At 42.8% G+C, this 288,358-nt stretch overlaps 4 protein-coding genes, 2 non-coding genes and 1 pseudogene across 9 annotated transcripts in view; 5 read left to right on the top strand and 2 right to left on the bottom strand.

The window, feature by feature from the left end:
* Positions 1-15,074: 15,074 nt before the first annotated feature.
* PIK3C2A (phosphatidylinositol-4-phosphate 3-kinase catalytic subunit type 2 alpha) lies at positions 15,075-131,387 on the top strand. Of its 2 annotated transcripts, XM_025355879.1 has the most exons (33): positions 15,075-15,219; positions 52,453-53,582; positions 67,362-67,471; positions 72,346-72,503; positions 74,518-74,638; positions 75,622-75,733; positions 77,331-77,410; positions 77,542-77,605; positions 83,908-84,051; positions 85,409-85,457; positions 85,546-85,756; positions 88,168-88,290; positions 90,419-90,586; positions 97,091-97,202; positions 97,573-97,718; positions 100,072-100,260; positions 101,038-101,131; positions 101,612-101,706; positions 102,356-102,536; positions 105,587-105,691; positions 107,416-107,508; positions 109,532-109,661; positions 114,831-114,967; positions 117,608-117,777; positions 118,702-118,858; positions 120,193-120,302; positions 122,910-123,117; positions 126,196-126,320; positions 128,320-128,437; positions 128,528-128,600; positions 128,941-129,050; positions 129,138-129,263; positions 129,792-131,387. In XM_025355879.1, the coding sequence occupies exons 2-33, from the start codon at positions 52,518-52,520 to the stop codon at positions 129,972-129,974; spliced, it is 5,067 nt and encodes a 1,688-aa protein (XP_025211664.1). In that variant the 5' UTR covers positions 15,075-15,219; positions 52,453-52,517; the 3' UTR covers positions 129,975-131,387. The 2 variants fall into 2 exon arrangements, with proteins under 2 accessions (XP_025211664.1, XP_025211665.1); XM_025355880.1 differs by lacking the exon at positions 52,453-53,582 and having other exon boundaries at positions 15,085-15,219; positions 67,368-67,471; positions 129,792-130,386.
* LOC112606003 lies at positions 28,594-29,351 on the bottom strand (annotated as a pseudogene).
* On the bottom strand, positions 38,272-38,716 carry LOC112606004 (40S ribosomal protein S26-like). The gene has a single exon (XM_025355884.1). It carries the CDS (start codon positions 38,696-38,698, stop codon positions 38,351-38,353), a length of 348 nt encoding a protein of 115 aa, XP_025211669.1. The 5' UTR covers positions 38,699-38,716; the 3' UTR covers positions 38,272-38,350.
* On the top strand, positions 104,292-104,403 carry LOC112607424. Its single transcript, XR_003115778.1, has one exon. It is a non-coding gene; the product is annotated as a U6 spliceosomal RNA (small nuclear RNA).
* An 8,205-nt stretch (positions 131,388-139,592) lies between the features above and the next one.
* On the top strand, positions 139,593-142,851 carry RPS13 (ribosomal protein S13). 2 transcript variants are annotated; one of them, XM_025355882.1, is made up of 6 exons: positions 139,593-139,739; positions 139,880-139,928; positions 140,111-140,189; positions 141,725-141,894; positions 142,167-142,233; positions 142,774-142,851. In XM_025355882.1, exons 1-6 carry the CDS (start codon positions 139,717-139,719, stop codon positions 142,830-142,832), a joined length of 447 nt encoding a protein of 148 aa, XP_025211667.1. In that variant the 5' UTR covers positions 139,593-139,716; the 3' UTR covers positions 142,833-142,851. The 2 variants fall into 2 exon arrangements, with proteins under 2 accessions (XP_025211667.1, XP_025211666.1); XM_025355881.1 differs by having other exon boundaries at positions 139,649-139,739; positions 142,133-142,233.
* Positions 142,494-142,584, top strand: LOC112607547. The gene has a single exon (XR_003115867.1). It is a non-coding gene; the product is annotated as a small nucleolar RNA SNORD14 (small nucleolar RNA).
* Positions 142,852-188,014: 45,163 nt separating the features above from the next.
* PLEKHA7 (pleckstrin homology domain containing A7) overlaps positions 188,015-288,358 on the top strand; it is a 233,189-nt gene continuing 132,845 nt past the window's right edge. For both annotated transcript variants that reach the window (XM_025356218.1, XM_025356219.1), the window contains exons 1-3: positions 188,015-188,109; positions 188,229-188,305; positions 188,384-188,441. In XM_025356218.1, the coding sequence (XP_025212003.1) occupies positions 188,024-188,109; positions 188,229-188,305; positions 188,384-188,441 (221 nt within the window). In that variant the 5' untranslated portion in view covers positions 188,015-188,023. The remainder of the gene's footprint in view (positions 188,110-188,228; positions 188,306-188,383; positions 188,442-288,358) is intronic.

The following is a 288,358-nucleotide window of genomic DNA, read 5'->3' on the forward strand; positions in this document are numbered from 1 at the left end:
GATCTAGACTCACTTAAACACATGGACAAGTGATGTCTCAGGCCCCAAAGTTCTTCCACACAAATGTAGTAGAGGTCATTCTAGCTCCCAGAAGTCAAGAGAATATCTTAATAAATTAGTTAAGAAATTTACTTACCAGACAAGGGCATTATTTGTATGCTATTTAAGTTTTCTGACAACAAATCAAAATATTGGAGAAAAGTTACCAAAAACAATATTTGAATGAAAAAAGAGTTGTTCTCAAGTCACGCTTTCTGACAATAATTATGCAGAAAGACTGGATGGTAATAATACCATATCTACAACATAAAAATAAAGGACTTTTCCTTCTTAACAAAAGACCATGAACTAAGCTCATCTAAAAGTTGTTTCAGTTTGTTAAGGAGCACCTTTTGAAAAAAAAAAAGGAAGTTCTCTCCTTGAACCAATAAAGTTATCTGATCTGCTGGCATGACAAAGACTGGCTAGCTGGTTACCAAACCATTTTTTTCCCCTGTGGGACCAGAGTTCAGCTACATTTCCCAGCTTCCCTTTTAGTTAGTCATGGGCAAGTAGTTCTGACCAGTGGAATTTGATGCATTTAACCTTCAAATGAAGGTACAAGAAACCTCAGAGTGATCCTGATATACTGACGAGAGCAGACTTTCATCATTCTGAGTTTCTCAACACCCAACCTTATATTGGGCTTATGTGGAGACAAATACTCTCCTATTGTGTTAAGTCATTGAGGTTTCAAAGTTTATTTTTACAGCAGCTAGCATATAGTCAATATAGCATTTAACTAATAGTCAAGAATTATACTTCTAGGACAGGCGCAGTGGCTCACGCCTGTAATCCCAGTACTTTGGGAGGCCGAGGTGGGCGGATCACTTGACGTCAGGAGTTTGAGACCAGCCTGACCAACATGGCAAAACCTTATCTCTACTAAAAAATACAAAAATTGGCCGGGTGTGCTGGTGGGCACCTGTAATCTCAGCTACTGGGGAGGCTGAGGCAGGGAGAATTGCTTGAACCCGGGAGGCGGAGGTTGCAGTGAATTGAGATTGTGCCACTGTACTCCAGCCTAGGTGACAGAGTAAGACTCTGTCTCAAACAAACAAACAAAAGAATATACTTCTTACATTTCAACTGTTCTGTACAAAAAAAAGTCTTTTAAAAAAGAAAAAAAGAATATACTTCTACTCTATCTTAGAGTAAGTCTTTTTTTCCCCCCCTGGCTGCTGGGTGACATGCAGGCCCAAATAAGTGTAATTTTTTTTTTTGTTTTTGAGACGGAGTCTCGCTCTGTCGCCCAGGCTGGAGTGCAGTGACCGGATCTCAGCTCACTGCAAGCTCCGCCTCTCGGGTTTACGCGATTCTCCTGCCTCAGCCTCCCGAGTAGCTGGGACTACAGGCGCCCGCCACCTCACCCAGCTAGTTTTTTGTATTTTTTTTAGTAGAGATGGGGTTTCATCGTGTTAGCCAGGATGGTCTCGATCTCCTGACCTCGTGATCCGCCCGTCTCGGCCTCCCAAAGTGCTGGGATTACAGGCTTGAGCCACCGCGCCCGGCCAAGTGTAATTTTTTATAAGAATTTACCTCTACCTCTCTGCACTTCAGTTTTCTTGCTTGTAAAATGAAGACATTAACAGCACTTACTTCACAAGTTTGCTCTAACAATTAAATATGTTAATGCATGTAAAGTACTATACTTCTAACAGTGCCTGACAAATAGTAAACATTTCATTCATGTTAACTATCATTGTTATTATTACAAATCTTCCTAGTGGTATTAAGATGTAGCTTCCATGTAAGAATATCCCAAATTTTTTCTAACTCATTCAGACTGCAATTACAAATGATGTCACATTTATGTTTCTGTCTGCATAGTGCTGATCCATGCCTCCATCACTGTAGAGATTCAGTACATTTCTCAGCACCCTGGGTTGTCTCATACATGCTCCGAAATTGTTTTTCCTCTCTGACCTCCATATTGTTGTCAGCCCACCATGTTTGAAGCTCCTGGGGCAGAACTGGGGGCAGAATGAGGAGAGCTTGCTACCATGAGTATGCTGATCCTGCCCAGAGATCCTGCCTCTCATTTGTCCCCAAGCTGCAGACACTCAGAATGCCAAAATAGACTTCTATCCACTTGTAATTGTTTTTTTTTCCCTAAATTTGCTTTAACTTTGGAATTTTGTGTAATAATTTACTTCATTTGGGGAAACATTAGAAACACATCTAAAAGATTACCTCAGATATCACAGAAACAAATTTTACTTATTTTTTCATTGTCCTTTTTAGTTTTTTGAGACAGAATTTCTTTCTTGTTGCCCAGGCTGGAGTGCAGTGGCGCGATCTCAGCTCACTGCAACCTCTGCTTTCTTTTTGGGCTATCACACTGCATTCTCCTGCCTCAGCCTCCCAAGTAGCTGGGATTACAGGCATGTGCCACCACGCCCAGCTAATTTTGTATTTTTAGTGGAGGCGAGGTTTTACCATGTTAGTCGGGCTGGTTTCAAACTCCTGACCTCAGGTGATCCACCTGCCTTGGCCTCCCAAAGTGCTGGGATTACAGGCGTGAGCCACCGCGCCTAGTCACTTATTGTCCTTTATCAATCATCAGGCTTATCGGAAGGGGAGACCAGTTCACACCACTGAATCCCTCTTCCCAGTAATTCCTGGTCAATTACCTGGGTCTACTTCTTGTCCATATACTGGGTCACTACCGTATACCTAGAAACTGCTCCCAGGCTTGGTGGCAGGGATTAATAACCTGGGGGTATATAGATCTGTCTCACCCAAAACTCCCTTCCCCAAATAAATCAATGGAGGGAATTCAAGAGGCCTATGAACTTGAATGGGAAGGAAAAAATATCATGTCTTCATCTTCACTAACCTCAAATAGAAACTTAGCAATTCCTTCCCTTACTAATGTAGGCCACAAGTCATAGCAGTACTAGCTATATCTGTAACTTTGTCACTAACAGATATCCCAGATATTTCTTTTCTTTTTCTTTTTTTTAAATGGAGTCTCGTTCTGTGGCCCAGGCTGGAGTGCAGTGGTATGATCTCAGTTCACTGCAACCTCCCCGTTCTGGGTTCAAGCAATTCTCCTGCTTCAGCCTCCCAAGTAGCTGGGCTTACAGGCATGCACCACCACACCTGGCTAATTTTTTATATTTTTGGTAGAGATGGGGTTTCACCATGTTGGCCAGGCTGGTCTCGAACTCCTGACCTCAGGTGATATGCCTGTCTCGGCCTCCCGAAGTGCTGGGATTACAGGCGTGAGCTACCGTGCCTGACCACATCCCAGATATTTCTATGTCATATTATTGCAGTTAAAAATATCTTGAAATATCATTTGTGTTCATATTGCTATGAAATTATGGTAGTCATTAGACTGCCATTAGATCTTTTTATTTTATCAACAAAAAAGCGTGTATATTTTATCCCATATGCTGATTTAATATTTTGAGAACTGTATTTCACTATAATAGGTTTCCAATTCTATTTTAGCTTTGTATGTAAAAACATTTTTCTGAGTAGGGGGTCTATAGACTCCCTGACTGCCAAAAGGGTCCATGGCATAAAAAAGGAAAACCTCTGGGATTTGGACTTGATTGGATTTGACACTTACCTCTACAACCCCATGTATTTTTCCTTATTTACTCTCCTCTGTAGTCCCAAAGGACAAACATTCAGACGCACTGACATGCATTCCCCAAGGCAGCATGGTAAGATGATTAAAAGCTCAGACACTGGAGTCAGCCTGCCCTACTCTACCACTCATTAATCATGTGACCCAGGCAAGTTACTTAACCTCTCTGTGCCTCATCTTTTAAGTGTGAATTATAATTGTCCCTCATAAGGTTGTTCTGAAGGTTAAATGAGTTAATCTATTAAATGTTGGTTGGGTACAGTGGCTCATGTCTATAATCCCAGCACTTTGGGAGGCTGAGGTGGGCGGATCACTTGAGTCCAGGAGTTCAGGACCAGCCTGGGCAACGTGGCAAAACTCTGTCTCTACAAAAATATACAAAAATTAGCTGGGTGTGGTGGTGTGCACCTGTAGTCACAGATATTTGGGAGGCTGAGGTGGGAGGATTACTTGAGCCTGGGGAGGTCAAGGCTGCAGCAAGCTATGATCATGCCACTGCACTTTAGCCTGGGGAACAGACTGAGACCTTGTCTGAAAATAAAATAAAATAAAATAAAATAAAATAAAATAAAATAAAATAAATATCTAGCACNAAATAAAATAAAATAAAATAAAATAAAATAAAATAAAATAAAATAAATATCTAGCACAGAGCAAGCTCTCAGCAAATGTTAGCTGCTCTTCCAAGTACCTATCACCTGTTTCTTTATGACATTTCTGGGGAGGGGAAGAGGAGAGGAGAGAAAAGAGTAGGTTGGCTATTCCTCTTGTGAATCACAGCCTACACATCATACTTTTATGGTGCACAAAATAGACATCCTTTTTAAAAGCACACCAAAGAAACAGTTGATAGTTCTTTGAAATTTTTCTAACTTAAATTTAGGTTTTATATAGTAACTTACAACTGAATTTTAAAAAATGATTCAGTGCAATACAAATGCTCCTCACCACTGGCTTACAAAGCAGGGCTTCCACTGAAATATTAGTCTTTCATAATTCATGCTCAGGCCAGATGCAGTGGCTCATGTCTCTAATGCCAACACTTTGGGAGGCCAAGTGGGGAGGATTGCTTGAGCCCACAGGTTCGAGACCAGCCTGGGCAATATGGTTAGACCCTGTCTCTAAAAAAATTATGTTAATTAGTCCAGTGTGGTGGAGAGCACCCATAGTCCCAGCTACTCAAGAGGCTGAGATGGGAGGATTGCTTGAGTCCAGGAAGTTGAGGCTGCAGTGAGATGTGATCATAGCACTGCACTCCAGCCTAGGTGACAGACTGAGATCCTGTCTCAAAAAAAAAAAAAAATCATGTGAATTTCTATACAAGAGGTGAGTCTTGGCTATGTTGTGAAGGGGAAAAGGTATTAAATACAAACAGAAGTAATTTCATTCAGTCACTTAACAATTATTAGGTTCTCTGAGCCAAGCACTGCTCTAGATGCAAAGGAATTAATGGTGAACAAGACAAAGTCCCTGCTGTCATTAAGCTTACATTCTAGTGTGGGAAAACAAACAGCTAAAATAAATAAGAAAAGTATCAGGAGGTAGTCAGTGCTTCACAGAGCATTAAAATAAAGTCTTGCTATATATATAGGGACTAGATGAGTGTTTTAGACTGGGTGGTCAGAGAAGTTCTCAGGAGGTAACATTTAACCAGAGATATGAAGGCCAAAAAGGAGCCAGTCACACTCAAAGGGACAGCATTTCAGGCAAGGGAATAGCTAGTGCAAAGTCATTAGAGCAGGAGTGAGCTTGCATATTCTTGGCTGTTTAGGAATAGAAAGAAGGCTGCTGTTGCTGGAACACAGTGGTCAAGGGGCAGAGCGATACAGGAGAGGTAAACTGGATCTGGTCTGCAAGGCTTTGGAAGCAAAGGGAAGGTTTATTCTAGGTGCAATGGAAAGCTACTAGAGAATTCAACCAGTTGGTGAGGTGATCTGATTTACCTTTTATTATCTTTATTTTGTAAGAGACATGGTTTCCCTTTGTTGCTCAGGCTGGAGTGCAGTGGTCCAATCATAGCTCACTGCAGCCTCAAACTCATGAGTGCAAGGAATCCTCCTTCCTCACCTTTCTGTGTAGCTGGGAGTACATCACCATGCCCAGCTATTTAAAAAAATTTTTAGAGATGAGAATCACTATGTTGCCCAGGCTAGTCTCAAACTCCTGGGCTCAGGCAATCGTCCCACCTCAACCTTCTTAGCAGCTGTGATTTACAGGTGATTTATCATTTCATTTTATTTATAGACAGGGTCTCACTCTTGTCACCCAGGCTGGAGTGCAGTGGTGCGATCATAGCTCACTGCAGGTTCGAACTCCTGGGCTCAAGTGATCCTTCTGCCTCACCCTTCTGAGTAGCTGGGACTACAGGCATGCACCACCACACCCAGATAATTATTTTATTTTTTGTAGAGATGGGGTCTTGTTATGTTGCCGCGGCTGGTCTCAAACCCCTGGCCTCAAGTGATCATCCTGCCTCTACCTCCCCAAGTGTTAGAGTTGCAGGCATGAGCCACCCACCCAGTGATTTACCATTTCAAATCACGCCAAGAATTGCATGGAGTACAAACTTAAGGGGTTAAGACTGCATGTAGCAAGACCAGTTAGATGGTGGCTTAGACTAGGATTACAGCAGTAACATGGCAAGAAGGGTCAGGTTTGGCTTTAGGAGGTATTTTGGAGATAGAGCCAGTAGGAACTATTAACTGGGATATGGGAGAATAAGAGGAATCAAGGATGACTCCTGACCCTCTGGCCTATGTAACTGGGCTGATGGTGCCAATTATTTAGGTGGGTAAATCTTGGGGGCAATGAGGGGATGCGGAAGTAGGGAACAGATACAGGGTGATAAATTGAGAATTCTCAATTTGTGCTCATTTTAATTTTGAGTTGCTTATCAAACATCCAAATGAGGTAGACAGTTACACAAATCTAGAGTTCAGAGGACGGGTCACGGGCTGGAGATAAAAATTTCAGAATGATTGACTTAGGAATGGTACTTAAAACCATGGATCTTGGTGAACTCACCTCACCTAGTTGAACCATAAAATCAAAGAACTAAAAAAAAAAAAAAAAAAAAAAAAGAGGTCAGGCACGGGGGCTCATGCCTGTAATCCTAGCACTTTGGGGGGCCAAGGTGGGTGGATCACCTTTGGTCAGGAGTTCAAAACCAGCCTGGCCAACATGGTGAAACCCTGTCTCTACTAAAAATACAAAAATTAGCCAGGTGTAGTGGCACACGCCTATAATCCCAGCTGCTCGGGAGGCTGAGGAAGGAGAATCGCTTGAACCCAAGAGGTGGAGGTTGCGGTGAGCCGAGATCAGGCCACTGCACTCCAGCCTGCGCGATGGGAGTGAGACTCCATCTCAAAAAAAAAAAAAAAAAAAAAAAAAAATGCTGAAGATGAAGTATTAGAGCTCTCCTACCTTTGGAAGTCTGATAGAAGGGAAGGAGCTGATAAGAGACTAAGAGGTAAGCAGGGAGGTAGAAGGAAAACTAGGGGGATCTGGTGTCATAAAAGCCTGGAGAACAAAGTGCTTCCAGGAAGGAATGGTCACTACAGTCAAACACTGCTGAGTGGTCTGGAAAGATGGGGACAGAGACTTGACCGGACTTGGGCAAGATGTGGGTCACTAGTGACTTGATAAGAGACATTTCAGTATACAGAGGATATAAAATCACAATAGAGTAAGAAAGTAGGGTCAGCAAGTACAGGTAGTTCTTCTGAGTTTCATTATAATAGGAAGCAGGGAAGAAGGCAGAAGCTGGAGAAGGTGTAAGGTTAAGGGAGAGAGGGAAGTTATGTGTGTAAGTGTTAAAGGGGGAGAGACCGGGTTGGGGGGCTTCAAGAAGAGAAAACATAGACATCAACTTTATTTTATTTTTTTAAAAGATTTATTTTAAGTGATATTTTCACTGTGTACAGAATTTCAAGGTTGGCATTTGTTTTCTTTTAGTACACTTGATCCTTGAACAGTGAGGACATTAGGAGAACTGACCCCTACACAATTGAAAATCTGTGTGTACCTTTTGGCTCCCTTAAATTTTTTTTCTTTTTTTTTTTTTTTTGAGACAGAGTCTCGCTCTGTTACCCAGGCTATAGTGCAATGGTGTGATCTCAGCTCACTGCAATCTCTGTCTCCCAGGTTTAAGCAATTCTCCTGCCTCAGCCTCCCGAGTAGCTGGGACTACAGGTGCGCACCCCCATAACCAGCTAATTTTTGTATTGTTAGTAGAGAGGGGGTTTCACCATGTTGGTCAGGCTGGTCTCGAACTCCTGACCTTGTGATCTGCCTGCCTCGGCCTCCCAAAGTGCTGTGATTACAGGTGTGAGCTACCGCACTCAGCCAACATCAACTTTAAAAACATAGACATAAACTTTAGTTTTATGCAGACTAAATATACTACATACCAAAATTACCAAGCTCTCTTATGCTTCTTTTTTTATTTTACTTTAAGTTCTGGGATACATGTGCAGAATGTGCAGGTTTGTTACATAGGTATACACTTGCCATGATGGTTTGCTGCACCTACTTCTTTTTTAATTTGAAAGTAATACATGCCCATGGTAACAAAGTCAACCTGTACAACAGGAGTATATAGTAAAAAGGCTCCCTCCTATTGCTGACCTTCAGGCTCCCAGTTCCTCTTTATATACGTAGCCACTATTGCCAGTTTCTTGTGTATCTTTCCAGAGATATCCTATGCTATTACAACACATTCCATTTTTTTAACATAAATACTGGCATGCCATAGATTACTTGGCAACTTGCCTTTTTCCCTTAATAAAATATATTGGAGATTATTCCATATTGGAAAATTTTCTTATTGGTACCTCTTTTTAACAGCTGCATAGTATTCCATTTTATGATATACCATAACCTATTTACCCATTCCCTATTGATGGGCATTTAGTTGTTTCACTCTTTTCCTATCACATGAGTTTTATGGTGTGGGGACAAGAGTGACTGTATTTTAGATGCTAATCTGCCATGTGACTCCTGACTAACCCCCAATCCAGGAATACCTACCTCCAAGATGTCTAGTTGATTTATTACTCTTTATGTAGAAACACCTATTCACTGTAAGTTTTGTCTTTCCTTCAAAACCACCCCGATGTCATTGCATAAATCACAAGCTATGAGATCCATAACCATCTACACATTTCTCCCAGAGCATGTATGATTCAAAATATAAGCCCTGGATTAGGGAGTTTGTGGTGTGAAGATCTACCTGTCTTGTGGCCACCAAAGACCATACTTTTGTCCGTAAGCTCCCTAATAAAACACTCTATACCGACAAACCAGATTTGTCTCCCTTATTCTTTGGTTTCTTGGTTCCTTTTGTGTCTGCGGGTTGCTTTGCATATATAGCCCTTTCATGGAACATATGGATGGAATTGTGTACCCTCCCCCCAAACTCATATGATTAATTTCTAACCCTTAATATCTCAGAATGCGATCTCATTTAGACGCAGGGTCTTTACAAAGTAATTAAGATAAAATGACATCATTAGTGGGGGCCCTAATCCAATATGACTAGTCTCCTTAAAGAAGCAGAGATTTGGATAGAGACATTTAAGGAGGGAAGATGATATGAAGACAGGAGACAATGACCATCTACATGTCAAGGAGAGAGACCTGGAACAAATTATTTCCCTGGCAACCCTCAGAAGTTGGGTCCTCTGAAAGAAGCAATCTTAGGTCAGGTGCAGTGGCTCACACCGGTAATCCCAGCACTTTGGGAGGCCAAGGTGGGTGGATCATCTAAGGTCAGGAATTTGAGACCAGCCTGGCCAACATATTTAGACCCCATCTCTACTAAAAATATAAATATTAGCTGGGCGTGGTGGCGCGCATATAGTCCCAGCTACTTGGGAGGCTGAGGTAGGAGAATTGCTTGAACCCAGGAGACAGAAGTTCGTGCCACTGCACTCCAGCCTGGGTGGCACAGTGAGACTGACTCAAAAACAAAAAAAGAAGGAACCAATCCTGGTGGCATTTTGATCTGAGACTTCTAGCCTCCAGCATTTTGAGACAATAAATTTGTTGTTTAAGCCACCCAGTTTGTGGTCCTTTGTTATGATAGCCCTACCAAACTAATATGAAGATGGTGCTCTAATGAATATATTCATATGTATGTATTTTTCACAAAGATGCAGGTATATTGGTAGAATTCAAAGAAGTAAATGTATCACCTTTCAACCTATGATACTTTACCTCCTCTTCAAATTTCCTCAACTAAATCAATTATATTCCCCAAGCCCCTCTCACCTAGTCATAGAATGGCCAACAGCAGACCCTGAACACATTAACTTCTTCCATGCCTCTGTATCTTTGCACACATCCTTTGCTTTTCCTGGAAAGCCCTTTCTCCTGAAATGCTCCTGAAAAACTTGAATACAACTACTCATGTACTGCCTCTTCTGTGGAACCTACTGTGGTAGGCAGCCACTAAAATGAACTCCAATGATCCCCACCTCCTGCTATTCACACCTTTTTGTATTCGTCACCTTTGTGTATTTCCCTTTTCTTGAACGTGGACTGAATTTATTGACTCACTTCTAATAAACAGAGTATGGCAGAAGTGTAAGACCATTTCTGAGATTAGGTTACAAAAAGACTGTGACTTCTTTCCATGGGTGCTCTCTCTCATATACTCTTGGTTCTCTTGCTCTCTTTCTTGGTCACTTACATTGGGGAATGTCAGTTCCCATGTTGAGAGGAAGCCCTGGGGAGAGGACTGCCTATGTCGGGAGAGATCAAGGCCTTCTAACAACCACATGAGTGAACTTGGAAGTGGATCTCCCCCCATCCAAGCTCTTAGATGGGATTGGCAGCTGACAGCTTGACTGCAATCTCGTGGGAAATCTTAAATCAGAAACACCCACCTATGCCATGCCAACATGCCTGTCCCACAGAAACTGTGATCTAGTAAATGTTTATTACTTTAAGCTGCTAAATGTTGGGGTAATTTGATATGCAGCAATAGATAATGAATACATTTTCCATCTTCCCTCTTTTCTTTTCTCCAACCTTTCAGAGTTATTTGGGCTTGCCTCTAGTAGTGCTCATAGCACAATATACTATTTTTCCTTCTAAGTTGTTCTCCCCTACTGGACTGTCTCCAAGGCCAGGAACCCTAGCTCAGTCAGCTTCACATTTATGTGTCTTTTTTTTTTTTTTTTTAGATGGAGTTTCGCTCTTTTTGCCTAGGCTGGAGTGCAATGGCACGACCTTGGCTCACTGCAACTTCCACCTCCTGGGTTCAAGTGATTTTCCTGCCTCGGCCTCCTGAGTTGCTGGGATTACAGGCATGCACCACCGCACCTGGCTAATTTTGTATTTTTAGTAGAAATGGGGTTTTGCCATGTTGGCCAGGCTGGTCTTGAACTCCTGACCTCAGGTGATCCACCCACCTCAGCCTCCCAAAGTGTTGGGATTACAGGCGTGAGCCACACATTTATTGTGACTTATCCAAGGTTCAAGCCACTGTCATCACTTCCCTACACAGATGCAATAAACTCCAGACTGGGCTACCCAAATCCCCTAGACCCTTCTAATCCTTTCTCCTCCTAGCTCTATGAAATCTTTCAAAAATGCAACTCTGATCACTTGAAGGCTTAAAATCTTTCTCTTCATTCTCAAGATAAAGACCTAAATTCTTAATATAGCCTCCCAGGCCTGGCATTATCGTCCTGTCTCACTATAGTGCCTAAAATGCTTCTGGCCAGGCACAGTGGCTCACACCTATACTCCTAGCACTTTGGGAGGCTAAGTGGGAAGATTACTTGAGGCCAGGAGTTTGGGACTAGCCCAGGCTACATAGTGACATGCCGTGTCTAAAAAAAATATTTTTTTTAATAGATACTTCCTTCTTCTCAGTATAACAACAACACTAGCCTCTCAGTTCCTCAGCTGAGCCATGCTCCTTTCTCAGTGTCTTTGCACACACTGTCCCCTCTGCCTGGTATGCTTTCACCCATCCTCAATTTCTACTTATCCTTTAGATCTCAGCTCAATGTCACTTTGTCAAGGAAGGCCTTCTTGTCTTCTATTCTAAATCAAAGAACACTGTAGTTTTCCTTCACACTGCTTATCATAATCGGGATTAAATAATTGGGCACAGTGGATCATGCCTGTAATCCCAGCACTTTGGGAAGTTGAGATGGGAGCATCGCTTGAGGCCAAGAGTTCCAGGCCAGCCTGGTCAATATGGTGATCTGTCTCTACTAAAAGTGCAAAAAATTAGCCAGATGTGGTGGTGTGCACCTGTAATCCCAGCTACTCTGGAGGTTTGAACCCAGGAGATGGAGGTTGTAGTGAGCACAGATGGCGCCACTGCACTGTAGCCTAGGCAACAGAGTGAGACTCTGTCTCAAAAAACAAAAATATATAAATAAATAGTTTGGTATAGTACCCAGCAGAGTCCTTCTACTCAGATGGGGATACGACATTGAGAAAGGGAAAAAAAAAAACCTAACTATTATACTTATTAACAGCATTTTGTAGATGTTAAAATCTCCTTGGCCCGCTGGGGGAACTGTGAGGTTAAAAGAGCATGGGTTGTGCAGCCAGACCCGTTTTGGATCCCAGCTCTACTCTTTAGTAGCTGTCTGACATTGGGCAAGTTACTCTCCTCTCTGTTCCTCAAATTTCTCAGCTATAAAATTAGGATATAATAATTATATCTTTTAGGAAGGTGGTTGGAGGAAGTCAATGAGACTCATAAAGTCAATGAGACTCATAAAACATGAAGAACAGGGCTTGGCCTTAGCAAATGCTAATCATTGTACGCCACTATATTTCATCTGTGGTTAAAAAAAAAAAGATTGCCCATTTCTCATGTGGTGCTGGAAGAGGCTGGGGAATATTTGTGGTACTGGGAAGTTGTCTGTGGGAAGTTAGGATTGAAACACTTAAAAATGTAAGGCCTCTGCCTGTAATCCCAGCACTTTGGGAGGCCAAGGCGGGCAGATCATCTGAGGTTGGGAGTTCGAGACCAGCCTGACCAACATGGAGAAACTCTGTCTCTACTAAAAATACAAAAATTAGCTGGGTGTGGTGGCACATGCCTGTAATCCCAGCTACTCAGGAGGCTGAGGCAGAAGAATCGCTTGAATCAGGGAGGCGGAGGTTGTGGTGAGCCGAGAGCACACCACTGCGTTCCGCCCTGGGCAACAAGTGTGAGACTCCACCTCAAAAAAAAGAAAAAAAAAAAAGTGAAGGCAGTGGAAGAAAGGAAACAGGAGAAATGGTTGCCACGTATGTTCTAGTTGGTTCCAAATGACAGCAGCACCAGTTTGTACTGTCTCCCAGAAGTCTGTGTTCCTACTGTTTACATATGCATCTTCACAAGCCATTGCTGACAGATGAGATATGCTGAGAGAGGGTTACCTGTTCTGGTTCTTGACACCTGGCAACTTGAGAAAGCTAATTTTTTTGGAATCTGGAAAACCATCAAACTCCTTTTCTTTCTCTTCACCTTATTGGGAACCTTTTGGTTGATGAGAGGCTACCATGGATCAGCCATTCAAAAGCTATAATAATGAAGTGGGAACTGCAACAAGGAAGTGACTCAAGAACCAGGGCCCTCTGCTGCTGGGACTCAGGGGAAATACTTTTCATTAAAAAAAAAAAAAAAAAAAATTAGAAAAAAAAAATCCAGTCTGTCTGGCTGGATCAAAAAAAAGAAAGGAGGAAACAGAAAGAAAGAGAAAGGGAGAGAAAGGGAGAGAGGAAGAAAGAGAAAGAGAGAAAGAAAGAAAGAAAGAAAGAAAGAAAGAAAGAGAAAGAAAGAAAGAAAGAAAGAAAGAAAGAAAGAAAGAAAGAAAGAAAGAAAGAAAGAGAGAGAAAGAAAGAAAGAAAGACAAATAGTTACCCTTCCCTGAAGACTCAGTGTTCTCTCAAGGCCTCTTCCTTCTTTCCTGAAGGCACACTCAGTTCTGGAGCAGAAGCTAGGAAGCTACCCTGAGATAAATCACTTTCCCCACCCTTTTTAATCTTGTGAAAGAGTTGCTGCCAATTTTAGAATTCCTCCTGTGATCAGAAGATAAAGCAGAACAATGCTGCGGAACTAAGTTGATTTCTAAGGGACATTCTTCTAGAACGTGTAGCCTGCCTGGAAGTGTGTGTGCATGGAGGAGGGGCGGGTTTGGGGGGAAAGAAAGGAGTAAGAAGTGGGGGTGCACAAGAGCCGGTAGCTACAGCCATAAGAAATAATCACACATTTGCTTCTAGAATTCCCCATAGAATAGAAACTCCATCCAATTTTCCCATCCCTGGGGAGGTGTAGGCATGTTTATTACAGCGCTGTGAGGGATTCATCCACTCCACACTCCCCATTGCCCTAGCCCCCTTTCTCCGACCCCCGTCCCAGCCAAATCAGACCATTTTTTCTTTCCCGTTATTTGCTGAAGGTTCAACTTCTCTTAGAGCCTTCTAATTATGCGTATATACATATAGGCTGATAATTTTTAGTTTAGGCTGAGAAATGCAGGCTAAATCAGTCTGCTACATTAGATAGTGAACGTCTGGATGATGTGGACCCCCTTCTCCTATTGCTTAAAGGACAATCTGTTGTAAAACGCTATGGAATCTTTCCTCTCCGCTTAACATCTTTGTGCCCCAGAAGCACCATCTGTAAATGGGGATAATTTTCCTATCTCTTCCCATGGTTACGTAATTTTTAAATCTCACACATGAGGACCAAACGACAAGCATAATCTCATTAAATTCTCAATAAGAAGGTATTATTATGGAGATTGCATGTGAAAATACTTTGTAATGTAGAAAGAGTCGTCTGGCTGTGAGTTATTATCATGGGGATATCTTCCTTACCTGGCTGTTGTGAGGATGAAACGAGACGCCGACCTGAAAGCGTTTTACGTGCTATCAAGCATTTTACAGAAACCACGTGATAGGCTACTAATTACCCACCGTACACCACCTGACCCACCGTGAGGCCTCGGTAAATGCTGGTTGGAGTGGAGGAGTTTAAGTCTCGCCTGTTTCTTTCAGTCTTCCAATCACAAAGTAATCTCGGCGCCGCCGGGGGCCAAGACACAAATCTGGGAACCTCAGCCTAGACGGAGGAGGGTGCGGAGTCCCGGGAGAGGGGGTAGGAACAATAGGGTACTTCAGTGCCCGGGCCCGGTTTGCGGGGCTTCGGACGCAGGGCCCGAGGAGCGGCCAGCTGGGGTGTCCTGGGAGCTCCCCTCCCCAGGTCTGGGGTGTGCACGGAGAGGGTCCGGAGCCTGCTCAGCATTCCCCGGGAGGGATCCGGACCCTGGTCCCCTGGGCTCGTGCTCCCCAGCGCCCCAGCTCCCTTGCTCACGCTACACGGGCAGCGACAAAGCCCCGCCCGCCCGCTCAGGTAGGCCGTCCGCGCCAGCCAATTCACAACAAGCCCGGGCGGGGAAGGCGGTGCTTCCCTGGTCGGAAGTGACGTGCTGGCTTGGCTGGCTGTGGAGTCGGCCGAAGCTTTCGGCGGCGGCTGAGCCAGCTGAAGGGAAAAATGGCTCGGACTGTGGCGGCTTCGGCGGCTCAGGTTGTAGTACAGGCGGAGGCTCAGGCAGCTTGAGGTGAGGAGCGGTCGGTGCGGCTGGGGACGATATTCGGGATCCTGCTCTGCGAGGGTGGAGAGGGGCCCCGGGGTTCCCGGGCTGGAAGGGTCTCTTGTCGCGGCCCCCAGTGCCTTGGGTGCCCGCGTCTGACCCTCCATCCCGTGCTCTTGGCGCTGCCCAGCCCGACTCCCCTCCCTCCGGGCCTTACTTCCCCGCAGGCCGTCGGCAAGTGCTGCGCTGGAGGTGCTAGGAGCCCGCGTCCCCACCAGGCCCCTCTTGTCGGGAGCAGAGGTGCGCCTGGGAGTTAGTTTTGTCCCACAGAAGGAGGGCAGGCCCCCTGGCCCGCCGGCCCCCCTCCCCCGCCTTGTCCCGCGGGACCGGGCTGGAGCCGCAGTGGCCGGTCCTATTCTCTTGGCGGATTGTTCTGGCGAGTGTGTGTGTTGCACTTCTCAGTGACGGCCCCTTCTTTCACCTCCTGTCCCATCTCTGGCTCTGGGGACCAAGGATACTTTTTCTTCTCCCCGGGCCCCCCACTCCCACCGCGTTGCCTGTAGCTGCGAATCCACTTGCTTTGGGAAGACTTTTCTTTCAGTGTGTATTTAGCGCATCATCCTTCTGAGAGAGGGGTCAGATTAAAAAATACTAACTTAACCCTTCCTGAGGGACGGAGGAATAATAAATAATTGAAAAAAAAAGGCACATACTTATTTTCCTCACTGAATTTTTGCCTTTAAAAACGAGATTCTCTAGCTGTGGAATTATTTTGCGGGGGGCGGGGAGGAGGGATTGAGGAGGGAAATGAGGAAGGAGAAACTAAGGAAAAAAGTCTGGAGATGAACGTGGAAGAGAGAGCCTGTTGTGGTTCTTTTCCTATACTGGCCTGATATAAATTGAGGTTATAATTATATTCTTATTTTGAACAGTGGGGGTTTGAATTAAGTGAAACGAAGGAGGCCTTCCTCTTTGAACAAGATTAGTTATTAAAGAAATGTCCTGAAATCTTTCCTAGTGGGTTTCAGGCAGAAAAGCTCTATTGGGAAAATTTTTAAATATATTGTAGCATCAAAGGCCACAGCATAGAAGAGATGCAAGAAGAAAGCTGTTTGCAGGGGAATGGTGAAGACATAGTAGAAAGGGGGAAGGCTGCACAGAAGTCCAGGAACTAATTCCAGGAGAGACTTTGTACCTTTGCCTCCTTGGCTTATGGTTCAGGTCTCCACAAGAGACTCCTTTAGCAGCTCTGCCATAGTTGGGGTTGGTGCTCTTTTTTTTTTTTTTTTTAATTTACATGGGGTCTCACTGTGTTAGCCAGGCTGGTCTACCATGCCCAGCAGAATGGTGCTTTTTTTTTTTTTTTTTAATTTGATCTAACCCTATCTGGACAGGATGGTGCTCTTATTCACAGTAGCAAATTAGACGAAAGGACCCTAGTTGAGGTATACAAATTTTATATTTATTTTTATGCAAGATATTTATTTAATATCAAGACAGTGGATACATACTGAAAAACAATGTAACTGAATGAAAATAGAGAAATTTTATTTGTTAACTGAAATTTAGTTCAAAAGTGATTTTACGTAGGTACAAAGCACATGTGGAGTTTCTTCCATAAATTCCATACATTTTGGCTAAATTAATATATTCTAAAGCAGGTTTTTTCTTACCAAAGTCTGTTGGTATTTGTGTTTTATATGCATGTTTCCTGCAGTTTTCTTTACAAATGACATGTTTTAATGTTTTCATCCACAGATTTTACAATTTTTTCTGTTTTGGTTTGTTTTGTTTTTTGAGACGGAGTCTTGCTCTGTTGCCTAGGCTGGAGTGCAGTGGCACCATCTCAGCTCACTGCAACCTCCACCTACAGGGTTCAAGCGATTCTCCTGCCTCAGCCTCCTGAGTAGCTCGAATTACAGGCACGCACCACCAAACATGGCTTATTTTTGTGTTTTTTCAATAGAGACTGGTTTTCACTATGTTGACCAGGCTGGTCCTGAACTCCTGACCTCAAGTGATCTGCTCATCTTGGCCTCCCAAAGTGCGGGGATTAAAGACTTGAGCCAGTGCGCCTGGCAGTTTTATCTGTTTTTTTTTTTTTTTTTTGAGACAGAGTGGGATCTCAGCTCACTGCAAGCTCCGCCTCCCGGGTTCCCGCCATTCTCCTGCCTCAGCCTCCCGAGTAGCTGGGACTACAGGCGCCCGCCACCTCGCCCGGCTAGTTTTTTGTATTTTTTAGTAGAGACGGGGTTTCACCATGTTAGCCAGGATGGTCTCGATCTCCTGACCTCGTGATCTGCCCGTCTCGGCCGCCCAAAGTGCTGGGATTACAGGCTTGAGCCACCGTGCCCGGCCTTATCTGTTTTATAGAATACAAAAGTTGGCATGTTTGCATGGAGGAATTTTAGAAACTAACTTTTTGTAACGAGTAGCTGTATACTAAGTTTGTTTCTTCTGCAATTAATAGTTCTAAAATTTTCAATTAATTGAAGATTGTTTGCATTAATTCCCATGTCCAGGACTCTTTCTTTAATCTACCACACAGTTTTGCATTTAGGTAAGCACATTCAATAAGTGAACTTATACCTAAAGAGAGTGTTGAATTTCCTAGGAACTCAAGAGTTCTTATAGAGCATCAGAGCAGCAGTAGTGCAAAGCATTTTTTGTAACTTGTCTTTCTTTGGTAACGTAAGTTATTCCTTTTCCTTTTTTTTTTTTTTGAGACAGAGTCTCGCTCTGTTGACCAGGCTGGAGTGCAGTGGTGCGATCTCAGCTCACTGCAACCTCCACCTGCCGGGTTCAAGCAACTCTCCTGCCTCAGCCTCCCGAGTAGCTGGGACTACAGGCATGTGCCACTACGCCCAGCTAATTTTTGTGTTTTTGGTAGAGACAGGATTTCACCATGTTGGTTGGCCAGGATGGTCTTGATCTCTTGACCTCGTGATCTCCCCGCCTCGGCCTCCCAAAGTGCTGGGATTACAGGTGTGAGCCACCACGCCCGGCCCTTTTTTCTTTTTTGAGACAGCCTCACTCCATCACCCAGGCTGGAGTGCAGTGGCATGATCTCAGCTCACTGAAACTTCTGCCTTCTGGGTTCAAGCAGTCCTCCTGCCTCAGACTCCCAAGTAGCTGGGATTACAGGTGCACACCACCATGCCCAACTAAGTTTTGTATTTTGGTAGAGGCGGAGTTTCACCATGTTGGCCAAGCTAGTCTCGAACTCCTGACCTCAAGTGATCCACCCCCCTTGCCCTCCCAAAGTGCTAGGATTACAGGTGTGAGCCACTGCACCTGGCCTATGCATTGTATTAATTTTGCATATTCCAAAAATAATTTAAGACAGGCAAGTAATAAAGGTGAATGCTTTTGGGTGGTGCATCACATTGTAGGTGATTTCATTTTAGTAGTTGTACCTGCGTAGGGCTAAAAAATAACCCTCTGAAAGCTCTGAGAGTGCTGGAGGGCCTGAAGGAGTGCCTGGCACTTCAAAGGTTCCCAGGGATAAGAAAAATGAGACAGTGCTTGATCTCAAGAAGTCCTCATCCATTTGGAAGACAAACATACATTTTATAACAGTATAATTATAAGGGCAGGCTAAATAGGATATGGTCACCTGGGCTAGGATATGGAAAAGGAATGAGTGGGTTTGAGGAGGAAGAGGATGCTCAAGTTGAGTCTTAAATGATTAATTCCTTCTATTCATAAGGGCAGGATGGATAAAAGTGATCAGGTTCTAGGCCCTGCTCTGCTTCTATCAAGCAGTGAGATATTGAGCAAACTGCTTAATACTTCTGGTATCCATTTTCCTTATTCAGGATTCGACTACATATATAAAGCTGTACATTAGAAATATGTGAGCCAAAAATGGGAGTCACATAGGTAGGAGATTTTACATTATTTTTTTCTCCTAAATCTTTTAAATTTGGTGTATGTTTCATACTTGGTACATCTCAATTTGGAACAGCCACATTTCAGGCATTTAATAGCTCCATGTAACTAGTAACTACCATATTGGACAGTATAGATCTAGAGGTTGGGTGCGTTAGTGCATGCCCATAGTCCAGTGCTTTGGAGGATCGAGGCAGGAGGAGGATCGAGGCAGGAGGATCTCTTTTTTTTTTTTTTTTTTTTTTCCTTTGAGACGGAGTCTTGCCGTGTCGCCAAGGCTGGAGTGCAGTGGCATGATCTTGGCTCACTGCAAGCTCTGCCTCCCGGGTTCACGCCGTTCTCCTGCCTCAGCCTCTGGAGTAGCTGGGATTACAGGCGCCCGCCATCACACCCAGCTAATTTTTTGTATTTTTTTTTTAGTAGAGATGGGGTTTCACCATGTTAGCCAGGATGGTCTCTATCTCCTGACCTCATGATCTGCCTGCCTCAGCGTCCCAAAGTGCTGGAATTACAGGCGTGAGCCACCACACCCGGCCAGCAGAAGGATCTGTTGAGCCTAGGAGTTTGAGACTGCAGTGAGCTATGATCACCACTGCACTCCAGCCTGGGTGACTGAGTGAGACACTGTCTCAAACAACAACAACAACAAAAAAGATCTAGAGGCTATTCTGTCTTGGTTCCCTGCTTGAAAAAGGAAAAGGAACTCCAATGAGAAAATTATCACTGGTAATTTATAATTTGTAATCATTTTGATGGTACTTGTATATGATGTTCTTTTGATGAGAATTATGGTCATACTTGCAAGTATTGCTGTAAGTATCTTTCAGGTTGTTCATAGGATTATGGTTGGGAGGAGAAGAAATGTCTTTGTTTTCTCTGCCTCTGTAGTGGAGTCATATTTTTGTTATCTTTATTTTGTTCATTTATGTATACTTTGTATCTTTTTTTTTCCTGCAGTATGTTCTTTCTTTCTTTCCTTCTTCTTTTTTTTTTTTAAATAGAGATGTCTCACTATGTTGACTAGGCTGGTCTTGAACTCCTGGCCTCAAGGGATCCTCCCATCTTGGCCTCCCAAAGTGCTGGGATTACAGGCATGAGCCACTGCACTCGGCCTGCAGTTTGTTTTTCTTAGGTGATGGATTTAAAACACAATGAGAGAGTGCATATGGACATTTTAGAAAGTTAAAAGGAGATTTATACAATTTTAAACTACTTGGATTTCTTAAAATTTTAAACTGAGCTGTTTGGGTACAAAAACAAATGGGATTTATAAATCCTCTTTTAATAGATTTGAAGGCAGTTATTGTTGGCTTAGCAGCAAGTATTTATCTTTTAACCTTGAGACTGCATTAAGATAGTGTATAATTAACATGCTTACTGTTAAACATAAGGCTTTCTGTTAGTATTACAGTATAACAGTTACATTATTTGTATGACTGATGTGCAATGTTGGTTCACTTAATTTGCTGTGCATTGAGTTTGTTTAAAAAACACTAGTGGCTAATTTTAGACAAGATAACTATGACTGACAATACTGCATCTTTACACTTGTATTGACTGATGGTTATAGCTTAGCTAACACTGTTTTCCCTCCAAGACCTTATTACCTGTGAAGTAAATACAGCAAGTATTCTCATTTTGCTGAGGCCCAAAGATGTTGTGACTTACTTAACATAATAAATTAGAAGCATTGCTTGAATTCAGGTCTTACAATGCTAGGCCCAGTGTTCTGGGTTTTTTTTTTTTTTTTTTTGGAGGCAGGGTCTCTCTGTGTGGCTCAGGCTGGAGTGCAGTGGTTCCATCTCAGCTCACTGCGACCTCTGCCTCCCACACTCAGGTGATCCTCCCACCTTAGCCTTCCAAGTAGCTGGGACTACAAGCACGTGCTACCATGCCTGGCTAATTTTTGTGTTTTTTGTAGAGAAGCGGGTTTGCCACATTGTCCAGGCTGGTCTTGAACCCCTGGGCCCACCTTGGCCTCCTAAAGTGCTGAGATTACAGGCATAAGCCACCACGTCCAGCCCAGTATTCTTTTCTTTTCTTTTCTTTTCTTTTCTTTTTTTTTTTGGAGATGAAGTCTTATGCTTGTCGCCCAGGCTGGAGAACAATGGTGCAATCTCAGCTCACTGCAACCTCCACCTCCTGGGTTCAAGCGATTCTCTTGCCTCAGCCTCCTGAGTAGCTGGGATTACAGGTGCATGCCACCATGCTCGGATAATAGTTTTTGTATTTTTAGTAGAGATGGGGTTTCACCATGTTGGCCAGGCTGGTCTCGAACACCTGACTTCAGGCGATCTGCCTCCCAAAATGCTGGGATTACAGGTGTGGGCCACCGCCCCTGGCCCCAGTATTCTTTTCATTGCATCTCTTCATATGGCATATGAGTGTTTAGATACACAGTACAAACCAGATTTTTGCAGTGTGTAATAAAGAAATGGTTACTTCCTGGCTTTAGGAAGTTTATATACCAACTAGGAGAGACCAACTAACTACAATCCATGTAGCAAAAAGTACTTCAGTTATTTGAAAAAAAATTGTTACAGGAAAGAAAAGATGTAAGGGATAATATAGTCAAATGGAAAATAGATAGGAGTTAATTAGACAAGATTTTTGAGTAAAGAGTTTAGATTATAAATCATCACTATAGGAAGAAGATGATGAGGTGTTAACGATAGTGTTATTTCAATGCACAGAGAACAAGGGAAAACGTAGCTAAGGGAACATAAAATGTATGTTTAGGAAAGAGTTTTTTTTTTTGTTTTTTTTTTTTGAGATGGAGTCTCCTTCTGTCGCCAGGCTGGAGTGCAGTGGTGCGATCTCGGCTCACTGCAACCTCTGTCTCCCGGGCTCAAGCGATTCTCCTGCCTCAGCCTCCCGAGTAGCTGGGATTACAGGCACACATCACCATGCCCAGCTAATTTTTGTATTTTTAGTAGAGATGGGGTTTCACCATGTTGGCCAGGATGGTCTCGATCTCTTGACCTCATGATACGCCTGCCTTGGCCTCCTGAAGTGCTGGGATTACAGGCATGAGCCACTGCGCCTGGCCTAGGGAAGGGTTTTCAAGGCTTATTTTTTATTTTTATTTTTTAGGTGGAATATTGCTCTGTAACCCAGGCTGGAGTGCAGTGGCACGATCTCAGCTCACTGCAACCTCTGCCTCGCAGGTTCAAGCGATTTTCCTATCTCAGCTTCCTGAGTAGCTGGGATTACAGGCATCTGCCACCACATGTGGCTAATTTTTGTGTTTTCAGTAGAGACGGAATTTCACCATGTTGGCCAGGCTGGTCTTGAACTCCTGACCTGAAGTGATCCGCCCACATCTACCTCCCAAAGTGCTGGTATTACAGACATGAGCCACTGTGCCTGGCTTGAATAGCCTAGTTTCATCTGACTAGATCTCATAATGACATTCATCAGGCTAGAATTCTTTTTTTTTTTTTTTTTTGAGACGGAGTCTCGCTCTGTCGCCCAGGCTGTAGTGCAGTGGCCGGATCTCAGCTCACTGCAAGCTCCGCCTCCCAGGTTTACGGCATTCTCCTGCCTCAGCCTCCTGAGTAGCTGGGACTACAGGCGCCCGCCACCTCGCCCGGCTAGTTTTTTTGTATTTTTTTAGTAGAGATGGGGTTTCACCGTGTTAGCCAGGATGGTCTCGATCTCCTGACCTCGTGATCCGCCCGTCTCAGCCTCCCAAAGTGCTGGGATTACAGGCTTGAGCCACCGCGCCCGGCCATCATCAGGCTAGAATTCTGTGCATAGTGAAATATATGACATGATACTACAATTGTTAAGGATTCTTTTTGAAGAGTCATACTTATTAAGGTATAATTTACATATAGTAAAATTCATCTGTTTTAGGTGTAACGTTCTGTATAGTTCTGCTAAAACAGATGAATTACAAAAAACAGTGACAGTTGTGTAACTGCCACCACCACGATTAAGATACAAGACATAGAATATTTCCATCACTCCAAAAATTTCCATAATTATGCCCTTTTGAAGTAAATCCCTTCTGCCCACCCCTCACTCCTTGGCAAGAACTCTTTTGTTTTTTATCCCTGTAGTTTTGCCTTTCCCAAAATGCCATATAAATTGGCATCACACAGTGTATATAGCCTTTTGAGTCTGGCCTCTTTCACTTAGCATAACACTTTTGAGATTCAAGAAGAAGTCTCTTTTTTATTAATAAACTATTTTTTAGAAAGTTTATGGAAAAATCGTGAAAGAAAATTTGTAACTATAGTACAGAGAAATCCCTTAAACCCTGCACCTAGTTTCCCCTATTTTTAAATTTAAACTACTAATTTTTGCTAATTGTCAAACCTGCAAGGTTCTAGAATTACAGTTTGTTGAAAATGGGAAACAATGTGAAGATTTTGATGAAGACGATGACTTTCTAATTTTTTTGTTTGTTTGTTTTTGAGATGCAGTCTTGCTCTGTCGCCCAGGCTAGAGTGCAGTGGTGCGATCTTAGCTCACTGCAGCTTCCTCCTCCTGGGTTCATGCGATTCTTTTGCCTCATCCTCCCAAGTAGCTGGGATTACAGGCACGTGCCACCATGCTCAGCTAATTTTTGTATTTTTGTATTTTTTGTATTTTTCACCATTCCAAACAGAAACTCTGTAGCTGTTAAGCAGGTACTATTCATTCTCTTCTCGACCCAGTCCCTGGTAACCACTAATCTACTTTTTTTTTTTGAGATGGAGGCTGGAATGTAGTGGCGCAATCTCAGCTCACTGCAACCTCTGACTTCCGGGTTCAAGCAATTCTGCCTCAGCCACCCTAGTAGCTGGGACTACAGGCATGTGCCACCACGCTCAGCTAATTTTTGTATTTTTAGTAGAGACAGGGTTTCACCATGTTGGCCATGATGGTCTCAATCCACCCGCCTTGGCCTCCCAAAGTGTTGGGATTACAGGCGTGAGCCCCTGTGCCCAGCCTCTATTTTTTGTCTCTGTGAATTTACCTTTTCTAGATCTTTCGTTTAAGTGGAATCGTGTAATATTTAGCCTTTTGTGTCTGACTTATTTCACTTAGCGTAATGTTTTCAAGGTTCATACATGTTGTAGAATGTATCATTTTTATGACTGAATCATATTTAACGTACCACATTTTGTATATTCATTCATTGATGGATACTGCATTGTTTTCACCTTTTGGCTATTATAAACAATGCTGCTATGAGTATTAGTGTACTCCTATTTTCAGTTCTTTTGGGTATATATCTAGGAGTGGAATTGCTGGGTTGTTGTAATTCCATATTTAATTTTTTGAAGAAACACTAAAATGTCTTCCAAAGTGGCTGTACCATTTTACATTCCTCTAGCAGCAAAGTATCAGGGTTCCATTTTTTCTACATCCTTGCCACCACTTGTTGTTTTCCTTTTTTTTTCTTTTTCCAGTTACAGCCATTCTAGTAGGTTGACTAGTGATATTGAGTATCTTTTCATATGCTTATTGATAATAAGTTGGCTTTTTTTTTTTCTTTTTGAGACGGTGTCTCACTCTGTTGCCCAGGCTGGAGTGCAGTGGTGTGATCTCGGCTCACTGCAACTTCTGCCTCCCAGGTTTAAATGATTCTCCTGTCTCATCCTCCCAAGTAGTTGGCATTACAGGCACCTGCCAGCATGCCTGACTAATTTTTGTATTTTCGGTAGAGAGAGTGTTTCACCACGTTGACCAGGCTGGTCTCGAACTGCTGACCTCAAGTGATCCACCCACCTTGGCCTCCCAAAGTGCTGGGATTACAGGCCTAAGCCACAGCGCCCGGCCTAAGGTTGCTTTTTTTTTTTTTTTTTTTTTTTAAATGAGGTCTTGCTGTGTTGTCCAGGCTGGGGCACAATGGCTATTCACAGAGACAGTCGTAATGCAGTACAGCCTTGACCTGATAGGCTCAAAGGATCCTTCTGCTTCAGCCTCCAGAGTAGGTGGGAGAACAGGTGCATGCCACCATGCAAAGTTAATGGTAGCAACATATTGATGCTTGTTTCAACAATGGTCAGGGCAGGGTGATGTTAACATTTTTTAAAAGGAAAAAGAATTGGATGGCAACGTGTATTTTAAAATCCCTATTATATGCTAAGCATTTTATTATATAATTTTATTTAACTCTGAAAATACTCTATTATCTGTGTTTTACAGATGAGAAAATTAAAGACAAAGGGAGATCAAGTAACTTGCTTTAAAAATCACAGAGTTGACCAGGCAATGTGGCTCATGCCTGTAATCCCAGCACTTTGGGAGGCCGAGGTGGGTGGATCACCTGAGGTCAGGAGTTCGAGACCAGCCTGGCCAACATGGTGAAACCCTGTCTCTGCTAAAAATACAAAAATCAGCTGGGTGTGGTGCTGGGCACCTGTAATCCTGGCTACTTGGGAGGCTGAGGCAGGAGAATCAGCTTGAAGCTGGGAGGTGGAGGTTGCAGTGAGCGACAGAGCAAGACTCCATCTCAAAAAAAAAAAATCACAGTTTGTAAGAGGGAAGTCTGATATTTACTTGCTGCTACATGGTTCTTTCTCCTCTCCGCTACCACTATTATATAAAACTAAGAATTTAATCTACATGTTGATGTCATGTGAAAGTAAGACTTTTTTAGTCATAGAAATTGATGGAGTTTGGGGGAAGATTCCAGAAGTATTCATGTCAGTTTTTCGTTATTTATTATTTACTATTGAGGGTTTCTCAGTTGCAACTCAGTTTTATCTTCTTTCTACCTTAAGCCATGTTAAATGCAGGTATATACCATAACATTTAACACAGAAGCTTTACTGTTATCTGTCATGTTGGAATTGGGGTGATGTCAAAGTTTATTTAATGATTCATGTCAAATGAATGAACAATGAAGTAGATCAAAGTTCAGTAATTATCTCCACAAATCAGTACTACTGTTGGGATTCTGAGTTAGATTGAAAACTTCTTGGTGAGCAAAATGTCTTTCAACAGGAATCTCTTGCTGTGACTATATCCCATTTCCTTGTCCCCCTCCCACATACATACAGTGATACACATATGCAGACATAGAAAATTGGCCTTGTTGGATTCCCTGGTTGTGAATCACTTATGTGTAGGAGGTTGCTCCTAAAGACTGAAGATGGGATAATGACTACTAGTGGATATTAAGCTACAGTGCAACCACTGCCTTTTGTCAAAATAGAATTAAGCCCTCTATTAATGTGCTTGTAGTACTTGTGCAGTGGATAATCGTTTTAATAGAGTAATATGGAGGCTAAAGAATGGAGTGGGGGCCAGGTGCAGTGGCTCATGCATGTAGTCCCAGCACTTTGGGAAGCTGAGGTGGGTGGATCTCTTGCGCCCAGAAGTTCAAGACCAGTGTGGGCAACATGGTGAAACCCCATCTTTATGAAAAATACAAAAATTAGCCAGACATGGTGGCATGCACCTATAGTCCCAGCTACTTGGGAGACTGAAGTGGGAGGATTGCTTGAGCTGGAAGGTGGAGGTTGCAGTGAGCTGAGATCATGCTACTGCACTCCAGCCTGGGCAACAGAGCAAGACCTTGTCTCAAAAGAAGAAGAAGAAGAAGAATGGAGTAGGAGGCCGGTTAGGCTCACCTATCGTTTTTTTTTTTTTTTTTTTTTTTTTTTTTTTGAGATAGAGTCTAGCTCTGTCGCCCAGGCTGGAGTGCAGTGGCGTGATCTTGGCTCACTGCAGCCTCTGCCTCCTGAGTTCAAGCTATTCTCCTGCCTTAGCCTCCTGAGTAGCTGGGATTATAGGCGAGCACCACCATGCCTGGATAATTTTTTATTTTTAGTAGAGACGGAGTTTCACCATGTTGATCAGGCTGGTCTCGAACTCCTGACATTGTGATCCTCCCACCTCAGCCTCCCAAAGTACTGGGATTATAGGCGTGAGGCCCCGCACCTGGCCAGGCTCACTTATTTTTAAACGTGTGACGAAGCTTGGGAAGACTCTCCACTTTTCTCATGTCTCACTCTTTTTTATGTCCAGGTTGTGGCTCCAATTTTTTTTTTCCCTGACTACCCTATTAAAAATAGTATCCTCTCCGGGCGTGGTGGCTCACACCTGTAATCCCAGCACTTTGGGAGGCCGAGGCAGGTGGATCACGAGGTCAGGAGATCGAGACCATCCTGGCTAACATGGCGAACCCCCATCTCTACTAAAAATACAAAAAAATTAGCCGGGCATGATGGCGGGCGCCTGTAGTCCCAGCTATTTGGGAGGCTGAGGCAGGAGAATGGCGTGAACCCGGGAGGCAGAGCTTGCAGTGAGCCGAGATCGAGCCGCTGCACTCCAGCCTGGGCGACAGAGCAAGACTCCATCTCAAAAAAAAAAAAAATAGTGTCCTCCCCAACTAAATGATTCTCTCTCACATTACTGTTTTTTTCTCCTATGTCATTTACTGTCTATATGTATCATTTTGTTTGCTTGTTTGAATCAAATCACTTCTTAACATTTCCATTGCTGTTATCCTAGTCCACGTCATTATTCTAGACTTTTTCAGCTACCTGTTAATTGCTCTCCCAGTTTCCATTTTTGTTTCTTATGCCTATTTTCCACAGAACAACAGGGATCTTGAGCAATGTAAATAAATCAGATCGCATGACTGTGTCTGCCTAAAATTCACCCAGGGATTCCTATTATACCTAAAATTCAGTATAGCATCCCCCTTCTTGGGGGTATATTAAATTTAATAATTAAAAAAGTTTTTATTGATAGATGGAGATTTTAAGATTTTTTTGGAGAGAGTTCTGATTTTTGATAGTTGAGCTTAGTGATTTAACTTGTTTCTGATTTTTTTTTCTTTCTTTTCTTAATCCCCAATGTGATAGTATGTTTTTTTTATTATTATATATTTTTTTCTTTCGAGACGGAATCTCGCTCTGTTGCCCAGGCTGGAGTGCAGTGGCGCTATCTCGGCTCACTGCAAGCTCTGCCTCCCTGGTTCACGCCATTCTCCTGCCTCAGCCTCCTGAGTAACTGGGACTATAGGCACCTGCCACCTCGCCCGGCTAATTTTGTATTTTTAGAAGAGGTGGAGTTTCACCATGTTGGTGAGGCTGGTCTTGAACTCCTGACCTCAGGTGATCCACCTGCCTCGGCCTCTCAAAGTGCTGGGATTACAGGCGTGAGCCATTGCACCAGGCTAGAATGAATCTTATCATCCAATGTCTAACAACTTTATATACTTGAGAAATTGAAACTCAGAGAGGTGAAGTGCTTTATTCAAGTTGAAATAGCTAATTAATAATAATAGGGTTGGGGCAGAAACTCAGTTTTTCTTTTCTTCTAATTCAAAGTCCTCATTTGTTAGTTTGTGATGCCTATATTTAGTGATTTTTTTTTCTTCTTTTTCTTAAGCTGTGGCTCCCGAAGCATCTAGAACCGGAAGCTATATTCAGCAATTTTTAAGTTGAATTTCTGTTAATACTTTTTACAAATAGCACAGGAGGTGAGGACCCCAGCCCCATGCAGATGGCAGCCCGGGCAGGTTGCACCAGTCCTTCTGTCCTCATGTTGGCAGACAGATACCTACTCTGAAGCCTTTGTAGGGGCCTGAGCACCTTTGTGAACCTGAGCCGGAACTGAAGCTGGAGTTGATCCTGGGCCTTGGTTTGATCCTTGGCCTTGGCCTTTGGCCAGCACAGCCCGAACCTCTTGGCAATGTGGGCACAAGCACGCTTCCTAGGCTTGGGGTGGGCAATGTAGGCAAGTCGTTGGAGCTTGCTGCTGACACCCTTTGGGATCTTGGGCTTAACCTCCTTTACGAGGGCCTTCATAGCCTCAGCACGTGGACTGATGGCCTTGGCATTGTCGGCCTGGATCTTCTTTAGGCCCTTCTTGTTGTGCTTCTTGGCAAAGCACATGTTCCTCAGGAACTTGGGGTCCACCCCCTTAAGAGATTCATATCTTTGTGATCGGGGTTTCTTTTCTAAGACAGAGTCTCACTCTGTTGCCAGACTGGAGTACAGTGGTGTGATCTCAGCTCACTGCAACCTCTGCCTCCTGGATTCAAGCAATTCTTCTGCTGCAGCCTCCTGAGTAGCTGGGACTACAGATGCACGCTACCATGCCAGCTAATTTTTGTATTTTTAGTAGAGATGGGGTTTCACCACGTTGGCCATGCTGGTCTCGTTCTCTTGACCTCATGATCCACCCGCCTCAGCCTCCCAAAGTGCTGGGATTACGGGCGTAAGCCACCACGCCTGGCTTGATTGTGGTTTCTTAATACCATTTCTGTGCCATTTGCGGGAATGGTTGTATGTGGTGTGGTTCTTGGACTTGGCCATGTCTGCACCTTAAGCCGTGGCTCCTGAAGCACCTAGAACTGGAAGCTATGTTCAGCAATTTTTAAGTTGAATTTCTGTTAATACTTTTTCAAATATAAAACTTAGTGGGATAACAAAGCTGATTTCTAAGGAAATATTCTTCAGGGAATTTCAGTTTCTAACTACAGCGTAAAAATCTCTTATTTCAGGATTAGTTTTTATTGGAAGAATGTCTTAGTTTGTTTTCTGCTGCTGTAACAGAATACCACAGATCGATACTTTATAAAGAAAATACATTTATTTGGCTTACAGTTCTGGAAGCTGGGAAGTCCGAGGGCATGGTAGTACCAACATCTGCTTGGCATCTGGTGAGGACATTCTTGCTGTGTCATAACATAGTGCAGGTGAGCATATATGATAGAGAGGAAATCTGACTGAACTCATCTTTAGTCAGGTACCCATTCCTATAGTTATGGCATTAATCCCACAATTATGACATTGTGTGAGTGCACTCCCACAATCATGGTCATGAGGACTATTCCCTCCTGGCCTAAACATCTCTTAAAGGTCCCACCTCTTAATATTATGACAATGGCAATTAAATTTCAACATGAGTTTTGGAGGGGACATTAAAACCATAGTTGTTTTCATAGTTACCACATAATAATTGGCTGAATGTTTAAAGTCAAATAATGTATTTGCTATAAAAGGTTGACTAGTGATGAGGTTTCAATAACAGTTGTTTTGTGGCCAGGCATGGTTGCTCACGTCTGTAATCCCAGCACTCTGGGAGGCTGAGGCAGGCCGATCACTTGAGATCAGGAGTTTGAGACTATCCTGGCGAACATAGTGAAACCCCATCCCTACCAAAAATAAAACATTTAGCTGGTTGTGGTAGCACACACCTGTAATCCCAGCTACTCAGGAAGCTAAGGCATGAGAATCACTTGAACCTGGGAGACGGAGGTTGTAGTGAGCTGAGATCGCACCACTGCACTCCAGCCTGGGTGACAGAGCAAGATTGTCTCAAAAATACAAAACAAAACAGTTCTTTTGTGGGGATTATTTGTAGTTGTTGGACCAGAAGCAATTATTTTTTTATACATTAAAAGAGTTATATAAAATATGAAATGGAGATGTACAGTATAGTAACGTAGCTTATTCAACTTGTTAAATTAAGTCTCCTGTTCTGATTTAGATTGACCCACAATGTTGAATTTAGCTTGGAGATTATAACTTTACTATATCAGCAATATTCCCCAAAGAGCAGGAGTGCCATCTTTAAACATATGGTTAAACAAGTAATAGGAGGATCCATACATTTCTATTACACCTGAATTATTAATTAATTAATTTATTTATTAAAACAGGGGTCTCACTCTGTTACCCTGGCTGGAGTGCAGTGGTGCGAACTCCGCTCACTGCAACCTCTGCTTCCTAGGCTGAAGCTTTCCTCCCACCTCATCCTCCTGACTAGCTGGGACTACAATCATGCACCACCACGCTGGCTAATTTTTCTATTCTTTTTTTTTTTTTTTTGGTAGAAGCAGGGTTACCTTATGTTGCCTAGGCTACTCTCAAACTCCTGGACTAAAGCAATCTGCCCGCCTTGACGTCCCAAAGTGTTCAGAGTACAGGCATGAGCCACCACGCTTGGCCAAGCCTGAACTTTTAGCTAGCTTTCATCATTGAATGAACCTAAAACTTTTATGAAGATCCTCTCCGAGTTAGCTAAACTCTAAAGTTTGAGGACACAGTCTTCCAGAAGACCACTTTCATTTCTGACACCAACTGCAAGTCTTTGGGAGCTGGGGAGGTTCCCAAAGTTTTGATAACTTGCTAAAAAGATGCTAGGAGAACTCACTGCTAAGAGCTATTATGTTCATGGTTACAGTTTATTTCAGGGAAAGGATACAGATTAAAATCAAGGCACGGAGCCCATAGAACCAAGTTCAAGAGGGTTTCTTTTTTTTTTTTTTTTGAGACGGAGTCTCGCTGTGTCACCCGGGCTGGAGTGCAGTGGCGCGATCTTGGCTCACTGCAAGCTCCGCCTCCCGGGTTTACGCCATTCTCCTGCCTCAGCCTCCGAGTAGCTGGGACTACAGGCGCCCGCCACCGCGCCCGGCTAGTTTTTTGTATTTTTTTTTAGTAGAGACGGGGTTTCACGGTGTTAGCCAGGATGGTCTCGATCTCCTGACCTTGTGATCCACCCGCCTCGGCCTCCCAAAGTGCTGGGATTACAGGCTTGAGCCACTGCGCCCGGTCAAGAGGGTTTCAAATGTTGGAGCATCTGGTGTTTGCTCCCCATTAAGTCAGGAGGTGTTACTCTCAGTATCAGTATGTGACAGTATGCGTGGACTATTGCCATCCGGGGAAGCTCACTTGTGCCTCAGTGTCCAGATTTTCAAATTAGGACTTCATTAAATAGGTATATTTGATTGATGGGTTGCCCACATAGTTGAACTCAGTCTCCAGGTTGGATTCAGACTGATACTGGGTGACCCAAAGTCCCATCCTAAATCACATGGTTGGCCTTTCTGGTTGGCCAACCCTGCCCAGAAAGACACCTCTATTTAGTATGACATAGATTACCTCTCAGGAGCAGAGGGCACCTGTCTTTGGGCAAGGCTAAATTCTTTAATAGGTAGGATGTAAAATTAAAACTTACCTCCATGGTTTCTTTAGGAACAGACTCTGTAGATAATAAATGGATTTGATCCTAACTCCATGTATTAATAAGAACCGACATAATTTCTTTCAAGTAGTCACTTAAACTACATTATAACCTCATTAGGTGAATCCTCTACTATATTTTTATCCTGCTTGGGCTTCACTGAACTTCTTGGTTTTGTTTGGTTGATGTCTTTCTTCACTTATGGAGAGTTCTGGCCATTTCCTTTTAAAATATTTATTCTATTTCATTCTCTCTCCTCTCCTTCTTGGACTCCAATTACACATTATATTAGACCATTTGAAATTGTCCCACAGAACTTAGACATGCTGTTGTATCCCCTTCCCCTCTTTTTCTCTGTTTCAGTTTGGATATTTTCTGTTGATCTGTCCTCAGGTTTGTCAATCCTTCTGCTAAGTCCATCTAATTAATTATTGATTTCAAATATATTTTTCCTTTCCAGTATTTCTTCTCTATAGTTCCTATTACTCTGCTGAAATGTCTCATCACTTCATACATATTGTCTGTCTTTTCTACTAGATCATTTAATATTTTTATCATAATTTTTTTTTTTTGAGACAGAGTCTCGCTCTGTCACCCAGGCTGGATGGAGTGCAGTGGCGCGATCTCAGCTCACTGCAACCTCTGCCTCCTGGGTTCAAGTGATTCTACTGCCTCAGCCTCCTGAGTAGCTGGGATTACAGGTGCGCACTACCACGCCTGGCTAATTTTTGTATGGTGTTTCACCATGTTGGCCAGATTGGTCTCAAACTCCTTACCTGAGATGATCCACTTGCCTTGGCCTCCCAAAGTTCTGGGATTACAGGTGTGAGCCACCGCACCCAATCTATCATAATTATTTTAAAGTTACTATTTTTTTTTTGAGATGGAGTCTCGTTCTGTTGCCCGAGCTGGAGGGAAGTGGCATGATCTTGGGTCACCGCAACCTCTGCCTCCCAGGTTCAAGCGATTCTCCTGCCTCAGCCTCCTGAGTAGCTGGGATTACAGGCACGCGTCACTATGCCCAGCTAATTTTTGTATTTTTAGTAGAGACGGGGTTTCACCATGTTGGCCAGGCTGATCTTGAACCCCTGACCTCAAACCATCCACCTGCCTTGGCCTCCCAAAGTGCTGGATTACAGGCATGAGCCACCGCGCCTATCCTAAAGTTACTATTTAATAATAATTCCAACATTTGGAGCATCTTTGAGTTTGCTTATTTTGACTATTTCCTTTACTTTTATTTACCATTGGTCACATTTTCTTGCTTCTTTGTATATCGCATAATCTTTTATTTTATACCAGACAACTTCTGTTGTTGTTTTTTTTTTGTTTTTTTTTTGTTTTTTTTTTTTTTCTGAGACACAACCTCACTCTGTGACCCAGGCTGGAGTGCAGTGACTCAATTTTGGCTCACTTTTTAGTTTTTCATACTTCTCCAAAACTGTCTTCTTTTAAAATCACTAATATTAGGGAGGGGAAATATGACTGCTAATGAGTGCAGGGTTTCTTTATGGGGTGATGAAAAGTATTCTGAAACTTAGTAGTAGGTGATGGTCACATACCTCTCAATATACTAAAAATACACTAAAAACAACTGAATATACTAAAAACAACCACAATCTCTGCCTCCCAAGTTCAAGCAATTCTCCAGCCTCAGTCTCCTGAGTTTCTGGGAGTACAGGCCTGTGCTACCACGCCCGGATAATTTTTCTATTTTTGTATTTTTAGTACAGATGGGGTTTCACCATCTTGGCCATGCTGGTCTTGAACTCCTGACCTCAGGTAATCCACCTACCTAGGCCTCCCATAGTGCTAGGATTACAGGTGTGAGCCGCCGTACCTGGCCTGTATACCAGACAACTTCTATAAAACAAAGGAGAACCTGAAGTCTACTTATTTTTTACTTAATATTTACCTCCAAAATGCCATTTATTCTGTCTGGCCACTAAATTAAGTCTAATTTATAAGATGAGTAAGATGAGTCTGTGCTTTGTTGCAGCTGTAGTTTGATTCAGTTTACCACTGGGTCTAAATACTTTGGGGCAGAATTATGACTTTCTCCTCAGCAGGATTTGGGATCTAAGCACTGATATGATTTCAGAGATCTGTTTTGCCAGCTGAGCTGCCAGCTTTTTAGGTCACTGGGAGGTTCTCTTTGTTCTTTGATTGTGCCTCTTGCCTTTTTGTGTCTCAGGAGATCTCTGCCTTGCTGCTCTTACCCTTGCCTCAGGAGGGCAGCTGTTTTACATTGTGTGAAGGCTTGGAATGCCTTGGAGGGCTTTTTCTCAGTTCTTGCCTCCACAGCCTTTGGTAGCCGAAAGCTTAGATTACCTCAGATGGATTTCTGTCTGCTCACTTGCCAGCCTCCTTTGGAAGATGACTGCCTTGTACTTCAGGGAGGCCTATATACTTCAAATGGGATCTCTTTCAGTTCTTCTGACCTGTCTTCAGCTTTCAATGTACTACCTGTGTATTTAGTGAAGATCTGTAGGAGAGTTGGTAGATGGGTTCCGTGTCTGGGGCTCCTTGTAATTCTTATTCCAGCACATTAGACTACTCAGCTTTACCTCCACCATGCCTTGGAATTTTAATCTGTCATGCTAGCCTACATTTGGCATTAAAAATTTCTTAAAAGTCTGGTTTGTTTCTTCTTATCCCTGTCTATAGTACATTTTCTCCTGCTGCTGCTGCACCAGGGAAGAGAGTAGTATTGGGCCTCTCTCTCCTATTAAAGGGCAATCACTTTCTGAAATTTAATTCATTAGGTGTTTGTGTGTTCTCTGTTCTGTGACATTTCTTTTTCTTTTTTTTTTTGAGACAGGATCTCACTCTGTCGCCCAGGCTGGAGTGTAGTGGTGCATGATCTTGGCTCACTGCAATCTCCGCCTCCTGGGCTCAAGTGATTCTCCTGCCTCAGACTCCTGAGTAGCTGAGATTATAGGCATGCACCACCACGCTCGGCTAATTTTTGTATTTTTAGTAGAGATGGGGTTTCACCATGTTGGCCAGGCTGGTCTCGAACTTCTGATCTCAAGTGATCCATCCACCTTGGCCTCCCAAAGTGCTGGGATTACAGGCGTGAGCCACCATGCCCGGCCCAAAAATCCCTGTATTTATCATCTTTATTTTGAGGTAGTAAAACATGCAAATGATGAAAAATTTAAAACTACTGAAATTTAGCAAAAAGTAAATCTGCTTCCTACCATTGGCTCCCAGCTGTCCCTCATTTTTAGTTATTGACTTAGTAGTTTCTTACTTTTATCACCGTAGTCCCCTAAGGCGTCTCTTCCTTTCCAAGTAAAACCTTTCTATCTGTGTTTCTGATAGTATCCTATTCAACTATATCCAGTTTGTGAGCGAGTATGCATCTTCTGTCTCTGTGCGTCTCAGTCTTTTTCCCTGAATCCTTCCCTTCAGTCTGTGGCCTTCCCCATTTTAAACAGCCATTCTGATACCACCTCCTCCTATCTACCTCTCTCTCCTAGTTCCCTCTGAAAGAATAATATACTCTTGTTACTTATAATTCCTTACTTTTAGTTTTTCATACTTCTCCAAAACTATCTTCTTTTAAAATCACTAATATTAGGGGAAATGTGAAACCCTGCCAATTAGAAACTCTGCTAATGGGTGCAGAGTTTCTTTATGGGGTGATGAATGTATTCTGAAACCTAGTGGTAGTGATGATAACACACCTCTGAATATACTAAAAACAACTGAATAGTATACTTTAAAAGTGTAAATTTTATGTTAAGAGTTATATCTCAATAAAGCTATTATTGTAAACATCACTGAGTTCTTAGACCTAGTGTTTTTTTCCAGTCCTTATCCTATGTCATCTTTCTGTAGTTTCTGACAATATTAACCATTTCCTCCTTAGGATACTCTGTTCCTTGTATTTATTTGATACCGGTCTTCATTTGCTAATGGCGCTCATGATTTTTTTCTTGTTTCTTTTTTATCTTCACTCTACACATTCTCCCAGGGCAATCTTCAACTACTTCCATGACTTCAGGTCTTCAGCTGTACACATAGATAACGCCTAAAGATTTATCTCTAGCCAAATTGCTCTGTTGAGCCCAAAGCCAGTATTTCTTTTTTCTTTTTCTTTTTCTTTTTTTTTTTTTTGAGACAGGATCTGCTCTATCACCCATGCTGGAGTGCAGTAGCACTAGGGAGCCTTGATCTGGCTCAAGCAATCTTCCCACCTCAGCCTCCTGAGTAGCTGGAACTACAGGCCCGCACCACCACACCCAGCTAATTTTTGTATTTTTTATAGAGATGGGGTTTCAGTATGTTGTCCAGGCTGATCTTGAACTCCTGGGCTTCAACTCCTGACCACTCGCCTTGGCCTCCCAAAGTGTTGGGATTATAGGCGTCAGCCACCGTGCCCGGCCAAGGCCGGTGTTTCTATCTCCAAGCAGACATGAACTGTATTTCTCACAAGTACTTCAAAATAGGAATGTGTTTTGGTCTGACTAAAAAGGGCCTTGTGGCTCTGAAGAACAATTCTGAGATATACATATGGATTTTCTTCTCTTAGAGGAAGACATTGATGGCATATTATTTGGCACATTTAAGATGGCTTCTAAATACTTTAAAAATGAATGCAACAAGAGTGGGTTAAAAATCTATTGTATCTCTTTATTGTATCTCTTAGGTTAAAATACTCATTTTGAATGTGATATTTTTGTTCCATATTAGATTTAATTTCACCTATTTGTTTAACAAATACTTGAATGAAAGCTTTGTTATTCCAGGACTAGAGTGCTGGGACTATAGCAGTAAACCAGACAAATAAATCCCAGCTTCATGAAATTTATAGCCTAGAGGGGGAAATGCAGACAATAAACAAAATAAATAAGTAAATATATAGTATACTAGATGGTAGTAAATGCTGAGGAGAAAATTAAGGTAAGGTGATAGGCAGTGGAGTTGGAGAAAATTGTAGTTTTAACTCGGTTATCAGGGAGGACTTTACACAAGTGTCACCTTCTCAGTGAAGACTTGAAGAAAGCAAGGGATTAAGCCATTCAGCGATTCAGGGGAAGAACAGCCTAGTCAGAGGTAACAGAAGAGCAAAGGCCGTGAGTTGGGAGCATAAGGTGTTTGAGGAACAAGGGGGCCAGTGTGACGGAAGCAGTGCAGAGTTACAGGAGAGAGATAATGAGAGGCCAAATATTAGTGTGCCTGGTGGGCCATTGTAAAGATTGTACCTTTTCTCTGAATGGGTTAGGAGCTGTTGAAAATTCTGTGCAGAGGAGTGACAGGTTCTAGGTTTTTCAAGATCACTCCAGCTACTGTGTTGAGGATAGTCTGAAGGTGAGGAATGGAGGGGTTATAAATATAGCAGGGAAACAGTTTGGGGAAGGCTATTTCAATAATCCAGGAAAGAACAAGAGGTGATGATTAATTGGTCTAGGATGATATTGAGAACATAATGAAGGAATGTTTACGTTCAGAAATATTTTGAAGATAGAGCCTGTAAGTTTCTGTTAAGTATCTGATATAGTGACCACTAAACATTGTTGCCTTCCTGATAAGCTATAATTGAATTAGAATTTTCTAATATAATAGAAATAAGCAAATTTACTAGATATGCATAAAATGATGAAAGTGTATAATCGTTTCTCTCACTGATTGTAATATCTTATTACAGTAAGATATTATCTTACTACAGTAGTTTTCCCACCTTATCTTTGGTAGGATATGTTCCAAGATCACCAGTGGATGCCTAAAACTTCGGATAGTACCAAACCCTATATATACAGTCATATGTTGCTTAACGACAAGGATATGTTCTAAGAAATGCATCAGTAGGCAATTTTGTCATTGTGTGAATATCATAGCAAGTACTTAAACAAATCTTGATGGTGTAATCTATACACCTAGGGTATGTAGTATATAGCCTTTTGCTCTTAGGCTACAAACCTTATGGCATATTGCTGTATGTATATTAAATGCTGTACATACTATAGCATGTTACTAAATACTGTAGGCAGTTGTAACAATTGGTAAGTATTTGCATATCTAAACATAGAAAAGGCACAGTAAAAATATGGTATAAAATATTTTAAAATGCACCTGTGTAGGGCACTTAACTATGAGTGAAGCTTGCAGGACTGACAGTTGCTCTGGGTGAGTCAATGAGTGAATAGTGAGTGAATGCAAAGGCCTAGGACATTATACTACTGTAGATTTTATAAACACTGTACATATACTATCCTATATTTGCAAAAATATATTTTTCTTTTTAATTAAAAAAAAATCTTTTTTTTTTTTTAAGTACAATTTCCATTTTATTTTTCTCCAGAGAATAGTCTGTCTCAGTCTTTAAGGACTCAGCTCCTTACATGGGCTTTGGTGGGGGACGTGGGGCAGCACCCGCAGGTCTAAATCGGGGAGGGGGTGTTCGGTCCTTGCGGGCTTCACGAGATTGATTCCTGACTACTTTGCTGTGAATTGCACAACTCACACAGTAATGCAGCTTCACATACAGCTTGGGAAGCACATAGGCATCAAAGACGCTCGCTTCAGAAATGTCCCTGACCGCTGCGGCCTCCACTATGTTTCGAATGACGAATTTCTTAATGGCCTTGTCCTTGGGCACGCATCGGGCACAGTTAGTGCAGCGAATAGGCTGCACATGGCCGCGGCCCTTTTTGGCACGACCGTTGTTCCTTCTTTTCTTTGTCATTTTGGACGTATGGACCGAAGAGAGAAAAAAATCTTTTTTAGACAGTCTCACTCTGTTGACCAGGCTAGTGCAATGGTGTGATCACAGCCTGGAATTATTGCAGCCTGGAATTCCTAGGCTCAAATGATCCTCCTACCTCAGCCTCCTGAGTAGCTAGGAATGTAGGTGTGTGCTACCACACTCGGCTAATTATTTTTAAAACTTTTTGTAGTTGAGGAAGGTGTTCTTGCTACATTGCCCAGGCTGGTCTCAAACTCCTGGGCTTTAAGGATCCTCTCCTCTTGGCCACCCAAACTGCTGGGATTATAAGCATGAACCACCATCCCCAGCTGTTTTTCTTTCTTTAGTAATAAATTAACCTTAGCTTACTGTAACCTTTTTACTTTATACACTTTTTATTTTTATTTTTTTAACTTTTGACCCTTTTGTAATATAAGAACATAGTACAGCTATACAAAAATACTTTATATCCTTATTCTACAAGTGGCTATTTTCTATTTTTTAAATTTTTAATTATTTTTTACTTTGTAAACTTTTTTGTTAAAAACTAAGACACAAACACACGTGGTAGCCTAGGCCTACACAAGGTCAGGATAATCAATGTAGCTGTTTTCCATCTCTACATCTTGTTTCACTGGAAGTCCTCAGGGGCAGTAACATGCACGGAGCTGTCATCTCCTAGGATAACAATGCCATCTTCTGAAATACCTCCAAAAGGACCTACTTGAGGCTGTTTTACAGTTAACTTTTTTTTCTCTTTTTTTTTTTAAGTAGAAGGAGTGTACTATAAAGTAACAATGAAAAATATAGGAAACATTACTAGGAGTTTTTCATCTCTGTTATAACATTATAATCTTTTTTTTTTTTTTAGAGACAGGATCTTACTCTGTGCTCAGGCAAGAGGTACAGTGGCATGATCATAACTCACTGTAACTTCAAACTCCTGGTTTCAAGTGAGTCTCCTACTTCAGCCTCCCAAAGAGCTGAAATTGAGTGGCTAGAACTGCAGGCATGTGCCACCATGCCTGGCTAATTTTTTTTTTCTTTTTAGGAGGATTCTCACTATGTTACTCAGGCTGGTCTCAAACTCCTGGGTTTAAGTATTCCCTATCCTCGACCTTCCAAAGGGAGGGTGCTGAGACTATAGGTGTGAGCCACCACACCTGGCCCATTATAATCCTGAGGGCCCACTGTCATATATATGGTCTGCTGTTGACTGGAGTGTCATGTGGTACATGACTATACTGTTTTTTCCTGTATGTACATACTTACGATAAAGTGGGGTTTTTTTTGTTTTTTTGAGACAGAGTCTCTTTCTGTTGCCCAGGCTGGAGTGCAGTGGCATGATCACTGCAACCTCTGTCTCCCAGGTTCAAGGGATTCTCCTGCCTCAGCCTCCCAAGAAGCTGGGATCACAGACGTGTGCCACCACACCACGCCTAACTCATTTTTGTATTTTTAGTAGAGACGGGGTTTCACCATGTTGGCCAGGCTGGTCTCGAACTGCTGACCTCAGGTGATCCACCCACCTTGGCCTCCCAAAGTTCTGGGATTACAGGTGTGAGCCACCGTGCCTGACCAATAAAGTTTAATTTAAGTTAGGCACAGTAAGAGAATAACCATAAGTAATAATAGAATAATTGTAACAGTATACTTTCATAAAAGTTATTTAAGACTTATTAATTGTTGATATCTGGAATTTTCTATTTAATATTTTTGGACCACTTTTGACTGTGGGTGACTGAAACCTTGGAAAGGGAAACTATGGATAAGGGGGAACTTCTGCATTCATTTTTTAATGTTTTACTTGTGTTTTAAAATACATTGAGGCCAAGCTTGGTGACTCATGTCTGTAATCCCAGCACTTTGGGAGGCCAAGGCAGGAGGATTGCTTGAACTTAGGAGTTTGAGACCAGCCTAGGCAACATGCGTGGGAAAACCTCATCTCTACAAAAATTACAAAACTTAGCTGGGCATAGTGGTGCATGCCTGTAGTTCCAGCTACTCTGGAGACTGAGGTGGGAGGATTACCTGAGCCTGGGAGGTCGAGGCTGCAGTGAACTGTGATCATGCCACTTCACTTTAGCCTGGTGACAGAGTGAGAACCTGTCTCAAAAATAATAAATAAATAAAAATGCGCTGAATGTTTTACATAAATTGATCATGTTATGTGCAGTGCTCATTAATTCACAGATGATGAACATTTGAGAAACTCTATTTTATAAAGTTTGTTATAGTCTTATCCTTTCCCCATATCTCTTAATGAGTAAGGGCAGTCTTCTTAATTTAGCCTCTAGATTGGCAGATCAAAGGGAGACAGTATAGCTTTTATTTGTATTTTTTAATGTTATCACTAAAAAAATAAACTTTCCAAGTTGAACTTTTTTTTTTTTTTTCTTTGAGGCAGGGTCTTGTTCTGTCATCCAGGCTGAAGTACAGTGAATGATCTTGACTCTCTGCAGCCTCACCTTTCTGGGCTCGAGTGATCCTCCTACCTCTCAGCCTCCAGAGTAGCTGGGACTACAGGCGTGCACCACTATGCCCAGCTAATTTTAAAATTTTTTGTAGAGATGGGGTTTTGCCATGTTGCCCAGGCTGGTCTCAAACTCCTGGGCTCCTCTTGTCTCAGCCTCCCAATGTGTTTTGTGAGTCACTGCACCCAGCCAAGAGTAGATTATTCTTTATGGTTAAGTAATGCACAGAAAAGTGCATAAATCATATATGATTACTTAACAAATAATTATAAACACTTGTGTAACCAGTCACTAGGTTAGGAAGCAGAATATTGCTAGTACCCGAAGTCCCCACTATATTTTTTTCTGATTATAACTTTCTCTATCAGTAACTACTATTCTAACTTTTTTTTTTTTTGAGACAGTTTCACTCTTATTGCCCAGCCTGGAGTACAATGGCATGGTCTTGGCTAACTGCAACCTCTATTTCCCAGGTTAAAGCGATTCTCCTTCTCAGCCTCCCGAGTAGCCGGGATTACAAGCATCCGCCACCACACCTGGCTAGTTTTTTGTATTTTTAGTAGAGATGGGGTTTCTCCATGTTGGTCAGGCTGGTCTCGAACTCCTGACCTCAGGTGATCCGCCTGCCTTGGCCTCCCAAGGTGCTGGGATACAGGCGTGTACCACCACCTGTGATAATCATTTCCTTCACAGTTTTGCCATAATGTAAGCATTCTTAAATAAAATAGTTTTTCATGTTTTTGAACTTTGTATGAATCAAATCGTGTGTGTGTGTGTGTGTGTGTGTGTATATAAATATACCAAATGCTGGGATTACAGGTGTGAGCCACCGCACCTAGCCTTTTTTTTTTTCTAGTAGTTGTTTTTAATGTATTAGAAAGATTAGCTCTTTGTGATATGAATAGCAAAAATTTTTTCTTGGTTTATTGCTTTTCATTGACATTTTTATGGTTCTGTTGTTTTTATGTATTTATTTCTGACAGAGAGTCTGGCTATGTGGCCCAGGGTGGAATACAGTGTCACGATCATAGCTCACTGCAGCCTTGACCCCCTGGGCTCAAGCAGTCTTCCCATCTCAGCCTCCAGAGTAACATGTGCCACCACGCCCTGCTGATTTATATATATATATTTTTTTTTCCATAGAGATATGGATTCACCATGTTGCCCAGGCTTGGTTCAGTTATTTTTATTTTTGGTTTTCATTGCCTATAGCAGTGCCTGATGCATAGTATACACCCAATAAATATTTACTGAGGAAATGAATACATTCACTGGTGCTTTTTTGCCAAACAAAAGTTATTTTAAAAGATGTTTGTGTGCTTGAATCTTTTCACATGTGGCTTCTAGATTTTGAGTCATATTAGGAGGCCTTTATGCTGAGGTTACAACGGAATTCTATGTTGTCTTTTGTTTTCACGATTCAATTTCTTTACACTTATTTAGAGCCAGGACAGTGGCTCACACTGTAATCCCAGTGATTTGAGAGGCTGAGGTGAGAAGATCACTTAGGACTAGGAGTTCGAGATCAGCCTGGGCAATATAGCCAGACCCTGTCTCTATAAAAAATGAAAACATTAGCCGGGCCTGGTTATACTGGTAATCTCAGCTGCTCGGGAGGCTGAGGCAGGAGGATCCCTTGAACCTCTAGGAGTTTGAGATTACAGTGAGTTATGATGATGTCACTGCCCTCCAGGATCAGTGATAGAGTGAGACCTTGTCTCTATTTTTAAACATTTAATCTTTTTGTAACTTATCCTTGGTGGTTGATTGTGAACACGTTTCTCTCTAAATTGTTAACAGTTTTCTAAATCTTAGAATATTAAGGTAATTAGGAAGTATATACTTTAAAAATTAAAAAATTATAAAGGATAAGACCTCATTTAAAGGCTATAGGTTGGCCAGGTACAATGGTGTACACCAGTAATCCCAGCACTTTGGGAGGCCTAGGTGAGAGGATTGCTTTGAGCCAGGAGTTTGAGACCAGCCTGGACAACATGGTGAGACCCTGTCTCTACAAAAAATTTAAAAAGTAGTTGGATGTAGTGGTACATGCCTGTAGTCCCAGCTACTCGAGAGGTTAAGGCAAAAGGATTGCTTGAGCCCAGGAGTTCTAGGTTACAGTGAGCTATGATCGAGCCGCTGCCCTTCAGCCTGTGCAACAGAGCTAGACTCTGTCTTCAAAATAAATAAATAGGCCAGGTGCAGTGGCTCACACCTGTAATCCCAACATTTTGGGAGGCTGAGACAGGCGGATCACCTGAGGTCAGGAGTTTGAGACCAGCCTGACCAACATGGTGAAACCCCATCTCTACTAAAAATACAAAAATCAACCAGGTGTGATGGCTAGTGCCTATAATCCCAGCTACTCTGGAGGCTGGGAAGCAGAGGTTGCAGTGAACTGAGATTGTGCCACCGCACTCCAGCCTGGGGAACAGAACAAGACTCTGTCTCAAAAAAAAAAGTAAATAATAAATAAATAAATAAATAAAGACAGTAAGTTATCTGTGGGACTTAAAAAAATAAAAAGAAAATTTTGTTCTCCCCCAGAATAACAGGAATTTGAGATATTTTTTTGGCATGTGGAAAGAGATGACTGTTGAGAAGATACATTTTTCCTTACCACCCAGAAAGCAAACATACTTGTTCACCATGTTTTTTTGTTCCTGTTTCTCTCTTCATAAACTGTAACCTTGCACTGTTCACTAGATACCTTTGGCTGCTGAGCACTTGAAATGTAACTAGTCCAAATTGAGATGTGCTAATGCATAATATACACCAGATTTCAAGGATTCGTGTTTTTTAAAACCATGAAATATTTCATTCATATTTTATATTACCTGTTAAAATGACAATATTTTTCATATATTAGATTAAATATCTTTTTTTTCAAATTAATGTAGCTGTAGAAACTTTTATATGTGGCATTCATTTTTTTCTTTTCTTTTTTTTTTTTTTTTTTTGAGATGGAGTCTCACTCTGTTGCCCAGGCTGGAGTGCAGTGGCGTGATCTTGACTCACTGCAACATGCACCTCCAGGGTTCAAGCAGTTCTCCTGCCTCAGCCTTGGGAGTAGCTGGGATTACAGACACCCACCACGATGCCTAGCTAATTTTTGTATTTTCAGTAGAGACAAGGTTTCACCATATTGGCCATACTGGTCTCAAACTCCTGTCCTCAGGTGATCCATCTGCCTTGGCCTCCCAAAGTGCTGGGAATACAGGCATGAGCCATCGCTCTCGGCCTCTTTCTGTTTCTTTTGGACAGTGTTACTCTAACCTAATCACATCGAATACCTGGACATTCTTTTATTTTTGTCTTTGTGACAAATTTTTATAGTTCCTAACACCAGAATACTTGCTTTCTTTCATCAGATGACGTTTTTTCCTTCCATGAATCAGTAGAGTTAGGAGAATATTATCTTGTCATGTACTGGAGTTTTTCCTTTTAACAGAAATGGAACAACTTTTACTTTTAGTTTTCTATTACCATCTCCCTCCTAGTTTTTAAGATAATCTGCTCCCCCACCCCACCTGTTTATTCTAAACTCAACCATGTTATTTTTTAGTAAAGTTTGAATTATTAATAAATGAGTCATTTTAGCCTTTTTTTTCCTATTTCAGAATTTGAGCTTCTCTTTGATAAAAGGAATGGTGTCTTATGTTCTCTAGTCATTGATGCATTCATTCAACTGCATTAGAAGTTTGAGAGTAGACGATGAAAAAAAGTTCCTGCCCTCAGTGAAATTACAAATTTGCTAGTCATCTGGTGATGATAAATTAACTGATAAATTGGTACATGTTATTTTTATTTTTATTTTTATTTTTGAGACAGAGTCTTGCTCTGTCACCTAGGCTGGAGTGCAGTGGCGCAATCTTGGCTCACTGCAAGCTCCACCTCCCGGGTTCACGCCATCCTCCTGCCTCAGCTTCCCAAGTAGCTGGGACTACAGGTGCCCCGCCACCACGCCTGGCTAATTGTTTGTATTTTTAATAGAGATGGGGTTTCACCATGTTAGCCAGGATGGTCTCGATCTCCTGACCTTGTGATCCACCAGTCTCGGCCTCCCAAAGTGCTGGGATTACAGGCGTGAGCCACCACGCCCGGCTGGTACGTGTTATAACTAAATAACAGTATTAATTACCTCATGATATAATTAAAAGAAACAAATTTATTAAAATAACGCTATGATTGAAGATGAAAGTTGATATTTATAGTGGATAGATTATAGTAATTTAGACACTCAGATAACTTTAAAGTACATTGTGGAGAATTAGTTCTGCCTGAATTTGAGTCCTGATTTCATCACTTGCTAGCTGCTGTGAGACTGAGCAGATTACATAACTTGTATGCTTAAATTTCTTCATTTGTATACTAAGGATACTAATAGCTACTTTATAAAATTCGTGAGGATTAAATTAGTTAATGCATTGCTTAAAGCAGTGTTTGGCATATAGTGTCTATATATCTCTCTGCATAGATAGAGATATGCAGATATTTGCTACAGTTTTATCAAATACTTTCCATGGTTACTGCAGTCGTAATTATTTTATTTTGGTTTGGTTTTTGTTTTATTTTTTAGAGACAGAGTCTCATTCTGTCCCCCGGACTGGAGTGCAGTGACACAATCATAGCTCACTGTAACCTTGAACACCTGGGCTCAAGTGTTCCTCCCACCTCAGTCTCCTGACTAGCTGAGACTACAGGCATATTCCAACACATCCAAATAACTTTTATTTGTAGAGATAGGGGTCTTGCTATGTTGCCCAGGCTGGTCTCGAACTCTTGACCTTAAGTGATGCTCCTGCTTTGGCCTGTCAAAGCCTCAAAGTGCTGGGATCATAGGCCTGAGCTGCCATACTCAGCCCATAATCTTTTTTTTTTTTTTTTTTAAATTTTTGAAATTTATCTATTTATTTATTTGTAGAGAGGGGTCTGACTATGTTGCCCAGGCTGGTCTGGTACCCATGGGCTCAAGCAATCCTCCTACCTCAGCCTCCCAAAGTTTAAGAGTCACCTCGCCCAGCCCATGATTTTATTTTTAATGGTGGTATAATATTCAGTTCTGGCTGGGCTTGGTGGCTCACGCCTGTAATCTCAGCACTTTGGGAGGCTGAGGCAGGTGAATCACCTGAGGTCAGGGGTTTGAGACTAGCCTGGCCAACACGGTGAAATCCCATCTCTACTAAAAAAAAAAATATATATATATATATATATATATAAAAATTAGCTGGCATGGTGGTGGGCACCTGTAATCCTAGCTACTCAGGAGGCTGAGGCAGGAGAATCCTTTGAATCTGGGAGGTGGAAGTTGCAGTGAACCGAGATCGTGCCACCACACTCCAGCCTGGGCGACAGAGCAAGACTCTGTCTCAAAAAAAAAAAAAATTCAGTTCCATGGAAGTACCATAATTTATTTTACTTTAAGCTTTATATTCATTTGGGAGGACAAATATCTGTATTGTTCAACTCAAATAATTCTTTTTTAGTTTTCTTAGTTGTCTTGAAATTTTAAGATCAGGAAAACATTTAGATGGGTAGCAGCACCGACTTGCTTTTTTCTGTTTTCTGGGGTTTAAATTTAAATTGTAAATGACTGTCTAACACAGAAGAAGCCAAGAACTTTTAAATTAATTCTTCTGTTTTGGGATATGCAAATGGTGTCCAAACGTTTAACTCAATAGTTTAATTACCCACTTTTGAAGAATTTTAAAGTAGCTACAGCCTTGTGATCTTCACTGGGTTACTTTATGTTGAGAAAATTTTGGCAGATGATTTGCAGGCCTCATTCAAATACTAGTTATATTGTCTTTCTCAGCTTGAATTAAGGGGACATTAGCATTGAAGTTTTCATTTTGAATTAGGATGTAGGAAATTATTTCCTGCTAAATGTTTGTCATCAAATGAAGTTTTATTTTAAAAAATTAATGGAGCATGTCAATGCAGCAGCCCCAGAAAAATAGCTGAAGCACAGGGTTACTTTTGGACAAACTGTTAAGTTCTTTTATTGCCATTTTAGTATACATGCATGATAACCTCTTGGAAAACTAAAATATGGTAACTTAGCTGGTAGCATTCAGCTCACTTTTACTACTTAGAGTTGAATTTACTTTAGCATGTACTACTTTGGTTGTTGGTACTAGAAACAGGGCAAGCAAATAAATTGGTGATGTGAGAAAAACCCATACTCAATATTAAAATATATTTCAAATGATTAATTTTATACTTTTATCAGTAAATGAGAGTTAACATTCATTTGAAATACTTAGAACAAGTGTATTCTCCAGTGAATAAACTATTGTAAACTAATTTTAAAAAATCTAGATCCTTCTTTCAGAATAATGCTGCATTGTTCATTACCAAATGTGGCAACAAGGAGACTACTTAAATAACAAATTGACATTATGCTTGTGGAAGATGAATTATATCTAAGTAGCCTTTCTCTTTGTAAAATGCTATTGTGTTATTTTGTTTTGTTTTGTTGTATTGTGTTTTTTGAGACAGAGTTTCGCTCTTGTTGCCCAGGCTGGAGTGCAATGGTGACCTTGGCTCACTGCCACCTCTGCCTCCCGGATTCAAGGGTTCTTCTGCCTCAGCCTCCTGAGTTGCTGGCATTACAGGTGCATGCCACCACACCCAGCTAAATTCTGTATTTTTAGTAGAGACGGGGTTTCACCATGTTGGCCAGGCTGGTCTTGAACTCCTGACATCAGGTGATCCACCTGCCTTGGCCTCCCAAAGTGCTGGGATTACAGGCGTGAGCCACTGTGCGTGGCGTGGCTGCTATTTTGTTTTAATACATCTGATTTTATGAAAAATAGGCAGTATACTTTGGTGTTCCACGATAGGTGATTACACTTGTTTTATTTTTCCTACCATATATCCATCCTCTTGTGCCACTGGAAATGCCTTCTTTAAGACTGTCCAATAGCCCTCATTCCCTCTTGTTAAAACACATGTTCAGCCAGGTGAGGTTGCTCACGCCTGTAATCCCAGCACTTTGGGAGGCTGAGGCAGGCAGATCACTTGTGGTCAGAAGTTCAAGACCAGCCTGGCCAACATGGCAAAATGCTATTAGTCTCCACTAAACTTTTTAGTCTCTACTAATAATACAAAAATTAGCCAGGTGTGGTGGCAGGCGCCTGTAATCTCAGCTACTCGGGAGGCTGAGGCAGGAGAATTGCTTGAACCCAGGAGGCAGAGGTTGCAGTGAGCCGAGACTGTGCCACTGCACTCCAGTCTGAGCAACAGAATGAGACTCTGTCTAAACAAACAAACAAACAAACCCCACATGTTCAGTAAATTAAGTTTTCATTCATTAAGCAAGGTACTTTTAAATGTTATGGGGAACTCCAAAAATAAACAAGTAGGCCTTTGCACTTAAGCTTATTTTAGTCTGTTGGGTGTAGACACATAGGTTCACAGATTCTGTGTTCATCAGGACATTTTTTGTTATGGCAGAAGCTTATTTTAAACTGGCTTAAGCAAAAAAGGAGACTTACTGGCTTACATAAATGAAAGGCTGGCTTTGGGCTTGGTTGGATCCAGATGCTTAATGTAATATTAGCCAGAATCTGTCTTTCTTCGTTTTATCTTAGCTCTGCTTTCCTCTGGATTGGATTCATTCTTAGGCAGTATCTCCTCAAGTGGCGACAAAGACGGCCACACCAGGGCCAGGCTTACATCTGAGTTTAGTAAGCTCAAAGAAGAGCTTTCTTTCCAAATAGTTTCAGCAGAAGTCCAGGAGTTAACTCTGATGGGCCAGATTTGAATCTTCTGGAGTGGATGGGGGTGGGGGACAAGGGCAGAGATGGCCAGTTCTATTTTAACTATGTGGGATAAAGGGAGATCAGTCTCCAAAATGGAAGCTGTAGGTTCAACAACGAGAAGCAAAGATGTTGATAGGCAAAAACAGCAAAAGGTCTACAGAAGTGAAAAAGAGAAAGCTGTGATAAAAATGTTTTGGTTAATCTAAAAAGATGAATTCTGATAAGAGCTGCTTAGGGAAAGCTAAAGAGAGGAGACAGTGTTTGAATTGGGCCCTGAAGTACAAGTAGAGTTTTTCCAAGGCAGGATGTGTAAAGAAAAGATTTTCTAGGTCACTCATTGGAGAAGTATGGCATTGAAAAAAGAATATTAAAATGGAAGCTTCTGGAATCTAAAGGGGAATGTTAAGATTTCCCCCCCACTTCAATATGGAGAAGACTTAAGCATTTTTGTGGCACAGGATCCTAAGCAAGTAAATAAGTTAACAATGCAAAGGAGGTAATCATTGATGAAGAAGTGGAGGGGAATTCAGTGGTGTTAAGGATACATATGGAGGAGGTCTCCTTAGAAAGGAAAAGAAAACCATTTGTTCCCTGAGGATAAGTTGAGGAAGGTGGTGGTGGAAGTTAAAACAGAAGTTTGTTGCTAAATAGTAAAGTGGCTTGCACTTTGTTTTCTAAAAGTAATAAGAAAAAGTTTATCAGTTATCTATTGCTATATAGCAGATCATTCCAAAATGATTCTGTAGGTTATCAATTTGACTTTAGCTCAGCTTGGTGGTTTCTTCTGCTGGTCTCACCTTTGGTCACTCATGGAATTGTGGTCATCTGGAGCGTGGATGGATGGTCTAAGATCCATGTTTGGTCTAAGATCACATGTTTGGTGGTTTGTGCTGGCTGTTAGCTGGCCCCTGTCATCCACAGTGAGCATTCACATAGCAGTGGCTGCATTTCAAGAGACAAAGAACTGAAGTAGTAAAGCCTTTTAGGACCTCGATTTGGAACTCCTATTCCCACAGTGTCACTTCCATTTCATTGGTAAAAGCCAAGTCACAAGGCCTGCTCAGCTCAAGAGAGTAAAGAAATAGAGTCCTCCTCTTTATGGGAGGAGCAACAAAATCATGGGAGTATGTGTTGAAATGGGAGGAATTTGTGCTCCTCTTGTTCCCTACTACCTAGCCTTTTATTTTGAAAATTTTCAGTCTTGGCAACCAAGTTAAAAGAATTTCAAAGTGAACACTCATATTTGTATCACCTAGATTCTACTATAAACATTTTTCTTTTTTTTTGAGACAGAGTCTCGCTCTGTCACCCAGACTGGAGTGCAGTGGCGCGATCTCTGCTCTCTTCAAGCTTCGCCCCCCCGGGTTCACACCAACCTGTCTAATCACATATTTATCCATCTATTCTGCTGTCCATTAATTCATCTTTTAAAAACATGCATTTCAAAGTAAATTGTAAGAGCGAGGCACAGTGGATCATGCCTGTAATCCCAGCTGAGGCAGGAGGCTCGCTTGAGGCCAGGAGTTCAAGACCAGCCTGGGTAACATAGTGAGACACACCCCCCCATCTCTAAACGTCAAGAACAACAAATTGTAGACATTAGTACTTTCCTCTAAGTACTTTGTGCATATTTAACAAGAGTTCAATATTTACAGCATTTTCTTTTGATACAAAGTTTACATACAGTAAAGTGTGCATATTTTAAATATACATTGTGCCCATGCTTTGTAGTCTACCACAGAAGGGAAAATAATTGTATGAAGGATTGCAAAATAATACCCCCCAAGAACATTCCAAGAACATTCTTTGAATTCCTCTTTCTTCATGACCTCCTCACTAATTTTTTTTTTTTTGTGTAGTATTACCTCAACACTTCGATTTTTGTTTGTATTATATTAGAGTTTATTTTGTTTTTTTCTACTTCCTTGCATCACGCATATATTGAGCATATATGGTAGACAAGCACTGTGTTTGCTAGAAAGAAAGACCATAGAATGTAAACAGGAGCTCTCTTGCTTTCTAGGTATTTAAACTAGATGTATCACAAACCAGATTAGATTAATAATATGTACCATTTATTTAATGCTTATGCCCAAAGCCAATGATAAGCACTTTTATGTGTATTATTTCATTTAGTTTGTATCCTAATTTAGATTGATACTTTTTTATTTAAAAAATTAGGAAAGTAAGACATACAGAAAAGTTTTCATTTGCCCAAGGTTGTATACCTTCTTTTTATTTTTTTTGAGACGGAGTCTCGCTCTGTTGCCCAGGCTGGAATGCAGTGGCGGGATCTCAGCTCACTGCAAGCTCTGCCTCCCAGGTTCATGCCATTCTCCTGCCTCAGCCTCCTGAGTAGCTGGGACTATAGGCGCCTGCCACCACGCCCAGCTAATTTTTTGTATTTTTAGTAGAGACGGGGTTTCACTGTGTTAGCCAGGGTGGTCTCGATCGGCTGACCTCGTGATCCGCCCACCTTGGCCTCCCAAAATGCTGGGATTACAGATGTGAGCCACTGCGCCTGGCCGGTCACCTTCTTAAACTAAGGTGATGTGACTCCAGAATCCATATTTAACCCTTTTATCATATTGTTTAGAAGGAGGAAATGTGCTCTGTGTTACAGAGTAGCTAAGCAACCTTTCAGTTGGTCATACTGCTTCACAGGGTAATCTTGGTCTGAATTAAGTGTTTGTCTTAAATAGAGGAGTATAAATTTTTGTAAGCTAATCTATGACAAAGTAATCTTCTTTTCATGAATAAAAATATTTAAGGATTTTGAAAAGGAGAAATTTTGGTATTATAACTATTGATTTAACTGCAGATAATCAGAATAGAAATGTAATTAAAACTATATGACCAATTCAGCTGTAATTTAATCTTTGAGTGAAATATTACCTCAGAACTTCTAATAAGCCTTAACACTTTTGTCTTATTATTCAAATCCATGTTACATTATACATTTTTAATATTTCTGGAAGATTATTAAACCTTAATCAGTTTTGCACATAGTATTTTGATAAAATAATAGTTTCCTATTTTATTAGCTAGGTATTGGATGTTTTTATTGCTAATTGGCTTTTGAGCAATTTAACAAATAGCAAAAGATAAAAAACCATTTTGACTTGCTATTTCTGCATATCGGTAAACCCTGTCTGAACTTTTGAAAATATGTGACTAGCTCTTAAGTCATTTCATGCTAAGAATTCTGCCAGAAGTACCACTGGTTAATGGCAGCCATTGTGACTGCTAAAATGAAAGTTAATTTACTGTGCCAGCTTTCCAGTTGGGTCAGGAAATGGGGTTAAAGTAATGTGTATCTGAACATCTTCTGTAACCCAACAGTGTATAAGGTGTTAAGTGTTCCTTCACCCAGATTTCATCCAACTGTTTTTGTTTATTTTATAGTGTATTTTTCTAAGTGGCTTTAAGTCCTATATCATATGGGGTAGGTTGCAAACAAAATATATTTATGTTTAGAAATCTAATTGAGTGTTATGTTTATTTTTATGTATAGCTCTTGCTATTTTGGAAGCTACAAGAAAAAAATAGAGGAAGGAAGGTTTGATCTTTTTGGTGGACATGGCTCAGATATCCAGCAACAGCGGATTTAAAGAATGTCCATCTTCACATCCGGAACCAACAAGAGCAAAAGATGTGGACAAAGAAGAAGCATTACAGATGGAAGCAGAAGCTTTAGCAAAACTGCAAAAGGATAGGCAAGTGACTGACAATCAGAGAGGCTTTGAGTTGTCAAGCAGCACCAGAAAAAAAGCACAGGTTTATAATAAACAGGATTATGATCTCATGGTGTTTCCCGAATCAGATTCCCAAAAAAGAGCATTAGATATTGATGTAGAAAAGCTCACCCAAGCTGAACTTGAGAAACTATTGCTGGATGACAGTTTTGAGACTAGAAAAACACCTGTATTACCAGCTACTCCTGTTCTGAGCCCTTCCTTTTCAGCACAGCTCTATTTTAGACCTACCATTCAGAGAGGACAGTGGCCACCTGGATTATCTGGGCCTTCCACTTATACTTTACCTTCTATTTATCCTTCTACTTACAGTAAACAGGCTGCATTCCAAAATGGCTTCAATCCAAGAATGCCCACTTTTCCATCTACAGAACCTATATATTTAAGTCTTCCGGGACAATCTCCATATTTCTCATATCCTTTGACACCTGCCACACCCTTTCATCCACAAGGAAGCTTACCTATCTATCGTCCAGTAGTCAGTCCTGACATGGCAAAACTATTTGACAAAATAGCTAGTACATCAGAATTTTTAAAAAATGGGAAAGCAAGGACTGATTTGGAGATAACAGATTCAAAAGTCAGCAGTCTACAGGTATCTCCAAAGTCTGAGGATATCAGTAAATTTGACTGGTTAGATTTGGATCCTCTAAGTAAGCCTAAGGTGGATAACGTGGAGGTATTAGACCATGAAGAAGAGAAAAATGTTTCAAGTTTGCTAGCAAAGGATCCTTGGGATGCTGTTCTTCTTGAAGAGAGATTGCCAGCAAATTGTCATCTTGAAAGAAAGGTGAATGGAAAATCCCTTTCTGTGGCAACTGTAACAAGAAGCCAGTCTTTAAATATTCGAACAACTCAGCTTGCAAAAGCCCAGGGCCATATATTTCAGGTATAGTCTTTTCTTACTAACTTTTGAAATTTAGTATAACAGAGTTCATATTTGTGTACGTAATTTGTTAAGAAAAAAAAATTTTTCATTTTGAATTTTTTCTTTGCTCTCAAGTGTGCTTTGATTGTGTGGCAAAGGATTAAATGTGATTAGGCCAATTGAAAAATTGCTTGCTATTAATATTTTTCCAGGATTGTAAATAAAAAGCCTCTAATGAAGGATCTGGCTGTCACTGAGAGGCATTTAAGATATTTTAAATTTGTCTGACCATGTCTCCTCATTACATATGATCCCTTCTTTCTCTTCCTTATTCCTTTTATTTTTTTAACGCAGATAAGGAATTTTTATTTTTAGTCCCATTATGGAAATTCTCATGCATTTTGTTTTGTTGTTTTTAACCATGAATCAATGAATGAAAAAATAACCCCAGAGAGAGAAGAGCAACTTAAAGGACTCTCTCTTTAAACACTTTTGTCGATAAAAGTGAAGAATGAAATATTACCATTGCGGATTTGTGTTTTGCTCTTCTATCTGTGTAACCTGGGAATGTTTAAGCCTCATTCTCACTTTAGTGTGAATTATATCATTCAGCTAATTAGATCAGCACCTGTCTACTATTTTGTCATTGGGAGTTAACTAGCATTTAGATGGGGAAGGAGGGATGGATTTTGCATGATTTGGATCGGTTTATGCTGAATTGTTGACTTTATTTATTATTATTTTGAGACCGAGTTTTGCTTTTGTTGCCCAGTCTGGAGTGCAGTGGTGCAATCTGGCTCACTGCAACCTCCACCTCCCAGGTTCAAGCGATACTCCTGCCTCAGCTTCCTAAGTAGCTGGGATTACAGCATGTGTCTACACCGGCTGATTTTGTATTTTTAGTAGAGACAGAGTTTCTCCATGTTGATCAGGCTGGTCTCGAACTCCTGACCTTAGGTGATCAGCCCACCTCGGCCTCCCAATGTGCTGGGATTATAGGCGTGAACCACCACGCCTGGCCGAATTGTTGACTTTAAACAAAACCATTTGGATGTCTGGAAAGAAGAGAAATAGGTGTTAAGAAGGTTTAGACAGCATGATGACTCACGCTTGTAATCCCAGCACTTTGGAAGACTAAGGTGGGAGGATCACTTGAGCCCAGGACTTTGAGACCAGCCTGGGCAACATAATGAGAACCTGTCTCTACCACAATTATAAAAAAAGATTAGCCGGGCATGATGGCATACTCCTGTGGTCCCAGCTACTTGGGAGGCTGAGGTAGGAGGATCGTGTGAGACCACGAGGTTGAGGCTGCTGTGAGCCATGATTGCACCACTGTACTCGAGCCTGGGCGACAGAGCAAGACCCTATCTCAAAAAATAGGGGTGGTGGGGGGAAGGCACTGGTCCCCCTGATCTTCCCATCCTGCAGGGTCCAGGTCACTGCTGGATTCATATTCGGATCAATTTCTAACAGGCAGATGACTTCCTAGCTGTGGGTCTCTATTTTATAGGTTTCTCATGAGAGAAACGAATTCTGTGTTTAGTGCCTGGAATCAGGATTTGAGATGTAGTCTGGATTTAAGATGTCAACTGTTTAGAGTTGTTTGGGAAGGGCAACTCCCTTGAACCTGGAGAAAGACATTGGGGCTCTGAAAAGTTAGTCTTGCTATCAAAGGAAAGGAAGCCCCTTGTCTTGTAGGGAGCTGAGCTTAGGCTCAACCCTTGCACTGGTAGAAGGCAGAGCCCCACAATGAATGCATTGTAGCTACGATAGATTGTCTTGAAGTTAACACAGATGTTTATAAATTACCTTATATCTTAAATTCTGAACTTCCCATTGTTGAAAAGTCATTTACCTACTGAGAGAAATAGATTGTCCCAGCTGAGCTGATATTACCATTCCAGATGCATTGTAGTCATCATCTTAAGCAAGTTGAGGTTTCTGGGTAGGTGGGTTATTTACTGTCCACAGCTCCAAGACTGGGATTCGGAAAGCAAGAACTTACATGATTTTTATCTATGTTGTACGTATTCAAACTGAACTCTTTATTATTATTTTTTACCAATATGTTGCCAAAGCCAAAGGACTCTTCTACATTTTTTTTTAATCACTGAGACAGAAAGCTCACAAGAATCCTGTGAGGCCAGAGTATGACCCATCCCTATTTTACAGTTGAGGAAATTGAGATGTAAATAAGTTAAAAGGAATTATTGTTAATATTTTGGTGTAATAATGATATTGCAATTAATTAAATGAATCATATTTAGAGATATATACTGTAGAATTTAAAATGTAATAAAATCAAGTGAGGTGTTGGGGTTTAGAGGGCTTATAGATGAAACAAGATTGGCTATATGTTGATAATTGCTGAAGCCAATGATGGATACCTAGGTGTCTATTATTCTACTTTGTGTATATTTGAAAATTTCCATGATAAAAAGTTGGACTGACATTCAAACCCATCTGACTCTAAAAACCCTCCCCAGCCTTTTTTTTTTTTTTACTTTTTTGAGACAGAGTTTCTCCTTGTTGCCCAGGCTGGAGTGCAATGGCGTGATCTCAGCTCACTGCAACCTCCGCCACTGGGTTCAAGTGATACTCCTGCCTCAGCCTCCCAAGTAGCTGGGATTATAGGCATGCACCACCACGACCGGCTAATTTTTTATTTTTAGTAGAGATGGGGTTTCTCCATGCTGGTCAGACTGGTCTCAAACTCCTGACCTCAGGTGATCTGTCTGCCTCAGCCTTCCAACGTGCTGGGGTTATAGTCATGAGCCACTGCGCCCGGCCAGCCCTCCCGTTTTCAAACTCCGGTGATACAACATGCTATTTTGGAAGGAGTAAGTTCCCTGTCATAGGAGATATTCAAATATGGTTCAAATGGCTTCCCAAATTTAGTTATATGTCACCGTATCCTACAGAGTTTAGGCCTACTCAGTCCTGATTTGGAGGAAGGGGTGCCAAAGACAGTATGAAATTTCAGGGGGAAGATAACCAGTTTTTGCAAAACTTTCCCTAAGTGATTCTAATGCAGCAAATGTGTTACTCCCTTGGACCTGCATTTGGGACCTCTTGACTAGATGACTTTAAAGTTTCTTCATACTTTAGGAGCCTACAAGGTTGGGAAAATGACAAGACAAATAGCAAAGTGTAAAAATAGAGTACCCTGGGAACAGTTTCTTTTCAGCTCAAAACCCAAAGCATAGGTTGCTAATGCTTTCATTGCAAAACTCAACTTCCTGCCCCTGCTTGACCTTTTTAGTTTAGATTGGTCACTTCTAGTTCAACACATGTGTTCTCCACCCTTTCCTTTGGTGGGACAGGGGTGTGACACCCACGTAAGTCTCCCTACATTTATTTTTTCCTATGTATTAAAATATTTGTCACAGTGCCATCTTGATATTTTCCTTATTTGGGGTGCTTTCAGAAAGTATCTTGGAGGAATAATGATGGGTAGTTTCCTAAAGATAGGAAGAAGTTTGCCCAGCAAGATCTGGGTAATCAGGTCACATGGTTGTTACAGAGAGCTGCTTGTTGCTCAAATTCTAGGAATTAACTAGGCTGCCAGCCAGGATTAGTTTTAGCAGAAACACATTCCTAGATCTTAGTTAAAAAGTATAGGGGAAGGATTAAAGTAGTAAGCAAATGAATTATGAGAGATATGAGCCAGAAACTGGGTAAGCAATAATATGACTTGATCAGGGGATCAATCAGAGATTGGAGCTAGATTACTACAGTGTAACATGTCAACAGCTTTACTGATAGCGTGCTATCAGAACTGACGTGGCTTAGGGTACTTGCCAGTCTTAGGGGAGTCTAATTGCAGCATGGCTGAGGAAGTGTTCATCATCCCATTATACTCTAATTAAACCCCATCTAATAATTTTGTTTGAGTATATCCTAAGAGGGGCCACCAGTAAGGAAACTGAAGTGTGTCTTTTTTTTTTTTTTTTTTTAAGACAGGGTCTCACACTGTTTCACCCAGGGTGGAATGCAGCAGTGTGATCACGGCTCACTGTAACCTATACCTCCCAGGCTCAAGTGATTCCTCTAATGCAGCCTCCTGAGTAGCTGGGACTACAGGTACATGCCACCACACCCAGCTAATTTTTTTAGTTTTTGTGAAGGTGAGGTCTCCCTATGGTGTAAGCCATTGTGCCCAGCCTAGAGTATGTCTTGAAAAGAGAAGACTACAGTTTTCAGGATCTAGAACTTATGCCATTTAAGGAACTGTTGGAGGTATTTTGTCTGAAGAAGAGAGTATTAATTGGAGTTAAATCACTGAATCTGAGTTTCTTTATCTATGAAATAAAGTTGGCTAGACTAGATCCCTTTCAGAAATAATAGTTGAAATTTGGGAAGTTGCTATGTGGAAGAGGAAGTGGACTTTTTTTTTTTTTTTAAGGTTTTGTATTTTGGACATACATTTTCAAACCAATTCAGAAAGTAGAATACCTGAAAGTCATGGTGCTCTTATAAAACAGGATGAAATATTGATATACTAATTTTTTCAGTATGTTAAATATATTAAGTATACTACTTTGTGTTACACTAGATGACAATCTGTGCTAGATTTTAATAGAAACAACTGGTAGAAGGGTAGGTGTGGTGGCTCATGTCTGTAAACCCAGTGCTTTGGGAGGCCAGGTGGGAGGATTGCTTGAGGCCAAGAATTTGAGACCAACTTGAGGAATGTAGGGAGACCCGTGTCTATGGGAAAAAAAAAAAAATAGCTGTGTGTGGTGACGCACGCTGGGACTATAGCTGTTCTGTAGTCCCAGCTACTCAAGAAGCTGCGGTAGGAGGAGCTCAAGCCCAGGAGTTTGAGGCAGCAGTGAGCTATGATAATAAAGCCCTTGTACTCAGCCAAGGCTATAGAATGAGACCCTGTCTCTAAAAAACAAAGAGAAATAACTGGTAGTAAGGGCTGAAAGTTAAAATACATTACATAGAAAAACTTAAAATTAAACAAGTCCTATTTATTTGTTTGTTTTGTTTGTTTGTTTGAAACAGGATCTCGCTCTGTCACTCAGGCTCTGGAGTGCAGTGCCACTATCTCGGCGCACTGCAACCTCCACCTCCCAGGTTCAAGTGATTCTCCTGGCTCAGCTTCCCAAGTAACTGGGACTACAGGTGCATGCCACCACGCCCGGCTAATTTTTGCATTTTTAGTAGAGTTGGGGGGGGTCACACAATGTTGACTAGGCTGGTCTCGAACTCCTGACCTCAAGCGATCCACCCACCTCAGTCCCCCAAAGTGCTGGGATTATAGGCGTGGGCCACCGTGCCTGGCCAAACAAGTCCTATTTGTTTATATATTTTTTTCTGTGAATTGAGAATTCAGTTTAGTAGCTTAATTTTAAAATCCATTGTCCTAAAAAGTAGAAGAAGAACCAATGGGGAAGACAGGTTTCATGGTTAAATATCTACAAAGGAACTTAGAAAGAGACATTTGATGATGGTTGCTCTCAGGTTGTGTTAAGAGAAAAACTTTAGACATATTTAACATAGTTTAATTCAGCAAAGAAGAGGTCACAATCGGGCAGCCCCTGAACTAGAATGGGTTCAAGGAGACTCCAGTGCAGCCATGTGGTGGAAGATTTATGGTCAGAAAAGGAAAGTGATATACAGAAAATGGAAATGAGGTACAGAAACAGCTGAATTGGTTATGGCCTGACGTTTGCCTTATTTGAATATGTTTTGAACCGTTGGCCACCCTTGATTGGCTGAAACTTGGTGATTGGCACAAGAGTAGGTTACAGTTTGTTTACATGTCCAGCTAGGTTACAGTTCACTATGCATGGAGAAATTGTTAGGCTGAAATTAAAATGTGTTAGGAGGCAGGTTTAGGCTAAATTTAACAGTTGTAAACACAATTATTTGATGACTTAGAGGCTTGGCATGCACCTGTTATAAATGCTACAGATAGGATTTTTTTTTTTTTAAAGACGGAGTCTCGCTCTGTCACCCAGGCTGGAGTGCAGTGACGCAATCTTGGCTCAGTGCAACCTCCACGTCTCGGGTTCAAGCAGTTCTCCTCTCTCAACCTCCCTGCCAAGTAGCTGGGATTACAGGTGCCTGCCACCACGCCCGGCAAATTTTTGTATTAAAGGGGTTTCACGTTTATGGTCAGGCTGGTCTTGAACTTGTGACCTCAGGTGATCCACCCACCTCAGCCTCCCAAAGTGCTGGGATGACAGGTGTGAACCACTGCACCCGGCCCAGAATGGATTTTTGTATAAAAAAGTTCTAAGCCTTCTTGTTAGTGCTAAGATTTCATTTTGTTTGTGTACAGGAAGATAAAGTTTGGTTTGATGTAGACCAAAATAGGGAGATAAACTGAACACTGGTAATAGGCTGACTTTGGAAATCCATGGCACAATTCATTGACATGGAGCTTTTAATTTTTCACACACCATTCATCTCTACAAACTTTTTCCTCATATTTTTTATTGGAAAATAATTTGCAATGCCTATTCTTTATAATTATTTCACATGCTTAAGTGTTCATTTCCTGTAAGAATTTTATGCTTTGTAGTGAAAACTCAACACAGAGGGTATTTTTCTTCTCACTCAGCAAGTTACTTCCTGTTTCCATCTAGTGTCCTTTGTTTTATTAATAATACTCTAAATACTTTAGTTCCAATTTTTTTGTGACCAAAACCAGTAAAAGACATAATACTTAAAACTGTGTCTTCTGGCAATTTAAGTTTAAATCAGGCTTTTAGTTAATAGCTATGAATTTAAATACCTTGAGCAGATTTCAAAGAATTTTAGTAATGGATCGAATTATTTTCATAGAATTGGCTTTGCAAAGTTCTGTGGTTGTAAACTCTTTCTAAAAGTTAATTGTATTAACATTATAAACATTTCCCCGTTGGCAAAGCATCTATGATTAATTTTAAAGAAGAGGGAAGGTTAAACGACATGTGATTTTCTTGCTCTGGCTGAGTGTATTTGAACAATACAGATAAGTTTCTTTGGGGGGAGAAAAAGTCCAAATAAGGATGTAACCAACTTTCTTCTGAAAAGTAACATGTATTTAATGTTTAAAGTGTATTTATTGAAAACTTGGTGGTGTATTCCATATAATTTCTGGGTAATAATGACATGAACCTTGAACTTGTATAGGTATAAATCTTCCCCATATTCTTGTAACTACTTTACAGAGTATTTATTGATAAATTTTTGTGAATTGTTTTAAACCTCCACCACTTTCCTTAAACCTCCAGACTTACTCTGCCAATTCTCTACCTTTTTTTTCTTTTAAATCGAGGTCAAGGCCATCCATGTGTGAACTGCTCACTTCACATTTCTCTCATCTTTTTGGTTTGAAAAGAAGAGATGTTCCTTCCCTTTGCCAAAACTTAACTCTTTTTCTTGTTCCTGTTTGTTCCTATCTTCCCCAAAGTTATTACTGTTTGTTTGGTTTTTTTTGTTGTTTTGTTTTATTAAGGCAGAGTCTTGCTCTGTCATCCAGGCTAGAGTGCAGTGACACAACCTGGTCTCACTGCAACCTCTGTCTCCTGGGCTCAAGCCATCCTCCTGCCTCAGCCTCCTGAGTAGCTGGGACTACAGGGGCATGCCATCCTACCTAGCTAAGTTTTGTATATTGTGTAGAGATGGGTTTCACTATGTTGCCTAGGCTGGTTTCCATCTCCTGGACTAGAGCTATCCACCTGCCTCCCAAAGTGCTAGGATTACAGATAGGAGCTACCACACCTGTCCTTAAAGTAATTACTCTTTAAAAAGGAATTTGTACTCACTGCCTTTCCAGTCTCTTGCTCTCCTCCTCTTATTCTCATTATGTTATAGAATTGCCAATCCCTTGACCATATTCACCATTTAGCCCTTTTGCTTATTTAAAAAAAATTTACTACATCCTTTTCTTGAAACTTCTGTTGCCCTGGGTAAATCTACTTCCTATTTTTCTTCCTGTGATTTTTTTTTTTTTTTTTTTTGAGACGGAGTCTCACTCTGTCGCCCAGGCTGGAGTGCAGTGGCCGGATCTCAGCTCACTGCAAGCTCCGCCTCCCGGGTTCCCGCCATTCTCCTGCCTCAGCCTCCCGAGTAGCTGGGACTACAGGCGCCCGCCACCTCGCCCGGCTAGTTTTTTGTATTTTTTTAGTAGAGACGGGGTTTCACCATGTTAGCCAGGATGGTCTCGATCTCCTGACCTCGTGATCCGCCCGTCTCGGCCTCCCAAAGTGCTGGGATTACAGGCTTGAGCCACTGCGCCCGGCCCTTCCTGTGATTTTTGACTCCTTTTTCTTTGTCTAGCCTTTAAACATAGGCATTCCTCCAAAGGTTTTGTTCTTGGTTGTCTTTAATAATGCTTTACTTGTTTTCCCTTGGTCAGTGCTTTATTCTTGAGGCTCCAATGTACTTAGATTGAAAGCTACTGATCTAGACCCTTATAGTAATGTGACTCCTTGGCTGTCTATGATGGAGATGCTGTGATGGTTAATTTTATGTTTCAGCTTGACTAGGCCGTGGGGGGTGTCCAGATATCTGATCAGACATTATTCTGGGTATGTCTGTGAGTGTGTTTTTGGGTCAGATTAATGTTTGAATTGGTCAGCTGGATAAAGCAAATTCCCTGCTTAATGTGAGTGAGCCTCATCCGATTAGTTGAAGAATGACCCTCCCAAAAGTAAAGGGGAAACTCCTCCTGCCTGACTGCCTTCAAGCTGGAACATCGATTTTTTTCCTGCCTTTGGACTAAAATGGAAGCATTGGCCCTTCCTGGGTTTTGCAACTACACCATTGCTCTCCTTTGTCTCCAGCTTGCCAACTGCAGATCTGGAGACTTGTCAGCTCATAATTGCATAAGCCTTTCCATATATATGAAAATAAAGAGATGTCCCAGTTCTGTGCCTCACAGATACGGGCCCTTATGTCTCCCTTAGCTTCCCAGAGAGACTGTTTCCTCTTAATGGAGCTTGACCCAAAGACTGCTGACTGAGAATTTGCTCTCTCAGTGATCCTGATGGATGCTGACAGCAGTTAACAGAGAGAGAGAGACAGAGTTCCCTGTAAAAAATTACAGAAATTGGATGATCCCTAAATCTTTGTCTCTAGCTCTGGAATAGAATATTTCTGGAGTAGAACATTTCTAGACGATGACCTATCATCTATATGGGTTTTCTAACACAACATATTTGCTAGAGAACTTTGTATCTTCCCGTGCAAACTTCTTTCTTTGTTCCACGTATTGGCTAATGCATTGGCGGTGTTTTCTTATTGATTATCATATATCTCTTTCATTTGTTAAAAAGTGTGTATGGTTATGCAATGTGAGGACTGCACACATTAATCATTTGTAGACTTCACCATTAAAGAACTTGAGCTAGAAAGGGGAGACAAGATGTGAATGTGTGTAAATGCAGTACAAAATAGAAAGTCTTGAGTGCCACAGAAGAAAAGTCTGTGCAAGATCAATGGAGAAAAGAGATGATTTGATGCTTTGGTTTGTTTGTGTGGAGTTTGGAGGTGGGGTGGGAGTATGGGTTAAGGGAATATGTGTAAAATATATGTATTTTTTATTCCAGAGAGAGCAGAGGGAAAAATCCAAAACTGTTAATGTTAATGTTTGAGGTGAAATATTGGCAGCCTAGCTATTTTTTACCCTTTACAGACAAAACATTTGAGTTAACTTTCCGGATTCTATTATTACCTTGATATATGACTAGATAATTATTATATTTAGTTTTTGTTAATTCAAACTCATAACTTGAATAAAAGGAAGGACCTAATTCATGAGAGACACAGCAAAAAATACAACAATTATTATTTTTTTAAAATCTTAAAATGCCACCTAAGGAGATTCAGAATCTGTTTTTAAAATAAGTAAAACATGAAGAACAGTTCTTCAGGGAAAGATGATTCTTAGGTGCAGCAAAGCTTTAGGTTTTCCCAGCACTGCTCCCACAAAGGTCACAATGTTGTTTTTCACATTGTGTTTCTAGGGATTTTTAAGGATATTCTTTTGAGAGACAGATTAGCATGGTGATTAAGCATGTGACATTGAAGCCAGACTGCCTGGGTTGAAATTCACACTCTGCCTGTATTATCTGTATGACCTTGTGAGTTAATTAACTTATCTGTGCCTCATTTTTTTCATAAAATGGGAGTAATAATAGTTCCCACCTAATAGAGCTTTTTTTGATAAATAAGTTTATAAATGAATGAGTGCTCCTAGATATATTTATATTATATATACTAAGTATATATTATATATACATACGTATTTTATATATATATATTGTGTGTGTGTGTGTGTGTGTATTTTTTTTTTTTTTTTGAGATGGAGTCTCGGTTTTGTTGCCCAGGCTGGAGTGCAATGGCGCGATCTCAGCTCACCGTAACCTCCGCCTCCTGGGTTCAAGCGATTCTCCTGCCTCTGCCTCCCAAGTAGCTGGGATTACAGGCATGTGCCACCAGGCCTGGCTTATTTTGCATTTTTAGTAGAGACAGGCTTTCTCCATGTGCGTCAGGCTGGTCTGGAACTCCTAACCTCAGGTGATCTGTCCGCCTCAGCCTCCCAAAATTCTGGGCTTACAGGCATGAGCCACCGCTCCTGGCCCAAATGTATATATTTAAAAATATAAATTAAATATTTAAAAATATATATTTTTTAATTTTTTAGTTTTAGATTTTTTTGTTTGTTTGGTATGTGTGAACCATTGTGCCCATGGAGACAGGGTCTCATTCTGCCACCCAGGCTGGAGTACAGAATGCAGTCATGGCTTACTGCAGCCTCAAACTCCAGGATTCAAATGATTTTCCCACTTCAGCCTCCCTAGTAGCTGGGACTAAAGGCACATGCCACCACACTCAGCTATTTTTTGAAGAAACTTTTATAGAGACAGGGTCTCACTATGATGCCCAGGCTGGTCAAGGACCTGTGCTCAAGTGATCCTCCTGCCTTGGCTTCCCAAAGTGCTGGGATTATAGGTGTGAACCATTGTGCCCAGCCTAGAAAAGGCTGATTTTATAGAATCAAATACTAATGAAAATGACTGCTACTCTTTTCGGAAGGTTATTGAAGGAACTACATATTGTCTTATATTTTTAAATGTTTTATGATTTCTATGATAGATTCATTGGTTATATGTAAGTGAATTTTAACTTGTTTTGGGGGGAGCAAAAGTTCACATTGAACTAATGACTGAATGCTTCTAAACTGGATACAAAAATACAAAATTCAACAAAATGCTATTTGTGTTCTCAAGGAGCTTTCACATTAGGACAAATATAAAACAGGATTTAATAATACGATGTTTGGTTCAGACTAAGTACTTAGAAGTATGGGGGGAAGAATTCCTTCATACTGAGTAATCATGAAGGGCATTGCTGATGAAGTTGCATTCAGTTGGACCTTTAAAAATTAATAGATTTTTGACGAATGTGGTGAAGGAAGTTTAAGAGGAAGGTGAAGGGAAAGGTCCAGAGGCAAGATAGCTTGATTTGTGTTTTATAGGAACAGGATATGATTCAAGCTAACTGGAACATAGAAATCTTTAGGGAAGTTCTGGGAAATAAGATTGGATTAGATTGTGGCAGATTTGGAGTGTGAAACCAGAGGATTTGCTAGGAAATATCAAATCCCATTCTTTAGAGTAATATAGTCTCTCGTAGTGGTTGCTTCTGTAATACAAACTGATTGATGTGTGATAGGTAGCTATGAGACTGATGTCAGTATAATGGGGAAATAGCATTAGTTCAGACGTAATCTTTCCCAGCATATTAACTTTTTGAAATAATCAGAAACTTCTCACAACCTAAGAGAAAGCTTTAGCACTATGAAGATATAAGGAAAACACTGAGAATTCTGCAGAAGTGTCCTCTTATTAGTGAAAATGAGTGGCTTCAGGAACAGTTTCACATTCCACAGTATTAATCTGTCAGGTGTAACAATGTTTGCAGACCAAGAAGCTGCAAAAACATTTCTCTTTGAATTTTTTTTTTGAGACAGAGAGTCTCACTTTGTCACCCAGGCTGGAGTGCAGTGGTGCGATCTCGGCTCACTGCAACCTCTGCCTCCCAGGTTCAATCAGTTCTCCCGCTTCAGCCTCCTGAGTAGTTTGAATTACAAGTGCCTGCCACCACGCCTGGCTAATTTTTGTATTTTTAGTAGAGACAAGGTTTCACCATGTTGGCCAGGCTGGTCTTGAACTCCTGACCTCAGGTGATCCACCTGCCTCGGCCTCCCACAGTGGTACTGTGCTTTTAACTTCATTGCAATTATTGTTGACTAGAAGCATATGTCCTGAAGAATTCATATCTCAAATGAGGAAACAAGAGCCCCAGAGTTTTAGGCTTCAAAGGATGTAATGCTAGATGCAAATGGGAGCAGACATTTAACTGTGCAATTATTTTTATAAGAACCTGTTATTGTTTGAGTTAGGGCTTTGATTACAGAGTTATGTTGATATAAAAAAATTATTTTTATTTTTAGAGAGATGGAGTTTCACTGTATTGCTTGCACTGGCTTCAAACTTCTGGATGCAACTGACCCTCTTAATTTAGCCTCCTGGGTACCTGGGACTACAAGTGTGCAATACCACACCTGGCTACATTGATATTCAGTAGTCCACCTTAACTCTCTTTTCCCCAGGAGACTTGTTACTTTTTAGTTGTGCTTTTGTAGAACTCGAAGTATTTATTTTTTTCTCCAAGTGTGTATATCACATTCTAGCAGAAAGGGCTCTGACATGTTTTAAAGGAAGGAAACTCATAAAGGAATTGTTGACCTAAATTTTCAGTTTAATTTTCTCACACAGAATCATCTTGTGTGCTGAGGCAGGCAGATTGCTTGCTTGAGCCCAGGAGATTGAGATCATCCTGGGCAACATGGTAAAACCCCGACTCTACAAAAAATACAAAAATTAGCCAGGTGGGGTGGCCTATACCTGTAGTCCCAGCTATTTGGGAGGCTGAGGTGGATCACATGACCTCAGGAGGTCAAAGCTGCAGTGAGCCATTGTTGAGCAACTGCACTGTAGCCTAGGCGACAGAATGAGTCCTTGTCTCAAAAAAAAAAAAGAATAATCTTTTTGTGTGCCATAGTCACTGAAAAGTGTTATAGCTCTTGAAATGTATGCACTTTGTTCTCACTGAATTTTGAATTGAGAATGTTCCAATTCTAATTTTAAAGAGAATTTATATTTGAAATTTGCCCCAAATCAAGTGTTTTTATGTAGTGTCAAAACACTCTCAATGGACTCTGCTGTTGGGCTATGCTTGGGTGGTGAATTGATCTCCCTGAAAGCTGTAAACAGTTTTTGACCAGACGTAAACTTAACTTTTGAGGGATTGTGAGGATGTTTGTATACATTTATTAACCTAGAAAATGCCCATTCTCTTACATAAAAAACCATCTTCTTTCTTGGAATTTGGGGCCTAGTTGAATATACAGAATTTCTGACTGATTAGAAGAGTCGTAAATGGGCTTGATCTCTTCATTTTCTTAAAACAGAGAGTCCTTTAATTTCATTTAGTTGTAAAATTTCTAAAGTGTCTATTTTAGGAATATTTGGAATGGAAAGGTCTTTGTCTTTCCATTCTTACTCTAGTACATCCTGTTTCTACTACTGATCAAGTAAAACCAATGAACTAAAATCAGGCTTAGTTGACATTACTTTTACAAAGATAGAAATATATAATTTAAAAATTTGTTATTGATATGATTTACTTCCATAGCTTTGTACATATTTTCATAAAAATGTGTTTGTGCTGTGCTGCTATGTAGCATTTTGTGGATCTTCCACTGTTAAGATAAAAACACTCTTTTAGTTACAGAAAGACCCAAATGGGACCAGTAATTTGCCAACTGGAAGTTCTCTTCTTCAAGAAGTTGAAGTACAGAATGAGGAGATGGCAGCTTTTTGTCGATCCATTACAAAGTAAGGAATTTTTCTTTATAAATGTTCGTTTGAAAAATTGACTTGAAAACCAGTTTAGTGCTAATAATGATAAAATTTTAAAAATTTTAATTATTTTCTTCTTGTGGCTAAAATTTCAAGTCAGAGTTAATTGGCACGTTACCACAAACTACAGTTGAACTTATGTCTTCACCTGTTAGATTTCTTAATATTTGGAAGAAAAAGTTGAGGTCAGACAGTAGACTTCTGATACTATAATAACCAGTAAAAAATATGACTTACCTGTAAATTTCAGTACACTTAAAAAATACCTACTTTTGTCTTAGACTTAATTTTGCTGTAAACTTTCTAGCATTCAAAATACTGTCTTACACATTGAAGAGATGATATTATAACAGGCAAGTTTAGAAGAGCAAATATATTTCTGAAGTTTAGAGAAACACATTTATAGAATGTTCTCTCAATCTTAAATGTGTCTAATATTCATTATAGGTGAGGAAACTGAGACTCAGAGAAGTAACCTAACAAAGTTTACTTGGCTAGTCAGTAATATCAATAATAGAACCAAGTCTCTTTTGCTTCTGGTTAAGCATGTTTTCTTCCCATTATATCACTATATTAGTCATGACTTCTGTTACAAGTGCTAAAACCCATCTTGAACTTAAAAAGGGTCATGTTCACAACCCAAATAGCAGATAGAGGAAGGATGGGGCAGAGTTCATTAACAGCAAGATTCAGGAATTCATTACTATAAATCATCCCTCCTTCCTTCGATTCACCTTGTCCACTCCCTTTCCTTTCCTTCTCCTTCCTCACTTTTCTTCCTCTGCCTTTCCTCCATGCAATTGAATGGTCTCAGTAGCAGAGAAGAAAAAGGAGTCCCCTTAGCGCTAGCCAGATAGGAAAATCCCACAGGAGGGAAGAGTGGAACAACAATCCTTGTGGCCAAGAGGATGAGAGATCTGTTATCTAAAAAAGGGAAGTAGATCACCACTGAGAGATTTTTTTCTGAATCCAGCATTGTCTTCAGTGTGGTCTGCTTTAAGCATAGCAGGATTTGGGGTTCCCAGAACATTTTTGAATATGTACATTATTTTAATGTTAAAGAACTTAATATTTAATGAGATTTTCTGGACGATTGGTGATATTTTATTAAAACTCTGTCTTCCTTTATGTTACCTTTTAACCAGCATTTCTTTTCTTCAGAATACCTTAGGAAAAAAAATATTATCCGTAGAGTCACTTTTTCTTGGCAAAGGTTACTCTCCCCAAACAGGCCTTGTATTTTTCTGTTAGGCCATGTTAAGTAACTACTACATTTAAACTTTGTAAGTTGAGAAGTTAGGTAGCTGAGACCTACCTTTTGTCTCCCATTTGAATCATAGAGCTATTTATACAAACTCTGCCACTAATTGAAAATGATTGTTTTTGTTTACACACACACACACACACACACACACACACACACACACATTTATGTGGTACAAAACTGCAAATGGACTAAAGAGAGAATGAGTTCTTTTTGTAATTTTATTTTCATTAGTAGACTATGATTGTAACAAATATTAGAGCAGTAAAAAGTACTGGTGTTTTTGAAGCCATGTTCTAGGAACTTCTCTTGTTCCCCTGTGGTGACCATGGAGATTGAGGTGAGGAGATGTACTATGAAATTAGTGGCTCTATTTTTTCCCGTATGCTCATTTTGCAGCGGATTTTTAAAACAAATTTTAGGCTTTTAATTAGAGAGCCAGTTCTTTGCTTTTTGAGATCTCCAAAAATTATTCGTTTAAATTCAGCTGTGAAATTAGTGTCAGGCTGTCAGAATGATATTTGTTTATAGTTAAGATAAAATACAAAACAGACTTGGAATTTATTAGCAGTTCTAGGTATTGGTTCTTGTTGTTGTTTCTCATCTGTGAAATTAAAGAGTTGGACTAGTGATTTCAAAGATCTCTTTCAGTTTAAGGTTCTGTAATACATTGATTCAGGACTACTTTATTATTGAGTTTTTGTCTTATTTCTTTATTTTTTTCGTTTTACACCTATCGTAATTGACAAAGCTTGCTATATCTACTAGTTACAGGTGCTGAAAATGTTTTTTTTTTTTTTTTTTTGAGACGGAGTTTTCACTCTTGTTGCCCAGGGTGGAGTGCAGTGGTGCGATCTCGGTTCACTGCCTCCTGGGTTCAAGCTATTCTCCTGCCTCAGCCTCCTGAGTAGCTAGGACTATAGGCATGTGTCACCATGCTCAGCTAATTTTTTTGTATTTTTAATAGAGACAAGATTTTACCATGTTGGCCAGGCTGGTCTTGAACTCCTGACCTCAGGTGATCTGCCCACCTCGGCCTCTCAAAGTGCTGGCATTACAGGCATGAGCTACCGCACCCGGTCAAGAAAGTTCTAATAGTGTTAAATACCAGTAGAAGTTAGTCCCACTTTATTTGTGGTCCTTTAGGATAAGATGAGAAACCACACTCTAAACCTGTCTTTCTGAATAGCTTTATGGTCATATAATATTAATATATATACTATTTATATCCTATACTAGTATCTTGACCCCAAAAACTTGCTATGTGTTTTCAAGGACTTCAACTCTGCATTTGGTTAATTTTATTCTAAGTAGTGCTGATATACTTTCCTATAGAATAATGTTAATTCATTTGAAATCTTTCAAAACCCTCATTTTTATCTCTTCTCCTCTTTATATTCTGATTTTGTATGATTTGGTTATCTGTGCAGAATTTTAGTCTGATTGAGCACACAAAAGTAGAAAAATAAACCATAAAGGATTTTTGTTTCTGCATAGAGATACTGAATTTCCTAAACTGTAGATCTACACTAAACAGACAAAGCCTTTTATTTGGGTGATAGGGGAGTAGAAATTTTAGAAAAAATAAAAATTAGAGTTAAATACTCTTTATAGGTAGTTACTTAAGAACATCAAACTGTGATGTGTGGCTTAGAGTATCCATAAAAATACCTTATCTGGTCTATATTTAAAGTGAATAATTTACTCAGACAGCAGTTATTCATTTAGTAGTTTAATTTGATTTTGTATGTTTAAATGTTTAAACATTTAGTTACAAAAAAACCCACAAAAAAAACCTCAATTGTAAGGAATCTTACATCTTACGTGTTTTGTGGTTTTTGGCAATTTTTATAAAGCAAACAAACCATGGATTAGAAGAAATCAATTTTACAGAAAAAGGAAATCAGTGTATTTTCTGGATCTGGTATCTTCCACGGTACCAAGTAAATACAAAAAGGACCCATTATAAAAACATTTCTTAAATTGTGATAAAATATGTGTAACAAAATTTACCATTTTAACTGGTTTTAAGTATACATTTCAGTGACATAGTTACATTCACATTGTTGTGTAAAAGAAAGGACTTATTTTAAGAAAGGGAAATGCAGGTTTCCTCCTCTCAAACAAAGCTAAGTTTTATCACTGGAATTTTTGTCTAATAAATTCTTTTCTTAGCTATCAAAAATTTCTGCTTTTACTTTTGTCATCCTTAACGGTTTCTGAAAATTGAAAGCTTGCTTAGATGTAGAAAAAATTCTCTAACATTTCATACATTAATTTCTTGATTTGATGTGAGCATCTGTCTTAGTGTTTGTATTACTATAAAGAAATACTTGAGACTGAGTAATTTATAAAGAAAGGGTGTATTATATTTTTAATATTGGATCCTTTGTGTTGCTTAAGAGTTCAGTGCAAAAACCAGATTTATTCCTTCACTAACTCATTTATTTGACAAGAAGGTTAAAGCACTTACCATGTACTAGGCACTGTTCTAAATGCTTTATAAACTAAATTCACGTAATTCTCACAACAACCCTATCAGGTAAGTAGTAGTATTACCCCCAGTTTATAGAAGAAAAAACCGAAGCAACAAGGAGATTTAATAACTTGCATAAGTTCACACAGCTAATAAGTAGTATAATCAGGATTCAATATAAGGTAATTTGGCTCTAGAGGATATGCACTAATGCTTACATGTGCTACTTCTCCAGAACCTTTTTCTGTCAACTCAAGCTGTTTTATTCTACTTCCGTGACCTGATTATTTTAATCTCTACAGAAGCAAGTATATAATACTTCTAGCATTCATTCCATTCATAACCCTATGAAAAGCAGGTAGGAGGACTGGTCCCTGTCTTCTAACCTCTAGAAAAAAATCAGTTTAAAAGAGCTCACAAGTGTAAAGAAGTTATCAAATCTGTCTTTGTCTTATGATAACAGCAGTGCTGGCTGGAGACGAGCCATACACCACATTCATATATTTAATTTTAAACTGTGTTGCTCCTATGAATACCTTCACAGGCAGTTCTTTCGATTCCCTAAGTTTTAGAAATCACTTTGAGGGAAGAAAGGCCTTGGAGCACTGTAAAAAACCATTGTCTGTATTTTGTTCGTTATCTAGCAGCCAAAAACAACGTTTGTAGGAAAAAGGTCCTTAGAAGAAAAAAAATTTTCAAGACAACAAACATTTTATCCTCATGGCCATCACAGTTTTAGGACTACATTGCCTATAGAATCATTTAACAGGTACCATTTTGTGTACTTGTACTGTGTGGCAAAAGATTTTTAAGCAGAGGACCTCATTTAAAATGCCATTTATCCAAGCATGTGCTTGAGTAGTGTTGATAATGTTACCAAAGCTATCCTGGCAGTAGGTCGTCTCTTCCTTTTCCTTGGGTTTCTTTTATTTAAAAGGAAAATGCTGGTATTTGGAGTTTCAACAGGAGTTCATTCATTGCAGTTTCATGAGCTGCTTGAGTTGGACAATGACACAGAACTGAGTGGCTATAAACATGTAAAACCTTGTTCAGAGCCCTCAGATGAAGTTTTTTTAAAAAAGAATTTAATTTCTTCTTTCTTGTGAACAGATTGAAGACCAAATTTCCTTATACCAATCACCGCACAAACCCAGGCTATTTGTTAAGTCCAGTCACAGCACAAAGAAACATATGCGGAGAAAATGCTAGTGTGAAGGTCTCCATTGAAATTGAAGGATTTCAGCTACCAGTTACTTTTACATGCGATGGTAGGTTTATGGTTCCTCAAGCCTCTTGTTTTGTTCTGTAAGGGGGAAATGTTTAAAATATCAATATTGGCCGGGCGCGGTGGCTCAAGCCTGTAATCCCAGCACTTTGGGAGGCCGAGACGGGCGGATCACGAGGTCAGGAGATCGAGACCATCCTGGCTAACACGGTGGAACCCCTTCTCTACTAAAAACTACAAAAAACTAGCCGGGCGAGGTGGCGGGCGCCTGTAGTCCCAGCTACTCGGGAGGCTGAGGCAGGAGAATGGCTTGAACCCGGGAGGCGGAGCTTGCGGTGAGCTGAGATCTGGCCACTGCACTCCAGCCTGGGCGACAGAGGAGACTCCATCTCAAAAAAATAAATAAATAAATAAAATATCAATATTATCATTCTTTTAATAAACCAATTTTGTTATCATGTGTCTTTTTGTCATTCATACGGATACTTTTCTGGTTAGAACTAGTGGGGAATCAGGTTACCTTTATAAATAGATAATTATCTGAAAAGTGCTGAGTAACTTTTTGTTAATCAGTGGCTCTTGGCCAAGGCCCAAAAGCATTGGATAGAAAAGCTAATTATAATCTAATTCTTTATTTTTATCCTTCATTTTATGACAGGAAGCATGCTTGCTTATAAAGAGCTGTCAGTGAAATTGAAATTCCAGATATCTTGCTAAGTTCTTCTATGGAGAAGATAATTCTCTTTTATTTTAATCCTTTCTTCCAAACTTGGTATGGGTGTCCTCTCTAGAGATGTCTGTAGGAATTTTTTTCTTATAGTTTTACAAACTAATTTTATTTCCTTGCAGAGTTTATTGCATTTCATAATATATATTATCTTAACAGGATTCCAACCAAGGAATGAGATCCTTTATTTCTACAGTACTTTGGCCTAAGAATTATGCAATTTTTATTCTTTAATGGTTATGACTAGGAATGTGTCTAATATTCAGATACATTCTTTCTAGCTTTGTACTTCTGAAGGCCCTTTGAAAAAATATAAATCTGAAACCGAAAACCATCAGCTACTGTAACAATTATTCTTTTAGTTGTTAAAGGAAAAGTTTTGTGGTTTTTGTTGTTGTTGTTGTTGTTTTTTGAGAGAGAGTCTCACTCTTCCACCCAGGCTAGAGTGCAGTGGCATGATCTTGGCTCACTGCAGTGAGGGTGAGAGTTAGACCCCATCTCAAAAGTATAACCTGCCTGCTGTATTTTTATTTTTCGTTGGAAAATATACCAGGCAAATGTCAAACATTTAAAATGGTGAATCATTTTCTTGTAATTCATTTTAAATCATTGTTTGCTAGATACTGCTAAATATCGTCTGTGGGGGATTGGTTCCAGGACCCCCTTCAGATACCAAAATCCTAGGATGCTCAAATCCCTGATATGACATAGTATTATCGTATAACTGATACACATCCTTCTGTATACCTTATTTATTTTTGGTTTAATTTTTAAATTTTTAACTTGCATGGGTACATAGTAGGTATATATATATTTATGGGGTACATATGATCTTTCTTTAAAGCATCAAAGGGAAGGGGTAAAATGATGTTTTGATACAGGCATACAATGTGTAATACTACCGTATACTTTAAATCACCTCTAGATTAGTTATATTACCTAATGCAATGTAAATGCTATGTAAATATTTGCTATACTGTATTGTATATGAATAATGACAAGGAAAAAGTGTGTACATATTCGGTACAGATGCAGTTTTTTTCTTTTCAAATATTTTTGTTCCATGATTGGTGAATCCACAGATGCAGAACCAACATATATAGAAGGTCAACTGTGTTAAGTTAAATAAAACATGTTATTAAAATTAGTTTCACCTCTTTCGATTTACTTGTTTCAGTGTGGCAACTAGAAAATTTGAAATTACATGTGTGGTCTACATTTGTGGACTGCATTATATTTCTATTGTATACTGCTGTCTTAAATTATAAGTAATACAGTCTTGAGTAAGTATGAATGAGCAAAGTGCAAATGATGACTAACTCTTTTACAGTGAGTTCTACTGTAGAAATCATTATAATGCAAGCCCTTTGCTGGGTACATGATGACTTGAATCAAGTAGATGTTGGCAGCTATGTTCTGAAAGTTTGCGGTCAAGAGGAAGTGCTGCAGAAGTAAGTTTATTTAACTACTGAGCAACATCTTTGACAATTTCATTTTTAATGGTTTAATCTAGAAAAATTTCAAGTTGAATTTATAATGCAGAAATACGTTGGGTCCTATTGAATTGATTTATCGAATTAGTGAACTTTTATTCAAATATATGATGTCTAAGATGTCATGTCTAAGACAGTGGTGGGGGTTCAGAGATAAGTGAGACATTGTATTCCCTTAAGGAGCTTGTAGTCTTTACAGGAAGAATTTCAGGCAGCTGGTTAATAAGTGATATAATGGGTCTTTCTTACTGTAAAGAGTCGATAGTCACATCATTATAGACTCTATTTTCCTTTTGTAACATGCACTGTTACTTTATGCACAGTAGTCAGCTGTGATTTCCTTTTAGTTGCCTGAAATAATCGTTATATGAATCTTTTTCTTACCCAGGTATTTATTATATCTTTTTTTGAGACAGAGTTTCACTCTTGTTGCCCAGGCTGGAGTGCAATGGCACGATCTCAGCTCACCGCAACCTCCACCTCCCGGGTTCAAGCGATTCTCCTGCCTCAGCCTCCCAAGTAGCTGGGATTACAGGCATGTGCCACCATGCCCAGCTAATTTTGTGTTTTTACAAAATACAGCCCTTTGGTCAGGCTGGTCTTGAACTCTCGACCTCAGGTGATCCACCTGCCTTGGCCTCCTAAAGTGCTGGGATTATAGGTGTGAGCCACCATGCCCAGCCTTGTAATTTATTATATCTAGCATTTAGTCTTTTCTTATTTCCTTCTTCATCTTTGTCTTCCTCTTCTTTTTTTTTTACATTGACTCTTCTCCTACAGAATAATTTCTCTGTTTAAATGCTCAGATTTGATTTAAAAACTGTCTCTGTGTTTTACCATTCTCTTCAATTTCTGATGCAGGTGCAATTTAAATTTTACCCTCACCTTTATAATTTCTAATTTGAATAGAATAATAGTGAATAATTAATATATCTTAACAGTAATCATTGCCTTGGAAGCCATGAGCATATTCAAAACTGTCGAAAATGGGACACAGAAATTAGACTACAACTCTTGACCTTCAGTGCAATGTGTCAAAATCTGGCCCGAACAGTAAGTGTGTACCTTATAACTGAATTTCATTTATTTGAATCTGAATAATTCTGCTAATTTGCCAATTTTCAACTTGTACATTTTATATGATTTCATAGTTGGAATGGGGTGATGAACTCATCCTCAACAGTAATCTTCTTAGCAAATGAGGGAGGATCTTCAATCATGGAGGTTTAGGTAACATAGTCCTTAGAGGTAGAGGCATATTTGAAAATCAAAGTGGAGAAATTAAACATTTGGTTGGTAATAGCTTTATACATGAGTGAAAACATCAGGGTGAGTCAGGGAAAAATGAGGAAGAAGGAAAAATTTTGAATACTAAATATTGGTTGGGGATGAAAAGAAAATCCACATTGACCTTTGTACCAAACTGAGAAAAATAAATTATTCATCACAAAGTGAAAACTAATTCCCTGTTTTAAAAGTTCACTACTTCAGTAGGTGGATGTTCTTTTAAAAAAAAAAAAAACAAAAACAACTTTCAATGCTTTCTTTTGAGGTTAAAGCAAAATAGAATGCAGGAAATGTAACCATTTTGTTTTACTGCATGAACCTTTGGTGAACTTATGATTGAAATTTTAATCTCTAAAGAGAGTTATTCTTCATTTGGTAGAATTTTGGATGGAAAAATATCAGTGATGTCTGTTTTCTTTTTTTCTTGGTTTTCTTGAGTTTTGCTTTTATGTTGGGGTAGAATTCATTTCAATTGGGTAAAGACTTTCATAAAATTTGGTACATTTTGGCAGTCATTGGTAACTTTTCTTTTCAGTTTCTTAAGGAATGATGTCCTTTTTTTTTTTTTTTTTCTTTTGGAGACAGAGTTTCCCTCTGTCATCCAGGCTGGAGTGCAATGGCGTGATCTCAGCTCATTGCACTTCTGCCACCCATGCTCAAGCAATTCTCATGCCTCAGCCTCTGGAATAGCTGGAACTGTGGGCATGCACCAACCCACCCAGCAAATTTTTTTTTTTTTGTATTTTTAGTAGAGACAGGGTTTTGGTGTGTTGGCCAGGCTGGTCTCAAACTCCTGGCCGCAAATGATTCGCCTACCTCAGCCTCCCAAAGTGCTGGGATTACAGGCATGAGCCACCGTGCCCTGCCAGGAATGATGTTCTTGACTACATTTGCATAATGTAGACCTAGGGTAGAAGAGACGAGTACCTTGTTCATGACGGGGAGTGGGAGGAAAATTGATTATCATTAGAAAAAATAATGCAGAAATTTAAATGACCTCTTCCCCATCTGTTTTCTACCCCATATTCATTTGGCTATCAGCCATCTTTAAAGTATTTTTAGCTCTCTATTCACTATATATACAACAGAAATAGTTTTTGTTCCAAAAGCTATTTATATATCTGAAAGTAGACTTGAAAGCGTTTATGTTTTCCATTTAACAAACAAGTTTTTTTTCAGGATGTTGACTCACTTTTTTTCTGAGTCAGTTATAAATAATATTTAATTCTGATAGAATTTTATTTTCAGTTCTCGGAAAAACACTTTGGTTTCAAGATTTTATCATACACTTAACTATATTTAATTTGACAATAGAAAGACCAAAGAGTGGATTTGATTTTTTTGTGTAAATGTGTTTGTTTAGGCAGAAGATGATGAAACACCCGTGGATTTAAACAAACACCTGTGTCAAATAGAAAAACCTTACAAAGAAGCCATGACAAGGTATATAATCTAAAGCATTAATTGCAGGTTTTCAGACTTTGTTTTTGGATGCAAATACACTTATTTTGGTAATTAAAACAATCATTTTGTGTGTAGCATCCTTCAGCCACAATAACTGCTGTTTCTTTCAGACACCCGGTTGAAGAACTCTTAGATTCTTATCACAACCAAGTAGAAGTGGCTCTTCAAATTGAAGTAAGTCTTAATTCACATTTTGGCATAATGACTTAAAGATTCTTGATTCTTCTTTCTCTTAAATGGTAGCGTTGGCATTAGAGTAAATATTTTAGGACTTTAAAGACTATATTCTTTTTAATTTATAAAGAAAATAGGTTTAATTGACTTACAGTTCAGCATGACTGGGGAGGCCTCAGGAAACTTAAATCATGGAAGAAGGCACCTCTTCACAGGGCAGCGAGAAAGAATGAGTGTCGAGCGAACGGGGTCCATTATAAAACCATCAGACCTCATGAAAACTCACTATCATGAGAACAGCATGGGGGAAACCACTCCCATGATTCAGTTATCTCCACCTGGTCCCGCCCTTGACACGTGGAGATTATTACATTTCAAGGTGAGATTTTGGGGGGACATAGAGCCAAACCACATCATTGTGCCCCTGGCCCCTCCCAAATGTCATGTCCTCACATTTCAAAACACAATCATGCCCTTCCAATAGTCTCCCAAGGTCTTAAGTCTTTCCAGCATTAACCCAAAAGTTTAAGTCCAAAGTCTCATCTGAGACAAGGCAAATCCCTTCCACCTACGAGACTGTAAAACCAAAAGCAAGTTAGTTACTTCCTGGATACAATGAAGGTACAGGCGTGGGGTAGAGACAGCCGTTCCAAATGGGAGAGATTTTCCAAAACAAAGGGGCTAGAGGTCCCATGCAAGTCCAAAATCTAATAGGGCAGTCGTTAAAGCTTAAAGACTTTCTTTTTTTTTTTTTTTTTTTTTTTTTTTTTTGAGACTGAGTCTCCATGTGTTGCTCAGGCTGGAGTGCAGTGGGGCAATCTTGGCTCTCTGCAACCTCTGCCTCCTGGGTTAAAGTGATTCTCCTGCCTCAGCCTCCTGAGTAGCTGGGATTGGAGGCATGCATCACCATGCCTGGCTAATTTTTATGTTTTTAGTAGTGATGGGGTTTCACCATGTTGGCCAGGCTGGTCTCAAACTCCTGACCTCAAGTGATCCTCCCACCTCAGCCATCTAAAGTGCTGAGGTTACAGGCGTGAGCCACCGTGCCCAGCCAAGACTATATTCTTGACATTGATGTTTCATGTCTTGTTTTCGGACCTAAGTTACGTCAAAAGTTTTCAGTAATGCTTAAATTAACATGTTTATTCTCACTTCAGCTCTATTGCTAAGAAGAACCTTCAGTTCAACTCTAAAAGCATTTATTGGATGCTTACTATATGCTGAATGCTAGAGTTTTGAAAATGAATGACCTAGTCCCCACCTATCAGGAACTTAAAAACTAGTGGTGAGGGATTTAAACAAAACTTCAATATAGTGTAGTAAAATGTATTATAGAGGTATGCCTTGGAGTTAAGGAGATTAAGGAAGGGCACCTTACCTAAATTGAGGGTTCAAGGAAGGCCTCTTAGAAGGGATGTTGCCTGAACTGTCCTTATACAGTACGAGTTAGCAAGAAAAAAATTGGGAAGGGTATATAAACAAAAGCAGATAGGTGTGATATTTACATGGAAGTATAAGCAATTCTGTGATAGAGTACAAAGTATAAAATGAAGATTGGCAGATGACATGGGAGATAGCTATGTGATTATAATCCGTGATAAGGAATTTTACTTTATCTTCTAGGTCAGGAGACCATATCCAGTGTACCTTCTAATTTGTAAATTAAAAAAAAAAATTTAACAAAACCACACACCTGGTTGTTGTTGTTGTTGTTGTTGTTGTCATTGTTTGAGACAGTCTCACTTTGTCACCCAGGCTGGAGTTCAGTGATATGATCTTGGCTCACTGTAATCTCTGCCTCCCAGGTTCAAGTGATTCTCCCACCTCAGCCCCCCTAGTAGCTGGGATTACAGGTGTGTGGCACCATGTCTGGCTAATTTTTGTATTTTTGGTACAGACAGGGTTTCACCATGTTGGTCAGGCTGGTTTCGAACTCCTGACCTCAAGTGATCCACTCGCCTTGGCCTCTCATAGTGTTGGAATTACAGGCATGAGCCACTGCGCCTGGCCCCATACCTTTTTTTTTTTTTTTTTTTAACATATTGTCTCTTGTCATTTACATTTATGCTCCAACAGTAGAGTTGAGTAGTTGGAACAGAGATTGTATATCCTGCAAAACCTAACCTGTTACTGTGTGGCCCTCTACAGAAAAAGTTGGCCGACTCCTGCTCTAGCCACTTAAGGTGTTTTTAGCCTAGAGTGGTTTGGGTGAATTGTTTAGTCCTGTGATCTGAAATCACTCTGGCTGTATTGTGGAAGTTAGATTTCAGGTTGGGATTGGTTTCAGAGCGAATATTTAGAAAGGTTTTTATAGTAGTCCAGGTGAAAGATGAAGAGCATGGAAAAGTTTAAAAGGAAAGAACTGATTAACAATTTTTAGGAGATAAAATTGGAAAGATTTTAATAGGTGATGAGATGTGAGTGAAGGGGAAATAGTATAAGTGTAGGATGGCTTCCATATTTTTATCTACTAGTATGTTCTTATCAACATATAAATATATTTATTCAAAAATATTTACTGAATATCTCTGGTAAACTGGAGTTTACTAGAATCTGGAGTTTCGTATGGAGTGTCCAGGCTAGAGATAATAAAATTGGGAATCATCAGAATATAAATTGTATTTTGCAGCCATAAGACAGGATGAGGTCACCAGGAAAATCATTGTAGATGAAGAGGAAAAGAGTTACCCAGCCTAAAAAAAAAAAAAATCCCCACCCCGCCCCCCGCCGCAGGAGCCACACCATTTCTCTATTCTCCTTGCCACAAAAGTTCTGAAAGTTAAGTGGTTTTGCTGCTTCCATTTCCTTTCTTCCAATTCTCTTATATGCCCACTCCAATCAGTTTAGTACTTCCCCGAAACTGTACTTATTAAGGTCATCAAGGACTTCCATGATCCTGAATTCAGTAGTCAGTTCCTGATCTGTTGATCGATTGATGGATGGATGGATGACAGGGTGTCACTCTGTCGCCCAAGCTGGAGTGCAGTGGTGTGATCACAGATCACTGCAGCTGCAACCCCCTGGTCTCAGGTAATCCTCCCACCTCAGCCTCCTGGGTAGCTGAGACTACATTCCATGCCCAGCTAATTTTTATGTTTTTTGTAGAGACACGGTTTCCCTATGTTGTCTGGGCTGGTCTTGAACTCCTGGACTCAAACGATCTTCTTGCTTCAGCCTCCCAAAGTGTTAGGATTACAGGTGTGAGCCACCGTGCCCACCAAATCTTTATTCTTTTCAACCTGTCTGTATTTTTTGATACAGTTGATCATGTCTTTCTTTTTGAAATACTTAGTTGGCCTGTGGGATACCACCTTCTTGCTTTCCTTATTTCCATTAGCTGTTCTGTCTCACTCTTACTTGTGGCTTCTTCCTTATCTTCCTGCATATCCCCAGGGCTCAGTTCTAGAACCTCTTCTCTCTGTATTCACATCCTAGGTGATCTTGGTATATCCCTATACTCATTGACTCTGAAATTTATATATCTAACCTTAACCTTTTCCCCAACTCCAGACTCAAATTATCTATTACTTGACATCTTTTTGTGAATATCTAATTAATTGACATCTCAAATTTAAGATGTACAAAACTGAATTTTTTATAGTACCTTTGTGTCTATTCATCCATCGGCCTTACCTTTCTCTTTTTAAGGGTTTTTTTTTTTTGAGACAGAGTCTCGCTCTGCCGCCCAGGCTGGAGTGCAGTGGCCGGATCTCAGCTCACTGGAAGCTCCGCCTCCTGGGTTTACGCCATTCTCCTGCCTCAGCCTCCCAAGTAGCTGGAACTACAGGCGCCCGCCACGTCGCCCGGCTAGTTTTTTGTATTTTTAGTAGAGACGGAGTTTCACCGTGTTAGCCAGGATGGTCTCGATCTCCTGTCCTCGTGATCCGCCCGTCTCGGCCTTCCAAAGTGCTTGGAATTACAGGCTTGAGCCACCGCGCCCGGCCAAGAGTTTATTTTTTAAGAGCAATATTAGATTCAGAGCAAGCTGAGAGGAAGGTGCAGAGATATCTCGTATACCCCCTTCCCTACACATGCATAGCCTGACCTCATTATTTCCCTTTTTAATAAATGGCAACTTTGTCTTCCATTTGCTCAGGCCAAAACCCTGGAGTCATCCTTGACGTCCCAAGAAAAAGATCTTATACATTTCACATTCAGTCTAATTCTGGTCAGCTCTACCTTGAAAATACATTTAGAATGTGAGTGCTTTCATCACTACCAAAGCTGTACTCTAGTCAATTACAGTAGTTTCTTACTAATCTCCCAGTGTCTACCCCTACAGTATGTCTTCAACAGGCAACCAAAATGATCTTTTGAAAATAAGTCACTAAATGGAATGTGATATCCTGAATTATATTCTGGAAAATAAAAAGCTCATTAGTGGAAAAGTTGGTAAAATCTGAATAAAGTTTAACATTTACTTAATAGCAATATACCAGTGTTAATGTCTAGCTTTGACAAATGTAACATGGTTTATGTAAGATTTACTTAGTCTAGTTTTCCAGCTTTATATGGGAACTTTGTATTATTTTTATAACTGTCTGTAAATTTAAAATTATTGAAAGGTAAAGATTTTAAAAATGAAAATAGGAAAATTAGCTGGGTATGGTGGCGTATACCTGTAATCTCAGCTACTCAGGGGGCTGAGGTAGGAGAATTGCTTGAAACCGGGAGGCAGAGGTTGCAGTGAGCTGAGATCACACTGCTGCAGTCCAGTCTGGGTGAATGAGACCTGTCTTAAAAAAAAAAAAAGAAAAGAAAAGAAGAGCAGGAAGCAAAATAAGAGAAAATCAAAGGCAGAAGGTGGGGCTTTGAAAAGATAAAGTTTGTAAATCCTTTAAAAAATGTTAGATCATGTCACTCCTTCGCTGAGAATCCTGTTTACTATCTTAGTTAGTAAAATTTAAAACCCTAATTGTAGCTTCAAGGTTCTACACAGTATGACTCACTACCTCTCTGATCTGACTTCTTATCACTTCCCTGTCTTTTTTCTCTGGTTGATTATCTGCCAGTTATGTTCCGCACTGGGGACCCTTGTGCCTGTTGTTCCCCTCTAAATGCTTTTCCCTGAGACATTTTCATGGCTCAACACTTTTTTAAGGTCGGTGTCTAGCTCTAGTATCAGAAAGGAGAGCAGAAGAAGGGTGGATTTGGAACTAATAGACAATATATTGATAATTGGCACTTAAAGAGTAATGTAGGCTGGGCGCAGTGGCTCATGCATGTCATCCTAGCACTTTGGGAGGCTGAGGCGGGCGGATCACCCAAGGTCAGGAGTTTGAGACCAACCTGACCAACATGGCGAAACCCCATCTCTACTAAAAATACAAAAATTAGCCAGGCATGGTGACAGACACTTGTAATCCCAGCTACTCGGGAGGCTGAAGCAGGAGAATCACTTGAACCTGGGAGGCAGAGGTTGCAGTGAGCTAAGATCCTACCACTGCACTCTAGCTTGGGCAACAGAATGAGAGTCCATCTCAAAAAAAAAAAAAAAGCAAAGTAATATGAAGTAATATAGGAGAATGGCATGACCTTCAAAACTGGAAAGGGTTTTGCGTGAAGGTGAAGTAAAAGGAAGCAGGAAGTATAAGTCAAATAAGCAAAAATGAGGAGCTAGAAAACAGGCCCTGAGGACTGCAGGGTAATTGGGTATTTGAGAAAATTAGGTGGTTTCATTTCGGCTTGAAGGTGAAGGTTTATAGTAGCCAAGCCTCAAGGGTGGAAAAATTTAAATTTTAAAGGGGTGGTATAGTACTGAGTTTCAGCCCATTCTAACAGTACTTGGCATAAAAGTTTGGCGTAAATGTTTTATGAATTAATACATTATATAAGAATGTTTCTTAATGAGGTATGTACTTCTCAGGTAAACGTTGCCCAGTGTTATTAATATGTGACTGACCTCTAAAGAACTTGGTTTTGATACCAAATTTTTGCAGGAGGAAGAGAAGGATTATTTTCAATGTGGAAATTATTTCCAAATGAGAATAAGAAAAATAAAAGCTCTAGTTTTAGTGATGTTACTAATTTACGCTTCTACTTCTGATTCTAATGGAAAATTAATAGCAATTTGCATATGAATAATTGTGTCAGATGAAGTGAAGATTAACCAGGCCTTGCCTTTTCCTACTTTGAAATAAACTATGCAATTGAAAAGCTATCTCATTTCTTTTCTTTTTCATTACAAGAGAGTAGAGAATGTCTGTTAGGGATATCTAAGATATCTAGTTTCTGACTTCGTCTCTGGAATTGGTCCTTTAAATTTCACCTACTTATTTTTATTTTATTTTGTGTTTTTAAAGAACCAGCACCGAGCAGTAGATCAAGTAATTAAAGCTGTAAGAAAAATCTGTAGTGCTTTAGATGGTGTCGAGACTCTTGCCATTACAGAATCAGTAAAGAAGCTAAAGAGAGCAGTTAATCTTCCAAGGAGTAAAACTGCTGATGTGAGTATTTTTGGTAACTAGGATTTTATTACATGCAAATATGTACTTAAACAGGAGATTTTTGCCTTCTCCTAGACAAAATATTGTCATTTTAACTTTGGCTTTTACTTTTGGGTTGAATCACTTACTTGGTTAGGTGGGGATTCCTTGGTAAGAAGTTGGGTTGCCTTGGAAGAGCTTTATGAGAGTTGACATTCAACAGGTGGATGTCAAACTGTGAACCCTTTGTGTATAGAGGAGGACCTCTGGCATAAATGAGTTGGTTTGGGGTTTAAGGATAGGTATTGAGCTTGCAAGACCTGGAGGACAGTAACTCTCACTTCTCCCTTGGGGTGGAAGCGTCCTGATTATTAGTGGGGGAAGTTCTACTTTGGCTAATACTCTCCCTGTTGAAAAGACCAAGGGCCTCAGCTATAATGCCTCAGAAGCAGCCAATTTAGGGGCCTTGCCTTTAGATTATACTGTTGGTTTTAATAAAAGCTGTCCCTCATGGTATTTCCCAGGAGATTTAATTAACTTGCTTCATAGGGACATTTTATCTTTAATTGCAAGGATGAAAGAAGGGGTGCATCTCACAGGCCACAATAAATATAAAGGATAGAAAAGTTATGTTGATGGTGTGCCCCTCGATATCTAGAAGATAACATAGTCCATGCATTCTCAGACAGATCGTGTCCGTATGGTATGTAGCAATGTGGGTTTCTTTTTTTCTGCTTTTTTATTTGCTTCTTTTTAGAAACTTATACATATACACACACACACATATATACATATATATACACATATATACGTGTATATATATTTATACACACACACACATATATATACACACACACATACATGAAATTACTTGGAGGTGATCAACTACCATGGACCTAATTTTGTCTGAGGCTTCTATTTATTTTACCCATTTGCTGGATAAAGGAGCAGACAGCAGATGGGAGGGGAGTCAGTTTAGATATATATAAGCACTTTTTTGGGTCACCAGCCAAGTGGTAATAAATAGAGATCTAGATTTTTTTCTTTAAGGATATTCTTATGTTGTTTTAGAGCTACTAATGGAAAATAAAATACTGTACTTATCACTTCTAGATTTCAAATTAATATTAACCAAGCAGCTTTTGTTGTGTTTCAGTGATATTTTACAGTAGTTTTTAGTGATTCTGATTTTCTTAATACTAAAAATAATCTTGGTTTGTGGTTTTCCCTTTCTTTTTGCATTATTTATTTATTGTTTTATTAATTCTGTAGATACTTGGGAGGTTTCCCCTGGAAAAAGTTTCTTCGACATAGTATTTGACATTTTATATTATGTCATAGGCAATTTTCTGACTATTGTGTGTGTGTGCCTGTGTAGGTGACTTCTTTGTTTGGAGAAGAAGACACTAGCAAGAAGTCAACTAGGGGTATGTGTTTAAATCTTTAAATTTTAGCAATAATCATCACCTTTTCAGAGAATCTATTAAATTTTTCTTTTTTTTTTTTTAAATCTAGGCTCACTTAATCCTGAAAATCCTGTTCAAGTAAGCATAAACCAATTAACTGCAGCAATTTATGATCTTCTCAGACTCCATGCAAATTCTGGTAGGAGTCCTACAGACTGTGCCCAAAGTAGCAAGAGTGCCAAGGAAGCATGGACTACAACAGAGCAGCTCCAGTTTACTATTTTTGCTGCTCATGGAATTTCAAGTAATTGGGTATCAAAGTAAGTAACTATTTAAACAGCCGGGCATGGTGGCTTGCACCTGTAATCCCTGTGCTTTGTGAGGCCACAGTGGGAGGATTGCTTGAGCCGAAGCATTGGAGACCAGCCTGGGCAATGTAGCGAGACCTCATCTCTACTAAAAAGAATTCTTAAAAAATTAGCTGGCCAGGCACGGTGGCTTATGCCTGTAATCCCAGCACTTTGGGAGGCTGAGGCAGGTGAATCACCTGAGGTCAGGAGTTTGAGACCAGCCTGACAAACATGGAGAAACCCTGTCTCTACTAAAAATACAAAATTAGCTGGGTGTGGTGGCATGTGCCTGTAATCCCAGCTACTTGGGAGGCTAAGGCAGGAGAATCGCTTGAACCCAGGAGGTGGAGGTTGCGGTGAGCCGAGATTGCACCATTGCACTCCAGCCTTGGCAACAAGAGGTAAACTCCATCTAAAAAAAAGAAATAGCCAGTGGTGGTGTGCACCTGTAGTCCCAGCTACTCAGAAGGCTGAGGCAGGAGTATTGCTCGAGCCAGGAGATGAAGACTGCAGTGCACTATGATCATGCCACTGCACTCCAGCCTGGGTGACAGAGCAAGACCCTGTCTCAAAAAAATAAAAATAAAACATAAAAGAAAATACGTGCAGCTTTATCTGGCAACTATTCTGATCTTGTAAAATGTCAGCAACCACTGTTATCTTGGTGTTTAAATGACTAACCTTTGTGATTTTCTTAAAAATTACAGAGGTGTTTGAAGCACTTCCAGTAAAGAAAATGTAATTCTTGCATGCCAAAAGCAGGAAAATATAGCAGGAAAACAGAGCAATTGTAAATTAATAAATATAGGCAGTTTAAGACAGGTGTTCGTTCATTCTTTTTTTTTTTTTTTTTTGGAGATGGAGTCTTGCATTGTTGCTCCCTGCAACCTCTGCTTCCAGGGTTCAAGCAATTCTTGTATCTCAGCCCCCTGAGTAGCTAGGATTACAGGTACGTACCATCATGCCAGGCTAATTTTTGTATTTTTAGTAGAGATGAGATTTCACCTTGTTGGCCAGGCTGGTCTCAAACTCCTGACCTCAAGTGATCTGCCCACCTCAGCCTCCCAAAGTTCTGGGATTACAGGCGTGAGCCACCACACCTGGCCACCAGTTTTAGTGTATTTGAAAATCAATGTATGAACTGAAAAGTCAGAAATATTTTTAGTGAAATAGTTTTATAGTAGCTTAATGCTGTAAAAAAGTCTACTGAAGAAATATCAAACAAGTTTTGCTTAAACTGGGCTTTAGATTAAAATATAGTAATTTAGTGACTTAAATGTGGTGTTTTAATTTATTCAATAAATATTTATTGAGCACCATCTGTGGGCAGTATTCTTAGTACCAGGGATTCGGTAGTACAAGGCAGCAAAAAACCTGTACTCTTCTGGAACTTGCATTTAAATGGATATTGATGGTATCTGGAGGTATTTCATCACAGGGATAATAATCTCCACATTCTCCATAGGCACACGCACACACACACACACATTTGTACATAGACATGCACAAATATACATAGGGACACTAATGAGGTGAACAAATACTCGGTAGAAGACAATACAGAAAACAGTGATAAAGATAGAAAGTAAGTGAATAAAATGCTGACGTAAATAGGAGTAAATGGAATAAAGTTGAGAAAAATAACCAAGTAGTTAGCTTAGGGTTATTGTGTGAACCAATAAAATTTGATTTGAAATAAATTTAGAATGATAAATAAATTGTATATATGAACAAAGTGGTTAACATGTAAGGCTAGCAGTAAGTTAGATTAAGTAAAATACAATTTTATTGAATCTAAGACTCCTGCTTTACAAGATTACCTGACTGTATCCAACCAGCTGTGTACTTGGCAATTAGTGGCTGAGTCACTGCAATCTAATGAGAGAATACAATAGCATCTGTCCCCATAAATGGAAGACTCCCAATAGACTAGGAAGATTGGCTCAATGCAAGTCAGGCACATGCTTAGCTGACTATTTCAGTAGCTTAGCAAAGGAAAATGCACCAAGGGAAGGTAATGTTTGTACTCTTTCTACCTAGAAATGAATAAATACATTATTCAGTGTCGTTCAACTAAAATCTGAAGCTAATAACTAACTGGGCACAAAATTAAATTATCCAGCTAGTGTTATTATGACCATGCTTTAAACTGGGACCTAGGAACATACATTCCCCTTTTTATCCCCTTTACCAAACCTCTTTTCTATTTTCATAGAATTTGTAGTGGTCGAATTTCAGATGGATTTCTAAAAATTCAAGTGAAAGGTGACCAGATTATTTCAGATATTAGTCTCTTTGGAGGAAGAACTGCTAATGTATTTGTATTAGTTAACTAATTTGTATTGTCAAGATAGAAATCAAGTTAAACTTTCTTTTCTCAGTTATGAAAAATACTACTTGATATGTTCACTGTCTCACAATGGAAAGGATCTTTTTAAACCTATTCAATCAAAGAAGGTTGGCACTTACAAGAATTTCTTCTATCTTATTAAATGGGATGAACTGTAAGTGAAATTTCTGGCTTTTTATTCTTTCGGTGTGTCCTGTTATCCTAACTTTAATTTTTATTGTAATTTTCATTGAAATTCATTAACTTCTTACTTATGTCTTAAGATCTCTTCTAGATATGATTTTGTAGAACAGACTGAAATTCTCATTAAAAAATATGAAATATCCTTTTAAGCCTTCATATTATTAAATTGCAAAAACATATCATTCTTTTTAGACTTTGTCAAATTAAAGATAGAAATTTATAGTTATAGAAAGGAAGGAAAGTTATGGAAAGGAATAAAAGTTCTAGAAAGACAGTATTTTATAGCATTTTTTCAGTATTCTGTAACACTATATAACAATTCTGGCTCTTAGATTAATCAACACTTAACCAAAAAAGTTATTTTTATTTATTCATTTTTTTTTGAGATGAGTTTTGCCCTTGTTGCCCAGGTTAGAGTGCAGTGGTGCAATCTCAGCTCACTGCAAGCTCTGCCTCCCGGGTTCAAGCAATTCTCCTGTCTCAACCTGCTGAGTAGCTGGGATTACAGGCATGCGCCACCACGCCTGGCTAATTTTTTGTATTTTTAGTAGAGTTGGGGTTTCACCATGTTGGCCAGGCTGGTGTTGAACTCCTGACCTCAGGTGATCCGCCCACCTCAGCCCCCCAAAGTACAGGGATTACAGACGTGAGCCACCGCGTCCAGCCGAGAAAAGTTATCTTAAATCCATGTACAAGATGATGTTTTGTACTATTTATGTTTTTTAAATAGTGTTTTTCTTTTTTTTTTTTCCTTTTTGAGATGGAGTCTTACTCTGTCACCCAGGCTGGAGTTCAGTGGCACGATCTCAGCCCACTGTAACCTTAGCTTCCCGGGTTCAAGCGATTCTCCTGCCTCAGCCTCCCAAGTAGCTGAGATTACAGGTGTGTGCCACCATGCCTGGCTAATTTTTTTTGTATTTTTAGTAGAGAAGGGGTTTTGCCTTGTTGGCCAGGCTAGTCTTGAACTCCTGACCTCAGGTGATCCGCCCACCTTGGCCTCCCAAAGTGCTGGGATTACAGGTGTGAGCCACTGTGCCCGGCCTAAAATAGTGTTTTTAAACTAAGGGAACTCTCATTATTTAGGCAGATAGACAGTTGCAGAACTTTTTACTATTTGTTCCACATTTATTAAATGTTTTCCTATTGTCATATTTTCTTTTATATTATAAAATAATACATTCTGTGAAAGCAATCAAATAACACAAAAATGCATATAAGTAGAAAGTGTCACTCTGTTTTCAACATTTGCTATCTCAGAGTGCCTGCTCTTGACTTCAAGTGTTCTTTCAGACTTAAAAAAAATAACGCATTGGTAAACATATGTCTGTTGGTGTATATACTTTTTTTTTTTCATGGGAAAGAAGAGAGGGAGGAAAGGAAGGAGGAAGGAAAGCTGTTTGTGTATATACTTATTATATATGTTTGTGTGCATTCTTATATCCCAAAACAGAAATTCTCATAAACATTCATCTGGTTTTTCCAAAAGGAAATAAAAATGACTAATATTATTTTGCCTGGAAATTAACACTAGAAATCTCAAAGGCATCTGCAAGTCTTTAAAGAAAGAAATGTTATATTTTGAAATTTTATACTGTTAATAAAATTTGTTTATTTAAAATTTTTAATAGGACAAGTTAGCCAGACTTCTGTTTAGCTAAAGTTTACTCAGTATTAAAGATTATTTGAGGCTGGTGTGGTGGCTCACACCTGTAATCCTAGCACTTTGGGAGGCCGAGTGGATGACCTGAGGTCAGGAGTTTGAGACCAGCCTGGCCAACGTGGTGAAACCCCGTCTCTACTAAAAATACAAAAATTAGCCAGGCGTAGTGGCGGGTGCCTATAATCCCAGCTACTCAAGAGTCGGAGGCAGGAGATCACTTGAACCCAGGAGGCAGGGGTTGCCGTCAGCCAAGATCGTGCCATTGCACTCCAGCCTGGGCAACAGAGCAAAAACGCCGTCTCAATAAAATAAAATAAAAATACCAAAATAAACATTATTTGAAAGGTTAAATACAATACCTAAAATTGTCAGTCTCGTTAAAGTGTTAAATTTCACATTCAATCTAATTTGTTCTATTAATACATTTTTCCCCCCATAGAATCATTTTTCCCATCCAGATATCACAATTGCCATTAGAATCACTTCTTCACCTTACTCTTTTTGGAATTTTAAATCAGAGCAGTGGAAGTTCCCCTGATTCTAATAAGCAGAGAAAGGGACCAGAAGCTTTGGGCAAAGTTTCTTTACCTCTTTTTGACTTTAAACGGTAAGTATTACTGAGTTGTAATGATGAGTCACTATGGACACATCTGCACATCAGAATTGGCTAGATGACAAGGAGGTGAGGGGAGGAACATAGATGAGTGAATGAGCCTCTTCAGTTTTTCTAATGTGATAAAAAGAGATCAGTTCAGAGACACGGATTAGAGGAAATAAAAGTTAATCTGCTGTAGTCTGAACATATCTGACTAGGTATGCACAGCTTTGTTTGCCACTCACTGTTCCATGGAGAAAAGCAGCAGCCAATGACTGTCATTTATATAAAGCACTATATTGTTGACATAATACCACAGTCTTATAAATTCCGTTGATACTAACCAAAGAACTTGGTTTTCCCTTTTCCTGTTTCTTTCCTACTCTTCTCCAGTTTCAGAGAATCTATAGGTGTACATTATTCCCTTCCTTAATTCTCTTTAGTAATCTATCCCTTACTGCCAAATGTCCCTAGTCTTTAATTGCCATACATCCCACAAGTATGCAAAACTCTATTAGGGATTCTTTCCCTTATCTTTAGGGGTAAAGGAATTTCTTTTGAGCTTGGTGTCTGTTCATAGCCACTGGGATAGCATAATCTATCTGGCCTTTTAGCTGAATATTTTAATTATGTTTTAAGGAATAATGTTTCATGAGATGATCAAGAGTTTTCCAAAGGAAAAAAAAAAATTGGGTAAGTTTGGGATATGTTACGTTCAGCACATGGGTGCATTCTGGAGAATAGATGATGCACACTGGCATATTAAAGCATCTCTAGGCAGGGCTCCGTGGCTCATGCTTGTAACCCCAGCAATTTGGGTGTCCGAGGTAGGCAGATCACTTGAGGTCAGGAGTTTGAGACCAGCCTGGCCAACATGGTGAAATCCCATCTCTGCCAAAAATATAAAAATTAGCTAGCTGGGCCTAGAGGCACACCCCTATAATCCCAGCTACTCTGTAGGCTGAGGCATAAGAATCACTTGAACCCAGAGGCAGAGGTTTCAGTGAGCCCCTCCCCTCCTGCCGCAAAAAAAAAAAAAAAAAAATCTCTGAAGTTCTAAAAGAAAAATTTTTAAAAAAGGAGAAAAAAGCATCCCTAAAGCTTTGTAGTCAAGAAGCCTATTTAACTGCGTCTTATGACAATATATTTACTATAATAACAAACACTTATATAGCACTTACTATATGCTAGGTATTCATCTGAGTGCTACACAGGTATCCTTGTATTTCTCACAACTGCTCTATGAAATAAGTGGTGTTCTTATCCCTTTTTACAGGGGGGGATATCAAAGTACAGAGATTAAGTGACTTTCCCCAGGACACTTAGCGAACACGTGGTAGAATTGGGATTTGAACCAGGCAATTTAGCTACAGGGTCTACATTCTTAACTATTACCCTATATTAACATACTCAAACTTAGTTGATACCATGACACTTTTTTGTTGTTCTAGAATATATCTTTTGAAACCCTGTGTTCCAAGGGAACCATTTGGGAAATGGTTTAATAATAAATCTATTTAACTTAAGATAAAACAAATACTGAGAATGAAAATTTCTGCTACTCTAATACTTTTCCTTCTTAAATGGCAAATACCCCATTTGATTTGCCAGTAATCATCTGTTGACAATAATAGGATGTTCAAAACACTGACTTTACAAATTTGTTCTTGAAATATTCTTTTCCCATGTGCTTAAAAATAACATTTATTGGCTGGGCACAGTGGCTCACACCTGTAATCCCAGCATTTTGGGAGGGTGGATCACTTGAGGTCAGGAGTTCGAGACCAGCCTGGCCAACATGGGGAAACCCCATCTCTACTAAAAATACAAAAATTAGCCTGATGTGGTGGCACACGTCTGTAATCCCAGCTACTTGGGTTGCTGAGGCAAGAGAATAGCTTGAGCCTGGGAGGCAGAGGTTGCTGTGAGTCAAGACTGTGCCACTGGACTCCAGCCTGGGTGACAGAGCAACACTCCATCTCCAAAAGAAAAAAAAACCACACATTTATTTAAAAAATATTTTTCTTTCTTTTAATCACTTCCCCCATATTCGAGGAGGCAGTATAAGATTTTTTGTTCTCTACATTTTGGTGGGTTCAGATTTTAATATCTGACATAATTTTGAACTACCAAAGGCTAAAGAAAGGCAGTTGAAGGGATTACTATTAATAGTGTGTATTAGGAACCTTTTGCTAAATATAATACATTACTACTCTAAAATAGAATATGCTGATAATACTGTGAAGAATTGTGTTCTCCACTGTCTGATAAATTAGTGTCAGAGAGCAGTTATGTGAAAGTTAAATATAATTTCATCATTATCATTAATTTTTATAAATAAATTCTGAAAACCTTCCTGCTCTTGAAAGCACCAGGAGTCTTTGCATAATTAGAGAACTATCTACATTTTGCCACTTTTATTGTCTAGTAATAAATGGTTTTGTTAGATAAATGATATAATATTCTTTCATAATTCAGGAGACTGTCAAGCGAAGGGCAGTTGACTTCTGCTAGACATTTAAATACTTTGTATCCAACACTCTGCTGTTAAAATAGTGAATAGATTGTATTAAGCTTGAGACTGCCAAGTAGTGCAGGCGACCTAGGTAATGTTAGGACTTCGCATTCAAGGAATACTCAGAAATTAAGAGAGAAGATGATTAAGAGAGATGATGATTATTATTATACTTTGTTTCTCTACATTAGCACATGTTTCTCTACATTAGTACATGTAGAGAAACAAAGTGTATAATATAGTCGAGTTAACCACTGTGTTATAATGATTAGTAATCCTAGTCTTGAAATTCTTTATGAAATAATTTCTGTTGAAGGTACAATCTTATATGACCTAGTGGTCACTATTACTGAAGCCAGATGACTCAAAGGCATTTCATGCAGCCTTAATAACAAATGAGTTCTTTTTTAAAAAACTTTTCTTTTCTTTTTTTTTTTTTTTTTGGGATGGAGTCTCACTATGTTGCTCAGGCTGGTCTCAAACTCCTGGCCTCAAGTGATCTATCTTCCCACCATCTGATCCCAGATTATAGGCGTGAGCTACCATGTCCAGCACAAATGAGTTCTTAACTAATTTTTCTGAAAACTGGCATATAAACAGAATTAAGCGGTTAACCTGTCTTTCCTTTACAGTTGTTTTGGAGGGTTACCAAATAATTTATGTAGTGAAGTTTTTTTTGTTTTTGTTTTTGTTTTTTGAGATGGAGTCTCACTCTGTCACTCAGGCTGGAGTGCAGTGGCATGATCTCGGCTCACTGCAACCTCTGCCTCCTGGGTTCAAGTGATTCTCATGCCTCAGCCTCCAGAGTAACTGAGATTACAGGTGTGTGCTATCACGCCTGGCTAATTTTTGTATTTTGGGTAGAGACAGGGTTTTGCCATGTTGGCCAGGTTGGTCACAAACTCTTGGCCTCGAGTGATCCACCTTCCTCGGCCTCCCAAGTGCTGGGATTACAGGCGTGAGCCACCGCGCCTAGCAGTAATTGATATGACAACTTTTTTTTATAGAAAATCTTTAGCCTGTTATGGTGGCTCAGGCCTGTAATCCCAACACTTTGGGAAGCCGAGGCGGGAGTTTGAGACAACTCTAGCCAATATGACAAAACCCTGTCTGTACTAAAAATACAAAAAAGTTAGCCAGGTATGGTGGCTCGTGACTGTAGTCCCAGCTACTTGGGAGGCTGAGACAGGAGAGTTGCTTGAACCCGGGAGACGGAGGTTGCAGTGAGCCAAGATTGCGCCACTATACTCCAGCCTGGGTGACAGAGCAAGACTCCCTCTCAAAAAAAAAAAAAAAAGAAAAAAAGAAAATCTTTAGATAATAGATGCAGAAGGAATGATAGATCTAGAATATTATAATTTTGCAACCCATGCTGAAATAATAGATTTTGGCTAGGGTTTCTCAATCTTGGCAATATTGACATTTCAGGCCAAATAATTTTTCGTTGTGGAAGACTGTTTTGTGCATTGTAGGATGTTCAGCGGCATCCCTAGATTCTACCCACTAAATGCCAGTTGTCCCCCTCAGTTTACAACCAAAATTATTTGCAAATTACCAAATGTCTGCTGGAAGGAAAATCACTCCCAATTGAGAACTGTTGATCTAAGCAGTGATCATCAGTACCGCCTTTTTTGTTTTAAAACCTTACAGTCTGTGAAAATGCCTTCCTGAAACCATTACATAGTTTTTCTGCAACTTCATAATTGATGGCTTAAACTGATAGCACTTGAACTAAACTGATCAATAGTAACATCACAGAGAGATAACACAAACAATGTGTACCTTTTAATTTGATAGGATAAGAAGTGGTATACAATACCAACTGCGAAATAGTAAGTATTCTTGCCAAAGAACTAAATCTGAATCAAATCAGGCCTCTAGGTCTAACTTCTTCTGTGTGGAAAATACAGGAGGACATGTTAAATGACACCGGAGGAGTATAACCAGCAAAATTCAGGATATGGAAAATTCTACAGAACAAAAGGCCTGGTATCATCAACAAATAAATAGCAAGTGGAGAAAAAAAGAGAAGGAGACTAAACAAGAGTTAACGAACTTTTTCTGTAAAGGGTGCCAGATAAAAGTAGTTTAGGCTTTGCAGACCTTATAGACTCTTGTCACAAATGCAAAAGCAGTCATAGACAGTACATAAACTAATGAGCATGGCTGTGTCTGGTAAAAGTTTACTTACAAAGCCAGGTGTAAAGGCCAGTTTACACGTGGCTATAAATAAACTTTGTAAAGGCAGGTTGGAGTTTGCTGACCCTGAATTAAAAGATGTTTAAAAAGACATCCAAATGTATTGTGCCACTGTACTCCACTCTGGGCGACAGAGCAAGACTCCGTCTCAAAAAAAAAAAGAGAGACATCCAAATGCAAGTGTTAGGCCTTGCTTGGATCTTGTTTTAAGCAAATCAACTGTTTTTTAAAAACATCATTTATGGGACAATCAGGGAAATTTGAATAGTGACTAGGTATTTTATGGTCTTAAGTAATTATTGTTAATTCTTTTAGGAGGGATAATGGTATTGTACTTATTACAGGAAACTTTATTTTTTAGCGATATGTAACAGTATTTATAGATGAAATAATATCAGGATTTGCCTTAAGTCTAGTTGGAAGTAAGGGTGGTTCTTAGACATAATGGACTATAGCCCGGTGTGGTGGCTCACACTTGTAATTCCAGAAGCTCAGGAGTTCAAGGCTGCAGTGAGCTGTGATCACACCACTGCATTCCAAGCAGGGCGGCAGAGTGAGACCCTGTCCCCATATATATGAGATGGATTACAATGTATCAAAGATTCAAAGCCTGTTTGTCAAGAGAAAATCTTAAAACTGGAGTCTAGTTTTGGTAAAGATATTTGCTGTTTGAATAAAATGAACAAATATTTGACAAACTTTATAGTTTTCTGCTTTTGTATATCTTATGTTGTTTTTCAGAAATTTCATCTGTGTAAAGATATGTCAATATCTTTGAAAGAATGTTTTGATTGAGTAGGCCACAAATTAGTAGTCTAGGGCAGGGGTCAGCATACTTGAGCCCATTGCTTCTTTTTATAGATACAAATACAGTTTGTTAGAGCATAGCATGCATATACATTTATGTGTTGTTCATGGCAAATTTGAACTACAACAGCAGAATTTAGTCTTGCAGCAGAGACTGTATGGTCCACAAAGCCCAAAATATTTACTCTCTGGCTCTTTATAGAAAAAGTTGGCAGACCCCTAGTCTAGAAACAGATAAAACTTCTCATATCTGGCCAGGTGTGATGGTTCATGCCTGTAATCCCAGAACTTTGGGAGGCTGGGGCAGGCAGATCACATGAGCCTTAGGAGTTCAAAATGAGCTTGGGCAACATAGTGAAACCCCTTCTCTACAAAAAAAAAAAACAAAAAACAAGAATTAGCTGAGCATGGTGGCATGTGCCTGTAGTCCTAGCTACTTGGGAGGCTGCGGTGGAAGAATCATCTTGAGCCCAGGGAGGTCAAGGCTGCACTGAGCCATAGTTGTGCTACTACACTCCAGCCTGGGTGACAGCAAGACCCTGTCTCAAAACAAAACAAAAAAACTTGTTTTGTTTTCTTTGGCATGTATTTTTGATCTAATGATTAAAGTCAGCAAGCAGTTCTGTAATCCAGACCACCACCTTGATGATGTATTTCTTTGTAGAAAATCTTCAAAGACTATTCTTAACCTTCCTATTTATAGAAGTTGTTTTCTGAGTCCTTAACATTTTTTGTGTTCTGTCCTCAACACCATTTTCCCCAAGATAATGTCCTTTAATTATCCCTCTCTTTGTTCTCACCCTACACTTCAATATTTACCCTACACCTAAAAAGTTTCGGTACAATGTGGAGAGTGAATCCTTCTGATATGTTCTTAAAAGTATCCTTTTTATTTAGTTGATCTAATACTAACTTTTCAAATTCATTACATGTGTTGTGAATTTTGAATTAATTTTTAAAATGAAAATCACATTATTCTTTTTACATCTATGAAGGTTTTTAACATGTGGAACTAAACTTCTATACCTTTGGACTTCATCACATACAAATTCTGTTCCTGGAACAGTTACCAAAAAAGGATATGTCATGGAAAGAATAGTGCTACAGGTAATGGTTACTTCTTGACATGTAGAGAAGTGTAAATTGAAATTTCTTCATAAAATGTGTGTGCGTATACCATGACTTGGGTTATTAAAGCAACCTAACTGATCTTGTTTTAATCTCAGGATCTATCTTCTATTTTAATATCAATATTTCTGAGAAGCAGTAAAACATGCACTGTACTCATCCCAAGAAATATGTTTGTGCTATTGAGAATTACCAACAATGGTAATCAATTGCAACAAGAAGCATTAATTTAATATTCAATGTAAATACACCCTGATTGCTAAGAAAAAATCTATTGTCTTAAAGACAAAGAGGTTAATGTGACAAATATGTAGACTCTAATTTGATCAATTTCTGTTAAATTTTAAAGGTTGATTTTCCTTCTCCTGCATTTGATGTAATTTATACAACTCCTCAAGTTGACAGAAGCATTATACAGCAACATAACTTAGAAACACTAGAGAATGATATAAAAGGGAAACTTCTTGATATTCTTCATAAAGACTCATCACTTGGGTATGCTCTGTTTATTCTGTTTTGGGCTAAGTATCTCCTATAATGTAAAGGTCAAGTTAAGGCTTACATTAAATATCCTGATTCTGTTCATGATTTATCAGCTTTCTTGGTGTGGAAAGTTTTCTATTTACTTTTTTTCCTTTTTTTTTTTTAAATAATCTACAAAATTTTTGTCTCGAGGGCCAGCTAGTATTTAACTTATTTTTAAAATTATATAAAAAGACTATATAACTGCATAAAAGTTTAGAAATTTGTCAAGTCAAACCTTTTTACTTAAACAAAAAGCAAACAATAGACTGGCAACTATATTTACAATAAATATCAAGAGTTTTTTTAACTGTAAAGAACTTCTTATTAATAAGATTAAAACCAACAACTCAGTAGTCAAGGAGACTAAGTATGAACAAGCAATTTTTTTAGAAAAATACAATGCTTTTAAACAATCTGAAAAGATGTTCAATTTCTCAGTAATCAAGGAAATATAAATTAATTCAAGATACCATCTAACACATCAGAGTGGCAAAAATTAAAATACTTTGTTAAAAGTATTGATAAGGATATATAAAATGGGAATTACACATTTGCAGAAGTACAAAAAGCTACGTCTCCTTTGGAGAGCAATTTGGCAAAATCTACAAGGTTGTAACGTGTATATTCTGTGACCCAGCAATGCCATTTCCATTTATATAAAACTCTTTTATATTTTCTTATGGAGACAAGAATATTCACTGCAATATTTATTTGGATTATTGAAAAACTGTTTGGAGACTAGGCGTGGTGGCTCATGCCTGTACTCTTGACACTTCGGGAGGCTGAGATGGGAGGATTACCTGAGCCCAGGAGTTGGAGACCAACCCTGACAATATAGTGAGACCCTGTCTCTACAAAAAAATTAAAAGTAGCCAGGCACAGTGTTGTGCATCTGTAGTCCCAGCTACTCAGGAGGCTGAGGTGGGAGAATTGCTTGAGCACAGGAGGTCGAGGCTGCAGTGATCCGTGATCTCATCACTGCACTGCAGCCTGGGCAACAGAGAACACCCTGTCTCAAAAAAAAAAAAAGAAAAGAAAAATTGATTGGAAATGTCCATCAATAGGGATTAAATTAAGACACATTTATCTGGTACAGAACCATGTAACTATTAAAAATGAGATTATAGACTGAACGTGGTGGCTGACGCTTATAATCCCAGCACTTTGGGAGGCTGAGATGGTGGCACACACCTGTAATCCCAGCTACTTGGGAGGCTGAGGCAGGAGAATCACTTGAACCCGGGAGGCAGAGGTTGCAGTGAGCCGAGATCGCGCCACTGCACTCCAGCTTGGGTGACAGAGTGAGACTCCGTCTCAAAAATAAATAAAATAAAAATAAATAAAAATGAGATTATAGTTGTATGTACTAATGTTTAAAATAGGTTAGCTGAAGAAAACCAGGAGTAGAATCGTGTATATAGTGTTATTACCATGAAAATAAAGGAAAAAAGAGGATCTACATATATCCACATTTGTGCCTTTGTATGAATAAACTATCTCTGGAAGATCATACAAGCTTAGGTGTTTGCCTCTTGGGAGGGGAATTAGAAGGAGAGAAATTTCACTATGTACCTTTTTCAGTATTTGAATTTTTTCATTACTCCACATGAAATGAATATATATACACATATATATATATAAATTAAGACACATTTATCTGGTACAGAACCATGTAACTATTAAAAATGAGATTATAGACTGAACGTGGTGGCTGACGCCTATAATCCCAGCACTTTGGGAGGCTGAGATGGTGGCACACACCTGTAATCCCAGCTACTTGGGAGGCTATATATATATAGATGGATAGTAAAATAGTGAAACATTTCATTCATGTAAACATTTGTGATTAAGCTTAAAACAATTAGGATCTTCAAGTCCTTTTTCATTTTGAGTATTTCTCAATTGAACTGTATAAATATGTTCCAAAATTTTATAGTAGTATTTTTTTTTTCCATAGCATTCGATTTTATTTGTATGAAATGGATGAAATCCTTGCTGTCTCTTAGGGTGGGATCTGCTTTTTCAGCCTGATTTCTAGTGCCTGGCATCTCATTAGAGCTCAATAAATTTTTATTATACTGAATTATCCTTCATTTTCATAACTAAGGCTCTTTTATCAAGACATAGTCATTTCTTTCAGTTCCCAGATTAGCATTAATTACTGGTATTTGCCGTACATTGCATTTTTCTATTCCAAATTAGTATTAATGATTTTATGAAGAAGTAGCTGTCCCAAATAAATAAATTTCTTCTTTATATTTTTAATCGAGATTATATCATTATGCTATCACTGAGAAGTAATTTAATTCTATTATATCTGCAGACTTTCTAAAGAAGATAAAGCTTTTTTATGGGAGAAACGTTATTATTGCTTCAAACACCCAAATTGTCTTCCTAAAATATTAGCAAGTGCCCCAAACTGGAAGTGGGTTAATCTTGCCAAAACTTACTCATTACTTCACCAGTGGCCTCCATTGTACCCACTAATTGCATTGGAACTTCTTGATTCAAAGTAAGTCAAATACATTTATTTGCTATTGTTTTATTGTCAGTTTTTCCATTAAGGTATGTTGCCAGAAGTATTTCCTTTCCTTTTAACATGAAAGCAATTCAATATAATGCAAATGTGTAAATGTATATTTGTAAAAACATATCTTCTGCATTGAAGTTGTCAGTAAAGCATTTCATGTCCTTTAGAACTAGCCTCAAGAAAGGGTTAGGTTGTAAATTTTGAATAATTTATATTTTTATGATGTGGGCCAAAATTAATTTTTGTAAACTTAAGATTCCTAAATAGGCCAGGCGCGGTGGCTCACGCCTGTAATCCCAGGACTTTGGGAGGCCGAGGCAGGCGGATCACAAGGTCAGGAGATCGAGACCATCCTGGCTAACACAGTGAAACCCCATCTCTACTAAAAACTAGAAAAAATTAGCCTGGCATGGTGGGCGCCTGTAGTCCCAGCTACTAGGGAGGCTGAGGCAGGAGAATGGCGTGAACCCGGGAGGCGGAGCTTGCAGTGAGCTGAGATCGCGCCACTGCACTCCAGCCTGGGCAACAGAGCGGGACTCCATCCTCCCCCCCAAAAAAAGACTCCTAAATAATCCCTAAATTGAATCTGTATAGCACAATAAGATTGTCTTCTTACAAAAAGAAGGCATACATTGCTTTTGAATAAAAGAGATATCTTAGTGTTCTTTGTCAGGACCAGATTGAGATTGTGTTTTCAGGAAATAGAGCTTCACTGGAAAGAAATCACTGTCCAATCTTGGTTTTATGGTAATCTTCTAGATTTGCTGATCAGGAAGTAAGATCCCTAGCTGTGACCTGGATTGAGGCTATTAGTGATGATGAGCTAACAGATCTTCTTCCACAGTTTGTACAAGTGAGTTTTTTTACTAGATTACCTCCCTTTATACTTTCACTCTAGTTTTTGATGGGAACTTGCTAAGGGATCCCCCTTCTGTTTAGGTTAAAGGTAGTTTTGTAGTGTGGGAACACTGAGGGGCATTGCATTTGGATTTAGTGTGAATTTTTTCCCACTATTGTCATCTGCCACATTTGAATATTGTATACAGGTACCTGTATTTTTAGTTTTCGGACTTTTTAGAACAAACCAGACTTGAGCTTTTCCTTGATTTTTCTTTACTGGTGAGTTGAACATAGCTAACGAATGTTATTCTATACTTTTGTGCTTGATTTATTCATTTGGCATAGGTTAATTCATCTATCTAATTTTTATAAGTATCATCTTCCATCAGTAAGAGTAATACTTGCTTTATATAGTTTCTCTTTTGATAGTTTTATTGGAACAATTTAGCATGGGGACGGACCACTAATAATTCTTACTTTGTTTTACGTGTAGGCTTTGAAATACGAAATTTACTTGAATAGTCCATTAGTGCAATTCCTTCTGTCCAGGGCATTGGGAAATATCCAGATAGCACACAATTTATATTGGTAAGATTTAAATTCTATTAATTACAGTATTTCCATTCCTAGAATTTATAGAAATGCCATACTCTGTAAGTCTAAATGGCATGCCACACTACTTATTGTGGATACCAGATATTTTATTGAAGTTATTATTTTTAAAGGAGCTAAATTTACCCTCTAATGCAAAAATTTGAAAACCCTCATTGCAAAAATTTGGTATCTTATAGCTCTATAATAATGAATGGGTTTTGACTTGCTTATGTAGCTTAAAATAAATTTCTGGTTATCAAAAATTGAGGCCAAGCGTGATGGCTCATGCCTGTAATCCCAGCACTTTGGGAGGCTGAAGCTAGTGGATCGCTTGATCTCAGCAGATTGAGATCAGCCTGAGCAACATGGTGAAACCTCATCTCTACCAAACATACAAAAAAAATTAGCCGAACATGGTGGTGTGTGCCTGTAGTCCCAGCTAGTTGGGATGCTGAGGTGGGAGGATTGCTTGAGCCTGGGAGGTGGAGGTTGCAGTGAGGCAAGATCACACCACTGGACTCCAGCCTGGGCAACAGAGCCAGACCTGGTCTCAAAAAAAAAAAAAAAAAAAAATTGAACTTATTTTTCCAAGAGGTTCACCTAGTTCTTAGAAGTGACTAACATAAATATTTTGCTGTATTAGGCTTCTCAAAGATGCCCTGCATGATGTACAGTTTAGTACCCGATACGAACATGTTTTGGGTGCTCTCCTGTCAGTAGGAGGAAAACGACTTAGAGAAGAACTTCTAAAACAGACGAAACTTGTACAGCTTTTAGGAGGAGTAGCAGAAAAAGTAAGGCAGGCAAGTGGATCAGCCAGACAGGTATGTACCCATAAAAGGTAATATAAATGTGTCGATGTTAAAGGAAGGATCTTTATGGTGCTGACTGATTAAGTTGCTACTCTTTATTGGTAGACTCCCAGTAGAACTCTAACTATACCCATGCTATTTGGGGCAGATAAATTCAAAGATTGTTTAAAATATATAGGAACATATTTCACAACCTGTTAAAATCAGTGATTTTCCCATGCTTATTTATTTCCATGCTTATTTATTCCTTTCTGATGAAAATTGTTTTCTTGAATTCCTTTATCTCCATTATCAAAGTCCACAGTATTTTCATCACACCAGAAAGAAAGCATGTCCCCATTTTCCCCTCCCAGCTGCTAAACTGTTTTCTGTCAATATGGATACGTCTGTACTTCTATATGAATATTCTGGACACTTCATGGCCTTTTCTATCTAGTTTCTTTCACTTAGCATGAAGTTTTCAGAGTTCATCTATGTTCCAGCATGTTTACTACATGCCGTTTTTGGTTGAATAATATTCCATTGTGTGGATATACCACATTTTGTTTAAACATTCATCAGTTGGTGGACATTTGGGTTGTTTCCACTTTTTGACTATTAATAATAATACTGCTGGCTGGGCACGGTGGCTCACACCTGTAATCTCAGCACTTTGGGAGACCCAGGCAGGCAGATCACGAGGTCAGGAGATCAAGACCATCCTGGTTAAGAAGGTGAAACCCCATCTCTACTAAAAATACAAAAAATTAGCCAGGCATGGTGGCGGGCACCTGTAGTCCCAGCTACTTGGGAGGCTGAGGCAGGAGAATGGCGTGAACCCAGGAGGCGGAGCTTGCAGTGAGCCGAGATTGCGCCACTGCACTCCGGCCTAGGTGACAGAGCGAGACTCCGTCTCAAAAAAAAAAAAAAAGAATAATACTGCTATGAATATTCACGTATAAATTTTTGTTTAAACAATTGTTTTCACTTAAGAATGGCATAGCTAGGTCATGTGGTAGTTCTCTACTTAATTTTTTGGGGAATCATTAGAATTATTGTCTGTAGCAGCTATATCATTTTACATTCCCACCAGCAATATAGAAGGGTTCCAGTTTCACCACATCCTCACCAACATTGTTTTTTTTCCTGGTTTTTGATTATAGCCATTCTAGTGGGTGTGAAGCAGTGTTTCGTTGTGGTTTTGATTTGAATTTCCCTAGTGACTAATGATATTGAGCACATTCTCATATGTTTGTTGGCCATTCGTATTTCTTCTTTGGAGAAATATCTATTCAAAGTCCTTTGTCCATTTTAAATTAGACTGTCTTTTTGTTGTTGAGTTGTAAGCGTTATTTATATATTTCGGATACTAGACCTTTATCACATACACTATTTGCAAATATTTTTTTCATTCTGCAGTTGTCTTTTTACTTCCTTAATAGTGTCCTTTAATATATTAATACAGAAATGTTTAACTTTAATGAAGTCCATTTTATCTGTTTTTTTCTTTTGTGGCTCATGGTTTTAGTGTCATATCTAAGAATCCATCATCAAATCTAATGCCATAAAGATGTTCACCTGTGTTTTTTTCTAAGCTTTTCTAGTTTTAGCTCTTATGGTTAGATCTTTGGTCCATTTTGAGTTAATTTTGGTATGTGGTATGAAGTAGAGGCCCAACTTTATTCTTTTGAATGAGGTTATCCAGTTGTCTACAGCACCATTTGTTAAAGAGACCCCCTCCTTCCTCTTGAATGGTTTTGGCATATATGTCAAAAATCAGTTGATCCTGTGCTTGCTTCGGCAACACATACACTAAAATTGGAATGATACAGAGAAGATTAGCATGGCCTTTACACAAGGATTACATGCAAATTCACGAAGTGTTCTGTTAAAATTTTTTAAATAAAAAAAAAAGTTGACCACATATATGGGTTTATTTCTAGACTCTCAATTCTATTTCATTCATCTATATGTCTATCCATATGCTATATTTGGTTGTTTTTTTTTTTTTTTCCTTTTTCCTTGAGACAAGGTCTCTGTTGCCCAGGCTGGAGTGCAGTGGTGTGATCACTATTCACGACAGCCTCAACCTCCTGGGCTCAAGTGATTTTCCCGCTTCAGCCTCCCAAGTAGCTGGGATCACAGGTGTTTGCTGGCTTTTTTTTTTTTTTTTTTTCCTTGGAGGGACAGGGTTTTGCCATGTTGCCCAGGCTGGTCTTGAACTCCTGGGCTCAAGCAGTCCTCCTATTTTGGCCTCCCAAAGTCCTAGGATTACAGGTGTGGGCCATCCACCCAGCCTATACTTTTTTAAATTACCATAGTTTTGTAGTAAGTTTTGAAATTGGACAATGTGAGTCCTCCTACTTTGTTCTTTTTCATTATTATTTTGGCTATTCAAGGGACACTTGCAATTTCATATTAATTTTAGGAACCATGTATCCATTGCTGCAAAAAGGCAGTTGGAATTTTGATAAGAACTATAGATTAATTTGGGGAAGTATTACATACAATCTTAATTATAAACTATTACCTCTATATACATTGTTTACCTATTTTCTCTTTACTAAACAATACTGCGACGAACTTTGGTTGGTGTGTACATTTTTACTTCTTTGCTAGTATTTCTTTCAGAAAATTCCTACAGGTGAAATAGCTGAGTCAAGAGCAACATATATTTGTAGTTATAATAGTTGTTACATTGCTCTACAAAAGAAGCTACACCTGTGTACACCTCTCTCCCTACCAATAAATTATGAAATTGTTTTCTAACACAGGATTTTGTTTTAAATTTTCATTTGATAGGTGAAAAATTGCGCTCATTTTTGTTTGGTTTCTATTTCTTTTACTATTAGTGAGCTTTAACATTTTTGTATACATTGGTTGGCCAAATGTACCTTTGCTCGCTATATTTATAGCCTTTGGCCATTCTAGTTTTGTAGTAAAAATTAACTCTCTTTAGTAACAACCTTTTTTTGACCATTTGACAACTGGGCATTTTATGAATTATATCCACAGCATAACTTGTCTGAAAAATAGATCTTCATTTGCATTATGTACTTACAGTATCACATCTCTTTCTATAGGTTGTTCTCCAAAGAAGTATGGAACGAGTACAGTCCTTTTTTCAGAAAAATAAATGCCGTCTCCCTCTCAAGCCAAGTCTAGTGGCAAAAGAATTAAATATTAAGGTGACACATACAATACTTATAAGTTCATATTACATTTGAAAATAATAGGAAGAAGGCAAATGGGCAGGTATGCTTAAGGCAAACGAAGGTAAAACCTGCATAGGTTGGTTATAAGCGTGGATGGTTGTGATTAGGATCCATATTTATCTTAGCATATTTTTTACCTAACCACCATTCCTGGAAAAAAAAAAAAAGTATACAATTATTTACTGCCTTGGGCTTCATTTTTTTAAATTGGTCTCACCGTCTTTCTTTTTTTGTTGAGACAGTGTCTCACTCTGTTGCCCAAGCTGGAGTGCAGTGGTGCGATCTCGGCTCACTGCAACCTCCACCTCCCGGGTTCAAGCAATTCTCCTGCCTTAGCCTCCTGAGTAGCTGGGACCACAGGCACACGCCACCATGCCCAGCTAATTTTTGTATTTTTAGTAGAGATGAGGTTTCACTTTCTTGACCAGGCTGGTCTCGAACTCCTGACCTCGTGATTCGCCTGCCTTGGCCTCCCAAAGGGCTGAGATTACAGGCATGAGCCAACATGCCCGGCCTTTTTTTTTTTTTTTTTTGAGACGGAGTCTTGCTCTGTCACCCAGGCTGGAATGCAATGGCGCGATCTCAGCTCACTGCAACCTCCGCCTCCGAGGTTCAAACAATTCTGCTGCCCCAGCCTCCCGAGTAGCTGGGATTACAGGTACCTGCAACCATGCCTGGCTAATTTTTGTATGTTTAGTAGAGACGAGGTTTTGCCATATTGGCCAGGCTGGTCTTGAACTCCTGACCTCAGATGATCCACCCGCCTTGGCCTCCAAAGTGCGGGGATTACAGGCATGAGCCACCATGCCTGGCCAGTCTCACTGTCTTAAATCAGCTTTTTAGTCAGTTTCATTTTAAAAGTAAGATTTGATCATTGCCAATAAAATTTTTAGTTTTTATGAATACTTCCATGGATAATTAATTAAGATAGTACCATAAACAGAAGAATGGAGGTCTCATCTAAGATCACAGTGATTTAGAAGAAGGAAAAGGATATCACAAGATGTTGTGTTCTGTTGATGGATTAAGACATTTACAAAGCTCAAACTTTAAAAGTTTGTGTCTCAAGTTTTTGCTTCTCTGCCTAGCAAGATGATGTTTTAGTCAGATATGCTATGTTTAAGTTTCAAAAAGTATTTTTATATATCTGTTATCTTCCAGAGAGTCTAGAAAAGCAATTCTAAATTAGCCGGGCGTAGTGGCGGGCACCTGTAATCCCAGCTACTCGGGAGGCTGAGGCAGAAGAATTGCTTGAAGCCAGGAGGCAGAGGTTCGACCTTGAACCTGGGAGGCAGTGAGCTGAGATTGCACCACTGCACTCCAGCCCAGGCAACAAGAGCAAACTCTATCTCAAAAAAATAAATAAAATGAAAAAGCAATTCTCATGTGTTACTTCATTTGCTGCAATTCAAAGGAACAAGTGTTTAGCTGGGCCTGTAGTCCCATCTACTCAGGAGGCTGAGGCAGGAGGATAGCTTGAGCCCAGGAGTTAGAGGTTGCGCGAAGCTATGGTTGCATCACTGCATTCCAGCCTGGGTAACAAAGCAAAACGCTGTCTCTAACAGAAATAAAGATAAAAAATAAATCTAAAAAGAAGACACAAAGGAAGAAGTGAAAGGGGAAGTGCGTAGGACAAAAAAAGAAATCTAAATCCATTTTTATTTATCTTTCTAATGCTTAACATGTTGTATTTGCAGTCGTGTTCCTTCTTCAGTTCTAATGCTGTCCCCCTAAAAGTCACAATGGTGAATGCTGACCCTATGGGAGAAGAAATTAATGTCATGTTTAAGGTGAGTAAATAATGTTACTTTTTTTTAATGGCAATTTAGAAATTTTTTTATCAAATTACTTTCCCAAAATTGCAAAGGTGATTTTATTTAATATATTTTTTAATTCTTTTATTTATTTATTTTTACACAGTCTTGCTCTGACACTCAGGCTGGAGTGCAGTGGTGCAATCTCGGCTTACTGCAGCCTCCACATCCTGGGTTCAAGTGATTCTCCTGCCTCAGCCTCCCAAGTAGCTGAGATTACAGGCACCTGCCACTATGGCCGGCTAATTTTTGTATATTTTAGTAGAGACGGGGTTTCACCATGTTGGCCAGGCTGGTCTCAAACTCCTGACCTCAGGTGATCCACCCACCTCAGCCTCCCAGAGTGCTGGAATTACAGGTGTGAGCCATCATGCCCAGCCAAAAATTTTATGTGTTTTGATCATGATTTGTATAGTTTGAAGAAAGGATGAAGAATTTTAGTTAATTCAGTAAGTTGGACATGTGGAGGTTCATAAAGATTGCTTCTACTGAACCACCTTTGATATATATAATAAATTTCTTTGTACTCAGATCTGGTTTTGAACTCTATATTTTGTTTTATCGATGTAGGTGCCTTTTTCTAAACCAGTAACATCTGTTTTGAATACAAGAGTTGTATGTGTTAAGTTTTATTTTTTTAATTTAATTTTTTTTTTTTTTTGAGATGGAGTTTGCTCTTGTTGCCCGGGCTAGAGTGCAATGGCGCGATCTCAGCTCACCGCAACCTTCACCTCCCGAGTTCATGCAATTCTCCTGCCTCAGCCTCCCAAGTAGCTGAGATTACAGACATGTGCCACCACATCCAACTAATTTTTTGTATTTTCAGTACAGACGGGGTTTCACCATGTTGGCCAGGCTGGTCTCGAACTCCTGACCTCAGGTGATCTGCTCGCCTTGGCCTCCCAAAGTGCTGGGATTACAGGCATTAGCCACCGCGCCCAGCCAAGTTTTAATATTTTTTAAGGCAAATTCTCCTTATTCTTTTCCATAATTTTCTTGGCTAGTCTCAGAATGTATTCATTATTATGTGTTTTTAAATTATTTTATGCAGTTTAAAAAAGAAAATGAAAACTTGTTCAGGTTTTAGTTAAAAAGTAATTCATTTTGGGAGGGTTAATTTTTTTAAGTAAACTTTTCATTTTGAGATAATTATAGATTCATAGGCAATTGTAACAAACTGTACAGAGGAATCCTGTGTACTCTTCCTCATAGTAACATCTTGTATAACTGTAGTGCAGTATCACTATCAGGATATTGGCATTGATACAGTCAAAATATAGAGCATTTCATTATCCCACAGATTCTCCATGTTGCCTTTTTAGAAAATTGAATATAGGCCAGTTGCAGTGGTTCACACTTGTAATCCCAGCACTTTGGGAGGCCGACGTGGGCAGATCACCTGAGGTCAAGTTCGAGACCAGCCTGGCCAACATGGTGAAATCCCATCTCTACTAAAAATACAAAAATTAGCCAGGCATGGTGGCAGGTGCCTATAATCCCAGCTACTCAGGAGGCTGAGGCAGGAGAATCACTTGAACCTAGGAGGAGGAGGTTGCAGTGAGCCGAGAACACCCCTCTGCACTCCAGCCTGGGTGAAAGAGCAAGACTCAGTCTCAATAAATAAATTAAATTAAATTAATTAATTAATTAAGTAAGTAATTGAGTATAATTCACATACCATAAAACTAAAACTTTCAAAGTGTACCGTTCAGGGAACTGAGATATGAAGAGGTTAAGTATCTTTCCCTAGAATGCTGCAGAAAGATAAAAAGGCAGTTCTGTTTTTCTCATCGGTGTGTGCAACCATGCCCACCTAATTTTTGTGTTTTTAGTAGAGGCGGAGTTTCCATCGTGTCGGCCAGGCTGATCTCGAACTCCTGACCTCAGGTGGTCTGCCCACTTTGGCCTCCCAAAGTGCTGGGATTACAGCTTTCATAGCATGTAATCTGTTAAGTCTTTTGGAGATGTACAAGTTTTGTTTTGTTTCCTTGATATCAAGGTTGGTGAAGATCTTCGGCAAGATATGTTAGCTTTACAGATGATAAAGATTATGGATAAGATCTGGCTTAAAGAAGGACTAGATCTGAGGATGGTAATATTCAAATGTCTCTCAACTGGCAGAGATCGAGGTAAGTTTATTAGCTGTGTCTTGATGTCTTATTTTTTTCCTTGAACTTAGCTTAAAGTGTACCTGCCCTAAAGGCTCTGATGCAGATACCCTGGTATCACAGTTGTTTCTTATTTTAATCCAGTGTTACTTTATTGATTGTTGCTCATTGTTAAGTCTCTTTTAAAAATAACTTAGTGGCCGGGCATAGTGGCTCATGCCTGTAATCCCAGCACTTTGGGAGGCCGAGGTGGGTGGATCACATGAAGTCAGGAGTTTGAGACCAGCCTGGGCAACATGATGAAATCCTATTTCTACTAAAAATGCAAAAATCAGCCGGGTGTGGTGGCGTGCCCCTGTAATCCCAGCTGCTCGGGAGACTGAGATGGGAGAATAGCTTGAACATGGGAGGTGGAGACTGCAGTGAGCCGAGATTGTGTCACTGTACTCCAGCCTTGGTGACAGAGTGAGACTCTATCTCAAAATAAATTTAAAAAAAAATTTTTTTTAACTTAGTGTAGCCTAAATAAATGCTTTGCAGTAGCCAGAGGTGTCCATTAATTGACCCAGTGAGGATTTTATGGTCTTTAGCTTTTAAACTTAAAAATAATGCCATATCTCTGGGTGCAGTGGTTCTCACCTGTAATCCCAGCGTTTTAGGAGGCCAAGGGCAGGAGGATCACTTGAGTCTAGGAGTTTGAGACCAGCCCGGGCAACACAGGGAGATCCTGTCTCTACAAAAAGAAATAAATAGTCTTAGCTACTCTGGAGGATGGGGTGAAAGGATTACTTGAGCCTGGGAGGTTAAGGCTTCAGTGAACCGTAATCATGCTACTGCACTCCAACCTGGGTAACACAGTGAGACCTTGTCTCAAAACCAAATAAATAAATAAGGCCATATCTAAGTTAAATCAACTTTGATTTTATTTTTGTAAAATAAAATCATACGAAGTTCTTTTCTACTAATAGCAGATTTCTATCTTATTTGTTGAACCATTTTGAAATAATGTAAAACATCCTAATATCTGATATGCCATCATTATTCTTATTCAACAAATGTTTGTTGTTTACCATCTATAATGGTAAGAATATGTGGTACTTATATTTTAGAAGGAAGCAATAATACGTACAAGTAATCAGAGTATGCTTTAATAAGCTGAAAGCTCTAAGAGTTGTAAAGGCAATACTGTCAGGTTTTAAAGGAAAGATCATCTGCTGTTGGTGGAAATGAGAAACGCTTCACAAATTCTGTGCATAGACACTAGGAAGTCACCTGAAAGATAATCATCCTTCCAATATTTGCCATTCAACGTATGCTGAAATGCCTATAATGAAGGGGAATTCACTGCATTTCAAGGCAGTTCATTCTATCCTGTGCAGCTCTGATAGCTATAGATTTCTTTTTCATATTCAGGTGATTAATGGGGACTGAGTCCTGGTGTCTTTTACCCATTGGTTACAGTTCTGTTCAGAGACTATCATATAATTAAATTAAATCCTTCTTCACCCTTACCAGTATTGTGGCCTCAGATTCTGAATTCCAAATTCTTCAGCCATTTATGAAAGATTACATTACCTTATCACCTTATTTTTCTCCTTGCAAATGATTCAGGTAATCTGTTGTCTCTAAGAATGGCACCTGGATTTTGTAGAATACAAAAGGGTGACCATAGTGTCACACATGTGAAACTATTCATAAATAAAATCAGTAAGTCATCATCGTACCAGCTCCTGCTAAGCCATGTCTTGGCCATCCTGTAACTTGTACATTTTCTTTTTCTTTTCTTTCTTTTTTCAGAGATGGGATCTTACTCTGTCTGTCACCCAGGCTGGAGTGCAGTGGTGTGATCATAGCTCACTGCAGCCTCAAACTCCTGGGCTCAAGAAATCCACTTGCCTCAGCCTCCCAAAATTAGCTGGATATGATGGCATGCACCTGTGACATGCCACCACACCCAGCTAACTTTTAAAAGTTTTTCATAAAGACAGGGGTCTCACTATGTCGTCCAGGCCGGCCTCGAACTAGGCTCAAGCAGTCCTACCACCTCAGCCTCCCAAGTAGCAGGGAATGTAGGCATGCACCACTGTGCCCAGCTATGTACTTGTACATTTTTGTATCTTAGAACCATGTGTAGGATGTTAGCTGTTAACTTTGTTATATTTGATACACTACTTTTCTATTCGTTGAGTTCGTTTTAAAACCTGATTTTTGAGTGTTACAGCTCTTTTAGAATTCACATAGCAGAGGCCGGGCACAGTGGCTCACGCCTGTAATCCCAGCACTTTGGGAGACCGAGGCGGGTGGATCCCTTGAGGCCATAAGTTTGAGACCAGCCTAGCCAACATGGTGAAACCCCACCTCTACTAAAAATACAAAAAATCAGCCAGGTGTGGTGGTGCACGTCCGTAGTCCTGGCTGCTGGGAGGCTAAGGCACGAGAATCACTTGAACCTGGGAGGCAGAGGTTGCAGTGAGCCCAGGTGGCACCACTGCACTCCAGCCTGGAAAACAGAGTGAGACTCTGTCTCAGAAAACAACCAGAAAAAAAGGAACCAAATGAATTCATTCTGCCATATGTAACTAGACTACTAGAATTAGAATCTGGCCCCACATACTTTCTTTCCGGGTACCCTGGCAGCCTTGGTCAACTTCTGTTTCCTCCAATCCTTTGTCCAAAGCAGAGCTCTGTTTTCCTGTATTTTATTTTAACACAAAAATGCATCTCCTTCATTTTAAAAATATATCAGTTAATTTTTTAATTGTATAAATAATATTTGCATATAGTAGAATACCCAGGTAGTGTATAACAGAATAAATTGAAAAGTGTTCATTTTCTCTCATACCTTCATCCTCAACTCTAGGTACCCTCTTTCCACGATATAACTACTTGTGTAGCCTTCTGGAAATGTTTTGTGTATATTCTAATATGCACAACCATCTTTCTTTTCAAACACAAAAGTACAGTTCTCCATCTGGATTTTGTCTTTAACATTATTTTTGAGATCTTTCTATCAAAGCACATAATTCCTCCCTTACTGTTTTTTTTGTGTGTGTGTGTAAATATCACATAATTTATTTGTTTGATACTTGTTTGCTTTTTTTTTTTATTTTTTGAGACGGAGCCTTGCACTGTTGCCCAGGCTGCAGTGTAGTGGCGTGATCTCAGCTTACTGCAAGCTCTGCCTCCTGGGTTCACGCCATTCTCCTGCCTCAGCCTCCTGAGTAGGTGGGACTACAGGCGCCTGCTACCATGCCCGGCTAATTTTTTGTACTTTTAGTAGAGTTGGGGTTTCACTGTGTTAGCCAGGATGATCTGGGTCTCCTGACCTCGTGATCCGCCTGCCTCAGCCTCCCAAAGTGCTGGGATTACAGGCATGAGCCACCGCGCCTGGCAGATACTTGTTTTAAAGGAGTCAGAGAGAAAATAAAAAACAATTTGTTCAGCCAGGCATTTATATTTCAATTAGGAGGCCAAAACATATACTTGAGATTTAATCATATCACAAGGTCAGTCTTCATCTGTTCTTCCTTTGAAAGTACTAGTGTATTCTGGAAGATTCTTTTCTTGCCCAAATATATAATTAAAGAAATTTTTTTGTGCTGAAGTGGGATAGTGTGTATCTTATATGTAACTTGACCAGCTAGGTCAGTGTCTTCTTGTTTGTAATTAAAATAGTTTTCCTCGCTGGGCACGGTGGCTCATGCCTGTAATCCCAGCACTTTAGGAAGCCAAGACAGGCAGATCACTGAAAGTTGGGAGTTCAAGACCAGCCTGGCCAACATGGTGAAACCCCATCTCAACTAAAAAAAAAAAATACAAAAATTAGCCGGGCATGGTGTTGGGCACCTGTGATCTCAGCTAGTTTTCCTTTGGGGATTAGTACATGGATATATAGACTAGAGAGTCTCAAATAGTCAAAATTGATGTTTACATGTTAGATACTTTTGAAAATAAAGAATAAGGGATTAGTACATGGATATACAAACTAGAGAGTCTCAAATAGTCAAAATTGATGTTTACATGTTAGATACTTTTGAAAATAAAGAATAATTTTGAGTGGTGGCCAGACTTGATTTTTTTTTTTTTTTTTTGACGACACGGTCTTGCTGTCACCCAGGCTGGAGTGCAGTGGTGTCATCTTGACTCACTGCAACCTCTGCCTCCTGGGTTCAAGTAATTCTCAATCATCAGCCTCCCAAGTAGCTGGGACTGCAGGTTTGTGTCACCATGCCTAGTTAATGTTTGTATTTTTAGTAGTGGTGGGGTTTTGCTATGTTGGCCAGGCTGGTCTCAAACTCCTGAGCTCAAGTGATCCACCCACCTCAGCCTCCAAAAGTTCTGGGATTATAGGCATGAGCCACCATGCCTGGCCAGACTTGATTTTTTTTTTTTTTTTTTTTTGAGATAGAGTATGGCTCTGTTGCCCAGGCTGGAGTGCAGTAGCTCTATCTTGGCTCAGTGCAACCTCTGCCTCCCGGGTTCAAGCAATTCTCCTGCCTCAGCCTCCTGAGTAGCTGGGATTACAGGTGCCCACCACCATGCCCAGCTAATTTTTGTATTTTTAGTAGAGACAGGGTTTTGCCATGTTGGTCAGGCTGGTCTCAAACTCCTGACCTTAAGTGATCCACCCGCCTCGGCCTCCCAGAGTGCTGGGATTGCAGGTGTGAATCACTGCACCTAGCCAGACTTGAATTTTTTTGAAAGTAACAATTGCTAGCTGGTTTCTTATGTCAAAGATTGAAAACTAACTTTTTAAAAGGCATGCAGCCATAAAAAAGAATGAGTTCATGTCCTTTGCAGGGTCATGAATGAAGCTGGAAGCCATCATTCTCAGCAAACTAACACAGGAACAGAAAACCAAACACCTCATGTTCCCACTCATGTGGGAGTTGAACATTGAGAACACGTGGACACAGGGAGGGGAACATCACACACTGGGGCCTGTTGGCAGGTGGGAGGCAAGGGGAGGGAGGACAAATACCTAATGTATACGGGGCTTAAAACCTAGATGACGGGTTGATAGGTATAGCAAACCACCATGGCACATGTATACCTATGTAACAAACCTGCACATTATGCACGTGTATCCCAGAACTTAAAGTAAAATTTAAAAAGTAATAATTTTAAAAAATGTTTAAAGGCTTACTTTGGGGAGACAGTTTTACTTAGCTTAATATTTTATCGTTAAAGGCATGGTGGAGCTGGTTCCTGCTTCCGATACCCTCAGGAAAATCCAAGTGGAATATGGTGTGACAGGATCCTTTAAAGATAAACCACTTGCAGAGTGGCTAAGGAAATACAATCCCTCTGAAGAAGAATATGAAAAGGTAATTAGCATGTCTCCTCATTCCAAAAAGCTTTGTCAAAAATGTATTACAGGCTGGGCGCGGTGGCTCAAGCCTGTAATCCCAGCACTTTGGGAGGCCGAGATGGGCGGATCATGAGGTCAGGAGATTGAGACCATCCTGGCTAATAACACGGTGAAACCCCGTCTCTACTAAAAAAATATGAAAAACTAGCCGGGTGAGGTGGTGGGCGCCTGTAGTCCCAGCTAGGAGGCTGAGGCAGGAGAATGGCGTGAACTCGGGAGGTGGAGCTTGCAGTGAGCTGAGATCCTGCCACTGCACTCCAGCCTTGGCGACAGAGCGAGACTCCGTCTCAAAAAAAAAAAAAAAAAAAAATGTATTACAAAGGTTTTAAGTGCTTTCATTTTCCAGCTCTGGTGACTAATTAATCATTAAGTCAGGAAAAGAGCGTCTTTTTCTAAGTATAGGAAAGAATATAAAACAGAATGCATTTAATGGCAGGAATCTGAGTGAAACCAATGCTAAATTACACCCCCAAAAAATTCTAAACACATACTTAGAGGCTAGCAAAACAGGCATTTTTCTAACCCAGAATGTTATATTTCCCAAAGATCTTGGAAGAAGTTAGGGAAATGAGTAAAACGGGCTGCATCATGTGGTATTTAAGAACATAAATTAGGGGCCAAACTCTCTGGGTTTGACTTCAGATCCCAAGTCACTCAGCAGCAGCAGGGCCTTATGCAAATTATTATTAGTATTATTTATTTATTTATTTATTTTTTTGAGATGGAGTCTCGCTTTGTCGCCCAGCCTGGAGTGCAGTGGCGCGATCTCGGCTCACTGCAAGCTCCGCCTTCCGGGTTCACACCATTCTCCTGCCTCAGCCTCCCGAGTAGCTGGGACTACAGGCACCCGCCACCACGCCCAGCCAATTTTTTGTATTTTTAGTAGAGATGAGGTTTCACTGTGTTAGCCAGGATGGTCTCAATCTCCAGACTTCGTGATCCGCCTGCCTCGTCTCCCAAAGTGCTGGGATTACAGGCGTGAGCCACTGCACCCAACCTATGCAAATTTTTTACCATCTTTGTGACTCAGTAACCTCTGCTATAAAGTATTGTATATATTTTGGTATTATAGCATATACTATGGCTGTAAACATAAGCATTGAGATTTTTGTGAAAATTAAATGACTTAATGTATATGAAGTACTGCATAATGAAAGTTGTATAATTGATAGCTCTTATTATTGGAAACATCAATTTTCTGTTTTGCTATTATTTAGAGTTACATATGAGGAAAGGGCAATTTTTCAGGACATAAGCCCTCTAATGATCCTAACTTGGCCTAAGGAAGACCCAAGAAAACTGAGTGATGATGTAGGAAGACTCCTGTTTTAATGTCATGGAGCTGCCTATTTTATGTTTCATTAATGGATCACCTTTATAGACATACACGTGCCATCTGTTGACCTACAAAGCTAATGCAGGGGAATTTTGACCTTTGTTAGATCTTTTAAACTGTGAGATCACTCCCTTTTCATACTTCTTTGTGGTCTGGGGAAAAAAAGCAGTGCAGCAGAAGCCAGTACTTGTTTTAGTAATGTTGGCCCTTTTGTGATTCCTGGTAAGGAAATAATTGCCAAGTAGCATACATTAAGCATCTTTTATGAATTTGGCTTTTTAATGTGATTTAATTAGTAAGAGGGAATATAACTTTGTGAAGTCATATTGCCTGGATTTGAATCCTCACTCTGCTACTTAATAATCTTGGGCAAACAACCTCTCTGTTTCAGTTTTCCATCTGTACAATGGTTATGATGATAGTACCGAAGTCATTGATTGATGTGAGATTCTTCTAAATATGTTGATGTATATACACACACATACATATATACACATACACACAGAGAAGTGCCTGGTTTGTGCTAAATGCTGTATAAACATTTGCTGTTATCATTATTGGTAATGATTTCTGGGAAATTAACTACATGGGCAAGTCAGGCCAAATGAATGTACCACTCAGAAATACATTATTTTGTAAAACTAAACTAAATACACATTCTTTATATTAAAGAAAAAGCTCATTGTATGTGTGTCTTGCTGTATTCTTCTATGTGATATTATATTAGTAATTTTAATAATCCCCAGGAGAGGGAGTACTTAAGATGACACACAGGGAATCACCACATGGGAAACAAACACATTACTTGTATTCTTGGATGTTTTCAGATATAAGCTGATTTTCCTTACACATGTCTTCCCTGCAGGCAGAGGAAAAAAAGCAAAAATCTTTTATCCATCATGTTTGTGGAATCCTGCACCTCCCCGATTCTAAGCAGCAGAGTCAGTGAGGTGCAGGATTCCACAAACATGATGCTTAAAAGCTGTTCGAAGGCAGCATGTACCTAAGTAGGGACTGGTAGGGATCCCAGACTTTTAAAAGAGAAAAGCTAGAGAAGGGGCAGTAACCAGCCTTAGAAGAGTGTTTTTGTTTTTGAAATATGAAAAGATTGGCTTTTATTACTGTATCCCAATTTGTATGCTATTGAGAGAGTGGATTACAATAGTGTTTTTAAAGAGTGATAAATTACTTTAATACTTATAAATCTGCCTCCTTTAAAAATAATTCATTTTCTAAAATAATCGTATATGTTTTTTATAGGCTTCAGAGAACTTTATCTATTCCTGTGCTGGATGCTGTGTAGCCACCTATGTTTTAGGCATCTGTGATCGACACAATGACAATATAATGCTTCGAAGCACGGGACACATGTTTCACATTGACTTTGGAAAGTTTTTGGGACATGCACAGATGTTTGGCAGCTTCAAAAGGTATAATGTTATTATTGCTGTTGCCAAAGAAATGAGACACTTCTTGTTTCACAAATTAATGTTTGTCTCAAGCTTTGCCTTTTGCCTTCTGCGTTTTGCCTTGTGGCTCCATTTGAACATAAGTGGGGATGAAAAAGGCCCAAAGATGTAACCTTACCTGGTAGACAAGAATGTGTGTAAGTGTGTATAAACTTTGTTGTTGTTTTTTTTCGTCGTTGTTGTTGTTTGTTTTTTTGGTTTTTTTTGAGAAGGAGTCTTGCTCTGTTGCCCAGGCTGGAGTGCAATGGCGCGATCTCGGCTCACTGCAAGCTCCGCCTCCCGGGTTCACGCCATTCTTCTGCCTGCAGGAGTAGCTGGGACTACAGGTGCCCGCCACCATGCCCAGCTACTTTTTTTGTATTTTTAGTAGAGATGGGGTTTCACTGTGTTAGCCAGGATGGTCTCGATCTCCTGACCTCGTGATCCACCCGCCTCAGCCTCCTAAAGTGCTGAGATTACAGGCCTGAGCCACCACGCCCAGCTAAACTTTGTTGAAATGAATTAAGGTACATATATATTTTTTTAATCTAGTTAGCAGTAACTCTTAGAAAGAAATGGTTTCGTGTGTATATAACAGCAGTAAGTAGTTTTCTATGTTTGTAACTACTGTTTGTTCTCTCTTTGGGTATGTGGATTTATAAATATCACCTTATTTTCATATATAAGGAAATTTCGTACATAAGTTCTCTCTAAATAATGAGATTATTATGTGATAGCTTTCTTGAAAATGTTATTTTAAAGAATTATAGAAATTCAAAAGTGTGGTATTAAGTTTCCTAGTTAGAAGTGGCCGTACCTCAGATAGCTTAGTTTAATAATCATGTAATAGCACTATTGGAGTATCTGCTGTAAATAATATTTTATATGTACTTTCATTTTAAATAGGGATCGGGCTCCTTTTGTGCTGACCTCTGATATGGCATATGTCATTAATGGGGGTGAAAAGCCCACCATTCGTTTTCAGTTGTTTGTGGACCTCTGCTGTCAGGCCTACAACTTGATAAGAAAGCAGACAAACCTTTTTCTTAACCTCCTTTCACTGGTAACTATTCTTTATAAGCACTTAATTAGTTTTATATTAATGCATCTATGTTTCAATACCTAAAAAAGAGTATTTTGTGATTTTGGAATAAAATTTGCTGTAGTCACAAATGTCAGATACATTATTGCTCAAATATTTTAAACTTACTGCCATGTGAAATAAGCCAGACACAAGAGGACCTACTGTCTGACTCCGTTTGTATAAAATACAAAAAATAAGTCAGTAGAGTGGCTCCCCTTGGGATGGGAAGTATTAGTAACTGGACCCCAAGACAGGCATCTGAGATGCTAATGAATGTTTTGTGTATTAATATGGGTATGAATTGTGAACATTCACTCAGCTGTACAATGAAGATTTCTGTACTTTCCTCGGTATATATTATAGTTAAGTAAAAAGTAAAAAACACAAACCCACTATGATTATTGTGACTAAATTGATACAGTAATAAACAGAAGGCTACAATTATCTTAAGTGAAATAACTCAGAAAGTTAAATATTGTGTGTTCTCACTTATAAGTGGAAGTTAAATGATATGTATACATGGACATAAAGAGTAGAATAATAGACACTTGGAGACTTGGGAGGATAGGAAGGGGGATGGCGGATGGGAGATGAGAAGTTACTTAGTGGGTACAATGTATACTATTCAAGTGATGCACTAAAAGCCCAGACTTTACCAATATGTGATACATATATGTACCAAAATTGTACTTGTACGCCCTAAATCTATAAAAGTAAAAACAGCAGCCTAGGCCGGGCATAGTGGCTCATGCCTGTAATCCCAGCACTTTGGGAGGCTAAGGCAGGTGGATTGCTTGAGGTCAGGAGTTCGAGACCAGCTTGGCCAACATGGCAAAACCCCATCTCTATCAAAAATACAAAAAAAAAAAAAAAAAGTTTGCCAGGCATGGTGGTGCATACCTGTGATCCAGCTACTCAGGAGGCTGAGGCATGAGAATTGCTTAAACCTGGGAGGCAGAGGATGCAGTGAGCCAAGATTGCATCACTGCACTCTAGTCTGGGTGACAGAGTGAGACCCTGCTCCCTTCCTCCCCCCTTCCCCAAAGAAAGAGCCTAGACAAAAGGAGATCTGGATCTCACAGGTTTAATTCTATAAACTGGGTGTGTGACCACCAACAAATTGCTTGACTTCCTTGGCATCCATTTCCTTATTCGTAAGATAATCACCTAGGTCCCCAATACACTAATGAACCCCTCAAGACTGATTGTTTTTGTTTGCTTCAGTTCTGATTACTTGAGCAGCCCACAGGAAGGAGTGAGGAACACATTTTTTAAAAAATTTAACTCACAGAACTTTTTGTTTTCTTCTACAGATGATTCCTTCAGGGTTACCAGAACTTACAAGTATTCAGGATTTGAAATATGTTAGAGATGCACTTCAACCCCAAACTACAGATGCAGAAGCTACAATTTTCTTTACTAGGTAAAGCATATTTAAGTGTATTGCAGAAGGAACATAAAATTTTGCTTTGATTTGTTTTACCTTAGTTTAAACAAATGCTATTTATCAAAATTCTGATTTATAGGAACAAATTCTGATTCACAGTAATTGCACATAGTAGGCTGTCAAAAGTTTATTTGCTAATAAATGCAAAGGATTTGCAATAATATTTTTAAAAATATACTTATTTGTCTCAAAATATCTCAAGGTTTATTTAATATGTAATTTCAATGATAAAAACATTTTTCTACAGTGCCGTATACCATCTTTTTTAATTTTTTATTTTGAGACTGAGTCTTGCTGTTTCATCCAGGCTAGAGTGCAGTGGCGCAATCTCAGTTCACTGCAACCTCTGCTTCCTGGGTTCAAGCAATTCTCCTGCCTCAGCCTCCTGAATACCTGGGACTACAGGCACATACCACTAAGCCCAGCTAATTAAAGTCTGTTTCTAAAATGTTATCTGTACTAATCTATTTTTCAGGATTTTGTCTTAACAATTTCCATGGAGACCTTTGGTGTTTTTAATCCAGCAAACCCTGGTCACTGCTCCAAGTAAACTATTATATGGCATAGTACTTGAAACACATATACCAATGACTGGTATTTGAATTTGTTATTGCTTTAAAAACAGATCTTCCGGCCAGGCACAGTGGCTCATGTCTGTAATCCCAGCACTTTGGGAGGTCTAAGCGGGCTGATCACCTGAGGTCGGGAGTTCAGGACCATCCTGACCAACATGGAGAAATCTAGTCTGTACTAAAAATACAAAATTAGCTGGGCATAGTGTTGCATGCCTGTAATCCCAGCTACTCAGGAGACTGAGGCAGGAGAATCGCTTGAACCTGGGAGATGGAGGTTGTGGTGAGCCGAGATTGCGCCATTGCACTCTAGCCTGGGCAACAAAAGCGAAACTCTGTCTCAAAAAAAAAAAAAAAAACAAAAACAGATCTTCTTGACAAATATGTTCTAAAGGTCTGGTGATCAGGCTGGTTACTGACTACTGCTGCCACATCATCACAATACCTTAGCAAGGAGGGGTACCTGAGCTCATGTTCTTTTCTCTCCTTTTTCTCTTGCCTTCTTCCTCTCAGTGGAGAAGAGGTATAAAACACTGACTGGACTTCCCTAGTCTCAAGAGTCTGGGCTGAAATGAATTGAAGGAAGCTGATTTTTGTATAGCCTTCTAAACTAATCCTGACAATTTAGGTATTGATGGGTTTTCTTTTGCTTTGTTTTTTAAAAGAGATTCATTGGCTCCCCTGGGCAAAACTACAAAGCAGGCATGTATTCGCCTGCCTGCTCAGACTTCCATAACAAAATACTATAGACTGGTGGCTTAAACAACAGATATTTATTTTCTCACAGTTCTGGAGTCTAGGAGGTCCAAAATCAAGGTGCCAGCTGATTACATTACTGTTGAGGGCTTCCTTGCCAGATTGCAGATGGCCACCTTCGCAATGTGTCCTCACATGGTAGGGAGAGCTAGCTCTCTCATCTTTTCTTAGAAGGACACTCCTATTGGATTAGGGCTCTACTGTTTATGACCTCATTTAACCTTAATTATTTCCATAAAGGCCCTATCTCTAAATACAGTTGCAGTGTTGGTTGGGGCTTCAATATATGAATTTGAGAGAACACAAACATTCAGTCCATAGTGGGGTAAAAGCCGGTGTTTGAGATTCTCTCACTTCTCTTTTTGAATATCCTTCTTCTTTCTAGCTTCCTTAACCTTGTTTTTGAGACTTGTTTCCTTTGCTTGCCTAAAATGTTCTTTCCAGACCTACTTTCCAAACTCTCCATCCTGTCAAAACTTCTTTTTCCAACTGAATGAAAATATGATTACCTGAAGGAGTCTGACATGGAATTCTACAATTCTACTGTTCGATAGGAGAGGATTTTTAAAATTTGGATTACTTTGTTTTTGTGGGGTTTTTTTTTTTGGAGACAATCTCATTCCACCACCCAGTCTGGAGTACAGTGGCGCAATCTTAGCCCACTGCAACCTCTTGCCTCTTGGGTTCAAGCAATTCTCCTGCCTCAGCCTCTCGAGTAGCTGGGATTATAGGCGAGCACCACCACACCTGGCTAATTTTTCTATTTTTAGTAGAGACAGGGTTTTGCCATGTTGGCCAGGCTGGTCGCGAACTTCTGGCCTCAAGTGATCCGCTCCCCTCGGCCTCCCAAAGTGCTGGGATTATAGGCGTGAGCCACCGTTCCCGGCCCTTGGATTACTTTCTTTCCCACCTATTTGTCATCTTTCTCCTTTATTAAAAGGGAATAAATTAATAAAGACATATTTTTAGCATTATACCAATCGTCATCTATCAATAATAGCTCTTTAATTAGTCTTGGGGATCCTACAGGGTTCAAGAAAACCAAGCATGAATTCTTTCTTGGGCTAAATTATTTTGTTGGGGTGAGATGTATTTTAACAAATCTTTGGTCTATAGAACAAAGGGAATCCTTGGCAAAGTGACAATCTGCTTAATATTTTTAAAGGAACGAAAGTGGTTTTTGTCATTTATTACGTTGAAAGAATTTACCATGTGTTCTCATTTACTGTTAACAAATTTTCTGATTACTTTGTAGGCTTATTGAATCAAGTTTGGGAAGCATTGCCACAAAGTTTAACTTCTTCATTCATAACCTTGCTCAGCTTCGTTTTTCTGGTCTTCCTTCTAATGATGAGCCCATCCTTTCATTTTCACCTAAAACATACTCCTTTAGACAAGATGGTCGAATCAAGGAAGTCTCTGTTTTCACATATCATAAGAAATACAACCCAGATAAACATTATGTAAGTTTGATTTCAATATTTATAAACAATCATGCATGTATTATTGTTGTCTTTTCTGCTTCCTTTGCTGACTCTGCTAAAGTTCCATGCATTTGTTCTATTCATGCTGCTTTCTTCCATGAATGGTCCATAAATAAGTAAATGTACTTGAAGCATCCCTAACTTTTTTGTATTTAATTCTTGCTATATTTACTTCAAACAATAAGGATGGAGTGATATTCTGTCTTTTAGAGACAAGGCTATAAGAATGATGCAATTCTGCTTTTTCTCATTCTTCAATTTTTTAATTTTTATTTATTTGGTTTTTTTGTTCTTCAGTTTTTTTGTTTTTTTTTTTTTTTTTTTGAGACGGAGTCTCGCTCTGTCACCCAGGCTGGAGTGCAGTGGCACGATCTCAGCTCACTGCAAGCTCCGCCTCCCGGGTTTACGCCATTCTCCTGCCTCAGCCTCCCAAGTAGCTGGGACTACAGGCGCCGCCACCTCGCCCGGCTAGTTTTTTGTATTTTTTTGTAGAGACGGGGTTTCACCGTGTTAGCCAGGATGGTCTCAATCTCCTGACCTCGTGATCCGCCCGTCTCGGCCTCCCAAAGTGCTGGGATTACAGGCTTGAGCCACCGCGCCCGGCCTGTTCTTCAGTTTTTTTTACATTTCAAAGGTAAAGTGTGCTTGTTGTACAAATTCAATCAATACAGAAGTATACAAAGTAAAAAGTCAAAGTTCCTATGCCAGTCTCTGATACAAAACACACACACACGTTGTCTTTGAACAGAAACAGGAACTTCAGCGTGCTTTTTCCCCTTCGAGACTATAAGCGTTATCTTTTTTGTTACTTTTCACCCTTGTGCTAACTTTTTTGTTAGACAATACTTTCCAGAACTGCCAGTTTTAAAATTTTTGGCAAATTGATAATCTTAAAAAGGTATTTTACTGTTTTAATTTTCATCTATTCTGTTAATAAATTTTAGTATCTTTTTGTATGTTTATTAAGTTATCTTAACACCATTTTATTGCATAATCCATTCTCTCCCCAATATATACTACTATCTTTAAGTTTATATATATGTATCTCCAAATTTGTTTCTGGCCTTCTATAGATAGATCCTACTTGGCACCAGTATTATATTCTTTACAGTACTGTAACTTTATAAATAAAGTCCGGGTGCAATGGCTCACACCTATAATCCCAGCACTTTAGGAGCCCGAGGCAGGTGAATACCTTAGGTCAGGAGTTCGAGAGCAGTCTGGCCAACATGGTGAAACCCCATCTCTACTAAAAATATGAAAATTAGCTGGGTGTGGTGGCATGTGCCTGTAGTCCCAGCTACTTGGGAGGCTGAGGCAGGAGAATCGCTTGAACCCGGGAGACAGAGGTTGCAGTGAGCCAATATTATGCCATTGTACTCCAGCCTGGGTAACAGAGCAAGATGCTGTATCAAAAAAAAAAAGTTTAAATAGCCAGCAAAATAAGTTTTCCTTTACCACCGCTCCCCGCCCCGTAAACCTTTTGCCTTTTTTTAAAACTATTTATTTATTTATATTTTATTTTATTTTGAGACAGAGTCTCACTCTGTTGCCCAGGCTGGCGTGCAATGGCACGATCTCGGCTCCTGAAACCGGTGCCTCCCAGGTTCAAGCAATTCTCATGCCTCAGCTCCTGAGTAGCTAGCTGGGACTACAGGCTGCCCAGCTAATTTTTGTATTTTTAGTGGAGGTGGGGTTTCGCCATGTTGCCCAGGCACATGGCCAGGTGAATTCCTGGCCCTAAGTGATCCACTCATTTCAGCCTCCCAAAGTTCTGAGATTACAGGCGTGAGCCACCATGCCTGGACTATTTTATTTATTTATTTATTATTTATTTATTTATTTATTTTTGCAACGGAGTCTTACTCTGTCGCCCAGGCTTGAGTGCAGAGGTGCGATCTCAGCTGACTGCAAGCTCTGCCTCCCGGGTTCACGCTATTCTCCTGCCTCAGCCTCCCAAGTAGCTGGGACTACAGGCGCCTGTCACCACGCCCCGACTAACTTTTTTTTTTTAGTAGAAACGGGGTTTCACCGTGTTAGCCAGGATGGTCTCAATCTCCTGACCTCATGATCCACCCGCCTCGGCCTCCCAGAGTGCTGGGATTACAGGCATGAACCACTGCGCCTGGCCACCTGGACTATTTTTATTTTTACTTTTTGAGAAACGGTCTCGATCCGTTACCCTTGCTGGAGTGCAGTGATGCAATCTTGGCTCATTTGGCTGGCTTGGCTCACTGTAGCCTTGACACCTGGGCTGAGTTGATCCTCCCATGTTAGCTATACAAGTAGCTGGGGCTACAGGCATGTGCCACCACAGCTGGCTAATTTTTATATTTTTTTATAGAAACAGAACCTTACTATGTTGCACAGGCTGGTCTCTAACTCCAGGGCTGAAGTGATCCTCTCACCTTGGCCCCTCAAAGTGCTAGGATTATAGGCATGAGCAACTGTGCCTAGCTTACACTTTTAAGTTCTAGTTTATATATCTTAGGATGGTTATGATCACTCTTAAAATGTAGTTAGATGTGCTATAAATACAGTGACTTGTATTTGCTTTTTCCTATTGTTGACATATATATTACCAAGATAAAAGTACTTGAACTACATAGAAAAATTAAGCTATAAATTTCTTTTCTGTCAGGAAAGGAGGTTTTATTGCTTCTTGGTCTTTTACCTAAGATCAATATAGGAAAGAAGTTTTTTTTGTTTTGTTTTTTTGACCCAGAGTCTTGCTCTGTTGCTCAGGCTAGAGTACAGTGGTGCCATCTCGGTTCACTGCAACCTCTCCCTCCTAGGTTCAAGTGATTTGCCTGCCTCAGCCTCCCAAGTAGCTGGGATTACAGGCACGCACCACCATGCCCAGCTAATTTTTGTATTTTTAGTAGAGACATGCGTGCTTTTACTATGTTGGCCAGGCTGGTCTCAAACTCCTGACCTCAGCTGATCCACCCACCTTGGCCTCCCAAAGTGCTGGGATTACAGGCATGAGCCACCGTGCCCGGCCTAGAAAGGTTTTAAATATAAATTTTATGTGTTTATGGTGTGATTTCTTTTCAGATTTATGTAGTCCGAATTTTGAGGGAAGGGCAGATTGAACCATCATTTGTCTTCCGAACATTTGACGAATTTCAGGAACTTCACAATAAGCTCAGTATTATTTTTCCACTTTGGAAGTTACCAGGGTATGTATCCATCCTTGTACATTAATCCTTTTTGTAGGAAACAACTTGTTATCAAATGTAGGTGGAAAGCTTTGTGTTAACACTTAGTAAGATATTATCAGCCATGTGTGGCTTATTTTCCTTTGTATCACAAGGACCTAATACAAAAGTAGACATAAACAAGGAACTATAAGTTTTTGTTGAATGAATAAATGAGCAGGATGTTAAAATATGAGATTTTCTAGACTTCTAACTTTTGTTAAGCTTTAACTTTGCTGTCTCTACCATAATAAGCAACACAAAATAGTAATTTGGTATCTTGGTTTTGAAAAAAGTCATATGCGGCCACGCATAGTGGCTCACACACTTATAATCCCAGCACTTTGGGAGTTAGAGGGGGGGAGATAGCTTGAGTCCAGGAGTTCGAGACTGGCCTGGGCACCATGGCGAAACCCCATCTCTATAAAAAACACAAAAATTAGCTGGGCTGGTGGCACATGTCTGAAGTCCCAGCTACTTGGGAGGCTGAAGTGAGAGGATTGATAGATACCAGGATGTTGAGGTTGCAGTGAGCCAAGATCACATCACTGCACTACAGCCTGGGCAACAGAGTGAGACCCTGTCTCAAAAAAAAGAAAAAAAAAAGTCATATGCTAAATCAGTGCAGAAATAATCTATCATGGGCCATACTGAGCTCCTCTGATAAAAAAAACTGAAGCATGGCCATGTGCAGTGGCTCAAGCCTGTAATCCCAGCATTTTGGGAGGCCAAGGTGGGCAGATCATGAGGTCAGGAGATCAAGACCATTCTGGCTAACATGATGAACACCGTCTCTCCTAAAAAATACAAAAAATTAGCCGGGCGTGGTGGCAGGCGCCTGTAATGCCAGCTACTCAGGAGACTGAGGCAGGAGAATGACGTGAACCCAGGAGGTGGAGCTTGCAGTGAGCTGAGATCTTGCCACTGCACTCCAGCCTGGGCAACAGAGTGAGACTCCGTCTCAAAAAAAATAAGTAACTGAAGCAAACACCATCAAGACTGTCAATCAAAATCTTAGTTTTGTATCAGATACCCTTTGGGAGTCTTCAGTTTTAATGTAGCTCAATGACCAGTAGATTTCCTGTGTCGAGTTGTTCATATTTTCTTCAGACTAGATTTCAAAAGTAAGGAGGAGGTGAAGTGGGTATTAGAGTTTGTTTCCATGTACAGTTTCATTTTTCCACTGCTACCAAAATAAGTGGAATTAAGATTATCCTTTCAGCACCTTACTTAGGCCTTACGTTATTATTTGTGGATTTTACTGGTGTATATATAATAGTTATGGCTGATTGAGTAGTGATTTTTTTTTAAGGGATCAGATCTGGATAAAATATTTGAGTGATTATAACTTGAGAAGAAATAGTAGAAAATAAGTATTAGATAGATGCAAAAGTAATTGCGTTTTTTGCCATTACTTTTAATGTCAAAAACCACAGTTACTTTTGCACCAAGCTAATAATAATAAGTATAGGAAATCAACACATACCTTTTCAACCAATGCTCATCAAAGGATAATGGGTAACTAAACTATGTCATCTCCAATACTTTGAAGAGAAATCACAAAAAATTACTTATTTTATTTTATTTTGAGATGGAGTCTTGCTCTGTCACCCAGGCTGGAGTGTAAGCAATCTCGGCTCACTGCAACTTCCACTTCCCAGGTTCAAGTGATTCTTCTGCCTCAGCCTCCCGAGTAGCTGGGATTATTGGCATCTGATTATAGGCATCAGCACGCTAATTTTTGTATTTTTAGTAGAGATAGGGTTTCATCATGTTGGCCAACCTGGTTTATACACTCCTGACCTCAAGTGATCCACCTGCCTTGGCCTCCCAAACGCCATGAGTCACCACGGCCGGCCACAAAATATTACTTTGTAATGGATTAAGACTACTTTGTCTTTAAGTATATATAAAAAAAGTGTATTTCTAAAGAAATATTGTACTTATTCAAATCCCACTTGTTTTTGTTGTTCTTTTGTAGCTTTCCTAATAGGATGGTTCTAGGAAGAACACACATAAAAGATGTAGCAGCCAAAAGGAAAATTGAGTTAAACAGTTACTTACAGAGTTTGATGAATGCTTCAATGGATGTAGCAGAGGTAACCTTACTAAATGAGAAGTAATAACATCTTATACCTTTTGTGTTACATAATATTTAAACTAATGAATTGTTTTCTCTTTATTCTTAGTGTGATCTTGTTTGTACTTTCTTCCACCCTTTACTTCGTGATGAGAAAGCTGAAGGAATAGCTAGGTCTGCAGGTGAGATTATTTTTTTTCTCTTTATTGGTAACTCATGATCTGCAAGTCTGTAACTGCTCAATGAATGTGGTAGAATGACAGCAGGCTTACTAGCTGTAGTCTGAGAATGGGAGGAGAGTATTCTTTCTAAGCCAGTCTATTTCTGAATAAATATAACTTTCCTAATAGATGTGATTACTAAAGAAGTATAAATCAATGACCTACCAGGTTGTTTACTCCTTTTTCCCCTCCCTTCTATCCACCCCACATGTGACAGTCTTGAAAATACAGCAAAAATCCTTTTATTGCAGCTTGAACCACTACAACAAATAAATAAAGATGAAAATATTTGTATTTTCAGATGCAGGTTCCTTCAGTCCTACTCCAGGCCAAATAGGAGGAGCTGTGAAATTATCCATCTCTTACCGAAATGGTACTCTTTTCATCATGGTGATGCACATCAAAGATCTTGTGAGTGATTACAAAGAATGATGGTTATAGAGGAAACCCTTACCTTGGTAGGAAGCATTACTATTAAGGGACTGTTTTTCTTTTTAGGTTACTGAAGATGGAGCTGACCCAAATCCATATGTCAAAACATACCTACTTCCAGATAACCACAAAACATCCAAACGTAAAACCAAAATTTCACGAAAAACGAGGAATCCGACATTCAATGAAATGGTAAGTTAAAATCATTTCTAGAAGTTACCTTGGTTTATTGAGTTTTTTTTTTTTTTAATTTTAATTTTTAAGTTCTGAGGTACATGAGCAGGATATGCAAGTTTGTTACATAGTTAAATGTACCATCGTGGTTTGCACACCTGTCAACCCATCACCTAGGTACTAAGCCCAGCATGCATTAGCTATTTTTCCTAATGCTTTCCTTCCCCCCATCCCATCCCCCAACAGGCCCCAGTGTGTGTTGTTACCCTCTCTGTGTCCATTGTTTTGAGATTTTAAATTTTAAAACATTTTAAGGCCAGGCGCAGTGGCTCCTGCCTGTAATTCTAGCAGTTTGGGAGGCCGAGGTGGGTGCATCACTTGAGCTCAGGAGTTTGAGACCAGCCTGGGCAACATGATGAAATTCCATCTCTACAAAATTATGGTCACTCTTTGGCTAATATTGTCACATGTTTTCACTTGAAATGTTCCAAGAAACCAAACAAACTTTAATTTGTGATTTACTGTTTCTTTTTTCCTTTGTTGTAGCTTGTATACAGTGGATATAGCAAAGAAACCCTAAGACAGCGAGAACTTCAACTAAGTGTACTCAGTGCAGAATCTCTGCGGGAAAATTTTTTCTTGGGTGGAGTAACCCTGCCTTTGAAAGATTTCAACTTGAGCAAAGAGACGGTTAAATGGTATCAGCTGACTGCAGCAACATACTTGTAAACTAGTGAATGGCTGAGCTTTGGAAGCAAGAACAGTTATAAACGTGCATGCATACATGCACACACACACACACACACACACTTGTTAATTTTGTACAGTATTTTTATACTTGGACAGAACTTATAAAATTAAATATACTTGCTGCATTTCAATACATCTGTTGGACCAACAGTCACATAACTAACCTTTTTGAATTTTTGGAAGCCATTGCTGTTTTAAAGTCATTATACAGAATGCTACAAACCCTAAACTTAATATATACTAATCCCTGAAAAAGACTTTGAGACAGTACTGTGTCAGTTCAGCCACCTATTTTGCATTGTTTTCTATAAGGAGACAGAGCATATGTGTTTTCCTGTTTTGCACCTTTTATAGCCTTTACCACTGTGTAATGTTCACAAACACCAAAGTAAAGGAAAAATGCAGGATGTTACCATAAAATCCAGCTGCTATTCATGGAGCTGAAAAACAAAGCACAAATAATAGATAGCTATGTTAAGAACTACTAAGTAGTTTATAGAAGTAGGGAAAAACATAATACTGCTTTTTATTCATGTCTTTAAAGCCTTTTTCAGAATAAGTGCCAATCACTGATGTTGTAAATAATGGTGCCTTAACTTTATATGCTTCCCTGGCACTTCATTTCTGATTTTTTTCCTGGTTTGATAAATAATTAGTACATAGGTTTCACTCACTTTCCGCTTACTAAAGACAAGAAATTATGTACATGTACTAATGTTTTTCCCACAAAATATCCTTTACTTCTGATGTATGAATTAGTTATTTAAATGGTTAATTCATTTACGTTTTTGTTGCCGAATACCTGAATAAGACTCACCAATGTGATTGTACAATAAATTCCATCATTCCATTAAAATCCTACATTTATTCCCAGGAGTGGTAATTTCACCTCCCTACATCTATACTCCACTCCCTCAGTAAATAAGTGAAAATTGTTAACCCATGTGCCCATTCCTGAGTAGGGCAGACTCTTCACAAGAGGCCCATGACAAGAATTCTAGGGTCCAGATTGAACTTTAATATAGACCTTTGTCTACGTAGACCAGTTTGTCTTGTAAACTGTCTTACTTACATGTGTAAACATTTTACATTCACGTGAAAAGTTATTTTCCTTTATATAATAGGATTCAGAATCATAAGGGACAGGACTGAAATTATTCTACAGTAACCAGTAAGAGTAAGATTCGGCCAGGCGCGGTGGCTCATGCCTGTAATCCCAACATTTTGGGAGGCCAAGGTGGGTGGATCACCTGAGGTCAGGAGTTTCAGACCAGCCTGGCCAATGTGGCGAAACCCCATCTCCACACAAAAATTAGCCAGGCGTGGGTGGTGGCGGGCAACTGTAATCCCAGCTACTCGGAGGGCTAAGGCAGGAGAATCGCTTGAACTCAGTCACTGCCTGGGTGACAAGAGCGAAACTCCGTCTTAAAAAAAAAAGAAAAAAGAGTAAGATTTATTTTTATTAGTTACTAATTTCAGACACAATTTTGTTAATTTGGATATATACATATATATAATAATAACTCTCATGGTTAGAGTAGAAATTCAGATACTTTAAAAATGGTAATAGAAATTGTACCAGTCAGGTTGCTGTGAGAAAACTGACAAAATATGCAATAAAGAATACCAAGAGAAAAAGGACAATCGCCAATTCAGTTGCCCAGAACAGAATTTTTATGAACTGCACAAATGTTTAATGTAAATGGTGATACCTACAGGGAAGAAATAGAAAAGTTGGTAATATATCAGTGGGACGGGGTGGGGGAAAAACTTGAAATTTTTGGTGCCTAACACTAATGGTCCATATGTAGTTAAACCCATGAGTATGGTATACGAATGTCTTTTTTTTATGTTAAAATGTGTTGTCTATTTAATAAGTTAATTAAAATGCAGATCAAAGCACCGCCATTTGCTTTTTCCACAGATCATTAACATTTCCTCAAAGTGTGTAAGTACCTTTGCAAATGCAAATGTGCTAGTAATTTTCACTTAAGCTTTTGAGACTTAATTCCATTCCACCAGTTATCACTTAGCCACTGTAATTTAAAAACAAACAAAAACTGTCTTGGTAGAGGTCATCGTTAATTAGACTCAACATGTACTGCCTTTTTGCAGTCTATTGTGACAGTGTCTTTTAGCACAAATAATAGAGCTAAAAAATGTCCTGTCACTTCCATTATAAGAAATCTGGATTCATATCTAAAAGTATATATAATACTGTACTGTTAAGAGTTCAGAATAAGTGGTAATGTTTTCTCTTAATTTAACTCATTTTGTGCCTTCTTTACTCATTCAAACACACATACATTTTACATATAGTTTATTTCTTTATGAAATGCTAATCTTCAGCCCATACCAAAAAATAAAAAAAGAGGGGAGCCTCTTTGCACTACTATTGTCAATCAATTTTAAATTAGTTGGATTTTTAAGCATTTTTTAAAAGCTGACATTAAAGTAAATCTGAAAAACAAAAGTTTAACAAACTGACCAAGACACTAATTTTTACGTATAATCACAATATTTTATACTCACCTTTATTGACTAAAAATAATTATGCTGCATGTTGTCCTGCATCAGAAGAATTATTTCTTCTTGCCAGTGTTTTGGGATTTGAAGATAATGGTTCACTCAAAGAACCTATTATTTTCTCTACTGAGGAACCCAATGTAGAACTTGCACTGATATTTTTATTACTGCCTTTATATGAATCTATAGGTATCTAAATGTTAAGGCATGTATGATCTTTGATTTCTTTTTTCAAATTAAAGTTGTATAAAAGTTTCAGTATCTTGCCTTAAATTAGTTGCCTATTTCTAGAATTCAAATATTGTGGCATTTAAAAAAGAAAACATTCACTTTTGAAACTTAGACTTCAGATCAAAAAGGACTGAACCCCCACTATCATAATCTATAAATTTATTGCCATGTTGTTTGACTAGCAGTGCATATATGAATATGGTAATTAGTCTCATCTATAAGAACCAAATACTTTAATTATATTAAGGTAGTGAATAAAGATGTATAATATTTTTATTAATACCCTGAATATATTCAGTGGATTGAATGTGACTTCATAACTGTACTACGATTGTATTAAAATATTTCTGGAATAAAAGAACTCTGCTATCATTTCTTTCCTTGTTGACAGTATATACTAACATTTTTGGTTCCAGACTTTGCTATGAGCTCAATCTTGATGTTCTTTCCATCTCACCCAGGAGTTTATTAGGTTTAATAATCCTCAATTTCAGAACTAACCTGTCAGTTGCCCCTAAAAATGTTCAAATAGAGATTCTGACTTCTGTTACTCTTTTTTTTTTTTTTTTTTTTTTTTTTGAGAGAGTCTCATTCTGTCTCCCATGCCTGGAGTACAGTGGCAACATCTCAGCTCACTGCACCCTCCATCTCCTGGGTCAAAGCAATTCTCCTGCCTCAGCCTCCTGAGTAGCTGGAACTACAGACATGCGCAACCAAGCCCGAGTAATATTTGTATTTTTAGTAGAGATGGGGTTTTGCCATGTTTTCCAGGCTGGTCTCGAATTCCTGACCTCAAGTGATCTACCCACCTCGGCCTCCCAAAGTGCTAGGATTACAGGCGGGAGCCACCGCACCCTGCCTGAGTGTTACTCTTTGAAGGTGTGGATTGCAACCACTTTGCTACAGTCCCAGCACTGTTTCTCAGAAGGGAAATGCTTCTGTGAGTATAGTCCCTGGCCTTTGGTACTTTACTTAAGATATTAAGTAGTCCTGCAGCAGTACTAAGTAGTCCTGCAGCAGTACCTTCATCCTGTAATGATAAGTGTGAAGCTGTGGTTCTCTGACCCTAAGATGACATGTGAAAGGGCCCAGAGACCAGTGAAGAGCAATAACTCAATTACAGCCAGCTTTGGGGGTGACAGTTTCTGTCAGGAAAAAAGGATCTTTATTTCATCCTTACTCTTTTGAAAAACTTCATTATGCAAATCTTTAATCATTTACAAAATTAGATAACAGCCTAATGAACTCCATGAGTGAATCCATCACACAGCTTCAACAGTTACTACCTTCAGGCTAACCTTGTTCCATCTGTATTAACTAAGATGTTCCTAGGTATGGGTATCTGAATTTATCCTATTTAAGATTCTTAAAACTGTGGATCAGGGCTGGGCGCAGTGGCTCACCGCTATAATCGCAGCACTTTGGGAGGCCAAGGCGGGCAGATCACGAGGCCAGGAGTTCCAGACCAGCCTGGCCAATATGGTGAAACCCCCACCTCTACTAAAAAATTAAAAAATAACAGGCGCCTGCCTGTAATCCCAGCTACTCAGAAAGCTGAGGCTGGAGAATTGTTTGAACCTGGGAAGCAGAGGTGGCAGTGAGCCGAGATCATGCCACTGCATTCTAGCCTGGGCGACAGAATGAGACTCCGTCTCCAACAACAACAAAAAAAAGCCAGGCGCAGTGATTCACGCCTGTAATCCCAGCACTTTGGGAGGCTGAGGCAGGCAGATCGCAAAGTCAGGAGTTCAAGACCAGACTGGCCAACATACTGAACCCCCATCTCTACTAAAAATACAAAAATCAGCTGGGTATGGTGGCACGCACCTGTAGTCCCAGCTACTTGGGGGGCTGAGGCAGGAGAATCGCTTGAACCCGGGAAGCAGAGGTTGCAGTGAGCTGAGACTGCGCCATTGCACTCCAGCCTGAGCAACAAAGCGAGACTCTGTCTCAAAAAAAAAAAAAAAAAAAAAAAAACTGGATCAGTAGCTTTCTTCACTTCTGAATACTTGCTAGCCATTATCGTTTCAAACGTTTTGTCTGCCACCTTTTGGAACTCTGATTAAATGCATAATGTATAATGGACATTTCCACTCTTCCATGTCTTCTCGTCTTTTTTTTTTTTTTTTTGGTCCCTGCATTCTCAATTTTTTCTTATTTTTTATTTATTTATTTATTTATTTTTATTTTTGAGACAGAGTCTTGCTCTGATGCCCAGGCTGGAGTGAAGTGGCAAGATCTCCACTCACTGCAACCTCCGCCTCCTGGGTTCAAGCAATTTATCTGCCTCAGCCTCCCGAGTAGCTGGGATTACAGGCATGTACCACCACGCCTGGCTAATTTTTGTATTTTTAGTAGAGACAGGGTTTCACCATGTTGGCCAGGCTGGTCTCGAACTCCTGACCTTGTGATCCACCTGCCTTAGCCTCCCAAAGGGCTGGGATTACAGGCATGAGCCACTATGACCGGCCCTGACTTATTTTTTAATTCACTACTTCCAACTGTTTAACCTATCCATTAGGTTTTAAATTTTGGTGGTTGTATTTTTCTTTTTCTTTTTTTGAGATGGGGGTCTCAATCTGTTGCCCAGGTTAGAGTGCAGTGGCATAATCATGGGTCACTGCAGCCTCAACCTCCCTGGGTTCAAATGATCCTCTCACTTCAGCCTCAAACAGCTGGGACTACAGGCACATGCCACCATGCCTGGCTAATTTTTGTATTTTTTGTAGAAATGGGATTTTACCATGTTGCCCAGGCTGGTCTCAAACTCTCAAATACCTGGGCTCAAGCAATCTGCCCACCTTGGCTTCCCAAAGTGTTGGTATTACAGGTGTGAGCCATCACGCCCAGCCAATTCTTGTATTTTTTCATTTCAGTAATCAGTATTTGGTTCTTTTTATTTGTTTGAATCACGATCCAGGGAAGATACACACAACACTGTCAAGACCATTCAAAGAAAAAAGTTGTGGGTTTCTTTGACCATTTAAAAAAGAAAAGATTTTTCCAGTAAATGGTGCTGGGACAACTGGATAACCACATGCAAAAGCATGTGTAGGACTCTTACACCACATATAAAAATTAAATGGATCAAAGACCTAAATATAACAGCTAAAACTGGTTGGGCACAGTGTCTCACACCTGCAATCCCACTTCTTTGGGAGGTCAAGGTGGGAGGATGCCTTGAGCCCAAGAGTTCGAGGCTGCAGTGAGCCAGATCGCATCAATGCACTCCAGCATGGGGGACGGAGCGAGACCTTGTCTCTGGGGGGAAAAAAAAAAGCCAAAACTATAAAACTCTTAGAAGAAAACAAAAACCTGGGTGTACATACATCTTTATGACCTTTGATCTGATGATTCTTAGATGTGACACTAAAAGCATGAGCCACAAAAGAAAAAAATTGATTATTTGGGACTTCATCAAAATTAACTTTCGTGCATCAAAGGAAACTATTAAGGAAATAAAAGACAACCCGTAGAATGGGAAAAAATATTTCCCAATAGTGTATCTAATAAAAGGAATCAGACATACACAAAGAATTCTTACAACTCAACAACAAAAAGACAGTTCAATTTAAAAATGGGCAAAGGGCCAGGCATGGTGGCTTACCCCTGTAATCCCAGCACTTTGGGAGGCTGAGGCGGGTGGATCACCTGAGGTCAGGAGTTCGAGACCAGTCTGGCCAACATGGCGAAACCCTGACTCTACTAAAAAAACCACACAAAAATTAGCCAGGTGTGGCATGCTCCTGTGATCCCAGCTGTTGAGGAGGATGAAGCACGGGATCGCTTGAATCCAGAAGGCAGATGTTGCAGTGAGCCAAGATCATGCCACTGCACTCCAGCCTGGATGACTGACAGAGCAAGAAAAAATAAAAAAATTAATATGGGCAAAGGGCCAGGCGTGGTGGCTCATGCCTGGTAATGCCAGCACTTTGGGAGGCCAAGGCGGGCGGATCACCTGAGGTCAGGAGTTCCAGACCAGCCTGACCAACATGGAGAAACCCCATCTCTACTAAAAATACAAAATTAGCTGGGCATGGTGGCACATGCCTGTAATCCCAGCTACCCTGGAGGTTGAGGCAGAAGAATCGCTTGATCGTCTCAAAATAAAAAGTCCATACAATGGACTTTTGTTCAGTCATAAAAAGGAGAAAAGTACTGATACATGCTACAACATGAATGAACCCTGAAAACATGCTTAGGAAGCTGGGCAGTGGCTCCTGCCTATAATTCCAGCACTTTGGAAGGCTGAGGCTGGAGGGTTGCATCAGCCCAGGAGTTCAAGGCCAGCCTGAGCAAAATAGTGAGAACCCTGTTCCTTAAAAAAAAAAAAAAAAAAAGTTCGGGCGCGGTGGCTCACATCTGTAATCCCAGCACTTTGGGAGGCCAAGGCGGGTGGATCACCTGAGGTCAGGAGTTTGAGACCACCCTGGTAAAAATGACGAAACTCCGTCTCTGGACATTTCATATAAATAGAATCATAAGGCCCGGCGCGGTGGGTCACACCCAGGCTAGAGTGCAGTGGCGCCATCTCAGCTCACCGCAACCTCCACCCTCCTGGGTTCAAGCAATTATCTGCCTCAGCCTCCCAAGTAGCTGGGATTACAGGCATGGGCCACCACGCCTAACTAATTTTTGTATTTTTAGTAGAGACGGGGTTTCACTATGTTGGCCAAGCTGGTCTCAAATTCCAGGGATGACAGAGAGAAATCAGAGAAAAATGGAGACATCTGGGTTTGTATTAAGTTTGAGCAAACAGGATCATGTTTAACTGAAACAAAGGGGCAAGGTTTGGGAACTGGAGTCATATTAAATTTGAGATACCTATTCCATATCTGAACTAAAAACGTAATATTGGCTAATGATAAACTTTGCTAGGAAAAAAACATTACCCAAATAGGTACCCAATTTGACTAAAATTCCTGATGGTTTGGGAAAAGTTATTAATCAAATAGTGATAGATTATGGCTTTTCTTTTGGGGGGGTGTTGTTTTCTTGGAGAATTGACCCCTTTTTGTTATAAAGGGTTCTCTCTTTATCCCTGATAAGTTTACTTTTTTTTTTTTTTCTTTTTAGACGGAGTCTCGCTCTGTCGCCCAGGCTGGAGTGCAGTGGCCGGATCTCAGCTCACTGCAAGCTCCGCCCGGGTTCACGCCATTCTCCTGCCTCAGCCTCCCGAGTAGCTGGGACTAAAGGCACCCGCCACCACGCCCGGCTAATTTTTTGTATTTTTAGTAGAGACTGGGTTTCATCGTGTTAGCCAGGATGGTTTAGATCTTTTGATCACGGGATCCGCTCGCCTCGGCCTCCCAAAGTGCTGGGATGACAGGCGTGAGCCACCGCGCGCGGCTATCCCTGATAACTTTATTTCAAATAGTGACAGGTTAAAAGTGGATGCTTCACTATCTAGTTTCCCAATGTCTCGCCAGTTACTTTAAACTTGTCGACAGTTTGATTTCACTGACCTCCCTCCTTCCTAGAGCTATGCTTATAAAAAAAATTTAACCATTCAAAAATTTTTAAAAGCTGCTTCATTTGCCCATTCTTTCAACGCATGGTTGTGTACCAGCACTGAGTCAGTCTTTTTCTTTCCTTTTTTTTTTTTTTTTAGACAGAGTGTTGCTCTGTTGCCCAGGTTGGCGCGCCGTGGTGCTATCTTGGCTCACCGCAATCTCCTTCACGGCTCCAGCGATTCTCCAGCCTCAGCCTCCTTCGTAGCTGGAACCAAAGGCACCAGCCAGCACGCCCGGCTAATTTTTTGTATTTATCGAGACGGGGTTTCGCCATGTTGCCCAGGCTAGGTCTGTCTTAAAAGAGCTTCTTCCGGCCAGGCGCGGTGGCTCACGCCTGTAATCCCAGCACTTTGGAAGGCCGAGGCGGGCGGATCACCTGAGGTCAGGAGTTCAAGGCCAGCCTGACCAACATGGAAAAACCCATCTCTACTAAAAATACAAAATTAGCTGGGCGTGGTGGCGCATGCCTGTGATCCCAGCTACTCAGGAGGCTGAGACAGGAGAATCGCTTGAACCCGGGAGGCGGAGGTTATGGCAAGCCGAGATCGCGCCATTGCACTACAGCCTGGGAGTCAAGAGCGAAACTCCCTCTCAAAAAAAAAAAAAAAAAAAAAGCTATTTCCTTGACGGTTCCTTTTTCCCAGGAAATTCAAATGCCTCATTTTATCCCTCATCCTCTTGGCCTTTGCAATCTTGCTCCCAAGGCTCTTCCCTGCCCACCAACTGTCTCACTTGGGAACACGGCTCCGTAAGCCTCTGCCCAACCCTTCTCCCCAGAGAGTCCAGCGCCCCAAAGCCCTGCGCAGGGGAATTCGAGTGCGGAGGGCGGCAGGCATCCGCGGGGACCTGGTTCAACTCCTTAGACCGTTTCTTCACCGTCAGTGACTCTCCCGTGACAGACAAGAGTAGGATTTAGAAATGAGAAATGGAAGCGCCGGCTGGGCGGTAGCCGCAGCCATGGCTTCCCGTGTGGTCCTCATCACATGCTATTGTATCTGTTATTTCATTAGCCGCAGGGCCGACTCTGAGGTATCTAGTTCCAGGGCAAAGCCAGGCACTGGTGAATGAGCAAACACCTGTGTATGGCTGATTCTTCTAGCCCTACCTGCTCCATGCCCACCCCCAGCGCAGCATTCGAATCTTTATGATCTCGGAGTCCGAAGTACGGAATTTCAACGCAAGCTGCTGTCAGCCTCAAATTCCCGCTCTGGCCACAAGGCTGATCAAAGACCGATGCATGCCGGGATGAGGCCCGGCCGACTGACGAATCACTTGCGACGCTGAAATGCATTTCGGGAGATGTAGTCACACAGACGACGGTGACTGCGCAGCGTAGCTCCGCCTCCTGCGTGCGAGGAGGCGTGGACGTGTGAGGTCACTTCCTGCGTGTTGGGTGGCTTCCTGCGGCGTTTCCATCCTCGCTCTCCTTTCGCTGCCTGACCGCCGCCATCATGGGTCGCATGCATGCTCCCGGGTGAGCTCGGGGCATCGAACCGGATTGCTGGGCGGGTGTGGGAGGAAGAGAGGGAGTGTGGGCAGCGGGCCGAGGGGATGATGTTCTGGGCTGCTCAGGCACGAGCCGACACCTCACTTAGAGACTGCTTCTCTCCCCAGGAAGGGCCTGTCCCAGTCGGCTTTGCCCTATCGACGCAGCGTCCCCACTGTAAGTAGCGCGCTGGGACCGGGGAGAATCCGGGGAGGGGGGTGGCATTTGTCTCGGGTGAAGCGACGCCGGGGTGAGGAACTTGCGTGTATGAGGAGCGCGGTTTTGCGGGTGGAGAGGGCGCTGTGCTTAGGCGGCATTCCTGGGTTCTCATCCTAAGGTTGCTTTCTATTCCGTAACAGTGGTTGAAGTTGACATCTGACGACGTGAAGGAGCAGATTTACAAACTGGCCAAGAAGGGCCTGACTCCTTCACAAATCGGTGAGTGTTTGTGTAGCCTCTTTCGCCTGTCCTCGTGTGACTTGTAGGATCTAGTAGGTGGTAACGTTATTTTAAAAATCGCAAAAACTATGGTCTCGGGACCGTGCTACAGGCATCATTGTAAGCACTTTACGTGTACTGATCTCGTTTAATTCTGACCACAATACTTTGAAATAAATCTTCGTGGCTTTCCCCCCAGTTTACAGTTGAGGATCCAGAGGCACAGTGCAGCTGGATACTAACCAGCCCCAAATCACACAGCTCTCAAGTGGAGGAGTTGGAATTGGCTAAGCAGAGTGCCTGATACAGTTCTTCACAGTTAGGTGTGGTTTGAATCTCAGTTGCATGTGACTTCGTGCAAGTGGCTTCATTCAGCAAATGTTTGCCTTCTGTGTGCTGAACATGGTTCTGGGGCCTGAGAATATACTAGCCTCCTACTCCCCCGCCCAAAAAAGCCAGCCGCAATGTGCCTGTATTTCCAGATACAGGTGCAAAGGTGGGAGGATCACTTGAGCCCAGAAGTCCTAGGCTGCAGTGAGCTATGATGAAGCCACTGCACTCCTGGGTGACAGAGAGGCGCCACCTTTTTTTTTTTTTTTTTTTTTTTTTTTTTTTGAGACAGGCTTGCTCTTGTCGCCCATCCTGGAGTGCAGTGGCGCGATCTCAGCTCACTGCAACCTCCATCTCCTGGATTCAAGCGATTCTCCTGCCTCAGCCTCCCGCATAGCTGGGATTACACGCACCCGCCACCAGGCCTGGCGAATTTGTGTGTTTCTGTTTTTGTTTGAGACGGATTCTCACTCTGTCACCCAGGCTGGAGTGCAGTGGCACGATCTCGGCTCACTGCAACCTCTACCTCCTGGGTTCATGCAAGCAGTTCTGCCTCTGCCTCCGGAGTAGCTGGGACTACAGGCAGCACCACCCCGCCCGGCTAATTTTTGTATTTTTTAGTAGAGACGGGGTTTCACCATATTGGCCAGGCTGGTCTCAGACTCCTGACCTCAGGTGATCCACCGCCTCAGCCTCCCAAAATGCTGGGATTACAGGCGTGAGCCACAGCACCTGATCCCACCTCTTAAAAGGGGGAAGGGGGATGCAAAATATCTGTACTCCTGGAGCTTGTAGTCTAATTGGAGGTATGACACACCAAAAGAAAATGTGCCATAGATTGTAAGTAATCAGAACTCATTAGAGGTTTAAAAGAAATAACGTGTAAAGTTTTTAGAAGAATGACCAGAGTTCTCAATAAATGTTAGCTGTGGAATCTCAATTCCTTTGGTCATCTGTATTCCAGCAAACCCACTGGGATGATAGTTTTCCAGCATTCTTAGTTTCCACCAGAAAGGTTTTCCTTAGTCTTGGGTAAACCTTCCTTGGATGTCTGAGTGAGCTTTATGTGCATTCCCATGTTGGTTTCTGTGATGTATAAAAGTATACCTCCAGCTTACAGATAGGAACTATGCCCTGATTTCTGAGCCTCGACATCATCCAGTTAGTGTTTCGTGTTGAAAGTTAAAACATGATTCCCTTTTCAGGTGTGATCCTGAGAGATTCACATGGTGTTGCACAAGTACGTTTTGTGACAGGCAATAAAATCTTAAGAATTCTTAAGTCTAAGGGACTTGCTCCTGATCTTCCTGAAGATCTCTACCATTTAATTAAGAAAGCAGTTGCTGTTCGAAAGCATCTTGAGAGGAACAGAAAGGTAAGCTAATAAACAAAATCTGGTGCTAAATAGGACTGCTCGTACATGCATCTGGTTTGAATTATTCAAGGTGGCTTAGTACACAAACTAGTGTAGTGTTGCTTTGAAGTTAAAATTCTACCCAAAGAGATTTTTCATTAGAGAAAGTGCGTAGTAGCTCTACATTGTCTTATTAATGTTTGATAATGTTCGGTCATTTTGGGTGGTTTTCTTGAATTGCACCAAATTTTATTTTTAGGATAAGGATGCTAAATTCCGTCTGATTCTGATAGAGAGCCGGATTCACCGTTTGGCTCGATATTATAAGACCAAGCGAGTCCTCCCTCCCAATTGGAAATAGTAAGTGTCAACTCTTTTGTTGTTGTTGTTATTATCAAGCATAGGAGTCAGCCAGTAGTAAAAGTCCTAGTAGTGAATATGTTCGGCCTTGGGGGCTATTTGGTTAACTGCTCTTTGAGCTCTGGCCTGGTAGTGGGAAAACAGCCACAGGCAGTACATAATCGAATGGGTGTGGCTGCTTGTCTTTAATAAGATAGTAGGTAAGTTTTCCTTTCATACCTCTACTCCCAGGAGTTTGAATTAATTTTCGCATGAATTGCTCACTATGATGATTGATTGCCAGACATTCGCAGTTTCCACCAGAAAGGTTTTTCCTTTTGTTGGCCAGTTCTTCCTTGGATGTCTGAGTGAGCATCTTCATTCATTGTGGTTCAACGCAATGCGTTGGTTCAGGTATTCAGTAGTTTGGTGCACTTTATATAGTTTGGATTTATTAACTGTTTGAGAATAGCACCATTAGTGGGGAGATTATCTGTTAATGAATATGGAGGGGCCGGTATTAATCCTGATTTTCTTTCTTTCCCCTTTTTTCTTTTTCAGTGAATCATCTACAGCCTCTGCCCTGGTCGCATAAATTTGTCTGTGTACTCAAGCAATAAAATGATTGTTTAACTAAAAGCATGTTTTATGTTTATTTTCCTAGAAGAAAAATGTATATATATCAGTGGTTCATGTGTGTTGATCTTGTTTGATGGGGAAGTGTTTTAGGTGACTGATGTTAGGATTCCAGGGAGCAGTAAGATAGTGTACATCACATCCCTTCATTGGCCCCTTAAACCAGTTGAGCAGCTTATAACCTCATAGGTGGTTGCCTTAAATATGGAGAACTGGAAGACACTAGGAAATAATGCCTTTCTGTTTGTTTTGGTGTCATGGCAAAAATGTTTCTAAGTTTTTTTGATACATTTAATGTTAAAGACAGATCTCTGGCAGATGTTAACCACTGGTAGCATCAGAAATAGTAATATGGGCAAAAGTAATTGCGGTTTTTGCCATTACTTTGATGCAAAAACCACAATTACTTTTGCACTAACCTAATACATAAAAGTGTCACTGGAGGGAGGGGAATCTGATATGGAGAGACATTGGATCTTGCAGTGAGGGTTAAAGATGAAGAAGGAATCTAGGGGACAGTAAACAGGCACAGTTCGTCTGGAGCGTTGGGGGTTTAGGAAGAATATTTGAAATGGGCTTGGGTTCCTGGCCTTTGAAAATATTTGGGTGGGTTAAAGTAAGATTTACTTGTTTTGGTATTGTGTTTTAATTTAATTCTTAACCTAATGGGGTACATGGGTATTGCTGCTTGAATGACTAAAATCTCAGACAACCCTAGGGAGTGGTTCAAAGTTACAAGACTTCTAAGTGGTTAAGCTGTATGTCTGGCTGGTGTTTGTTTATAGAGCCACGATCCTTCAGAATTCAGAAAAAGGGCTGCATGTGGTGGCTCACGCCTGTAATCTCAGCACTTTAGGAGGCTGAGGTGGGTGGATCACCTGAGGTCAGGAGTTCAAGACTAGCCTGGCCAACATGGTGAAACCCTGTCATTACTAAAAATACAGAAGTAAGCTGGGCATAGTGGCAGGCGCCTATAACCCAGGAGGCGGAAGTTGCAGTGAGCCGAGATGGCATCACTGCACTCCAGCCTGGGTGACAGTGAGACTCCGTCTCAAAAAAAAAAAAAAGTTTCCATATGGTTTGTTTCTTTTTTTTGTAACATCTATTGACCCAGTTGAAATAGCATATGCACATTATTTGTCCTCATCTATCCATGTGAGCACCTAGAATTTGTAGGTTTCCTTCAACAACTGTTTACTTCCTTGAAAAATCATCTTTTCAAGTGGTAGGTGTCCATCTTACAGTAACCCTGTGTCGCCCAGGCTGGAGTGCAGTGGCGTGATCTCAGCTTACTGCAAGCTCCGCCTCCTGGGTTAATGCCATTTTCCTGCCTCAGCCTCCCGTGTAGTTGGGACTACAGGCTCCCACCATGCCCAGCTAATTTTTTGTATTTTTAGTAGAGACGGGGTTTTACCGTGTTAGCTAGGATGGTCTTGATCTCCTGACTTCGTGATCCGCCCACCTTGGCCTCCCAAAGTGCTGGGATTACAGGCATGAGCCACTGCACCCAGCCTTTTTTTTTGTTTTTTTCTTTTTTCTGAGACGGAGTTTCGCTCTTGTTGCCCAGGCTGGAGTCCAGTGGCGCAATCTCGTCTCAACTGCAACCTCTGCATCCTGCGTTCAGGTGATTCTACTGCCTCAGCCTCCCAAGTAGCTGGGATTACAGGCATGAGCTACCATGCCTGGCTAATTTTGTATTTTTTTTTAGTAGAAACGGGGTTTCACCATGTTGGTCAGGCTGGTCTTGAACTCCTGACATGTGAGCCACTGTGCCCGGCCCATCCTATTATTATTAAACTTACACATGTATGTGGTTTTATTTATCTTTTCAGACAGTCTCACTCTGTCGCCCAGGCTGGAGTGCAGTGGTATGATCTTGGATCACTGCAACCTCCACCTCCCAGGTTCAAGCGATTTTTGTGCCTCAGCCTCCTGAGTAGCTGGGGTTACAGGTGCCTGCTACCATGATTGGCTAATTTTTGTATTTTTAGTAGAAACAGGATTTTGCCATATTGGCCGGGCTGGTCTCAAACTCCTGACCTCAAGAGATCCGCCCACCTCCTTCAAATTGCTGGGATTACAGGTGTGAGCCATTGCACCCAGCCTGTTGAATCATTTGATAAGGAATAACTAAAAACAGTCTTTTCCTTTCTGCAGTCCTACCTTCCTGAAGATGAGGGCAACCACTTTAAATACATAGCTGTTTTTCTGGTATATAATGTGCCTTTTTTTTTTTTTTTTTCTTCTGAGACAGAGTCTTGCTCTGTCACCCAGGTTGGAGTGCAGTGGCATGATCTCGGCTCACTGCAACCTCCACCTCCCGAGTTCAAGCAATTCTGCTTCAGCCTCCCGAGTAGCTGGGATTACAGGCGCACGCCACCATGCCCAGCTAATTTTTGTATTTTTAGTAGAGATGGGGTTTCACCATGTTGGTGAGGCTGGTCTTGAACTCCTGACCTCGTGATCTGCCCGCCTCGGCCTCACAAAGTGCTGGGATTGCAGGCGTGAGCCACCGCACCCAGCCCACCTTCTTATTTCTACGTAACATTCTTTTTTAAAAAAATTGAGGTGAAATTCACATTACAAAATTCCCCATTTTAAAGTGAACAATTTAGTGGCATTTGTTTATTCATAATATTGTACAACCACCACCTTAATGTAGTTCCAAAACATTTTCATCACCTTAAAGCAAAACACCACACTCCTCTTGACTTAGTCCCAGCATTTTGGGAGGCCGAGATGGGAGGAACGCTTGAGCCCAGGAGTTTGGCAGCAGCCTGGGCAACATAGACCTGTGTCTCAAAAAACAAAAAGCCCATACTCATTAAGCAGTTATCCCCATTTTTTACCCCCCCCCCCCAACCCCTAGCAGCCACCAATCCACTTTCCGTTGTTATGGATTTGCCTGTTCTGGATATTTCATATAAGTGGATTCATACAGTACCTGACTTTTCGTGCCTGGCAGTCTTTCACTTAGCATGTTTTTGAGGCTCACTAACATAGCATGTGTCAGTACTTCATTTCTTTTTGTGGCTGAATAGTATTTTACTGTGTGTGTGTACCACAGTTTATGCATTTATTAGTTGATGGATATTTGGATTGTTTCCACCTTTTGGCTGTTTCAAATAGTGCTGCTCTGAATATTTGTGTACATGTACTTGTTTGACTACCTGTCTTCAATTTTTGGGGTGTGTATCTAGGATAATTGCTCTAAATAACACTTTTATGCCCCTTTCCTGGCATCTTCATAATTCTATAATCATTTATGGCTCAATCAATATTCTATGTTTACATTTCTATGACTTTTATATACAGTGTTGATGTGATTCCATAGTTATAATTCTGTAAATATATCTACAAAAAATATGTTAGTTATTACCTTGTTTTTCCATCTGCTTAAAGTTCTGTGTTTCTATCTCATCCCCAAACTTGGAGCCATAGTTTAATCTCAGTACATTTAAACAGGGTTACTCTTTTTGTTTTTCCTTGGTGATACCTTCCTAGGACGCTTCATCCTCTAGTGCCAGTTTAGACAGCTTACCCTGAGACCTGTAGTTCTGGGATCCCTGTTCACCATCAATCCGAATATTCTGTCTGTCTCCAGTGTTAGATTCCTCCTTCCTTATCTTCTGTCTTCCTCTTTCTTGGTTTGCACCCTTTTGGAGGATGTGGGAAACACTGCCTCTAGCAGTCCCTAACAAAAGGCTCAGTCCTTGGACCTCATTTTTTTCTGTTCATCTCAACTCTTGGTAACTTCATCTAATCTATGGTTTTCCATGCCATCTTTAAAGCTACTACATTCAAATTCATACCTCCAGGGCAGACCCTCCTTGAACTCCAGACTTAGATGTGCATCTGCCTATTCTATATCCCCCCTTGAATCACTAATAAACACCGGATATTTGGACTCCTTTTTTTTTTTTTTGAGATGGAGTTTCTTGTTGCCCAGGCTGGAGTGTAATGGCACGATCTCGGCTCACTGCAACCTCCACCTCCCAGGTTCAAGTGATTCTCCTGCCTCAGCCTCCCAGTAGCTGGGATTACAGGTGCCCACCATCACTCCTGGCTAATTTTTTATACTTTTTGTAGAGATGGGGTTTCGCCATGTTGGCCAGGCTGGCCTCGACCTCCTGACCTCAAGTGATCTGCCTGCCTCGGTCTCCCAAAGTGCAGGGATTACATGCAGGAGCAACCATGCCTGGCCGGAAATAATTTTCTTTAAACATTTTTAGCATCGCTTAATTGTTTATAGCTTTAAAAACAAAAACCAAATGCTATCGCCAAGAAGTCAGATGTTATTCTGATTCCCACTCTTTTGTTTGTAACTTGGTAACTTTTTTCTTTTTTGACTCAATGCTTTCAGGATCATCTTATTAGCGCTTGGTGTTCTGAAATTTGCAAAAATACCTTGGCTTTTATTTTTTTCATGTTTTGCAAGGTACTGAGTGAACTATTTTAGTCTGAAAATTATCTTGCAGTTCTGGGAAGTTTTCTTAAATTATTCTTTTAATAATTTCTTCCCCACTATTTTCTATGTTCTCTTTGCGAAACTCATTATTTGTACATTAGACTTTCTGGAACTCCCACCATGGCCGATTTCAAGTTACTAATGAGATGTTACAACCAGGGGTTGGTATGAGATGCTCAGGAGCAGACCATTACATCGTATCTCTCCTCTGCAGATATAGCAGACATAAATGACTTGGAGACCACGAATAATAGTTAAATGGTGTGAAATAATTAGAAAGTGGTGAGTTCTGAGGATTTACTAGTTTTGAATATACTTTATCTGTGAGTTTATATGATTTTTTAAATAATGCCTGTGTTTAACTGGCTTGCAGCATTCCTAAAAGCTTGAAAGTTGGCTCTTGCGAGCCCATACAAGCCAGCTCCAACGCGCACCACTGCTCAGAGTTCATCCTTGTTCCCTGACCGTTCTTTTTTTTTTTTTTTTCCTTTTTTTGGAGGTAGAGTCTTGCTCTATCCCCCAGGATGGAGTGTAGTGGCATGATCTCAGCTCACTGTAACCTCCACCTCCCAGGTTCAAGTGATTCTCCTGCCTCAGCCTTTCGAGTAGCTGAGATTATAGGTGCCTGCCACCACACCTGGCTAATTTTTGTATTTTTAGTAGAGACGGGGTTTTGCCATGTTGGTCAGGCTGGTCTTGAACTCCTGACCTCAGGTGATCTGCCCACCTCGGCCTCCCAAAGTGTTGGGATTACAGGCATGAGCCACTGTGCCTGGACTTGCAGTGAGTATTTTGTAAGTATGGTAGTTTCCCCACCTTTTCATGGTTTCCTTTATCCATGGTCAACAGTGGGCTGAAAATATAAAATGGAAAATTCTAGAAATAATTCATAAATTTAAAATAACTTATTACGGTATATTGTTATAATTGTTCTATTTTATTATTGTTGTTGCTAATTTCTTACTGTGCCTAACTTATAAATTAAACCTTATTATAGGCATGTATGTGTAGAAAAAAACATAGCATATAAAAGATTCTATACTGTGCACAGTTTCAGGCAACCACTGGGGCCTTGGGACATATCCCCTGCGGACAATATTGTCTCATGGTCACTCTATGAGGTAGATAGTATTAGCATCTCCATTATTCAGAAGAAACTAAAGCACAAAAGGTAAAGTAGGCAATTTGACACACTGTTGAGATGGAAAAGTCATAAGAGAGGCTGGGTGGCGCTCCCTCCTGTCATCCCAGCACTTTGGGAGGCCAAGGTGGGCGGATCACTTGAAGTCAGGAGTTCAAGACCAGCCTGGCCAACATGGTGAAACCCCGTCTCTACTAAAACAAAAATTAGCCAGGTGTGATGGTGCGTGCCTGTAATTGCAGCTCCTTGGAAGGCTGAGGCACAAGACTTGCTTGAACCCAGGAGGTGGAAGTTGCAGTAAGCCGAGATTGTGCCACTGCACCCCAGCCTGCACTACAGTGCGAGACTCAGTCTTAAAAAAAAAAAGAAAAAAAAGTTGTCATGGAGGAGCAGAAAGTGAAGCCATGGTCACATGAAATTGCCTAAGGATAGAAGAGTTCAGCTTCTTTCCCATCTTACCTCCATTGCACCCAGCTGGGCCCCTCTCAGACCTGCCCTCCTGGCAGTAAATGGTGTGCCTGGGTCCACCTCGGGTGTGGTAGATTGTATGACCACAACAGGCCAGATTGAGTGGCTCATGCCTGTAATCCCAGCACCTTGGGAGGCCAAGCAGGAAGACCTCTTGAGGCCAGGAGTCTGAGATCAGCCTGGGCAACATAGTGAGACTCACACCTCTACAAAAAATAAAAAAGTTAGCTGGATTTTTTTTTTTTTTTTTTTTTTTTTTTCCGGAACTTGGAAGGCTGAGATGAGAGAATTGGTTGAACCCAAGAGTTTGAGGCTGCAGTGAGCTATGATTGGGACAGAGGGACCCTGTCTCTGGAAAAAAAAAAAAATGACCACAACAAAGTCTGTCCCACTTGTCTTCTTAGAACCTTACTGCTCCAATCAAGATGTGGTGTCTAATTCCTCTCCCTATCAACATGGCAGGCTGTGGCTGGCTTTAACAATGGAATTCAGCTGAAGTGACACTTGAGGAATTCTGAGACCAGGGCAGAAAAGTCCTTGTTGCCTGGGACACTCGTGTCTGGGGTCCTGAGCTGCTGTGCAGGCCCACCCCGAGGTCTCCATGCTGTGAGGAAGCCTCAGCCATGTGCGGGTGCTTTGGGAAACAGCTATGGTGGAGGTCCCATGTGACAGCCCTCGCTAACCACCAGGCTCGTGGGTGAAGATACCTCCACGTGATACCTGCCTCCAGAGCCTTTGAGTCCAGCCACTCAGTCTTCCCAGCTGAGACTACAGACATTCTGGAGTATAGAAACCATTCTGTAGTACCCTATCTGAATTCTTTTCTTTTCTTTTGTAGAGACAGGGATCTCCCTATGTTGCCCAGGCTGGTCTCAAACTCCTGTGGTCAAGTAGTTATCCTGCCTTGGCCTCCCAAAATGCTGGGATTACAGGCATGAGCCACTACACTTAGCCCTGAATTCTTGACCTACAGAATCCTTGAGCATAATCAAATGATTGTTTGAAACCACTAGGTTTTTGGGGTAATTGTTTCATAGCAAAAGTAACTAGAACATTTTGCTGAGGAGGAAGAGGCTGTGTTTCTACCGTCCCACGGCTGCTGGAGGGGCAGGGCAGAAGCTTTCACTTGCCTCTCCCCATTTACCATGACTCCCAGTTCTCATCTCATCTCAGCCTGTATTGGAATTACCTGTGGATGTGTCTGTCTGCCTTGCTAGACTGGACTGTGAGTCCCTGCCAGGGAGGATGGCAGAAACTGTCTTGGTTGCCTTATATTCCCAGTGCCCAGCACAGAGCCTGGCACATAAGATAATTGGCAGATCCTTGCTGGGTATGTGCACAGTAGTTGGTCTGATGTTTATTTCCCGGTTAGAACTGCTGGCAGTGGGGATCCCAAACCTTTTCCAAGGACTTCTTGGGAGCTGGAAGGAAGCTCTTGCTGGCTGCCTCCCACAGAGGCATATGATTGGACTGAAAGCAATTTTTCTGAAAGCATTCTGGTGAAATACAACATTTTGATTGAAACAATGATTTGATTGAAAATGAGTATTTCCCAGTTGCTGGGTTTTTTTTTTTAATAATATTGGTCATTTTCATGCTTCATAAAGCAATTTTCAACATTTTAAGAGTTTTTAGGCATTTTTGTCCTTTTCCTAAACTTTTGAGGGGTTTTCCCTAATTATTTGTAATTTGTTTTTAGCCTACTTTTACTGTTTTTCAGTATTTGTAATAGTACAAAGTTGGGACTGCCTAATTGATTAGAGGGCTGCTTAAATTAAGGTATGAAATATACCTCAATATTAATATATTAACATATATACAATAATTCCATTTTTGTAAAATTATGCACAAACATACAAATGTCTACAAAGATATCTACCAATGCTTCTTGACTAGGAGGGATTCATTGGGATACTCCCAGAAGACTTAAAAATACTGATCTCTTTTCTTTTTGAGACCAAGTCTCACTCTGTTGCCCAGGCTGGAGTGCAGTGGCGTTAGCTCACTGCAACCTCTTCCTCCCGGGTTCAAGTGATTCTCGTGCCTCAGCCTCCTGAGTATCTGGGACTACAGGTGTGCACCACCACATCCAGCTAATTTTTGTATTTTTAGTAGAGATGGGCTTTCACCATGTTGGCCACGCTAGTCCCAAACTCCTGACCTCAGGTGATCCAGCTGCCTCAGCCTCCCAAAGTGTTGGGATTACAGGCATGAGCCACTCCTCCTGGCCTAAAAATACAGATTTTTTTTTTTGGAGACAGAGTCTCGCTCTGTTGCCCAGGCTGGAGTGCAGTGGTGCAATCTCGGCTGACTGCAGCCTCCCCATCCCAGGTTCAAGCAATTCTCCTGCCTCAGCCTCCTGAGTGCTGGGACTACAAGTGAATGCCACCACGCCTGGCTAATTTTTGTGTTTTTAGTAGAGAGGGGTTTTCACCATGTTGGCCAAGCTAGTCTCGAACTCCTGGCCTCAAGTGATCCGCCCAGCCTTGGCCTCCCAAAGTGCTAGGATTACAGGTATGAGCCACCGTGCCCATCCTAAAATACTGATTCCTTCATGCCTGTAATCACAGCACTTTGGGAGGCTGAAGTGGGAGGATCGTTTGAGTTCAGGAGTTTGAGACCAGCTTGGGCAAAATAGTAAGACTCTGTCTCTACAAAAAATAAAAAAATTAGGGGCGGTGGCTCATGCCTGTAATCCCAGCACTTTGGGAGGCCGAGGCAGGTGGATCACGAGGTAAGGAGTTCAAGACCTGCCTGGCCAACATGGTGAAACTCTGTCTCCACTAAAAATACAAAAAAATTAGCCAGGTGTGGTGGTGGGCCCTGTAATCCCAGCTACTCGGGAGGCTGAGGCAGGAGAATTGCTTGAAACCAGGAGATGGAGGTTGCAGTGAGCCGAGATTGCACCATTGCACTCCAGCCTGGGTGACAGAGCAAGACTCTGTCTCAGGACAAAAAAAAAAAAAAAAAATTACGCATGGTGGCACATGCCTGTAGTCCCAGCTACTCGGGAGGCTGAGATGGGAGGATTGCTTAAGCCTGGGAGATCAAGGCTGCAGTGAGTGTTGATCACACTACTTCACTCTGGCCTGGACCACAGAGCAAGACTCTGGTCTCTGAAAAGTAAAAACTTTTTTTTTTTTTTTTGAGATGGAGTCTTTTTCTGTAGCCCAGGCTAGAATGCAATGGCACAATCTTGGCTCACTTCAACCTCTGCCTCCCGGGTTCAAATGATTCTCATGCCTCGACCTCACAAGTAGCTGGGATTTCAGGCACATGCCGCCATGCCCAGCTAATTTTTGTATTTTTAGTTGAGATGGGGTAGCACTACATTGCCCAGGCTGGTCTTGAATTCCTGACCTCAGGAGATCCACCCACCTACTGGGATTACAGGCATGAGCCACTACGCCCAGTCACTAAAAAATATTTTTTTTTAATTGATTCCTTTACTCCAGAAAGAGAAGAAGAAGAAAGAAGAAGGAAAAAGAAGAAAGAAGAAGAAAGAGGGGGAGAGAGTGATTCCCAAACTCTGTCTGGGAAAGCAGAAATCTGCTAGGATGGGGAGTGGGTTGGGAGTGGGGAACCAGACATCTGTATTTTAAAAAGGCATTTGGGATTGGGACCCCTGATTTAGAATCACAGAAGAGTAAACCCGGTAGGTACTTAATTCAGTCCTCATTTTGTGTATGGATGAGTTCGACTCCAAGAAGGGACTTGCTCAGGGTCACACAGGGGGAGGGATGATGAGGTCTGGAGTCCAGGCTCCTGGCCTAGTTGCCCTTTCCTCTTTGTTCTTGCTCCAGGTGTGAACAGAAATTGTCTCTAGGTGGGATTATGGGATTTGTTTGAATCACTCATTTGCATGTTTCTATTTTCTGATGTTTCTGTAAGAGTATGAATTGCTTTTGGCACAAGATAAAAACAACGAATAAAAGAAAGGATAAGGCCAGGTGCAGTGGCTCATGCCTGTAATCCCAGGACTTTGGGAGGCCAAGGCAGGTGGATCATTTGAGGTCAGGAGTTCAAGACCAGCCTGGTCAACATGGTGAGACCCTGTCTCTACCACATATACAAAAATTAGTCAGGCCTGGTGGCTCATGCCTGTAATCCCAGCTACTTGGGAGGCTGAGGCAGGAGAATCGCTTGAACCCAAGTGGTGAAGGTTGCAGTGAGCTGAGATCACGCCACTGCACTCTAGCCTGGGCAACAGAGAGAGACTCTGTCTCAAAAAAAAAAAAAAAAAAAAAAAAAAGGAAGATAATTCTGAAAGCTATTTTACCTAGTGTCTCCTCCCCCACTTCCCTACCCTCCCTCCCTCCCCAACTACCAGCACCCCTGGGCAGTGGCACTACTTACCGTCCCATACTGCATTGCCTTTACAAAGACAGTGGCCTTTAGGGACAGTCTGGCTCAGAGTTAGGGACACACAGATCATAGCTCTGAGCCAGGTCCAGAGAAGCCAGTGTACTCTGGGTACACAGATCCCCTGGGCCTGGCCCACCCAAGAGTGCATAGATGCCAGGTGGGGAGAGGCAGGCCCCAGAGTAGAGGTCCCCAGGACACCGACCCTTGAGCCACCAGGGAGGCCCACCAGAGGGCAGCAGAAGCCTGGTCCAGAGCTCCCATCAAGCCTCCCATAGGGATGTCAGTGGGGTTCAGGGAAAGCTTCAAGGAGAATTTAGGTCCTGTTCTGAAGGAGGGGAGTAGGAAAGGGTACTTTAGATTTGTGTAAGGGCATGGCCTGTACAGAGCTGAGGAGGCAGGAATTCATGAATCAAAATGTGCCCAGGTGGGGACAAGAGAGCACTAGAATGTAAACTCCCTGCAGGCAAGAACTGTGTCTGTTGTGTGTATGCAGCTATACTGTTAGAGCAGTGCCTAGCACATGATATGTATTCTATTGATATTTATTAATCAAGTGCATGAATGGGAATACTGCTGGTGGTGAGGAAATGAGGAAGAGAAAGGGCAGCAAATGTTTGGGTAGAGGACAAAAAAGAAAAGAACTTTTACTTATTAAAAACCTACTCTTTGTTGGGCAATGTGCTAAATGTTTCTAAGCCAAGAAAGTAGTACATGCTTAAGGTGAAAAAAATATTAAAGTTTTTTAAAATATAAAACCAGGTCTTACCCTTACATCAGAACTTCTAGCCTCCTTTTCAGAAGCTAACAAGGTTTTTTGCATATTTTTCTAGAAATGTTATACACATTTTGTTGGCTGGGCACAGTAGCTCACACCTGTAATCCCAGCACTTTGGGAGGCCGAGGCGGGCAGATCACGAGATCAGGAGTTTGAGACCAGCCTGGCCAACATAGTGAAACCCCATCTCTACTAAAAATGGAAAAAATTAGCCGGGCTTGGTGGTGGGCCCCTGTAATCCCAGCTACTCGGGAGGCTGAGGCAGGAGAATTGCTTGAACCCAGGAGGCGGAGGTTGCAGTGAGCCAAGATTGCACCATTGCACTCTAGCCCAGGTGACAGTGCAAGACTCCATCTCATATAAAAAAAAAAAAGAAAAAAAAAGAAAGAAAAAAAAGAAAAGAAAGAAATGTTATACACATGTACCTCGGGTCACCTGCTCCCTTCCGTATCTCTCAGAACTTCCAGGCACCTGACATATTCTCTTAGAGCAGCATTTCTCAAAGTATAGTCTGGAACTTCCTTCAACAGAATCACCTGGTAGGAATGTAACTTATTAAACATGCAGAAACTCTTAGCTGGGCATGGTGGTGCACACCTGTAGTCCCAGCTACTTGGGAGGTTGAGGCAGGAGGATAGTTTGAGCCTGGGAGATGGAGGCTGCAGTGGGCCATGATCGTGTCACTGCACTCCAGCTTTAGCGACAGAGTGAGACCCTGTCTCAAAAACAAACAAACAAAAAAAACAGAATCTCAGGCCTCAAACAGAACCCCACAATCAAGGGAAAGGAATCTGTATTTTAACAAACTGCAGGGAATTCTGATGCCCATTAAAGTTTGAGAAGCACTGCCTGGACTCACACAATCACTCACTGAGGGGAGGGTTCAGATAGGGATTGCATTGAATCTGTAGATTGCTTTGGGTAGTATGGACATTTTAATAATACTGATTCTTCCAATCCATGAACATGGAATATTTTTCCATTTTTTGGTGTCCTTTTTAGTTTCTTTCATCAGTGTTTTATGGTTTTCACTATAGAGATCTTTAATTTCTTTGGCTAATTCCTAGGTATTTAATTTTATTTGTGTCTACTGTAAATGGCATTACATTTTAAATTCTTTTTCAGATTGTTCATTGTTGGCATGTAGAAATGCTACTAATTTTTGTATGTTGCTTTTGTATCTTGCAAATTTATTGAATTTATCACTTCTAATAGGTTTTTTTGTGGAATATTAGGTTTTTTTGAAATATAAGATTATATCATCTATAAACAAGAATAAATTGACTTCTTCCATTTCAATTTGGATGCCCACTATTTCTTTCTCTTGTCTGACTGCTCTAGCTAGGATTTCCAGTACTATGTTGAGTAACAGTGATGAAAGTGGGCATCCTTGTTGTGTTCTTAGAGGAAAGGCTTTCAGTTTTTTCCCATTCAGTATGATATTAGCTGTGGGTCTGTCACATAGGGCTTTTATTATATTAAGGTATATTCCTTCTATTCCAGTTTTTTGAGGGTTTTTATCTTGAAGGGATGTTAAATTTTATCAAATGCTGTTTCAACATCAATCGAAGTGATCATACTGTTTTTACTCTTCATTCTGTCGATATGATATATCACATTAATTGATTTGCATCTGTTGAACCATCCTTGCATGCCAGGGACAAATCCCACTTGGTCATGATGAATGATCCTTCTAATGTATTGCTAAATTTGCTTGTATTTTCGTCTTGTTTTGGTATCAGGGTCATACTAGCCTCATAGAATGAGATTGGAAGTATTCCCTCCTCTTCTATTTTTTTGGAATACTTTGAGTAGGATTGGTATTAGTTTTTCTTTAAATGCTTGGTAAAACTCAGCAGTGTAGGCATCAGGTCCTGGGCTTTTCGTTGTTGGGAGACTTTATTACAGCTTTGATTTTTTTTTTTTTTTTTTTTTTTGAGATGGAGTCTCACTCCAGTCACCCAGGTTGGAGTGCAGTGGCGCAATCTCCGCTCACTGCAAGCTCCTCCTCCCGGGTTCACGCCATTTTCCTGCCTCAGTCTCCTGGGTAGCTGGGACTACAGGTGCCTGCCACCATGTCCGGCTAATTTTTTGTATTTTTAGTAGAGACGGGGTTTCACCGTGTTAGCCAGGATGGTCTCAATCTCCTGACCTCGTGATCCGCCTGCCTCGGCCTCCCAAAGTGCTAGGATTACAGGCGTGAGCCACTGTGCCTGGCCCCTACAGCTTTGATCTTGTTATCTGTTATTGATCTGTCAGGTTTTGGATTTCTTCCTGGTTCAGTCTTGGTGGGTTGTATCTGTCTAGCAATTTGTCCATTTAGTCTAGATTTTCCAATTTATTGGCATATCTACTTGCTCATAGTAGCCACTAATGATCCTTTGAATTTCTTCAGTATCAGTTATAGTGTCTCCCTTTTCATTTCTGATTTTATCTTGGTCTCTCTTTTTTATTTTTTTGAGACAGAGTCTTGCCCTGTTGCCCAGGCTGGAATCCAGTGGCATGATCTTGGCTCACTGCAACCTCCACCTTCCAGGTTCAAGCAATTCTTGTGCCTCAGCCACCTGAGTGGTTGAGACTACAGGCGTATGCTACCACGCCTGGCTAATTTTTGCATTTTTAGAGGAGATGAGTTTTTACCATGTTGGCCAGGTTGGTCTTGAACTCCTGACCTCAAGTGATCCACCCACTCCAGCCCCGCAAAGTGCTGGGATTACAGGCATGAGCCATCATGCCTGCCCCTTCTCTCTTTTTCTCTTAGTCTGGCTAAAGTGTTGTCAATTTTGTTTAACTTTTCAAACAACCAACTTTTTGTTTCATTGATCTTTTGTATTGTTTTCTTTATTTCAATTTCATTCATTTCTGCTCTGATCTTCATTATTTCTTCTACTAATTTTGCATTTGGTTTTTTCTTGCTTTTCTAGTTCTTTAAGATGCATTAATTAGTAGGGTTTTTTTTTTTTTTATGTAGGCACTTATAGCTGTAAACTTTCCTCTTAGTATTGTTTTTGCTGTGTCTCATAGGTTTTGATATCTTGTGTTTCCATTATCATTTGTTTCAACAAAAATTTAAGTTTCCTTCTTAATTTCTTCATTGACCTGCTGGTACATTCAAGAGAATGTTGTTTAATTTCTTTTTTTTTTTTTTTTTCCAGTGCTCCAAGACATTTGAAACATGGTTTAATTTCTGTGTATTTGTATAGTGTGCAAAACTATTCTTGCTATTAATTTCTGTTTTTATTCCATTGTGGCCAGAGAATATGCTTGACATTATCTCATTTTTTTTGTTTGTTTGTTTTATATTGTTTTGTTTTTGAGACAGAGTGTTGCTCTGTCACCCAGGCTGCAGTGCAGTGGCACAATCTCGGCTCACTGCAACCTCTGCCTCCTGGGTTCAAGCTATTCTCCTACCTCAGCCTCCCAAGCAGCTGCGATTACAGGCACCCACCACCACACCTGGCTATTTTTTGTATTTTTGTAGAGATGGGGTTTCATCATGTTGGCCAGGATGGTCTCGAACGCCTGACCTCAAGTAATCCACCCAGCTCAGCTTCCCAAAGTGCTGGGATTGTAAGTGTGAGCCACTATGCCCAGCCAATTTTTTTTTTCAATGTTTTAAGACTTGTTTTGTGACCTAACATATGGCCTATCCTTGAGAATGATCCATGTGCTGAGGAAAATAATGTGTATCCTGCAGTCACTGGGCAAAATGTTTTGTAAATATCTGTTAGTTCCATTAGCTGTATAGTGCAGATTAAGTCTGATGTTTCTTTCTTGATTTTCTGTCTGGAAGATCTGTCCAAATCTGAAAGAGGGGTGTTGAAATCTCCAGCTATTATTGTATTGGAGCCTATCTCTCTCTTTAGCTCTAATAATCTCTGCTTTGCATATCTGGGTGTTCCATTACTATGTGCATATATATTTAAAATTATTGTATCCTCTTGCTGAATTGACCCCTTTATCATTATATAGAGACCTTCTTTGTCTTTTTGTTTTGTTTTGTTTTGTTTTTTGGGATGGAGTTTGGCTGTTTCACTCAGACTGGAGTACAGTGGCATGATCTCAGCTGACTGCAACCTCTGCCCCGCGAGTTCCAGTGATTCTCCTGCCTCAGCCTCCCAAGTAGCTGGGATTATAGGCACGTACCACCTCACCTAATTTTGATATTTTTAGTAGAGACAGGGTTTCACCATGTTGGCCAGGCTATCGAACTCCTGACCTCAGGTGATCCATCCGCCTCGGCCTCCCAAAGTGCTAGGATTACAGGCATGAGCCACTGTGCCTGGCCTCTTTGTCTTATAGTTTTTGTCTTCAAATCTATTTTGTATGATATAAGTATAGCTACTCCTGCTCTTTTTTGGTTTCCATTGACATGAAATACATTTTTCCATCCCATTATTTTAAGTATATGTTTGTCTTTATAGGGGAAGTAGTTCATAATATCTAGGCAGGGAGAGGAGGGTGATATTACTCCCCATATTGTGGGGGGTATCCACACCCCTGTGAAATGGTTCATAATATCCACTGTGGGAGATGGGAGTGGTATTACTCATAATATTCTAGGGGGATGATACTTCTAAAGTCGCAAAGGGTGTACACCCTGTGATATCATTGGTAATATTCAAGGGGGATGTTACTCCTAATGTAACAGGTGTCTACATATATTACATAATTATATCAAATTATTCACAATATACTAGCGGTATACTACTAGTGTCACAATGTGTGTACACCTTGTGATATTATTCGTAATATACTGGGGGGATGTTACTGCCAATGTCACGGGGTGTACACGCTGTGATATTATTTGTAATATTCTAGGGGAGTACTTTTAAAATCATAGGAGGTGTACACCCTGTGATGTTATTCGTAGTACCCTAGGAAGACATAACTCTTAATGTCACATGGGGTGTACACCCTGTGATATTATTTGGAATATGCTATGGGGATGCTATTCCCAATGTCACAGGGGATGTACACCCTGTGATATTATTCAGAATATCCTAAAGGGATGTTACATTTAATGTCACAGACGGGGTACACCCTTTTATATTATTCGTAATATCCTAGGGAGATATTACTTGAAAAATCGGTGGGTATACACACAGGGCATACACCCTGTGATACTATTCACAATATCCTAGGGAGGTATAACTTTTAATGTCACAGTAGGTGTACACTATGTGTATATATCCCCTGATATTATTCATAATATTTTTGGATAAAATGACTCAGTATCACAGTGGGTGTATACACTGTGATATTATTCATAATATACTAGAAGTATATTACTCCTATTGTCACAGCAGGTTAACACTTGTGACATTATTTGTAATAAACCAAGGAGATGATTCTCCTAAAGTCACAGGGTGTATACACCTTGTGATATTATTTGTAATATCCTAAGGGGATGTTACTCCTGTTATCACAGGGGGTGTACTTTCTGTGCTATGATTCGTAGTATCCCAGGGGGATGTTACTCCTACCATACAAAGTGTGTACACCTTGTTATATTCTTCGTAATATCCTAGAATGATGTTACTCCTCATGTCACGGGGGTGTACATCCTGTGATATGATTCTTCACATTCTAGGAAGATGTTACTCCTAATATCACAGAGGGTGTACAACCTGTGAAGTTATTCATAATAGTTTTGGGGGATGTTACTCCTAATGTCACATGTGGTGTACAAACAGTGATATTATTTGTAATGTTTTTTGGAAATGTTACTCCTAATATCACAGGGGCTGTACACCCTGTGATATTATTTGTAATATCCTGAAGAAATGTTACCACTAATGTCACAGGCGGTGTACACCATGTGGTATTATTCCCAATATTGTAGGGGGATGTTACTCCTAAGGTCACAGAAGGTGTTCACACTCTGATAATATTCATAATATCCTAAAGGGATGTTACTACTGATGTCACAATGCATGTACACAATCTGACATTATTTTTTATATCCTTGGGGGATGTTACCTCTAACGTCACAGGGGGTGTACTCCCTGTGATATTATTCCTAATATCCTAGGTGGGGGTTACTTCGAATGTCACAGGGGGTGTACATTTTGCGATATTATTCATAATATGTTAGAAAGATGTTACTCCTAATGTCATGGAGGTGTGCGCCCTGTGAAGTTATTCATAATACTTTTGGGGGCTGTTACTCCTAATGTCACACATGGTATACAAACAGTGATATTATTTGTAATATTTTATGGAAACGTTAATCCTAATATCACAGCGCAGGACACTTTTAATATCCCTGTTTCTCAGGGATACATCCATATGGTGTACACCTCCTATGATTTTAAACGTGTACCCCTAGAATATTACAAATAATATCACAGCGTGTACACCCCTGTGTCATTGGCAGTAGCATCCCCCCAGTATATTATGAATAATAGCACAAGGTATATACACACTATGACACTAGTAGTAGTATACCACTAGTATATTGTGAATAATTCGATATAATTATGTAATTACACCTGGTAATATTATTTGTTATATCCTAAAGAAATGTTACCTCTAATGTCACGGAGGGTATACATCCTGTGAAGTTATTCATAATAGTTCTGGGGGCTGTTACTCCTAATGTCACACGTGGTGTACAAACAGTAATATCATTCGTAATGTTTTATGGAAATGTTACTCCTAATATCACAGCAGCTGTACACCTGGTAATATTATTCGTAATATCCTAAAGAAATGTTACCTCTAATGTCACAGGGGGTGTACACCATATGATATTGTTCCCAATATTGTAGGGGGATGTTACTCCTAATGTCACAGGGGGTGTTCACACTGAGATAATATTTGTAATATCCTAAATAGATGCCACAAATTCCCGATTCAGAACGTCTATAAACACTGCATAACAGCTGAGACCATGCCATCTGAAAATGAAATTAAAGTTGACAGTTCATAATCAGAAAATATTTCCATATGCCAGTTATGTTCTAGTGATTTCATCATTATGTCTTCTGACTTTCTTCCTTCAAGAGAGTAATTACTCAAATAGGTGGGTCTTGTTTAAAAATTCATGTAAGACATAACTCCTGTCCTTAGCTTAGGTGGACTAGAGTTTTCTTTTTCTTTTTTTCTTTTTTAATTATACTTTAAGTTCTAGGGTACATGTGCACAACATACAGGTTTGTTACATATGTATACATGTGCCATGTTGGTGTGCTGCACCCATTAACTCATCATTTACATTAGGTATATCTCCTAATGCTATCCCTCCCCCCTCCCCCCTCCCCCCACCCGGACTTAGAGTTTTCATAAGAAAGTCTGGCCAGATGCAGTGGCTCACGCCTGTAATCCCAGCACTTTGGGAGGCTGAGGAGGGTAGATCATGAGGTCCAGAGATCAAGACCATCCTGGCCAACATGGTGAAACCCCGCCTCTACTAAAAATACAAAAAATTTGCTGGGCGTGGTGGTGCGTGCCTGTAGTCCCAGATACTTGGGAGGCTGAGGCAGGAAAATGGCTTGAACTCAGAGGCAGAGGTTACAGTGAGCCGAGATCATGCCATTGCACTCCAGCCTGGGCAACAAGAGCAAAACTCCGTCTCAAAAAAGAAAGAAAAAAAAAGGAATGAAGTATGTCGAAGTCACACTGATCACAGCCAATTTTTGTGAAGCAAGGAAGGGTCTATTCAATAATTAACATAGATTTTTACCTTTGCCATCTCCTGCGTGCCAAGCAAGATATAGGCTCTGGGGAATCAGAAAAAAAAGAGACTCACTTGTTCCTCTCACAATATTCAGTACTTACTGAGATAAGGACAAAATAAAATGCCCTGTCTGGAATGCAGGGAAACCAGAACTTCAGGTCAGGGGATATTTCCGTTGAATTGTATGGAGACGAAGCTTAAAATACTAACGAATGTATCTAAAATTCACTTTGCCTTTACTTTATGCATCCATCACATAGAGATCACGCAGTGGGCACCCACGATCAGTTTCATCATCGCTCACTTCCGTTGGATCAGCTAGAAATCAACTCAGATGAGAGTGCTGAGTCTCAGAGGATGGACATCTCACGCCTTGCCATACAGAGAGTAGAAAGGGTGGTATTCAAAATTAATGGCCAGTCTCTAAGATCCAGGTACTCTACTTCATGGTCTTCCAACTCTCAAAAAGTTTTTTTTTTTTTTGAAACGGAGTCTCACTCTGTTGCCCAGGCTGGAGTGCAGTGGAGTGATCTTGGCTCACTGCAACTTCCGCATCCCAGGTTCAAGCTATTCTCCTACCTCAGCCTCCCGAGTAGCTGAGATTACAGGTGCCCACTGCTACGCCCAGCTAATATTTTGTATTTTTAGAAGAGATGAGGTTTCACCATGTTGGCCAGGCTGGTATCAAACTCCTGACCTTGTGATTCACCTGCCTCAGCCTCACAAAGTGCTGGGATTATAGGCGTAAGCTACTGCGCCCAGCTTCAAAAAGTTTTAAGCAGAGCTCAGAGGTCTTAACCACAGGCACATCTGAGAAGCATTTTGAAACGAATTCCAGCTTCCTCAATAGGAATGGAAGCCAAACTCTGAATTTCTGACTCCTTTGAGGAAGTTGAGAGCTGTAAGGAAAGCTAGGAACAGAGGCAAGGGAGAGATGCATCCTGAATGATCTTGCGCCAATTCTTTCTGGAATCTTTGATGTGATCTCGGCTACCCCTTTTTTTTTTTCAATTATTTTTTGATTTTTTATTATTATACTTTAAGTTCTAGGGTACTTGTGCACAATGTGCAGGTTTGTTACATATGTATACATGTGCCATGTTGGTGTGCTGCACCCATTAACTCATCATTTACATTAGCAAAGACTTGGAACCAACCCAAATGTCGGCTGCCCTTTCTATACTTGACATAGTGAATGTGGCACCCACTGTTCTAGCTGTGGTCTACCAGGAACCCCCAAAGGGAAGGGCACAGTGAGCAGGGCCATCTGCCTGAGTGACAAGGATTTGAGAGGGCAGGTTGGATGCAGGGAGAGGACTGGCCAAATGCCGTGTGTCTGGACTTAGACTGCCTGGTTCAAATGGGACTTCACCTTTTTCGACTTCATGATCTGGTACAAGTTGTACGAAAATGCATTGATTCTTTTCTAGTCTGTAAAATAATAATGAAATGTGCACTAATAATTGGGAGACTATGCGGATGAAATGAAAGAAGCTGCATAGACCACAGAGCTCAGAGCCTGGCATTTAGGAAGCCTTCAGTAAGGGTTCGTGATGCCATGGTGTCTAGCATCGTCCTCTTTATCCTCATCATCACCTTCATAATCTTTTTGTTGTGCTTAGGGAATAGTTTAGAGGACTCATTTTCTGCTCTCATGGGTGAGATATCTATGACAAGCACAACCAGTGTGGGAGGAAAGCAAAATTTTGAATAAGATTTCTGAGACCCCCACCACAACCAAGAACAGAAACTCCACAGTCCGCTGAGCTGAGAGTTTGCACATTGGTCTCCTCCCATTTGCCCACCGCACTCCCATTTGTCCTGAGGATGAGAAAACAAAACAAGGCTCCCCACTGTCCCTCAGCACTCACTGAACTGCGCTTCCCCTCTGCCGGGCCACGACCACGGAGAACCGGTCCACTGTCTTCCCTGCGTGGTGCATGATGGAGGCTCAGACTCCGTCCTCAAGCCGGGCAAGAAGACAGGGTCAGACATGAGCCTCCTGATGCAGGTGACGGGTGTGGAGCCCACCTGACTGGAACCTCACACTGCAGGGCTGGAGGTACAGACTGAGTATTTACTATTCCATGGCCTTAGGGGCTCAAGTCACAGAGCTCTTCATTAGCCAAATTCACCCAAGCTCCCCCATCTCTAAGGATTTCCTCATAATAATGCAGCAAGAAGAGAAAAGTGAGGGTCCATAGAAGCTGTGGGGCTCTTCCTCTAATCAGCAGAAATCCTGTGTGTATTATTTGCTTCTTTCTTCTCTTTTTAAAGATTCAACTGCTTTAATTTTCATCTTTTACTATGGTAAAATATACCACATATAAATATTAAAAATTATAAATAAATATTATTTCATATAGAATGGCCAGTATAAACATTTACAATTTCCACTATTTTTAAGTTTACAGTTTAATGACATTAAGTACTTTCACATTGTTTAGCAACCATCACCTCTCTCAACTCCAGAACATTTTCATCTTTCAAAATGGAAATTGGACCCATTAACCAAACTCTCCACTCCTCTCTCTCGCCCACCCCTGGGGGCCACCATTCTACATTGCAACTCTATGAGTTTAACTACTCTAGAGACTTGATATAAGTGGAATCATACTGTGTTTTATTTTTTCTTTTTTGTTTTTTTAGACAGAGTCTTTCTTTGTCGCCCAGGCTGGAGTGCAGTGGTGCGATCTCGGCTCACTGCAACCTCCACATCCTGGGTTCAAGCAATTCTAGTGTCTCAGTCTCCTGAGTAGCTGGGATTACAGGCCTGGGCTACCACACCCAGCTAATTTTTGTATTTTTAGTAGAGACAAGTTTTCGCCATATTGGCCAGGCTGGTCTCGAACTCCTGACCTCAAGTGATCCACCCGCCTCAGCCTCCCAAAGTGCTAGGATTACAGGTGTGAGCCACTGAGCCCAGTCGTGTTTATCCTTTAGTGATTTATTTATTTCACTGACAAAAATGTCTTCAAGGTTCATCCATGTTGCAGCTTGTGTCAGATGTGCCTGCTTTTTTTTTTTTTTTTTTTTTTAGATGGAGTCTCACTCTGTTGCCCAGGCTGGAGTGCAGTGGCACAATCTGGGCTCACTGCAACCTCCACCTCCTGGATCCAAGTGATTTCTTGTGCCTCAGCCTCACGAGTAGCTGGGACTACAGGCATGCACCACCACACTTGGCTAATTTTTTTGCATTTTCAGTAGAGACAGGGTTTCACCATGATGGCCAGGCTGGTCTTGAACTCCTGACCTCAGGTGATCCGCCCACCTTGGCCTCCCAAGATGGTGGGATTACAGGCATGAGCCACTGCGCAGGCCAGAAGTGCCTGCCTTTTTAAGGCTGAATAGCCTTCCATTGTATGAATGAGCTGCAGTGTGCTTTTTCATTCATCTGTCCACGGACCACTGAGTTGCTTCCACGTTTTTGACTGTTGTGAATAACGCTGCTATGAATATGGGTGTACAGATATCTTTTCCACTCCTGGCTTCTAATTCTTTTTGGTAGGTACCCACAAATGCAACTGCGGGATCATCTGATAATTGTGTTTCTGATTTTTCAAGTACACTCCATACTATTTTCCATGTTCCTGCACAGTTTTACATTCCCTCTGATCATGTTTGAGCATTCCTACTTCCCTCTAGTTTCATCATTGCTTGTTTGTTTATATTCATCCTAATGTGTGGTATCACATTATTGGTTTGATTTGCACTTCCCTATGATTAGTGATATGATTTCGAACATCATTTTATATGCTTATTGGCCATTGGTATATCTTCTTTAGGGACATGTCTACTCAAGCCTTCTGACCATTGTTAATGGGACACCTTGGGTTTCTTGTTTAATTCTAGCTGTTCTTTATATATTATGGCTATCAGCCTCTTTTCAGATATATGATTCGCAAATATTTTTCCTAATCCATGGGTTATCTTTTCACTCAGTTCACAGTGTTTTTTGATGCACAAAAGTGTTTCTCATTTAGCTGTAATCCAAGGAATCTGATTTTCTTTTGTTGCCTATGCTTTTGGTGTCATATCCCAGAAAGCATTGCCCATTCTGATGTCATAAAAGTTTGGCCAATGTTTTCTTTTAGGCATATTATAGTTTTAGCTCTTGGGGTTAGGTCTTTGACCCAGTTTGTGCTAGTTTTTGCATCTGGTGTGACATAGGGTCCACCTTCACTCTTCTGCATGTGGAAATCAAGTTTCTCCAACACCATTTCTTGAAAAGGCTGCTTTTCCACCAATGAACTTTCTTGGCATTCATATTAAAAATCATTTGAACATATAGGTGAGAAGTTATTTCTGGGCTCAAAAACAAACAAACAACAACAGACAACAGATAAAGATACAGCATGGGCCAGGCGTGGTTGCTCACGCCTGTAATCCCAGCACTATGGGATTTGTAATCATAGTGGGTGCACAGCCTATGATATTATTTGTAATATCCTAGGGAGATATGACTGTATACCCTGTGATATTTTTGTATTATTTGAGGGAGATATTTCTCCTAAAGTCAGCGTGGGTGTACACCCTGTAATATTCTTCCTAATATCACAGTGGGTGTATGCCATGTGTGATATTTTCTCTAATATCCAGCAGGGGAGAGGATGATATTGCTTCCAATATCAAAGAAGGTGTACACCCTCCTGTGATATTGTTTCTAATTTCCAGGGAAGGAGAGGATGACATTATTCCCAATATCACTGAGGTTATACACTTCTGCTGTGATATTGTTCTTAATATCCGGGGGTGGAGAGAATGATATTACTCCCAATATCACAGGGGGTGTACACCACCTGTGATACTGTTTCTAATATCCAGGGAAGGAGGTATGATATTACTCCCAATATCGCAGGGGGTGATAGTGTGTCTAATATCCAGGGAAATAGAGGATGGTATTACTCCCAATATCGAAGGAAATGTACACCACCCCTGTGATATTGTTCCTAATATCCAGAGAGGAAAAGAATGATATTACTCCCAACAGTGTAGGAAATGTACACCCGTGCTGTGATATTTTTCCTAATATCAAGGGGAAGAGAGGATCCTATTACTTCCAATATCGCAGGGTGTGTACACCCTCTCTATGATCTTGTTGCTAACATCCAGGTTTGGGGAGGACACGACATTACTCCCAATATCGCAGGGGGTGTACACCCTCTCTGTGATCTTGTTCATAATTTCCTGGTTGGAAAGGATGATATTACTCCCAATGTTGCAGGGGTGTCCCCCCCACCCTGTAATATTTTCCTAATATTCAGGATGGGAGAGGATAATATTACTCCAAATATCGCAGAAAGTGTACACCCCTCCTGTAATATTGTTCATGGTATCTAGGGAAGAAGAGATGATACTACTCCCTATATTGCAGAAAAAGTATATTCCTTCTGTGATACAGTTTTTAATATCCAAAGGGAGACCCGCTAACATTACTTTCAAAATAGCCAGGGTTTTCCACGACCCCGGTGCCGTGATATTGTTCCTAATATCCAGGTGGGCAAAGAATCATGTTACTCCAAATATTGCAGGTGGTGTACAACCCCCCTGTAATGTTGTTCCCAATATCCAGGGAGAGAGAGAAAGATATTACTACCAATATCGCACCAGGTGTACGACCCCCTATGATTTTGTTACTAAAAACCATGGGGGAGAGGATATTACTTTCAATATCGCAAGGGTGTACACCCCCCCGCCCCCACCGTGATATTGTTCCTAATATCCAGAGGGCGAGAGGATGATAGTACACTTAATATAAAAGGGGGTGTAAAACCCCTTGTGATATTATTCATAATATCCAGGGAGAGGAAGATACTACTGCCAATATCACAGGGGTGTACACCCTCCCTGTGATATTGTTCCTAATATCCAGAAGGAGAGAGGATGATATTACTCCCAGTATCGCATAGGATGTAAACCACCCCCGTGATATTGCTCTTAATATCCAGGGGGAGAGAGGAAGATATTACTCCCAATATCTCAGCAGGTGTACAACCCCCTGTAATTTTGTTTTTAACATCCAACAGGAAGAGGATGATATTACTTGCAATATTGCAGGGGGTGTACACACCCCTGTGATACTCTTCCTAATATCCAGAGGGTGAGAGGATAATATTACTCCCAATATCGCAGGGGGTGTACACACCCCTGTGATACTCTTCCTAATATCCAGAGCGAAAGAGGATGATATGACTCCCAATATCGCAGGGTTGTACACACCCCCAGTTGTATTTCTCCTAATATCTAGGGGAGACAGAATGATATTACAGCAAATGTCGCAGGGGCTGTACATCCGCCTTGTGATATTGCTCCTAACATATAGCGGGGAAGAGGAAGATATTACTCCCTGTATCACAGGAAGTGTACACCCACCCTGTGATCTTGTTCATAAAATCCAAGGAAGAGGAAGATGATATTACTCACAATATCGCAGGGAATGTACTTCCTTCCTGTGATTTAGTTCCTAATATGCCGGGGGTGGGGAGGGAATGATATTACTTTCAATACTGCAGACGGTGTACACACTTCCTGTGATACTGTTTCTAATATCCATTGCAGGAAAGGATGATATTATTCCCAATATCACAGGTGGAGTACAACCCATCTGTGATATAGTTTCTAATATCCAAAGGGGAAGAGGCTAATATTACTCCCAATATCACAGACAGTATACACCTACACTGTGATATTGTTCCTAATATCCAGGGGAAGAGTTGAAGATATTGTTCCCAATATGCAGTGGGGGAGAGGATGAGGTGTACCCCTCCTGTGATATTGTTCATGATGTTCAATGGGAAAGATAATATTACTGGAAATATGGTGAATACACTGTGTGTCCACCCTCCTGCGATGTGGTTCATAATATTCAGGCGGGGAGAGGGAGTGATATTACTCTCCATATCATGGTGGTGTCCACCCCCCTGCGATGTGGTTCGTAATATCCAGGAGGGTAGAGGGGGGTGATATTAATCCCCATATCTCAGGAGGTGTCCACCCTCTGTCTTGTAGGTAACAAAACAATGGGTCTTCTTTTCTCACCCATGTAGCCACTCTTTGTCTTTTGATTGGAGAGTTTAGTCAATTTACATTTAATGTTATTATTGATAAGGACTTACTCTTGCCATTTTGTTATTTGTTTGCTGATTGTTTTGTGGTCTTCTCTTCCTTCTTAGCTTCCTGTTTTCCTTTAGTGAAGGTCATTTTCTCTGGTGATATGATTTTGTTTATTGCTTTGTATTTTTTGTGTATCCATTGTATGTTTTTTGGTTTGAGGTTACCATGAGGCTTGCAAATGCTATCTTGTAACCCATTATTTTAACCTGATAACAACATAATACTGTTTGCCTAAACAAATATGCAAAAAGAAAACTAATAAAAAACTGTATGCCTTAACTTTGTCTTCCTGCTTTTTAACTTTTTGTTGTTTCTATATATATCTTATTGTACTGTCTGTGTCTTGAAAAGTTGTTATAGTTTTTTTTTTTTTTGGTTCATCATTTAGTCTATTAAGGAAAAGAGAAGCTTATGCATCACAGTTACATTTATAATATTCTGTGTTTTTCTGTGTGCTATTACCAGTGAGTTTTGTAGCTTCAGGTGATTACTTGTTGCTCATTAACATAATTTTCTTTCTGATTGCAGTACTCCCTTTAACATTTCTTTCTTTTTTTTTTTTTTTTTTTTTGAGATGGAGTCTTGCTCTGTTGCCCAGGCTGGAGTGCAGTGGCACGATCTCAGCTAACTGTAAGCTCTGCCTCCTGGGTTCACGCCATTCTCCTGCCTCAGCCTCCCGAGTAGCTGGGACTATAGGCGCCCGCTACCACGCCTGGCTAATTTTTTTGGATTTCTCATAGAGACTGGGTTTCACCGTGTTAGCCAGGATGGTCTCAATCTCCTGACCTAGTGATCTGCCTGCCTTGACCTCCCAAAGTGTTGAGATTACAGACGTGAGCCACTGCGCCCGGCCCTTCAACATTTCTTGTAGAATAGGTCTGGTGTTGATGAAATCCCTTAGCTTTTGTTTGAGAAAGTCTCTATTTCTCCTCTATGTTTGAAGGATAATTTCACCAGATATGCTATTCTAGGGTAAAAGTTTTTTTTCCTTTAGCACTTTAAATGTGTCATGCTACTCTCTCCTGGCCTGTTAAGGTTTCCACTGCAAAGTCTCCTGCCAGATGGATAAGAGCTCTCTTGTACGTTATTTGTTTCTTTTCTCTTACTGCATTTAGGATCCTTTCTTTATCCTTAATCTTTGGGAATTTGACTATGAAATGTTTTGAGGTAGTCTTCTTTGGGTTAAATATGCTTGGTGTCCTATAACCTTCTTTTACTTGGATATTGATATATTTCTTTCTTTTTGTTTTTTTTTAGGCAGAGTCTCATTCTGTCGCCCAGGCTGGAGTGCAGTGGTGCAATCTTGGCTCACTGCAACCTCCGAGATTCTCCTGTCTCAGTCTCCTGAGTACCTGGAATTACAGGCACGTGCCACCACACCCGGCAAGTTTTTGCATTTTTAGTAGAGACAGGGTTTCACCATGTTGGTCAGGCTGGTCTCGAATTCCTGACCTCGTGATCCACCTGCCTCGGCCTCCCCAAGTGCTGGGATTACAGGCTTGAGCCACCATGCTGGGCCGATATTGATATCATTCTCTAGGTTTGGGAAGTTCTGTTATTATCTCTTTGAATAAACTTTTTTTTTTTTTTTTTTTTTTGAGACGGAGTCCCACTTTGTCCCCCAGGCTGGAGTGCAGTGGCGCGATCTCGGCTCACTGCAAGCTCTGCCTCCCATGTTCACAGCATTCTTCTGCCTCAGCCTCCCAAGTAGCTGGGACTATAGGCGCCTGCCACCACGCCCGCCTAATTTTTTGTATTTTTAGTAGAGACAGGGGCTTCACCGTGTTAGCCAGGATGTCTCAATCTCCTGACCTCGCCTGCCTTGGCCTCCCAAAGTTCTGGGATTACAGGCATGAGCCACCGTGCCCAGCCTTGAATAAACTTTTTATGTCTATCTCTTTCTCTACTTCCGCTTTAAGGCCAATAACTCTTAGATTTGCCCTTTTGAGGCTATTTTCTAGATCTTGTAGGTGTGCTTTTTTTATTTTTATTTTTTTTTCTTTTGTCTACTCTGACTTTATATTTTTAAATAGTCTTCAAGATCAGTAATTCTTTCTTCTGCATGATCAACTCTGCTATTAAAGCACTCTGATGCATTCTTCAGTATGTGAATTGCTTTTTTCAGCTCCAGAATTTCTGCTTCATTCTTTTAAATTCAATCTCTTTGTTGAATATATCTGATAAAATTCTGAATTCCTTCTCTTCGTTATCTTGAATTTCTCTGAGTTTCCTCAATACAGCTATTTTGAATTCTGTCTGAAAGGTCACATCTGTTTCTTAAGGATTGGTCCCTGGTAACTTATTTAGTTCATTTGGTGAGGTAATGTTTTTCTGGATGGTGCTGATGCTAGTACATGTTCTTGGGTATCTTGGCATTAAGGAGTTAGGTGTTTATCGTAGTCTTCACTGTCAGGGCTTGTTTCTCATCTTTCTTACAAGGCTTTCCACATATATGAAAGGACCTAGGTGTTGTAATCCAAGATGTATTTGCTTTAAGGGGCACCCCTAGCCCAGTAATGCTGTGGTTCTTACAGACTTGTAGAGGTACCGCCTTGATGGTTTTGGACAAGATCTGGGAGAATTCTCTGGATTACCAAGCAGAGACTTTTGTTTTCTTCTTTTACTTTCTCACAAACATACAGTCTCTCTGTATTCTGAGCCACCTAAAGCTGGGGATGGAGTGACACAAGCACCCCTCTGGCCACTACTAATATGACTGTCCTGGGTCAGACCTGAAGCTGACATAGCACTGGGTCTTGCCCAAGGCCTGCTGTAACCACTCCCTGGCTACAGCCTACGCCCTGAGGCTCTTCAGTCTGCAGGTGGCAAAGCCAACAAGGCTTCTGTCCTTCCCTTCAGGGCAGTGAGTTCCCCCAGGCCCTAGGTGGGTGCAGAGGTGCGGTCTGGGAGTCAGGGACTACAGTCAAAAACCTGGGAAGTCTACCTGGTGTTCTATTGTACTGCTGCTGAACTGGCACTCAAACCACAAGACACAGTCCTTCCCACTCTTCCTTCCTCTTTCCAAAGGTAGAGGAGCCTTTCCCTGTAGCCACCACCACTGCAGGCCATGGGGAGAACTACCAGACTATGGCTCATGTTCCCTTAAGGCCCATGGTGAATGCTTGTGGTGGAATGCTGCCTGGCTTGGGACTCACGCTTCAGGGCAGTGGGCACCCCTCTGGCCCAGGGCAGATCCAAAAATGCCATCCAAGAGTCAAGTCCCAGAATCAGGGACCCCAAGAGCCTGCTTGGTGCTCTACCCCACTGTGGCTGAGCTGTTACCTAAGGTGCAAAACAAAGTCCTCTTTACTTTCCCCTCTGCTTTTATCAAGCAGAAGAGTTTTGCCCTGTATCCCCCACAGCTGGTAATGTGCTGAATCTTACCTGAAGCCAGCCAGTCCAGTCTCTGAGGCTCACCCAAGGCCCTCCATGTAGTACCTGGGTATCCCTGCTGGTTATTCAGAGCCCAAGGGCTCTTCATTTAGTAGGTGATGACTGCTGCCAGCACTGAGTCCTTCCCTTCAAGGCAACTGGTTCCCTTCTGGCTCAGGGTATGTCTAAAAATGTCTGGGAGCTAGGACCTGTAACGGGAGCCTCACAACACTGACTGGTGTCCTAGCATGCTGTGGCTGAGCTGGTATCCAAAATGCAAGACAAAGTCCTCTCTACTCTTCCCTCTCCTTTCATCAAGTAGAAGGAAGAGGTCTTTTGTGGAGCCATGAGCTGTGCCGCCTGGGGTTAGGACAGGGGTGATGCCAGCACTCCCTTAGCCACCCCAGATGGTGTCTCAGTAGGTCATGTGGCCCCTGAATCTCAGCCCAGTTCCGCTCAGCCCTAAGACTCACCTAGAGTTCAGTCCTTATGGCCTGGACTGCCTTTCAAGTTTACTTAGAGACCCAGAGCACAGTAGCCTTCAGTGGCAAGGTTTGCAAGAACTCAAGTTCTGACCACTGGGATCAATAATTCCCCTGTGGCTAGGGCTGGTTTAAATGTTCCCTCCATGGATGGGCAGCAACTGAGTTTGGTCCAGTTTTCCTTTCTGCTGTTCAATGCCTCATACTTGCGGTGCTTTTCCTCCCTCAGTGCCCAGAGATACTCTCCATATCAGGCTATGGCTGCCAGGGGTGGGGAGGGGTGGCATTGGTGGTTCAAGACTGTTTTTTCTATCTCTTCCATGCTTCTTTCTGTGATACAGAGACAAAACCAGGTACTATGAGGGCTCACCTGATTTTTGGTTCTTATGAAGGTGATTTTTCTATACATATAGTTGTTTAAATAGCAGCCTTGTGGGTGGGGAGACGATGATTGGATAATCGGTGGGGCCTTCTATTCTGCCATCTTGCTCTGCCTGTCCAGCTCAGGCCATTTTTTTTTTTTTTTTGATGGAGTCTTGCTCTGTTGCCCAGGCTGGAGTGCAGTGGCGCAATCTTGGCTCACAGCAACCTCCGCCTCCCGGGTTCAAGCAATTCTCCTACTTCAGCCTCCCAAGTAGCTGGGATTACAGGTGAATGCCACCATGCCCGGCTAATTTTTGTATTTTTAGTAGACAGGGTTTCACCACATTGGCCAGGCTGGTCTTGAACTCCTGATCTCATGATTAGCCCACCTCAGCTTCCCAAAGTGCTGGGATTACGGGTGTGAGCCACCACGCCCAGCCAGCCATATATATATATATATATTTTGTAGAATGTCCTTTAGAATAGACTTGTCTAGGCTGGGTGTGGTCATGTGAGGTCAGGAATTCAAAACCAGCCTGGTCAACATGGTAAAACCCCCTCTCTACTAAAAGTATACAAATTAGCCAGACCTGTAATCCCAGCTACTCAGGAGGCTGAGGCAGGAGAATTGTTTGAACCCAGGAAACAGACATTGCAGTAAGTCAAGATCACGCCATTGCACTCCAGCCTGGGCAAAGAAGTGAGACTCTGTATCAAAAATAAATAAATAAATAAATAAATAAAATTTGTCTGATTTTTTCATCATGACCAGATATAGGTCAGACATTTTTGCAGATATACTACATATGTGGTGTGTCTGCAGTGCATCATCTCGTCAGGAGGCACGTGATACCAGTTTGTCCTATTACTAGGGGTGATATTTAATTCTTATTTGGTTAAGGGGTATCCCCTACATTTCTTCACTGTAAAGGTACATTTTTCTCTTTGTAATTTACACAGGATGGTATCTAGAGGCTGTGTGGAACATCCTGTCCTCCAACAACTTTTACCCGATGTTTCAATATCCAGTGATAATTCTTGCCAGAACTACTTATTGTAGGGTACTTGTTAGATAGTGATTTTCTAATGCTGTCATTCTGTCTTCATTCATTAGTTGGCATTTTTCTGTAAAGAAGCACTTTCCCTTTCCTCCTTTTTGAACGAACATTATTATTATTATTGCTATTGTTATTTTATTTCATGTTTGTTTTTAGAGATGGGGTCTCACTCCGTTGCTTGGGCTGGAGTACAGCAGCATAATCATAGCTCACTGTAGCCTCAAACTCCTGCACTCAAGCGATCCTCCCATCTCATCCTCCTGAGAAGCTACAGAGGCATGTCTCCACACTTGGCTATTTTTAAAACATTTCTGTAGAGAAAGGATCTTGCTATGTTGCCCACGCTGGTCTCCAATTCCTGTTTTTGTTTTGTTTTGTTTGTTTGTTTTGAAGTGGAGTTTTCTCTGTCGCCCAGGCTGGAGTGCAGTGGCACAATCTTGGCTCACTGTACTCCGCCTCCTGGGTTCAAGTGATTCTCCTGCCTCAGCCTCTTGTAGCTGGGATTACAGGCGCACGTCACCATGCCCAGCTACTTTTTGTAGTTTTAGTAGAGACAGGGTTTAGCCATGTTGGCCAGGCTGGTCTTGAACTCCTGACCTCAGGTAATCTGTCGTCCTCAGCCTCCCAAAGTGCTGGGATTACGGGCGTAAGCCACTGCACCTGCCCTTACTTCACTTTATGTATTTATTTATTTTAGTTTTATATACATATATATAATATATATTTTAAAATTAAATATATACATACATATATTTTGAGACGGTTTCACCCTGTTGCTCAAGCTGAAGTGCAGTGGCACCATCATAGCTCATTGCAACCTTGACCTCCTGGGCTCAAGTGATCCCCCTGCTTCAACCCCTCAAGTAGCTGGGTCTAACGGATGTGCCATTATGCCTAGCTAACATTTTAAAAATTTTTTGTAGAGACAGGGTCCCACTAGGTTGCTTAGGCTGGTTGAGAACTCCTAGGTTGACAACTCCTTCCACTTTGGCTGGCATTACAGACATCAGTTACCATACCCAGTCTTTGCTTCACTTTTTAAGCTTGACTTTCATCATCTGTAAAACAAAACCTACCTATAGGTAGTAGCGAGAAGTGAGATGATTGAGCTTGACAGATAGGGCTATGTAACTGTGAATTTCCTTCCTTCCTTTCTTAGCTGTCTTCCCTAAACTCAGCCTCTTGCCACCTGCCACAAGTTACCTATTAGAAGAGTTCATGAGATGCCGTGTGCTCCCACTCCATGACAAGTGTGTGGAGGATGTCTTCATGATGACTGCCACATTGTGGCCTGGGCACCAGGGTGAATCCACAGTGGCTGGGGATCCTCCTGAGTGTCTTACAGTAGATGTGGAAAAACAAGCACAGGAATTCGTTTTCACAAGAGGGAGGGCACAGATCTCCTGCTGAGCTTTCTACTTTTGAGCATGCCAGCTCTGCCCTTTCTCAGTTTCTCCACCTATAAATGCAGCCAATTTCTAAAAGAGGACTGACAGGCAAGCCAAAGGGGAACCTTTGATCTGGGGGAAGTGCTTAGGGCTGGAGGTCAAGAGTCATGGATTCTAGTTCTCCCTGGGTCCCAAAGGTCCCTTTGGGTCCTCAGACAAATACTCCAGCCCCTCACTTTATAGAAGAAGAAACAGAGAGCCAGGGGCGCTGGCTCACATCTGCAATGCCAGCACTTTGGGAGGCAAAGGCAGGTGGATCCCCTGAGGTTGGGAGTTTGAGACCAGCCTGGGCAACATGGTGAAACACTGTCTCTACTAAATATACAAAAATTAGCCAGGTGTGGTGGCAGGCACCTGTAGTCCCAGCTAATCGGGAGGCTGAGGCAGGAGAATTGTTTGAACCCAGGAGGTGGAGGTTGCAGTGAGTCGAGATCACATCACTTCATTCCAGTCTTGGTGAGAGCAAGACTCTGAAAAAAAAAAAAGAAGAAGAAGAAGAAGAAGAAGCCACCCAAGGACCATCTCTAAGAACCGTACTAGTTTAAAAGTTTATGCATCTCTGATCTCTCCCTTTTTACCCGGGTCAGAAGCTGAGCTGTAGGACCCCCACCCCCACCCACCTCACCATTTGCTATCACTGCCACCTATGTGGTCTGCTGAGGTTGTGTGCACATAAGGAGTTAGCTAGGACACAGAGGGGACCTGGGTCTTCCCAGGGACCCAGGCAGCCCTTTTCTTTTCTTTCTTTTCTTTTTTTGAGACAGAGTTTCACTCTTGTTGTCCAGGTTGGAGTGCAATGGCGTGATCTTGGCTTACCGCAACCTCTGCCTCCTGGGTTCAAGCAATTCTCCTGTCTCAGCCTTCCAAGTAGCTGGGGTAACAGGCATGCACCACCATACCCGACTAATTTTGTAGTTTTAGTTGGGTATGGTGGTCTCGAACTCCCGACCTCAGGTGATCCACCCACCTTGGCCTCCCAGAGTGCTGGGATTACAGGCGTGAGCCACTATGCCCGGCTCAGGCAGCCCTTTTCTATCTGCCTCTGACACTGGTCCCTTGGGAACTCTTTCCATTTCCTCCTCATCATCCTTAAAGCTGAACAGCAGTGTCCAAGATCAAAACTTCTCAAGTACTCTCAGGCTCATGAATGGATAGGAAATACCCAACATATATTAGATTCTCAAGCAGGAGGATGTCAGTCCTTCCTCCTCAGCAGTATTACATAACGATCGTTAGTGCTAAAACTAACATTCTCTCCAGATGGCTCAAATGCAAGTTCTCTCATCGAATCCTTACACTAACTCTTTCTGGTAAACACCATCACTCCCATCTTACAGATGTTCAGGGCAAGTACATATCTAATAATCGATGGAATTAGGACTGAGAATTTATGTCTGTGTGGTTTCTCTGATCACACTAGACTGTGGCCACACAAAAAATACCAAGTAAAACACTATATAGCAGAGTTTAGTTTTAAGTAACTTGATAGGATATCCAAATCCAAATTGCTTCATAATGGAGACCTGTTGCTAAAGCAGGACCATGTTTATAAGAAAAGGTGTTTGGGACTTTTTTTTTTTTTTTTTTTGGCCTTAAATGCTGTAAAGTGTTTTCATGTGCTCTGCAAAATATTGAAAAACAATGACCCGGACTTGTGGATTGTGTTCTGAGGATGGGTTGTGGATGCTGTGGGATATGGTCCTAGGTATGTGTCTGAGTGCTCTGGAAAAAGAGGCAAAGACTTTGATATCTGGAGTTGCCAAAGCAGTGTGACAAAGCACATGCTGCATGGACTCTGAGCTGCACAGCAGTACTTTCGGGCTGCCTCAGTTTAAAACCCCTCTACAATGTGTCAGGTGTGTGGATTTGTATTTCCCTGTGGTCTGGGAAGCTGACTGAGTCTGGCTAGTGATATGACAGTTGGAGGGGAAATAACAATAGGATGGCCTGTTAAGAAGTGTTGGGGGCAGTGGGTTGGGCACTGTGGCTCAAGCCTGTAATCCAGCACTTTGGGAGGCCAAGATGGGAGAATTACTTGAACTCAGGAGTTCAAGACCAGCCTGGGCTGTATAGCAAGGCCTTGCCTCTATTAAAAAAATTTAAAAACCAAAAATTAGCCAGATGTGGTGGCATATGCCTGTAGTCCTAGCTACGTGGGAGACTGAGGCAGAAGGATCCTTTGAGCCCAGGAGATGGAGGCTGTAGCGAGCTGATATGGCACCAGTGTACTCCAGCCTAGGGGACAGAGAAAGACCCTGCCTCAAAAGCAAAACAAAACAAAAAAAGAAGTGCTTGGGGCTCTTAACTTTTTCTTCCCCTGTTGAAGAAATTAGTCCAAGAGCCATAGGAGGGGGTGAGCAAGGCATGTGTTGGATGTGTGTGTGTGTGTGTGTGTGTGTGTGTGTGTGTGTGTTGGAGTACAGGGAGAGAAAGAACAGCTTCCTATGCCAAAAGGAGGGTACCAAGGAGGCAATGCAGGTGGGGAGGGTGCCCTTGATAGGGATGGCTCTGCTTAAAGTGTTGGCGGTCCAGTGGGATAAGGAAATTGTCCAATCAAGGTGGTAAGGCAAGGAAGGCATTTGTGGGGTGGGTGTGATGACATAGACCAGGAGTTGGAAAAAGGACAGAGTAAGGAGGGGGTCCAAAGTTGGGGGGGATGGAGGAAGATCTGCAGTGTGGTTGATGTGGGATGTCAGAGCCTTGAGTAAGGTAAGGAGGGCATCTGCATGAGGAAGGCACCCAATGGAAGACTGGCTACATACAGGGGGATTGATCAAATGAGTAAATACATTAAGAATCATGAGAGCTAGGTCTCTCACTGTTGGAGAAGAAGTTACTAGGGTATTGTATTAGAATTGGAGGTCTTGGTGTGAACTTACAGTTTTCAATATTTATCTATATATCTATATGCAAATATAGAAATCATTAAATATATAAATGTGTGTAGAGCTCTGCCCACTGAGAAGGCCTGGAAACAGCAACACCCTAATAGCATGAGCATACTTAGCACATACATCTTGGTTTTTGAACACCATTTTCCAATAAAAGAAACGAGGCTTCTTGGAGAAATGGCTGAATTTACAGCAAAGTGCAAGATGAGCCTGGAACATCTTATTATACCTGAAAGCAAGGAAGGACTCAATGAATGATTGTGACATTATCAAATGAACATAGCAACCAGCTCCAAGGGCTCACACTGGCAAGATCTGGGACAATTTGTGTATCAAAATAAATACCCATAGTAACAGATTATAACTCATTGAATAAGAGAAAACTGTGTGCATATGCAGACACGAATAAATGAATATATTGAATATTTGATGAGATGTGGAGTATTTACATAGTTTTAAAGTATCTCTTTGCAAAATATTTATTTCGAAAAGTACAAAAGGGAAATGAGTAACTTCATAGTAGACAGGCTTGACAGGTGCCATCATAATCAAGGGATCAAAGTGAATATCATCAGTAATGGGCTAACCTGAAGGCATGTGTTGCCTGATAGGGTGCAATAAGAATACAGCATCCCTTACGTGATATTTTTGCCAAAGATGCATACACTAAATCTAATCATAAGGAAACATCAGACAAACACAAAATGTGGGACATTTAACAGTATAACTGGCCTATGATCTCTAAAGGTATCAGTGTTATAGTAACCAACAAAAGACATCAGGAACTGTTACAGAATGAAGGCTGCAGATACAACTAAACGCATCCCATGATGCTGAACTGAATCCTCGTGCTGGAAAGGACATTGTTTGGATAAGTGGGAAAACTGAATAGGGTTTGAAGATAAGATTTTAGTAATATGGCAACATTAGTTTCTGATTTTGACTTTTGGTGTTTGTGTTGTGATCACATAGGAGAATATCCTTATATGTAGGAAAAACATCTTAAAGTGTTAGGGAGGTGGTAATAAGGCATCATATGCACAACTTATGTGTCAAATGTTTACAAAAAAGTTCTTTGTACTATACTTGCAACTGTTCCACGGATTATAAAATGAAAGTTAGAATTAAAAAGACAAAAAGTGTCAGGGAGAGTGGGCTTCTTGGCTGAATCAAAAAGGAAAGGGGATGCAGCCCCTGAGCTGGCAGAGCTGTGAACAGGCTGGGGGGTTGGGAACTGAAAGCCTGGGGTTTCGGGGACAAGCAGTCCTTATCTGAAGCTAAAAGGCAGAAGGCTTATGGGCAGGTGGCTTCTGTTCTTCCTGAAAAGCCCTCTCTAGTTTGAGAGCAGCAAGGTGCTACCTGTCGCTATACCAGAGACCCCCAAGAGGAAGGGACTGTGTCTTACTGTGATGGTTAATTTTATGTATCAACATGAGTAGGCCATGGGATACCCAGGTATTTTGTCAAACATTACCCTGGGCATTTCTGTCAGGGAGTTTTAAATGAGTTTAACATTTTTTCAATTTTTTAATCATTATTTTTTTGAGATAAGGTCTTACTCTGTTGCCCAGGCTGGAGTGCAGAGGCATGATCTCAGCTCATGGCAGTCTCGACCTCCCAGGCTCAGGCAATCCTCCCACCTCAGCCTCCCAAGTAGCTGGGACTACAGGTACATGCCATCATGCCCAGCTAATTTTTTTTGTTTGTTTTGTTTTTGTGGAGACAGGGTTTTGCCACATTGCCCAGGCTGGCCTTGAACTCCTGAGCACAAGCTATCCACCTGCCTCCACTTCCCAAAGTGCTAGTATTACAGGCATGAGCCACCGCATGCACACGGCTGAGTTTAACGTTTAAATCAATAGACTAAGTAAAGCAGATTGATCTCCCTAATGTGTGCATGTAGTGGGGGCCCATCAATCAGTTGAATAAAATGAAAGGCTGACCCTCTCCCAAATAAAAGGGAATTCCTCCTGCCTGACTGCCTGCAAGCTGGGATGTGAGGGTTTTTTCTCCGGCCCGAGGGTAGGAATTGCACCATTGGCACTGCTGGGTCTCTAGCGTGCCCACTGCAGATCTTACTGGCTTCCAGAATCACGTGAGCCAATTCCTTATAATAAATCTCTCAATTGGTTCTGTTTCTCGAGAACTCTAATAGTTTACTTTCCTGCTATCTCTCTTTGCTTACATTGTCTCCTACTACAGGACTGACACAAAGTAGATGCTTAAGAGAAAGTTTTTAAATGAAAATATAAAGGAAGAGGGTGATTACGTCAGAGGCACAGAGAACAGCATGGTGTTGGGAACAAGGGTGAGGGGTGAGGAAACCTTAGCTGAACTTGTGGGGTCCTTTCACTGCTCTGGGGCCCGTGAACGTCTTGTGTGGATGCTGCCTGCTCCCTACCGCTTTAGGACCAACAGCTTTGTATGTCTGTTGTGTAGTAACAGAATGATTACACTGAGACGGCAGGGATGTAGTGGAGAACGAGTTTAATGATTGCAGGACGACAAGTGAGGAGACAGGAGGAGACCTTCAAATTTGTATTTCTGTGGAGTTTTGGGCTGGAGTTTTTAAGGGGATTGTGGAGGATGAGGGGCTGGAAAACTGAAGACATTGACTGGTTGGGCATGGGGTGCAGTGGGGCGGGGGATGAAAAGCTCAGGATGTGGAAACTGCATTCTTTGGTGAGTCAGCTCTTCATGGGGTCCTTCAGACCAGCTGAGTCAGTAGTTTCATTAGTATGTAGGACCTGAAGGAATATTTCAAAGGAAGAACTTAACATTTTGTAATGTTTAAGTTGTCTATAAACATTACAGCCCAGGGTCTACATGATTCCAGGGTCTATAGTCCAAGGTCTATGTGATTCCAGAACAATAAACACCAAATAACTATGAGGAAGCAGGTCAGAGAACAAGGTGACCTCATGATTCATACTGAGTGGACTATAAATCGGTTTATTTTTCTTTCTCATCTATCTTTTTAAAAATTAATTTTGGCCAGGCACAGTGGCTCACGCCTGTAATCCCAGCAATTTGGGAGGCCGAGGAAGGTGGATCACCTGAGGTCGGGAATTCGAGACCAGCCTGATCAACATGGAGAAACCCTGTCTCTACTAAAAATACAAAAGTAGCCTGGCATGGTGGCACATGCCTGTAATCCCAGCTACTCGGAAGGCTGAGGAAGGAGAATTGCTTGAACCTGGGGGGCAGAGGTTGCAGTGAGCTGAGATCGTGCCACTGCACTCTAGCCTGGGCAACAAGAGCGAAACTCCGTCTGAAAAAAATAATAATAATAATAATTAATTTTAGAGGTCCCACATGGTGGCTGACATCTATAATCCCAAAACTTTAGAAGGCTGAGGCGGGCAGATCGCTCGAGCTCAAGAATTTGAGAGCAGCCTGGGCAACATGGCAAAATCCCATCTCTTCAACAAATATAAAAATTAGCTGGACATGGTGGCACCCACCTGTAGACCCAGCTACTCAGGAGGCTGAGGTGGGAGGATCACTTGAACTTAGGAGGCCGAGGCTGCAATGAGCCACGATCTTGCTGCTGCACTCTGACCTAGGCAACACAGTGAGACTGTCTCAAAAAATTTTTTAAAAAATAAAATATATAGGGATAGTTTTACAACCACCATTGCATGTGGGAAAGGAGCGGGGCTAGCATCAAGGACCATGCTCCATGTTCTATCTTCAGACTGGAGTCATTGTGTTCTATCTTCAGGTACCTGCAGTGTTCCTCCACTCCCAACCCTGCTTGCTTCAGAGCAGCTCTTGTCTTCCAGCATTTAAAGCATCCACTTCTCCACAATACTGAGAACGTCCTAGGGTGGGGACCATGGTGTATGGACCATTGAAGTGCTAGAATGTTGTAGTATCTACTACCAGATCTGTTTGACCCCAAAGGCCATGCTCTTCCATCATGCCATGCTGTCTCCTTAAGAGTAAAGGAGAGAAACGAACTATTGGTTACCTGGAAGCTGAAAATTCTTGGGCATATGTTTGGTTGACTGAATCACATTTTGATTTATTTCTGAAGATGGACTATTTTGCATTCAAGTTGATGACTTAGTGCCATGTACATCAGGAGCATCTAGTGTAAAACAAAGTCCTTCACGAGGGCCAATCAAGGGAAAGAGCCTCTGTACAAAAAGCTCCTATTATCACAGTTGATGGTGCTTTGTCCTGAGATAATTAGGTCAGAAAGGGCCCTGGACAGGTGTTGGAGTCTGGTCTATGTTCTATAACTAGCCATATGATCTTTGGTCTTTAATGTTTCATTGCTAAAGAATGTTTCTGTTTGTCTAAGAGAGATACTCTCAAAAGAAACATTTGGTTATTTGTAATTTTCTAACACATTTTAAAATAATTTTTAATTTTGAGATAATTATAGACATAGGAATTTGCAAAGATTAATAGAGAGGTCTCTGTTTACCCTTCACTCAGTTTCTCCCAATGGTTACATCTCAGTTAACTACAGAACAATATCAAAACCAGGAAACTGACATTGATACAATGTGTTTAAATACTTCTGTTATTTTATGTGTCAATTTGTGTGTAACTATGATTGCAGTCAAGATAAAGAATTATGGTCAGGTGCAGTGGCTCGTGCCTGTAATCCCAGTACATTGGGAGGCCAAGGAGAGCAGATCACTTGATGCCAGGAATTCGAGACCAGCCTGGCCAACATGGTGAAACCCTGGCTCTACTAAAAATACAAAAAAAAAAAAAAAAAAAAAATAGCCAGGCGTGGTGGTGTGTGCCTGTAATCCCAGCTACTTGGGGGAGCTGAGACATCAGAATAGCTTAAACCTGGTGGTGGAGGTTGCAGTAAGCTGAGATTGTATCACTGCACTTTAGTCTGGGTGACAGAAGGAGGCTCTGTCTCAAAAACAAAACAAAACACAAAACCCCACAAAAACACAGAATTATTTCATCACTACAAAGATCTCCCTCATGCTATTCCCTTATAGTTACATCCTCCCACTCCCCACCACCATCCCTAACTCTGGCAACCACTAATAATCAGTTCTTCATTTCTACATTTAAAAAAGATGTATTTTGAGAACATTATAGACCTTTTCAGATTGGCTTTTTTAATTTCTCAACATAATGTCTTGAGATCCGTCCAAGTGGTATGTATCAATTCCTTTTCATTACTGAGTTGTATTCCATGTTATAGATATATCACAGTTGTTTAACAATTTACCTATCATAGGACATTTGCTTATTTCCAGTTTTTGCCTATTTTAAGTAAAGCTGCTGTGAATAATTATGTACAAGTTTTTAAAAAATGTTTTATTTTTTCTGGGATAAATGCCTAGGAGTGTGAATGCTGGGTTATATGGTAAGTGTTTAGTTTTTGGCCGGGCGCAGTGGCTTGCACCTGTAATCCCAGAACTTTGGGAGGCTGAGGTGGGTGAATCATTTGAGGTCAGGAATTCAAGACCAGCCTGGCCAACATAGTAAAACCCTGACTCTGCTAAAAATACAAAAATTAGCTGGGCTTGGTGGCAAATGCCTGTAATCCCAGCTACTTGGGAGGCTGAGGCAGGAGAATTGCTTGAACCCAGGAGACAGAGGTTGCAGTGAGCTGAGATTGTGCCACTGCACTCCAGCCTGGGTGACAGAATGAGACTGGCTCAAAAAAGAGTTTACTTTTTAAAGAAACTGCCAAACTATTTTTCAGAGTGGCTGTATCATTTTACATACCACTAGCAATGTATGAGACATAGAGTTTCTTTGCATACTCTTTTGTCATTATTTTTTATTTTACTTTCTAACATATAATTTTGAAAATCAGTGATAGGCATTGAGTTTTATTGATTACATATTTTGGCACTTATTGAGATAATTTCAGGGTATCTCTTGTTGGACCTATTAATGAACTGTATTATTCTATGTATCTATATGTATATGCTTTATTTTATTTTATTTTATTTTTGGAGGCAGAGTCTCGCTCTGCCGCCCAGGCTGGAGTGCAGTGGCGTGATCTTGGCTCACTGCAAGCTCCGCCTCCCGGGTTCATGCCATTCTCCTGCCTCAGCCTTCCGAGTAGCTGGGACTACAGGCGCCCGCCACCTCGCCCGGCTAGTTTTTTTGTATTTTTTAGTAGAGACGGGGTTTCACCGTGTCAGCCAGGATGGTCTCGATCTCCTGACCTTGTGATCCGCCCGTCTCGGCCTCCCAAAGTGCTGGGATTACAGGCTTGAGCCACCGCGCCCGGCCATGTATATGCTTTAAATGATAAAAAGATCAAACAGTATGAAAGGGGAAACAAGGTAAAGTAAATCTCCTACCATTCCTATTAGAGTTTCCTTCCTCAGAGGCAATCACTTTACCTCATTCTTGACAGTGTAGGGACTATATCTGTATATTAACAGTAGCATATCACATGCACAGTACTGCAGCCTGCTTTTTCACTTTATTTTTTACTTGTTTATTTATTTATTTAGAGATGGTGTCTTGCTCTGTCACCCAGAATACAGTGTAGTGGCCCAATCATGGCTCACTGAAGCCTCAACTTCCAGGGCTCAAGTGATCCTCCCACCTCAGCCTCCCAAGCAGCTGGAACTATAGGTATGTGCCACCACGCCTGGCTAATGTATCTTTTGTAGAGATGGGGTTTTGCCATGTTGCCCAGGCTGGTCTTGAATTCCTGGACTCAAGCCATCCTCATGTCTCAGCCTCCTAAATTACTGGGATTACAGGCATGAGCCACTGCAACTGGCCCATTTAATATTTTACAGACCATTCTATATCAGTATGTAGGGATCTAGCTCATGCTTTTTAACAGCTGCATAGCATTCTTTTTTGCTGCTGCTGTTGTTGTTGTTGAGGAATGTGCCAGTTTAATCAACCATTCTTTTTTTGATAAACATTAAGGTTATCTCCAGTTATTTGTAATTACTGACAATGCTGCAGTGAATAGTATACTGGAATTTGTGCCCCATGTGAGCACTAATGTAGGATAGATTTCTGACATGAAATTGCTAGGTCAAAGACATTCAGGTTGGAATAGCTGTGCCAAATTGCCTTCAAAGAGGCTCAAACATTTTAAAGTCTCATCAACAATGAACAAGAATGTCTTTCTCTACAATACCTTCTCTTTCTTTCTTTTTTGAGACAGAGTCTCACTCTGTGGCCCAGGCTGGAGTGCAGTGATCTCAGCTCACTGAAACCTCCACCTCTTGGGTTCACGTGATTCTCCTGCCTCAGCCTCCCGAGTAGCTGGGATTACAGGCATGCGCCACCATGCCCAATTAATTTTTGTGTTTTTAGTAGAGACAAGGTTGCACTATGTTGGCCAGGTTGGTCTCGAACTCCTGATCGCAAGCGATCCACCCACCTTGGCTTCCCAAAGTGCTGGGATTACAGGTGTGAGCCACCATGCCCAGCCAATATCTTTTCTAATCTGTGTATCTTTTCCAATCTGACATCTAAAAAAACAGTATTTCACCTTAATCTTAAGTTTCAGTTCTCCTATTATGAGGTGGCTCAGTATCTTTCCAGTTGCTCAAAAGCTATCTGTATTACTTTTCTATTAACTGTGTGCTCATATCCTTTGCCCATTTATTATTTAAAATCAATGTTTAGCTAGGAAAACACACCACTTTCCTGTTTTCATTTGCTCAACAACCTCCTCAGAGGCAGGAGGCTCCCTCAGACAGGTGTCCCTCGTCCTTCTCAAACAGCTCCCTCTTCTAACTCATAAATGCCTCCTTCCCCAACACCACTGTCTGTTCCCAAGGAAGGGCCCCTTTATGGTCTCCTCAACATCTCACACTCCTCCCAAAATTATGTGCATGCTCTCCCATCCCTCCCCTCTGGAGTGCTCTTTTCCCAGTCAAACCTAACCAGTCCTTCAGGGTCCAGCCTAATTCCACCTGTCTGGGCACCTTTCTGAATAACTAGTGCTCACATTGCATACAGTCTCACTTTCAGGTGCGCCTCCTCCCATCAATCACAGCCTATGTCCCTGGAAGGCTGGGCCTGACAATAGCCAGAGCCCAGATGCTGCTCTATCTTTGCTCAGTGTGTGTGTGTGTGCGTGCGTGTGTGTGTGTATGGCCGGGAGTCTGAGTGTGGAGTATGTTTCATTCACTTATCCTGCAGGTTTTTTTTTTTTTTTTTTTTTTTTTTTTAGACAGAGTCTCGCTGTTGCCCAGGCTGCAGTGCAGCGGCGCGATCTCGGCTCACTGCAACCACTGCCTCCCTGGTTCAAGCGATTTTCCAGCCTCAGTCTCCTGAATAGCTCGGATTACAGGCGCCCGCCACCACGCCCGGCTAGCTTTTGTATTTTTTTGGTAGAGACGGGGTTTCACCATGTTGGCCAAGCTGGACTAGAACTCCTGACCTCAAGTGATTCACCCGCCTCGACCTCCCAGAGTGATGGGATTACAGGTGTGAGCCACCGCGCCCCACCCCACCCTGCAGTTATTGAATGCATAATGCATACATGAGTCAGGCGCTGTTCCAGGCGTTGGAGACAAGGCAGTGTATGAGGTAGATCAAAGCCCCTTCTCTCATCCAGCTGACATGTTGGAACTAATATATAACAAACAAGACAAACACAAATAAGAATATCAATTAAATGCAAACCAGTAATGAAATAGCGAGGGAAGAAGGGAAAGGATTTTCTTTGCAGAGGGCTCGGGGAGGGCTCCCCGAGAAGATAAGACAGCAGTAAAGACCCGAATATGAGATGGTACTGCCACTGCAAAGAGCTTTGCAAGGCCCCACCAGAGGCCTCGCCTGGACGCCGCTCTTCTAGAGATGGACGTGCTGCCGAGCCCTCAACACCCCTTCTCTCTGTTACTTAACAGGACCTGAAGGCAAGAGCCTGCAATCCCTGCAACCTCAGGAGTGTATGGGGGTAACCCTGCTCCCTCCAGTTTCACATCCCAGCTGAAAACTTGGGAAAATGAAATCGTGCTTGGCCTGCCATTGATAGATCACCTACTATGTGCCAGGGTCCTGTTAAGCACTTTATGCGATTGTTACTTCATTTAATCTACACAACAATCCCGTGGAAACTCGATTAACCTTACAGGGGAAGAGACGGAGGCTGGGAATATGGCAGGAACCTGAGTGTTAACTTGGTTCACACACGAGCGGAGTTCCCGGGTCGGGAAGTTCTGTGGTGCGGGTCGGCCGGCGTTTACCGAGCGTTTGGGCGCGCGCCGTTTTCGGAGTTGGTCGGGTCCAACCGTGCGCCCCGAAGCTGCCAGGCGCTTCCGCCAGCGGCCCCCCGGGCAGCCTGGGTCTCCCGGCCTCGGGGGCAAAGGGGAGCGCCGGGACCAGCAGGCTGGGGGCGGGGAAGGCGTGAGGACAAAGGCCGCGGGCACCGCGCCGGGCCGGCCCGTGAGGCGGCGAACTCCGGTAGCCAGGACCCGGCCGGGCGGTCGCTCCCCGAGGAGCCCGCGCCTGCATGGAGCGCCCCGCGGCACAGCCGGGCCACGCGCAGGCCGAGCCCCCACCACCGCCTCCACCCCCGCCCGCGCCCCCGCCCCCTCCCCCCCACCCCGCGGCGGCTCCGCGCTCGGCGAACATGGCGGCGGCGACGGTCGGGCGGGACACTTTACCTGAGCACTGGTCCTACGGGGTGTGCCGGGACGGCCGTGTCTTCTTCATCAAGTGCGGCGCGAGGACGCGGGGACGCGGGTGGGGGCGCGGAGGTAGGGGCGCGGGGCGGGGGCAGGGCGGGCGCCCCACGGGCTGTGGCGGCGCTAACAGGTGCACCTCTCTGCCCGCAGTGACCAGCTTCGCCGCACGACCTGGCTGCACCCGCGCACCGGGGAGCCCGTCAACTCGGGCCACATGATCCGCTCAGGTGGGCGCCGGGCCGGCGGGTGGGGGGCGCGCGCCGCGGCTGCCCAAGTTTGACCGGACTTTTCTGGCGTTTCCGCAGACCTGCCCCGCGGCTGGGAGGAGGGCTTCACGGAGGAGGGCGCCAGCTACTTCATCGAGTGAGTGAGTGGGGACGCCGCGCTCGCACCTGTGCCGCGAGGGTCCCTCCAGGTTCCCGCCGGGCGCCCCGCCCTCCCTCTGCTCCCGCCGGCCCGGGCTCGTTGGCGCGCGCTGCGCCGCGGCCGCACTCAGGGTTTTGTGTGCCGGAGTTGTTTGGCGGCCTCAGAGAGGGAGGCGGTGGGGGCCGCATCTACGGTGGGGACCTGGGCGGAGGGGGGAAGGGGCCGCAGACTCTGCGCCCCTGGACCTTGCAATCCGGCTGGATTCGGGTGCTGGTGTGAGGGCTGGGCATGCCTGCCCTCTGGGGTCTTGGGCTGCGCCCCGCCGGGAGAGGCGGGTGCCGGGACCAGGATGGGCTCGGGTTGGGGGAGTAGAACGAGTTCTGTCCTGGTGTGGGCTTCCTGCGGGGTTGGAGTGGGGAGAGGGAGAGACTAGGGGAATCTCGCTTAGGAGGACCCCCTTCTCCGGCCACAGTCTCTGGGATGGTCGCGGAGAGTCGGAACCTCGCCCCCGGCCTCCATCCACTGCGCGGGCCTGCGGGGAGGGAGGGGGTGGGGAGGGGAACTGGTCAACCAATGACGTTCCTCGAGCGCTCCGCGTCTTTTCGGCCGGAGCTGAACAGGGCTATCGCTGGTGCCTGGGTTAGTCCAGGGGCAACTTTTTCGCAAAAACGCCGGAGCGTTGGCGCACCAGCCAGGTTACCCTGGGTCTGTAGGATCAGTCCATGTCTGATTGGGGCGCAGTAAGTGAAGGCGCGGGTCAGGCTCCTATGCCAGTACAGGCTTTGCTTTCCCACTCCGGCGGCAGCCTGTGTTGCAGCGTGTTTCCCTCTGCCTGCTGAGCTCCGGGAGACCAGAAACTGCCTTTGACCTCTTGCCCCAGTGCCCGACAGAGAGTAGGCACTCGGTAAATGTTTGTTCACTGAATGAATCAACTCGCTAAAGGTCTGGATGGTGGTCTGACTAGTACTGGGTGTACTTCGGCGACTATGAGTCAGAACTACTACTGTTAGGAGTAAAGCGGCTTATTTCAAGAAAACCCTGGAACCTCCTTTTCTGGTTTGGGTTCTTGCACAATAGTTGAAAATACTAATGGGTGAGATTTACAGACCTGAGGATAGGGCCTTGCTGCGGTTCTGTTGCCCTGCCTCGTATGTGTGTGTGTGAAGTTGGGGAGTTGGCTGGGGCCATCAGAATCTTGCTATCAGTGGGCCTCTCTGGCTCATAACTGCATCAGTTGATATTATTACAATTATCCTGTGTGCCACACGTTCACACGTTGTTCTAGGCATTGGGAACAAAAAACAGACAAAGTGCTCATGGAGCTTGCAATCTAATAGGAGAGGGAAAGGAGTAGAAAATAAGTAAAAAACACGAATAATAATATCAGATCGTGGTTACTATTGTGCAGAAAGTTAAAATAAGGTGATGTGATATGGAGTGACTGGGTGGCGTGGTTGTACTGGGAGATCGGGATAGTGTTTCTGAATAGGCAACGTTTAAAGTAAAATTTGAATGACAAGAAGGAGACATCATGTGATGATGAGTTGGCAAAGCATTTCGGGAAGAGCGAACAGCCAGGGCAAGGGCTTAAGGCAGAAAAGAGCTTGGAGTTTAAGGAGCAGGAAGGCCAAGTAGCTGGAATGTGGTGCACAAGGGAGAAAGTGGCATGAGGAGAGGTCACAGGTAGGAGAGAGGTAAGTGCTGCAAAGCTTTCTGAGCCAGGGTGAGGAATTTTCTTACTTTATTCTAAGTCCAGTGAAACGTCATTGGAGGGTTTTGAGCAGGGAAGTGGCATGATTCGGTTTGTGTTTTTAGAACGATCACTGTGAGGAGATTGGATTGTAGGTGGCCACTGCAGGGGGAGGCAGGAGAGCAGCTGAGGCTGTTGCCCTTGTCCATGCAGGAGTTAGCAGTGGCTTGCCTGAGGGTGGTAGCACAGTAGTGGTCACATTCAGGCTATGTTTAGGAAGTAGGCTCTTCACGCCTTCATGATGGACTGAATAAAGTCTGTGAGAGAAAGAGAAGAGGCAAAGATGACTCCTCAGGGCTCGAGCACCTGAGTGGATAGCATTCATATTGTTGAGATGGGAAGAGCCGGTTTGGGGTGGAGGAGAATCATGAGATCTTGTTTTGCCATCTTACATTTGAGATATGAGTATGTCAGAGAGTGATCTGAAGCTTGGTGGGGAGAGAGGATGGAAGAGACCCACTGGGCATAATATATGTTATTCGAGACCATGGGATTAGATGAAATCCCCTTGGAAGAGAGTGCAGACAGAAGACCGATGTTCTGAGCCTTTGGATGGTCAAAGCAGTGTTTAGAGGGGAGAGAGGTGAAGCCAGCAAGGAGACTGAAAAGGACTGAGAAGGTGGGAGAAACCCCAGGAGAATGCATGGTCACAGAAGTCTTAAAGGACAAAAGCTGACTGGAGTAGGTGGAAGATAAAATACGGGGTGAAGACAGGGAGTCAGTTAGGCAAATCTTCCAGGTAGTTTTGTTGCAAAGTGGCGTTGAGACATTAGCTGGTAACTGGAGAGGATGTGGGTTTGAGGGAGGGTTTTCCTTTCTTTTTTTTAGTGGAAGATTGTACAGCATGTTTTGTTTTGATGGGAATGATCCCATGGAGAGGGAGGAGTCGATGCTGCAGGAAAGAGAGTGGGCAGTTGCTGGAGCAGTGTTTCTAAGAAGGTGAGAGGGATGGGATCCATGGCTTGCATCTCACTGGCCTCACCCAGGGGCAGGGCCCATCATTCATTTGACAGGAGGAAGGGCTGCAAGTGTTCCAAATTACCAGGTGCAACCTTGGACTGGGTGTGTGAGGCCATGTGTGGGACTGTGGAGGCTGGAGCACAGCCTTCCACACCTTTGCTGACTCTTCCATGGTAACTTGTCTGTGAGGTCCCTAATGATTTTCCTACAGTGAGCTCCCATGCCCCCAGGGCCTTGGATCTTCCAGGCCTAGGGAAAGCAATGTGTGACAGTGTTCCCTACCCTTAAAGGCAGGGCCCTGTAGCAGATGATTGTACTTTGGACCTCCTTCTGTGACAATTTTTTGAGAGACTTAAGGGTTTTGGGAGTAATTGTTCTCTCCCTCATCCCCCGCCCCCCACATAAAAAAATGTTTTACTGACAAATGTTTGTCTGATTTCTTAGCTTTGCCGTGAGCATTTCTGAATGTTTGATTTTTGTGTTGAGGGCAGGAGCCTCCTCTAACTGGCTCATAGAGTGAGAGGGACAAAGCATTGACACAGCTGATTTTATTTTTCCTAATGGATCCTTGCACAGGAAACTTGTGTGAGTTTTTACAGGATGTATTCAGTTGTTCCTCATATTTAGCAGATTAAAAAATTTTAATTTTTGAAAAAATTGTAAGAAACAGAATCTTCCTATGTCTCCTAGTCTGGAATACAGTGGTGCAGTCATAGCTCACTGCAGCCTTGAACTCCTGGGGCCAAGTGATCCTCTCACTTCAGCCTCCCAAGTAGCTGGAACTACAGATGCAGGCCACCATGACTGGCCAGCAAATGTTTTAATACTCTCCAGAGTCCATTTCTTTTCTTTCTTTCTGTCTTTTTTTTTTTTTTTTTTTTTTTTTAAAGACAGCATTGCTCTGTCACCCAGGCTGTAGTGCAGTGGCATGATCTCAGCTCACTGCAACCTCTGCCTCTTGGGTTCAAGTGAGTCTCATGCCTCGGCCACCCCCAAAGTAGCTGGGACTGCAGGTGTGCACCACCATGACTGGCTAATTTTTGCATTTTTAGTAGAGATGGGGTTTCACCATGTTGGCCAGGCTAGTCTCAAACTCCTGACCTCAAGTGATCCGCCTTCCTCAGCCTCCCAAAGTGCTGGGATTATAGGCATGAGTCACTGCACCTAGCCTCAGAATCCCTTTCTTGAAGCAGAAAAGCTTGAGCTTAGGCAGGTGAATTTTAGTTTTGATTTCTGTACTTTTTGTTCAGTTTTGCATTAATGAGGGACAAAATATATAAGAAATCTACTGCTGATTCTCCCAGTTCTAGACTAAAGGATGTTGATAACCCCTTTAAAAAGATTTTTTTGGCTGGGTATAGCGGCTCATGCCTGCAGTTCCAGCACTTTGGGAGGCAGAGGCGAGGGGATCACTTGAGGCCAGGAGTTTACGATCAGCCTGGGCAACACAGAGAGACCTCATCTGTACAAAAAATGAAAAAATTAACGGTGGTATGCTCCTGTAATCCTAGCAACTTGAGAGGCTTAAGTGTGAGGATTGCTTGAGCCCAGGAGTCTGAGGTTACCATGAGCTGTGATTGTGATACTGTACTCCAGCCTGGACGACAGAGTGAGACCCTGTCTCTAAATAAATAAGTAAATAAATGACTTTTTGTACTCTAGCACTTCTCTACTATGAATCTCTCAGCTGGGTAGCAAGGTATAATAGTAATTTTGATAATAGTGTCATTAACAGAAGTAGCAATAATAGTAGTAATAATTATGTAACAGCCTAATCTTTTTGAGTCTTTGAAAAATGGTAGGAACTGTTCTGTAACTATCATTGATTTAATTCTCACAATAGTTTGATGAGGTAGCAACTATTACTAGTTCCGTTTTACAGACATAGAATCTTGCAGTAATCCTGGACATTCCTAGAGCAGATGGTTTTTTCCTTGTGTCTTTTCTTATTTGATCTTTGTAACAGCCCCTGGAGGCAGGAGGGGAGGAATCATCCCCATTCTTCAGATGATGAAACTCAGGTCCATGATGGTTCAGTGATTTTGCTGAAGTGTTTGAGCTGAGACTAGAATATAAGTCTTCAGTCCCTCGTGTGATAGCCACAGTAGTAGTGGTGGCTCCCACCCCAGGCCATGCATCTTGAAGGAGATGGATGCCCATATGCCATTGCTCTGAGTTAGGCTTCCCCAAGGCTCATGGGGCCAGACCCCATCTTTGCTTTTTCTGGGGACTGAGGTACTTTGGAAGGGCAGTATCCCTTGGTCTCCTATGCTGATTAGTGGTGGTACATGTCTCTGATTAGTAAGAAATTGAAGACATTGATTATTAGTAAATACAATTTGGCAGACACAGCTTTTTAAAACATGGGACCTATGAGGGAGAAGTTTCTAGAAGAGACCATGGGAGTTAGAGTATTACACTGGGCTGCTCTTCAGTGGTTTCATGGAACCTTGTGAATTGTGTTCCCCCTACAGCAGATGTTCAGTAGGTCGTGAGGCAATGAGGAGATGTCAGAGAAGAGGGGCTCAGGCTGGGCGCGGTGGCTCAAGCCTGTAATCCCAGCACTTTGGGAGGCTGAGGCGGGTGGATCACGAGGTCAGGAGATCGAGACTATCCTGGCTAACATGGTGAAACCCCGTCTCTACTAAAAATACAAAAAACTAGCCGGGCGTGGTGGCGGGCGCCTGTAGTCTCAGCTACTTGGGAGGCTGAGGCGGGAGAATGGCGTGAACCCGGGAGGCGGAGCTTGCAGTGAGCCGAGATCATGCCACTGCACTCCAGCCTGGGAGCACAGTGAGACTCCGTCTCAAAAAAAAAAAAAAAAAAAAAAAAAAAGAAGAGGGGCTCAGCCACCTTGCCTGTGCCAAGGCTGTTCCTTGAAGGCAGGCATCTTATTCCCCACTTCCGAGACTTAGGCACCCAGCGCAGGGCTGGGAGCTGAGTAGGCACTTGATATATCTTGAGCAAGCAGTGTTTTAAAGAGACCCAATGAGTTTTCTAGGTATTACAGGTCTTGGAAAACTCCTTACTGGGAAGGAGATTGGGGTGGAGGAGAATGAGTAAGGTGAAAGAAGCTCAACAGCCACAAACAGGCCTGTCAAGGCTGGTGCCTAGACCCAGGCTTCTTGGATACAGTCAGTTGCTGTTGAGAACAATGTTCAAAGCTGGCCAGTGGAGGCTCAGTGGCCTCCTCTGCGTCTTCATTTCATATCCTTATTGCTCTGCATCTGGGACTGGGACCTATTGGCTACTGGACTAGGCTATCTTCCTTCTCTGGCTGTTGGTCCCTTGGCATCCTCTGTGACTTGGCACAAGGGTACTGGCAGGAACCAGCTAATTGCTGCACAAGACCCTTTCTAGCTTCAAGTTTCTCAGTTTTAGCTTTGGGGTTGTGTGGAGCCACCCTGTGTAGGTACTGTCTCTTTGTGAGTACCTGTCCCTAAGTGAGGACAGCTAGACTCTGGGAAAGTCACTTTTGAGGCTTGCAGTAAGGCTAACTTTCCCCTCCCCTAGGACCTGAAGCACGTCCTAGCAACAGGACTGGCTACATAATTTGCAGAGCCTAAGTGTAAAATGAAAATGCAAGGCTCCTTATTCAAAAAGAAGGAAAAAGTATTAGCTTGGTGTAAATGTAATTGTGGTTAGTGCCATTACTTTTGATGGTAAAAACTGCAATTACTTTTGCACCAACTGAATATCTTTAGGCCGGGTGTGGTGGTTCACACCGGTAATCCCAGCACTTTGAGTGGCCAAAGTAGGAGGATTGCTTGAGCTCAGGAGTTTGAGACTAGCCTGGGCAACATGGTAAAACCCCATCTTTACAAAAAATACAAAACTTAGCCGGTGTGATGGCGCATGGCTGTAGTCCCAGCTACTAGGGAGGCTGAGGTGGGAGGATCGCTTGAGCCTGGGAAGCGGAGGTTGCCGTGAACTGAGCTCATGCCACTGCACTCCAGCCTGGGTGACAGAATGAGACTCTGTCTCAAAAAAATAAAAAATAAAAAATAAATCATCTTTAAAGATACTAAAATATAAAATTTTGTTATTCTGTAGTTTTTCCCTTGACGTCATTTTTTAAAAAAATTGCTATTTATGGGCATGGTGGTGGGCACCTGTAATCCCAGCTACTTGGGAGGCTGAGCCAGGAGGAACACTTGAACCCAGGAGGTGGAGGTTGCAGTGAGCCAAGATTGCGCCAATTGCACTCCAGCCTAGGCAACAAGAGTAAAACTCTGTCTCAAAAAAAAATTTTTTTATTTTTGCTATTTAATGCCATTCTACATAAAGAAAAATTAAGTTTAAATTATTAGCATAAATGTTATAGTTACTTCTATTTTGTAGAATATAATGTTTTAAATGTGAATATCAGTGCATTTACCTCATATGCTATGCTAGGAATTGCCACCACCATACCCCACTCCAAGACACCATAGAGCACAAGCACCTGTATCCATGCCCCCCGGGCAGTGGGGAGGAGCAGGGCGCCCAGGCAGGGCTAAGGGCTCCAGGAGGCTGGGAGTGGGCAGTTAAGAACCTGGCCCTCTGAGGCAGGGAGTGGGGACCAGGCATGAGTCCTTCAGAAGGTTGCCTCTGGAGATAATGCCAAGTATCGAGGGTGTGTGTTTTGTATTCAGCAACCCATTTTTTAATCTGAAATTAAAGGGAGTTGGAGAGTGAAGGATGAAACAAATGTGACAGATATTCAGGTGGGGATCTTGTAGACACCAGGCCTAGAAGGCCTTTAGGAAAGCCAGTGAATACTGGATGGCTCAGGAGGCTGCCCTTAATTATGCCCTCACCCAGCTGACAGTCTTCTGGGCCACCCCTACGAAGGAGTCTGTCCTGTCGTCTATATTTTCCTCCCTAGATAAATGTTGAACTTCATGGTAGTGAAATTTATCTTGTAGAATGTCAAACCTGTTGATTCACTTATTTGTCATCTTCTTTTTTTTTTCTTTTTTTGTGACAGAGTCTTGCTCTGTCACCCAGGGTGGAGTGTAGTGGCGGGATCTCAGCTCACTGCAACCCCTGTCTCCCGGGTTCAAGTGATTCTTCCACCTCAGCCTCACGAGTAGCTGGGACTACAGGCGTGTGCCACCACTCCCGGCTATTTTTTGTATTTTTAGTGCAGATGGGGTTTCACCATGTTAGCCAAGCTGGTCTCAAACTCCTAACCTCAGGCAATCCCCCTGCCTTGTCCTCCCAAAGTACTGGGATTACAGGCGTCAGCCCCCGTGCCCAGCCGTTTTTTTTTTTTTTTTTTTATAGATGGAATTTCATTCTTGTTGCCCAGGCTGGAGTGCAATGGTGGGATCTCGGCTCCCTGCAACCTCTGCCTCCCTCATAGCTGGGATTACAGGCGTCCACCACCATGCCCAGGTAATTTAGTAGAGACGGGGTTTCACATGTTGGTCAGGCTAGTCTTGAACTCCTGACCTCAGGCTATCCACCCACCTTGGCTTCCCAAAGTGCTGGGATTACAGGCATGAGCCACCATGCCCAGTCTTATTTGTCATCTTTCTTATTGAGGTGTTGCTGGGAACAGCAGTCCCAGAAACTTTATTTCAAAACTGGGAGTAATAGGCCCACAAAGAATTTCTGGCAAACTAGCAGCTTACATATATATTAAAATAGAAATTCTGAACCCCCTCATTGAAGGTTAAGAAAGGTTCTCCCAACCTGGCAAGTTTTGGCAAAATCCCATGCTTTATATTTCCCTTCCTGGTTGTGTTTTCAAGGGTAAAAACAGGTTCACAGATTTAAACGTTAGGTTCTGTGGGAAAGGAAAAACAGTGAGTGTTGTTTAGAAAGCAAAAGGAAGGATTAGGAGCCATAATTTGTACCACATCTCCAAAAAGAAACTTCTTTAAGAAAACCTCTTTAAGAAAAATGGTTGCTAGTTGCTTCTTAAGGCTCTTTACCCAAGAGAGGAGTGTGTTTTAGATACAGGACAGATGCTGTGTTGGGGAGAGGTGTTTTTTTTGCCACCTCATGTGATGAGGGTGGGTGTATGTTTCTTGTGCCTTGATGGCACCCTCTCCATTCTCTCTCTCTCTTTTTTTTTTTTTTTTTTTTTGAGACAGAGGTTTGCTCTGTCACCTAGGCTGGACTGCAGTGGTGTGATCTCAGCTCACTGCAACCTCCGCCTCCTGGGTTCAAGCGATTCTCCTGCCTCAGCTTCCTGAGTAGCTGGGATTACAGACACCCACCACCATGTCTGGCTAATTTTTGTATCTTTAGGAGAGATGGGGTTTTACCGTGTTGGCCAGGCTGATCTCAAACTCCTGACCTCAAGTAATCCCCCTCCTTGGCCTCCCGAAGTGCTGGGATTACAGGCGTGAGCCACCGTGCCCAGCCTCTATTCTCTTTTGATGTCTATGGGAGTAAATTTGGTGCTTCCTAAATTGAGAACTTTGGAAAAAGATTAAGACAGCACTTTAAACAGAAACATGTGCAGGGGCACGGAGATGCCAGTTTACCCCCTGTTAAGTCTGAGGTGACAGAGGACTGCAGGAAGACTGCTTGTTGGCTTTTCAGCCTCAATATGTGGAATATTTGGCTCTTGTTTGCTATCTTCAGTGGATAGCACAGCACAGGTTTGAATCTCTTTGCTCAGTGTAAGACAGCAGCATCTCAGTAAACTGGCAGGTGTCTTAAGTAAATATTGGCAGAGGGAAAAACACAGAGGAATATGGTTGTATTTGCCTGTTGTTTTTAAATGGCTGTCAAAACATTTGCTTTTCAATTCTGAAATGAGAAATATTTTGAGTTAATGTTTTATCGTTTACAGAGTATTTCACGAACATTCTCTGGTTTGTCCCATAATTATAGCATTTTTTTAGTGTGGGAATTTGGGCTCAGAGGGTTAAAGTGACTTCTCTAAAGTTGTATACTGGGCTGGGCACAGTGGCTCACGCTTGTAATCCCAGCACTTCGGGAGGCCGAGGCGGGCAGATCACCTGAAGTCAGGAGTTCAAGACCAGCTTGGCCAATGTAGTGAAACAACATCTCTACTAAAAATACAAAAATTAGCCAGGTGTGGTGGTGTGTGCCTGTAATCCCAGCTACTTGCGAGGCTGAGGTAGGAGAATCACTTGAACCCAGGTGGCAGAGGTTATAGTGAGCTGAGATTGCACCATTGCACTCCAGCCTGGGCGACAAGAGTGAAACAATGTCTTAAAAAAAAAAAAGAAAGAAAAAAAAGAAAAGAAAAAAAAAAAAAAGGTGTATACTGCATTAGCTGAGCTTCTTCAAAGTTCAAGGGAGAGGCCTGGACATATTGTTCCTCATATCCAGGCTTCTCAGACTTTTCAGCCATAGGTCTAATGGCAGAAGAGAATGAAGGCCAACTCACCTAGGAGACTGGATGCAAGAAGTGCCATTAAATGTTGGTTCTGTCCAAAAATTCATTGACAGACTAAAATTGAGACTTTACCCTCTATTTAATTCATTATGGAATCCTTTCTCATATCTTCCTTTCAAATCAATACTTTGGCCAGATGCATCATGTTTATTGCTTTGTGTTCTAAACAGGAATGTGTACCGGCAGAGGAATGCCAGATCCCCCTGTTAAGTCTTAGGTGACAGAGGAGTGTGGGGAGACTCCTTGTTGGCTTTTCAGCCTCTCTGGGCCCTACATCTCCAAACAGGATGTACAGGAGGACTTAAGGAAAACATCAGCAGCTGTGGTAACCTTGGATTGTCTTTTGCTTGTACTGAGTTGTGAGTTGTGCTGGATCACTTCTCTCTCTCATTCAGCCTCCTCACACTCTTCGGGATACCGGCCTGGGCAGCAGGGCTGGTTTTTGTTGAAGCCCAAAGCACAACTAGGCAACTTCATCATGCAGAAAAATGTATGAAAAGAGCTTTTGATGTGGGTGACAGCATGTGTAAAGAGACGGTAGCCAAGTGTGTGGACTTTGGAGTCAGACTACCTAAACTCTAATTCAGCTCCACCATGTATAGTTCCTTAACCTTGGCAGGTTACCTACTCTCTTTAAGCCTTACTTCCTCACCAGTAAAATGGGGTTAAATGTGAGGATTATGTGAGTTAATTGATGGAAAGGGGTTAGCAAGTAGTAGTGCCACATTTACTGTTACATTATAAATGCCCAATAAATGTGAGTTCCTCTTCTGTACATCTACACAGCTATGAGGCGGAGTGAAGACATGACTTCTGAGTCCTAACTGCATTCAGTGGCTGCAGAAGTCTGGTGCCCTTGAACTAGGATTGCCAGGGTCAGGGGCATGCAAACTGTAGAACTGAACTCACAAGTTGGTTTAGACCAATAAAAACTGCACAGCCTTGGGCTGGGCGCAGTGGCTTATGCCTGTAATCCCAGCACTTTGGGATACCAAAGTGAGTGGATCACCTGAGGTCCGGAGTTCGAGACCAGCCTGACCAATACGGAGAAACCTCATCTCTACTAAAAATACAAAATTAGCTGGGCGTGGTGGTGCATGCCTGTAATCTCAGCTACTCAGGAGACAGAGGCAGGATAATTGCTTGAACCCGGGAGGGGGAGGTTGCAGTGAGATGAGACCGCCCCATTGCACTACTCCAGTCTAGGCAACAAGAGCGAAACTCTGTCGCAAAAAAAAAAAAAAAAAAGCCCGACTATTCTGGTACTTAAAGGATACCCTTATTCTTGGAAATACACACTGAGGTTATTTGCTCTTGAGTAGTTAAGTTGTGTGATGTGGGGGAAAATTATGTTGGGGGGAAGGAGTGGATGACAGAGCAAATAGGGCAAAATATTAACAGTGGGTGAGTCTGAGTTAGGGGTGAAATCCTGAGAAAGAGGTAAAACCAGGTTTACCTCTTTCCTGGGCAGTTAGAAGGCTGCACAGATGTCTGCTGCTTAATCTGTGCAGCCACCTGGTTATCGGCTCTGACCACTAAAGGACAAATGCATTGTCTGGCACGTCTCAGGTCACAGGTGTCAACAATAATCTTCGTGGTGCTTTCTAGTTGAAAAATGCATTTGTTGTAGAGGCAGATATTTTGATTGTCCTCATTTTACAGATCAGGCATTTGAGGCTTGTGGGGGCAGGGAGTGGTGTTTAATAGATCTTTCCAAGGCCCCAGCATCACCGAGGCGTTTGAGACTTGAACTCAAGTCTTCTTGGCTCCAAATTCTATGCAGTTTCTACCATGGTACATGGTGCCCTGTGGCTCTCATCATCACTCTTTCTATTCCTTTTTTTTTTTTCTTTAAGAGTTGAGGTTTTATTCTATTGCCCAGGCTGGGGTGCAGTGGTACCATCTCAGCTTACTGTAACCTCAAACTCCTGGGCTCAAGCAATCCCCCCGCCTCAGCCTCCTGAGTAGCTGGGACTACAGGTGTGCACTGCCATGCCCGGCTAACTCCCTGTCTACTGATTCCTCCCTCTAGGGTCTATCCCTCAAAAGTAGTTCTCTGCCTGCACCTTCCCTGATGACTGTGAGGCAGAAGCCCCCTTGGGCCTCCCTCAGAAAGACAGGGTAGAAGAGTGATGGGTGGTAGATAGTCCCCAGGCAGAACTGTGAGCCAGTCCCTGGTGTGCTCTGGGGGAGTGGACCTCCTCAAGCCGGAGAGGCACCCTCTCCCCCAACAGATGTCAGCTGACCTTAGCTTAGGGGCTGATGAGCTTCTTAAGCCTGCTTAGAGCCAGGCTGTCTCTTTCAGGTCCTGCCAGAAGAGCATTTCCAGCATCACAGCCAGTTTTCTCAGGGTTTCTCAGGGGCTTTTTTGCCAAGACAGAGCCTCGCCCTCTTGAGGTCTGACAGCTTGGAGTTCATGTGCAGTCTCTTCCTGGGGCTGCTGGCTACGTCTTGTGACTTCCTGCATCACACTCTATGGTGCAGGGAAGGGGGACAGCATGCTTGGGGGATGGAGGGGCCAGAGATTCCATTCCAGCCCTGTACTAAGGCCCCTGGCTGCACAGCCTCCTGTGTTCTCTCCCACTGGGTGAGGTGGGAGATGAGATCGTCCTCTTCTCACGAAGAGGGGAGCCAGAGCAATGGTTTAGGTTAATTCAATCACCTTTGCAACAGTCATATCCTCTCCACTTGCAAATTGAGCTGTCTGTACCTGTCCACAGATGGAATGAGTTGACCATCTTGAGGGGTGGTGGGCACCTTATTGGGGCAGTTTAATTGGAGGCTGGATGGCTTTTGATCAAGGAATTATCTGTTCAGTCACCAGACTCCAATTAAGCAGCTACTCTATGCCAGATATTGGGTGCTGCGGAGAGAAGTGAAGCTCACTGTTTCTGCCCTCCAGCAGTGCCCAGTACGGGAGAGGAATGCTGGACAGTTCCAATATGGGTGCCTGGGGCTGGGGAGCTTCAGAGGGTGAATGAGGAAGGCCAGGCAGCCATGGAGCAGAGCAGTGAGTGGCCTGAAGCAGGAGAGGCCAATGCAGAAAATGTGAAGGAGCTGGGGATTAGGAGTGAGGTCCATGGTACCTGTGTGCCTGTTCGGGTCTCAAAGAGTTAGTTCTGAGTTAAGGAGTAGGGACAGACCTTGGATAAAATCCTTCAAGTAGCTTGGCTTCAGGTGCGTGGTATATGGGAGCTATGCCCTAAGGGGCTCCCTGAATTCCTTTGTCTATAGGGTGGTGCCACATAGTGTTTACAAAACATGGATTCTGGGATCAGAGTGCCTGGGTTGAAATCCTCACTCTGCTTTTAGCTTGGGCTGGTCACTTGAATCTGTCTGTGTCTTTAGATGTTTCTTCATCTGTAAGATGGGGACAATGACTGTACCTATCAACTTAGAACAGTATCTGGCAAATTGTACATGCTATATAGGAATTAGCTATTATCACTGCTACTCCTATAAAGGAAGCCCCTTCCTAAGGTGAAATGTGGCCTGGTTGACAGAAGAGCTGTGGTTGGTTCTCTTTGGGGAGATCGCCTAAGGTCAGGGTAGCCAGAGGGAGGAAGAACTGTGCTTTCTTGTTGAGACTTGTCTTTAAAAGGAAACTTGGCAGTAAATGGTTGGTGCTAAATATCAAAGAAACTGTTTCTCATCTCGGAAGCCCTGTGTGGCTGTGTCAAACCAGAGAGAAGATGAACAGGATTCTGGAGGGGTGTCATGGCTCACGCCTGTAATCCCAGCACTTTGGGAGGCTGAGGCAGGTGGATCACTTTAGGTCAAGAGTTCAAGACCAGCCTGTCCAATATGGTGAAATCCCGTCTCCACTAAAAATACAAAAACAAAAAAAATTAGTTGGGTATGGTGATGCACGCCTGTAATTCCAGCCACTCGGGAGGCTGAGGCATGAGAATCATGTGAACCTGGGAGGCAGAGGTTACAGTGAGCTGAGATTCCACCACTGCACTTCAGTCTGGGTGACAGAGTGAGACTCTGTCTCAAAAAACAAAACAAAACAAAACCAAAACCGGTTTCTTTACGTACCATTGATTGACACATTTGATTTACATTCCTTGTCTATATCCCCCCTCCAGTGGAGAGGATTCCCACATGTTAGTATTAGGGTTTGCATCTGGTTCTTTTGTGGAGAGACAGTAACCCTGGTATCTATATTAGAGGATTGGTAAGGGGCAGTGAGGGTAGAAATGAATTAGAGCTTCTGTGGGGTGGGGCTGGGAGTCAGCATTTATTACAAGCTCCACAGGTGATTCTTACGGATGCTGAAAGTAGAAGCATCTCTGAGCTTCAGCTTTCCCATCTCTAGAATAACGAAACTATTTTTCTCCCTAGTGTTATTTAAGAATGAAATGTGATAGCCTGTCTGAAGCTCCTACCATGTTATTCAGCACATGGTAGGTGCTCAGGCATTGTGAGTCTCTTTCCTTATAGAAGAACATCTGTCCAAAGTCATTGGGTTAAACTGTGTGAAAGGCCTCAAGCGAGTATCAGTGGGGTACAGCTGTCTGAATGTCCATCCCGTTACCCAGGGTGGAGCCTGGGGAGCCTCTGGTTTTCTCAGTGGAAGGTGGGAATGTGCTGCCTTCACCTCTGCTGAGATGATGCTGTCAGTCCCAGTGGGAAGTGGTGGGAATGAGCTTGGGGGTGACCACTGAATGGGGCCTATGTCTGCCTGGGGGTAGGTGTGCAGCTCCACATCTTGGAACCCCATGACCACTTAGAGATCCTGCAGGTGGAGGAGGGCCTGGGGTGACAGATTGTTCTGAGTGATTGACATTGATAGCCAGAGAAGGCAAGTAGAAGGCAATTAAGCTGAGAAATGGGAAGGCTTCCTCTGTGTGGGAGAATACATATGTCCCGGCAGACAGTGGCAATGATGAGCAAGTCATGGAGATGTCTGGCATTGCAGTTGTCCCTGAGCTGGTCCTGGGGGAATGGGACAGGGCCAGGATTGTGACTCAGTTGCCATGAAGAACTCCCCAGCTCCCTGGGGACAGTGTCAGGCACAGAGACAGTGCTTAGCCAAACAGGTGTGGGTTGGTTGATTTGACATTTGCCATTACCCTCCTCAAACTGCAGATATGCAAGTATAGAGGGCTGGTTGGAGTAGGGAGTGAGTGGGGAATTGTATGGTGCGGCTGGGAGGAGGGGGATAAGTCAGTGGTCAGAGTCCCAGGGAAGAGAAATGATTTCCTACCCACCAAAGAAAGCGTTTGGGAAGATTTGTTTTTCAACACATTTTGACCTGGGGATTTAAAAAATATGGTTGAATGCTGTGAAGCTAAATATCTATAATAACTGTACCCCTTAATGCATTTCTAGATGCAATTGGTGGTGCTTGACATTATATCCACTTATGGAGGCTTCAAATAATGTTTTTTTTTAGCTTTGGTGTGTGGGTGGGAGCTGAAGAGAGCTCAGTCGGTTTTTGTTCAACTTTTTCCAACCTTTCTCACCTGACAATGCATAGATGTGTTTGTGTGTTTGGCACCCGATGGTTTTGAAAATTCCGAGGGGATATTAATTTTTTTGGGGAAAGGAAAGTAATTGGCTTCCTGTTCTGTGAATACATAGATGTTTAAATTAGAACCCAAAGTACACTCTTTATTCCAAAAGCTGCATGTGTCTGAGGAGCCTAGTGACATACGGTGTGAGAATTGTGGGGTAATCTTGCCAGGCCTTTCAAGGCTGCTCCTTGGGGAGGGAGGTCTTGGTTGGTGCTGATTGCCTCCTTGAGTCAGTGGAAGGGTTTGAGAGTTTGTTGTTTGTTTTTTTCCTGAAGGTTCGTGTTGGGTTTTGCTCAGTTCAGGGGTGCTAGTGAGCTGAGGGGTGGGGCTGTGAGGCTGTTACACTGAGAAGCCAATTGCTTCTACTTATTTGTTTATTTTACGAATGTTTATCTGGTGCTGACACTGTTCACATGTACACTGTTCTAAGGGCTTCTCAGATACAGGCTCCTTTAATCCTCATGCCAACCTTATAAGGTAGGTACGGTTATCCTCATTTTATAGATGGGGAAACTGAGACTCAGGGAGGTTAAGTCCAGTAACTGGATGCACAGGTGTAAGGCGGCAGAGCCGGGGTCACCCAGTGCTCCCTATCTGGGGTTCTCATAGTCTCTCTGTCCAGCTTGGCCTGTCTCCACCATGTTCGTGACAGGCTCTGCTGTGGAGACTGCTCCAGTTTGTTTCAGGGAGACACTCAAGCTTCACACAGGTCAGAGTCCATGGGCATGGTGAGGGAAGAGAGGATGTAGCCGGGGCTGTTAGTCTGGGACTCACTGGATGCAAGCTGCACGCGGCCTTCTGTTGAGTCAGCTCCCCCTTTTGGGGTTGGTAGGAATTGCCACCGCTCCCCCCAGCACATGCACCTGTAGAGAAGCCCCTGGGTTTTGCAGAGAGCCCCTGAGGGAGGGTACAGGCTGTACTGGGGCTCAGAGACCTGGAGCTCAGAGACTAGCTGAGGCAGGCTTTGGGGTCTTGCTATCTTGCCTCCTGCCCGTCGAGTGCCAGGTGAATGAAGGAAGTCCACTGTCTGGTTAGCTCCATTCTCCCTCCTATTTCTGGGGTCTGAGAGAGGAGACAGATTGTCAGTCTTTGTTTTGGACTTGACTCCCTCTAGAGATGGAACCCCCTAGCCCAGTCCCACTCAGACAAAGTTAAGAGAATATTGGGAAAATGGGCTCTTCTTCACAGTGTAGAGTTTGGCATTTTGAGACTCAGCATGAAAACCTCACTCTAGTGCTTTCCTGCAGACTCTGGGGTCATCGCTCAGCTCTTTGTCCTTGGACATTCCTGATGAGAGAAGGAGGAGGTACACTATGGGGTGGAGCAGAGAGAAGATAAGTGGCTTTTCTCTCTGAAGTCCCTATAGGAACCTCAGGGGTATTCTTAGGGGGGTGGTAATGGGAGCAGTGGTGACCTGGGGTGGGCACAGAAACGACCTTGGCCCAGAAGCACAGCCTTGGGGCAGGGGACTCCACTCAGTCCTGATGGGTCCACAGATCAGTCTGTGCTGTGTGAGGCAGTAAAAGGGCTTGCTTGGGCTTGGTAGCTCCAGGCTGGGACCTGGCTGAACTTGAAGCTGATATCCACAGGGTAGAGAGCCACTCTGAGATTCAACTTTTTTTTTTTTTTTTTTGAGATGGAGTCTCACTCTGTCACCCAGGCTGGAGTGCAGTGGCAAGATTTCAGCTCACTGCAAGCTCCACCTCCCAGGTTCACGCCATTCTCCTGCCTCAGCCTCCTGAGTAGCTGGGACCACAGGTGCCCGCCACCATGCCTGGATAATTTTTTGTATTTCTAGTAGAGATGGGGTTCCAGCGTGTTAGCCAGGATGGTCTCGATCTCCTGACCTCATGATCCGCCTGCCTCGGCCTCCCAAAGTGCTGGGATTACAGGTGTGAGCCACCGCACCCGGACTCTGGGATTCAACTTTTAAGTTATGTGAAGCATTCTGCAGCACAGGAAACTCCATCCTGGCTGAGGACTGTAAGCTGTTGACTTCCTTCCTGCAGATTGATAAGCATTTCCCGACTCTCCCATCCCTGTGTACCTGAGACATTTCTGTAACTGGGTGTGACCTCAGGCCTGTATTCCCAAGGCTGTCAGGGGCTGCGTTATAGCTCTTTCCCACTGAAAAGTCCTGCCTGCCTGCTGTGTGGTTCTCAGGTGGGTTCTCACCTCCCTGAGAGTCTACTGTCTCCATGTTGAGGGCCTTTGACCAGTTTTGGCCTCCCTCACAGTTCAGCTGTTCTCACTCCTGACTTGAAATAGGGCAACTATGGGGTCATGGGTGAGCACACAGGCTTGGAGCCAGACTTCACAGCTGTGGAACTCTGGCAGGCTATGTAACCTCTGTAAAATGAGGTAAATGCTGGTATTTTTGCAGAGATTAAATGAGAATAATACATGCGAAGTACTTAGTCTCCAGAACATAGTATGGTTCAACAGATTTTAGAATTTATTTCCATGAACAACAGGTACTTTGTCGTTTCTCTATAATGGCTATGGTGGTCCAAATGTATTTAAGTAATTTCTTGACTTATCTTCTGCAGGGACTCTGATATACACAGAGGGTACCTGTGTATACTGCCCAGTTAGCTCAGATTCTCAGTTATGGGCATTTTCTAAGGGAGGGCAATGAACATCCTGATAGGTTTAACTAAAGGTTTAAAAATGTCCAACTTTACTTGTGGCTTTTAACCACACCTGCATCCTAATTACCACCTTGGCTGTTATAGCTTATAGGTTTAGGCAATCTGGGTATAGTTGTAGCAAAGGTTATTTTTGATTCGAGCCTTGCCTCGCTTCCTCTGGACAGAGGAAGAAAAAGCTGCAGTGATGATGGACGACTGGAGAGGGGAGGTCAGATCAGTTTTGCAGTTTAAATCCTTTTACTTGACATCATATTTGTTATACTCTGGGGGATATCAGGGAGCTGGCAAAGCAAATGTCCACATTGCTTCAGGCGATAGGATGGTTGGGTCGCGTGCGACTCACTGTCAGGATAAGTAGTGCAGGTGCTGCATGGAGAGTAACACTCAGGAGGGAGCAGTTCAGGGGCTGGATGAGTCTCAGAAGACTTGGTGTATGTGTGTGGGGGGGGGTTCTTGTGAACTGGGATTGGGCGGGGAGGAGAGAAAGAGTGGGTGTTGTAGGCAGGGGACCGGCTCTCATCGTTCAGGGGGTCTCTTCATTTAGCAGATGTTCACTGAGCACCGGCTGTGTGCCAGGCACTGGCCTGGGCACGGTAGATACCAACACGAGTGAAGCAGAGTATAGAAAAGAGCATTGAAAGCCAGAGTGGCCCAGTGCTTGGGAGCGTGGTCTGCTATGTGGTTGCCTCGGTTTGAATCCCAGCCCTGCCACTGACTAGCTTGTGGTGTGATCCTGAGCAGGTTGTGTACTCTGGAGCCTCAGTTTCCTCATCTGAAAAGTGGAGATGGTAATAATTGTGGCAGGGATTAAATGAATTAATAGGAAGTACTCAGAACAGTCTTGAATATAGAAAGTACTACTGTGTATAGGATATTTACTGTCACTGGAATATTAGCTCCATGACAGGCATTTTGTCTGTTGTGTTCACTGCTGTAGAATGCATCTTGTATATAGTAGGCATTCAGTTAATGAATCAAAGCAACACTGGTGTCCTCAAGGAGTCCAGGAGCCTGTGCTCTGGTGGGGACACAGACATGTCAACAACCAGAGGATACTGTGCAAATGATTTGAGAAGGGAAGCATGGGGCCTGGTGGGGCACACAGGATGGCTGGCCAGGGGAGGCTTGGGGTTGGGGAGCCCGAGCTGGATCTTGAGAAACAAGCAGGGATTTGCTGGGTGACGGAAGGGGTTGGGATGTTTTTGGGAGAGGGGCAGCACAGGCAGAGCCAGGAGAGCATGTCCTTTTCTAGGACACCCGGAGAGAGGATCCTGCAGAATGGACCTCTCAGAGGATCCAGGGAGGGGTCCCAGCAGGGCTGTGACCGAGCCCTCTGAGGCTGTAGAGGAGGAAGGTGGAATGTGCTGGTGGTGGTCCCTCAGACACCAGCCCCCACCTATGTCCACGGAGGCGGGGCTGGACAGGTTGGCATCTGTGAGAGCTCCCCTGCAGCAGGTGAAGGTTGGCCTCCAAACAAGGAGAAGGCGTGGCCCCCACTGCCACCTGGGAGCACTCCTGCTATAAAATAGAAGGGATGAAGAGAGTGGGTGGTTAGTGTCCCTGGGGGACCTAGTTAAAAACTGACCCCTGGAAGTGCAACTCCGGGTCGCCCTTACTTCCACTCAGACACCGAGTCCTCCTAAGGGGCATCTGGTAAGGGCCACCCTGCTTGCTACACTTCGTCCCTCCTTGCAGCTCTACGCAGTGCACAGAAGTCCTGTCACCTGGTGGCCTTGACCCTGCTGACAGAGAAAGACTGGCTTTCAGGCCTGTGTGCTCGGTGCTTCTAGGGGCAGGTGTAGGGGCCATAGGGAAAGATGATGAATTCAAGCTGATAAAACTGATGTGTGCATCATCCCCAGTTGAAGAGGACTTTGAGGAAAAATCTGCTATATACTTAAGCTTGTGTTCCCCGCAGTTTACCATAATTACTCATGGACTTAATTATCTGCCATAGATAATTATCTGATACTAACACCTTGCACCTCCTTGTTTCCTCCCCCTTCCTTAAGTCTGCCCAGACACAGTAGGCAAGAGAGAAAATGGAGACAGCTTTCACTTTTCTCTTCAGCCTACTGCCTTAGTTTCCTTTGGTCTCTCCTGATTTCTCTGAGGGCTTCGGGATTTATTTTTGTGGCTGATCATTTATATACAGGGTTTACCAAAGGTCCCTGTGCAGGGCTTTTAAACTTTAACTGAGGTTGTGGGTATGACAGAGTGTTGACGTTTGCAAGCATGTCAAGTGGAACCATTTAACACCGTTGCAACTGGGGCAGTTTTTATGGTCTGCAATCTAGTGTCAGGAGGCTGCCCAGAGACAAGAAAGGAAACAGTGTCCCTGGCTCATTTCTATACTCACATAACCACCATTTATCTAGTGCCTACTGTGTGCTCAGTGGCTCTTCACAATGACTCTGGGAGGTCGGTGCTGCCAGCAAGTAGAGCCACAGGAACTGAGAGAGCTGGGATCTCTGTGAATGACCCATGGGTGCTGGTTGTTTCTGGTTGAGTAGAGCCAGAGGACATGTTTAAAACTGCCAGGGACTTTTGCTGAACCTGCAGGAGTTGTTTCCTGCCTGCCCCCCACTCTGCCCGCCCCCACCCAGCCCCTTCCTTAAGTCCATCCAGAGATAGTAGGAAAGAGGAAAAGTGAAGAAGGTATTCACTTTTCTCTTCAGCCTACTGCCTTATTTTCCTTTGGTATCTCCTGATTTCTCTGAGGCCTTTGGAATTGATTTCTATGGCTGATCATTTACCTGAAGGGGCTCTCACAGAAAGGGTTTCTTGGTACTGAGCCTGATAGGAATGTGGCAGGCGGGAGGAGAGAGAGCTGAGGGTCTCCCTGATGCCTTGGTTCTCTCCCAGGCTGGGCAAGGGGAAAGGTGGCAGAGTTGGCAACATGAGATGCTAGTATGGAAGAGGATTCAATGTCAAATATCACTTAAGGGTCTGGAGGGAATTTCACAACCAGTGAGGCACTTTTCTGTGACCAACAGTTTTCACACATTATTTGCTTTAATCCTTATGGTAGCCCTAAAAGGTGTTATTCCTCCCATTTTGTAGATGAGGACACAGAGGCCCAGGGATGCTGTAACTAGGAATGGTTGGTGTATTCTGATTCTGTCGGCCAGGTTAATTCCTTTTTTTTTTTTTTTTTTTTTGAGATGGAGTCTTGCTCTGTTGCCCAGGCTGGAGTGCAGTGGCAAGATCTCAATTCACCACAACCTCCGCCTCTTGGGTTCAAGCAATTCTCCTGCCTCTGCCTCCCATGTAGCTGGGACTACAGGTATGTGCCACCACACCTGGCTAATTTTTGTATTTTTAGTAGACACAAGGTTTCACCATGTTGGCCAGGCTGGTCTCAAACTCCTGACCTCAAGTGATCTGCCTGCCTTGGCCTCCTAAGGTGCTGGGAATAACAGGCATGAGCCACAGCACCCAGCCCATATTGATTCATTTAAAACCTCATAAGAATCCTACAGGTGGCATATTATGATTCTTGTTTACCCATGTAGTACTGAGACCCAGACCCAGAGACCACAGCCAGGAGGTAGTAGAGCCAGGGCTTGAACCCATATCACCAAGTTGCCCTCACTGGGCTTCCTTATGAAGGAATTCCTCCTTCCACCCTTGAAAGCCGGGAGCAGTTTGCCCATGAGCCACCTAGCCCTTCAGTGGCGAGGGTAGTGGGGCACAGGGTGGTGAGTCTCTCTGAGAGGTGCCCCTTTCCAGTCAGATCTGAGAGCTTCCCCCACTCCCTTCCCAGACAGTCACATAGCTTTCAGCCTAGAGCTCTGCAGAAGCGCATCTCCCAGCCCTGCATGCCCGGGCTGGGGGTCCGTGGATCAAATTCAGTTTGTCCTTTAGCCTACCCAGTACTGGCATCTGGTAAGGCCCAGGACTACCTGGCATCAGGCACATTCCCAGGAAGCTTTTAAAATCCTGTCAGCCCTGCTTTGAAATTTATCCAGAATCAGACCATTCTCACACCCTCCACTGCTACCACCCTAGTCCACACTACTGTCATCTGCCGCCTGGATGACTGCAGTTCCCTCCTAATTGGTCTTTGTGCTTCTCTCCCCGTCTGCTAGTATAGCAGCTGAAGGGATTGTTTAATGGTGGAAGTTGGGTCATGGCATCCCTCAGCTTAAACCCTCTGTGGGCTCCTATCTCACATACAAAGTGGACTCCAGAATCCTTCGTGGTCCATGAGGCCCATGTCATCTTGTCCCCTCCCCAACCCCATTACCTCTCTGGCCTCATTTCCTCCCATCCCTGCTTCTGTTTCTCAAACGTCTGAAGAGCAGCCAGCCTAGGGCCTTTGAACTGCTGTCGCCTCTATCTGGACTGTTTTCCTCCAGATCTTCCCATGGCTGCTGCTCCCTCACTTTCTCCAGGTCTCTGCCGAGATGTCATCTCCTCAGGGTAACCTTTCTTGATTCTCCAGCACACTCTGTTCTCTCGGTGCTGCTTTCTTTTTCTTTAGAGCTCTCAACCTGACTCAGACATGTTATATTTCAATTTGTTTTCCTCTGCCTGCTAGAATGCATCTCCATGAAGACAAGGAACCAAACCTGTCTTGTTCAAGGCTGTACTTCCAGTACCTAGAATAGTGGTTGTAATAAGTAGGTCCTAAAAAATAATGATTGAATGAATGTATTAAATGGTTGGTTGGAGTCTATAATTTTCCCTCTTTGGGACTCTGCCTGAGAAGCCAACCAGCTGCTGAGAGGTCCCTCCCTGTATCCGGGGGAGCCTGGGAGTCTCGGGGGCAGAGGCTGGGCCTTGGGTACTCTGGCTGAGGCTCCCCAAAGATTCCTCTTCAGTTTGGGAACCACCGGCATCCTTGTTTGTCTGTGCTAGCTTCCAGTCACCCCTTCTGGGGAATTATCTGAAAATAGACATTTTCTCATCTGCCCACAATGATAACAGTGAATTAAAATGGGTTGGCTTGCCAGCTAAACATTGGGCATATTCAAATGCCCCTTGAGTTCTCAGAGCCATACAGAAACTGGCAGTGGCCAGAGGAGATGTCATCCACGCTCTTGAGGGTCTCCATGTAGAGCTGGAGCTAAGCTGTGCCCAGAACAATAGGATTCACTCAATGTTCTGGGATGTGATAGACCAGAAGGAGAGAAGCTGATGTTGCGTGAATCCTTCCTGTGCATAGTACACAACCACAGTGCTTAGGTAGTACGAGTATTTGGTAATGCCCAGGAATACCTGGCATCAGGCACATTTCCAGGGAACTTTTAAAATCTCCTCAGCGCTGCTTCAAAATTTAAAGTGTTACAACCTTGAGGTTGATAATGGTATGCCCATTTGATGGGATGGGAAAATTGAGACTCTGAATTGATGGGAACCAGGCTTTCATGGACCCCACAGCCTTAGGAGTAACTGAGAAAGGCTCTCAGGAAGGACTTATAAGCAGGCCATGAAGGACGGGTGGTCTTCCTGTCACTGAAACAGTGCAGCATCAAGTGTAGCACGGATGGTGAGGTATGAGTGCTCTATAAGGTGGAGCCCGGATGGTTTTGAGATGGCTCATTGAGTACGAACAGGTGTGTCTTCCTTTTTCCTATTATTGATTACCTGGGAACAGGGAGAATTTTTTTTTTTTTTTTTTTTTTGGAGACAGGGTCTTGCTCTGTTGCCCAGGCTGGAGTGCAGTGGCATTATCTCAGCTCACTGCAAGAGAGGGTGTTTTAAATGAAGCCCCAGAGAGCTGAGGAACTCTGAAGAAACCCTGGCATCAACTCTCCTCCACACAGGACCTGTGCCTTCTTGGTATCACCAGGGACCATCCCAGTGAATGCTTATCTGAGTACACACAGTTCAGCCTCTAGTCTCCAGGAGCAGTGGAGAGTAAACCTCTCTAGTCTTGGAGGTTTTGTGGATGAGGAAGACAGAACATTGCTATGTCCTGGTTTGGGGGATGATGCTGGCATCCTTCGGCCCTTCAAGCCCTAATGAAATAAATGTTTCTTGCTACTCAGCCCATGTAGTGGGATTAGAGCTGTGTGTAGTACACAGCCACGAAGCTTATGTGGGCACTGGGAGGGCAAAAGAGGCACGTGCCTTCTTGTAGCCAGTGTAATTGACTTGTTCATATAATCACTTGTTCATCAGCCTTTATTAGCTCCTACTCTGTGCCAGGTGGCACCATGCCAGATCCTGGGGCCACAAAAACAAGGACATCTTCAAGGAGTTCACAGTCCAGTGTGGGGAGATGGATAAACCAAAGATGACATGCAGCATGGTAGAGACTGTGTGACATGAAAGCAGTAGGGCTGTGGTGTGGAACTTACGGCCCCAAAGCTTTAGGGTGGCAGGCTTGAGTCTGAAATGTCATCCCAACCCAGTCACTTACCAGCTTTGACTTTGGGGAAGTTCTTGGTCTGTGTTAGGTAGTTATATACCTTAGCTCATTTATTCCTCAAATCTGTCTAGTGAGGTAAAATTTTTCTCCATTTCGTAGCTGAGGAAATTGAAACTTGGAGAGAGTGAGTAATTTGTCTATGGTCTCTCAGTAAATAAGTGACAGGACCAGGATTCTAGTCCAGGTCTGACTCCAGAGTTCCTGCTCTTCCCATTCTAATAAGGTGAAGAGAATGAGTTTTGTCCTTGTTCCCATATGGCCAGGGCCCTCTGAGAAATTAGCTTTGGGACAAAGGAGTTTTGGTTTTGGTTTTAAGCTGCATTAATGGAAGTTTCCTCCTCAGAGCACGGGAGGTGATGGTGCTGCTCTGCTCTGGGGAGATAACAAATGGAGCACTGAGGCCCGTTCATGGGTCACCCTTTTGAGGGAGATGTGGCTATTTGAGGTCCTTCTGAAGGGTTGACTGTGATGGGCACTGGAAACCTTGTCTCCCAAGCAATAGCTGAGTGAACTTGGGGGTATTTTACATGGAAAAGAGGGGACCCACAGGGACATGAGGGTTGGCTGCAGATATCTGAAGGGCTGCCACATAGAAGAGTCTCATCCTCTGTGAAAGCTACAGGGAGAAAGGTTTTGACCCCAGGTTTACAATAATAGCTTCTGAAATATTTGGGATGTAGTGAGTTCACTATCATCAGAGGTAATCAAGCATGGGATGGGCCAGGTGTGGTGGCTCACGCCCATAATCCCAGCACTTTGGGAGGCTGAGGTGGGTGGATCACCTGAGGTCAGGAGTTCGAGACCAGCCTGGCCAACATGGTGAAACCTTGTCTCTACTAAAAATACAAAAAATTAGCTGGGTGTGGTGGTGGGCGCCTGTAATTCCAGCTACTTGAGAGGCTGAGGCAGGAGAATCGCTTGAACCTGGGAGGCAGAGGTTGCAGCAAGCTGAGATCGTACCATTGCACTCCAGCCTGGGCAACAAGAGTGAAACTCTGTCTCAAAGAAAGAAAGAAAGGAAGAAAGAAGGAAGGAAAAAAGGAAGGAAAGAAGGAAGGAAGGAAGGAAAGAAGGAAGGAAGGCAGGCAGGCAGTGGAGAGTATGGAGTAAAGGCCCTCTGCCATTCCTCTGCCCAGAGTTCCTGACTGTCCCTTGGCTGCTCTGGATGTGGCTCCCAGGGCAGTCCTAAGGAGAGGTTTAGATTGCATCTCTCTCCAAGCCCAGATCTCAACAGGCTCAGGGTTGCATGTTCCCTCAGGTACGGTGGGAGGAACACAAAGTTAGAACCAGAATTAGGAGACCTGTGTTTGGATCCTGGTTTAGCCCCTTACAGCTGCCTGACCTTGGGCAAGACATTTGCCTTCTCTGTGAAAGGGGATCATATCAGTCCCTCCCCTGCAGGTGAGGTAGTGAGTGAGAAAGCACTTTGTTAAGGAGAGAGGGTACAGACACTGGTTATTAATAGGCGCAGTCAATTTCAGGGATCCTGGCCTTCCACACACTGCCTGAGAAAACTTCACCCAGTGGTGCACCAGGATCTGTTCCATGCCAGGTATTTTAGAGAATGAAATGGATTTTGTCCCTAGGTTTGTCCAGAGCTCTCTGAAATATGTTATCAAATGAGTTTCCTGACGGTAGCAATGAGTAAAAGAATCCCCTGCACTCAAGGCTAGTTGAGTGTAGGAGGCAGAAAGAGAGTTTGGGACAGGTGTTGAGAAGGGAGGGATCCAGGAAGCCTTCGTGGGGAAAGTGACATTTCAGTTGGGCCTAGACAGAGGCTTCATTATGCAGGAAAAGGAGCAGCTAAAGGTTACAACAGAAGCAAAGAAGCAAACTTGTTTAAAGGGGCGGGGTAAGGAGTTCCTGGGAGGCTGTTTTACATTCCCTTCATTTCTCAAATGAAGATGAGGTCCAGAGATGGGAAGCGGGTTTCCTAGCAGGGATAGGGTGAGCAGAGGTTAGAACCAATGCCCAGCACCTCACCTGGGGCTGTTTTCACCACGCCTCAAGGGTGCATCTCTACTCTGAAGCCATTTCTCCTGGTTCTGCCTCCTGCCAGGCTGTTCTATCTTCAGGAGGAAAAAGAGGGAGCAAAAGTTGTATTTACCAAAGGAGCTGGTTGGGCAGGTCTCCTTTCCGAGGTCAAAGTCAAGGCCAAAGTTGGCCTAGCTGGCTCCTGCGGGGCGGAGCCAGGCCTTGGCTGGCTACCAGGTCGGTGGGGGGAGGGGGATGGGAGGTCGGGGAGTCTTTTGGTTGGGAGTGATCTCTGGTGGGGACTGAGGTTTTTCCAAGGCATTGCCCCTGTGAACAGTGGGCTGAAAAGGTTACAGCCCACACATTCTTTCTCAGGAGATTAGGGCCATGGGAGATTATGGAATACACATGAGGCTGTAGGAGGCCTGCAAATTTCCCATTTGGGGCAATTAATTTGATGGATTGTAAAACAGCTCACTGCTTCCTCTCCCCCTTCCCTGGGCTGGATTGGGCTGGGCAGTAAGACTGGCTGGAGAATGTGCCCGGAAATGCCCTTGCTGGTGTTCTGCAGTACCTGCTTGGGCCACCTTATTAAAACATTCTCTGGGCAGGGGCTGGGCCTGCCCCTTTCCTGCCTCCCTTCCTGGTACAAGGAAGATCACATAGGTGCCATATAAAGCTATGCAGAGCTGATACTTATCTGATTGGGGCCTTTCCAGGATGCTGGTAGAGGTGGGGCTCATGGTGGAAGCTCTGGTTTGTAGATGGGGAAGCTGAGCCCCAGCGGTGAAGTCACCTGCCCAAGGTTACTCAGGTTGTTGGTGACAGCTGGGACTCCAGCCAAGTTTCTCTACTCCTGGGCCAGGGCGTCTTCTCCCCACTTGTGTGCTCAAAGTGAAAGTGAAATAAATAGTGAGCAATTTTTCTGGTTTCTCTCCCCTGACTTCCTCCTTGCCTCCAGCCAGTCAGTAGGGTCCCTGCTTTGCTGACTGTGTGCAAGGTGTGATATGGTTCCACTGGCATCTCCCCAGCAGCCTTGCAGCATTCCCAGAAGGGCTCTGGTGGGGCTGCACTTTTCTTAGGTACTCAAAATGTGTTTGGGCTTGTTGGATGCCTCCCTTCTCCATGGGGTCTTGCACCTGTGATTTGTAACAGATTCTTGTGATTAGTCCTTTCTCTGGTGTCTCCTAAAGACCCCACCTTCAGCAACTCATACCTGTAGTAGTGCAGATGGTTCTGACTGGTTTTCCTACCTCCATCCTGTTCTCCCTACAGGGGCCCAAAGACCTCATCCTGATGTGCTTCCTGATGAGGGCCTTCAGAGGTGTCCTGACTTGGGCTTCTCTTCCTATGTCTGTGTCCTGTTAAAGCACACCATTACCCTCTGGCCTGAACGCACTCCACGACATCATAAGCTGTAGCACTCTCTTGCTTCTGTGTCTTTGCTTTTGCAGAAATGCCCCCTTCCATCCAGGTAATTCCTATGTGTCCTTTAAGACTCAGGTGTTACCTGGGGAGCCATCACTGGCTACCCGCCATCAAGGGTTTGTGACATCCCTGGTTTGTGCTTTCATTCATTTAATTAGCAGTGCTTTCATTCATTTGTTGTGTACTGAGAAGCTTTTCTGAGCCTGACAGTGTTGTACTGAGGAGTACAGTAGTGAACAAAAGGAGGGTGCCTGTGGGCATGCAGCTTGCATGCTAGCATCCTCTGTTGCTACATATCACCCCAGTCTCTGTGCTAATGTCTCTGTGTGTCTCCCTCATTAGCCTTTTAATTACTTCATGTTTGATTCATTCACATATCTGTCCCCAGCATTCGTTCACATATCTGTCCCCAGTACTCAGGTATCAAGTAACAAGCACAGTGTTTCTTCAAGCAAGAAAACAAATTGTTAATGCTGAATGAAAGGATGGATAAGCTGTTCCGCCTTCCTTGCCTGTCTTTAGCTGTCTAGCTGTTGTGTGTGACTGTCCCCACCCCCACCCCAAGAGCTCTTTTGCCCCTTGCACTCTTTGCACTGCATTTGCTGCTCACATGACTGTCCTCCTTCATGTTACACCTTTTTGTGTCTACATCTCTCTCACATTGTTGTAAATTTCTTCAAGGCAGGGTCCGTTCTAGTTCAATTTTGTGTACCTGGAATTTCTATACTTGACATTAACCAAAAGATTGACAAGTAAGTGTACTTGGAATTTCTGCCTGTCCTCACATTCAGTAAAATGAACAGCAATTCACAAAGCAATATGTAAAGAAATCAAAATGTAAAGACACACTAGGTACCTAGGAGTGGGTTTATTCACAGGTGTGTGGTGGGCACCTGCATGCCAACCCTGGGCCAGGTGCTGGGCATTCTTAGATGAATGAGGCAGAGGCATCTGCCTCAAGCGCTTCTCAAGGCTTCTTTCCTTGAAGAAAGGTGAGGAGATGCCCAGCCCACTGGCACCCAAGACACTTGTGGTGTAGGATGTCTGGATCCTTCCTTTTGGTGAAAGAAGATGCCATCACAGAGTTAAGGGGGCTGTCAGACCTCAATTTTAATTTCACTTCTGTTGCTTGCCAGCTGTGTGACCTTGGACAAGTGAGTCAACTTTTCTGAGCTTCAGTTTCCACATCTGTAGTGAGTAGCTGGTAAGAACACCTACCTTGTAGGGTCATTCATTCCTTTATTGAATGAATATTTATTGAGTTCCTACTTGGAACCAGACATTGTTCTAAATGCTGGGATGGGATAGTGAACAAAATCAATAAAGGTCTCTGCCCTCATGGAGCTTACGTATTAGCAGGAGGGAAAGACAGCAAATGAAATGGTTAAAATATATAGTATCAGAGGATGGTAAGTGCTGTGGAGAAAAATCAGCAGGAAAAGGCGACAGGAGGCCTGGGTGTGAGAGTGGAACGGTCAGAAGAGGCCTCTGTGTGGAGATGACATTTGGGTAGAGATCTGATCAAGCCATATAGGGGCAGGACATGCCATGATGAGGAAACAGCAGGGAGGCCAGAGTGGCTGGAGCTCAGGGAGTAGGAATTGAGATTGGAGAGGTGCAGGTCTTTGACTTGGGCTTTCACCCTAAGTCGGGAGAGAATTCACTGGACATCTTTGAACAATGGAAGGCTTTGAACAGAGGAGTGGCATGATCTGACTTTTGCTTTAGAATAAGGATAATTATTCTAAATATTTATTCTAAATATTCTAATTATTCTAAATACTTATTCTAAATATACTAATTATTTAGGATAGTATTCTAAAATATCCTTATTCTAAAGAAAAGTCAGATCATGCCATTCCTTTGTTAAATTATGGTTGTTGTACATGGAATAGACTGATTAAAGATAATGTAGGTAGCATGTTTAACACAGTACCTGGTATGAAATAAGCCCTCATTAAATGGTAGTTTTGTTCTTCATGATAATATTATTTTTAAATTCTTTTTATTGTTTATTATTTTTTGAGACAGGGTCTCACTCTGTTGCCCAGGCTGGAGTACAGTGGTGCGATCATGGCTCACTGCAGCCTCGACCTCCCGGGCTCAAGTGACCCTCTCACCTAAGCCTCCTGAGTAGCTGGGGCCACAAGTGTATGCCACCATGCCTGGCTAATTGTTAAAATTTTTTTGCGGAGACAGGGTCTTGCCATGTTGCCCAGGCTGGGGTAATGTTATTAAAGATGGACCTGGGTGCCTGCTAGTCTTGGCCTGGGATCTCATTCCACCTACCTTCTGCGCTTTTGGGAGCTACAGTGTCCAGGGTGCCTTCTCCCTGAGGAGGACAGTGATGAGTCTTGGGCTTGGGAATGAGCAGGGAGAAGGTGACTGATTCTTTGGCTGTTCCTGCCTGGATCTTCTGTTCAGTAGTCATGGTGAGGCTTGGTGGTGGTGCGGGAGTGGAGACAGGAGAAGAGTCTTGGCCTCCATGAACCTAGACTAGGCAGCTCAACCAGGAGACCAGAAGCTGCCAGTAAATGAGAAATGCCACATCAGCTGCCCCATGGAATTCTGCTTTTCCCATCTGGTTGTCAGGGTTCCCAGGAGGCGCTGCAGCTGTACCCCAGAGCTGCCCTCCTCCTCCCAGACTTCACTGTGGGCATCCCTCCTCACTGCCTCCCTCCATCCCTGGAATCTGAGGCCTTTATGGAAAGGTCTCAAGCCTCTCACATGGTCTGATGTGGTTTGCCTATTCACCTGATATAGAGACTCCTTCGACAGCAGTGCTGACCAAACTGCTTCTGCTCCATGACTTCGGATAACGGAGAGTTCACTGCCTCACAAGGGAGCCCCTCCTGTAATTGTCACATTCTCATTGGTAGGAAGTTCCATTTCAGGTTGAGCTGAAATCTTCTCTGCTCTGATTTCCCCCATTGCTTTTGGTTCTGAAATAAGAGGGGGTCAGTTACAGTCCTCTCCACCCTACCCATCCCCTATGCTACCTCCATGAAGGAAAGGTTTACTGGTGTCCCAAAAGGCTCTGTTCAGTTCTTACTCTATTACTCAGCTGGATCATCTGGTAGGAGGCCCAGGAAAGCTTAATAGAGCACATGATGCTTGAGTGGGGTCCTGAAGGGTGAGGGGTGAGCCTTTGAGTCAGAAGGTAAGGCGGTATCTTGAAATAGTGTGTGGAGTCCAGGAATCCTAGGTAGTTCAGTATCTCTGGAGTAGTTGGGAGTTTCTCTCTCTCTCTCTCTCTTTCTCTCTCTCTCTCTCTCTGTGTGTGTGTGTGTGTGTGTGTGTGTGTGTGTGTAAGGGATAGTGAGGGAGGTGAAGTCTGAGAGGTAAGAGAGGTAGACCAGAGCCAAAGCATGGAGGGCCACCTGTGCCTGGGTCAGGTCATGGACACAGGTGGCAGAGGTCAGAGAGCTGCACAGGAGGATGGGTTTTAAAACTGGTTTGTTTGGGGCTCCGGTACCATGGGTTTCACACTGGCCTAGAGCTGATGAATGGCTTTCTGAGCACCACTTCCTGCTTTGGTCTAGGGTTCCCGATTAAAGCTGTCTTTGAGATCTCTGTAGAGTGGGACACAGACAGTAAGCACTTTGAATGTGCCAGTCACCCTGGACATTCTGTTTCTGGGCTCAGCACTGGATGAGCCAGGCTTTAGGCCCTTGCACCCCTTTCCTGGGTTGGGGTGGGGGCCAGGTGCTGTAGCCAGGGGCGGCTGGCTGGCCTCAAGCTTGCCTGTGTCCCAGAGTTGGCTGGACACACAGGCCTGTCTCTGCCCTGCAGGGTTTCTGATTTATGCAGGGAGGCTGCATTAACAGTGACCTGGACTCAAGCCCTTGGCCAAATTCTTTGGGCATAAAGCTTTTCTAAAGGGGCTTGGGGCCCTTCCAGGGCATTAACAGTTTGTTGATGCCCCATTCAGATATCTATTTGTATCTGATTTTTATATATTCCCCAAAGTACTTTCCCAGCTTCCTGGGGGAGACTTGTTCCTCCCAGCCTTGCCAGATCATTGGGAAGCTTCTGGCAGACCTGCCTCATGCAGCTGGCATATGGAGTGTCCTCTCACCACTGTCTGTCCTTCCCAGTGTCTTGCATGCCGAAGGGCCGGGCTGAGGGTGGAGTGGGGCTTTTTGTTTTGTTTTTAAATAAGGGCAACGTGGGTAAACAGAGCAGTGTTTCTGGTGCCTTCGGGGAGGGCCAGGACCCTACATTCCGGCTCCATGACGACAGCGTGTTTGGTTGCCACTTGCTGGGCTGTGGGCAGCAGCAGTTCAGACGGAGACAATGGTGGCTCTGTTGAAATGCTGCTGCTGGGCTCCGGCAGAATGCATTTTAATTGGACATTTTCCACCCTGGAATCTGTGGGGATCTGGTGGCCCACTCCTCCTCATTCCTTCATTTTTCTCTTTGCAACTCAAGAGCCAAGTTTTTGCAGCTCCTTCCCCCCTGCCCCCCAACCCCATCTACTATTAGCAGCCTCTTGGGGGAAAATGGTGTTTCTAGCCAAGGCATGGTTTGCATTGGGCTGACTGGCAATAGTGAGAGAAAGGGAGGGGGTAGCGGGCTGGAGGGGCTGGGCGACATCCTGTAGGCTGGTCTGGAGCATCACTGAGGGGTGAAGAGCAGCAGGTGTTCCAGAGAGCTCCTCTCTTCTGTGGACCAGGGTGGTCAGGAACACTGGCTCTGAAGTCAGGCCAACTGGGTTGGAATCCTGGTGGTAGCACTGCCAGCTGAACCTCCCTGTGCCTCAGTTTTCTTATCTGTAAATTGGGGATAATACTAGTATCTACTCATAGAATCATTGTGAGAATTAAATGAAGTTAACATATACGAAGTTCTCAGGATAATCATACCTGGCATATAGTAAATACCTGATAAGGGCCTTCATCACTATATTTTGTCATTTTAATCTTATGTCCTGATCATCAATATTCCATTCCTTGTAAGGACCTCATCTGAGACTGCAGGAGAAACAGAACAACACTCTTTCTAAAATGCACATTTGCTTTTGTCACTCACTGTCCTAGACAGCCTCAGTGAGTCCCCATTGACCTCTCTGCATAAAGAGAAGGGACTTATGTTTATTGAAGGTATCAAAGGCCTACTATGTGCTCAGTATAGGGTACTTGGTGTTCTTTTAGATTAGCTCCAAAGTGGACACTGATATGTGAGACCCTTCATCATTGGGCCCTATCTTGCTGTTTTTTTTTGTTTTTTTTGAGATGGAGTTTTGCTCTTGTTGCCCAGGCTGGAGTGCAGTGGTGCCATCTCGGCTCACTGCAACCTCCGCTTCCCGGGTTCAAGCGATTCTCCTGCCTCAGCCTCCTGGGTAGCTGGGATTACAGGTGCGCGCCAACACGCCCAGCTAATTTTTTGTATTTTTGGTAGAGATGGGGTTTCTTCATGTTGGCCAGGCTGGTCTCAACTCCTGACCTCAGGTGATCCATCCACCTTGGCCTCCCAAAGTGCAGGGATTTTAGGCGTGAGCCACTGTACCTGCCCATCTTGCTGGTTTTTTATTCCCCTATCCCCCCCAAACCAAGCCAAAGAAAAACATAACTACCTCAAAGAACTACATGTTCTTCTCTGATATCTCATCTGCTTTCATCCTCCATGCCTTACTGAGCATTCTGCCTTCTGCCAGGATTGCCCTGTGGAAGGCAGCTGTGGATTCAGGAAAACAGAGTGGACCGGGGAGTGTCTGGGGATTTCCTTACCATTCTTCCCCATGGGCCAGCCTGTGGAGGGCCCACTTGCCAGGCTCTCTCTGTGGGACCAGCTCTGGTTTGAATCCTGGCTCCACCACTAACTGTGTGGCCCTAGACATGACCTCAGACTAGTGCCCGTCTCATAGGCTTATTGATGAGATAATCCACACAAAGCCTTGAGTACAGTGTCTGACATGCTGCGAGTGCTCTACAGACACTAGCTGTTCTTGCTATTGAGATTCTTCCCATTTTCTGTTTGGAATGTCTGTCTTTCTAGGCTCAATGCTGAACTGAGTTTCTTTGAAGGAAACAAGCACTGAAGAGGTTCCATGGATCAGGGAGGTCTAAGTAGGAGTTCCTTTGTTCTGTCTTGCACTTCCTGTGGCTGTTGGTCATTGCTGTGGGCCGTAGCCATTTCTGCCTCCCTCTAGTCTGCCTGTGGCAGGACCCCTTGCTTCTCAGCCACTGACTGTACCTCCCAGTGTGGCCAGTCCTTGTGGGGTAGCTGGGGGTAGACACAGATTAGCCTTATAAGATGTGGAGACCCAGCCTGTGTACACAGACCTGGTTGCTTATGATGGACTTGCCTGTGAGTTAATCAGTCACTAGATAGCCAAATGAGGAGAAATATTGGTAGACCAAAGAGAATTGCTGTGACTTGAGATTAGCCAGAGAAACCAATCTCTGTAAAAGAAAGAGGAAATATGTCTTTTTTTTTGTTTTAATCTTGCTGACTTTGTAGGGCCAGATTCTCAAAGTTTGAGTATTTTGCAAGTATATCTCCATTGAAAAGAACGAAAATGCTAAAAGCCTTTAGAAAGAATGGAAAGTTTTAGTTTCAGGGAGCTATGGTGATGTATGGTTTATGCCACCTTAGTTCCCCTATTATTGGGTTTAATAGTCAGGAGAGCTAGGGCGTCATCCTGGTTCTGTCACTAACTGACTGTGTGACCTTGAGCAAGGTGGACCTCAGATCCCATGTCTGTAAAATGGGAATAACTGTCTTACCCTGAAGGTGGGGTTGGAGCTTTGCTCTGAAGGTGGTGGGGGTGGAGGTAGAATGACTTGAGGCACTCGAGTAAATAATCAGGTTGGGAGGCTGGACGTGGTGGCTCACGCCTGTAATCCCAGCACTCTGGGAGGCTGAGGCGGACGGATCACGAGGTCAGGAGTTCGAGACCAGCCTGGCCAACATGGTGAAATCCTGTCTCTACTAAAAATACAAAAATTAGCCAGGCGTGGTAGCACACCTGTAATCCCAGCTACTCGGGAGGCAGGAGAATTGCTTGAACCTGGGAGATGGAGGTTGCAGTGAGCCAAGATTGTGCCACTGCACTCCAGCCTGGGCAGCAGAGCAAGACTCCGTCTCAAAAACAAAACAACAACAACAAAAGAATCAGGTTGGTACTTTACAAATCTTGTTCTGGTGGCCGGGGAGGGAGACCTGTAAGAGGACCCCTGCGACCATAAAATGAGAGATGATACAGGCCTGAACTGCAGCAGGGTGTGGGCGTGGGAGACAAGGGGAGGCATATTTGTATGGGTACTTGTGTGTATTTATATGTATCTCTTTTGGGAAAGGGTAAACTCTGTATATGCACATTGGATAATTTCATCGCTTATTGAGGTAATCAAAAGTACAGACACCCAGCAGTTCCATCACTATGGTGACTCCATCCTTCCAGGGTAGTATGTAGACAAGTTACAAAGGTATACATACAGGGATCTTCATTGCAACTTGTTTATAATACTAAGAAATTGCAAACAACCTAACTGGCCATCCATTAGGAACTTGTTAATGAAATTTCGGTACCATCCAACTATTAAATGATGCTGCAGATCTGTGTTTCTGAATACAGCAAGATACACACATACATCAAAATGAAAGAATGGAAAACCACATGTGCAGCATCTAGCCTGCTACCACTTTGCCATTATTCTCTGTGATTCTAAAGCCCATCATGGTTGGGTTTGCTCAGGCCTGCTATACCTCTTTCCCTGTGATTGATTTTCTCTCTCTTGTTAATCATATAACTGTTTTGCATCAGGTCTCTGTGAACAAGGACAATGCCTTGCTTTTGTTTCCTTCAAGCAATGGGAGTACGTGGCCACTAATTACTGCAGAATTTAATTGAGGGACATGAACAAAAGGCCTCGTTATCAGCATTAAGTGATATTAAGCTGTAGGCTGATTCTCTCTCTCTTACAAAATAGAAACTGTGTCTGGTGCATAAAGAGGCTTTTAAACTAAAGTTGTGTTAACAAAGACCTCTTCCAGAGACCTTCCTGCTTGAGGAGAGCTGGAGTAAATTCAGGCTTTGTTTCCTCTATCTTAGGGAGCCAGCTGGAGGTGAGGGGAGATGAGGTGTGTCTGCTGTCCAACCGGTTTTCATGCACAAGATCTCCGCCAGTGGTTTTTTGTTGGAATGGCAAAAGGGGAGGGAAAGCCTTGCTTCAAGTCTGCTGGGTGCTGGGCCCCTGATGTTGTCTTGTTTCTTCCTCACAGCAGACTGAAGATGAGGGAAATACTCTACCTCATTTTACAGACAAGGATACCAAGGCTCAGAGAGGTTGAATAACTTGTTTAAGTTGCCCAGCTAGGAACTGACAAAGCGAGGATTTGACCATGCTGTGTGCCTTGCTCTAGTTACCAAGGATCTTAGAGCAGCTACTAGGCCACAGTCTGGGGAGTCAGACACAGTGGCTGTGCAGGTTTAGCACTGGGGTGATGGGAGAGGGGTGGGAGGCGCTGAGTTGGGGCAGGATGGGCGTTAACCAGCTAGGTGTTTATTTCATATCTGCTGTGTAAACAGCATGGTGCTGGACACTGAGGGTATATGGAGAAGAGGGTGACACCGTCCTTGTCTATTTAACCATCTGGTTGAAGTCATTCATTCTTATCTAAAGAGATATAGCAGGAGATGGGGAGGGATACATAGGGGCATAGAAAAGAGAGGTAGAGGAAGTCTGAAAAGGTGCAACTAGCAGGACTGACGTGGGTGGGGAAGATTTCATTGAAGAGGGAGAGGTGTGAGCAATGTGTGACAGTGGAAGGTCTGGGCTGAAGTGGGGGCTTTTGAAGGTGAGAAGTGGGAGCCTGTTTGGAAAGGGAAGGAGGTAGGTGGTTGGGAGGCCTTGGGCACTGGATCGAGGAGTTCTGTCTGATTCTCTGAGTAATTAGGAGCTGTCGTAAGCTTTTGAACAAGGAGTTGACATGGTGGGAAACAGTTTGAGGGTGATTCTTCTGGCTGTGGTTTGTCTAAAGTGTAGAGTGGTGGACGGAGGTTACCTCATTTTTCTAGAAAGTTTACCCATCTGCAAGATTAGTAGTGAGAGGGATAGGGATGCCCTGGCTGAGGTGCACTGGGGGATCTCAGGTCTTGACTTGGACCGTGTGGTGGTAGGAAGAAACAGATAGCTGTGTGTGCTGTGTCCTGGAGTGTAACTGCACACTGCCAGGTGCCCAACTTGAATGGCTGGCATGCAAGCATACGTGTATGCATCCATTCAGCAATTATTTATTGAGTGCCTAGCACGGCACATGAGCTAGGCTTATGGTAGTGAGCTAAGCAGGCATGATCCCCCACTTTGGGTCTGGCTTTGAAAGTAAATGTCATGTGAGACTGAAAAAATGACAGGAAGACATCTGAACCACACTAATTAAACAGTTTGTTCCATACCTTGGTTGTGCCACTAGAAGGAAAGCATTACTTCTGTTTGCAGAGGTGTGGTCTTACAGAGGAAGGTCTGGGACAGATCTTGCCTAGAGGGCTGGGGATTTTAGATAGCAGCTAGTCCAACCCCCTTCATAAGAGGGAATTTAAATGGGGCCTCACAGAAGTTGGGGAAATTCCTTCAAGTTGTGCAGCATATTGCTATGTCTCTGTGCTTGTTAGCATTCTGGCCCCATACCACACTGGCTCTGCTCTGTGGCTGAGCCAGCCTTTCTAGCCTGTTTTCTCCCGTTGAGTGAGGGAAGTGGGGAGCTGGAGGAAACAAGGGGAATAGGGTAGACTATTAGAAATTGAATAAGAAAACCATTTTAAATAGGGCAAACCACAGAGAAGCACTCTCCCTTCTTCTGTGGGCTAGTGAGGCCCCCACATCAGAATTTCAAAGAGACATTGCATGGCCTCTTATCTTTGCCAATTTCCCAAAGTTCATAGCTTACTCCCAGGCCTTATTTCTGAAGGCCCAGGTGGTGGGGACCAAGATGTCACTCACTCTAGAATGCCAAATACCCTGAGAAATTCCAGAGGCTTTCTTTTTGAGCCTTGGGGCTCTGGCCAAATAGCTCCTGGTATGGTTGCAGCCTCAGATCCATTGATGAGTACCTATGCCTGGCAAGGGCTGGGCCAAAAGGGGCCAGAGGGATGCAGACCATTCATGAATGCAGCCCCTTCCTGAGGTGGGGGCCAGCTGGCCCAGAAGCAGCTATGCTGAGCCTCTGAATAATGTGAGTCCTAGAATGGAGACCCACACACACTACTTTGCTAGCTGAGAGAAGAACGTGATTGTGGCTGGAAGCGTTAAAGGTGGCAAAATTGGGGCTTTACTTCAAGCATTTAAAAAAGTTATAAAGTTATTTATATTCACTGTTGTAAATTTAGACAATGCAGACAAGTAACAAGAAGAAAATAAAAATCCCATGTAATCCTATCACCCAGAGATAATCCCTGTTAACATTTTGTTGTCTATCTCTGTGTATCTATGTATTTATATGTGTGTTTTAACAAAAATGGGATAATATATAATTTTGTATTTTCTCACTTAACTATGTAGTTATCTCTCTTGGAATCCATTGGAGATTGGTTCCAGGAGCCCCCACAGATAGCAAAATCAGTGGATGCTGAAGTTTCTTACAGTGGGCCTCCATATCCATGGGTTCTCTGACATGGAACCCATGGATAGGGAGAGCCGACTGTGTATTTGAAAAAATGTACGTGCCCTTAATTTATGTTTATCTCATAAGTTTTAGTGACTGTTTAGGATTTCATTATATAGTTGAATTATGATTTACTTAGCCAGTAACGGATAAGATTTTTTGGAGTTGTTTTCCAAAAGGGAGTATCTTTACTATGGTAACTGATCACAAAATAAATACATGCTTATGTTGAATTTTTAAAAAAGCCAATCTCAAAAGGTTATATAGTATATTATTTCATTTATAAAAAATTCTTGAAATGACAAAATTATAGTAATGGAGAACAGATCAGCGGAAGACTTAGAAGAGGGTAAATTTCTTTGAAGTGGTGGAACCGTCCTGTGTCCTGATTTTGGTGGTGCACACATGAATGTATGCATGTGATAAAATGTCATAGAACTGTACATATATACATAGTATATATAAAAACCTGTGAAATCTCTGTGAGGTCTGTAGTTTAGTTAATAGTATTACCATGTCACTTTTTCTGTTTTTGACAATTGCACTATGGTAATATAACATGTTATCACTGAGGGAAGCTGGCTGATGGGTACACAAGAATTCTCTGAACAATTTTTTGTTGTTGTTGTTTTTTGGAGGCAGGGTCTCCCTTTGTCACCTGGGCTGGAGTGTAGTGGCACAATCATGGCTTGCTGCAGCCTCGACCTCCCTGGGCTCAGGTAATCCTCCCACCTGAGAATCTTACCCACATGACTGGGATGACAGGCGTGCGCCACCACATCTGGCTTGAACTATTTTTAAATTTTTAAGTGAGTCTTAAATTTTCTTTGAGTAGAAAGTTTAAAACAAATAAAACTGTGCTTGTTGAGTAACATTGACACTGCAAAAAGTATGTGATGATAAAGAAGAACCCTTTGGTGGAAGGTGGGAGAGCGGTCATGCAGGCTCAAGACAACAGCAGGAATGTCCTGGGGGTGTCCAAGAGTGACCTGGACTGGGCTGGTCCACAGGGAGGAAGTGGGTGATGTGACAGGAGCGGATAGTCACCCAGATTGAGCAGGGCCTTTCGTGTTTGATACTCACAGTGGATGGGGAGGAAAACTCCGGAGGGAGACTCAGGTTGGAGGGCAGAGTGGTGACAGGGAAGGGCATGGACTTTGAGGGCAGACAGGGTGGGCTTAAAGCACAGGGCCCATCATGGGAAGCAGCTGCTCAGTCTAAGTCCCTGTCCCTCACTGATACCCAGGCCTCACCTGCAATTGAATGAGAATCTTGAGGTTGGTCCCTGGCAGTATTTTCCTTTAAGCCCCCAAGTGATTTTAATGTGCAGCCAGGGTTGAGAACCATGTGGTTAGACTCTTTCACACCATGATTCAGCACAGCGCATGGCCTTTAAAAGGGCCATGAGTTTGAGAAGTGGGAGCCTGTTTGGAAAGGGAAGGAGGCAGGTGATCGGGAAGCCTTGGGCACTGGATCGAGGAGTTCTGTCTGATTCTCTGAGTAATGAGGAGTATTGTAAGCTTTTGAACAAGGAATTGACATGGTGGGAAACAGTTTGAGGGTGATTCTTCTGGCCATGGTTTGTTTAAAGTGTAGAGTGGTGGAGGGAGAGAGGGGGAGGATACCTCATTTTTCTAGAAAGTTTACCCATCCAAGAGAAACTTCTCACTTCTGTTGCCATCAGGGGAGAGTTTGAGGCAGTTGCATGGTGGTGTGAAGGCGGTGGATCTGGGAGCCCTGTGCGGTGGTTCCTGCCAAGTCTGATGTCTTTGTGTTGGTGGCCCTTTAGTTGGGATTCTGGCTCCCACATCACCTCTTTACCTTGTGCAGGGCATGATTTGAACAGTGCGGTGATGGCTTTCTAGTGGCCCATGTTCTTGCCCATCTGGAGGGAAAAAGGGGCTGGAAGGCACTGTAAGAGGGCTGATCTGGGGCTTGGCAAGTGCCTGGTGGGATCAGAGGGAGACCATAAAGTACATAAAAGTACACATCCAGGCACTTTTTGGGTCATATAGTGCTTTCCAATGTGGGCCACCCAGTCTTCACAATAAGCCTGTAAGGCAGATGGGCCAGAAATGGAGAAAAAGGGAAACAGAAGGTCTTTGATTCAAGGAAGGAGCAAGCAAGAGTCAAGCCTCTCTCTTTTGACTATTAGTCCACTTTCTTTTTAAAAAACCACCTAGGTCCATGGATTTTTCTGGAGGCCTGGGGGCTTATGCCTCTTTAGGAAACACTTTGTTTTATTATGGCAAAGTGTATGGTTACTGGCCAGAGGTGTCTGGTTTTTTAAGCATTTATGAAAATCCAGCTGCTGAGTCACAGCACATGTATAATTGTATTGGTGAGTTAACGGCTATTTATGTTCGGAGGTGTTTGGAAAACAAGGAGGCAAGATTTTAAAATATGTTTTGACCAGGCGCAGTGGCTCACACCTTTAATCCCAGCACTTTGGGAGGCTGAGGCAGGAGGATTGTTTGAGCTCAGGAGTTTAAGACCAGCCTGGACAACATGACAAAACCCCATCTGTACAAAAAATACAAAAATTAGCTGAGCGTGGTGGTGTGTGCTTGTAGTCCCAGCTACTTGGGAGGCTGAGGTGGAGGATCAGTTGAGCCTGGGAGGTTGAAGCTGCAGTGAGTTAGGATCATGCCACTACACTCCAGCCTGGGAGACAGAGTGAGACCCTGTCTCAAAAACTTAAAATAAATTTGCTGGAGATGGTGGCTCATGCCTGTAATCCTGGCCCTTTGGGAGGCCGAAGGGGGTGGATCACTTGAGGCCAGGAGTTCAAGACCAGCCTGGCCAACATGACAAAATCCCGTCTCTAATAAAAATACAAAAATTAGCCAGGTGTGGTGACACATGCCTGTAATCATAGCTACTTGGGAGACTGAGGCATGAGAATCGCTTGAACCCAGGAGGCAGAGGTTGCAGTAAGCTGAGATGGTGCCACTGTACTCCAGCCTAGAGGACAGAGTGAGACCCTGTCTCAATAAAAAGGAAAAAAAAAAAGGAAAATGATAAGAGTCCTTAATGACATCTGTGAAAATATCCCTTGACCTAAAAATAAAAAAAGATATTTAAAAAAACTATAAAAGAAAAAAATAAAAATAGAATAAAAATGTTTTTCTCTGTATTTGTACCCAGATAATACTTCAAATATGTATCTCCTGCCCTGGCCTTTCTTGGGTTCCAGAGAAACATTTAACAAAACCCCGAATACTCAACTGAACTTGGATATGTCCCTGGCACCTGTGTGGTAATAGTAATAGTGGTTATGGTCGTAATAACAGCTTACATTATTGAGCGTATCCTACAGTTCAGCACTTGGAACTCACCTAACCTGGAATGGTTGCTGAAGAGATTAAATATTTGTATTTCAGAAACCAAACCAAACAAAAAACTTTTGCCACTCGTTAGCTAAATTAGTCATGATACCTCTGTACAGTGGATTATTATGCATCTATTAAAAATGGTGCTGTGAAATATTAACTAAGGACATGGAAACTGTTCCCTGTACATTAGTAGATAAAAGAAAATTATGAAACAGGCTGACATTTGGAGGTTCTCAATGAATGTTTAAATCCACTTACATACAAAGCTATATTGTCACTCTCCTCCTTTTATTGGTGAAGAAATTGACTTGTGTAAAGATCATGCAGAATTTTAGATCTGGGTCTTTTGAATTAAGACTGAAGGGCTTTCTTTATGATACTCTTTTGTTTCTGTCTGTTAAAACACAGTAAGATGTTCTGTAATCAAGGACTCATTACTATGTTCAGATCAGAAAAGTCTGGGAGACCTTATTTGACACCCACATTGCTTTGTTTGCATAGCTCTTTACAGTTGATAAAGCACTTTAAAGCATATATAACTTTTTCTGATTTTAAAAGATGACATATTTATTGTATAATTAGGAAGGCAGAGAAAAGCCCCAAGAAGGAAAAAATATTCATAATCCTGTAGGTTTAATTACTATGAACATTTGTTTCTTCCTGTCTTTTCTCGTTGCAAATATAAATTTTATAAAGTTGGGATCATGTTGTACATATAATTTTGATTCTTGCTTCCTTAACTAATCTGTTATAGACACTTAATTGTTTTTCTACAATGTGATTTCCAGTTGCTGCACAGTATCTAGTTTTGTTGTTTGTTTTGTTTTTGAGACAGAGTCTCACTTTATTGCCCGGGCTGGAGTGCAGTGGCACGATGTTGGCTCACTGCAACCTCTGCCTCCTAGATTCAAGCAATTCTGCTGCCTCAGCCTCGTGAGTAGCTGGGACTATAGATGCATGCCACCACGCCTGGCTATTTTTTTGTATTTTTAGTAGAGACAGTGTTTCACCATGTTAGCCAGGATGGTCTCGATCTCCTGATCTCCCAAAGTGTTGGGATAACAGGTATGAGTCACCATGTCCAGCAAGTATCTGATTTTTATAATTGATCCTCAGTTGTTGGACATCAGGTTTCCAGTTTTTTTCTTTATTATGAACAATGCTGTCACAAACACCCTTGTCTTTATAACCATCTCCGGTTGTTTGTTTCAAGATAAATTCAAAATACATACATATATATATATATATCTTTACCTTTTGAGACAAGGTCTCATTCTGTTGCCCAGGCTGGAGTGCAATGGTGTGAGTACGGCTCACTGCAGCCTAGACCTCCTGGGCTCAAGTGATCTTCCTGCCTCACCCTCCCTAGTATCTGGGACTACAGGCACACACCACCACATTTGGCTTTTTTTTTTTTTTTTTTTTAATTTTTTACAGAGACAAGGTCTCACTTTGTTGCACAGGCTGGTCTTGAACTCCTGGACTGAAGCAATTCTCCCTGCCTCAGCCTTCCAAAGTGCTGGTATTACAGGAGTGAGCCACTGTGCTCAGCCTACATTTTCTCTTTTGATCCTTAAAATAACACCATGAAGCTGGTAGGGAGGATTGTTATCCCCATTATACAGGTTGGAAACTGAGGCTTGTAGAAGTTGCCATTTGCTCAATATAAGAAATGACTTTGGAGTGAGAAAGGGAATTGCTTTACTCCAGTGAGTCTGGGGAAGTGGAGTAGGAGGTAGGTTCAGATTCATCTGTTTTGTTGTATTATCAAAGTTCTGAGAAAATCCCCTTTCTGTAACCTCTACCAATGTCCTGGGTCTGTCCTCTGTCCCCACATAGAACAAGTTTTCACCTTTTAAGTGTTTGAAGAGGCTCCTACATGGCCCTATGTGTTTTCCTTTCCAAGTTAAATCATCCTTGTTCCCTCATGAAACATGGCTTTTAGTTTACTTGTTGTCTTTGACATCATTCTGGGCATATTCCCCTTTAGCTGTAATCCTCTTATAGTGTATGTACTAGTAAGCTCTTCATGTGGAAGTGACAGAAACCCAACTCAAACTAGCTTCAAGAGAAAAGGAAAGCTATTGGCATCAGTACCTGGGAACTCCCAGTGTAATCCTGACCTGGCCTTGGTGCTGTTGGACTCTGGTGCTCAAAGGGCATTTTGGGGGCCCTGCTTTCTCCATCTTTCAAGTCTGCTAACCCCTTTGTCAAGGAAGAGAAATCCTCATTCTCCCAGGAGCTATACATCTCTTCTTAGGGGAGATTATGATCCCTACTTGGAACATGGGCCTGTCCTAGGGGTAGAGCATGGTGGCTGACAGTTGCAGCATGACGATGTAGGAGGTGTGACTTCTGCCAGTGAAGGGATGCATATCAGCAACACATGTCCATCATATTGCAACATGTAGAATTGGTGACCGGCCAGCTCAGAATAGCATGGGACCATCATCTGTCTTTTCCTCAATATCATACTTTAATTAATTCAACCTAAAATCAAAATAGGTTCCCTATTAAGATGTAATCATATACATCAAGCGCTGCTGCTCAGCCTCTTTCTTTCCTCTTAAACTGTTGATCTCAAATTTAGGTCTTTAAGCTTATCCCTGTTAGATTCCATATGGCTGTATTGGGTCCAGAGAATCAGCTTGTTAAGATCTTTTAGCTCTAATTCTGTCATCTGACTTCCTGCTTCTCCCTCATAGCTCAAGCACTCTGCAGTCAGATGGTATGATGCAACTGACATTTGGGAGTGGTAGGGATGGGAGATGGGAAAGTGAGACAGCTCCAGCAGTCAGTTGCATCAAAAGAGCCAGAATCTTCTCCGACCTCCTCCCCCACACCTTAAAACCCCTTCAGTTTCCTTTGCATGGCCCGTAAGTTCAGCCTTCTGGGTTCATGTTATATTAAAGGTCACCAGAAAGGACATCACACATTCTGCTTTTTTACTGAGGCCCTAAATGGACTTAAGTAGGAAGGACCTAGGTTAGACATTAAGAACTTCTTGGCATAGGTGGGTATGGGGGGCATATTAGAGAAAGCAGTAGTAGATCCGTTTCTGAAGGCTGTCAGTCACTAGCATGTTCCTGAGAAGTCTGCAGTGTTTCGAGTGTCAAGTGGGGCATGGGAAATCCCTATAAGCCTTGTTGAGTTTGCAGGCCTCTCATGCCAGCCATTGCATGCAAGCGCTCTTGGCTGTGGGGGAGTCATGGGTGTGCTGGATGGCTTTAGCCTCCATTGCTCTATTGAAGACTCCAAATTGTGTTGTTCAGCTGCAAAAATTGTTTTTTTCCATTATAAGCAAGGAACACAAAGCGGCTCTTCAAGGAGGGTGTGCAGGCATGCAATTCTGGCAGTACGTTGCCTTAATCTGATGTGGCATGGGGTGAACCACCCCAGATGACCTGGCAGAAATAGAGTTGGACAACAGCATCCAGAGGACCCCTGGAGGACAGAAGGCAGTGCAGGGAGCCTTGCCCTGGAAGGACCTGAGCCCACGGACATGGCCAGGAGGAGGCCTGATCTTAGCGCTGGCTTGCCCATGAGTTGAGCAGGAGTAGAGCTGGAGAGCAGCCTTTTCCATGTGACCCACTGTGGAGCCTTGTGTGTGCTGTGCATGGGTCTCTGTGTCCAGAACTGAGTCTGCAGGAGTTTCCCTTGTGGTTGTTTGGGAGGAGAGGGAGGCAGATCTCTACTGATGAGTGTCAGCAGGTGTGTGAGGCCTCCTCACTTCAAGCTGCATTTGCCACACCCCTCAGGATCTTGGCAACTGTCCTTTGACATCTAGGTGATTTCCTGTGGGTAGAGCCCATTAGCACTCTATTCCCTCTGTCTGCTCTAGATCTCAGTTGGGGTTTTGGCTTGGGCTAAGTGGGGTTCTATCTATTCTCCTTCTCCCTTCTTCTTTCCCTCCTTCTTTCCCTCATTCTCTCCAGGCTTCCTCCTCTCTTTCCTATATGCTCTGAGCCCCTCCTTCCATGCCAAGGAAGGATGGGAGATAGTCAGACAGGAAATGACTTCCTTATCTTTAGATAGGTACCTCTTTCTGGGCAATTAGTCTAAAGAAAGGTCTGAAGTTGGCTGGTGAGGGTTGGGGTGAGGCAGCAAGCTGGCAAGTGTGTGTGTCAAATGGGGGTGCCTGAATCACTCTGGTGCTTGGAGAGCATAAAACAGGTACTTGTGTGGGGCTTGTTCTGGGCTCCTGGCCTATCTGACAGAGAAAGCTGGTTTGGAGTGCACCTGAGTGTTGAGGAAGGGGAGCTGATGGAGGGAGGCAAAGCAGGGGTGATGGAGTGGGGGCTGTTCTCTCCTGGACTTAGGGTGCTGTGAGGCCCAGGACTCTCTGGCAGGAGGTGACTTGTGCCTATACTGTGGCTTGTGAGAGGTGGGCCCCAAGAATGGAGGGCCTCATGGCATTAAGCAGAGCTGTTTTCTCCCTTCACCTTCCCCTGCATGGCAGAGACACAGCATGACCAGCACTGCCTAGAGCTACCCAGCCCAAGGTCAATTCGAATCACCTAGATTTTTGCTTATTTTGCTATAAGAGAACAGAAGGCAACTTGGGGAAATCCTGTGTTGGCTGACTGGTAGGGAGTGGGATTAGTTGGGGTTTGCCCTAATGGAATGGTTTCTGCACTATTCTAGACGTTGCTGGAGAAATTATATTTTAATGGGAATGTTCATTTCTAAACTTTAGCAAAGCCACAGAAGTGTTTGCCAGTTAATAATGTACTTGATGAGTTGTTAAGCTGAAATTTAACAGCCAGTTTAAAAAACAAGATAGGGAATTTTAAAAAATAGGACATCGAGAGCATGTGTGTCTTAGAATGCTTTCTGCGTTTCTGTTGGAATCAGTGATTTTGTGCTGACTGAGAGAGTTTGAAGGGCCCGGTGTCTTCAATGGCCTTTCCGGGAGGCCCTAATGCTTGGCTCCTTGTTCCTGAAAAGTAGTTTAATGTGTAGCCCATTTGTAGATAAACCAGGAAGCCATTTCGCCACTTCATGAAGCCACAAGGCTGGGGCAGCTCTTCTTGCTGTGAGATAGCCAAAGAAGGTGGTGGCAGTAGAAAAGGGGGCCTGAATTCAGGCAGGCTTCAGTCGGAGGAGAGCAATAAAACCTTCATGGCCAGAGCAGGGGTGGGGCTGATTGAAGGAATAAAGCAGGGAATGGAGTTTCTGCTCTGATATCTGAGATGACAAAGTCCTGCAGAGTTTGCTTTGGAAAAGACCAAAGGTTGGAAAAAAAAAAAGTCTGAATGGAAAATTTAAGGAAACGGAACCCAGAGCTCCACTTGGATTCTCAGTGGTATGTGTTACTGCAGATTGGTACCTCTTGTTAGAGGCCCTGGATCTCAGTTAAGCCCCCTCCGCTTTAGCTCCCAGTTTTACTTGTGCACCTTGGCTAGTGACTCCAGATGCCCTTGAGCCTTGCTTGCTCTTCCCAGTGCCCTAGTGGGCTTCTGGTTCACAGTGTGGCTCCTGGAAATGAGCTCCACAGGGTGGACTTTCTGCCTGATTCATATCTTCATCCCTCAAGGTGTGTCACACTGGTGGTTGCCTGGTACATGTTTGTGGGATACGTGGGGTGTTTCTTGTAACTGTGAGCAGCTGGACACACACACACACACACAACCATGCCTCCAGTCCTGCATCTGTCCTCACTCTCTCCACCTCTATCCAGGGTTTTCTTTCTCCTGTGTCTTGTGCATGTGTTTGTTTGTTCGTTTGTTTTAGATGGAGTCTTGCTCTGTCGCCCAGGCTGGAGTGCAAGGGTGCAATCTCGGCTCACTGCAACCTCCACCTCCTGGGTTCAAGCAATTCTCCTGCCTCAGCCTCCCAAGTAACTGGAACTATAGGCATGCACCACCACTCCCGGGTAATTTTTGTATTTTTGGTAGAGATGGGATTTTACTGTGTTGGCCAGGCTGGTCTCGAACTCCCAACCTCAGGTGATCTGCGTGCCTTGGCCTCCGAAAGTGCTGGGATTACAGGTGTGAGCCATCGCACCTGGCCCTTCCTACCTGTTTTATTAAAAGAGTTGGAATGTGCTGGGCAGGCAGTGCACTGAGTGCATTTATCTGGACTCTCATTTACTCCTTACAGCCACTCACTGACATAGATGCTTAGTATTATGTTGACATTTTATAGGTGAGAAAATCGAGGCCAAAAGAAATGGACTAATTTGCCTCAGAAGTTAATGGGGTTGCCACTGCTCACCCACAGTACCTCTGATTCCAAAGCTGAGCTTTTCACTTGTCAGCTACAGACCTCCCTTTTCTGGGCTTTGGGCTGGAGTAGGGTGGGTGTCTCAGGGAGAAGAAAAAACACTGCCCATTCTCCCCTCCCCTTGCATCTCTGTCTGCAGATGCCTGTCTCTCACTTCCCCCAGGAGTAGGAGAGCCCAAAGGTGAGTTGGCAATAGAGAAGTGTCAGGCACTAAGGGGATTAGGGTGGTGGGTTTTGTGAGTTATTTCCTCCAGATATCTTTATCATTGCCGTTGGTACAATATGTTAAAATTAGGAGGGAAAAAACAGCAACAAAGGAGGAATTGGTTTAAGATAGGGGTCTTCAAACCTTCTTCTCTCTGTTTTTTTTTTTTTTTGAGACAGGGTCTCGCTCTGTTACCCAGGCTAGAGTGCAGTGGTGCGATCTTGACTCACTGCAACCTCTGCCTTCAAGTGATTCTCGTGTCTCAGTCTCCCAGGTAGCTGGGACTATAGGCACAGGCCACCACACCTGGCTTATGTTTTTTGTTGTTGTCGTTGTTGTATATTTTGCAGAGATGGGGTTTCGCCACGTTGGCCAGGCTGGTCTCAAACTCCTGACCTCAAGTGATTTGCCCGCCTTGACTACCCAAAGTGCTGGAATTATAGGCATGAGCCACCATGTCTGGCCCAAACCTTTTTGTTTTTTTTCTAAATCATGTATATCCCATTAATAAATGAGCATTTGCCCCAACACATGTATGCTTATTTATAAATTATATACATACCTGCTGTGCTAATGTACCTATAAGACACACACAACTGTAAAAGGATGGCATAAAAATAAACCTGAATAGATGTTCTACTGTTTTCTTCTAGAACTGCAGTGAGTCATCTTGAGCACCTCAGGATTGAGTGCTGTGCACTTTGGAGACCCTGATGTCCCCCAGTATCTAAGGAATGCTCTGTTACTTTAGCCCAGAGCCCTGTAAGAGAGCACGTACCTGGCTGGGTCCTCCAATTTCAGGTACTCTGATTTTCAGAAGCAGGAAAGGCCCTGGCCAGCCAGCCCTCATGCTTTTTGCCTGGAGTTTTACCAAGCGGAATGAATCCTAGAGTGAAACACTCCTAGTTGCTTCTCTGGTTGCAGTCCTTTGCTGTTACTCCAGAGCCCCTCAGGCAGTCCCAAGAGTGTGCAGACATCCTGGAGTATGAGGGAAAGGCTGTTTCCTGGGCTTGGGTACAGCTCAAGGATTGGTGAGGATGTGGAGAAATTGGAACTCTTGTGTGTTGTGCATTGCTGGTGGGAATGTAAAATAGTGCAGCTGCCCTGCTTTGGTGGTTCCTCAAAAATCTAAACAGCATTACCCTGTGATCCAGCCATTTCACTTCTAGGTATGTACCCAAAGGAATTGAAAGCAGGAGCTCAAACAGATATTTGTACACTTAGGTTCACTGGAGCATTATTCATGATAGCCAACAGGTGAAAAGAACTCAAGTTTCCATCAACAGATGAATGGATCAACAAAATGTGGTATATACATACAACTGAATATTACTGAGCCCTGAAGAGGAAGGAAATTTTGACACATGCCACAACACAGAGGAACTTCAAAGACATAATGCAGAGTAAAATAAGCCAATTACCAAAAGAAAAATTCTATGATCCCACTTATATGAGATACCTAGAATAGTCAAATACATAGAAACAGAAAGTAGATTAGAGGTTTCTAGGGCCTGAGGGAAGGGAGAAATGGGAGGTTGTTGATAACTAATAGTGCTTCTGTTTGAGGTGGTGACAAAGTTTTACGAACATAGTGTCAATGGTTGCACAACATTGGGAATGTAATAAAGTAAGAAGAAAACCTTAAACATAAAGGCAACGAGAGGTGGCTGGGGGCAGGGTTGGAGAGACAGGTAGTTAATTCTTTTGTCCAAATGCAGTGCACCTACTGATCAGATGCCAGGCTGTCCCTATCCTTTTGGACACCTGCTGCCAGATGAGGGCTGCTAGAATGGGACACTTGTGGCCACACCCTGGCCATTCTAACTGGCTGTACAAGTAGCTCTTCCGGCTCCCCAGGGGACATATTCATCAAGATTTAGGCCACAAAGTAGGGCCGTTTGTTCCCCCTCTTGCCCCTGTCCCCAGTCAGCTGACGACAGCTCCAGTGTTGCAACCCAGCACGCCAGGATGGAGGACACACCTCCCTGGTGCTCCATTGTCAGGGCTCTCTGATTTACAGAAACAGGTAATAGTTTTTGTCTAAGGTTTGGAATCATGAAGTAGGGCAAGACAGGTTTCTTTGGAGTTAAATTTAGGGCTTAGAATCCAGGGGGTGGCTGAGTAAAGCTGTATTTAACTCCTACTCCACCCTCAAAAAAGAAAAAAAAAAGTCCTAAATTAAGCAAGGTACAAGGAACCTGCAGCTACCTCAACCAAATTGGAACACATACCTCTAAAAATAAAAGATGCTGAAGTCAAGAAAATACCAAATATGGTTATCGGTCAGGCGCTTGCTTCTCTGCTTTTCTAATGTCATCACCCCTGTCCCAGTGCTGGTGCTGCACAGAAGTGTCATGGCCCTCGTCTAGGAGGACTGCACTGTGTACAAGGCCTTGTCATTCCGTGATACATCCTGGGTCAAGGAGTGGAAGGCCACCTAGTCTACAGATGAGGAGGCTGAATCCAGAGGGTTGCAGTGGCTGCCTTGCTCCTCATCACTCTGATTGTCTTGCAGTGGGAGGAACAAGTATGCATTTGCTTCTCGTGTATCTTTAACTCAGAGCTCCACTCAGTGCCACCTAGTTCCCAAGGCACTAGTAGCCAGTCCCCATATCTTGAGCATTTCGATTTTCTTTTTGTTGTTGTTGTTGCTTCTGGGAGATGTGGGTGCATCAGACATTCTTAGAAACACAAGTTCAAGGGAGGCTGCCCAAGGCCCACATCAAGGTGCTTGTGGGCCGGGCGCAGTGGCTCATGCCTGTAATCCCAGCACTTTCGGAGGCTAAGGCCGGTGGATCACTTGAGGTCAGGAGTTCAAGACCAGCCTGGCCAATATGATGAAACCCCATCTTTACTAAAAATATAAAAATTAGCTGGGCATGGTGGTATGCACCTGTAATCCCAGCTACTCGGCAAGCTAAGGCAGGAGATTCGTTTGAACCCAGGAGATAGAGGTTGCAGTGAGCTGAGATCACACTGCTGCACTCCAGCCTGGGCAGTGGTGTGAGACTGTATCCAAAAATAAGGTGCTTGTGGCTACAGGCAGAACTCGAGTTCTCAGGGAGTGAGGACTTAAGGTTGTTTTGGGGAGTGAGTGTTGCACAGCGAAGATAATAACCACAGTGGAAAGATATTGGGCACTTACTGCTCATTGACCTGTCCCCAAGAGTCTTTTTACAGAAGTGATCTCACAACAGCTCCATCAGGTGGACACTGTGATAATGCCCATTCAGAGTGAGAAAACATAGGCTAATTAGTCCCCTCATGGCCACACAGCCAGCAAGAGGCAAAGATGGGATTGGAATCCAGGCAGTCTGTCTCTAGCACTTGGCCACCATGTACATCAGTCATTTATGCCAAACCCACAGGCTGCCTTCTCATCTGAAGCACAGGGCACTGTTTTAGGAAAAAGGATCGATTAATGGTTGCCTTGCTTCCCCCCATTTCCTCCCTTCTGAAGTGGGGTGAGATCAGCTTGATTTTGCAATGTAGGCTCCTGCTTTATACCTGGTGCATTGTGGTCAGGCCCAACAGGACATATTTGTCATGGACTTACTATGTGCCAGGCCCTTCCATAGGTGTTTTACTCATGTTATCTCACAGCAGCCAATGAGGTAGGTGTTACTGATCCCAATTTACAGGTGAGAAAACTGAAGCACAGAGAGGTGAAAGACTTGTCTAAGTTAAATCATGAATTAATGGCAGAACCTGAATTTCATCTCAGGACCATCTGACTCAAAAGTCCATGGCCTTTTCACCCTCTCCCAGGAAGATGCCATGGGGCTGCTGTGACCTTCCACACGCCGGGCCCTGCCAGAATCCTGTCTTGCACTTTGATGATGCCGGGGTGTGTCTGAGGACCAAGGCTGAAACAACTCCGTCCCCTTCTGGGGATGATACTTCCCAGGGGAGAATAATGGCTCAGGATGTCCCCCTCCAGGCATGGCCAGGGGTGGGTGCAGGGCGGAGGGCGTCTTTTCTGGGCCACTTCTCCGGTTGCCTGTTGCCCGTAATTGTAAACTCTCTGGAGCTCTTGGCTGCCTGGTTGGAAGCTAAGGAAGGCTCCTAGCCTTTGAGAGGCCAGGGCGGCTGTGAGAAGCAGGTACTTTTCCCCTCTTTGAGACTTACTCTCCGATGAGCTGAGCATAGCCTGGCATTAGGACCACCTCAAGGCGCTGGGGCGGGCTTTCCGTAGCCCTGCCTGACTGAGTCACCAAGATTCTGTCCGTTCTTCTGGAGCCTTGGTCATCCTAGTGAGTGGCAGAGAAACCAGCTGGGACTGGGGACTGGGGACTGGGGATGGGGACGGGGTGGTTTGGGGACCTCACTGAGGAAACTTCGCTGAATGACCCAAGTTTTCTAAAACTTGAGGGTTTTGTGTTTTGGATTTGGAAAAAAGCTGATAATGAGGAGGAATGTTTCAGAGAATCAAGCTTGTTAGCCAGAGACCCCCTCCTAGGGCACAGGGGCGGTGGCCTTCCTGGAGGGGGGTGGAGGGGGACTTGCTGGCTGGGTCTCTCGTGGAGGAAAGATGGGCAGGGGCTGAGGTGGTGAAAGGAAGCTGGAAGTTTCAGGATGAGCTTGGGTTCAAGGAGTTGCGGGTAACTGGAGTGAGAGCTGCTTTTCCAGCCTAGGCCAGCCCCCTGTGTGCTTCAGTGTCCCCATCTGTCTGTTAGGGGTGAAGGTAGGGTCCCTCATGGCAGTGTTCCCGCCCTAAGGCATTGTAAGGCCTCAGCCGTGGGGTGTAGCTGTTACATAGTCGTTGTTTGTTATTTATTATTTAAGCACCTCTCCTGTGGCTGAGCAGGGACCTGGGGGTTGAGTATCACCTTGGGCTGTGGCTCCCCTTTCTCCTCTTTGCCCTGCAGTCACCTGTTTATAGTTAGCACCTACAGTTGCGGGAGACTATATGCTGGATACTTCACGTGGGAAGGTCACAGATGAGGAAACGGCCTTCCTAGAACCTCTAGGGCAACCCTTCCCTCATCTGTGACCTTCTGCAGTGCTTGTTTCTGCCAATGGGGGTGGAGGTGGGTGGGGTGTCTATGTTCCCTTCTTCCCCTGCCCCCCAACTCAGAGCTCAGGAAACATTTGAGTAAATACAGGGAGAATTTGGAATCTAGATGGCTTATCACATTCCCACTTCCTGGCCCAGCTCAGGCTTCTGGGGCCCATGCCTCCTGCTCTGGGTGCCAGACACTTGGAAACTGTAGCATGTTTCTCCAGGGCGGTGGGACTTGAGGCTGTGTCCTGGCTGTGGAAGCAGGGGAGCTGGTGGGGGTGCCATGCATTCTGGACAAAAGAGAACAGGGTCAGCATTCAGGAGTAAAGGGGGGCCCCTGAAAGGAAGGTGGCCTAAAGTGGAGAGTGAAGCTGGAGCAGAGCAGGGCATGAGAGCCCCGTGGATGTGGAGGCGTGTGAGCATGCACACAGCCTGGGCCGGCGAAAGGAGGGCACAGGAGTGAGGTTGGAGGGGCAGGACCTGCCACTGCACATCTTCTGGTCTGTCAGTAGATCCCTTGCGGGCAGTAGGTTTTAGCTCTGAAAATCCTGCAGCGTTACCTGGGCTCCTTCCGTTTGGCTTGACCTGGGTAGGCAGTCCCTGCCTCCTGGCACCTGGGGGGAAGTAAGTACAGTCCTCCAGGGCTGCTGACGGAAGCCAGCAACGCCCTCTCTGAGCAGGTTTTATGGGAGAGCTTTAGTCAGGAACCACACACTGTTAAAGAAGTGTTTTCATTCTCGGGGGCGTTAATTAACACAGATTAGATTTCAACTGAGTGGGCCTTTTGTTGCTCCAGCCTTTCTAATGAAGGTGGTTTCAATACCACTGTGGTTTCATGGAGCCAATTCAGGTTCATTATTCTCGTCTGTTACTATCCTGGGTGTTCAGACCTGATGTTACTTCTTATGGCTCTCCTTAGTCCAGTTTTTCAAACTTGATTCGCTACTGGCCTGGCCTCTCACACATCACCCTCATTGGGTGCTGAGCCTGGAAAAAGATAATCCAAGCATGTAGGCACATTTCTTGGCTCTGTGAATTTTATTAAACATTTACAAACATGTTTTCTGCAGTTTTCTGAGGTAATCTGGCACAAACAAGACAGGATTTGAATTATCTTTCCAGTTGTCGTGTTTATTAACAGTTCCATCCATTCCCACTGACTGGATGGAGAGAGACTGAAAGTGAATAGACATGGGAGCTCAATGATGAGAACTGTTGAAAGCAAAGAAGGAAACAACAGACACTGGGGTCTACCTGAGGGGGAGGGCATGGGGAGGGAAGGGAGCAGAAAGATAAGTATTGGGTCCTGGACCTAATACCTGGGTGATGAAATAATCTGTACAACAACAAACCCATGTGACATGTGTTTACGTATGTAACAAACCTTCACATGTACCCACAAACCTAAAATAAAAGTTAAAACAAAAAAACCCAAAATGACAGTGGTGTCCGAGAAGCTGGGCTAACGTCTGAAAGGGTGCAATGGCAGGTGGCCAGCCAGCAAGTGTAAACAAAAGGAGCTTCCTGGCTTAGGTAGGGCTCTAGGCCTCTTTCGCCCCACCCACCCCAGCATTGACACTTCTGTTTTTGCAGTGGGTACTGCCCATTCTGCTTCTGGGTTAGAGCGTTCATGTTTCTTCTTCTTTTCAGTATTTTTTCCTCTGGTTACATCGGCTATGCAATTGAGCAATTAGCAAAGTAGAAAATAAGTCACCTATAATCCTATCACCTTGGATTATGATAGCTACGATTTTAGCATATTTCCATCTAGATTTTGGGGACATTTAAAATATTATTGAGGTCTTACATTCTCCATATATACATCTGTATATCTTGCACTTGCAGAATAGTTCTATTTCTTATTGCAGAAAGAATGCATATTAGACTGTGGAAAATTTGGGAAATACAGAGGAAAAGCACAGATATGGAAAGTAAAAATTATACTAATTATTCCTCCACCCAGAGTTAATCACTCTTTGTGGCTGTTTGTGTGTCTACACTGCCAGTCTTTCCTTTCTCATGCATATACGCACATTATTCCTCACCACAACTTGGAATCATGCATATGCAGATATTCTTTTTTCTGTTTTTACTTTAAAAATCCCATAAATATTGCATTATGACACAAAGTTTTCCTCTGAAACATGATCTTTTTTATTTTAATTTTAATTTTTTTGAGACAGAGTCTTGCTCTGTTGTCCAGGCTGGAATGCAGTGGTGCGACTATGGCTCACTGCAGCTTCAGCATTCCAGGCTCAGTTGATCCTCCCACCTTAGCCTCCTGAGTACGTGGGACAACAGGTGTGTGCCACCACGCTCAGCTAATGTTTTAAATTTTTTGTAGAGGCGAGGTTTTGTCCTGTTGCCCAGGCTAGTCTTGACCTCGTGGGCTCAAGCAGTCCTCCCACCTTGGCCTCCCAAAGTGCTGAGATTACAGGCGTGAGCCACTGTGCCTGGCTGAGACATGATCTTAAAAAATTATTGAGGTAAGGCCAGGCACAGTGGCTCACGCCTGTAATCCCAGCACTTTTGGAAGCCGAGATGGGCAGATCACAAGGTGAGAAGTTTGAGACCAACCTGTCCAACATGGTGAAACCCCGTCTCTACTAAAGATACAAAAAAATTAGCCGGGCGTGGTGGTGCATGCCTGTAATCTCAGCTACTCAGGAGGCTGAGGCAGGAGAATTGCTTGAACCCAGGAGGTGGAGGTTACAGTGATCTGAGATTGTGACATTGTACTCTAGCCTGGGTGACAGGGCAAGACTCCATCTCAAAAAAAAAAAAAAAAATTATTGAGGTAAAATTCATGTAATGTAAAATTAACTATTTTAAAGTCAACAAATCAGTGGCATTCACCACATTCACAGTGTTGTACAACCACCATCTCTGTCTAGTTCCAGAATAGTCCCATCACTGCAAAGTAAAAACCCTTATCTGCTAAGCCAGTTTTTCCCATTTCTCTCAGCCTCTGGAATCCAAACAATCTACCTTCTGTCTCTGTAGACTTATCTGCTCTGGATATTTCATATAAATGGAATCCTACATGAGATAACTTTTAATGGCTGCTGGATATGCTTTTATTGATTGATTTAAACAAGTCTTGGGTCTTCAGCATGAGGTCTTCTCATCACAGAGCTGGATTCTGTCATATGGATGTACCAAAATTTTCTAACCAATTCCTTGTTTTTGGATACTGAGATTGTTTCCAGTTTTTTAATGCCATAAGTAATAATGTGTTAAACATCTATGTGCCTAGACCTCTTTTTCTGTCTCAGATTAATAAGAACATGCATTCTTGACTATCCCCATGGAATTTAGTTTGAAAGTGGTTGTGAAGTAAACCCCATTTCTGTTAGTTTTTTCTTCCCTTCAATGAAAGGCTCTTGCCACTAACCTTTGGGCTCCTTGTTGCTTACCTGAGTCTTATCTCATCCATCAAAGCAATTCCTTAGCAGGTGACTAACGCTGTGCCTAAAGCCACAGGGGAGGTGATAATGCCTTGCATTACACAAAACTTCAACCTACCACTTTCCTTGGGATTGTCTGGGCTGTCTTTATCTTTCTGTTCTTCAAGGGCAGTGTAACTTTTGCAGCCACTGGTTAAACTGCTTTAGATTGAGTTGACAGGGCTGGCCAGTGCTTGTAGAACACTGTAACTGCCAGAGACCTCAGGTAAGTGTGATATGCTGCTTCCTGTCTCTCATCCAAGTGCAGGAAGCACCAGAATAAAGCTGGCTGAGATGTCTTGTGTAGATAGATTGTGGATTAGGGCCCAGGCAGGAGTAGACTTCAGACCTCCCTTGGAATCCAGGACTGTGAGGATTTTCCTTTATCCCTGTCACAGAACTGGATTAGGTGTAACTAAAATACAAGCTACCTTTAAATCTTACTGTGGCATTGTGAGCGTGGGATTATTGAAGGGCCATTAGCTGGTTCTGTTAATCAGTAGAGAAAGCCATGGAATCAGCTGGTGGGAGGAACACTAAACTGAGGGTCTATCTTTGCTGTGTTATGTGACTTTGGGAAAGGTACTTCTCCCCTCTGGGAACCAAGTGGTTCATGCTCTAAGTAGGCGTCAACTTGTCCTGGGGGATTACTTCCCCCTTCAGAATTGCACTTGCTAGGCCATGGGTGATGACTTTTCCCTCCAGGCTTAGCACAGTGCCTGGTACAGAATGAGTATTCAACACACACATGTGGCTGGGCATGGTGGCACAAGCCTGTAGTCTCAGCTACTCCAGAGGCCAAGGTGGAAGGATCGCTTGAGCCCAGGAGTTCAGATCCAGACTGGCAACATAGCACGGCCCTGTTTCTAAAAAGCAAAACAGGTACCTGTGTGTACACACACATACGTACATACTCCTCTGAGCTGCTCTGTTATGAGAAGGGAATGTGACTGTTTTAGCTGGTGTCTGTGGAAAGTACAAAAAGAACATATTTCCACAAACTAGGCTACTGAGTATACTGAGTATAGTCACTTAACATACTCATCCCCACCTTTTTTTTTTTTTCCTGGAGACTGGGTCTTGCTGTGTTGCCCAGGCCCACCTGAAACTCCTGGGCTGAAGTGATCCTCTCCTGAGTAGCTGGGACTACAGGCACACCCCTGCTTATTAAGTGACTATGTATGGTCTCTAGAATCCCCCTCTTTCTAGATAACCAGGTCTCTAACCATTCTCCAGTCATTTTAGATCCCTTCGGTGGTTTTACTAAGGCTGCCTTAATTTTAGATAACTGAGAACTGAACTTAAAATCCCGTTTCCCCCCAAGTCCCCATTCTAGAGCTTTCTGGAGGTAGTCTTTACTGTCCTTCCATTGTGGACTGCTGGCTCATGTTTGGCATGGCCTGGAGGGGAAGAAACAACACAAACTTAGAGCTCTATCTAAGCAGTTATTTTCTTGAAGCTTCATCGATTCTGAGCTTAAGTATATACATCATCTTCTCTATTATTCTGAAAGCAATGGACTTATTCGATTAACCCAAACACCTAACTGAACCTCTGCTGGGTGCCAGGCACTATACTAAATGCTGGGGAATAAAAAATGAGTAGGTCGTGGTCCTTTAAGCCCACTTCAGTGGGACAAGCAGGTAAGTAAACAACCATAAGGCAACAAGTATCTTCATGAGTATTTGTATAGAACACTTCAGGGACACAGATCAGGGGGCAATTTATTCAACGGGATACAGAAAAGGGAATGCTCAATAGGAAGTAACATTTGAACTGGGCCTTGAAGGATGAGTAGGAAGTTGCCATATTGATGGGTAGCAGAGGACTACTCCAGGAAAAACCATTCATTCATTCAGCAAGTCTCTCCTGTTAGCCTGCTGCAGCCTAGGCATCAGGGTTCACTGGGGGTTTAGATTTTCTTCTTTGTATTCTCTAGGGCACCTAGCATAGTGCTTTGTGTTCAACAGTTGTTTGGGAATTATTTGTGTAAATAAAAAGTCTATCTGATAAGGGAATTAAAAATTACTCTGACATTTGCAAAAACTGTTTCAAATGAAACAGTGTATGTGAAAATAAAGCATGAGACAACTGTAAAGTATGTCTTTACTATTTAACTTTCTTGTTGTTTTATTTTATCTTCCAAAGAAATTTATTTGAATGATTTCTGTGACCTTTCAAATAACTAACAGCATCCAGCATCCTATCTTATTAGTTTTTTTTTTTTTTTTAAAGACGGAGTCTTGCTCTTTGCCCAGGCTGGAGTATGTTGGTGTGATCATAGATCACTATAACCTTGAACTCCTGGGCTCAAGCAATCCTCCTGTCTCAGCCTCCTGAGTAACTGGGACTATAGGTGTGCACTACCACACATGGCTAATTAAAAAATTTTTTTTTCTTTTTGGTAGAGATGGAGTCTCACAGTATTGCCAGAGCTGGTCTTGAACTCTTGGCCTCAAGTAGTCCTCCTGCCTCAGCCTCCCAAAGTGCTGAGATTACAGGTGTGAGCCACTGTACCTGGCCATTATTGATTCTTTATTGTTTGCTCCAATAGTGCTGGATAAGAAAACATTTATAGTGATATTTTTATTTTGTCTTATTTTTTGGCTATTGTTTAACAAAATACGTAAGGCTAGAAACCCTACAAATCCTTCTTCCCTTGTGGCGTGTCCTCTATCTTTGCGTTAAGTTTGCTTCTCAACCAGTGAAGCCCTGAAATTCCCATATGACTCCCCAACTAATTGTAGCTTCCTGTGTGTCTGGGGATCTGTTTCTGAACTTTATGTAAGTTTCTATTCAGTCAGCCAACTTTCTAATCGCGATAAAAGCCAAATTATTATTTTATAAACCTTGTGCAATTTGTCACATTCCTGTCTTACCAGTTTCTTGAGGGAGAGGTGAAAGAAACCCATAAGCACCCTCTAAATCTGCTTTGCATTTTCCTGCACAATGAAGAATAGACTCTTCATTTGTTTGAACAAAAAATAAATGCGAACTGGAAAAACACTGCCCTTTCCAGTCAACCAAGTATAGTTACCTTTAGGAGGCAGTGAAAGTGGTGCCCTTAAATATAGAATTATTTATTCAAATGTTAAAAATTAATAAGTAAAGGGCTCTGATATAAACTTTGTGTAAGTTTTTCTGTGTATTTCAGTGCAAAAAAATATGTAGAGCAGGCCGGACACGGTGGCTCATGTCTGTAATCCCAGCACTTTGGGAGGCCAAGGCGGGCTGATCACGAGGTCAGGAGATTGAGACCATCCTGGCTAACATGGTGAAACCCGTCTCTATAAAAATACAAAAAATTAGCTGGGCGTGGTGGTGGGCGCCTGTAGTCCCAGCTACTCGGGAGGCTGAGGTAGGAGAATGGCATGAACCCGGGAGGCGGAGCTTGCAGTGAGCTGAGATCCGGCCACTGCACTCCAGCCTGGGCGACAGAGCGAGACTCCGTCTCAAAAAAAAAAAAAAAAAAAAAAAAAAAATGCATAAAAAGAGCATAAAATGAAATCTACCTGTCAAGCATGTGATCCAGAATCTTGGTTTTATTACTATTCTGGAAAGCCCTGGTCCTTACTATTTGGTTAAGCTTATTTAATCTTTTAAATTGGAATAGTGTGCAAAATTGTTCTTATTGTGTTCATTTTCTTTTGGCCCAAGATCTTAGGACTTTAAGTCTTACAGATTATTGTCACTGTAGGATTCACAAAAGAACTTTCTTATAACTTTCTTTGGCTTCTTCATACTCATTTATTCTTATGTTCATTTGGTTAATCAGTACAAGGCATTTTGCTGATTACTGTGAAAAGGACCAAGGTTTAAGACTGGTCTCCAAGACTGTAATCCAGTAGGAACTAATAGTATCCTCACCATGCCTTTACCTTTGCTGTTCCCTGTGTCTAGAGTGTCCTTTCATTGTCCTTTCCTGTGCATCTGGCAACTTAATGCTTAGCCTTTAAGGCATAGCTCAAACTTCGCTTCCTCCAGGAAACTTTTTTTGACCTCCCTGTGTCATTTAGGGCAGGGGTTCCCCAAATCTTGGGCTGATCCCTTGGTGGGGAGCCTGAGAATTATTGTAGTGTCAATTGTCAAAAAAATACTATTTTCAAATATATGTAGATGCCATTGTGAAAAAGCAAATTAAAAATCTCTTAAATTTAGTTAATTCATGAAAAAGCTTTATTGGATACATAGAGGCTCTTTGTTCTCTTGTGTTTTTAAGGTCAAGAAATACTCAAAGTTTAATTACAGGTTGAACATTCCTAATGTTGATAATATAACCTGGAACTTTTTAGACACTGATATGGTGTTCAAAGGAAATGTTCATTGAAACATTTTAAATTTCATATTTTGGGGTTAGGGATGCTTAACCATATGTATTCTGCAGATATTCTAAAATCTGCAAAAACCCCAAATCTGAAACACTTCTGGTCCCAAGCATTTCAGGTAAAAGATACTCCACTTGTATTATGACGGAAGTCTGAAAGTCTGGGAATTTTTTTTTTTTAAGTTAAAAGTGACTATTCCTATTTGTACTAGTTGGGGTTATGTTTAGCTGCAAATGATAGAAAACCTGACATAACAGTGACTGAAATTGGTTTCTCTTTCACATAGAAGTCTGGAGGTTGTCATCCCAGAGCTACTGGGCTGGTCTCACAAAGTCTTCTGGGCCCTAAGCACTCTATGTTTTGCTTTTCTGCCCTCCTTAGCAGAAAGGAGCTTAATATGGCTGCTTGAGTTTTGCCATCATGTCTATTCCAGGCAACAGTGGATAGGATCACTTCCCATTTCCAGGCAACAGTGGATAGGATCACTTCCCATTTCCCCTCTCACTTCCTTAACCACACAGTTACCCCTTTAGGGATAGCCGAAGTCCTGCATGGTAGTCCTTCTACCTACATCCGTTCATCAGTACTTATTCACATGGCTACTCAGAGTTTCATGGAAATGTCTTTTTTCTGGGTTAAAATGTGCCCAGCTAAAATTCACTAAAAATCCTTGCTGAGGAGGAAGAGGGGAACTGATCTTGGAGGACCTGTGTGTATCCATTTGGGGTCAGACTGGGCCCCACAGATATAGTGCATTAGCACTCAGCAGTGTGGAAGGCTAGTTCAGATGACAGTCCAGGTGCTGTGTGATACCTCACAGGTTCCATTCCTCAGTTAGACTTTAGTTTCCTCTGAAATCATACTTGTTTTGTATCATAGGGATGGGAACCAAAGATAAATGGAAGCACAGAGATGCTAGTAATTGGATATGGTTGAGTATTTATGGATACACCTTCACCAGCACTTTAATCATCCAGTCTTATCCCTGCGGAGCTCCCTGATTTATCCTTCCTTTCTTTAAAATATGCAGCTCTGGACCAGCTCTTCCAAGAGGCATTCCCTGAGTAAAACTGACAAGTTACTAACCCAGAAATGTCTCTAGCCATCTCCTTTCCCATATGGTTTTGCATTGCCTCTAAACTTTTACATTTTCATTTACACAGCTTACCTAGATGATGGCATGACCCAGTGGGTAAGAGTCTGGGTCTCAGAGCGAGATTGCCTGGGTTCATATCTGAGTTCTTTTACTTATCATCTCTGGGCCTCCATATTTGCATTATGCATGGGAACTAATAAAAATATCTATCTCATAAGATAAGGATTCAGTGAGACAATCCAGGTAAATCACCTAACCTAGAGCCCAGTTTGTGGTAAGTGCTTGGTAAAATGCACCGTTATTGTTACTGTCTTCATCATCATCATCATCATCATCATCATCTTGATGTCTCCCCTCTTAGACTGATGGAGAGTATTCTCAGCCATCCCTATCACTCAACTAATGTCAGCTGAACAACTTCCCCATGCTGCATGGAGGAGGCTGAAGGGCAAGGTGAAACTACCTGGGTTCCTGTACCAGTATTCCACTTTCCAGCTGTGTAACCCTGGGTGAGATACTTAATGCTACTAGGCTTTGTTTTTGTCTTTGCAATATGGATGATAAACTTCATAAAATTATGAAGGATTAAATGAGATAATACAGATAAATTCTGTCTGACACATAGCAAGCACTCAGTAAACGTTATGATTGAAAGAATAGAAGGATGTTGGGGACTGGTTCGTGACCCTCAGGGAGCTAACAGTTTTGAAGGTGAGGCAGGCCTGTGATGGATGCTTTCTGCACAGTGCGATGAATGCCAAGGTAGAAGGATTCCTTGAGTGTTGTGAAAATGCAGCGCAGAGGAAGTTGTAGCTGGGGAAACATGAACGAGGAAATGAGGTGGGGAGGAAACACTTGATCTACAGCATAAAGGCCTGGTAGTTAGGCAAGGGTATCTGAATGAGGGGAAAATGTTTGGAAAAAGGTGTTCCATGCAGGGCAGCCCTGTTTGCGTTGGCTTGGAGGTGCGAATGGCTCAGGCTGAGGGAATGGGCAGGTGGAAGGAATGTGGCTAAGGGTAGGCATGTGAGACTAAGATATTTGTGGGGCCACAATGGCAAGCAAATCAGGCTGGATAGCACTTGAGCATTAGATTGTGGAGGGCCTGTGGACCATGCTTAGGAGTCAGGACTCTATTCTGTGTCCAGCAGAGATTTTCTTTTATGGAAAAAAAAAAAACAAAAAAAAAAAAACAAAAACGGAAGGCTATCTCTTCCCAAAGGAGAGGAAGTAGGGGCATACGTACCCTCTTCTTTGTGGATATGCATAGCCTTCTTATCCCTTTGTTCCCAGCTCCCTGGAACATCAGGGGACAGCTTTGCACCAGAAAGAACTGGGATCCCTGAGACTTTCTGATTGGGATCTCTTTCCATCATTGCTATGCGTGTTCTTCTTTCATTTCTTTGAAGGCTACTATGCCTTAATTTGAGATTTTACCCATAATGATATTCATGTCCATGCCCATTGGTTCTATTTTCTTGCGTCACAGATTGTAGGGCATGGTATATAGCAAAGGATAAAATCCTTCTCAGCTCTTGGAAAATCGTTCTCAGTGCTGTGTCCTCCCACTGACTCCTCTCCCTGATCCCGATCCCTCCCTTCTCTGTGCTCCCCGCCCCCACACACTTTACTCTGCCTTCACTTCCCCTTTAACCATTTGCTGTCTGGTTTTCATCCTCCACTCTCTGAGATCTGCTTGGCCTCCTACTCACCAAGTCCAAAGGCTGTTGACAGGCCTAATTCCCATGCCCTTTGTAGAGTTTGACTTTCTTGATCAGTTTCCCATTCTCAGAACCTCATCTTGGCTTGCCGTTCTGGTCTCTCCCCTCCCCTCCATCTCTTTGTCTCCAGTTTGGTTTCTCTCCCTCCTCTGAATTGTTGTCGCTCATGATCTTCGTGCTCTGACAGCATTTGTTACTTTCTGTATTGTACCTTGGTTTACTTTGGTGATTTATATCCATGTCTTAACTCCTGTGTTAGATAAACTCTCAGGGTAAGATCCAATTCTTGATTCTCTTCTTTATTCCTCCAAGTACCTAGGATAGGCATATAGTAGGAAGACAGACATTGGAATGAATGAATGAGCAAACAATTTTGGGGCATTTGTTATAAGTTAATTGCTTAGCAGTGTTCCTCTAAGTGTGATCCAAAGGTCATCTGTATCAGATTCATGTGTGTATAATAGAGTGCTTATTACAAATGCAGATTTCAGGGCCACACCCAGATTTATTGAACTAGAATCTCTGAGAGTTTACAATTTTAAGTCACACCTCTCCCTCCCCATGTTATTCACTTTAAAATCTGAGAACTCCTGGTTTAATGGACAATAAACCAACCTTATAAATGCATTTCAACTGCTGAGTATCTAGAGTCTTCTAAATGAGGCCTGGGAGGTGAGCAGGACCCTATACCACCCCTTCCCACCTGCAGGGGAGATGGGGCTTAGGTGGAAGGCAAGGCTTCTGTGTAGTGGTAAACAGGGTGGCCGGGGGGAAGGAGCACAAAGGAGGCAGATGGGGGGTTTACATTGAAACAGACAGAGCTTGCTAAATAGAGATGGGGAGGGGGTAAACAGAGTGGGAGTTGGGCAGCTTTCTGCGGGGTGGCGTCAACACGAGCAAGGCTTAGAGGTGAGAAATCCAGTGTATGGGGTGACAAGGGGTCTGGGTTGTCTGGATGGACAGGCATGAGGGGAAGCAGAAGAAAGATTCACATCTTAAATGGCTTGAATGCCATGCTGAGGAGCGATGACATCCTGCTCTAGGGATGATGCTGAGGAGGCTGGAGAGGTGTCTCTATAGATCTGAAACCCACAAGACCTGTGTTGAGGATGCCGTGGGAGCGGGGAAGTGGGCAAGGGCTTCACGGAGGTGACTGTGGGAATCCTGGAGCTCATGATCACGTTCTTCCAACATGGATGGAAGTGAGAAAAGAGCTTCTTGCTTCAGGCTTCTGTGCTTTTCATCTTCTCCCCCCTCTGTGAACTTGCTGGAGAAGCTGAGGGGTGTCTGTGTGTATGTGTGTTCTTCCTTCAGTCTGTGTGTGTGTTTGTGTGCACATGCGTGTGCATGTGGGGTGTGAGTATATGTGTGTGCATGTATGTGTGAACATGTGTATTTGTGCAGATACCATCTTACCTATCTTTTCTTTCTTCCTCATCATTGCTACGACCTTACCTTCCTGATGTAAGGGAAATGGAGGGTGAGGCAATGGAGGATATTCTGATACAGTCAGGGGTGTGTGTGTGTGCTTCACTGACAAAAATTGTTTGTATTTATTGTATATAGCATGATGTTTTGATACACTGTGGAAGGGCTACATTATTTAATATATAGGATCTCACATACTTAGTTTTTGTGCACAAACACTTAAAATCTATCAGCAAATTTTGAGTATACGATATATTGTTATTCACTGTACTCACCATGTGGTGCAGTAGATCTGTTGAACTTATTTCTTCCGCCTAACTAAAATTATGTATCCTTTAACCAACATCTCCCAACCCCTCCACCCACCCCAGCCTCTGGTAACCACCATTTTACTCTTTGATTCTATGAGCTCACCTTTTTTACACTCCACATATAATTGAGATCATGCAGTATTTGTCTTTTTGTGCTTGGCTTGCTTCACGACATAAATTCCTCCAGGTTTAACCATGTTGTTTCAAATGACAGGACTTCTTTTTAAAGGCAGAGTAGTGTTCCATTGTGTATATATATGCACATTTTCTTTTCTTTTTTTTTTTTTGAGATGGAGTCTCACTCTGTAGCTCAAGCTGGAGTGCAGTGGCATGATCTCGGCTCACTGCAACCTCCACCTCCGAGGCTCAAGTGGTTCTCGTGCCTCAGCCTCCCGAGTAGCTGGGACTACAGGCACACGCCACCAAGCCCGGCTAATTTTTTGTATATTAGTAGAGACGGTGTTTCACCATATTGCCCAGGGTGGTCTTGAACTCCTGAGCTCAGGCAATCCACCTGCCTCAGCCTCCCAAAGTGCTGGGATTACAGGTGTGAGCCACTACACCCGGTCACATTTTCTTTTCTCCTTCCTTCCTTCCTTCCTTCCTTCCTTCCTTCCTTCCTTCCTTCCTTCCTTCCTTCCTTCCTTCCTTCCTTCCTTCCTTCTTTCTTTCTTCCCTCCCTCCCTCCCTCCCTCCCTCCCTCCCTCCCTCCCTCCCTTCCTTCCTTCCTTCCTTCCTTCCTTCCTTCCTTCCTTCCTTCCTTCTTTCTTTCTTTCTTTCTTAAGACACAGTCTCGCTCTCTTGCTCAGGCTGGAGTGCAGTGGTGCAATCTCAGCTCACTGCAATCTCCACCTCCCTGGTTCAAGTGATTCTCCTGCCTCAGCCTCCTGAGTAGCTGGGATTACAGGTGCCTCTCACCATGCCTGTCTAATTTTCGTGTTTTTAGTAGAGACGGGGTTTCTCCATGTTGGCCAGGCTGGTCTTGAAGTCCTGACCTCAGGTGATCTGCCTGCCTTGTCCTCCCAAAGTGCGAGGATTGCAGGTGTAAGCTACCGCACCCGGCCTCTAGTTTTAATTTTTTGAGGAACCTCTATACCATGTTACATAATGGCTGTACGAATTTACATTCCCACCAACAGTGTACAAGGTTCCCTTTTCTCCACATCCTCACTAATACTTATCTTTCATCTTTTTGATAATGGCCTCCTAACACGTGTGAGGTGATGCTTTCAGGTGTGATTATACAACCCAGTAGCTGAGAAAACAGTATCCTAGACAGTGGTCATGAAACGTGCTTAAAAATGCCAGGTCCTGTGGGGCCCAGGCCTCTGTATTCTTTATAGGTTCCCAGGGGGTGCTGGCACAGCTGCATTTTGGAACCAGCAGCCCAGATGACCCAATCACTTTACCCTTTCACCCGGGGATTAGGGGCCTGCAAACTCCGAAGTTGGAATGAGAGTTTTTAAACTTGAAAATGTCTCCTTCTTCCACTTTGATCAGTGGAGAGGAAAATACCTTACCGAGCAGAATGGTGGCTGAGGGAGTGTTTCCCCCAGGTTGTCTCTGTGGGGGAGGGGGTGTTGCTGGAGCCCAAGTCTAACAGAGTCTAACAGAAAGCTCATTAAGACCCACAGCAAGTTGAGGCCTGTCAGTAATGAGTACTTTTATGCTGTTTTCCACAGAAATTTCGCTTCAAAACCTAGAGCCTTCAGATATCCTGATTTGCCATTCTAATTAGGCACTGAAGGAGGGCTTTGTGGGCAGGTTTGTGGCATCCTCTGTGCATACTGATTTTGCAAACCTCTTGGGAAACACTTAAAGTGAAATTCTTTGAACACATCAAAAAAGTCAGCACAAACAAACTGAAATCCCTGTGATTCCCAAACCCTAAAAATATTCTGTGTCCAATTTCAAAGTCCCCCTCTCCCCTCCACTTTAAAGTTGGTATAATCCTGCCTGGTCAAAGGGAAGGAGGGAGGAGGGTTTCACACGTTTGGGGAGAGGTCCCAGGGTTGGGGGTTCTGGTGGGTGGGTTGTCCAGTCCTCTTTAGGGCAGGTTATCCAGTGTCTAGATCGTTTGGGAGAAGGCGCTGGGAGAAAGGCCAGAAGCCTCAACCTCAGGCTGGCTGGACATGGGCATGGATGCTATCTCCCCTGGCCGGCATTGCCCACCTTTAGGTCTCTAGCAAGAAGAGCCCAGGAGCTAGAAGCAGAAGCACCCAGATGGGGAAAGATCATGGGTGGCGCCACAGCAGGCTCCTGCTGCCCCCATGAGGAGAGGTTGGGAAGGTGAGTGGCTTCCCACTAAGTGAGGAGGAAACTGCAGTGGAGGGAATCTTGCCGGTTTGTGTCTGTGGCTCCCTCATGAGCAGGCTGGGATTTTGAGGCTGGGAATGTGTTATACCTTAAAAGCAAAGCAAAGAGTACCAGTTACCTAAATGGGAAGGCAGAACAGCAGTGTCCTTTGAGGCCAGAGAGGAAAGTATGATACTTTGTAGGACTTTTGTTCTTAATTAAGTCCCTAGCAGGTCCACAGTCCTGCCCTTTCTTGGGCCCAGATCCCTGATGCCTTTGAAACTGCCATTTAATATGGCATTACTGCCTCCCAGCATTGGGACTCCTTCCCTTCAGATTTGCTAAGGACCTCCTAAGTACTCCCTTCCCCTCATGCCCCTCACTACCCCTCACCTCCAGAGAGCGCCAGATATTCCTGGATCGAAGTTTTTATCCTGCCCCTGCTTAGAAACTTTATGGAGCTTCTATTTACCTGGCTGATAAAATCCAGTGATCTAGCCCTCCTTCTCTGCCCTTCAGGCTTGCATCCATCTGTCCATCTGTCCGTCTATCCGTCATCCCTTACCAAGCACTACAGGACTTTGTAAGTTCCTGGGTACAGAAATACATATGACAGAAAGAGGTACTGTCCTTAAGGAACTCTCAGTCTTTTGGGGAAGGCAGACAATGGTCAATTACGGGGGTTGTGAGCTCACAGAGGAGGGACACCTGTGTGAAGGGTGGGCCAGTTCTGTGAGTAGTTATCCACAGTAAACACACTATTACTGGTTAGTAGAATACACTAGATGCCAGAAAGAAACCAGTGTTAGTATTAGGAAGAATAATGATAATGAAGCTTTTTGCATTGTATAGACCTACTTCAAATTAACCTTGATTAAAAATATTAACTCTTTTGGGACCGGGCATGGTGGCTCATACTTGTTATCCCAGCACTTTGGGAAGCTGAGGTGGGCAGCTCACTGAAGGTCAGGAGTTTGAGGCCAGGCTGGCCAACATGGTGAAACCCCAGCTCTACTAAAAATACAACAATTAGCCAGGCATGGTGGCACATGCTTGTAAATCCCAGCTACTCAGGAGGCTGAGGCAGGATAATTGCTTAAACCCGGGAGGCAGAAGTTGCAGTGAGTAGAGATGTTGCCACTGCACTCGAGCCTGGGTGAAGGGAAAAACAAATGAACTCCTCTGAGCCTTAAAGTTCTTGTCTGTGAGTTGGTTAAGGCATAACAATAACATGAACCTCATAGGATTGTTGTTAAGGGTTAGCAATCATTAATGAGATAATGTATATTTGTGAAACATAGTAAATGCTTAATAAATATTGGCTATTAAAGTTCTTATCAGACACAGAAGAAATTTTCTCCAGGATTCTTGCAGCAAAGTCACTGAAATCACAGAGAAAAACATCAACAGTTTGCTTAGCATGAATTCAACGAGTCTGATAAACCTGTCTGTTATAACGTGCCTCACAAATGCAGAAAGAATGATACCAGCAGTCCAATTCAGTGAATGAAGTCTCCTGGATGAGAGTAGTGCCTTGTTTTGTCAAATATGGGTTTTCGCGCATTGAATTTTTTTTTTTTTTAAGGAGAATAACTTTATTTTTTAAATTAAAAAAATTTTTTTTTGAGACAGGGTCTCTGTCACCCAGGCTGGAGTGCAGTGGTGTGATCTCAGCTCACTGCAACCTCCACCTCCTGGGTTCAAGTGATTCTCCTGTCTCAGCCTCCTGAGTAGCTGGGATTACAGGTGTGTGCCACCACACCCAGCTTATTTTTTGGGGGGATAGAGTTTCGCTCTTGTTGCCTAGGCTGGAGTGCAATGGCATGGTTTCAGCTCACTGCAACCTCCGCCTCCTGGGTTCAAACGATTCTTCTGCCTCAGCCTGCTAAGTAGCTGGGATTATAGGCATCCGCCACCACACCTGGCTAACTTTTGTATTTTTGGTAGAGACGGGGTATCACCATGTCGGCCAGGCTGGTTTCAAACTCCTGACCTCAGGTGATCCGCCAGCCTCGGCCTTTGAAAGTGCTGGGATTACAGGTGTGAGCCACCGCACCCGGCCCACTTTAATTCTTTCAAGGTGGTTTGGTACAGTCATTCTCGAAGAGACAACATCAAAATCACCTGGGAAATGTCTTAAACACGCAGACCTGGGGTTCTACTGTTCTTCCCATCCCTTAAACTTCTTCATTGTTATATCTGGGCAGGGCCTGGAAGTTTGTATTTTAAATAAGTGCCTCCAGTGAGTTTTGCTTTTATGGCTCACTTTGGGAACCCAAGGACAGATCCTGGAACTCTGAGGCCAAGCCCTGGGCTTAGTTTCTCCTGGCACTGTCTCTGTCTACCTGGATGATCTCCTGGTTACCAAGGTTCTTCGTGTCTCAGGGTTATCAGGTGTGAGATGGTGAATGTGAGTACCCATCTCTGTGTGGACTCTGTAAATGTAAGAGATTATCAATACTCTTATTTATTGTAATAATCCCCCCTTCCCAGTCCCATTTTCTTGCCCAATAACTTAATCAGAGTCACTCCAGTATAGCATTTATCTTTTTTTTTTTTTTTTGAGACAGAATCTCGCTCTGTCGCCCAGGCTGGAGTGCAGTGGCCGGATCTCAGCTCACTGCAAGCTCCACCTCCCGGGTTTATGCCATTCTCCTGCCTCAGCTTCCTAGTAGCTGGGACTACAGGCGTCCCCCACCTCGCCCGGCTAGTTTTTGTATTTTTTAGTAGAGACGGGGTTTCACCGTGTTAGCCAGGATGGTCTCGATCTCCTGACCTCGTGATCCGCCCGTCTCGGCCTCCCAAAGTGCTGGGATTACAGGCTGGAGCCACTGCACCCGGCCCAGCATTTATCTTTTAAGCCTGTGGTTGATTTGACAGGATTTGATGTAAAATAAGGAGTAAGAGGCTGTGCTTTGGCTCAACTGCAAGTCTCACTGCTAAAAAGCCTCTGATTCTGCCCTGTCTGTGCGCTATCCTGTATCGGGAGAGGTAGAGACTATCCAGGCGTTTAAATTGCGACTTGAAAGCTTTAGATTTGTGTTGTCCAAAAAGGTAGCCACTGACCACATGTGGCTATGGAGCACTTGAAATTCAGCTAGTCTGGGTTGAGATGTGCTGTGAATGTGAAATACACCCAGAGTTCAGAGATTTAATACTAGAAAAAATAAAGTATTGCAATAATAAATTTTATACTGATTACATATTGAAAATAATATTTTGGGTTAAGTAAAATATTAAAATTGATATCACTGATTTTCTCTTTTTAAAACACTAGAAGTTTCAAAAATGCATATGTGGCTTGCATTATATTTCATCAGACACTGCTGCTTTACGTGTTGGGTTAGCTTTGGGAGTCAGCTTAAAAAGTTTACAGGGTTTGCTCTGTTTTCGAATTCAAAAGGTAAATTTTACATTTGAAATGGACATCTAGAACAGTTATTCTGAATCATTTAACTCAACTTTGAGCGTTAGCATTTTTGTTTATTGTCACTGGTGGTTTTATTGAAGTAGGAATTTTATGAAATAGAATCTAAAGGGCATTTAGCAGTTTATCTGCTATTTTAAAAGACAGTCTCCTAACATCTCTGGGAGGGGCAAGAAGAAAATTGCTTAAGTGGAGAAATTGCTTTGCTTGAATTGAATTTTTATTGCAGAGCTGCAAAGCCCAGAAGACAGCAGTTTACAGTGGCCGCAGCAATTCATTTTTAAACTGTGGGCTTGGGATCAAATGGCTATGAAATACTGATGAAAGCACCATTCACAATCTTCCTTATCATCTTTGGCCTTCTCTCTGGCACTCTGTTTCTTCACTCTCTTCCCTGACGGTGTTTGGGATACTAGTGTGTGAGACACAGCTGGGAACTCACACAGTAGGGCTGAGACAAGCAGACTCAGCTCGTCAGCAACAGCTGAGTTGAAGTAGGTGCTAGTCATTGAGTTTCTCTATAAATGGTGGCATTCCTGGGAATTCAGAGCAGTGAACTTGAAAATGGTGATGCTAAAGACCCCAGTGTCTACTTCACAGTGGGATTATGAGGAGAATAGGAAAAAACAGAGGCAGGATGTCAGGGATGCAGAAGTGGTTGATAGTGGAAGCCCGGCAGAGGATCAATTTCCCTCCCATTAGCTGTTGACATGGCCTTCAGTGCATCCCCTGCAGGCCTCAAGTCTTTCTCCTCAGACCTGTTCTAAGGGAATGGATTGGTTCCGTATAGTCAATGAGGCACAAAATCTGACCCCCCAAGTTTGATTTGAATTCCACTATCACTAGCTATGTGACCTTGGGAACACCACTTGAGTGCTCTGTGCCTCAGTTTTCTAATCTGTAAAATGGGCTTCATAGAACCTGTGGTGAGGGTTAATTGAGCTAATACATGTGAGGTCCTTAGAACTTACACATGAGTAAACGCTCTGTAAACACTGGATTCATTCAGGTAGCAATATTTATGCGTCCATGTACCAGGAGCTACACTGGGGTACAGCAGTGAACAAGGCAGTGGAAATCCCTTCCAGTGGAGGAGTTCAAGGTGTGTTTGTTGCTTATAATTATCCATGCTTTTACACTGGCTGAGGGGCCTTCACACACAATGCTGCTTTACTTTATGTATTAGGTTTTGACACAGTAGTCTGTTTTTTTAAGGTTTTAAGTACAAAACTTTGGATTTTATTCCTAACTCACCCGCTTCTTCATGGTATGACCTTGGGCAAGCTACATAAACTCACTGAGGCTTCATTTCCTCATGTATAAAAAAGCTAATAAATAATATCTTGCCCAAAGGAGGGTATGAGAATTAAATAGGATAATGCCTATAAAGCTCTTAGCATATACTTGGCTCATAGTAAGTGTTCTGTAAATGTCAGCTATTATTGCCATTGCTTCTAGTTCTAGAAATTCTGTGAGTCAGTGGTTCTAAATTAAAAGTTCACCAGGCTGGCAGAAGGGGAAATTGAACCAAATTCTCCTGTGGTGCCCCTTTCTATGAGCTAAGTTGTTCACGAGTGCCTTGGAAACCATCTTCCTTTTCAGAGAAAAACAATAGAGATCCAGGTGTTCAACAGAGCAGCCCAAAGATAGATAATGAGTCCCTCATCATTAGGGGCATCCAAGTTAGACCACCAGTCAGCCAGGATGTTATAAAGGGATGGGCCTTGAGCTTGTGAATTGCTTCCAGGTCTGAGATTATGGAGCCTTTGGTCATTAACATTTGACCCATCTGCGTAAGGACACCCTAGGGAAGGATACCCATTTTGAAGAGCAAAGAGTGACCTCAGGGATTTGCCACCTCCTTCACCCAGCCAGTAAGGGAAGCTCACTTTGACATAGCTTCTACTACTTTTCTTCTCCTGAGTGAAGTTATTTCTTGGAGGTAAGTGCTAGGGTTGAGTTGGAGAAAGACGTGCCACATCTTCACTGAATCGTTTATCCAGGGAGTGGAGGGCACCTGGTTCTTGATGTCACACTCAGCCCTAAGCTTCTTTCCCTAGGGGGTGGAGTAGATAGAAATGACTTCGGAGCCACGCAGCTAGGGAGGACTGGGCGTGTTGTCTACAGCCCTGGGGAAGCTACAGGCAGCTTTAATTCAGGGCTCCATCACTCCTCCCCTTTTGTTTGCCACTCTGGACTTGCCTATGGAAAGTGAAAAAACAAAGGCACTATGTTGGATTCATTTGTCCTTTAAAAAAACAAACAAAAAAAGGTAATTGTATTTATTTTTAAACACATACTCCTTATGTCAGGCAGTTTATTTACTTTTAAAGGAACCATTACTTGAGCATCTACTAGTACAAAGCATCTGTTAGCCACTAGAGAGAAAAACAAAAGAGGCCAGGTACGGTGGCTCTCGCCTGTAATCTCAGCACTTTAGGAGGCTGAGGCAGGCGGAATACTTGAGGTCAGCCTGGCCAATATGGTGGAACCCCGTCTCTACTAAAAATACAAAAAAATTAGCCAGGTGTGGTGGTGCCTGCTGCTCACGAGGCTGAGGCAGGTGCCTGCTGCTCACGAGGCTGAGGCAGGAGAATTGCTTGAACCCAGGAGGCAGAGGTTTCAGTGAACCAAGATCACACCGTTGCACCCTAGCCTTGGGTGACAGAGTAAGACTCTGTCTCAAAAAAAAAAAAAAAAAAAAGCAACAGAAGAAAAGATCTGAGATACTTCTCTTCCCTTACCCCAAAATAGTTCTTCCATTTTTTCAAAGTACCTACTATGTTCCAGCCACTGTGCTAGGGGCCGTAGATACAGGGCTGAGAAGATGCAAGTGGTACTTCTTCCCCTGGAAGTTATAGCCCAGTAGGGGAGACAGCTCAGTTCCACTGAGCTGGGAATGTTAAAGTTTTGATTGTTTATGAAGAGGGAGACAGGCACCAGTGGCCCTGGCTTTGGCTTGGCAGATGTGGTACCATTCTCTGAACCACTGGGTTTCTGACTCACTTCCTATGGTGATGTCTGGGTCTCCTCAGATCTAGGGGTCAATGAAATGCAGCTGGTCAGTTACCCCTGCCCAGAGAGCTCAGGGTGAGTCCCCAACCCCTTCACTCCGCACACATTTTCTATCCCAAGGCACCCTTCACTCTTCATAATCTTTGCAGCAAACCAGAAATCCTCTGGCTCATTAATAGAAGGAAGGCCTTGTTGGGGTGGAGGGGGATATGTTGCTAAGCTAATTGGTTTGAGGAACATGAGGAGAGAAAACACGAAAAAAATCTGTGGCCCTGAATGATTTACTTTGTGAGTGACAGCATCTGCATAGTTTTAAAACTAGAATCTGTAAATCCCCTATGCAGTATTTCTTTAACTTTAAGCATTCCTGTCTCACATTTGCATTTTTGCAATACCCATGTAGTATTTTTCTTTAAATTGACTCAATAAAAACTAAATACGTAAATTTTTAAAATTTCTTATTATTTTAATTAGTCTTCATAGCTTTTATCTATATTGTATAGCTATTATTCATAGTATATTTTTTCTTTTTATTTTTTTCTTTTGATAACAGAGCCTTGCTCTGTCACCCAGGCTGGAGTGCAGTGGCGTGATCTTGGGTCACTGCAACCTCTGCCTCCCGGACTCAAGCAATTCTCCTGCCTCAGCCTCCCAAGTAGCTGGGATTATAGGCATGTACTACCACACCTGGCTAATTTGTTGTATTTTTAGTGGAGACAGGGTTTCACCATGTCGGCCAGCCTAGTCTTGAACTCCCGACCTCAAGATGATCTACCCACTTCAGCCTCCCAAAGTGCTGGGACTATAGGAGGGGGTCACTATGTCCGGCTCATAGTATATTTTTTCAAATGTTCTTGCCACATTGTCAAAGATCTTGGGCATCCTTAGGTATTTGCTCCACTTAGGAAGATTCTGCCTAAGAAGTTCATGAATATTCCTCTAGGAGATCTTTGAATCTTCTAAAATTCAAAATTGTGTTTATTATTGTAAAAAATTGTGTTTATGTATTTCTTTCCTGGGAAAGACAGTGCAAAGCTTTATTCAAGCAAGGACCAGAAAAGGATAAGAGCCACAGTTTGTGGTTTCTGGAATTGTGTCCGATTATTATTTACAAAAATTTCATTTTCCCAGGAAGAGGAACACTGTTGTTGTTTTTTACAAGAAATGGATGTTTTATTCCTAAAGCATTCTATTTTTTAATGAGGTGCAGATAAACTACACATTGAAAAATGGCCTCTCCCACATCTCTTTCTCATCTCTATTCTGTTTTCAGCCTTCCAACATGTGAATGTTAATCACTGTGGGAGGAAGGTGACCATTTTCTGACCTAAAAATCATGATGTATGGTCTGATTAAGGATTTTTATGTATATATCATGCCTTTCAAAGGTATAAAGGGAGAACTTCAGTTACACATTTAATGGATTATCTTTATTAAAAGAGCAAAATTGAAAAAAAAAGTGAAGGGGGCACCTATCTTAGAATATTGAGAATGTGAGTTCACTGTAAATGTATTAATAGACCAGTAAATGTTTCAGAGAAAAAAATGAGCACAAGGAAAGCTGCTCATTGGGGCATAAATACATGATAACGGGGCTATGGGAAAAAGCACCATTGTGCTAGATCACACAAATCAAACAGAACGCAGTGTTTGTATAAATACAGACAAAGCTACGTGTCTTTCCCTGCTTCTAGGGTAACATGCCAGGCAGGGGACACAAAGGGCACCCTGTTCATTCTTTCCACCTCAGCCCCTTAACCTTAGGAAGAATATTAGAATGTTTGTGTTTGCATCCTGCCTCCTTCCTCTGAAGGTCCATGAACACTAGATACAATGATAAAATAGAAATAGGAATTTGAAATCAGGACTAGGGAAAATATAAGTAAGAGGAAAAACACAAACCCAGGGGGCTGGGAAGAATACGAAGGCACTCAGATTAAGGGTCTGTGTTACTGCCGAGCTTCACATTTGACTTGGAGCTTCCTGGCAGTCAAAACAAAAAGGAAACAGGGTAAGTGTTCTGGATTTTACTGTTAGAAAAGAAAAACATCAGCTGGGCACTGTGGCTCACACCTGTAATCCCAACACTTTGGGAGGCCAAGGTGGGTGGATCACCTGAGGTCGGGAGTTCAAGACCAGCCTGACCAACGTGGAGAAACGCCATCTCTACTAAAAATACGAAATTAGCTGGGTGTGGTGATGCATACCTGTAATCCCAGCTACTCAGGAGGCTGAGGCAGGAGAATCGCTTGAACCCGGGAGGTGGAGGCTGCAGTGAGTCGAGATGGCGCCATTGCACTCCAGCCTGGGCAACAAAAGTGAAACTCCGTCTCAAAAAGAAAATAAAAGAAAAGAAAAACATCCTAGTTAAGGGGTAGCTAAGTGCTTCCTAGTTTGTTTCTTAGTTAAATTTCTTATAAACAAGGTCCTCTTCAACTTTCTTCTTTGTCTTATTCACTCCTCATTATATGGCTCCTCAGACTGGGCCAATTTCTCATTTTAGGTGGCCGTGATACAGATGGCCATATACCTCTCCTTTGTAGTGCTTATAGATGTACATTTTCATGTGCTTAGATGATTATTTTGAAAGCTTGTGTTCTCTACTAGATTATAAACCTCATGAGACTAGGGCCATATTGTCCTCAGTGCCCAGCACGATCTCGGCACATGGTGAACCCTCAATAAATATTTGTTTGAACAAATGAATAAGGCCAAAGCAGCCAGGGATTTTATGTGACTGATTCTGGTAGTGTCTTCATGGGAAATCAAGGCCCTTTCAAACATGCAAACTGTCTCTTGTCCAGAGAGGTTGGTGGCCTTCTCTGAGCTCATTTTACTCCATGGTTATTAACAATTTGGAGATTGTTAATAACAATAACGACTCCAGGTTATTAACCTGCTATAAATCCAATCCTGTAATTGGTACTTGATACGTGTTGCTGGTAGTCCTCAAAGATGAGGGAGACTGAGGCTCATGGGGAGGAACAGCTTGCCCAAGGTCACATTGCTGGAAGGCATGCTCTTTTCTTTCTGCCTGCTGTTTCTGAGCCGAAGCCACAAGTGTCTGTGTGAGTTATGGGTTCTTATCTCTTGGCAATTAGAGCAGCTCAGCAAGGGTATTTCTGGCACAGGCCATTGCTGCTTTCTGACAGCTGCTACATTCCAATATCTCCTGAGTTTAGGGAAAAGAAAGCCCACACCTGGGGTTGGCAAAGATAGTCTCAGAACTCATTTTCCCTGGTCTCTGCACATGGTGAATGTGTTTATTGCTCTTGTCACACTGTCTCCTGAAGTGCAGATGCATTAAAGTTGAATATTATTTTCATAAAAGCCACTGGAGAGAAAGGGAGAAAAGAGGCATGATTTGGGTGTCTCCAGGAACATAATTGGATTTGCCCAGTGATTGGGAGAGTGGAGGTGGGAAATGACAACCTGCCAGGAAGTACATTTGATGGTGCTTTTGATTCCAAATTTGTCAGGCATGTGTTTTTAATTGCTTTGTCCCTGTTGTCGTTATTCTAATAGAAACTTGATTTTTTTTTTTTTTTTTTTTGAGACAGAGTCTCACACTATTTCCTGGGCTGGAGTGCAATGGCATAATCTCGGCTCACTGCAACCTCCACCTCCTGGGTTCAAGCAATTCTCCTGCCTCAGCCTCCCGAGTAGCTGGGATTACAGGCGCCCGCCAACACGCCTGGCTTATTTTTTGTGTTTTTTAGTAGAGACGGGATTTCACTATGTTGGTCGGGCCGATCTTGAACTCCTCACCCTGTGATCCTCCCACTTTGGCCTCCCAAAGTGCTGGGATTACAGGCGTGAGCCACCACTCCCGGGGAAGAGACCTGATTTTTTAAAAGCGATTCATTATCATATTAAAGTTTCTGTATTCAGCAAAGTTGGCAAATGTGATGTTCTCCTGGCTCAGTGTTGCCACCTATCGTGCGCTGCGTAGATTGTCAGTCTTCAAAATATTAGAAGGCAGTAAAACACATTTCAAACTGCAACAAGGCTTAATTTGATCCGTCTGTTCTTCCACAAGGTTGCAAGTCTTCAGGGTGAACATTATAAGCATCTGTCATCACTGTGTGCTCTTGGAGTGCCAAGATACTGGTTCTAGTGAATTCTGGTGATAAAAAAAAAAATGCTAGACGAAAATACTACTTTTCCTTTGGTCCCTTGAGAATAAGCCTCAAAAACATGTGCTGCCTGCACATGCGGATCTGAATAATTGCAACAATCAGGATTATGTAGAGAGAGTATCCCTGAAGAAGGCACTTAGGGTGATGTTTGTAAATGTCACAAGGCTTTCAGTTCTATCTTTGGCCCCCTAGTCTCAGTAAGGATTTTGGCTTGTATCAGTGATTTGAAAAACCTAATAATTTTTATGTCTCCAAAGTTGTACTTCCAGGCTGCTGGCTATTTCATATTTTAAAGCATGTTTCTACCTTTAAAGGACACCAGAGAATAGCAGTGGGCACTGACATGGCTTTACCCCTCCCCACACTAGATAAGGACTGACACATTCAATCTTCTTTTTTTTTGAGATGGAGTCTCGCTCTGTCACCCAGGCTGGAGTGCAATGGCATGATCTTGGCTCACTGCAATAGGTTCAAGAGATTCTTCTGCCTCAGCCTCCCGAGTAGCTGGGATTACAGGCATACGCCACCACGCCCAGCTAATTTTGTATTTTTGTGGAGATGGAGTTTCACCATATTGGCCAGGCTGGTCTTGAACTCCTGACCTCAGGTGATCTGCCTGCCTCGGCCTCCCAAAATGCTGAGATTACAGGCATGAGCCACCACACCCGGCCTCACATTCGATATTTATTTGTGGATAGATTTGGGTTCTTTTTCCCGATTTCCCCACAGTGGCTTTGACAAGTCTTATTTGGAAGAAGTAGTACAGTTACTGAACTGGCGTCTTGTTCCTAGTTTGAATGGTAAGAGCCACAAAATCACCCATACACATGTAGTACATTAAGATTTCACCTACTTTCCCCAGAAATTATTGTTTAGGCAATTAGGGACAGGAAAGTATGAAAAATACAGGTGCTAATTATAACCAGACTCTTTTTTTATGGTAAGAGATCAAAATTTCAAAGTATTTTACATATTAATCAAGATATTTCCTCCCCTTAACCTCCAATTAATATCCACAGTAAACAACCTTTATTAATTACATGAGTCTGAACATTTGATATCCAGGAACATGAAGATTGTACACTGGAGTATCCATTTATTGTTTATCTTGTTCCACAGTAGATTTGAGGTAGCTTATGGGAAAAGGACGAAATATGGATAACAAAATAGAACAATCAGGATCAGTAGGAATATAAATTATATTAGGAGATTAAGCCTAAGGAGACAAGGAGAATGGCAATAGCCTGGTACTATTTCTGTTTAGGTAAAAAGCCAGTTCATTGGACAAGTTGATCTAGCCATTTTTTAAAGAGAAACTTGGAAGCTACTCTGGGTTGTGGAAAGCTCTGTGTAAACATGGGCTGCTTCATGTTCCTGACATTTCAGCTGAACTTTGAAAATTGCTTTTTTTCCCTCCCAACCTCTACCTGACCCCAGCACGCACCCACTTCATCTGAGCCAAGGAGGTGTCAATTCTAAAAGTATTTTATCAAGCGAGGTTGGCATTTTTCTGGAAATGCTGTAACCTGAGTGCCAGCAGGGCATTTGGGAAGCTTATTTTGGAAACCCTTTCATTATCATGGCTTTCAGGCCCTTGTAAGTAGTTCCAGGACCTCCTACCCTGATGGGCTGCAGTGATAGGAGGACCAAAAAAGAGAGTGTTGAAGTGGAAGGGGGCGGTGAAGTCCTCTTCTCCCAAGCCGGCAGGAGGCAAGATAACCTTTCTTCCATGGCTTCTGTCCCCAGTCTCTCCTCCAGGACCAGAGGGCTTCCTTTTGCTTTCTGTAGGCCTGGTTTGCCAGAGGTCATCCTGAAAGAATGCTGCTCAGATAGGCTCCCAGGAAGCTGATTCAGAGGATGGCGCTGGGATGCAGATTTTGCTGGATCACAGAGGGTTGCCTGGGCAGCGTGCTGTCAGCCTTGAAACAAGTTACAATCTTGGGCTGCAATTTGGCTCTGCTCTTGCTTGTTACAAGCCACCGAAGGTCTGTAGTTAGGAGAGCCACCTTCCCCACACACCCAGGAAGGATTCACAAGACCACGAGATGCCACTGATTACATCTCCTGCCCCCTCCCTGAGTGGAGACCACCATAGCTCACTGGCTTTGTGACTTTTCCTCTTGGACGTTTAATCAACATGTCGAAATAACATGTCCAAAACAGAGTTCTGGATCAATTTTAACACCTCCCCTCCCCTTTGACTTGTCCTTCTCCCAGGCTTATTCATCTCAGGAAATAGTGCTGGCATCTACTCAGTTGCTCAAACCAAAACCCTGGAAGTCTTGTTTTTCTCTTTCCCTCTCTCCTGTCATAAATCCCATCAGTGAGTCCTGTTGGCACCACCACTAACACACTTGGCAAAGCTGAATCCCTCCCAGGAATTTCACTGTTACCATTTTGGCCAGCCACCTCTGCTGCCTGTACTGCTGCAGCAGTCTCTTTACCTCACCTCCCTGCTTTTCCCCACTTCTTTTCAGAGACATTGGCATGGAACTGTAGACAGACTGGCTTTGCATACTGGATCCTCCACTTACTGTGATGGGCAAGTTACCTGACCTCTTTATGCCTGGGTTTTGTCATCTGTAAAATTGGGACTATAATAGTACTCATTTCAAAAAGTTTTCATGAGGATTAAAGGAGATCATACATACAGAGTTCTTACGACAATTCAGAGCACATAGCTAAGCACTGAGTATTAGGTTTTTATTTATTGTCCTTAATCCCCAGGCCATCCTCTACATAGAAGATACAGAAATCTTTTTGAAAAGCAAATCACATCATGCCTCCTTTCTTTTAAACCCTTCCATGGCTTCCTATTGCCCTTGGAAGAGAACCCAAATTCCTACTAGGTATTATAAGGCTAACCCGACTCCCCTACTTCATCTTTTCCTACCAGTCTCACTGGTCACTGAGTTCCAGCCTCACTGTTCTTCTTCCTTCCCAGGAACAAACTTAGTTTATTCCCATCTATTCTTGTGCCAGGACAGCTCATCCCCTAGGTCTTAGCTTAAATGCCACACCTTAGTGAGGTCTTTCCTGACACATACCCTGACCTGCACATATCACAGTTTGGTTTCTTCATAGCACACATTAATATCTGAAATATTTTGTTTGCTTATTTATTATCGGTATTTCTATCCCTCTGTCTCTTCTGTCACTACTGCATCTACTGTCTAGACATGATTTGTAGAAGGCCTCCTGGATTCAGGGCATTCTCAGCCTCCCAAGTAGCTGGGATTACAGGCGCGCCACCACGCCCAGCTAAGTTTTTGTTTTGTTTGTTTGTTTTGCATTTTTTTAGTAGAGACAGGATTTTACCATGTTGGCCAGGCTGATCTTGAACTCCTGACCTGAAGTAATTTGGCCACTTCAGCCTCCCAAAGTGTTGGGATTACAGGTGTGAGCCACCACACCTGGCCTCAGCTTCAATTATGAATTAATTCAAGCCTCTTTAAGTGACTCTTGCTAGAAGGTAAAGGTAGACAGGTGTATTAGGTCTTTCTGGCCTCTTGGCTTAGAATTTCTCAGTGTGGGTTCCAGACCACAAGCAGCCAAATCACTGAGAGGCTTGCTAAAATGCAGATTCCTGGGCTCACTCTAGACTTTTGGCATTAAATTCTCTGGTGGTGGGCCCCTGAAATCTGCATTTCTAACCTGGGGTTGTTCTGGTTAAAATATAAGTATGAAAATCATTGGTCATAGTTTTTCTAGCTTATTAGGTGTTTTGTGATTTTGTTTTGTTCTTTGATGTTAATAAATCAATAAAACTATTAATTATTTCTTTTATTAAAACTTGTATTTGGATAGCTTTTGGTCTCTGGCCATGGAGCAAGTAGGCTTTTTTCCCACCTTAATGGCCCCTAGGTGCCAGGTGCTAGGTCCAAGTTGTCTTCCTTGGTGGTGTGCTCCATGTTTCCAGCTTAGGCAAGGCAGGGAGCCTCATTTCTGTCCCTGAGCTGTTGCCTGGTTCTAAGGCACTGGCCAGCTCTCCAATGGGTGAACTTTGTGATGCATTTGGTCCCATTAAAATTATTTTTAAAATTCAGGTTAGTTTTTGTTACTTTCCTCCCAGAAGCAATTATGGAATGATCCAAATTCCCAGCGTTTAATGTTTGTGCTTTCCTCCCCTCTGTTCACTCTCTAAATAAAGGCCTCATGTTTTAATAGACACAATAACAGTAAAATTAGCTTGATTAGACTCTAGGTGAATTTAAAATGTAACCTAATGGCAGCTCTGTCTGGCTTGGAAATCACGTGTTTTATTTTGAGCAGAGAATGTTGGTATTTGCAATGACGGGTAAGGGATTAAATGATTATTGAATTAAAGTGGTCAAATAATACAAGCATCCCTTATCTTTAGATCCTGTCCTGGTGGTTTTGCCTATTGTATTTTTATTTTTTATTGATTTGTTTCTGAAACAAGGTCTTTCTCTGTTGCCCAGGCTGGAGTGAAGTGGCACAATCATAGCTCATTCTAATCTCTAGCTCCTGGGCTCAAGGGATCCTCCTGCCTCAGCCCCCCAAGTAGCTGGGGCTGTAGGCAGGCGCCACCATGCCCATCTACCTATAGTGTTTTGAGAAACTTGGGCCCTCAGCTTGCAGTTTTAATCCTACCTGCCTTCAGTCCTTGGATTAAGGGTTCCTGGGTAATGCCACAAGAGAAAGTCAACAGAGTTGTCTTTCTTACCTCTGTTCCTTCCTCTGGTCTGTGAGCCCCCTAGATTCATGGAAAGCTAAAAATGTGAAGCAACTTGTAGTTTAACAGCCTTGAGCCAAATCACCCACAACTGGCCAGCTCTCTGCTCCCCAAAAAATCCCAGCAGATACTTTGTTTTTTTTTTTTTTTTTTTTTTTTTGAGACGGAGTCTCACTCTGTTGCCAGGCTGGAGTGCAGTGGCGCAATCTCGGCTCACTGCAACCTCCGCCTCCCAGGTTCAAGTGATTCTCCTGCCTCAGCCTCCTGAGTAGCTGGGACTACAGGCGCCTGCCACCATGCCCGGCTAATTTTTTATATTTTTAGTGGAGACGGGGTTTCACGATGGTCTCGATCTCTTGACCTCGTTGTGATCCATCCGCCTCGGCCTCCCAAAGTGCTGGGATTACAGGCGTGAGCCACTACGCCTGGCCCCAGTACATAGTTTCATTAAATAATAATCCCCGACACTGAGGTGGTGCAGTTCCCTTTGTTCAAGAGTTTTTACATCTACCACCTAAAAGGAAAGTAGGGGCTTTATTAGGCTATTTACCAAGGAGAGGGGGAGGCAGAGATCACCCAACCAGTTATTACTGAGCCCAGTCTTATCTATGGCTTGCTGTTATTCAGCTGATTCTTGCCTGTGTGCTTGGTGGCACACCAGGTGTGAGAAAAGCAAGGTGAACAGTTTTGGGTCCTTAGGACCAAAGGTATATGCCTTACATGCTCTCAGCTTATTAAGAACCCAGAATATTTGGTAGAGAGTTTTGGGAGTAGGGGACAGACCCATTAGCTGATGTTCATGGCTGCTTCATGTTGGAACCTTTAGTTTAAGCTTCTGAGCATTATTATAAGCATAGCCCAGGAGGTAAATGTAAAAATAATTTTCTTGCCAATTTTTCCTGCATGGTATCCTAGCGACGATGTACTTTCTGTCCTTGGATGTTGGGGCACCAACTGGGGCCGTATCAAAGCTTGCAGAGGGGAAGAATGTGAAGGGCATGGTCAGTCACCCCTTTAAAAGTCAAGGGATAGTTTCTTTTTATTTTATCTTTTGGAGAGTTTTTTAAATGCAGTTTTTTAAGCAGCATTTTATGTTGTAATTACCAAAGTAATATATGTTTATTGTCTGACAACTTCAAAAACAGAAAATTCAAAGGGAGGAAGTAAAAATCAACTGTAATCCTGACATTGTTAACATTTTGGTAAATATCCCTCTAGTAGTCTTTTATTTATTTATTAACTGAACTTTCAAACAATGATTAGGTTCTAAAATTGTAGTGTATGGTTAAAAAAAAAAAAACTCATAAAGTCAAATGTGTACCCTAAACTACCATGGACAGTAATTTTTATGCACACTAAAATTAGACTTAAGAGCAACAAAAATCTACGTAAGGGCCAGGTGCGGTGGCTCATACCTGTAATCCCAGCACTTTGAGAGGGCAGGGCAGGAGGATCACTTGAGCCCAGGATTTGAAACCAGCCTGGACAACATAGTGAGACTCTGTCTCTAAAAAATTTAAAAAAAAATTAGCCGGGCATGGTGGCACACGCTTGTAGTGTCAGTTACTCAGAAGGCTGAGGTGGGAGGACTGCTTGGGCTCTGGGAAGTCGAGGCTGCAGTGAGCCATGATTGTAACACTGCACTAACATGATGGAGCCAGAATACTGTGTCTCAAAATAAAAATAAAAAAAAAAAATCTGGGGGCAAAACCAATCTACCTTTAAGATTACTATCAAACCCCTAATGGGGAGTAGGTGGTAGTGGAAAATTGAATTCTGTTCCAGCTTGCCTGTAAGGTTTATTTCATTCTGTTTTTTGTTTTTTTGTTTTTGTTTTTGAGACAAAGTCTCTCTCTGTCACCCAGGCTGGAGTGCAGTGGTGCAATCATAGCCCACTGCAGCCTCAAGCTCCTGGGCTCGAGATCCTCCCACCTCAGTCTCCCGAATGCTAGGATTACAGGCGTGAGCCACCATGCCTAGGTCACATTCTGTTTTAATATTAAGGTTCTATAACTTTAATATGGGTTGATAAATTTACTTGTTGTGAGGATGACATGCCATAGTGGCATCACAGTTTACCTCAGATAGTAGATTCTGAGTCAACCAGTAAGAAAAATGAACACAGGTGTTTACCACCTCCCTCCCCAACAGACCACACACACACACACACACACACACACACACACACACACACACACAAAATTGGGATGATTTGTTTTGTAACATTTTGTTTTATTCAACAGTATGTATTTAATAATCATTTTAAAAGTTGTATGTATTCTGTTGTAAGCATGTACCACAGTTTATTAACCAATTTCCTGTTGTACAATTAGATCATTTCCAATTACTTGCTGTTATGAAAATGATGAGATGAACATCCTTGAGGATAAATCTTTGTGCTCATCCACAATGAAGTATTCTGGCTAAATTCTTGGTTGTGGAATTGATGGTTCACAGGATATGAGCATTTTAAAGCCTTTTAATTCATATTGCCAAATTGTCCCCAAGATCATTGCATGCTTCCTTCAAAGTGTCTTCTTGCCAACATTACTGGAAATTATTATTCAAAGGAGTCTTGCACAGCATGGCTTTTTTGTTTTTTTGGATGACCCAGGGCTTCTGTTCATTGTCTGGCCAATTTATCCTGGAAAGTACATGAAAGGAGGCTAGAGATGATAAGTGCTGGTGGCTGGGTTGTGGGGGAGGGTGGGGAAAGATAACAGAAGGGTGAACTTGGAGGCCATTTCTTTACTCTGGCCTCCAAGCTATCTTCAGCAGACATCTCAAGACAGAATATTGCTTAATACTTACAGGGCATATATAGTTTTAAAAATCATATTCACTACTGTAATTTTTGATTTGGAAAATAATTTGGTGCCTTGTCACCACAGAAGAATGGGAATGGCATTTGTATATTTATCCAAAAGGAAGTATGGTTTAAAAAAATATATGGAGAAACAGTGTCCTAATCCAACCTCTCATTTTATTTTTATTTTGTTTTGAGACAGGGTCTCACTTTGTCACCCAGGATGGAGTGCATCACAGATCACTGCAGTCTCAAATTCCTAGGCTCAAGCCATTCCCTCACTGCTCCCGCCCCCACCTCAACCTCCTGACTAGGTACCGCTACAGGCTAGCACCACCACGCCCGACCCAACCTCTCATTTTAGGTAGAGACACTGATACCAGAGAGTGGAAGGGGTTTCTGTATGGCCACACAGCAAATTGATGACTGAGTTGGTGCCTCAAGTGAAGGTTCCCAAATTCCTGTACAGTGCTCTTTTGCAGAGGCAGGACAGCCATGGGTGAGGGAGAGATGAGAAAACAGACATAAGGGCGTCTTTGGACAGATAGCCAGGCTGTCTTCTAGGGCCTGGGAGCCACCCTATGCCCCACCTGGATAAAAGCCCAGATGTTCCTAGCATGGCATTTCCACTTCTGCCTAATCATCTGCACCTGTGAATGGAAGCAAGCTTACACTTTAATACCCAGTGGTTTTGCCTGAACTTTCCCACCCCCTGGGTAACCTCTCAGCTTTGTCAAGTATCACTTCGTCAGGGACCCTTTCTTGACTGCCAAGACTTAAGGCTCCCGGGTGCATTCTTATAGCACCTCTGTAATCCCCTTGCAACAATGGTAATTACCTTGTTCTGTATTTAATATAGGTCTCCCTGACTAGAGTAGAAGCACTGTGAGTGTAGGAAGATTATCTGTTGCTCCTGGCATATACTAACCCTTAAATGTTTGCACGTTTGAATATTTGGACGGGTGCTAATGAATGAATTAGAAGTGTGTTTGGACTGCTGAGAGGTGCTGTAGTTCTGATTGCCTGCAGGACCAGGAGAGTGATCCCTTATTGCCAAGGGCATTGAGAAAAGAGAGAAAGAAAAGAGACATAGTTGAGGTTGCCAGGGCAGAGACAAGCCAGAGGGTATGGTCTGCTTCGCTGGGTGCCTGATAGTGGCCTCCTGGGTGATGGGGTCGCAGTCACATCTAACCAAGCCTTCATTCCTGGCTTGTCAGAATCCGTTCCCCTAATTTACCAGGGGTTGTTAGAGAGAAGCCTCCATGAATCATTCTGGGGAAGAGAATTCAAGGTCAGGACTCTTGGAGGGGAGACGACAGCAACCCGGGTCTCCTGCAACCTGGTCTTCCCAGCCGATGGGCATTTGCGGCAACGGATGACAGGTCTGCTGTTGTCTGGCTAGACGCCAGAACAGCGCCGTTCTGAGGCCGCAGGTCCTGCCCCTCCGCCCGTCCTGCCCCTCCGCGCGTTTTCCTCCCCCTCCTCAGTCTCCCTACTCCTCCCACTTGCAGCATCCTCTGCGAGGAAAGGAATGTGCTGCGCTCGGACGCGCCGTCCTGGTCTAGCGGCAGCACCTGGGGCGCGCTCTGGATCGCCGGGGTCCGCCGTCTGGCGCTGCGCCACGTGCTTTGGTCGGTGCTGATGTCAAGTGGGTGTGGGCTCCTCGGAAAGGCCCCGGCGAGGACGAGGAGGGCGCGCCATGCGCCGCGGGCGAGCTGAGGCCCCGGCGCCCTCCGTAGTCCAGCGCCGCTGACCGGTGGCCCGCCCGGGCTCGCGGAGCAGTCGCATGGAGCCGCGGAGCTGCCAGCCCTGGGACGCGTGCCCCGCCACGCTGGAGGTCTGGCAGGGGCTGCCAAGGGGGGCCTGCAGGTGTGTGTGCGCGCTGTAACTTTCGGGGGATCTGCGGGCTGTTGAGCCGACAGGGCGCAGGGTGCACGGGCTCCTTTTGGGGGTGCTTTGTGTCTGGGCGCGGGCGTGACCGGAGCCGGCTAGTCCCCGGCCAGCCATGAGCGAGGGAGCCGTAGCTGGCCGCTGGAGTTTCTGCAAGAGAATTCATTGAGCCGGCGCCCGGCTTTGGGTTACTCCTCGGGAAGGACGCCGAGGGAGCTGCTGTTGTTTTTAAAAATCGGGTCTCCAAGTACAGCCTGCGTTCATGTTAACAGGATTATCTCAGCAGCAGACAGCGCCGCTTCCCGAAATCGGCTGTGGTTGGGGACCCCACGGCCCCGCAGGCGTGCGGACTGCGGGGACAGCAACTGGCCAGCAGTGGAGGGGGTGGGGAACGGGAAGTGGGCAAAGGCGACCCCGCCAAGCGTTCCGCCCAGTGTGTCGGGGCGCCTGCCCTTCCTCTACACCCACACTTGCCAGGAGTCGGCCACGGAGGAGGTAAGGGGTCAGCTTCTCGCCTGTGACAGCTCTGGTTTCAGACACACCTTCCCGAAGGAATGCAGAGGCTTTGTTCCAGGCGCCCGTCCCAGCCCCGAGCCCTGAAGCCCGCGGGCTTAGGGCTGGGACTCCGGTGCCATTACTCATCTTTTATGGCAACGCCGGCAAGCTCCTAGGTAGGCAAGTTAATTATTAATGTGTCTAAGCTGGAGAGAGGAAATCTGAAAATGAGATTGGTGGGTTGCAGTCCTCCCCCTTTCCTTTTTGGCTTTGGCTAGGCAAGGTTTAAGCCCGAGGTATTGCAGTCTATTTCCCGGGAAGGATAAGGGTATTCCCCCAAGGCACGAGCACTGCCCCCCAAGGGGTCCCCTTTCCCTGTCGGTGGGACCGCCCCCTCTCCTCCCGGAGGGCAGAAAGGTGCATCCCTCAGATTTTAATATACTTTAGAACCCGCCTGTACCCCTCCTCCTTTGCCTTCCTAAACGAATCTCACTCCCATTCCCTTCCTCAAGGCAGCTTCCTGAAGAAGCTTCCAGACCAGGTGTGGGAGACCTGAGTCCTCTCAGCAGGTAGAGTCTGAAACATTCTGAAAAATAGAAAAATGTTGCCCTGTCCCAGCCATGGTGCCTGAAAACCTCCTTGCGTGCTCCGCCAGTGCCCTCGGGTGTATTTTCAGGCCTGGGGGCTGTGGGCAGAGGAAGAGGTGTCTGTCAGGTATCACCTGACTTGTCTCTCTCAGCAGGAGGGGAGCAGGGAGGTCCAGGTGGGAAATAGAGAAGGTGGAGTGAGGCTCCTCCCTCAGGCAGTTTCAGTTTCCCTCCTGTCCTTGTCAGAGGGAGGGTGGGTCTAAGACTGATAGTTGTACAAGGTGTCCTGTTTGTGTGCTGGGGTATTTCTGGGTGGGGCCCTAATGAGTGGGAGTGCAAGGGCCCAGCCTTACATGGAGGGCTGTGGACCAGGCTGGGCTCTGGGGAGGTGGGAGGGACGGAGGTTGGTTGGAGGCAGACCTGAGGAGATTTTTTTTAACCCAGCCAGGGCCTTAGAAGAGTTGTGAAACTCAGCTTTCCTGGTAGCATTGTGCCTTAGAGACCTGGGAAGCTATGTGCTGGCTTAGGACAGTTTTCAATCCTGTTAACGGAAGGGTCGAAGGACTGGACTGTAGAGTAAGTGTGATGAGGAAGATGAGCATGTCTTGGAAGCTGACATTCTGGGGAGTGTAAGAGGGGGCTGGGTTTATGTAAGAGCGGGGAAGGGCAAAGGCAAAAAGTGTGGGGAGTAGGGTGGGCTTATGGGAGGCAAGGAGCAGGGAGGCAGATTTTAGCCCTGGGTGTGGGCTGTGTATCAGAGAGGTGCTCCGAGACAGGCTGCTGTGCTCCCTTCCCTTCCTCCCAATTTTCTATCCCCTTTCTCAGTGACTTGGCTTGCTGAGTTTGCCTGCCTCTCTGCTGTGGTCTCCATGGGCTGGGCTGCTCCAGTCCCTACCTCACTCCAGCCTTCCAGGGAGAAAATGAGTGAAGGAAGGCTTGGCTTTAAAGAGGCTGTTGACTCTGATACCCTGGGTTATTGGGCAATCAGTGCCACCTGCCCTGCCACCTGGGTTTGTGGTGTGTACACTCCATGGCAGCCCTCCCCTAACACACTGGGCTCTAGCTTGTAGAGTGCCACTTTCTCCGACCCTGCCCTGAACTGCTAGTACTCTGTGAATTGAGGATTTGAAGATGGCCTTGATTAGGAACAAGGATTTTCTGTTATGAAAACCACTGAAGCCCGCCATCTAACGTCTCACCTTTTGGTCTGCTGGCCATGGCTGCATATTCGTGGATAATGGCCCAGCCAAGACGGCCTGGGGCAGCTACTACCCAAGGTGATTCTGGAAAGAGTAGGTGGGTAGTGGGGTCCCTAGGGCACTGAGTTGAGTGAGAGGGCATCAGAGGTTATAGGTTATGGGGAAAGTGAGGTAGTTATCAGGCTGTGGGATGGTGAGGTGAGGATATCATGGCCACTATGGATTGTGAGGACAGAGGACTGAGTAGGGCTAGCTTGGAAATTCCCCATGTGTTTTTCTCCTAATGTCTGTACTGGATGGAGCAGGCTATGGTGAGTCCAACATCAGTGGACGCCTCCGTCCTGGGGCCTGACTCCCCCTGCTATCAGGGGAAAGGGGCAGCCTGTCTCTCTGCACCAGCTCTTTAGCTTGTCTTCTCTCTTCCCTCTTAAAAGAGGCACTTGGTTGATGGTGGTTACTGAGTTCCTCAGTAGCAGCTGTGGCAGGGAGCCTTTTCCTGGGATGGGTGGCAAGAGAAGCTCCCTAGGCTAAGAGAAGAGTGGTCTGATGGTTTGTTCTGACTCAGGCAAGATGGGGAGGACAAACAGACTAAAGACCCTGGCAGCTCTTGCAGTCTTGGTTTGCAAAAGCACGAAGTTCCAACCTAGGGTTTGTACTGTATCTGGTGAAGGGAAAAGAAGCCAATGTTCCAGGTCTATGCCCTGTGAGTACCCAGGAATGAGGTGAGAGAGAACGAGGGGTTAGTTGAAGCAGTGTGGCAATTTCTTTGGGGGCTTGGGCTCAAATTCAGTCTCTGCTACTTATTAGCTTTGTGTCCTTCAGCTTCTCTGAGTCTCAGTTTCTTTACCTGTTTGTTAAATAGGGACAAGGCCACTCCCCCATCCCCAGGACAATTGAGAATTGTATGAGATGACTGTAAAGGATTTAACGCAGTACTTACCAATTGATAGCTATTATTTTTCATGAATTAAGGCAGCTAGAGAGTCCTTGGATCATTAGCTGAGAGGTTTTTTTGTTTTGTTTTTTAAATGTAGAAAATAAGAATGTCACGAATGTATTTTGTGCTGCTGCCAGAGGCCATACCTGGGCTCCTGGGTTCAGATGTGACAACTGTCCTAGAAGGGTTTCATCTGACTTCCACATCAAACCTGTTTCCAGCCTCCAAATATTCAAAGAGGCCTTGGAGAACCGTGAATCTCTGACCGCAGGCATACAGCACAGCTGAACTGGAAAGGTCACCTGCTCAAACTCCAGCCTTCTCTGGAGCAGCCAGGATTAGGGAATATTAGTCCTAAGAGCAACTGGATACCTGTCACATTTTAGCTGTGTGACTCTAGATGAGTCCTTTTATCTCTTTGAGCCAGTGCCCTGTGAGAATAATAAAACCTGCCTCACACAGTTGTTCTTATGCTCAAACAGGATAACGTATGCTCAACTGTAATGCGGCATTGTGTATTATTGATAGCTAACTAGGTACCAGACAGTGATCTCAGTATGTTCCTATCTTATCCCATTGAATTATCACAGCAAATTATGATGCAACTTAATTATTATCCACATTTCATTGATGAAGAAGTTGAGCTGTTGAGGATTGTAATTGTTATTGTTGGATAGCTGACTCCTTATTGGAAATCATGCATCTGAAGACCTGTCTCCCAAAGTAGGAATAAACTAAAGTTCCTACAAATGTGTTTGCATGCTGCCTTTCTTCCGCTGACCTATTCTAACATCCCAGGCTAAATCTGAACATAAATTTGTAAAATAAGTTTGCTATTTTGGCACCCCTCTCTGCCCCCTCATCCATAGGCTCTATGGGGCCAATGGACACAGTGCCTTCTTGTCTGTAACTTTTAAGTGTCACTTGCATGGGATTGTAACCCTCTTTGCACTTACCCTACCTAGTAGTTCCTTTTAAGAAAGAGGTTGCTAGTTTGGTTTGACTTTAGGCAGGGGAAATGTTTGGTCTAGAGCTGACTGTTAGGCTCAGAGTTTTCAAGGTCCCATCTTTCTTTCTGACGCATCTGGTAAGCTGTTTTGCTCTGTTCCAGATGATCTGCCTTGAGCAGAGGTCTGAAGTTCTCATTGTGTTGGAAAAAAAATGTAAAAGGAACCAAAAAACAAACAAACAAACAAAATGCCCTGTGAAAATTAGGGCTCCCAGCTGGTGGTGTTTCAGACGTGGGCATTGCTCATTAACAGAGTTACGATCACAGCCCCAAATTCATTCTTATTACTTTTGTAGCATGTTTATAAGATTACAAAAAGGCTGTCGCTTTGTGGGTTATTTTCTCTTTTTATTACTTGAACAACATTTATGCAGGTGTGACACCAATAAAGCAATACACGTCTGGTTTGGAATAAAATGTGAGACACCACTGGTGAGGCTCTAGGTGTGCTTACGAGATTCTAGAGCTCTGGTTAGCAAAGAAAGGGTTTCCACAGCATGGAGCTGTGTACTCTGCTCCTATAGCAGCCTGCTGGCGTTGTCAGAATGGGCATAGTTCCTGTCATTTTACTGGAACTTGGAGTGACATGTCTGAAGTCAGGTAGTCAGATATGTAATGGCAGAGACTGGACTCCAGGTCCCTGACTTTTCGGACTCAGAGGCAAGCAGTCTTATTTGTCCTGATAATAATTTAAATAATTTTTCCTATTATGTACACTTTGTGGGAAATTTAGAATATTTCACTACAAAGAAGATAGAAGAAGGAAATTATGGACCAAGCACCGAAGACAACCACTGTCCATATTTTGATGGATTTTGAAAAACCTTTTCTGTTTTGTTTGTTTAGAAATGGGGACATTTTTTTTTGTCAGGGGAGATTTGCTATTTGCTTTTTATTTATACATCTCTGGGCATATCTAGTTTCCTCCTTTGGAACAGGCATTCTTTCTGTAAGCTTTGATTCCCTAAAAATTCAGGTGAAGCTCTTTATTTTATGTAAAGCACTGTGCTAGGCACTATGGGGGAAAGAGATGAACAAGACATTCCTCCCTTCGGAATTTACAATTAAGTGGGAGAGGCAGATGTGTACTCAACCAATAGTACAGGTATAATAGTAATAGCAAACATCTCTGGTGTTTGCAAACATCTCCAGCTCTTTCCATGTGCTTTATGCAAGTTACTCACACTTAATCCCCAATCAACCTTGTGAAGGAGGCATTGCCCATTTTATAATTGTAGAAACTCAGAGGTTGAATAGTCTGCCTAAGGTGATAAAACTAGCAGCCACCCGAGCTGTGATCCAAATCCAGCTTGTCCCATTACAAAAGCAAGTGGCCTCTCCTGTGAAAAACTGCTGGTATCACAAATCCCAGAAAAGGGAAGCTCAAAGTCAAAGTCCTTTGTGAAGAAAGAAGGAATGGTACATATCTCTTTGTCATTTCCTCTCTCATCCTTTCTCTCTCTCTGATTCTAATAGTATTGAGTAATATTTATTGTCTTTTTTAAAAAAATCCCTGCTTAGAATGTTTTGTTTTTTGGGGGTCATTTGATAATAAATCTCAGAGTATTGGAACTGGAGGGGAATGGAAAGGTTACCTAGACTATCCTTTTTACTTTCTTTTTTTTTTTTTTCCAAATTTTTAATTTTAAGAGATGAGGTCTTGCTCTGTTGCCCAGACTGGAGTGCAGTGGTGTGATCATAGCTCACTGCAGCATCCAACTCCTGGGCTCCTGACTCAGCCTCCCAAAAAGATAGCACTACAGGTGTGAGCTACCATGCTCGGCTAAGTTTCTTCTTTTTTTAGAAATGAGATCTCGCTATGTTGCCCAGGCTGGTCTTGAACTCCTGGCCTCAAGTGATCTTTCTGCCTGTCTCCTGAGAAGCTGGGATTACAGGCACCAGCCACTGCATCTGGTTCTTTTTATTTTCTTACTGGGGAAAACTGAGTCTTAGAGAAGAGCAGTGACCTGGGCATACAGAATAGTTTTTAGTTAAGCGAGGACCAGAACTCAAGCTTTGTTTTCACCAGAGTTTCCCAAAGTGTGAAATTATATATGGGGTAATACAGGGGTGAATCAATCGATCTTTCTTTCTTCCTTCCTTCCTTCCTTCCTTCCTTCCTTTCTTCCTTTCCTTCTTTCCTTCTTTCCTTCTTTCTTTCTTGACAGAGTTTCGCTCTTGTCACCCAGGCTGGAGTGCAATGGCATGATCTCAGCTCACTGCAACCTCTGCCTCCCAGGTTCAAGCGATTCTCCTGCCTCAGCCTCCCAGGTAGCTGGGATTATAGGCATCTGCCACCACGCCCAGCTATTTTTTTGGTACTTTTTAGTAGAGATGGGGTTTCATCATGTTGGCCAGGCTGGTCTCAAACTCCTGACCTCTTGTGATCCGCCCACCTTGGCCTCCCAAAGTGCTGGGATTATAGGCATGAGCCACTACGCCTGGCCAAGGAGTGAATATTTCTTAATAGTTTTTTTTTTGGTGAGTATATAATGTTTTTCATGTATGTTTGAAGAAAAATATAACTAGAACATCAAAGTCATCATTTGGCAGCTGTTATGCTTAGGATATAGCTAGAGTCCTTGTGGTCTATTTAAAGGAAAAAAGTGGAAGTACAGGTTGGACAAGATGTGGCAGAAATTACAGAGGCGGTGTGAGCGATGTGTGGTTAACGTTAGGGAAACAGTGCATTTACACCAGTTTACACTTCCTCCTAATGGATTCACCTGCCTGGCCAGCTTTATTATTTCAGGGGCAAGTAGAAGGGAGCCAACCCTTAGTGAAAACATACTACTTGCTGGACATTTTACCTGCTGGTCAGTATCAGCGGGCTCATTGTACTGACGTGTATATATTGAGAAAGCTCAGAAGTTGAGTAATAAGCTCAAGGTTACAGAAGAGAGGTTGGAGAGTGAAGGTTCAGATCCCAGCTTGGACTCCTTCATTTGCCCCTTATAGCCACCTGCTGCATTCCACAAGGTGAGTGAGCCTGGGACCTTTCTCCTCCTAGGTCTGACTCCTGTTGGGATTTGACATGTTCTTGTTAAGGTGCCAGGCTCAAGTGGAAATGAATGTGGTTGGGTTGCTAGGTTGCTGCTATAGCCTGATAATTTAAGGCTTGATTTTGATAGAATTTTAAAGAATGTGCAATATTTATCAAATCTGACTCATGCTATTCAGTGATGGAACCCTTATCCTGCTTCTGTCCATGTTGTGATGATGCCATGTGAATTGTGAGCCCCAGGAAGATGTAGATTGTGAATGACTCTTGAGATTGAGTCATCTATCTATACTTTCAGAGTTCAGAGAATCAACTAGTAGGCATTTACCTAGAGTGGAGGTGTGGAGGTGAGGTGTGGGCTGCTTCCACGTTAGCTGAAGAAACCTGGAACTGTAGGTTATAGAGAGAAGAACGACTTTCAGGGCCCCTTGTGGGACATTTTGGCTAGAACATGGGATCCAAGCTTTGGGTCCCTCCTAAACCAACCAAGAAGGTTCAACTTCTTAGTGCTTTAGGACTACATGGAGCATGATCTCTTGCACAAGGTGAACAGTCCCTGCATCTGCGATGTGGTAGGTGCTATGATAGTGGAGTGGGCCAAATGATGGGCCCCTCCAGAAGATGTCCATGTGCTAATACCCAGAACCTGTGAATATGTTACCTTATATGGGAAAAGGGACTTTTGGATATGATGAAGGGAAGGACTTTGGGATGGGAAGATCATTCTGGATTATCAGGGTGGGCCCATGTAATCAGAAGGGTCCTTATAAGATCAGAGTAAGGGAAGGAAATATGAGGAGGGTAGTAGAGGTTGGAGCATTGTGCCCTTGAGCCAAGGAATGTGGGCAGCCTCTAGAAGCTGGAAGAGGCAAGGAATGGATTCTGCCCTAGGGCCTCCTGAGGAGCACGGCTCTGCTGACACTTTGATTTCAGTCCAATAAAACTGATTTTGGACATCTGACCTCCAAAACCTTAGGATGATAAATTTGTGTTGTTATAAGTTCCTAAATTTGTGATAATTTGTTACAGCAGCAATAGGAAGCTGATATAGATAGACACTGAAGATAAACAGTGAGTATAGCATATCTCTGCCTTCAGGCAGCTCTCAGTCTAGTGGGGAAGACAGGCAAGTCAATAGCCAATTTTTTATTTTTATTTTTTTTTTGAGACAGGGTCCTGCTCAGTCACCCAGGCTGGAGGGCAGTGGCATGAACTTGGCTCACTGCAACCTCCACCTCCCGGATTCAAGTGATTCTCCTAACTCAGTCTCCCGAGTAGCTGGGATAACAGGTGCCTGCCACCAAGCCCGGCTAATTTTTGTATTTTTTGTAGAGACGGGGTTGCACTGTGTTGGCCAGGTTGGTTCCGAACTCCTGACCTCAATTGATCTGCTAGCCTCAGCCTCCCAGTGTTGGGATTACAGGTGTGAGCCACCGTGCCCAGCCTCAACAGTCAGTTTTGATAATAGTGGTAGTGTCCCAGCAGGGCTATAAATCCAAGATTCTGAGGGACCTAATTCAGCCTGGCCTCAGGGGTGCCACTGAGGATAAGTTGGAGGAAGGTGGGCAGGGAAGAGCCTTTATGGCGGGAAAAAAAGAGCATCAATGTCATCTCAGTCAGATCTGAAAACCAGGTGGAGCTTACTGGCAGTCCTTGCAAGGGAGAAAGCTGTTTCCATCTAAATTGGTGCAGTCTGCATGGCTCTGTTTTCAGACTAAAGCCTTTTGGGCCTTGCATAATTGGGGAGATAAGTTGCAAAGTCCTATGTTTCCTCCTCAGGGTTGTGTGATAATAGAGTTGACTGTTCCAGGCACTGCGATGGCTTTTTTACACATTGTCCAATCTAATCCTCAAAACAACTGCCTGGGGTAGGGACTGTTTTTCTCATGCTGTGATTGAGGGAAATGAGACTTAAGTTAATCAGGCCCAACACCACACAGCTTGTAAGTAGTGGGGCTGAGATTCGAATCCAGGTCTTTAGGCCTCAGAGCCCATGTTCTGAGCATGGTTTTCTATGGTAGAAAGACCACTTGGCCAGATATGAGAGGACCTGAGTTCTAGTCCTAGGTCTGCTTCTTATTAGACTTAGAGCAGGTCAACCTACTTTCCAATCTGTTTTCCCGTCTGTGAAAGGAGGTAAGAGGCCAGCCTGCCTCAGAGATGTTGTGAGTTCAGGGAGACCCTGAAGGCAGCGTGTCTCAGACACCTCTGGAGAGGGCCTTGATAGTAAACCCCATCCCCTTAAGGGTCATTGAGGTGGGCTGGGGAATTCGGCCACAGTGGATCATTGAGGTGCCCACATGGGGCTATTGTATTTGCATCCCTGGGTAGTGGTGGAGATAGAAAGTGAAAGAAAGTGGGCAAGAGCAGCAGAGTGGCCTGTTTCAGGGCACTGGGAGTGGGGATATAAGTCTAGGAGAGAGAGGTGTGACCTGCATCGTGTTTTCTCCGAAGACACGAATGCTGGAGGCAGCTGAGGAGAAAAACCTTGCTTGTCTTGGGGTCAAGTGACAAGCATGTAGTACTAGCCCTGCCACTTACTGTCTGTGTGCTTTGAGGGAAGTTGGCTGGAGTTCTGTAACCTCCATTTTCTCATGTGTAAAACAGGGCTAATGATTCCCGTGTTGCAAAGCATGTGAAAGCATCCTGTCCCTTTCCTGGCATGCAGTGGACGTTCATAAATAGTGGTGAACTCTAGATCACTTTAATATTTCCCAGGGTTAATCCAGTAAGTCCCAATTCTTTGCAGGATTCCGCATTTCTCCCTTGCCTTTCAGACTCACTTAGGCACATTGTAGTTGGATGTGAAGGAAGGTCTGGCCATAGACTGAGAGCCCCGTGAATTCTTGAGTGGGAAGGCCCTGTGCTTCCTGGCAGGAGATGCTGATCAGTGCTTTTCTGGTGGCTGTAGTAGGTACGCAGGGCCACTGTGGAAGCGAGAATGTTTGTCTTGCCAAGTACGAGATTGAGTGTCACCGGTTTGCTTTCTGGAAATAATGGCTGTGCCGATGAAGTAGATTTATGGCGCTGAGGTACGTCAGAGATGAGACTGATCTTTTTTTCCCCTTTTAAATGTCGATGTTTTCTGATTATTCAAATAATGTGCTTATTTTAGAATATTGAGAAAGTATCAAGAAAGAAAAAAATGTCTACTTCTAAATCCAGGGATGATTACTGCTAACGTTTTGGTAAATTTCCCTTTCTTCTTTTTTCAAAGGCACATAAGCCTTTCTTTTTCTTTTTTTTTTTTTTTTGAGACGGAGTCTCGCTCTGTCACCCAGGCTGGAATGCAGTGGCCGGATCTGAGCTCACTGCAAGCTCCGCTTCCCGGGTTTACGCCATTCTCCTGCCTCAGCCTCCTGAGTAGCTGGGACTACAGGCGCCCGCCACCTCTCCCGGCTAGTTTTTTGTATTTTTAGTAGAGATGGGGTTTCACCGTATTAGCCAGGATGGTCTCGATCTCCTGACCTCGTGATCCGCCCGTCTCGGCCTCCCAAAGTGCTGGGATTACAGGCTTGAGCCACCGCGCCCGGCCAGCCTTTCTTTTTTTTAAATATGCTTTATTCACTTATGATATCATGTGTATTTCCCAGATCATTACATATTCCTTAAGAACATTTTTATTTGCTACATAGTAGTCTGTGGTGCACACAGGCCATAATATTCTTAATTATTCCCTGTTCTATAGTTAGGCATTTAGATCGCTTCTACTTTTCTCCTAAAATACATAAAAACATTTGACCTTTTAAAGAATGATTTTCTTAAATTCCTGGAACTAGGATTCCTAGATCAAAGAATAAGCACATTTAAAAGTGTATTTTGGTGGACTCTTCTATTTACCTTATATTAAAAAGCAAAAAAGTGTGTAGTGAGGTAGCTGCAGGCCAGCCTGGGTGAGGTCCCTGTTTCTGACCATTGTGCACAGAAGGCTGCCTCCTTGCCACTCACTTGCTTCCTGGCGGACAGTACAATCAGCCTCTTGTGGTTTGCCAGTGAAATTTAAGTACTGGGTCAGCCTTTCCAGTGCTTCCCTCTCTGTCAGGAAGTTTGTCTGTGAATCTAACCTAAATCTCATCTGCTGCATTTTAAATCCTCACCCGCTGTCGCTTCCCCTCAGTGGAGTGGAGCGGAGCAAAGCTGCGCACTGTCTGCAGGCAGCCTTGTTCACTTCTCTCCCCTGACCACTGCGACGCCAGCTGCCAGCCTTATGTTACCCTGGAGGAAACTTGAGGGTCTCTGGCTACTGCTGTCGCGACTGGGGGGGCGGTCCTTGCATCGAGTTGCTGCTGATAACACCAGGTAGGGTTTCTGAATCCTAGACTGCCCTTGCTGTGGAGGCCAGCATCTCCTGTGCCCTCTGCAGAACTTGTGGGGGCAATTAGCATTCAGAGTGGCGCTCTCCTCTGGATGCTGTGGGTCTATCAAATTCGTTCTCTGGGGGGAAAAAAATGTGACTGGAGCAGGGATTAATTGTGTTTCAGCCCCAATTGCATTGGCCAAGTGGTAAATGTACAGTGAGGGAAGACGGCCAGGCAAGGAGGGGCATTTGAGAACATTCTGGTAATAGGAAATCTGGCTGTCATTGTGGGAGGAAAGGGTCCCACCCTGGGCCTCCCACCTTTGGCATAAAGCAGCTGTGCCCTCTACCAGAACAGCCTTGGCCACCTTTCTTAGCGTGGGTCCATTGTTGAG

This window comes from Theropithecus gelada, chromosome 14 (assembly GCF_003255815.1).
Source record: "Theropithecus gelada isolate Dixy chromosome 14, Tgel_1.0, whole genome shotgun sequence".
NCBI classification, from domain to species: domain Eukaryota; kingdom Metazoa; phylum Chordata; class Mammalia; order Primates; family Cercopithecidae; genus Theropithecus; species Theropithecus gelada.

Bases quoted from the DNA above. Each gene is read 5' to 3' on its own strand.
- RPS13 (XM_025355881.1), top strand. From the start codon at position 139,717: ATGGGTCGCATGCATGCTCCCGG. The intron at 139,740-139,879 runs GTGAGCTCGGGG...TTCTCTCCCCAG, and splicing joins GGTCGCATGCATGCTCCCGG to GAAGGGCCTGTCCCAGTCGG. The intron at 142,234-142,773 runs GTAAGTGTCAAC...TTTCTTTTTCAG, and splicing joins CTCCCTCCCAATTGGAAATA to TGAATCATCTACAGCCTCTG.
- PIK3C2A (XM_025355879.1), top strand. From the start codon at position 52,518: ATGGCTCAGATATCCAGCAACAGCGGATTTAAAGAATGTCCATCTTCA. The intron at 97,719-100,071 runs GTATGCTCTGTT...TTATATCTGCAG, and splicing joins CATAAAGACTCATCACTTGG to ACTTTCTAAAGAAGATAAAG. The intron at 109,662-114,830 runs GTAAGTTTATTA...TTATCGTTAAAG, and splicing joins CTCAACTGGCAGAGATCGAG to GCATGGTGGAGCTGGTTCCT.
- LOC112606004 (XM_025355884.1), bottom strand. From the start codon at position 38,698: ATGACAAAGAAAAGAAGGAACAACGGTCGTGCCAAAAAGGGCCGCGGC.